Source organism: Amblyomma mixtum, chromosome 7, assembly GCF_055824585.1.
Source record: "Amblyomma mixtum isolate Tamu chromosome 7, ASM5582458v1, whole genome shotgun sequence".
NCBI lineage: Eukaryota > Metazoa > Arthropoda > Arachnida > Ixodida > Ixodidae > Amblyomma > Amblyomma mixtum.
This window is the reverse complement of record NC_143018.1, coordinates 37,218,361-37,506,718: the sequence shown is the minus strand read 5'-3', so window position 1 is coordinate 37,506,718 and position 288,358 is coordinate 37,218,361. Positions and strand designations below refer to the sequence as shown.

The 288,358-nt window shown below is 46.7% G+C and overlaps 5 protein-coding genes and 1 non-coding gene across 7 annotated transcripts; 1 reads left to right on the top strand and 5 right to left on the bottom strand.

Annotated features, from left to right (window-relative positions):
• Positions 1-48,875: 48,875 nt before the first annotated feature.
• Positions 48,876-57,794, bottom strand: LOC149335682 (uncharacterized). The gene is made up of 3 exons (XM_089552265.1): positions 57,520-57,794; positions 55,618-55,789; positions 48,876-49,568 (listed from the first exon to the last, which is right to left on the bottom strand). Exons 1-3 carry the CDS (start codon positions 57,677-57,679, stop codon positions 48,986-48,988), a joined length of 915 nt encoding a protein of 304 aa, XP_089408391.1. The 5' UTR covers positions 57,680-57,794; the 3' UTR covers positions 48,876-48,985.
• A 1,124-nt stretch (positions 57,795-58,918) lies between these two features.
• wb (wing blister) lies at positions 58,919-207,682 on the top strand. 2 transcript variants are annotated; one of them, XM_089552264.1, is made up of 63 exons: positions 58,919-59,375; positions 118,399-118,525; positions 119,788-119,947; positions 121,896-122,138; positions 122,647-122,706; positions 123,274-123,396; positions 124,767-124,859; positions 127,012-127,126; positions 128,634-128,752; positions 130,494-130,655; positions 132,389-132,544; positions 134,381-134,521; positions 135,291-135,446; positions 136,233-136,334; positions 137,754-137,968; positions 139,190-139,301; positions 139,751-139,864; positions 140,927-141,153; positions 142,188-142,393; positions 143,073-143,179; positions 144,222-144,405; positions 145,201-145,307; positions 146,452-146,635; positions 147,274-147,413; positions 149,899-150,126; positions 151,261-151,401; positions 152,349-152,522; positions 153,783-153,962; positions 154,574-154,698; positions 155,557-155,677; positions 156,624-156,764; positions 157,420-157,532; positions 160,909-160,992; positions 161,810-162,003; positions 162,936-163,078; positions 163,901-164,008; positions 165,270-165,381; positions 167,358-167,508; positions 168,880-169,078; positions 169,865-169,981; positions 171,131-171,291; positions 172,633-172,771; positions 173,819-173,927; positions 174,746-175,036; positions 176,582-176,736; positions 177,702-177,860; positions 178,532-178,686; positions 180,032-180,188; positions 181,730-181,851; positions 182,318-182,480; positions 183,541-183,688; positions 187,578-187,701; positions 188,088-188,208; positions 189,270-189,434; positions 189,977-190,116; positions 190,682-190,870; positions 191,343-191,573; positions 193,402-193,591; positions 195,748-195,894; positions 199,804-199,954; positions 201,124-201,222; positions 203,983-204,252; positions 206,390-207,682. In XM_089552264.1, the coding sequence occupies exons 1-63, from the start codon at positions 59,249-59,251 to the stop codon at positions 206,530-206,532; spliced, it is 9,540 nt and encodes a 3,179-aa protein (XP_089408390.1). In that variant the 5' UTR covers positions 58,919-59,248; the 3' UTR covers positions 206,533-207,682. The 2 variants fall into 2 exon arrangements, with proteins under 2 accessions (XP_089408390.1, XP_089408389.1); XM_089552263.1 differs by lacking the exon at positions 58,919-59,375 and adding an exon at positions 76,077-76,451.
• On the bottom strand, positions 202,349-202,422 carry TRNAN-GUU (transfer RNA asparagine (anticodon GUU)). The gene has a single exon. It is a non-coding gene; the product is annotated as a tRNA-Asn (tRNA).
• An 835-nt stretch (positions 207,683-208,517) lies between the features above and the next one.
• On the bottom strand, positions 208,518-221,586 carry LOC149335679 (uncharacterized). The gene is made up of 5 exons (XM_089553994.1): positions 221,569-221,586; positions 220,911-221,327; positions 218,318-218,625; positions 210,183-210,470; positions 208,518-209,061 (listed from the first exon to the last, which is right to left on the bottom strand). Exons 1-5 carry the CDS (start codon positions 221,584-221,586, stop codon positions 208,518-208,520), a joined length of 1,575 nt encoding a protein of 524 aa, XP_089410120.1.
• Positions 221,587-222,557: 971 nt separating this feature from the next.
• LOC149335678 (uncharacterized) lies at positions 222,558-229,047 on the bottom strand. Its single transcript, XM_089553858.1, has 3 exons — positions 228,712-229,047; positions 224,223-224,409; positions 222,558-222,977 (listed from the first exon to the last, which is right to left on the bottom strand). Exons 1-3 carry the CDS (start codon positions 228,975-228,977, stop codon positions 222,729-222,731), a joined length of 702 nt encoding a protein of 233 aa, XP_089409984.1. The 5' UTR covers positions 228,978-229,047; the 3' UTR covers positions 222,558-222,728.
• A 12,556-nt stretch (positions 229,048-241,603) lies between these two features.
• Positions 241,604-253,364, bottom strand: LOC149335677 (uncharacterized). Its single transcript, XM_089553993.1, has 6 exons — positions 252,844-253,364; positions 251,427-251,559; positions 250,014-250,325; positions 246,773-247,093; positions 243,314-244,075; positions 241,604-242,215 (listed from the first exon to the last, which is right to left on the bottom strand). The coding sequence occupies exons 1-6, from the start codon at positions 253,362-253,364 to the stop codon at positions 241,604-241,606; spliced, it is 2,661 nt and encodes an 886-aa protein (XP_089410119.1).
• Positions 253,365-288,358: the final 34,994 nt, after the last annotated feature.

The window sequence follows — 288,358 nt, the reverse complement described above, 5'->3', positions numbered from 1 at the left end:
TCCCTCTAGGTAATAGTAAGAAACTCTATGGTTGAAACGATTTGAAAAGCGTTTGCTGCGACAGCGGAGCATCAAGGGCTGGGCTCAGAGCGTCACGATATTGGCTCGCCGGCCGGACCGGACATCCGACAGGAGACAGCGTCGGCGTTACCGGAAGTTGCGAAACTGCGTCGCCATATGTCGCTTACAGCGTGGCTTTTATTGCACGGTCGCGTACCCAGACAATGCCTTCCGGTCGCCTCTTTTTTAAACGCTCAAGCGCGTGGAAAATCATATTCCAGATGGGCAATGTTTGAACGAGGCTAAAAGTGGAATAAAACTTATTCTCTCTCTTTCTATCGCCCTCGTGCAGGACGTCCCGTTCGGGGTGGTGGTGGTGGTGAAAAACATTTATAATGCAATAAATATTTACAGAGAGGTGATTGGGGTAGGCCCTATTGGCCCTTTCCCCTAACAATACTAGGTGGAGCCCCTATTCCGGGGCCCCATTGGCAAGCAACGCCGCCCGCGTCCGGTGAACCAAGGCCTTTTGGGTCTTTAGGTCCTGACAGCCGAGCAGGGCCGCCTCCCAGTCCTCTCTGGTGGGGTTGGGGTTGGGGGGGAAAGATGGGTTTGACTGACACGCCCAAACCATGTGGAAGGTGTCAGCCACCTCCCCACAGAACTGGCACGCGCCATCAAAGGATGTATTGAAATGTTTAAGCACCGCCGGGCACAGTACAGTGTTAGTAAGAATTTTGATGAGGAGGCGCTCGTCAGCGCGATCCAGACCCTTACAAGGGGCCGGGTAGCGCCGGTGCTCCTCCTTGTAGTAATCGGTGATTTGTTTGAATGTAATGGCCAGATTGTCTGATTGGGAGTACCCTTCCAAGGACAGGGAGATAGCCCGGGGAGAGAGTGCGCGGGCGGCCTGATCGGCCTGTTCGTTTCCCTGGAGTCCCTGGTGACCGGGGGCCCAAATCAGGTTGCGTGGAGTTGGATCTTCAGATCGACAGCTATATTCCAGTATGCGCCAGGCAAGCGGGGGAGCCCAGCCCAACTCGTAGTTCCGGCAGGCCCCTCGCGAGTCGGTGATGATGTGTTTCGACTTGGGAGTAGTGACAGCAAGAGCAATGGCAATCTCCTCCGCGTGTGTTGCGCTGTAGGCTTTGAAAGTGAGCCCGTTGACTGTGTTTGTGTTGTGTACGACTGCGGCCGTGTACCACACCCCGTGGTGTGGGCCGGCAACGTCCACGTAATACACATGTTGTTGGTTACCATAGTATCGCGCCAACGCTTCCGCGCGCGCCTGGCGACGACCGCTATGGTCTTCTCTGGACATGTTGCGGGGAAGGGGTCGGACCCGGAGGGCGCGTCTCCAGGGTTCTGGCACTCTCTCCCTTTCCTCAATATGGTAGTCATGTTTGATGTGTAACCGGTCCAAGAGGCGGCGACCGGACGTGGTCTGTGCAAGACGCGTGTATTGGTTGACTAAGTGGGCCTCTCGAAGCTCCCGAAATGTGTTCACCACGCCCAAGGCCAGAAGTCGCTGGTTGGACGTGGTGACCGGGAGGTCGAGAGCCCGCTTGATGACTTTCCGGTGGATGACCTCCAGTTGGTCATCATCATGTTTGCGCAGGTGCAAGTAGGGGGTTGAGTAGAGGATTCTACTCGTTACGAAAGCATGGGCAAGCCGCAGTGCATCCTTGCTTCGTAATCCGCCCCGCTTGTTGGAGACCCGGCGGACCATGCGGCCCACCTGGTCTCCCACCGTGCGAAGTTTGGCTAGGGTGGTGTCGACTCTGCGTTGGTGGTGTATGAAGAGACCAAGGACGCGGATCTCCTTGGACTCCCGGATCGGTCCCGAGGGGAGACTGATGCAAAGCGGAATTGTGTCCCGAGGGGAGGGACGTATGTGCACAAATTCTGATTTAGACGGGGCGCACTGGAGTCCGCAGTAGGCCGCGTAGTCGTCGACTAGGGTCGCCGCTGCTTGCAGGCAGGATTCCATGTGGCCCAGGTTACCTTGCGTGGCCCAGATTGTAATGTCATCCGCATAAAGAGCGTGATGTATCCCGGGCAAAGAGGACAATTTGGAGGGAAGATGAAGCATTGCCAAATTGAAGAGGAGGGGAGACAGGACCGCGCCTTGAGGTGTTCGGGAACCAGGCATGCCTGCCAGCAAATCATTGGTCTGGCTCAGTTGTGATCTATACTTGTATTGGTCCTTGGGCGAGTTGTGTTGCGACGTTAAATGACCGGGAAGAAGGAAGGAGATAGATATTCACCGGCGGTCTACTTTATTTGGGTGTTGTGCTTCTTTCGTTTGGGTCCTCCCTTATAAAAATGGTGTATAGACAGTCTATAGACTTCTTATTGACTTATTGACTTCCTATAGATATTTCTTTTTGTCTATTCATAGTCTATATACCGTCTAAAGACAAAAGTCTACTAAAAGTGTATGGCCATAAATCTATAGATTGTCTTAGACTCTCTATGGCATTTGTATTGACTATAGACTTTTGTCTATTGACAGTCTATAGACTTTATAGACAGAAGCCTATAGACACTCTATAGACTGTCTGTAGTGTTTGTATCACGATAAGCAAACGGCCAACTCACGGCCACGTGCCGGTATTTGGGCACCGCCCCCTTGCCTGTCTGTATCTCGATATAAGCACATGCGTGTTGGTTTTCGCGGGCAGTCGTCGACCAGCGGGACGCGCGGTCTGACGGCCGGCTGACAATAAACCCGAGTTCTTGTTGTACCTCGGCTACAGTGTCGTTTCCCTTAGCAAGACACGACAACTTTTGGCGACGAGGATGGGATTCTGAAGCAGAACGAGGACCGATCCCACGGGGACCGTGAAGACGGATATTCAGCCAAGCGTACAAGAAGGACCACGTTGGAGCGACTCGGAAACAGCCAGGATGGTCACTATTGGGCAAGTGGAATCTTTCGATGAATCTCAGTCGGATTGGGAAACTTACGAAGAAAGGATTAATGCATTCCTTAGAGTGAATAAGATTCCAGACGAGAACAAAGTAGATGCCTTCGTGAGTATTGTGGGTCCGAAGACGTACAAGTTATTGAAGAGTTTGACTGCCCCGAACGCTCCTGCTAGTCAGTCTTTGTCAGAACTGCAGAAAGCATTACGAGAGCATCTGTCACCCAAGCCATCGGTTATTGCGGAAAGAGCAAGGTTTCACCGAAGAACGCAACAACAAACGGAGAGCATCGCGCAGTTCGTGGCAGGCCTCAAGCAATCTGCAGAAACATGCAACTTTGGAGCTAACTTAGAAGAAACTCTGAGAGACAGATTTGTATGTGGTATTGCTAGCGCTGGCATCCAGAAGAGGCTTTTTGTTGAGGATGCATCTCTGACCTTCAAAAAGGCGGTTGAGATAGCCTTATCAGTGGAGGCGGCTTCCAAGAACGTCACAGAGTGCCGACCTAGCAGTGCAACCCAGGAAGACCTTCAGAAGTTTTCTGCAGAAGAGTCCCTTGCACGGAACGGTTCACCATGCACGCGATGTGGCTTGCGTCATCGCAACCGGGCTTGCCGGTTCCGAACAGCGACTTGCTTTAAATGTCACCAAGTAGGGCATATTCAAAAAGTCTGCCGCTCCCAGCTTGGATCTGATTCGCACCCTTCGAAAGCGAGCGGGCAACACGCACGAAAAGGAAACTACCGGAGGCAAAGCTTCGGCATGTTCGAGACCGAGGAAGACATCGAGCCACTGTTGCAAACAACGCTCGAGAAACCACGTCAAGAGCCGATACGCTTTACGATGTGTATTCAGGGAATTCCGCTTGACATGGACACTGGACACTGCTGGACACTGCAGCTGCTGGACACTGGAGCAGCAGTGTCAGTGATGCCGTACAGTTTATTTCGCTCACGCTTCCCACAGATGAAGTTACGCCCGGCATCGGTGTTGCTTCGTACGTACACAGGGGAGTGCGTGCGCCCGAAAGGAGTGGTAACAGTAAACGTGAAGCATCAGCACCAGTCTCTCCAGCTACCTCTGCACATTCTCTGCCAGGAAGGTCCTGCTCTCATAGGACGAGACTGGTTATATCAGCTCAGGCTCAATTGGAGTAGCGTTAATCACGTGGGTGCGCAAGACCACCGGGACTTGGAACAAGTCTTAAACCGCCATCCGCAGTTGTTCAACGATGAACTCGGCGAAATTCAAGGTGAGCAAGCTCAACTTTCCCTGAAGCCAGAGCAGCATCCAAAGTTTTGTAAAGCTAGAAGCATTCCGTTCGCACTGAAAGAAGCGGTGGAGAAAGAACTGGAAAAACTAGTTAGTCTGGGCGTGATCGAGCCCATTTCGAACAGTGCTTTCGCTTCACCAATTGTACCTGTGGTAAAAAAAGATGGCAGCGTACGCATCTGCGGAGATTATAAGGCCTCTTTGAACCCTTGCTTAAACATTGACAACTACCCCTTGCCCAAGATCGAAGAAATCTTGGCCACACTTTCGGGAGGGCAGGTGTTCTCGAAGATTGAGCTGAGTAGAGCGTATCAGCAAGTGGTAATGGACAAGGTTTCGCGCGAGTACCTCACCCTCAACACGCACAAAGGACTGTATGCAGTAAATCGCTTAGCCTTCGGGGTGGCGTGTGCGCCTGCGATTTTTCAAAAGATAATGGACAACATTTTAAAAGGATTGAAAGGTGTGATATGCTACCTAGATGATATTCTCGTCACGGGCCGGAACGAAAAGGAGCACCTAGTGAACCTGGATGCGTTACTGAACCGGTTGCACGAAAGAGGAGTGCGGATTAAGGCAGAGAAGTGTGAATTTTTTAAACCAGAATTGCAGTTTCTGGGTCACGTGGTCAGTAAACAAGGAATTGCAGCATCACCAGACAAGGTAAAGGCCGTATTAGAAGCCCCCGTCCCAGCCGATAAAAAACAGCTGAGAACGTTTACCGGCATGGTGACATACTACGGAAAATTTTTGCCAGAGTTATCAACAGTCATCTTCCCACTGAATCAGCTGCTGTGCAAGAATGCGCCGTGGGTCTGAAGTGAACAGTGCGACATAGCATTCAAAAAGATAAAAAGGCTGCTAATAAAAGCGCCGGTGCTGGCACATTACGATCGGGAAAGCTAAGCTTCAGGTAGTGTGCGATGCCTCATCTTATGGGCTGGGTGCAGTCTTATCGAAAGTGGAACAAGATGGTTCCAGGCGGCCGATCGTGTTTGCATCACGCACATTATCGCCGAGTGAACGGAACTACAGCCAGTTAGAGCGAGAAGCGCTCGCCTTAGTCTTCGGAATTAAGAAGTTCCATTACTATATTTACGGTAGAGAGTTCAGCTTGGTAACTGATCACAAGCCTTTACAGACGATACTCGGTCCCAAAACAGGAATACCAAGCATTGCCGCGGCTCGTTTGCAGAGGTGGGCAATTACGCTGTCGGCCTACCGTTACGATATAGTATATCGTTCAGGGGAAAGCAACGTAGAGGCAAACTGTCTGTCGCGTCTACCGCTGCCCGGGAGTGGCGAGAAGGAAGAGGACGACGAAGTAACCGCCTGCTACGCACTTCGGTGGGAGACTTTCCCGATAACAAGCTCGGATATTGCGCGGGAAACATCACGTGACCATACCTTACGGCAGGTTCTTCACGCGGTAACGGGTCAATGGCCCGAGCGAGTGGCTGATGAGATGAAACCATTCGTTTCAAAAAGACTGGAGTTGTCGGTTAACCAAGGATGTTTATTTTGGGGAATGCGCATTGTGGTTCCCCCTTATTTACAGAAGACAATCCTGGACGAGCTGCACGAGGGGCATCCTGGGGTAGTGCGGATGAAGGAAGTTGCCCGGAGCTACGTCTGGTGGCCAGGAATTGACGCCGACTTGGAGAACACCGTGAAAACGTGTGCGGCCTGCCAGCAGCAACGAGCGCTGCCTACCCAAGCTCCCCTTCATCCGTGGGCTTGGCCTACGAGGCCATGGGCCTGACTCCACTTGGATTTTGCTGGCCCGTTTCTTCAGCGCAACTTTTTGGTGGCGGTAGACGCTCATTCGAAGTGGCCGGAGGTTTTCCTGATGCCGTCGACCTCGGCAGAAGCTGCCATCGGTAAGCTGCGTGACCTCTTCAGCCGTTTTGGATTGCCCGAGGTCATCGTGTCAGACAACGGGCCGCAGTTTTGCAGCGAAGAATTTCAGTTATTCCTCAAGATGAACGGAATAAAACATGTACGGTCCGCGCCATATCACCCGTCAAGTAACGGTTTGGCTGAAAGATTTGTACGAACAGTTAAAGAAGCCCTGCGAAAGGACAACAGAGCCCGGCCCATTGAAGAACGACTAGCCAGTTTCCTTCTAGCGTACCGGAATACACCTCACGCAACCACCCAGCAATCTCCGGCTTCGCTTTTGATCGGGCGACCTCTCAGAACTCGACTCGATTTACTTAAGCCTAGTACTCGTTCAGTGGTCGAGCAAAAGCAATTTCGACAAACTGGCAGTCGAAGAGAACTTCAGAGAAGTTTTTGCGTTGGGGACAAAGTGTTTGTGAGGAACTCTAGAGTAGGTCCAAGATGGTTAGAGGCAACGGTGACGTCACGCTCGGGGCCAGTGTCTTATGTACTACAGGTGACAACACCACGTGGGGTCATGGAGTGGAAGAGGCATCAAGACCACATACGCACAAGGCAGGCAGACCCGGAGGCAACGTCTGCAGACCACGGTTGTGGCGCCCATGGTGAGGACTCCTGGCAGCCGTGGCAACCATCTGGGTCATCGACGGGCACTGATGAACAGAGTGCCATGCAGCCGCCGAAACAAGCAGCGGGCACAGCTGAGGAAGATCCAGGGGCGTTTGCCGCAGGAGGCGGAGTATCGACGGAAGCCCTCGGTTCCGAAGACGTCGATCACGACTCGGGGTCTTCTCCTGGCGACAGGGGCCACGAAGCCTCAACACGACATCGGTATCCGACAAGGGAAAGACGTCCGCCGGATCGGTACATATCAGTGCCGTGATTGTGTCAACCAATTTTTGGAACTAGAGTTTGAACCGTTCACTTGTTTTGTTATTTCTGCATGTATAAAAACTAACCGTTTGTCATAAATGTCAACCATGTGTAATGAGAGCATGCATCGTCTAGGGAAGGGGGAATGTAGTGTTTGTATCACGATAAGCAAACGGCCAACTCACGGCCACGTGCCGGTATTTGGGCACCGCCCCCTTGCCTGTCTGTATCTCGATATAAGCACATGCGTGTTGGTTTTCGCGGGCGGTCGTCGACCAGCGGGACGCGCGGTCTGACGGCCGGCTGACAATAAACCCGAGTTCTTGTTGTACCTCGGCTACAGTGTCGTTTCCCTTAGCAAGACACGACATGTCTAAAACTTTTTTTGTAAGGGCTGAAACGTTCTTGCAGTGCATCTTGTCCAAGACGTGAACGCAGATATCATGCGACACTGCCGGCGCATGTTTTGCCGAGATGATTGCTTAAGCGCGGCATGCCTAAACGGCCTTTGCTAAGAAAGCAGAAAGGGAACAAAAGCTGAGGAGGGGAACCAGTAAGAAGGCTTCGGCTGGCTGTACCGTACACAGTGGGGAAATGAAGAGAAGGGATACAAAAGGTAAGATAGTTTATATATGAGTGTTTAGAATTCCAGATATAAGGAAGGGACAACCGTCGCGAAAGATATTTTTTGTGTCATCTTCATTTACAGTTATACTAAAGGACGAAAATTTTTGTAATTGTTGTTTTATTGACGCATATTCATGGGCTGCTTGGGCGCTCTGGTACTTGAAAAGCGGTAAAGAGGAGTCCGGTAAACTATATAGTATTTTTATAGCATAATGTGGTATAATAGCATAGCATAGTACGGTGTAGTATGGTGTGGTATAGAATTAGTATGGCATAGTATGGTGTGGTACAGTATAGTATAGTATAGTATAGTTTATAGTATAGTTTATAGTATAGTTTATAGTATAGTATATAGTATAGTATATAGTATAGTATATAGTATAGTATAGTATAGTATAGTATAGTATAGTATAGTATAGTATAGTATAGTATAGTATAGGACTGCTTAAAGGGAGGCTGAAGCACTTTTTTTGAAAATCGGGTTGGCAGCGGCATCCTATAGTTTTTCATGCTGTATACTGGAATATCACATCCAAATAAGGCAAAAACAAGCGCGAATTGCCTTTTTTAGCCGAAATATGCGGCCTGTGCCGCGGGGCACGGCGCGCGGCGCGCCGCCGCCCGTGATTGGTCAAGAGAGGTCGTGACGTCACTTTGAGGACTGGAGAAGCTGCCGATGCGGATCCGGCGCTGCGTTGAGTACAGATCGCAGCTTTCCGTGTCGTTGTAAAAGCGAATACGGTGACTATTTTTTTTTACTGACCTCCGAAGAAAAGGAGACTACAGTTTGCTCATTCCACGTATCGCCTGAAACCAAAAAAGACACAAGCAAAAAATTCTACGCCTAGCACAAGCATACGCCAGCGTCAAAGACGCGATGCAGACCATGCGTAAAAGGTGCCAGCACAACCTCGGTTCGTATTCTCGGAAAGGAAGGGGTGCGAACAATACTCAAGTCAATTACCACCACCGGACGCCTCCTGGCTCGCCCGGAAGAGCGTCATCCTTAAAGGGGCCCGGAAACACAATCTTAGTTGACTGTTTTGCCTGTTGATCGCATACAGTGAGTTATAATGGTGCTATTAGCGTCGGTAATACCGCGTATATTCCGTTTTTTAATATTTTAATGTCCTCCCAAAAACCAATTCATGGCTCTGAGGGTGTCGCCACACAGTGGCGGGTTTTAGCAGCGGATATGACATCACCTGGCGCGAGCTTGATGATCGGACATACAGTAAATATACTTGAGTAAAACACGTTTTTGGGCAAGTTGGTAACATTCTTGATTCGTATTGCAACGAAGAAGAACAAACACACGTAGAGGGAACTACGTGTGTTTGTGCTTCTTCGCTGCAATATGAATCAAGTAAATATACTGCAAATTGTGTGAATAAATGAGTCACATTTTGTCACCTGTCTGCGTTTTGTATTAGATCAACAAAAACAACTTGTTTGTCTTAGATAAAAGCCCTGCAAAGCAAGTAAAATAAAAATACACCACCAGGAGCGCTCTGGCATGGAAACGACGCTGCCAGTCTCAGCAAGAACGAGTTACAGAGAGCAGGCAACCATGGACTGCAAACTTCCGCGACGTGCTCTGGCTGGCTGTTTTGATTGGTTGCGCCAGGTGCCGTCATCGGGAGAGCGAAATAGGAGTGGGAAGCCCCGCCAAAATCGAGTTGAGGGCAGCGTTTTGTTTGCTTGTATTTTTAAATTTCTTCATTGAATAACTCCCGTTCCTGTGCATCGATTCCTGTAATTCTTTTTAAGTTAGCATCTGTGTGACATAAAGAAGCCACCTGAAGTATAGCCGGTATCCCCCCAAGCAGTGTTTCGCAGCCCCTTTAAGAAAAGGCCCAAAGCACTGTGTACAAAAAATCCTGTTCTCAGTACCCGGCGTTGCATGTTGGGGCAAGAAAGTATTTCAAGGAAACGATGAAGGAGCACAAAGTTGGTGTCAAAATTAGCGAAGCGCAGTGGCCAAGCACTGCGAGGCATGTGACCACAAGATAGTGACGCAATCATAGTGCGCTGGAAACCAAGCCAAATACGCGCACAAGGCTGCTGCTTCACTCATGGCACGTTCAGCAGATGCCAGAAAATATTAATCGCTGCCTCGGAAACGTTCGCCCTTCCTAGATTTGCAGTTTAGGTTCAGTGAAGTAGTTGCCAACTATATGTGTGTTTAAAAGCCAAGCTAGCTGCAACTCGCCCGCTGCCACAACTTGATGAAGAAACCGAGTAAGGCTGCGGTGTTTTCTTGCAAAAACTCGGTTGGCATTCATTTCTCTCATAAATTTGCATTCGAAATCAACGTCGAACGCTCTCATTTTAATTGCTTAGCTACGATTAAACGAGATGCCGCATATGAAGAGCTTCGATGCTTGCTTGCTTTGCTTTATTGTGCTTTGCTCTGCTTGCTTGCTTGCTTGGACACGTCGAACCGAGTATAAAATCACTAACCGAGCCTTGCTGAGCACGTCTCAGGTGGTCTGGCCGAACCTAAGCTGAGGAGAGCGACACATGCTTGAGCCTCTATAAGGTTTCTTCATGGGCTAAGTGAGCATGTTTCTACTTTTAAAAGAGGCGCTTCTTCGGAATGGTGACACGCCTCTCATGCGCGAGAAAATCGAAGGAACTGTGTCATAGTTCAGCCGCGCCTTTTCGACAGAAATCTCCAGAGGTCACATTAGGGACAAGCTCTGCATGTAGCCGCTCTTACGAAAGTGCTTCGAGCAGAGTAGGCTTGCTTTGGTCAGCTTGAATTCTTCGTCACAGCAGCGAGCGCTTGCGCTGCGAGCTTTTGATCTTGCTAAAAACAGTGGAAGACGACACAGTCTCGGTCGTATTTGATCATGGACACGAACGCAGAGTAGTACCTCGTGTTGAATCTGATTCTCAAGGTCGGCTGACACGCTTTGTACGTCACAACGCACGCAGCACGAGAAACAACGCGCGCTGAAAGCTCGCTCGGGTGCGCCCAAGTATCCCCGGCTCCTCAACGTGACGTCACGTTGGCCGACATGGGCGAGGTTTCCCTCTCCGCTGTTCTCCTCTCCTACGCTCGCGCGGGGCGCGGGAGATTTGGACATCGCGTTTTTAATTGGTGACTGCGCCACTGTTTTAGCCAAAATCGAAAAAATAATTTCACAGATGTGATCAGGAAGGACACTACTTCAAAACCCTAAAAAATTAGCTGATTCGAAAACCGCCTCAGTATCCCTTTAACATTACGTAGCATAGGGGCCGAGAAAACTTTGATTTAAAGAAAAACAGGTCAGCAGGTGTTCCATAAATGCGAACAACTGGAGGAAATCAACAGCTGCCAGACATTTGGAAGTCGCCTAGTGCGAAGGAGCCACAGTGAGGGTGTACCGCATCCCTGACAGGAGCGCCCACTATCAAGCCGACGTGTTTTAACTCGATAGGATTAAGAAGCTCCTGTCGCAGAAAATTCGGCGGCGTCGTCGACGTCGTCGCAGTCGTTGGCCGTGAGCGAAAAATCCACAAAAAATCCCCCGAAAAGCAACCTAGGAGGCATGTGGGCCTCCTAGGTCACGTGACCTTGTGGCGTCATCACAACCTGCCCACCGTGGCAGATGGCAGTTAAAATAATGACTGGTCGCGAGAGGTTGTTCGTGAAGAGCAACCTGAGTCGCACAAGCCCCATGGGTGACATCACCTGCCACCGCACGGCAGTGGCGCTGTACCCTGTGTGAAGAATGGTACGAGAAGTCCCAGGGAATCAGGTATCATGACCATGACATGACTTTCTGCATGTACGGGCATTAACCCATTTACTATATCGCGTCATACCTTTCAGGCAGAGCTTAAAATTGTCCCCTCCGTTTTTTCCTTGACCCCTTATGGAACATTATTATCGAGCGCGCTCAGTCCTCTAGGCGCACATCCCTTGTATCCCACGCGCACATGTAGATAACGTTCACATCCGCTAGTGCTGTGCATAGTGCTGTGTTCCGTTGCGCTGTGTTATGCCGCACGCAAATGTCCGTGCAGTTTACTCGTTCGCTATCATTGGGATGCATCATGCTCCACATTGGTGCAACTGAGACGATAGCGTGCTGCCTTGCTAAAGGCGGAGAAGCTCCCATTGCGGGCCGAGTGGTGTCGATGCGGCGTGAAAACGTGTACGGTATCATCTGTCACGGCACAAGCCCTATGTGCAAACGCCACTGGTGCGATCGAAACTACACGACGCAGGTGCGACTGATGTGGTGGGCAAAACACCCGGCTCCTGAAAGTGTGGGGAGGCAGGCGCTACAGACGCCGAGGCGGCTCTCAACGCGAGAAGACGCACGAGAGAAATGCAGATGTCAAAATACTGCAGCTAAGCTACGCGCATTGAAGTTCAAGCATGCATAAGTTTCCTGTGGCGATTTGTCGAACTGCAACAGGTAAAAAAAAAAAAACAGGTAACAAACAGGTGGCTGCTGATCCGGATCATGAGAGGGAAATAACTAGAAGAATAACAATGGGGCGGAGCGCATATGGCAGGTCCTCTCAGGTCATGAATGGCAGCTTACCAATATCCCTCAAGATGCAACAGCTGTATCTCACCGGTACTCACCCTATGGGGCACAAACGTGGAGGCTAACAAAGAGGGTGAAGCTTAATTTAAGGACAGTGCAACGAGCTATGGGAAGAAAAATGATAGGTGTAACGTTAAGAGATCGGAAGAGGGCGGAGTGGGTGAGGGAACAAACGCGGGTTAATGACATCCTAGTAGAAATCAAGAGGAAGAAATGGGCTTGGGCAAGGCATGTAATGCGAAGGCAAGATAACCGCTGGTCCTTAAGGGTAACGGTGTGGATTCCAAGAGAAGGTAAGCGCAGGGGGCGGCAGGAAGTTAGGTGGGCGGATGAGACTAAGAAGTTTGCGGGGATACGTTGGCCGCCGCTGGCTAAGGACAGGGTTAATTGGAGAAACATGGGAGAGGCCTTTGCCCTGCAGTGGGCTTAATCAGGTTGATGTTGATGATGATGAACAGGTAAAAAAGAACAAAGGATTTGGAAAACTGACCGTAATGGGCTCAGCAAGATTGTAAGAAAGCAAGCACTGCCAGAACTTTTCCGTTTTGCGACCCTAGTTAAAACATCTCCTCAAAGTCTTCTTTTTTCTTGACATCGGATCGACGGTGAGCAAACAGGGAGGCCGAGAAAATTTTCAGCGCTTGTTCAGTCCTTCTACACTCGCTCACTACAGAGTTTTACGATGCCGCGAAGTTCACATTCACGACTATATTATACGTGTATACGCCGACGTCACAGCCACGTCTTAAAACTTACTTCAGCACATACGCCTACGCATCTTTCAGCCCAGACATGTATAACGCTAAGAGCCATAGCCTGGGCACAGCAACAAAGCGCCGTTACAAAGTAACAAGGACTGTCTGCAATGCGCAGTTCAGGATTTCTTCTGAAGCACCATCGGCGGGCAGCGATATTGACTGCCATAATAAGTGAAGGAGCACTGACGGAAACATCTTCCAGCGATCGCTCCAAAAGCAAAGTAGCTGCAGCTTGAAACAAAGCTGTCTCTACCACTACTTCGATGCCACAAATGCTAGTATCTGCCTGTACCGGCTGAGGCGACACGTCTCCTCAAAGTTTTGTTCTCACTCGAAATTTAGCGCTGATCCGGCAGCTGCTGATTGCAAGCGTTGCACGCAATGAACCGGGCAGGATACAGGTGTTTTCCTTTTCTCAAAAAATACCTCTAAGGTCAAGTGGTCATAATCCGAAAAGGTTTTCGCCAAGTCTTGGACACGACTTACGTCACCCAAAATCAATGCTCATGCGTGAACAGGTAGTGGTTTAGAAGAAATCACCGGGGCTGAACATGCTCTGCAAATCTCCACAACCTGGCTCACAGGCTTTCCAATACAAGGTTTGATTATCCGATCTTTTTTTTTAGCTTACATAATCTAAATGAAATGTATGCTGGTTTACATTGTCTTTGACCACATTGCTCGAGCACTGATAGAGAGAAATTGCGATCGCTTTTATGTTTTCTGTTCTTATTGCATGCTTAAATTTACATGAACTATATGCTTACTCTATCATTTTGTCGCCCTGGCTATGAGAAAAACTCTAACCAGAAACACATTAATACGCCAAATGCGCATGCACGACTGAACTGACGCAGTCAACAACGAACAACGAGCTACAGACGCCGTGCGCCGGTATCATCTTTCGGGCGATGCCGGAGGCGGCCGCGTGAGGGCGACACCGTACATGAAACCTGCTCATAGAGTCCTGGAATCTATAGACCAGATTTTTTTACCCTCGCACGCAGGCTGCGGACGCGCGCCTACTCTCGACGCCAGTCGCCATCTGTCGGCGCGCGCGGCCCGAGGGACTGCGGGTCGCGCCGGCGCCGCGCATAGAACGCTTGTTTACGTGTTCGCTTCTGCCGTTTTGTGCTCCATCAGCTAACGTATGAGGGTGTGTGCTGTGCGTCACTACTCACATTTGCCCTCTTCCAGACAGTGCTGCGGTTATCTTGTGCGCAGTTACTCGTTAACGTGACATCCGAGGGTAGTCGACCAGGTAGTGTACAGACTGGAAACCGGCACTTCGAAGCAGATTTCTGCGCTGTCGTGTCGTTTGTCGTCGCCTTTTACGTGCGATATCATCTATGATAATATTATGCATCAGAATGTAGATCTATTGATTTGACTCAGTGGAGTAGTAACTGGATAGGCGAGCTGCAGACTGAAGGTTGTCCCGACGGAGCGCGTGTTTTCGGCACCCTTGCGCTGAGCTTGCTCTTGTTCCCATTAAACACATTTCATGCAGAGGATTGTAACCACGACCGCTACCGATTTCAGCTGCTTTTTCCGCACTCATGTTAGAGGTATCTGGGGAAAGGTTTATCTATAGTATCTTTCTGCTGTTGGTATCTACCTTAGCTTGGTTTGGTTTATTAAGGTTTTACGTCCCAAAGCGACTCAGGCTATGAGGGACGCCGTAGTGAAGGGCTCCGGAAATTTCGACCACCTGGGATTCTTTAACGTGCACTGACATCGCACAGTACACGGGCCTCTAGAATTTCGCCTCCTTCGAAATTCGGCCGCCGCGGCCGGGATCGAACCCGCGTCTTTTGGGCCAGAGCAGAGAGCCGTAACCACTGAGCCACCGCAGCGGTGCGGTATCTACATTATTCATAGGAAAATGTGCGCGATTTCATTACATTTTCCACACTTAGCCAAACGCCTACGCAACGCTCTCACACGCGGCGAGAGCTCCTGAATAAAATAACGCGACTTCGGACCTCAGAATTAGTGAAAGCTGGATTAGCTGCTCATATCTATTCAAGCTTTTATAAATTAAGCGGAAGTACGTTTTTATGCACCAGGTTGCATAAACCATGACAAAATTTGTTTTCTGTTGGCGCTGCGACTCAGTTGAGCTCACAGCGGTAATTTGTTGATAAACTGGCGCGGCGACAAGAAAGCCGTTTGTGGAGGAGGGGGGGGGGGGGGGGGGGGGGGGCTTTATGGCCGGCAGGAAGGAATAAGAGTGCATGGGAATTGGAACTGCATACTAGCCGCACACCTAATTCTTGATATTGAATAAAAAGTTTCTTTGCGGTGGAGCACCAAGACGGAATTCGATTAAGCAAGCCCACACCATGTGATACGTGTCCGCAAACACTTCCGACAGTGTGGACACTCGCCCGAAAAGGCCGAATTGAAATGTTTGAGCACTGCCGGGCACAGTACCGTGTTGGTGTAGAGGCGAAGTAGCCAACGCGCTCCGCACCGCGGCGCGCCAGTCGGTGCAAAATGGCCGCGCCCAGGAGAGGCTCAAAAATCTGGTCTATAGTTCGGTTTTCCAAAAGGTACCCGAGAGGGAGAGAGAATTATCTGGTGGCGGGAAGGAAAAATATGCAGAAAGAGATATAAATAGCGTACCCTCGAGCGTTTCGCGAGTTTAGAAGTAAAGAAAAACTAACAGAGCTCTTTCCTGATCCGATATGCCAATACATAGCTTGCACCGACGTCACATCCGGTGGCTGTCGGTAGCAAGTCGGCCATGCTGCCGAGCCACTGCCAGACCGCCTCTAGCTTTCCGCTGCCCATGTTAGCTCGCAACGTGTCGGTTCTCGTCCATCCGTAGATTCGGTATGGCTTTGTGTGCCACCCTTGGCTGCTACGACCGTAGCGGCAGCTCCAGGCGAAAGAAGAAGCCGTTTAACACGAACTTCATCTGCATTCGTAAGATAATCGTAGGCATGCAAGTGCGAGCGCTCCATGACACAGTACGAATCTGCGCGAGCTGTGGCTGGCTCGCATTAAGCGCGATGGTTTGGACCCCGGCAACCCAAATTTAATTGTGTGCGGAGTGAACTTTGTGACAGGTAAGAGGCTTGTGTCGTCAACTTAATGTTTACGATGTAGCGAACCACGACTGCCGCGCCTGACGCCGCCTAGGCCGATCGCTGCCGGAGCGCCGACGACGACGAAGCGTCGCTGAAAGACGAAGTGCCGCCGCTCTGCACGAGATCGCTTGGGTTGGACTGGCCGTCTTCTGCGCTGCCCGCCGTTCTGCTCGCTGTTTTGTGTCGCCCGCTGTCAACACCACGCCTTGTACCATTTGTGCAGAAACCCCCTTTCAACGAAAACGTGGGAAGCAAGGGCTACACTCTTGAATGTTGCTGTTTTGATTAACGCCATCCATTTTGTCTGAAAACACAAACCCAGACTGGGTCCCGTGTCGCTGCATCCTAGCTACAGCACTAGGCAAGCCTTTTCGGATCGCCACGACCGCAGCGAGCAATGACTGCAGAGAAAGCGGCGTGCCGAGGCCGAGCTTTTCGTCTCGTTGCTTGCGCATCGCAGACAGGCTTCACACCCACCTGCTGTAGAAATCATTGTGTGGTCCCATTGATTCGAAGGCTTTCATTTCTTCCAACTTCACAAAGCTGGAAGGAGTACACGATATCCCCCGTGGGCCACTTCGAGGAACACATCAACGCCCATCGTCGCGTCGACTCCCGGTCGCAGCGTGTACGGATCTGTATCGTCGCAAATTTTCACTTTGTCTGCGTAGCGTACACGCGCCGATCGAATAAATTCAGACCAGTAGCCTGCACTGAATGGTTCATTCGTCTCTGGAGTAGGCATCGCACTCTAAAGGTAAGAAAATAATCCAAAGTGTCCGAGGAGTGGTCCGGCATCGCAGGGCAGACGGGCGGGGACGGCCGAATGGTTCGGCAGCATGGCCGCAAGCGTTTGATGGAGGCGGAAGTGACGACACGTGCAACCTATGTATACGTCATACTAACGAACGTCGAGATGGAGAGTTTGCTTATTGAGGAAGAAAGGATATATAGATCACGGTTAACAGCTTCTACAGGCTACCAGCCGGCAGCACCCCCCTTCATTTCATTTCTTCTACACCTCTTTGTCAGACCATATTATTATCATTTCATTTACTGGAGATCTGTGACGAAAGACAGCTATACTGATGCCAAAGTCCCTAACACCTTACGAGTCACCTACAGCTGTTGTACCTCTAGAAAGCACCTTATTACAAGCGTACCTTCTTTCACTATAGAACAGACAGACGAGAGGAAAAGGAGCGAAGTACGAACAATTACCGACACGAGGACATTTTTCGAATATTGACTGAAAAAATAAACTGCGCTAAGCGGCGCCACCTTTTGGTCGTTGCTGCTGGCAGTCCAACAAACCTGTCTTCCAACCAGTCTGTCGTGCCCTGACCTGTCTTGCACTTTCCAACCGTGCACTGTCAAGCCTCGCCCATAGCCTTGCCTTGCCCTGCCTTGCTTGTCACCTGCAAGACCACATCCTGTTTGCCTGCAATAACCTGCCTTGTCTTGTATTTCATTGCACTGACCTTCTTTGGCTTGCCGAGACTTCCTTAGTCTACCGTATTTTGCGCCCCGCCTGCCTTCTTTTCCCTCGACCGCCCACTTCCAAATGTGCTGATTTGTTTTCTCACCGCTGCACCCGTATACACACCAAAACGTCCATATGGGACGGCTGTTTAAGAAGCTTTAACCGTTAACATGTTGGTCGTCACACAACAGCTTCGGGTGGAAAAGTCATAAAGATGCGTCTATCGTTCCAAACTACTATACTCTGTACTGACAGTCCGCACGTAAGCATGTTTTAGGCTATCGGACAAGGTCACGAAGGAAGTCAATATTACTCGTCCTACTTACGTAAGCACGATGACATTTCCAGCTCTACATTAATTCGTTAACAGCTTCTAATGCCTCATTTGAGCTTTGAGCTTTGGTGAGCTACTGGCGAAAATCTGGGATTGAAAACCGGTATGATCTTCACATAAAATGCGCACAGTGCATGCACCTTGGGCTAGAAGACATTAGCCTCTTGAGCCTTTCTCATTAAGCTAGTCTTCGGGTCTCTGTCTTATAAAAGCAACATCTTTTCTTTTTCCCGAGAACAGAATAAAAACCCGCCTCTAGCTAGCCTTTTGTAACCTTGGCTCTGATGGTGCCACGCAGAAACTTTACTTTGCAATATTCATGAATTTTCTTTCCCAAAAGCCTCTTCTCGACTATAGTCTATAAAGAAAGCTTAAGAAATTCCGATGAACACTTGTAGATCGCCGCCTCTGCTGACTTTGTCACGCTCACTTATCTGAGGCTCGCCGGTCTCCGCAGGGGATTTGGCCGGCCTCTTCCGCATTGCATTATTATAACGGCCCCGTTGGCATCGTTCCACGGAGCCATTGAAACGGCAGTATATATATATGAGCGCGTCACGAAGAAGCGTTGCGTCTCTCAGAGAAAAGAGAGAAGGCGAGATAACGAGAGAGAATAAAGGAAGAAGGAAAGACAAAAAGAAGAAAGATACCACGCAACACGAATCAAGCTTTACGTATGCCAGGCTGGGTGGCCCCATAGGGCAAAGATCAAAGCCCCCCCCCCCCCCCCCCCCCCCCCCCCCCCCCCCCCCTGATCGCATATGTATGCAATCCGCAGCACATAGTTCGTGTCTTCAGTGCGTCTACGTATATAGCGTACTCTCCTGTATAGCTATCGCTCCATCCGGTCCGGAAAAAAAAGAGAGCGCCGAACGTTGCTCTACGCTGTGAACCTATTTATCAACGCACCATCTCCATCGTGGAAGTTGATTAGCGGTTCACCGTTTCGGTAATAAAAAAAAAGAGAGAGAGGAAAAACTCTTCATTCTTGCACTGAGTACAACGTGAATCCTTAGTGCAGGGTAGAGGCCACGGTTGCCATGGTGGTCCTCAGGCACAGAGAAATATCAGTTGCTGAGCTCGTATACCTACAAAAAAAGTTGTAGACAGTTTATAGAGTAACTATAGGCTTCTGTCTATAAAGTCTATAGACTGTCTATAAACAAACCCTAAAGAACAGTCTAGAGGTAATACAAATGTCATAGACAGTCTGTGGACAATCTATAGATTTATGGCCATACACTTTTAGTAGACCTTTGTCTATAGACTGTCTATAGACTATGAATAGACAAAAAGCAATATCTCTGATGAAGGCGAAATTCTAGAGGCCCGTGTACTGTGCGATGTGAATGCACGTCAAAGAACCCCAGGTAGTCGAAATTTCCGGCGCCCTTCACTATACGGCGTCCCTCATAGCCTGATCGCTTTGGGACGTTTAAACCGAAATAAACCAAACCAAACCAAAAATCAATATCTATAGGAAGTCAATAGAGTCAATAAGAATAAGGCTACAGACTGTCGATTGACCATTTTTATAACGGCCGGGCTACCGCATACGTATGTGTCGGTGTGTCTATAGGTGCCGTAATGCTTATCAAGGACACCAGTCGGAATACGTTATACAACACACCGGACCCCCACCCCTCCCCACCCCGCCCTTCCGAGGCCTGCTACCTTTGGACGCAGTCCAGAGATGCCGTGTGGTCCGCAATTAGAATACGATAGCGACGGCAGCGACCTGCACGCTGCCAAATGCGTCGCTGACGTTAAAGAGGTGTATCCTAAATGTGCGAGAGTGCGGCGCATGCATACGGGACTCCCACACGCTGGTCACGCTCGTGTAAAGGGTTAACGAGTGTATGCATGGGCTGTCGTTTGAATGTTTCTAAATATTGCAACCGCGTTATATCTCGTTTTGTACGTGATTTTTGTTTTATGTTTCCTCTTCGATTTATGGCGCACACGTGCGACTGGTTAACGCGAGTCGTGAGCAGTAATACGAGTCCATCTGAAAGTCAACGACGATGCGTTTGCGACGGTGAACTGAACTGTAGCTGGTATGCGTATACTGGACAATGTTAGTTTTGCGGCGCAAGTTTCTTGTTTAAAAATTTATTGAGGCTAATCTATTTGTACATAGTTACAAAACAAAATAGATTCAGTGCATGCGACATCATCAACGCCATACTTGAGTTCCACTCGTTGGTTTCACCCTTACAAATTTTTGTAGTCAGTCTATAGACTGTCCATAGACTTCTGCCTATAAAGTCTGCCTATATAGACAAATCCTAGAGAACAGTCTACAGGCAATGCAAATGTTATAGACACTCTATGGAGAATCTACAGATTTATGGCCATAAATTTCCAGCAGACTTTTGTCCACAGACGACACTCTATGGACATTGAATGGACGAAAGGAAATATCTATAGGAAGGCAATAGAGTCTGTATGAAGTCTATAGGCTGCCTATAGGCCATTTTTTACACATAGCGCAGCGCAGTGCCACAGCGCAGTGCACTGCACTGTGGCAGTTGTCAAATGTCATCAGCAGCCAGCTTTGCGGTGTGCATCTGGTCCTCAATAATACATGTCATGATGACGTCAGTGCAAGCCATCTCTAAACTCAAGTTGCACAGCGCGCTGTTGGAGAACTCCAGATTCATTACCAGTACCTACGTGTTCTTTTACGGGCAACGGAATCACAAGATGTGATAGTGTTTTCATATTCCGCCTTTGTATGCAAATATGGACACTATGGCGAGCAATCGAACCCGTGAACTGCAGTTATCAGCATCGGCTGAACATCACAGCGATGGCGACCACAGCGGCAGGCTCAAAGGCACTGAAATCAGCTAAAGTAGCGACAGTCTTTCACGAATTCTGCCTTTAACCTTCCGTCTACCCTCACACCAACCTCAGACTTCTTTACGTAACAGCCTCTTCCTATCGGAGGAAATGGAGCCAGCTAGGTGTCGCTGGCGTCGCGGCGTTCTGCCACAAGCGAACAGCAAGTCCATCGTTGGCGCGCGGTGAGGCTTTCTATCAGGGCATGCAATCTTAAGCAAAAGAGAAGTATCGGTACGCGGGAAGGGCTCGTACTTTCCTCCGCCTGTTTTTCAGTGAAGCATTCGGACGGGCTTGGCGTCACCACCATCGGATATTTCTTGACATTACAGCATATTGCAATGGAACGTTTTTGTTTACTAACAATGAGTGTGTATGTGTATGTTTTGTGTATTTCCATGAAATAAACTTCAATAGACTTTAAGCAAAAATTGCCCCGCCGCGGTGGCTCAGTGGTTACGGCGCTCGGCTGCTGTCCCGAAAGACGCGGGTTCGATCCCGGCCGCGGCGGTTGAATTTCTTGAAGGCGAAATTCTAGAGGCCCGTGTGCTGTGCGATGTCAGTGCACGTTAAAGAACCCCAGGTGGTCGAAATATCCGGAGCCCTCCACTACGGCGTCTCTCATAGCCTCAGTCGCTTTGGGACGTTAAACCTCAATAAACCCAAACCAAACCTAAGCAGAAATTTAAAAGGACACTTAACTCCATTTTTAAGGGTATGACGCGACAGCAACTAGTTCCTCCTGCCCACACTGATACGGACACTGTTTCCTCTTTCACATTAATTACGTGAAAGATCACATGACCTATGTATAAAGCCCCTTATAACCAGGCCTACGAAATTGCCTGCGTCGCGTTGCGCTAGCATGTCTGACTCGCAACCCGAGGGTCAGGGTTTCGATGACTGTGCAGGCTACATAGATGCGGTTACAAGGATTGCAGCGATGGGTCTGCTGCGCAGCAGCTTGAGATGCGACGCTTGCAACGTGAGTCGTCGTCTGCTCCGTGTTTATATGAGGGTGAGGAGGACAGCGACCGACGGTCAGTGCGCTTGGAGCGTTGCTATAGACAAGCGTCAGGCCGTGACGTCACGGAGATGCGGCGGCGCTGGAGTCAGCAGTGACTTTCGTTGTGTAGGCAAAAGCCGGTACCGTGTGCCTTGGGTATGCCATGCTTGAGCGTTTTTGAACGTATTTTGCAATATTCCGGCGAGTTGTGGTGCGGGTGGTTGAACCGCAATGCTGAAGAAAGGCAGCGGCACATGTTTCCGCAAGTTTATCGCATTTAGATATGGGCCAAAGCGATGCGCAGCGGCCGTGGAGCGGGGAAAGTTCGGCGACGAATCGGCTGCGCGGCTAGTATTGCATTTCTGCATCGAACTATGATAGTTTGCGTCTCTTAATCCGCATATTTGCTTTCAGTCGCGCGGCGAACAGTGCAAGAATCACCGTCTGCAGCTTGTTCACGTTCTGTCGGGCTCTCATTATGAGAAGTCTGGACTCGACATTCCATGTGGGTGTGACCGTAAATTGAACACGGGACCCTTTTCAGGCGACAATCACCCGAACTACGTCCCGGGCATCTCTTCGCGCTAAAAAAAAAAAAAAAAAAACAGCTGCTGCCAGTCGCCTTCAGCATTCATCGGCCACTAAGCGCGAGTTTGAAGCAGCACTGTAGTCCGGCAGAATGAATATACGGCGCGTAGTTTTTTCTCTATTTTCGCTTCAACGAGCTTCAACTTGTACGTTTTTTCACCACCTATCTTAGAAAACGATTAAACTACGCTAAGGTATCGGCAAAATCATGCAGTGTTATTTCCCATTTTACCTGAATTTTACAATTACTGGTCAATCAGAACCTGGCGAAAACAGTAAATACCGTACCAAAAACCAGTTATCAAGCAGAATAAGGCCTGCAATCAGAATGACTTAAAATATTTAGCTCTGCAAAGCAAACGTAACTTCGTTGTAGCTCGGTAAACTATCCATTCGCCTGTGCACCTCTCTTAAAGCCAAGCGAATAAAAAAACATTTTTTCAGACATTACCAGTGAAAATCGCATTTGCATGACTCGTTTACAGTAACTGCATGGCTTCAGTGTCCAGTAGTGTTCGGCGTTCCCCGCACTGAAGTGGCTGGACGAAGCATGCACATCACAAAAGGTTCGTCATGGGAAACAGCTGCCTCGCGTCGTGCTTCCCGTCGTCCTTCTTCTTGCGCTTAGCGATCGGGTATGCTGCATCGCCCCAAATGTTGAGACTGCAGACCTGTATACCTCGTGCTTTCTCGGTTTCATTTAATAAGTCCACCTAGTCGACCGCCGTAGCCGCGCCGTTGCTGCCAAACATAGGAGCGCAGAAGGAAGCCTATGCAGCGCTTCGCCAGATAATTCCGTCTGGCGAACAGGTCGAAAAAGTGCTGAACTGCTCTCCGGTCACCAACAGAAATGTTTCTAACCACAAGCGACGCGCACGCTTTGAAATGTGCGCGCACGCTAGTTGGTTTCGAAGGCCGCATAGCTTGGCGCGGTGTAGGCATGCTACGTTTTTGCCACGGTGTAAGAATAATTTAGGTGATGACACTGCGGCCGGCGCACCGTCCTGGTTGTGTTCGCCGCCGGCGCTGTTTCCGTTTCCCGGCGACAGGTGGCGCTAGTAGGTGGAGGCTCTCGGATTCGCGCTGCGTAGGTTATCGATGCTAAGCGTTGCTCGTTTGTCGCGCTCGATATCGGGGTATATAGAAAAGTATGCACAGGCATGAATACACCGGGATTCTGCAGTAACAAGACTGATTATCTAAATGAATGTGCAACTGATTTCTCGACGGCGTTTTTGTAATAGCTCTGATAGCTAGCATACGTTGAATTAACACTTCTTCTTGGGCGAGTTGGTGCATACTTGAATTGAAGAAAATAGCGCCAGAGCATGCAGACCACGAAAAGACAAGGACGAGACACAAAGCGCTAACTCACAACTAATTTTATTGAAACCAGGCAGCGCCTTTATATGGCGAAGTTTCACTGAAAAAGAGGGAGGAGGGCAGGAAAGGTAAAGATATCAAAGCGACCATCACAGCGAGCACACATGAGGAAGCGGTAACTAAAACAAAAACAAAAAAGTTAACAAAGATTATTTAAGGGCGGCATCTAAGAATTCGAACTCGGATGAAAAAAGTGAAACAGATGGGGTGCTGACACACCTATTGCCAAGCGTACCAAGCGCTCGTTGATGCAACGCCCAGTCTGGCCGACATAGGTCTTCCCACACGTTAAGGGGATTGCATAGACCACTCCTGCGGAACACATGATGAATGGAGAGTCGTGCCTTATCTGGCAACCCCGCTTTCTTGAGCTGCAAATACGGGGGCACAGCTTTTTCAGCTTGTTGGGGGCGGAAAAAACGACACTCACCCCATGCCTGTTGGCCACTTTCTTCAAGTTGTGAGCAGTTTTGTGCAAGTAAGGCACCACCAACGGCTTCTGTGACCTGCAACGATCCTCTCCGGAGTTTCTTCGTGTTCCTTGCTTAAGTTTCTTTAGAAGGGTCTCGCAGACAGCAGTCAACACTGAGCAGGGGAACCCAGCCGCCGAAAGCCGGCTCACCTGATTGTGGAAGCTAGCTTGCAACCGATGCGGGCACGACTTTTTCAAAGAAGACTCCAGGCAATGCGACGCTATTGCTCTTTTCACCGTCTTTGAGTGCATGGAATCATAAGGCAAAAGATCTTTCTTCGCGCGCGGGTAATAGCCCCAGCAAACATGTCTCTCAAGAAAGGTTAGTTTCAGATCTAAAAATTGTAAGACGTTAGTGTCAGGAAGTTCATGGGTGAACGTGAGCCCAAGTCCATGTTTGTTAAAAGCATTTAAAACTTCACCTACTGTAGAGGGGTAGGTGAAGGAAGTCTGCTTTTTTAAAAGCACTAAAAAATCGTCCACGTACCTAAAAACCTTTAAAACCACCCCCCCATTAAAATCTATGTCCAAAGACTGGTCAACTTTCGCTAAGAAAATATCACAAAGGATGGGGGCCACACAGGAACCTATGCACACACCCTTGCGCTGCAAAAAAGGCAGGTTGTCAAAACTTATAAAAGTAGAACTAAGATAAAACTGCAATAATGCGATAAAGTTGTCAACCGACAAACCTGAAGAATTTTGAAAAGACACGTCACCGTTTGCTTCTATGCATTCCTTTACTGCCGCCAAGAGCTGGTCTTGAAGAATCGAGTAAAACAAATCTTGTACATCTATGGAAAAACCAAAGCCAATATCCTCGGTACTCTGTAAGTACTCAACTACAGCTGTCGAATTTTTTGTGAAGAAGGGATCGTCCAACCGTAGTAATTTAAGTTGCTTTTGCAAGAAAGTACTGACGTTCTTTTGCCAAGAGCCTTCTTCACTCACGATAGTCCGGAAAGGTACGTCAAAGCCAGTATATCAATAGTATTTTCTAGTTGCGCCCGCCAATGTTAGCTAATTAAAGCAAAAATAAATAAATTGTAGCAGGATTTTCGGGGAAATAGCCTAAGGACAGCTAGCCAAAATGCCGTTCCGAGCTTCGGTCGTCAACCCAGCGATCTCGCGCTGTGCGCTGGCGGTGCGGCTTCCGGCGCTGCTCATCTTCCTTTTTACAAAATAAACGTCCTCAAAGCACCTTGAACCATTGCACCTCTAGCTTACACATGTACTTGGTTACAAACTTCGCTCGACACGCGACCCCTACGCAGACTTCTGCTCAGTGTTAAGGCGATGGCGGTTATAATAATTTGCGCCAGTACAGCAAGCAGTGTGCAGTACAGCTTGATGAAGGGCATGTCACACGGTTAAATCCATCGCAACTCTCAAAGCAGTATATCTTGTGCTAGTTTCCCATGAATGGGCATAATTTTTCTATCCTACTCTGTCATTTCAAGAGAACAATGCGCGCTCTAATATAAGAAAAAAAATGTCCAGCCTGAAGTAGGTCTGGTGGTGTGTACAGTGCTCTTACATTTGTGTAGAATATTAGCAATGGTATGCTGAAAGGGGGGCTGAACATATACTTTATTCTGTCACAAAACTATACATTACATGGCACAAACTGTTTAAAACATACATTCACAAAAAATCTAGCAAAAATTAGTACATTCTGTAAACTTGACAAGAAGATTCAGGATGAACAAAGTTTGCAAGCTTTTTTTCTCTTGAGCTTGTTTTTTCAAGTTCATGGTTGCAGCTTTGCAGTGCTGTCTCATTCTCATGGTTAAGAAATAGTGCAGAATTTGTGCAATGACCTCTTCTTTGTGCTGAGCACATGGAAAAGTCAAGGTCTTTGTGTCAAGCACATGCTCCACCGTTTCCCAGTATACAGACTGACTGTCGGCATTTTTTGCAAAGTGCTCCTCAGCTGCTCTCAACAGCTCAAAGAGATTCAAGTTGGGGTGCAACAGTCCGCCCCTGCTCTTTGTGTTGGTCAGGGATGCTTCAGCAGAGCTGTTTTCCGGAATGGTAAAAGCAGAACGGCAACAATCGCACGTGGCGGCTTTCATCAACTTTCGGCTCAAGAATCCAACCACTTAGTAAAGTATGCAGTCAACGACTTGCGCTGTGTCCTTTCCGTTTACTATGATAACATCCTCACATTCCCAGTTCTCAACAAGAATCAGTTTAGCAAGCTTTTCTTTTAGCTGATCAATGAAGCCAGGCGAAGAGTTGCTTGCACTGCCTAGTTAGATCAGGGCTCTGAAGTGTGATGCGTCTAGTAATGGCTTCTCATCGACCACGCAGCAATTCCCAAACTTGGGAGGCCTCACAAGGCTGTAAATGGACATTGTATTGTACAGTTGCAAAAATGTTGGCATTGGAGGATGGTCATTCTGGCTTCCAGCAAGTCTTATCTTGCCAAAGAACCTTTCGATCGGATCTTGGTTCATTTTATTTGTAAGAACGTATCTGAACTCGTACTGATGCAAAAGAACCTCACAAAGCTCTTTAGTTGATCTCAAGGTAACTCGGAGCCCTTCAGAGGTGCTTTTTGTCAGGAACATATCTTTCGTGATATTTCCACTCTGCAGCTCTTTTCCCAGTTATCCAACCATTCTACCAAACGTGACAGAATGCCTAGGTCAGAGCCCTGCTTTGTGACACCTTCATGAGGAAACCGCCCATTCAAGGCATCGAAAAGATTATTAAGAAACAATTCTTGTGTTGTGTGGCTTCAGTGTCTCCCAGACTGCGCACACCACGGTTTCTGTAAAATTCAATACCTGCTGCCATCGAGCGACTGAACACATGCGTGGCAAGCTTTACCCGCATCTTTTCGCAGTTGCTTGGATAAATGTGGGAATGTGTTATTTTTGGACGCACCTTCAAAGCTCCAACATTCGCTTCGTCTTCTTTATAAACTGCTGCATAGTCCTCCCTCCTAATCCAACGTCCTTCCTTTTTCAGGTACCTTTGATGCAGAAGACGGTTTCTGATGCATTTAAACAGGTGTGGAGCTTCAGAAAATGCAAAAACTTTTCGTGTGGGGTCGCTTGGATGTGTGAAGGAGTTCCGGCAGGCTTCTAGTGACCCACTTATACTCAGCGTTCGCCACATAGTCCTGTTTGTCGAAGCTCCATCGCAAACAAACCCATGAATTTTTTCTCCAGCTTCCTCCATAAGTAAAATTGCCTGAAGGAGCAACTGTGCAAGAATAGTACCCCTCGTGGCACCTTTTGCTGCAAAAACACCTATTGGCTGAGCATAACTTTCACCAAAAGGGCAGAACGTAAAAACAAGAGTATGGTCTGCAATCTCGCTACTGTTTTCCGTCTCTGATGCCAGACGCCGCGCGCCTGACGCCGCGCGAGCGGGCAGCGCGGGCCCCTGGGCTCCCATACTACAGCGCCATCTGTACCCTTGCGGCGAAAACTACCGCTGATTCAAGGTCATCTGCGAACACAATCTGCCCGCGCCTTCTCTCTACGGGGAGCGGCGAGTGCCAGCACCTAAATTATTCTTACACCATGGTTTTTGCCTACACCCCGCGTCGCTGCCGACCGCAGCGCCACCTTTGTTTACAAACATGACGCTTGTCTATAACCGTAGCTCCGATCGTTGAAGATCCGATGCGCCGCTGGTGTGGCTGGCGCCATCTACGGGAGCCTCTTGCAACAGCAAACTTTTCGACCAATCCGGATTTTTTGGTCACGCCCATGGCAACGCCGCCACCAGCTTTTCTGCGACACGGGGGCTTTACGCTGTCCTGTAAAATACATAATTTTAGGGTGATCACTGCCACTGATGCGGAGGGGAATGCGCTAGCATGTTGGCTTCAATTTTATGAGCGCAATGATTCGTGGTGCCCTTTTTGCGCATTGAAGCAAAGTAGCGCGTGCTTCTCAGATTTGTGGGGCCTTCTGTACGCTGCTGCGCTAACCAGTGCTATGATAGGTGTAACGTTAATACCAGAAGTGGGCACTGTGGGCGAGGTAAAAAATGCGAGTTAATGACACCCTAGTCGAAATCAAGAGGAAGAAATGGGCTTGGGCAGGGCATGTAATGTGAAGGCAGGATAACCACTGGTCCTTAAGGGTAACGGAGTGGATAACAAAAGAAGGCAAGTGTAGCAGGGGGCCGCAGAAAGTTAGGTGGGCGGATGCGATTAAGAAGTTGGTAGGGATATGGTGGCCCAGCTGGCAAAAGACAGGGTTAATTGGAGACACATGGGAGAGGTCTTTGCCCTGCAGTGCGCGTAGTCGGGCTGATGATGATGAAGCTATAGACGGATACATGCAACTCACGATCGATGCCGCAAGTGCCTCTCAGAGTAGGTTGCCCAGCCTTGCAAATTCATTCATTCATTCATTCATTCATTCATTCATTCATTCATTCATTCATTCATTCATTCATTCATTCATTCGTTCGTTCGTTCGTTCGTTCGTTCATTCATTCATTCATTTTCCAGAAACAACTGGATGGTCTACTGAGCTATAACGAGCAAGCAGCTTGGCGGAGGTAAGGGCACCGTTACATCGCTGTGTGGCGAGGGGGAAAAATAAATGCGCAGATATGTCATTAAAAAAATGTATACCACATACATAAAGGATAAATTCCAAAACAGAATCAGACATCATTAGTTTGATAGGAAAAATTACCAGATATGTCATCTTAGTCACAATGAGACATGAACACGTACAGATAACCATATAACGTAATAAAATGCCACACTTTAAACGCTTGTGCCGGAATCCCGAAGCGATCGGCGCAGCGATACGGCGCAGCCTTGGGATAAGCAGCCGAACACCATAGCCACTGCGCTGCAAGTCAGCGGCGTCGTCTGAGGTAAGAATTCGCCATGTACTTTTTTTGTTTTTGACGTGGCGTTTAGTCTTACCAAATTAAAGCTTCTCGTTGATTTCTGTGGATTAAGGCTTCTCAAGAGGTTCTAGTGCTCAAAGCTTTTCAGACTTGTTCAATTTGTTTCTGTGGCTATGAAGGACGGAAAACAGGCTTACTTATAATGACGCTGGTCTCCGCTCATTTGTAACGTTTGACAATTGCTATAAAAAAAAAGAATTTAACAGCAAGGTCATTAACGCTAGACCAAAACAAAAACCTAACACTGCTGTGACGTTCCCGTGTTACCGGGGCGACTCAGGTGTGCGCCGAAACGGTGAGCCTGATATTGCACCTTTTCCGATAGCAAATTATTATTGATCATACACCCACAAATAAAAAGCAGTGGAGTCAAATCATGACCACCTTTGTCCTGTTTTTTCTGTCCTTAATCAAGTCAATAGTGCGTTTGGTGGTAACACAATGCCGAAGGAGTCAACCGTTGTGTCGTGCTAAGTTTTGTTGCCTAAGAGAATGTTTTCTCATCTGCAACGTCTACGGGTAAATGCGGACGTTTCCTCCGTTACTGGACTGAGTTATGATCTGCCCCTCCGTGTTTTCAAAATGGCAAATAGTTCCGTTTTTGCACGTAGTAAGTCTCCGTAAAATGACGGACTTTTTACAGTGCTACAGGTACGCGAGGGATGGGGTGCATGTGCCGCGGGGTCTCACGGAGGAATATTTTGAGACAAGTTCTCTTCCAATCTTTAATCCCAGAGGTGCCGTCCGTATGTTCTAAAAAAGGATCACTTCTACAAGCAGCAGCGGCAGCTACAGACGCATAAATAGAAAGAACTTGCAAACCTCGCCGCGTGGTTCTTGGTATCTCGTGTGCAATCCTCGCTTCCGTCCCGGCTTTTTTCCAAGAATACTTGGCAGCACTACTTCGAAAGCGCTGTGCGAGTGTGAGCGAGTACGTTACGTGACCTGTACGGTCTTGGAAGGTGGTGCGAAGGACTGCAGGTCACGCGACCTGTAAGGCAGTCACGAGCGGCGCACAGTGGTGGAGAGAGTAAGCTCTTCGAGCAACGTACAGTACTCAGCCTGGGCCTTGCTGAAGCATGCGGTGCTGCCGAGACGAGTCTAAAGATATCCCGGAAGTAAGAAGCCATGTCCCAAGAACATCGAAGGCATTTCGAAGGCCGGACGCCAAGTTCACTTTGAGGCGTATCCTGAAGGTTATCAAAGGCATCAGAAGGTACTGCTGCGCAAGTGTACTTAGATATACGGTGTTTCAAAAAGTTGGCTATCGAGTTGCAAGGTGGTGCAAAGAAGCCAAGGTTTGGCAGCGACAGACGTATAGACGATTTTGTACACGGTAGACGGCGTTGCTGTAGTATGTCGTAAGCAAAAACTTCCGCCTTTATGGAGAGAAAATGGTTTGATGAGATTGCTGTCGGGTAAACTCGGGCGCTCTTGAAAGTGGTACCCCATTAGGTCAGATTGCTCCAATCCATGTGGTCCTTAAAGTGAACATTCTCCTATTGGGCACGGAAGTATCCATTAATTATCCTAAGTAAAAATTGATTCTCAGGTACTTTCTGGCTATGCGGATGACTGTGACACCTGCACAGCACTTTACTCCAAGCGACCCTCATGGCCACCCAGGTTTGGATTTAAAAATCTTGACGCCAGTGAATTCAAACTCGTGACGTCCGTGCCTAAGGGCGGGTTGCCACCGTTTTGAAGTGAATGCTGGTGTAGCCTTGCCTCTGTGATCCGCACCTAAAATCGATGCTGACGCAAGAATTTTAGTTGAGAAATCGGCTGCTGATGGCGACACCTGTATTCTTTTGTTGGTCACATTATAGCTCATAAAGGCTCCGTTTTCGGCTAGAGCGGTCACTTTGTGATTAGAACGCCGTACCCTATCGATACATGCCAACTTTTGTTTGTTCTTAATGTCCCTTTAATGTGCGCCATGTGGTCAAGTCATAAGGTACGCACAGAACATGGGGGTCAACGTGTGCCATGTAGGCTTTTCCCACCTGGTCGTCGCCATGTTGTTGACTGGACTGTTGTGTGCACCTCTCCTGAGCACCATATGGTGCAAGTCAAAGCGCCTGGCGCACACCTCAGTCCAGCGAGCAATATGGCGACGGCCGGGTCGGAAAAAGCCTACTAAAGGCATAGTATCGATATTATTAAACTTAGAAACTAAATCTTCATGTGGTCCTCACAACCTTGCAAACAATTTTTTGAAACGATATGCTGAATGTATTGCTAATTTCCTTGTAATTATATTTCGCGCTTCTCTTCTTACTGGAAAATTACCGGATGACTGGAGGATAGCCAGAGTTTTGCCCGTGCTCAAGAAGGGCGACCGTTCATTGTTAGAAACTATACCGTCCATTATCACTGACATCCTCATTTTGTAAACTAATTGAACATATTGTTGCCAATCAGATTAGCGAATTTCTGGATAAACACTCAATACTGTCTGATGTTCAACACGGATTTAGAAAAGGCAGTTCAACAGTAACGCAGCTAGTCACAGTAGTCTGTATGATCGCTTCACACCACTGTATCCCCCCCCTAAGTAAGGCCCCAGACGGGATCTTTAAAGGTAAAATAAATGATGATGATGAATACATTCACTCGCCTCATGTCTTGATATATTGTCAAAGTGACGCTGTGTTTCTTGATTTTAGCAAAGATTTTTATACAGTTCCTCATGACAAGCTAATATTAAAGCTTAGTCTTCTTGACCTTCCAGAAATTCTGATCGCATGGATAAAAATTATTTAACAAACCACCGCCAATTCATAACAATTAATGATCAACAATCTGGCTGTCTTCCGGTCAATTCAGGAGTCCCTCAAGGAAGTGTCCTATAGGACCATTGCGTTTTTTTAAATTTACGTAAATGATATTACTATTGCGATTAATTCCACTGTGCAAATCACGTTGTTTGGGGACGATTGTGTACTTTTTCGAGAAATCACTTCAACAACTGATCAAATCGATTTAAATGCTTCTCTTGCTGGCATATTTGATTGGTGCAAAATCTGGGGAATGCGGCTTATTACTGAAAAGACGGCATTTCTTCGCTTCTCTCGTCAAAGAGCTCCACTATCCTTTACCTACATGTTAGATTCGTCGCCTTTGCAGGAAGGAACCAAATATAAGTATTTGGGTGTCACAATTGCTAACAATTTATCATGGAAGTTACACACTGACAATATTTGTTATTCGGCCTTGCGTAAATTATATTTTTTTTGTGACATAAACTTAAAAACTGTCCCCCTAACGTAATATTTGACAAGGTAAGTTGTTGGACGAGCTGGTTCCGATATCCCATGACTACTTATAAATCACTAATTAGACCTAAACTTGAATATACGCGCGTTGTTTGGGACCCGCTTACTAAACAAAATATAAAACGTCTTGAAAAGGTACAGAGGAAAGCTGTGCGATTTATTTACTCAAAATTTTCTCGCTCTCCCTCACAAATAGTGAGTTATACTGGCACTGAGCTTCTTGAGCAGCGAAGGAAAAATCTTCGATTGCGGTTCCTTTCCTTTCTTTTTAATGGAGATTTACCAATTAACCCTTTTTCCTATCTGTCTCGTTCAATCTCCAGGCTTACTCGATACCATCATCCCATTCACTAACCCCTTATTTTGCACGGACGGATGTATTCAACTTTTCATTTTTTTCCCCACACTATAACAGACTGGAATGATTCATTGTTTCCTGCTTCCGTTGACTGATGCATTGTTTGTTGTATTATTTTTTACCATCGTGCTTGGACCTGAACAATGTTTGCAGTATGGAATAAATCATGAATAATAATGTACTGATTACAACTCATGAACCCAATCTTTCCCACAGCAAGATCTCAGCCCCGCCGCGGTGGCTCAATGGTTACGGCGCTCGGCTGCTGACCCGAAAGACGCGAGTTCGATCCCGGCCGCGGCGGTTGAATTTCTTGAAGGCGAAATTCTAGAGGCCCGTGTGCTGTGCCATGTCAGTGTACGTTAAAGAAGCCCAGGTGGTCGAAATTTCCGGAGCCCTCCACAAAGGCGTCTCTCATAGCCTAAGTCGCTTTGGGATGTTAAACCCCAGTGAACCAACCAACCAAACCAGCAAACGCAAGTGTAACACAATCAAACTTTTGCCCATTCATCTCTACTGGACGACATAATCGTGCGGACAAGTTTTGATGACCCGACACAGCCATTTAATGTTTTCGCATTAATAATTTAGCAACTATCAGGCAGCCTCCTGCAATAAAAAAACGTTGCGTCGGGCCTTCCCATGGACGCGCCGTGGTAGCACCGTGCGGGAGAGGTCCCTTGGTGTCACGTACCTCGGCGCGGGAGGTCCCAGCCCGTACCCATTCTTGGCTCCATCCGTGAGCCGTGCAGGGCGCTCACGCTAGCGTGCCGGTAGCATGCCACTCCGAGTGGGAGTGGAGAGGTGGCGAGTACTACCGGAAGCTTAGCGCTGCCAACCATCTTGGGAGAGCCTCGGCAGGGGTCTGTGGTCAGCCTGGTTCCCCGACTTCTCCTCTGTGATGGTCCAGTCAGAAATCGCGTATTAGACTACCCCTGTAGCCTTTTCGCGACATCTGCAGCGGAGCTGTCCGACCTGCCTGGTGGCCTGGACGCGCCGTACTTGTCTTGACGCATCCAGACTCACCGGCTTTCGGAGCGCCCCCTCTCGCCGCCATTCGCTCCTCCGACGAAGTTGGCGGGAGCCGCAAACCTCCATATCATAGATATATTTTGCGTTCACCTACATCCCACGTGTGTGGGTTGGTCAACCTGGGCCGCAACGGTTCCGGTGGTGGATTGCATCCTGCCACCTCCCATGCCAACAGCAGGTACAAGTTTGCTATTGTACGGTGTTGTATCGTATGGTACAATGGCCTTATATTACTGAGCCGATTTCTGTTCGAGAGAAGGGTAAAATATACTACGCCCTAGTCTGCTGAAGCTAAATTTTTGAAGAGGTTGCAACATTCATAAGAACGGTGACTGAGATCAACAACAGATATTCAAGACTTCCCAATCGCTACACAGGCACAAGAAGCTGAGGTGCCTAAATGCCGCCCCCCCCCCCCCCCCCCTCACGCCCTCTCTCGGAGACCCTGGAATAGGTGGGGCGCGGGCTAGTCGCCACGTGTTCCAGTATTTCTCCTGATGGGGCATCCCTACCTGTGGTCGGCTCCAGATTTGATTTCTGGCAAGCGCTTCAGTTCTAGGACGTTATTGGTGTGAAGGAACTGTGGTTAAGCTTTTTTTTGCGTCTCAGTAGTTTTCAGTTATCAAGATTTTTTACCGGTCAAGTGTGTCTTGCCCGGCTGAAAGTTTCTCTGCCAGGTGTTTCACGGATGACTGAAATGTCTTGAAAGGGTACAGAGGAAAACTGTGCGATTTATCTACTCAAAATTTTCTCGCTCTCCCTCACAAATAGTGGGTTATAATGGCATTGAGCTACTTCGATTGCGGTTTCTTTCCATGTTTTTTAATGGAGATTTAGCAATTCACCCTTCCTCTAGTCTGTCTCGTTCCAGGCTTACCCGACACCACCATCCGAATTCATTAACCCTTTATTTTGCACGGACGGATGTATTCAAGTCTTCATCCCCTCCACCCCCCCCCTCCCCCACCCCAAACTATAACAGACTGCAACGATTCATTGTTTCCTGTTTCCTTTGACTGATGCATGGTTTAATTGTATTCTGCTTGGACCTGAACAAGGTCTGCAGTGTGGAATAAATAAATAAAAGAATAAAAATAAACAAGGGCAAAAGAGTTAACGCATCTTAGTGGAACTTGGTTTAACGAGGTAAATGGGGGGGAGTTGTGAAGTTTACAAGGTCAGTCTATCGTAAGTGTTCATTGGAATGTCCAGTGCGTTATAACTAATAATGTTCCTCTAACCAGCGTTAATCAAGTATCCCCAAAATCCAAATAACGCATACAGCCATTAACAAAAGTATTACACACACTCTCATCTGCACGGAGAAACTCCTTGAAATGTCTGTCCCAATCCGGTCGAGTGCTGAGCAATTGGTGCTAAAAAAGCAAACTTCATTTGTTCTGTTTCTTAATTTTTAACGCAATGGCGTTAAAGTCTCCGTTACCCAGAAGATCCGACGTCGGCGTTACGAGCAAAAAACCACGAGCATGAATATAGCAGGTGGGGCCCATACATGCAGAATCACCAATTCTGTATATGTATGCGAATTAACTCATAACGCTATCGAGTCAAGCCGGAGCTGAAGTGCCCCTCCATTTTTTTATTGCGAAAGCAATACTACTTGCACTTTCACGCCTTTGCCGTGCCGCGGCGGTGACCACCATTGACCTTCATTTGACCTTGATTGCATTAGATTGGATTGGACTGGACTGGATTGGACTGGACTTAATTGGATTAGATTAGGTTAGATTACATTGGATTGAATTGGATAGGAGTGGATTGGAGTGGATTGAATTGATTTGAATTTGATTGGATTGGTTTGGATTGGATTGCATTGTATAACCGATGCATCACCACAAGTCTAACCACAAGCACCACCACCAGCTACACTACCAGCTGAACCATGGCGTTGGTACGGATATTGCTTTCGCAATTACCGGGCTTAACCAAGCTAAGCCACAGCGAATTTTTTTGTTTTCATTTACGTTTCAAGATACTACACCTTCAATTCTCTCTCTTCAGCTACTCCGGAGTTGAATGCTTGTGGGGAAAAATGTTGCAATTAAAAATAAAAGGAAAAGATAGAAAAAGAAACAGTTCGACAGCAAATTCATGCCGGCGTTTCATTACGAGTTCGTGAACGAAATGCGGATACATGACTCATGCATACGTGAGAGGCCGAAGCGGGAACATCCTTGACACCGTCGCACCCTGAGTAGCCCACAGTGCGTATACGTGCTTCAGAGTCAGTGCACAGATCGGAAGGGAGAGGATCCGAAGGCAAGTCGTATACAGATACGTTACGTACACTGCGTAAGGTATATATACACGATGGAAGCTTGAGCCAGCCGACTGGAAAACACAGCGGCGTGGTATACGCAGGAAGCCGCACGCATATATATTATAAGCTCAGTCAAGGAGACCAAACCAAAAGAAACAGTCGGCGGGCAAGCGAAATAAAGCGAAGGTCTTGCGTGGGCGGCTTTTTTTCTGGAGGGCGCGCATCTGCGTTGAGTCTGCCTTTTCTTTCGTTGTTCGTTCTTTTATCATCCATAAGCCGCTCGGCTGATGCGTGCAATGTCGCCATGTGTATGCATAACGCTCCCGCAGGGGCCGGGAAATTGCTGCGTTGCAAATTATGCCGTTACACCGCACCTATCGCTCTCTGCTGTCTATCGACTCAGTTGGATGCAGCGCTGTGTAAGCCGTGTAAGCTGCCGGTACGGCCGTTGCTTCGGCCCTCAGCCGGGGTTGGACAAAGAAGGTCTCGTGACACTCACGCCGCCGATGACGTGTGCTGGTGGGCGTGACTGCGCGCGCTCAATGGACCAGCGGTTTCGGTTTGGCGAACCTAGAGGGCTCGAATTTGTGGGGCCGGAGCGACGATTAGAAGCGCTTCTTCGTCTTAAAATCTGAAACCCCCGCCGCGGTGGCTCAGTGGTTACGACGCTCGGCTGCTGACCCGAAAGACGCGGGTTCGATCCCGGCGGCGGCGGCCGAATTTCGATGAAGGTGAAATTCTAGAGGCCCGTGTGCTGTGCGATGTCAGTGCACGTTAAAGAACCCCAGGTGGTCGAAATTTCCGGAGTCCTTCACTACGGCGTCCCTCATAGCCTGAGTTGCTTCGGGACGTTAAACCCTAATAAACCATAAGAAACCAAACCAAAATCTGAAACGGCTCTTACAATATGACCAGCTACAAGTCTCTTTCGGTAGATTTCGGTAGTCCTTTACAGCAGCGCGCCTTAGTCAGAGTTGGCACAGAAAAAAAAAAACATGAATTTATATGTAATACACATAAATTCATGTTTTAAAAAGGGTCCTAACTTCAGACCCAATAACCTTGCACTGTTTGAACTAACCTTGGACCCGCGATCCCATGCTATAGCTTCTCTTTCTTTTTCCTGTACATTTAAGACCCCCCCATCCTTTCCTTCTCGCTTAGCTCACGCGCTATCACGACCTCCACTCCTGCAGGGAACAATTTTCGTGCCTCCACCTCTTCCTCCCACTTTCCTCCTCGCAGCAACCAACTTTGCACACGCTTCCTAGGAATTGACCACCAGGAAGCCACGTACACACCCGAGCGCATCCTAGTGGAGACGTTTCGGCTGTACGCGTTCGGAATCTGAAAGCAGCACCAGCGCCATGCAACAGCGTCAGTCCGCCTTGCGTCCGCTCGCTATCTGCGCGCTCGCGATTCGGCCCAGCCACGGCAGAGCAGACTCCTCGGAGTTTCTCTACACGCGTGTAATTCGCCCTCCGCGTCAGCTGCGGCCGCATGCGGTGTTGCATTCAAAACGCGCCGTGTGGATTCCCGCGACGCTCATGACCGCCATTACTAAACCAATATCGCCCCGCACTCTCTTCTATCGTCTGCTCGCTCTTTTTTTACTTCTTGGTTTTTCCTCCCCGGGACTCCACAGCGCTGGCTCTTCGGTTCCTCTTTCTTTTTCGTCTTCCTTTTTTTTTCCACTCCCACAGTCTTTCAGCGTTCGACGCGCGAGCGTTATATAACATCGAACAAGCAGGTCACGTCCGCACAGCCGCCGCCGCATACATGTAAGCGCCCGGAGTACGTAGCATGCAACGCGCCCGCCGCGCCGCCGCCTCTCAAGCAGACGAAACGCCGGTTGCCGCGCGCGCAGACGGCGGCGAGTTGCGACACCCAGGGTTGCTTCGAAAAAGAACTCTCCGCACATCCATGTATGAGGAGATGCTTCTGATTACACCTCTCTTCTTCGCGCCGCGTTCATACTTTATGTCTATATTATACCGCGACGTATAAGGCGCCATACGTAAGCGAACAGCCAGCGTCATATGTTGGTGTCCAGACGGTAAGGCCTTCCCTCAACTCAGAGCGGCCAGACATACTGAGACAGTTGCGCGAACTGCACTGAGACATACATTCAGGATGTTTCCCAGCAGGAATAATAACGCGAGAGCGTTAAAGGCTCCGTTACACAGAAAATCCGGCGTCGGCGTGGTCGGCGTTGTGAGCGAAAAATCACGAGCATGACTCTGGCAGGTGTTAGGCAGGTGGCGCCCAGAGCGCAACCTAGGGGGCAGGTGGGCCGCCTAGGTCACGCAACCTTGCGGCGTCATCAAAACTGCCCACCGGATAGTGAGAAAAAAATCAAAGTGAGCAATTTAACTAAAAGTTAAATTAATGATTCGTCGCTCGGGAAGAGCGATCTGAGCCGAACAAGGACCACCGCTGGTCCGAGCACGCGTTGGTCGACTCCGCCCACCGTACGGGGGAAAATTAAACAAAAAAAGGACGGGAGCCGGACGTTAATTCGATTTAATTAGGGAAATCGGCCACACAGGGCAATAAATCGAAGTTTCTAAGAATGCTCGGAACGTGTAGATCGAGTTCCCGCGGTAAAAAGACGAGTTCAGATTCCTCTTCAGAGCACCTTTAAACTTCCTTAATAATGTCAGCTACCTTGCGCTCATTTATTAACTTTGATAGCTCTACCAGTTCTATTCTGTCCGTAGGGTTAGACGCTTTCATGCTTTGGCGTCTAATCAGATTTTTCATCTCCTAGGATAGCTTGCCGGTATCCTGTCGAACCATCCTACCGCCTACTTCTACTGCGCACTCCGACAGCTGTGAGATTATCAAACCAACGAATACGGCTCTCCTGAGAAAAAAAAAAAAAAGCCCTTGCTACAAATCCTTAAGTAGTACTGAAAATGCTCTTAAACATATATGATCCTCACCACATTCTGAGTATGCGCAACAGCCGCCGCGGTGGCACAGTGGTTATGGCACTCGGCTGCTGACCCGAAAGACGCGGGTTCAATACCGGCCGCAGCGGTCGAATTTCTATGGAGGCGAAATTCTAGAGGCCCGTGTACTGTGCGATGTCAGTGCACTTAAAGAACCTGAGGTGGTCGAAATTTTCGGAGTCCTTCACTACGGCGTCTCTCATAGCCTGAGCCGTTGGGACGTTAAACCCTGCAAAAGCATAAAACATAAAAGTATATGGACAACAGGTGGCAAAATGGATCCCAGTTGAACTGCCTGAGGTCCAGTCTGATACAACCTGGGGACGTTTGAACATATACTGAGGCGGGCATCTTGAAGTCATACTCAGAACGTCTTTGCGTTGTTGTTGTTGTTGTTGTTGTTGCCTTGGTGGCATGGCACATACCCACGACGGGGGATTGGCCAGGGTTCAGTGAGGAGAGCCCAATGAAGGCAAATTGGTGCCAAGCTAATGGATTACCTTTTAGTGCCAAGCTAATGATTAACTTTGGGTACGTATTGCGAGGAATTAAATATGGAATTTAAAGAAATTACGGGAAGAAATGAATGAAAAAAAAAACACAACCGGCATAAAGATTAGAGAATTGAATACCAGAAAAAATTCTGAATGATTTTGCAATGCGGACATTTTGGGTACCATTAGCAAGGGAACCTGCCGGTAGCAATTATGTAATTGTGGAGGAAATCGCAAACTTGATGCAATGCGAAACCTCTGGCGCTAGCACCGAAGGAGAGAAGCGGAACCGACAAAGTGAGTCCCATTCGAGAAATTGGAATTTCGAGATACGTCCTTCTCTGAAGTGCAAACCTCCGGCAATAGAGTAGGAAATGCTCCAGTGTTTCCACCTCTCCACAAGTCGCACAAAGGTTTGAGGGACTGAACCCGCATCTGCATAAATAAAGATTTAAGCGGGGAATTCTGCACCGCAGGAGTGTCATTGCAACCTCACACTGCCGGGATTTACAAGCACGAACCTTCCATGGGTACGTGAGATGGTGGTAGTCAATAGTAGACAGCAAGGGATCGTTGCACATAGTGGTAATATGCTGATAGCGCTGAAAGCGAGACATTCCGAAAAGGATCAGATTAGGGACGTTACAGGCGACCGGTGCATTGAGAGCAGATTTTGCTAAAAAGTCTGCTGCATCGTTTTGAGAAATACCGCAGTGACCTGGGATCCAGACGAAGCGCACCGCTTTCACCCATCCAGGAATGAAATACTTCAATGAGCGGCTCAATAGATCGTCCCGTTTAGAATCCAGCGCCAACAACACAGAGAGGCAATCTGACAGGAAGATCACCTGGGAGACACTGGGGGGAATCTTTAAAGCAGCCAGCCCAAGAGCCATAAACTCCGCTAGAAATATGGGAGTGTAATCCGGGACTCGAAGTGAATAACTCCAAGAGAGATCCTCAGAAAAAATGCCAACGGCTGCGTTCAGGCCAGCCCCGGACGCATCTGTAGCAATCACACTGTGGTGGGGGAAAGGTGCTTTGCATTAGGTGGGAAAATATAATCAAAAGCAATATCCACAGGGGACGTTGCCGAACCTACTCTACACACAGAACTGAGATCTATACCAATGACCGATAAAAGGTTTTGAGTAAAAATGACCTGAGGGAGGCGAAACCTTGGCCAATGATGACTAAAAAAGAGAGCCGGGTGGGAAACAAAAATAGGTGTAGCCACACCAGAAGCAGACTCAAATGCCCGTAAGAAAGTCCTAACAGTTAATAGCTGAAAACGAGAGTGAAGGTCGGGAATACGAGCCTCCAGGTACAGAACTGCGGTGGTAACTGACTGAGGGAGGCCAAGGCAGAGGCGCAGGGCACGCCTTTCTAACAGCAGCAACGGACGGAGCTTGTATTTGGCGGACCCAGAAAAGAGTATGCAGCCAAATCCCAAAATGGTTCTGACATAGGCTTTGTAAAGGAGTAGGAGCGTGTCCCGACGCATGCCAAATCTCCTATTGCTTATTCGAAGTAGCCGACCCAGCGCACGCTCTCCTTTCTCAACGTTACTCTTGATGTGGGGCCGCCAGTCCATACTAGCATCATAAATTACGCCTAGATACCGCAAGGATTCCACCTGCGGTATATTGTCCGTGCGATATTGTAACGATATATATAAAGGCATGCTAGATTGAAAAACTAACACACTGCTTTTATGCACATTTAACACCAGATACAGCTTCCTCCTCTCCCTCAACTCATACGCACCGACGCGCGGTGAGATGTCGCCGTAATCGGATGCGAGCAACAATTTTTAAAAATTATGTGTAAATTTAGAGGCAGATCTTGTAAAGTGCACGCGAATACTAAAAAACAAACCTGCACAGATTTGTTGTATTACAATGTGATCACCAACATCATTTCAGGGTCCTTTCACCTCTGCCGCTTTCCCCCCTTCATTAATCCCTTCGCAGCACATCTAGTCCACCCGCTGTAAGACTGATACCCTGCTTTTCCTTGTATAATTAGTTCTTTTGTAGAAGTTCACAGAGTCCGTGAAGCAATTCGAAGCCTTCGAGACGTCTTACGGCCGAGCGTCTCACCCCAGTGACAACGAAGGTTGCAAGGTGCACGAGAAGCAGGGTTGCCAGATTGGGCTATTAATAGCCAAATTGGGCTACTTTTTGTCCGAGTTGGCGTCAGAAATTTCGTTTTGGCTATGTGGCTACTTTTGGGCTACATCTTTTTCATGAGTGAAAAAAAAAATTAAAGTAGTTATAATGTGCTCTGTTACAATTATACAGTGAGAGAAGTAAAAGGCATGCTGGAATCAAAATGCAGGCTATAGCAGGTTAAAGAAATTGAGCGCGTCTGCTACAAAATGACAATATGTAAACGCTGTGTTCGAGAAAACTTATGTGTTTCAGGTGGTCAAGGATCATGGCCTTTCGATTTACGTGAAAGTTGCCCCCTGGAAACACTTCACGGCCTATAGATTCCACTTAATCCGCGCACTAACGCCACCCACGCGCCACCGAATATAGACTGTTGCCGTCTGCACATGTGAGCGTTCTCCCATTGACGGTGCACCGCGGGTGATCATGGAACCAGAATAAAGGGAAAACACTAAGACAACTTAAGTCTCCCTAAGTGGTGCGAACGCGTAAGCATTAAATGCTACTGTTTCGCTTCTGTTGCCTGGTTTCGTGATCCTCACGTTAACCGTTTACCGCGTAGACGTGGCCTAGTGGTTTGGGCGTCCGCTTCGGCTGCGGTATGTGGCTGGTTGGAAACCCACCGCCAGGCATGTTCTTTTCTTGCATTGTTTATTCTGGTTCTGCGGACACATTCTGCTCAAGATACGCAAGAGGCAAGTAATGCTTACGCAAGGTCTTTTTGTGTTGCTTCCTATTCTCGTGGTGGACACAGCAAGCGCGGCACTCGCAATAGCATACGCTTTTTCTGCAGCCTCAAGCGGCACAGGTGCAGCCCTCGAGATTCATTGCGAGCGACGCGAGAGCACCGTGTCCGTTGCGTAATCTGCGTGCACTCATGCGGAGTCATGGAGCCATCCTTCGGCGCGGCGCGGAACCCACTGTAACTAACGGAGGCGGAATGTAGCTTCAAGAAGGCGCATGCTTTTGAGGTGACGCTCTCACTGAGAACATTTCTCTTAAAGCATATAAAATTGAAATGTGAGGCTACGTAAGTATACAGTAAGGTATTTTCACTGCCGCTTTGCCTAATCTGCGTGCGAACATTCAAAAGGTGAAATATTCCTAAACTAGAGCTACGATTGCGTTATATAGTGCCGCCGTTCTTTTCCGCGTGCAGACTGGCTGTCGTCACCCGCCTCAGGTGATATGGCCTACTGCCGCGCCTGCAAAGGGGAACTGCGGCCCCATCTTTAGGACCTGGTTAGCGCACCTGGTTAGCCGCATTGGTTAGCGCGCATGACGGATGCGAAACGCAACAACGGAAGAACACGCCGTGCGCACCCCCCCCCCCCCCCCCCCCCTCCCCAGACATCATGTGCGGGACAGAAATCCAATATGTAAATATTGCTGCCGAAAATTAATTCAATATAGCTTAAGAAATGTCGTCACAAATACATATATTTTTGGCTACTTTTGGGCTACGCAAAAATTTCGCTTTTGGCTACGTTTGGGCTACTACGGAGGCCAATTTGGCTACCTGAGGTCGTAGTCATCTGGCAACCCTGACGAGAAGGGCCCCTCTGCACGCAACGGCGATTCTGGAAGTTCGTCTGGCGGAAGTGATTTTGGGTTGTCCCGTTATCAATAGCCTGCTTTGTCCGTAAAAGCTTAGAAACCACCTATATAGCGTTAGGTGACTATAAAGCCATGATTACACGTCTACTACAATAGTTATCCAATGCATGGCCTCCGAGACTAGGGGTTCGGACACTCTTGTATTCCCTAGATGGCGGCACCTCACGGTAGCGCGGAATCCTTGAGGTAATGCTTCACCACAGTGCAATGGGGTCTTACAGCAAACGACCTTGTTTCGCGGACGAGAGATATGAGCTTTGTTGGGAAGCTCACGTGCAGTAACGGGTGAGGTGAACTCAAATTAAGCATACAAACGATGGTGCTCAGCGGAAGGAGAAGAATACGGTGCTCGGAAAGCGAGTGAGAGTTCATGATGGTCTTCATTATTTGATGTCTACAGGCTTGAAAACTGTACAGCGCCGCAATCTTAATTGCTTCGCAATTAATTAAACTAATTCGAGGAAGTTATTTTAAGTTAATTTAGTTCGATTAAGTCAACTGCCACCTGCTAATTCAATTTTCACATGTCAACGCGACCGAGATAGGTGGCAAAGTGAAGAAAGGGAAATCCCCCACTCCATATTATAGGGGAGAGGGAAACGGCAAGAAAGAAGAGAAAGAGAGGTGGTCGTCCCCCTCCAAGCGAGAAATTATGAAGTTATTATGAAAACTGTCCTGGACACCATTTTTTCGCCCAAAAAAAGTCCAGGAAATACATGGCGCAATTAAATGACCCCCTCCCCCCCACCTGCCCTCATGCTTAGACTTGCGGATTTGGATCTCATGCACGGTTTTTCTCCCTCCCTATTCTTTACCTCTCCTTTCTATTTCCCATGGTGGGTACATACATAGTACCAAATGTTTCCCATTGTGGGTACATACATCTTATCCAATTCATATTGTACCTGGAAAATCTAATCGTGTCCATGGCATATATAACATGAATGTCCATCTGCATTCACTGGCAGTGTATGTCACAGAAATTTGGTTTTAAAGGACCCAAATTTAATTGCAGCCATGCTAATTATATGTATTTCATTTAATTAGCTGTTATACAAGCCCCCATTGATTCCAGGGTAAACAGGGAGCTACAAGCGAGACATAATTATACACTAGGCAGGAACATTGGTAGTACTGTGACCAGATTATTATGGTGAAACATATACAGGGCTGTGAGAGACTAGCAAGGTCATGTCTTTATTTATTCTGAACTGAGTTTCCGCGGCGGCTGGAATTTCTTTGGAGGAGAAATTCTAGAGGCCCGTGTACTGTGCGATGTCAGTGCACGTTAAAGAACCCCAGGTGGTCGAAATTTCCGGAGCCCTTCACTACGGCGTCTCTCATAGCCTCAGTCGCTTTGGGACGTTAAACCCCATAAACCAAACCAATCTGAACTGAGTTTATTGCAATTCATGCATTATACTTTTTTGATGAAATCATTGCCGTTTATTAGAGTGCGGTCGCTAAAAGATGAATTACTGAAGATACTCAAAACACCAAATAGCTTTTTTTTTTTTGGTTTTGAGTTTATGATGCTGACTTTCTGTTTTACCATTACTTTTAGACGCCATCTTGAGACCACTAAGCATGAGCCATTAATCTCATGCTAGAGCAGTATGGAGGAATGCTGAATAAGCTGTGCGATATGCTTCCAGGGCACATAGACCTTGCAAGTGATCCTTTCATCAGGGAATCCTGCTGTTCATTCTGTTAGGCTGCGATAGGGACTCATAAAGAAAAGTTTGAGCATCTGATGATTATACAAGCAGACAATACACATATATAAGCTCATGATGTACTAGCATGAATGATTTTCATGAGTCAAAAACAAAACAAGCTCAATTCCTCCAGCTAAGGAACTTGAATCATAGGGAAGCCAGATACTATATAGTAATTAAAAAAAAGTTTCCTGTAAGGTCTGGCACAAGACAATTTTGGTTGCCTGTAGTGGAGCAACAATTGTCTGTCCACAAATGCAACTCTTTAAGAAGAAATGTTTTGGTGGCGTTGTCCAATTTGATTTCGACAACCTGTTGTGCTGGACACCTCAGTAAAAATTCATTCTGGCAAGCCATGCTTGTGTCAGTATATTTATCATTTTTGCTGTATGGCTCGCAGGAAGTGTCTGGGTGAAGCAATGTGTTGTGTATAAGTTTTTGCTTTTTGCAATTTAGTACTTATTAATGTGACATCATTTGTTGCATATTGTTTCATTAACGCTAAATTCCTCATCCCTTTTTAGTTTCCCTAGTACATGCTAGATGAGTTGATTCGTCAGCATAGTCACAGATTGCAGGACTTCACGTAGTTTATAATTAAATTTGCAGCTCTCTAGCATGCATTGCCTCGTAGGCATTTAGCTCAGGAGACCCATTAATCCAACCAAGTTTGCCATCCGGGTGTGTTGTTTAACTAGATTATGGCCACCAGAAGGCAGAGGCATCAACTAACTGCTGTGGAGTAAGGCATCGATGGTACCCTGTGAAGTTCCTTTTCGCATGTATTGAACAGCCCTAAATATTTCATTGAACTGCAGCAGATCAGAAAATTGTCATGTTTTGGAGCAGTCATTGCTCCAAATTTTGAAGTGTGCAGCCTCTTCTGGATTGCACCGGCATGCATGCAATACATGTGGGAAGCAAAAGAATATGCAATACGGACACTTTCATGTACGAGCATATATAATTTTTTTCCTGTTTTGACTTCAATTTTCTGTACAGGTTGCTCACAACCCAGTGTGCAGGTTGGAATGATGTCGCAAGGTCACTTGACCTCTCTAGACCAATCAAAGTGGCCCATCAGGGCAGGTTGTGATGACGTTCAAAGGCCACGTCATCTCTCTCAACCAATCAGCAAATTTCATCTCGAACCCATCGGCGGGCTTTTGGTGTGACAACTCTAATGCAATGGAATTATGAAAGGCTGTCAATCAAAAGATTCTACATAATGTTAAATAAAGCAGTTTTGTTCAGTCCAGCAATCTCTGTAGTTTCATAGTGCATAGTGCAGAGCTCTTTGCAAGCACTGGACTGCAGACAGTCTGTACTCAGTGCACCTGTGTTGGCACAAGTTGGATTGTATTATCATCTCTCCTTTTAATTCAAGCACCATTGAGCCTAGCTGATGCAGATTGTACCATTCATTCTATCAGCTAAGATCGGTTGAAAGCACTTGTGAAAGGGACAGTAGCAACATATGAAACAGTAATCACTAACTGTTAACAAACACAGTTTTTCTGTGCTTGGTGCCAGCATGAGCAATCAAAACTGATGGCCATCCTGTGGGCTGTTGGTTTTGCTGTCTTCTTGGTTTCTTTATCCTGATTGTCACCAGTGACCTTTGCGCATGATAATAAACTTTTCTCCAAAAATGTCTTTTTGTTTTCAGCTGTGTCTATTTTGTGTGTATAGCAGAGTTGTTTATCCAAAAATTTCAGCTAATATGTTTCTAAAAGTTATTGTAGCAATGCACTTAATAGCTGTAACTTTTGTTATTGAGCAGACTTATAATTTATTTCTCAAGAAACATGTCTTGTGATAAACATATGTCTTTGGTTTATTGGTGACTCAGGCTGTGAGGGACGCCGTAGTGAAGGGCTCCAGAAATTTGGACCACCTGGAGTTCTTTAATGTGCACTGACATCGCACAGTACACGGGCCTCTAGAATTTCACCTCCATCGAAATTCGGCTGCCGCAGCCAGGATCGAACCCGCATCTTTCAGGTCAGCAGCCGAGTGCCGCAACCACTGAGCCACTGCGGCGGGGCATATGTCTTTCAACTCTAGTACTGCTCTATAACGATGAAGTATAATCCCACAGTTTAAGCACACAGGTCTGTTCGTTTCAGCTGCTGCATAGCAGTTCCTGCAAGGAAATAGGGCCATTGTGGAAGAGACCAATAAACAATGACCGAAGCATGCACTGAAAAGGACTTCTGAATGCCAAAGATTCAGGAAATCTACAGCAGTTCTTATTGACCCATGTGAAGATGCATTCATGCGGCATCCACGACCATCAGCAGCCATAATTTAGATGACGGGCCTACGCTGGTGCTGCTAGCTGTTGTAGTGTGCTTCTGTTTGAAGAATAAATTTCACTCTCTGGAGTAAAAAGTGTTCTGGAGTTGTCCCAGCGAATTGTTTCCCAGAAGTGCTTCAGTGACACTTTTTGTTGAAAGAAATAGGATTTTCATGGCGTATGTGTGGTCACAGTATGCATTTTGAATAGCAGTATTTTATTATGAGCTTTGCCTCAGTGGTATGTGCCTTTGTGGATGCACATGGGCATGAATATTGTGCAGTCAATCTCCCAGCCTTATCTTTCAGTTATTCCCTCCCTTGGAAAGCGTTTCATCGCTTTCCCAAATGCTGCCTCCGGTAGACCATACTTTACTAAGGCAGTGTAATGATGCTGTTATTGTAGTACTGAACTAAAATGAAGCCCAAATAATTTGTGAAAAAAACAAAACAGCATGAAACCTGCAGCAGCATTCTTCAGTTTTCCCATTGCTCTGGCTCCTCAGCATGAAGAAAGCTGTGCAGGGCCAACGAATGGACCTGTATCAGAGGGGCTAACTTGTTTTTTAAATAAGCCCCTTCCCGCTTTCTGTTCCAGCTTGACATACAGATGATGGATTTGAACTAATTATTGCCTAGTAGGAGCGCCTTGCTTTCAGTGAGACTGAAAGGTCCTCCAGCATCTTTATATTTTCATTTCCTTATTTTGTTGCCGATCTTTGTTTTTAGTGGCAAAATCTGATGATGTGTCATGCCTTGCAACAAGCATTTGACCAGACCAATGTGTTTGCATTGTGTATTGTTTCCTGCCTGGTATAAACAATTTTTCTTGTAGGTAGTTGTGAACTAAGCAGCAGTGCAGTCTTTGATCAAATTCTGAAGTGCTGTTGTGAGCACAAGATCTTTGCCAAAGTGCTGGTTAGTGCACTTTGATGCTTTGTTGAAATTAAGAATTGATTTATATGATTTACTCCTACATCAAAATCTGTGTACTAGCAATATATATGTAGTCTATACTCTCAGCCCAGGGTATAGAACGTAAAAAATATTCATCTTAACATTTTCGCCATCTCTTTCATGCTAGCAGTGTGTGTAGTCACTCCAGGGACTGCTGTGCTGTTTTATGTGGCTGTACATTAAATGACTACTAATTTCACCAAATTCTTTAGACCAGTGTATATAAAACCAGCTTCAGTATCACGAGTCCAATGGAAGGGCATACTAAAGTTATTGCGGCTCTCAAATCTCCTCTATAGAAAGCACAATTTCTTTCATATCAGTGAACTTATTCCAGTAAAGGACGTTAATGCAAATGTTTAGCCAAGTAGCATCAGCTACATCGCCTGAATATCGAATTTCAATGTATGCGAGACATTTGCTGGACCACCCTTTCTTTTTGCATTGATGTGCGGAAAAGTACATTACAAACAGTATTTCTGGAAATGTCTTGTGGACACCTGAATATCTGTTGCCATGCATCACCTGCATGTTCTTCAACAGACATCTGAGGTCCAGTGGGTGTACCCAACATGATCTTGCTATAAATATAGTTATTAAAAAGAAGTGCTGCAGCCTATTTCTTGGTTTACTCCAGGCCCATGTATTACACGTGATGATATAGTCGCAGCAGCCACAGCAGGCAAGTGTGATTGATTGAAAGATTACCTTCTATTCATAAGAAAGTTTTATTTCTGCAATAAAAAAATACATCATGATGCAAAACCTAGCAGTTTTCCAAGTGGAAAGTCTTCCACTTTATCAACAGCCGAAAATATTTCACTTTTCCGTGATGCTGAGTGGAGGGAGTGGAAGTAATTTGGTGGGAATTTCACCCTTTCTGTACTGCGTGAGCACATCAAGCAAATGAATTTTGCACTGGATCTTCAAATCATCAGGCACTTGGTCCAAGTGCTCTGTAAGTGACAACAAAAAGTGTTCAGTCTGTGTCATCCTCTCTGCATCACCTTTTTTTCTCTTTGTTCCAGTCCTGAAGGTGATGGCACTGCGTGAGAAAGGATGCGACTGTGGAGGCTCAGCTGAGGCAGGTTCAGAGGTGGGCAGAACATAGGCAGGAGATGGACTCCGAGCTTCTCCGAGGGAAAGGGCGTTGTCGTCAGGAGGACGGGGTGAGCCGTGTGCTGAACCTGCAGAGGAGGAGGAGCTTGATGGAGAAGAGGGCATTCTGTGAATCGTATAATGCGTAACCGGAGTGTCAGTGCCAGAAGGGCTTGTAGCCACATTGCCGGACACAGTTTCCAGAAGGAGCTGCGAAGCACTGGTCTCCCCAGGTTCTTCGTGTTCTTGCTTGATCTCATTCACACTCTTCATGTTCCGCTCAGTGGCTTTGGTTCTGCTGGTCCTAAAGAAAAAATGGTAAATTTTAAATATGACTAAATCATGGCTTTACATTCACTTCTTTAGCCTTCTGAAAAAACCTTAAAGCAGTATAGACACCTGATTCTTTGTTGCGTGTTTTCTCTATTGTGATTACGTGTAAGGCATTAATATACATGGATCACCAAGTAATATTTGCCTATGACTGTTAATAATTTATGACCGAATTTCTTCTCTCACACCTGTTTTGGCTTCAACGTCCGAGCAATGGCTTGATGTCAGACATCTGTATAGGTCATGTGAAGCATGTGTAAAACTGCAATATAAACGCTGCTTCGCCGTGTTAATTGACTGCAATGCTAAGTCATCCTTATTCAAAAACCGGAACACAACGAGCAATGAAGTAACACTTATACTGCAGTTTTTCTCAAGCTTCACCTCACCTACAGAGACCTTTGACAGCATATCCATTGCTCGGCTGTTGAAACCGAAACACATGACAGAAGAAATTCGATTATGAACTATTTATTGGTTGTAGGCGACTACCATGTGGTAATTCATCTATAGTAATGTCTTATGCATCATTACAAAGAAGAAAACATGAAACTTGGCATCTATACGAACTTAAAAAACCTACTAGCAACATCTAGGGGTGCTCCCTGGGCCAAATCATTATGATTCTAATTTCAGATGATGAATTGCACAAAAACTTTTTAAGTTAGGCTGAAAGTCATACCCCTGCCACACGGCAAATTTAATGTCATTCTCATCGAATGACATTTGTGCGACTTAATGTCATTTTTTCTGCGCGCTGCTACACGGCAAAAACTAATGTCATTTGCAAATGATGGCGATTGCGATGGAAAGAGAGTACAGTGAGTACAGCATACAAAAATTTCGATGTATGCTTCAATACGTTGCAAAAAGTATTGCTTTGCTAATGGAGACCGATTCTAAAATCTTCATCCTTATTTTAATCAACGTATTTAGATAGGCGCGCTGTGCGAGCGATCTAAAAACATTGATTTTAATAACGTGTTGATCACTGCTATCCACCACAAGTCTAAGCCAAGCCAAACCTCAGCCAGCGGCGGCAGGCAAATGGCGGACGTCATATTGTGAAATGCTCTCTATGGTGAAATTAGACAGTATTAGCTGTGCGTCCGCAAAAGCTTTGCGCATGCTACGGGCGCACCTTGCGCGCACTGCCGCCCGTCCTCACAACAGTTTTGGTAGGGAGCACGGTGGTTGGGTGTGACTAGCGTAGCGCGCGAGAAGCATAACATACTGTGGCGCCATCTAGACGATAGCAAGTCAAACCTCCTGAACTGAGTGCCGAAAAAACGTTTTTCTCTTTTATTAACGGCAGTAATGAATGCATTCGAAGGCTTTTTTTTTTAATGTAAATCAATTGGATGAAATGAAAATGTAGATTCTAGTGCAAAGTTGGAGAAATACTTCGCTCGGGGTCGTTGCTATGACGACAGTGTACGCCGTACATAGTTAAGCCTAGCATCAAGAAATTCTGAAATTTATCTCAAAAGCGACTGATATTTCAAACCTATATTGTTACGGAGGGATGAGAATGCACAAAATAAAAGCGAATACAACCGTTTAGAGCAAGCTATCGCGTCGAAAAATGCAGCGGCGACGCAGTATTCGGTCCGAAGCGGGCGAGCTGGGCGTCGCCATGTTGTCAATGTTAACCACGCAAGGCTGGTAGCGAGAGTGAGTTTTATTTTTTTCCAATTCTATTTGGCATTTTTATATACATAAATGAACGACAGCACAATCGTAGGAACGCGGAAATATTACAGTGCTTGTGACGTTTTTGTAATCGTGTTTTTCGGTGTATATTCTCACCAAGTCTCTGGTGTCGAGGGAACACATTAGCTCGGACGTCGCAGGCGAATGTGTTCAGGGAACTCATTCGATACCTAATGTCGTTTTCATCGAATGACATTAGATTTTCTCGTGTGGCAGCAAACTAATGTCGTTTTGAACGAATGTCATTCGATGGGAATGACATTAAATTTGCCGTGTGGCAGGGGTATCACTGGTTGTGGTAGCCCCTGCCCCTCCTACACTATGACAAAACCCACATAAGGGAAGCATTAGAATAATGTTATGCATAAATTGCAGTAATTTGATATGTTAAACTGATACATTTCACTGGACAACACACAGTGTCCAGATGTTCTAAGCATTAGTTTAAGAGCACAATGAAGTCTCCATCCAATTTTTCTTCATAAAATCTGTTCTACGGCTCTTTCTGGGTATGCTGATGTTCCGGCAATGAAAGATACATTTATAGCTGAAAAAAATTGCATTTTAAATTTTCCCGCCGCTCAGTTAAATTTGTAATGCAGTCATAAAAAAGGGCTCCATGACCACCGTTCTGAGGTGAACAGCAGTGTAGCCTTGATCTAGGATCTGCACTGAGAAAAAAAAACAGAAAACTCTGACACAAGCAGTTTTTACCCATAAAATTGGTCAGTGATAGTGGCACCTATATTTTATATTTTGACCTTTCCTAGCTTATAAAAGCACTGTTTTCAGTGAAAGTTAAGTCTTAGAATGCCGCAATCTATCGATACAGGCCAACGATACAATGCTAGAATTTGAATGCTAAGTAATGCTTATAGTATTTAAAAAAAATCTGAGTTTTTAAAAATATCTGCCAGTCCTGGTGTAAACCTAGCAAGGTTTTTGAAGAAAACCAGGACTCATTACTATTTCTGTCATTAACTTTTTAACAATCCAGTCATCCGTACGAAACTGTTGTTGATTTAGAAGTTGGGAGGTGGTTTCTATGGTCATTGAGGGTTTAACGTTCCAAAGTGACTCAGGCTATGAGGGACGCCGTAGTGAAGGGCTCCGGAAAGTTTGTCCACCTGGGGTCTTTAACATGCACTGACATCGCACAGTACACGGGCCTCAAGAATTTAACCTCCACCGAAATTCGACCACCGTGGCCGGGATCGAAACTCCATCTTTCGGGTCAGCAGCCGAGCACCATAACAACGGAGCCACCGCAGCGGTGGGAATGTGGTTTCAATCTACAAGTCCAATAATACTGATTCCTTATATCTAGGGGTCAGACGTTTCGGTTTCAACAGAAAAAAGCAGACAAAAGTATGCCGAATTTAGTTTTTGAAATTTGGCTTTAACCGAAAAACGCCAGTATTCTTGGCACGCAAGGCTGGTGAGTGCAAGTTAAATTCAAAGTTGAAAAATTCTTAAGTGGAAGCCAGGGGTGCAATGAGATGGTGGCATCGTTGGATAAGCTGCGCAGTTGCAAGATTTGAGGCATATTCCCACTTGTTTACACTCATCTGCAGACCGGGAAGCATCACCTCTTCATCGCCTGCTAGCTAAGCACTGTTCACTATCATCTCCCGCTCAGAGAAGTTGGCCAGTTAAGTAGGTTTTTGAACTGCATCCAGGACATTGACGTGAAACTATGCATGGTTGTCATGAAAAGTATCATGCTTGGGCTACCCCAGTGACTGAGCCACAGTTTCATTGCTCCCATCAATACACAAACTTTCTCGCTCAACCAAGCATGACACAACCAAAGAAAACTTGCCAACCTAGCTCTTAGAAGCAAATTCCACTTGCGGTATTTACTGGCGGCTGTCGCCGCCGTGGTGGCTCAGCGGTTATGGCGCTCGGCTGCTGACCCGAAAGACGCGGGTTCGATCCCGGCCGCGGCGGCTGGAATTTCTTTGGAGGAGAAATTCTAGAGGCCCGTGTACTGTGCGATGTCAGTGCACGTTAAAGAACCCCAGGTGGTCGAAATTTCCGGAGCCCTCCACTACGCCATCTCTCATGTCTCTCATAGCCTTAGTCGCTTTGGGACGTTAAACCCCATAAACCAAACCATAAACCAATACTGGCAGCTGTCTCATTAAACTTGTGTCACGCTTTTGATGACTAAGGCAATTCCTTCTACAAGCACACCTCCAAGTGTAAAATTACTGGTAAATTATGTTATTTACTGGCAAATGAAGTGTTCATGCTCACAAAAATGCCGTGAGAGACGCTAAGTAAACACATAGAACTGCCACATTAAATCACCGAAAAAAGTCAGGAATTCATTTGCTCAAAAAATAACCAAAGCTTGCATTCTGAAACAAACAGAGAAAAGTCTGCCAAATTTTTAAAAATAAAAACTTAAAAGTCCAGTATCTACCTAGTATATCACTAACCAGCATCCCATTCTATTGGATGAAATTTTTTTTCACAAGCATGACAAGGCTTTTGCAAAATGCTTTCCTGCAAAACAAATAATTTCATTTACCCATAAACGTCATTTAATCCTTGACTGCCATTCACTTGCCAATTGCATTTTCTTCATTTTTCTCAAGCACTCAGCAAAGCTTGTCACAAGCTGCTACTCTTAAAAATCAGAAAACTTAATCATAATGCTAAAACTGTAATGCAGTCAGAACACTTCCTGTGTCACTGTTCTCAACTTGTAACAGTCACGTTCCATCTTGTCACCTAGTCCGTTCCTATGTTCTTAAAGGCTCAGCTTTGGGTCTCCTCCTTTGTCTAATCTACATTAACCACCAACCTCAACACATTATTTCCAATGTTTAAATCTTCACTGCTGACTGTCATACACTCTGAAAGATCAGTTATGAACATATTACAGCTGACATTTACAATAATGGCACTAATAACTTTAAGCACTCGGATCAGACCTATTTCCGCTATATGAGGTATTTACTATACCTCAATTTAACATCATGTTTTATTCTCTGTAATGTTGAATAAGACATCAGAATACATGGTACTCACCTATGACTGCTAAATATTTTAGAATCACATTTCTTCTCGTGCTATTTCAGTTTTGGTTTCATCAACCGAATGATGGCTGCAATGTGTAAGAAGTGCTTAGGTCATGGTAGACATGGAAATAAACTTATATGTAACTACTGATTCATCAGTTATAGCAATCCAACTCTTGAAGCAGGCTGGTTTAAGCATTGTAATGAATTAAAACTATGCATCAGCAATTATACTGCAGTTTTTTGCATGCTTCAAGTGACTTAAAAAATTCTTACACATTACAGTCATGTTTAGTTTAGGAAACCAAAATAGAAACAGCATCAAGAAGAAATTCAATTATACGTTATTAGTGTTCGTAAGGGAATATCACAGGGTGATCCATGTGCGCTCATGCTTAACGCAAGATTTGAAAGAAAAAAACATGTGAGCGAAAATTTGGTGTCTATCCTCTTTTAACATTTCACCATAGCACTTATGGGAACACCCTTCATGTATGTGTATAAAGATGAGTCCATAGTATCATAAGCAAGTTTCTAATACTTGCTGTTGCCTGTTAAAACCTAGCAAGCACAAATTGAAATTATGTCCTATCCATTCCATGCACCCGATGCTGCAATGTTGCAATATTTTATTGAAAGTTGCAATGATGTCATTTAATCATTTAGTTTCGTTTGGTTTGGTTTATGGGGTTCAACGTCCCAAAGCGACTCAGGCTATGAGACACGCCGTACTGAAGGGCCCCGAAAATTTCGACCACCTGGGGTTGTTTAATGTGCACTGACATCGCACAGTACACGGGCGTCTAGAATTTCGCTTCCATCAAAATTCAACCACCACGGCCGGGATCGAACCTACGTCTTTTGGGTCAGAAGCTGAGCACCATAACCACTGAGCCACCGCGGCGGCTTTTAATCATTTAGTGGGTATCTAAATAAGGTTATGAAAACATTACATTTGGAATATGTTTGAGAAGCATATAAGATGGTATGGTATGCAGGCTTTAATGTTACAAAGCAACACATGAGCTATGACAGATGCCAAAGTAGAGGGCTCAGGATTAATATAGACTACCTGGGGTTCCTTAACATGCCATGACATTGCAGAGCACACAGACTAAGTATAATTCAGTTGACATGTAATGGAAAGAATATGACCAGATATGGGACTTGTCTATGCATGAGAAGGAATACAAAGTTTGGGTTATAGTGCTCTCCCATGATGCTGTCAATGCAGCTAACATGCAGCGTAAGGAAAGTTTGAAGAAATGCTAATCATACCGCCGGCATGGCTCGAGGACATCTCGGAGAAACATCATAGTGTTGTAATGCTTCCATCGTGATGACGCCATAACAGCAGCTGCATCACCTTTCTTCTTCATTGCGTACTTGTATTTCCTGGCGAATGTATCCCGCAGATTCCTCCAACGCCGAATAATCATGTTCATTTCATCTAAAGGAAGATAAACAAAAGCACCTTCTTAAAGGGACAGTGAGGAGAGCACTATTAATATTTTTTTTTCTAGCAAAATCTGATAGTTCGGCATGTCATGGCTTTGTTGCCACTTGGCCGGCAGCGAAAGATGCATTTATTTCTAAGAAATTTGGATTCGAAGTTGAAAAAGTTTTTCCCGCCGCTCTGATTCAAACTTGAGATTCTCCTATGTCGACACAGGACTAAGTGACGTGAAACATGACGTGCACATGACGTAACGCAGACTCCGTGATTTCTGGGGGGGCAGCAGTGCGGCCTAGCAGCAGCCGAAACGAAAGCTAACGCCGGGCAAACGTTGAAGGCATCTATCAGCTATTGCGGCCGTCGCTACAGTCGCTTCGCTTATGTTTGCACTGGCGTTTTGCCAGCGTTACGATGGATCTCGTTCTTGAAGTCGTCAACGAAGTTCTCGCAAATAGACACCTTTAGCATACCGTGTACCTTGTTACCGCTAGCGGAATACCGGGAGCCCCCCTAACGCTGGTGAGCAGGCGCTGATTGGTCCCGATGCTGCAGGCGCGCGCGTAGCTGCTGGGCACGTGGCGCCATCTGGCGACGTCAAGGAGATTTGCACATGCATTGGCTGCGCCTCAGTGATTTTTGGCTTCTCGGGTCCTAGAGTTGCTAGAACCATTGGTTCTAGCAACACTGCTTTGTCCTATGACCTCATCACGCTTGTACTTACGAGTTTGGCCTGTGGCGGCGATACCTGTATTTTGGTTCTTGCTCTTTTCTATGTTACAAGAGCTTTGTTGTCAGTATGAGTGGCGTTTTTGTAATCAGGAGCTGGTATTCTGCCAATACAAGCCAACTTCAATTTCTCCTCAGTGTTCCTTTAAATACTGATACTCTGAGTTCACGAAACACAGCAGTTACCAACACGTACTCTGCAAGGGCCACGTGAGGCATTCCAATGTATCAACTCCTGCTGACCTGGACTAATTAACTGACATTGTGATGTACAGCACAGGCTAATAATAATAAAAAAAGCAACTAGTTTGGTTTACGGGGCTTCAACGTCCCAAAGCGACTTGGACTATGAGGGATGCCGTAGTGAAGAGCACCGTGGTGAAGAGCTCCAGAAATTTTGACCACCTGGGGTTCTTTAACGTGCACCGACATCACATAGTAGATGGGCCTCTAAAATTTATCCTCCGTCGAAGTTATACCTATATCTGAAGTTTTACTTTAGTTTTTGGAGGCTGGAAAGGAGGCTTGGCAGTTAAGTTTTACACTGCTTTGAGAAGGCACCAAATTTTAGGGGGAAAAAAACCAGGAAAAGGCAAGTTATTGAAGTCAGCCTTTCAAGAGGATACTTTCGAGTGGCGCAGACGATAACATAGACCATTATCCAATCGTATAAGTCGTACAAGACCACGCAGTCGATGTAAACTGTTGAAACGGCATTCATCATTGTTTCATACTCGCCACTGTCTCTTAAAACTCCCGCCTTTCAGCCTTCTAACTTGTACTGCCACACGGATGTGCTCCCATAAAGCGGCGTGCTGCCATCTAAGCACGGTCGCCTGAACAGCCGGGGTGCGGACCCCCGCCGCGCGCCGAACCTATGCTGACGGCCGCGATTTGTGGCCTCCGAGATCACCTCCAGGGTTTGACAAAATATGTTTTTGCGGCCGCGTCGGAAACACGACGCCAACGCAATGGATGCGCTACTTTGGAATACGTACTTTGAGACAAAGATGAGAGTCCTAATCCGCTGAATACGCGCTCCCAGGCTTCATTCCGTGTGTCAGCCTCTCGGTAGCCACTGCATCTTGAATCCCACAGTGCCCTTTCCGCGCGAACAAGTGAAATCAGCGCGTCGTTCTGCATCCAAAACAGGCTCATTGTTGCAGTCGGACAGTCGAGGATGAGAAAGGCTTAAGTGCAGCTCCGTAACATCGGACTGGAAGTCGGACATCCGACTGGCGAGTTATCGTACCATAATCGTACAAACCGGGTTGCCAGGCCGTCGAAAGGACACAGCCAATGACATCACGGAAAAAGCAAACGTCATTCTGACGTAAGAAACGCGCCTAGTTCGATTTCAGTAGTCTGCATCGCCAGCGCCGCAAAAACCATTTATTTTTTTTGTTTACGCTTGACAGCGACTACAGTAACGAAGAACTGTCAAAACTGTCTCACTTGTGACAAGCTGGGAAAAACACTCGGAACAGCCTCATGCGCGCAGCCAGCGACAGTCGGAGGGACCACTCCTGCGAGACATGTTACGAAGTGAAAGTCGTGGAGTACTGTGTGTCCAGGAGTGCCGCATTTTTATGAATACTGGCCACAAGAGCCTTAAATTTGGCATACTGCTGGCACAAGTCCAGTGAGTCCAACTCTACGGCGCCCAAGAATGCCCCCTTCCACTTTTAGTAATTTTTAATAATGTCAGAAGATGGCGCGAGTTGTCTGCGAGCTAGCGAGTTGGAATGCAAAACATCGTAAATCTAGTGTTTCGAAGTCAGTTCCAGAAGGGGCTTGCTCCAATGCTTGCTCTGCATTTAGGGTACCTTGATGTAAGCCCCCGATTATAACCCTTCAGAGATGTTGCGAATGCTTGGGTGTCACAATCTATGGAGCCTTAGCAACGACAAAACTCGGTGCGCAGGCGCGCTGCCGGAGCCAATCGCGGAGGCCTCGCTGAGTGGTCCTGCGTTCGGAATATTCCCAACAGATGGCAGCAGTATGCGTCCTTCGGCTTATTACACCGTTTGCATGTCCGCTGGTGAGCAGCGGAGATGGTTGCAAGTGGTTTGTTTTCAGACTACATTTTTATTATGCTCGGACAGGCAAATTAGAAACGACGCTCGCAGTCCTGTGACGATGTCCGTTCAGTTCAAGGCGTCATTCAAGTGCGGTCCCGACTGCGCCCACAATCTTATCGCCGGACCAAAGAAACGCGCGCGAATGCACTGAAAAAAAAGAAAGAAAGCGGCGGGAAAGTCAAGAGCAAGGAATGGTTGTCGCACGCGGACGGGCCCCGCGTAGTTCTTGACTTGGGGAGCTGCTTTGGCCGCCGCCCGCTGCCCACGCGCGTTTTTTTTCACCAGGGGCCGGTCTTGCCCGTTGTACGCCCGGCGAGGTAGGAGACCGGCCCGGAGCGCTGGAAAAAAGCCGTCGCGCCCACGCGGTTTTCGGTGCTTCGTGTGCGAGTGAATGTGTGTGTGTGTGTGCACCCACATACGGATCCCGTGTGCGGCGGAGGCGTGCGCCGAGTTTGGGGCCAGCTGCGGAGGCATCTCTATCTACTCGGGCTGGCAGCTGCGGTGGTGGCGGCTGGCTGACCACATCGGGAACCTAAGCCCATCAGAAGGAAGCTGAACGACACGATCGCACAGCGCTGGAGACGACGCGACGAGGGAATAACTACGGGCGGCGCGGCCTCTCCGAAACTCATCTGCTCCTCCGGAGATGGGCACCCGCTGGCGTGCTGGGACGTTGTCGGATCGCGCGTCCACACTTGTGACGTGCTTATTTCTTGTGGTGGCGTCGTCGCTCTGGAAACAGGTCGAATGCCGAGGGGACACTGGATTAAGACGTAAGTGAATCGTTTGTGTTGGCTAACGTGTTGTTTTGCGCTGGACTTGCTGCTTACAGATACCTGCGGAACTGGCACGTCTACGTGTACTACGTCCGGCGACGAAGTTTGCTTGCCGTTAATAAGATCTAATTCTTCGCATATATATGGCGTATGGTACACTGATGTATCCGTTGCCTCAGTTGATGAGGGAGCGTCGATTGGGAAAAATCTCTCGCGCGCTGACGGTAATCTCGAATTGATACCCACGCATGGATGAGGCAACGATGCGAACAGAGCTGATTGTGAGTTGAGAGTCGCGGTCTGATCTCTTTTGTAATCCTGTAGGTTTCGAAAGTGGCACTACTGCAGATAACTAGTCTGAAGGCAATCGATCAGGCGCTGCAATTTTCTTCGGTATTCTACGCTCGACTCGAAAAAGCGTGGTTTCATTTATGGCCTAGCAAATGTCAAAACGCCGTTTAGCTGGCAGGGGTGCATTCTATTCCTGACGTTGTTACCGTGGTCCCTGCCAGATCGCCGAAAGCATATTAACCGTCCTGAAGCTTGGGTCCGTCATGACAATCGTCATTTTTAGAGTAAACAGCGCGCACGAAGGCACGCCCAGCGCTGCACCAAACCAGCTCAAGGGAACGCAGAACGCAAATCAGCTGTATTGGCGAAAGTGATAAGTGATGCATTCCCTCTCCCACTGCATTCGCATGAGTGAACATATCGCGTGTGCGCTTTCATTCACAACACCTAGCTTGGCCCCTATAGCGACAGCCTTGACTCTACCAGTGAGCGTATACATCCGCAAACCTTCTCGCATGTCATGTCTTGCATGTGCATGCTGGCGGCAGTCACTGACGGACGGGTCAATTTTATGTTGATTTCATGAATCACGGCCATGTGGGTTGATCGATTGTCGCGAGGATAATGGGTGGTCGTGCCCTGGACGAACTCAGTGTCATACTTACCTGCATAATTCGTGCATTTGCGATCCGTGCTCATGAAATAGAAGAGGGCGGGTTTGAGCGTCAAGTGCAATGCGGATGTCGTGAGCGCCGCGATCGACTACGCTATAGGCTTTTGCGGTCTCTTAATCGCTTGTGACCCGCCGCTTATGCGGCAGTGGCTTTCTGCGCGCCCGCTCTAATTAGGCCGCACGTCGCTTCGTCGCCGATGATTAGTGGCCCGGAAACGTCACGCGAACCTATATGCCTGTGGGCCGTCATTATTGTCTTTCGCAGGTGAGAGCGGAGAGCATTCTTGTTGTATGCATGCATGCATTAATGAGCGTTTTTGGACTCCGTGTATGTTTTATGCAAACGTGCGACCATGGATTGAACATGAGGACCGGTATACACGTACAGCACAGCATACACCTTACCAGAATAGGAGACATCCGGGATGTCTTGATGTAGACCGAAATTCGGACACACCTATGCTTTTGAGTCTGCTGAGCAGCAGTTGCCACAGCGTATTAGTTGGTCAAGCGTTGTCATATAACGTCCGGCGTCTCCACGGTTTATAGGGCGTGACCGCCATTTTTCGGTCAAGATACACTGTTTCGCAAGGATGCGTAGACGTGCGGTATATACAAGAAGCTTCTATATTTCTACATGAAATAAGACTTTTGTGCTCGGCAGTTGTACTGGATGATCTCCTGGCCTAGATAGCCCAAAATGCGGCCTCTCGCATGATACTTGATTGTTTCAAAATTGCACCTGCGATTTAAGAGTCAGCTATGCGTAACATGAAAATGCGCGCAGACGAACACTAGGTCTGCGATGCAATGTGTTATGTCTGTCTGAAGCTTCAACTGTCTGTCTTGCGCACGTCCTTTCCTTTTTTGGAAAACTTGCCGGATGGAATGGTCTGGAAAGCATTGCAGATTGTCGGTAGGCTAGTTTTAATTTAATACACGTAGAATCGCTGCGCTGATTTTTTTTTCAACGCAAACTCTCCTTGGATAACACTCCCGGAAAGCCATTTTGAAGACGAGAAGGCTTTCAAGCTACGCCGGTGTACGCTCTTTCATTTCGGAACCCGCCGTCCGTTCTTCGGATCACTTTTCTGTATTTTTATTTAGCAGCCCCCCCCCCCCCCCCCCCCTTTTCCCCTCCCGGTTGCCCCCATGACCCAGCACCCTCTTTTGTGACGCCTCGTCCGCTCGGCAAATCGCCCCTTTCCGGAGAAAACCCATATACACGCCTGGTCATTCACAGCCCGGGGAACCACAGCGGGCGGTACGGCGTCGGCATGCTCTTTCTACTGAAAGAGGCTCAAAGTGTTTTTCCTGTGTTCACACGTTCGCACTGGGGCCAGCGGAAGGAGGGTAGGCAAGCTTTGTTTGGTTTTGTTGCCTAGCTTCCACCAGACGTACCCAGCGTGCGGCCCCTGTGCGGACAGGTCTTTGAAGCGCCGATCCTCAATGGTTCCCGCCGGTAGACCGAGAAAGGGAAATAGTACCGGGGAGCTGTTGGCTTCTCTCTAACCGAGAATCGGGGAAGAACGTGGAAGATCAGCGGCTCTCCGCCAGGTGCTTTGTGCTGTGGACGCTGATTGGACAGGCGGCAGAAATGTGACCGGACTGATATTGAAGTGTCTTGATTTGTTGCGAAAATTATGGGATTTATGCTTGTCCATTAAAGCGGGAGGGGGGGGGGGTCCTGTTTGCGCAATGCATTTCTGAACTTTCTTCGTCGAAAAAACGGGGTTTTCATTGATACTTTCTTGTTAGGGTGCGGTCTGCGGTCTAGTTACGAAGGGCATGAAATTTTATTAATGCGAACTTCCGCTTTATTCGAACCGGCGTTTTGGTCTCGCCAACATTACATGCATTACGGGAAGTCAGTTCGGTTTCGCCTTAATTCCACATCCGCATTAGAAGAAATTTTCATCCGCTTCGAGTTCGAAATATCGAAATTCTTAATGCTCATCTGTAGTTTCTCTTACTGGCGTAGCTGACGGACTGAGTCAGTCAGCATGTGCTAAGCATTCAAAGGGTATCTGGTACGTACCAAAGAAACAGGCAGTCTTGTTTGTTTCGCTGCATCGCTCGTTGCCAAATGCCGTTAGTAAAGTCGTTGCGGTACGGTCGGTCCTCAGTTTATTTCGGGGAACAATTAGACTCCGGCTCGTTCGAAGGTGCCAGCCAAAGGTAACTGAGGTACCCTGGTGTGGGCTTGGTGGCCGTTATGTTTGAGGTGTGAAGTGAGTCCAGCGAGAATTGAACAAGGGCTCAAAACAAAAAGAATAAACGAAAACTTGCGGCCTGATTCGCTGCAGCTGATTCTGAATGCCTGCTACTAAATCAATTGCGTTCATCTGCTGCCAGCGATGATGGGGATGATCTTTGTTGAGTGAGATTATAATGTGGAGGAATGATAATAGATGATGGTGGGTTGAATGATTATGATTGTTGAGTCATTGTGTAATGGGGCTACAAGGCGCTGTTTATCATTACCAGCTTGTTTTAATTAGTTCGCCAATCAGTGTCATCGAGGTGGAATTTGGACAGAAACCTGGGGCAGCTTCCGTTAAGTGCTTCCCACGCAGCCTTAATTTTTTTTGTGTGTGTGTGTGCGCGTGCGTGTGCGTGTCCATGTATACCGTTTGCACAGTACACACTCCGTTTCGCATAAGCGGTAATATCCTCAGAAGACCCCATTTGCACGCAGATACACATGTCTTTGTAATTACAGAGTATTTAAATAAAAAATGCATCAGTTCTGTGGTGTAAGTGCCACTGGAAGTCTGGGGGTATTCTCACTTTGCTTCCACCTTTTCAAGAACTGCGCAGCAATATAGGCTTCCAGGTTTGGTTACGTTGTCTCAATCAGCTTTCTTCTCATAGCGACTGAGTAAATGCTAAGTTTCTTCCGCTTTACCGTGAAATTGCTGCCAATCTTGATTCAAGTATGTATTCTGGCGCATATATATGCATTTAGCTTAATATGCATAATAAAATGTTGTTGCACGCATGCTTCTAATAGAACAGACAGAGGAGCCATAGCAGGCACGGAGGAAGAACTGCTGGATTCGACCGCAAAAGTTTTGTCTAGTGTAAAGGGAACACTCGTACTAGAGAAACACTTTGTCTAACGCTGACACAGCGTACTTTGATCAACCCACCGCGGTGACTCTGTGCGTAGGGTGGCATTATGGGCTAGTTGCTGTAGTTGGTGTGACATAGGGAAGAGATATATGCGAGAGACACAGACATGTCTCTCACTGAGTCCTTCGCCATGGCTCAGTGGCTTTGGCGTTCGGCTACTGATCCGAAGGTCGCGAGATCAAATCCCCGGCCACAATGCAAAAAAAAAAAAAAAATGGAGGGGGGACTTTAGCTCCGTCTTAAGGGCATGACGCAATAGCTTATTGGGTTAATTCCCATGTATGCAGAAGGTCATTATCTATGTTCATAGATCCATGGGAGTCCTCAACCCCTACCGGCGCAGTGGTGCAGCGGTCAAGTGATGCGCCACTGCTCCGCGATGGTAGGCACTCCCAGCGATGGGCCTTGTGCAACCTGCAGGTTGCTCTTTGCGAGTGACCAAACATTAATTTAACTGCTACCTGCTCAGGATGGCTATTTGGCTTACTATCCGGTGGGCAGGTTGTGATGACGCCACAAGGTCATGTGACACAGGTGGCCCACCTGCATGGAGGAAAGAAGGATGCCCACCTGCCTCCTAGGCTTCTCTCTGGGGACCACCTGCTAGTCATGATAGTGATTTTTCGCTCACAACGCCTACACCAACAACGCCGACACTGGATTTTCTGGACAACGGGGTCTTTAACGCTATCACGTTAAAACGCCCGTGCGCTGTGCGTTGTTAGCGCACGTTAAAGAACCCCAGGTACGAATTCATACTGCTGTGGCACCACAGGGACAGGGACAGAGACAGAGGGACAACAACACAAGTGCTCACTAACAACTGACAAAATTTATTAGAAGCACAAAAAATATATAGACAAACTCGCCCAATTCTCAACCCTTTTGAACCCCAGGTAGTCTAAATTGACCCGGAGCCCTCCACTATGCAGAATCCGTCATAGCCGCTGCGTTGCTTCGTGACGTTAAGCTTCGCCGCTTACAATTTACCTTTTGGTCACGTCTGAAGAGGATATATATATATATATATAGTCGCATGCTATGTTCTTTGCACAACAGAAAGCGTACAGCTGGTGATCTGTGTGCGAAGGAGGAAAAGAAGGCTATGCGCTGCCGAGTGGCGAAATGTGTGGCGACCTGTCCGCCCACCGCGAGCGCATGCGACGGCGGAGGAAGCCGCGCCGCTGGCCGAATATGGGACGCGAGGCGCCGGACGCCTACGCACGCGAAAACGCCCGTCTCGCTCTTTTGTCGCTGGGAGCGGCCCTCGATCGCTCGCTGCTTGCAGAGGCCCACGGGTCGGTCGGCGCGAAGAGGAGGGCTCGGTCATCGCAGCCGAGCGCAGATGTTTTCCGGATGCTATTAATATTGGCACACGACTAACAACTACATAGTGGCGCCGTTATGCAGTTGGACTGTACGTTATATAGATAGGCTGAGCACGGCTGATTTCTTCGTTTTCACTCGAGCTGTTGTTCTGTGAGCTCGTCTCGTGCAGTAAGCTTGAGTGAATTCTGTGATGGGTCGCCACGGCTTGTGCTTTCCAGTGTCCTTACAATCATTTTTATATGTTTATATATGTATCTTATATCTTTATTGCTCGGTTTATTGGGGTTTAACGTCCCAAAGCGACACAGGTTACGAGGGATGCCGTAGGGGGGGGGGGGGGGGGGGGCTTATATCTTTATTGTTGCTGCTAATTGTTTCTCTTTCATTTTTTTTTTATTTGTCATTTTTATACTGTTTACGGTAATTTGGACATATCATTGCATGTATTATATCTTCATTTTATGTCATTGGGTGATATCATTACTTTTAGTATATTTTCTTATTGGTTAGCATTTCTGGCGTGTCCATTGTATTATTTGTATTGTGAATTTATTGAGCGTTATGTCCCAGTGTTTTTATTTCATTATGTGAAAAGGAATAGCCGACGCCACAATCAGGAAGCAACCTTTTATGTCCTTGTCAATAAAGAAAAAAAATTCAGGGGGCACTTTGGCTCTCTAAAGTGCTGCAAGACGAAAGCGTTTCCTTGCGCACTGTTTGTTTAATTTTCGCTTATTTTCCTATTTTTATTTGTGTATTTTATTTTCACATCTTACTTTTTCTACTTTATTATTTTGTTTCTTTCCTTATTTTTATTGGTTTTTATTTTTCTTTAGTTATTTTTCCTTTTTTATTCCTTTAATTTTATTTACGAAACCCATGCATTCACTAGATGCGCATTTATTCATGCTCAAACCTTGAGCCTTCTGCACAGCCTCTGGAAAACCCGCATGATGGACAGACACTGTGAACCTGTTGTGTCTACAAAGGATCACTTCAGTCGAATGGTTGTTGATCTAGGAGACGTGTACGCCCAGACTGAGTACGAACCGGAGTGGCACTCACTATTAGTGATGTGCTCTGCATTGCCCCTTTTCTAGTGCATGGTCTTTTCAATATGTATTGTTTAACACTGTTTTCATAATGGCTTGTATATAGTTCATGTACATAGAACATTACATCACTGTAATAAATACCATGTTAAAGAAAAAAAGCCTTCGTGGCGGAGTGGTAGCGTCTCCGCTTCAAATGCCAAGGGCTGGCCCTGGTTCGATTCCTAGCCTCGACGCAGTTTCCTTTTAAGTAGTGACGCCGAAACGCGGACAAATCTGCCGACACGGCTGCTAACGACAGTGTGAGGCATTAAAGGCTTTCGCCTTAATAAGTCTGCCAGTTGTCGGTGACAACGGAGGCGGCTTTTAGCACACCGAAGACGTAGATGTACACCTGTTTTTGGAGCCCTTCTGCGAATGCGCGGTGGTAAACTTGTATACGCCTACGCTAGTACGCCTCCGGTGTGCTAAAAACGTCTAACATCTAATGTATGCTAAAAGTCTCTGCTGTTGTAAGTAAACAGCGCTGCCTCCATTTAGTCCGTTCTTCCACGCCTTGTTTACTTCGCTGTTCATTCATTTAGTAAAGTTAAACAAACAGCAGTTGCTAACACTGGGCCGCGGTCCGCGGCGTTTAGTATTACTCCGCTGGCCAATCGCAACTGCAAACGAAATCAGCTGTTTAATGTTTGACTATATCAGACAATCCATGTATAAAAATCCTAGAGCTCACAATTTTTTTCTTGCGATAAAACTTATTGTTTACGTAACAAGAAACGTTTAAGCAGCGGACTACGTTTTCGTCGTGGAAGAATTCTGTGCGCGGAGGCTGAATGTGGGCGGAGCTTCACTGCAGACTTAAAGGGCCACTGACCAGGGTCCGGACATTTTTGAAAAACAAGCCCACTGCATAGATGAGGCATCGAAGATAACCTCTGCAAAATACTAGAGCCATGCGCGCCCCGAAAAGCTGCGAAAATTCAAATCAAAGCCCGTTCGTTCTTTCCTTCCTTCAAAAACGGGCCCCGCCCACTACTCTGCACACCGCTGACGTCAAGGGTGGCTACTTTGGCTAAAGGCACTCCATTGGTGCATCGTTCTGACTGACGGGAGAAGGTTGGGCGTAGCCTTGGCGTCGCGTCGTCTGCACAAGGCTTTCCGCAGCGCCTTCTGTTCTGGCTCATGCCTCCAAACCCGCATGAAGGAAAAAAAAAAAAAACTGCGGAGGGAGCGTGCGGCGACAGCCTTGAACCCTTGCCATAAAAAGTAAAAAATAGTAAAACTGAGGGAGTTGGTTCGCCCCCCCCCCCCCCCCCCCCCCCCCCCCCCCCCCCCCCCCCCCCCCGCCGTGATCACGTCACGAGAAGCTCTGCGTGCGCGCTCCCTTCTCAGTTTCTTTTCTTCTATGCGAGCCCCCCAAAACAAGGTTTTAATTAGTAGTGCAGCAGAGCCTTTCCCTCGCTCGTCCACTTGAGCGCTCCGCATAGACACCGCTTATCCTCCATGCATCTTGCGTACGCCCTGACTCCAATGAACGACATGGGCTTCGGAGCGGAGAAAAGACACAAACACACAGAACACAAACACACATGAAGAAAAGCAAACGGGCGGTTGCCGGGTCCGCACTTCACCGTGTGTTTCGAACAGAAACGACTTCCGCCCATCCGCTCGTGAAACGGTGGGGAGGCCTAAAAAAAAAATGAAAAGGTGGCTCGCTAACTGGGAATGACAAACAGATGTATGAAAGGGTGCGCTCGCTAACAAGTCTAGGTGGTCGAGCCGATCGCGCCTCTCGATCGTTCAGTGTGCGGAGAAAATGCGACGACGCTGTTTCAGCCCCAGCAGCAAAAACCAAGAAAAGAATTCTATTGAAGGCGGGGCCATGACGTAACCCCGTGACGCACTCCACAGACACCACGCCTCCGGCTTACGTCGGAGAAGGAAGGGGTGATTTTGCCTTGCCGAGCCTACTCGACGAGGAGCGGGAGAGAAGAATTTCGAGGAGGGAATGGAAGGAGAGGAGGCTCGCTGAAAGAGAGGTAGAGAGTGTCTGCTGAGCTGGGGTGGTCCGTGGCCCTTTAAGTTGTATCCGACTATAGCTAATAGTGTGCGGGAAAGAGATAACCCGTACTCTTGCGGTTACAGAGTGGATTTTAAAGGAATGAAATCTAGCCGGGAGCAAGGAGGAAGGGGTGAGGGAGCAGAAGGTCACGTGGCTAGATGAGGCAAGATGTGGATGGAAAAGAACTAGGCGAGCTTGTGACGTCACACGCTAAGCCGTCGCAAGCAATCATCCTCTGACGCCGCTGCCTTCTCTCGTCGAAAGCCCTTTTGCGCAATGAATCTTGGGAATTAGGTACTTCATAGTTGCCAAACTGCAAGCCAGCTTGATTCGTGGTATTTTTAGTGAACGTGGCGCATGTTAAAGCGCAGGCGTGACTCTGCGGAACGAGCGAAACCCGGCTAGGAGCCACCACTGCCTTGTTACGGGAGGGCCTCTTTGCCATGATGCTTTCCATTATATTTTGTTGGAGAGGAGGAATAACCGCGAACTTGACAGGACTGAAGAACGAGAAGAGGACAGGACGAGCGGTAACTAGCAACTGAAGTTTATTGAAAAAAGACATGTTGCAGCTAAGGTTGCTTCTGCGCATAGCGTACCTTTGCTACATTTGCTGCAACATGTCTTTTTTCAATAAACTTCAGTTGCTAGTTACCGCTCGTCCTGTCCTCTTATCGTTCTTCAGTCCTGTCAAGTTCGCGGTTATTCCTCCTCTCCAACATGTCAGACCAACTGGCCCAAAGCTTCCCCTTGTTGAACCTTTCCATTATATTTTTTACGACTAGGCGTCAAAAATGTCGCCTGATGCTCCTGCCTATAGTTTTCTTTTTTTTTCCTTCATGAGGTAAGAAAATTTGCTGGGATAACTATAGGCCGCGGTTGTCACGAGACACGGCTAATCTCAGGTCACTGGGAGAAGAGGCCTGTGTCCTTCACCTGACGTAATCAGGGTTGCTGCTGCTGATGATGGTCAATAGTTTTAAAGGGATCCTGAGGATAAACGAAAGTTGGCCTGTATCGACAGATTACCGCGGTACACTCTATAAACACCAGTGCGCCTATATGGGTGTAAAAAGGGAGTGAGCTCTCCTCATTCATTCATTCATTCATTCATTCATTCATTCATTCATTCATTCATTCATTCATTGTGCCAAACTCTCTTCCCATAGGAGGTGTATCGTCGCGGCTCTGCAGCGGTCATTTTCGGCACTGCACAAAGTTCCCCCGCACCTCAGAAAACTGACAACGTTGAGAAAAATGTCAAAATGCCCTGATCCTATACGAACACTTCGCATTAACTAAATTGGGCCGAATGCAGGAACCTGCCTGCTCTCCGTTTCTTTCGTGCACGTCACGGCATGCGGCCTACACGGTGCAAGTCCGCTACGGAGGCTTTCACGGGGACTTCCCCGCTCTCCGCGGTTCTTCCGATGCCTCGGAACCGTTCTTTTGGCGCGAACTGCCTCCGAACAGCTCCGAACAACGGAGCACCCTTCTGTGCTCGGCCACTGTTCCGAGAAAAACCTCTGAGCACCCCCCCCCCCCCCCCCCCCCCCCCCACCCTTTTATTTTCCGCGCACTCCCGGCCATGCTCCCGGCCGCCGTCGGGGTCGCGACCTTCACGCCTCGCGTAGAACGGCGCGCGCGCCCCCTGGCGGCGTCGGACCGTTGAGGCTGAGGAGGGGAGAGGCAAGCCACGGTGATACCCAGGGAGGATTTGAGGGCACTTCTTGAAAAGGGTGCAGTTAGGTAAGGGGAGGAGGATCCGTATTGCGTTTCTTAGGCAACCTTTAGCACTTTTAGTTGGCCTAAAAAAAAGGTGAGGCCAGTACGATTCTTCCATAGAAAATACCTGCCTCAGCAGGAAAGGGGAGAGGAAGCTTTTCAAATCAGCCTCTGGGGCCACCTTTTGCGTCGAGTTCGTCGTCGCCATCATCACCATGATAATCATCAGTCCAACTACGCATCCACGGCGACAGATGCCTCTCCAAATGGTCGCCAATCAGCCCTGTCCTATTCCAGCGGTGTCCACTTACACGCGCAAACTTCCAACCTGCCAACCTGACTCCCTGCCGCCTCCCACTAACCTTCTCTTCGGATCTTGAGTAATCTGTCTCACTCAAGCGGACACTGGACCTGCGACTATAAGGAAGGAAGTAAAAGAAAGAGGTTAGGTTTAGGTTTATGGGGTTTTAACGTCCCAAAGCGACTCAGGCTATGAGAGATGCCGTAGTGGAGGGCTCCGGAAATTTCGACCACCTGGGGTTCTTTAACGTGCACTGACATCGCACAGTACACGGGCCTAGGGGTCTATTGTGGAGGGATTCAGATTAATTTGGTCCTCCTGGGTTATAACACGTGCGTTGACATCGCACAGCACACGGACGAAACCAAACTGATGCATTTCAAATGAACAGAGTCGGGATAGTTATATCGCTTGCTTTAATATCAGCTTTCTCACAAAGTTGCGACAAGCACACCTATAGCTCGCGTGGATCTGTGTGTCACTGCTAGCCAAAGCGAGAAAGGTAGTTTTGCAGCACGTGAATTTGTTGGGATGTTACCACTACTTTTGATTGTAAAACATTTTATTCGCCGGAAAGAGCTTGGCAAGAGGTCGCGTTAAGTGGTCGAGAGTACATAGCCCTCGACGGCTTTGTCAGCCCACTCCACCGCCAAAACTTGCGTTCTGGGGTCAGAGCTAGCCAGCACGGTCTCCCACCGCTCGAGAGAAGGAGCTGTAACTAGATCACCCGGAGGTGGCTCTATTTTGCAGTCCCACAGGATGTGATCGTAGGTAGCACGTTGGCCACAGTGTTTGCAGTTTGGGTTGTAAAGATCTGGATAAATGTGCACGAGGAGTGATGGGTTGCGTATCGGTCTCGTCTGTAGACGACGCCACGTAACCTCTTCTTTAGTAAGTCTTTTGTCTGGAGGGGGGAAAATTCTCCTCTCTAGTTTAAAATGATTGGAGCCGCCGCGGTGGCTCAGTGGCTATGGTGCTCGGCTGCTGGCCCGAAAGACGCGGGTTCGATCCCGGTCGCGGCGGCTGAATTTCTTTGGAGGAGAAATTCGAGGCCCGTGTACTGTGCGATGTCAGTGCACGTTAAAGAACCCCAGGTGGTCGAAATTACCGGAGCCCTCCACTACGGCGTCTCTCATAGCCTTAGTCGCTTTGGGACGTTACACCCCATAAACCAAACCAACCAAAATGATTGGTGAGATCATGATATGTGATCATGGAGTCCGTGAAATTCAGGGAGCCAGACTCATCCACTGCCCGGTCGACGAAACCTCGGGCTTTATTGTGGGCTGCCTCTTTCCCCGGATTCCCCGAATGGGCTGGGACCCATATCAGTTCGGAATAATTTGGTGAGAATTTGGTTGCGTTAAGGATTCTAAGGGAGGTGTTTGTAATTCGCCCTTTAGTTACCACCACTGTTTCTGTACGCACTTCCAGTTTAAAAAACCCGCCACACCGCGGCGCCGTGTGCCGTGGTCGCGAGAAAGCGTAGTTGGCGGCGCGATCAATAGGCGGCGCGCGCTCAGCGCGGCACGTAGGGTGCTTCGACGCGCGCGCCCAGGCACCTTAGCTGTACGCATGTGGCGGGACACTTGTGTTACTTTTGTATAATATAGGTCTGTTGTGTGAATTCTTCTTTGGTACGGAAGGCCTTTCCGCAGTTACGGCGTGACGCAGCCCGGTCTGTTAAGTTTCGTTTCTGTTGTCGCTCCTGATTTGCTGAAGCGACCAAATTTTGGCCTTAGGGTTTCGCATAAACAAAAAAAAAAATAGAGACAGGGGATTGGAGATGAGCATATCTTTTGTTGAGGGACACTGAGGGCAGCTTAATCCCATTTTTGTTCTAAGTGAAAATCGATTCTATGTCCATTTATTAGTATATGCATTTATTGCCGCGAAAACTGCATTTAAAACTCCCGCCACCCGATTCAAACTTGTACGCCAAAAAGGACTCCGTCATAACTTTCTAAAGATGATGGCACTGTAGCCATAGCCTCCGGGATCCGCTACCAGAAAACTGTGTCGACGAACGCAATTCACTTGCGAAATCGGATTGTCGTGGCGACATATTTGCTTCGCTTTTTGCCGTTCTGGAGCTTACAGATGCTCCGTTTTCTGTGGAAGTGGTGTCTTTTTCACTACAATGCGCCAGTCTATCGATATAGGCCAACATTATTTTGTTTTCAGTGTCCCGTTAATTAAGAATGCGCGCACCATAAGGAGGCAGGGTCAGCAGCTAGGAAGAATCCCGCGCGGGCGCTACCTTCATTCATTTATTGCAGCGAAAACCCATGCAAAACTTCGGCAATACAGAGTGGCGGCACTGCGTATGCGCAACAGGATCGTCGTGACCACAGGTATACACAAGTTCTTTTTCCGATAAAGCGATGGACTGAAGCATTTTTTTCCCACATTATCAACAATTACTGCTTCGTATATTTCCAGGCTTAAACGCGAAGCTCTCCTTCTCACAACACATGCAGCTCTTCTCAATGATAGGAAGTCATTCGCAAGCTCTGCAATGTAGGTTCAGGAACGCACCATTCTATTTCCGAGATCACGAAGAGAGAGGATGAGGGCGCGAGGGAAGGTGCGCGGCGTCCCCGGTAGAGGGAGCACGCGGCGAATAAAAGATGGGAAGGCGCTGGCCATTGGTGGGCGCCAGGCACCTGCCAGCGCGAGCCTCCGCCATATCTGCCGCCTCGTTCGGCGGCCGCCGATGTTAAATAACCTGCTGGTGATCGAGCGTAACAACGTTCTCAAGACTGGGTAAGCGGTGAACACGCATACAGGCCCCGCAATCCGTGCGGCGCAAAACGCGCGCTCATCGGCTAGCGGTATACGTACCCGAGAAAATACACAATAAAAACGAATACACCAATATGGGAGTAAAAAAGGGAATAAGGGAGTGCGCTATGGAAAGAAAAATGACAGGTGTAACGCTAAGAGATTGGAAGCGGGAGAGTGGGTGGGAGAACAAACAAGGGTTAATGATATCCTAGCTGAAATCAAGAGGAAGGAATGGGCTTGGGCAGGGCATGTAATGCGAAGGCAAGATAAACGAACGGAGTGGATCCCAAGAGAAGGCAAGCGTGGCATGGGGACGGCAGAAAGTTAGGTGGGCGGATGAGATTAAGAAGTTTGCGGGAATGCGGTGGATGCAACGGGCGAAGGACAGGGTTAATGGGCGAGACATGGGAGAGGCCTTTGCCCTGCAGTGGGCGTAGTCAGACTGATGATGATGATGATGGTGATGATGAAGGGAGTGCGCTAGAGTACACATTACTTCCTTTTTACTCCTTTCTGTTTAGAGTGTACATTCGGTTTGAGTTGCTCTTTGGTTGCTCAATGTGCGCGTGTCTGGTCAGGGGGCATTACCATCGGCTTTCCACTGTACGCTGCAAGAGGCGTTTCCGGCTGACGATCTGACTATATAAGTATGACATTCCTACAACTGTGCTCCAGCTGTCGTGAAATTTCTCGTCACATCGTCGTAACCGTAGCGTCACTTTTTTGTGCACTGACATCGCGCATCACTAGGGCGTTTTTTTTTTTCGTTTCGCCTCCATCGAAACGCAGCCGGCGCTGCCGGGATTGTACCCGTGCCCTCCGGCTCAGTAGCCGAGCGTCCGAGCCTCTGAGCCACCGCGAGGGGTTCCACGTAAATGAGAGAACGGAAGAAAATGTAGTAGGAAAGTGCTTGAGGGCGGCAGGTAGTCAAGTATACGCGGATCAGATATGCTAGTTTTCGGAAGTAAGATAGAACGGCTCATGCCCAACTGTGCTGGACAAAAGCATTTTTGAGTGTGAAACCTTTTATGAACGCAATTTTTTCATATAATGTAAGATTTCTCTGTAACAATCGATACATTCGCAGATCACCCGCCGGCAGTCTCTTTTTTTTTTTTTCCATTAACGTTTTTGCTATCGTCAATACCGTTCCCGATTTTGCTTTAAAAGAAAGATTTTGCTGCGTATCAGAAGAATGGACCATTACCTTCAATATTTCTGTAAAAGTATCTTACAATTTTCCAGCTTTCAAAATTTTTGTTCGAAATTGCTGGACATGGGCGCAGGGCAGTGTTAATTGCAAGTCAATGAAAGAGGCCTTGGTCCTGCATGTGGACGTAGTTTGCTGATGCTGATGCTGATTTGCCGAAACCGACTGATCTGGTTTGCTTTGAAATCGAGGAAGCGTTGGCCTCTGAAAAGTGCGTCGCTCCAGTTGCAGAAGCAGCTGATACTGCGGTATTCCTCTGCTTTCCTCTTCTTCCACTCACCCTCACACCTCACAAAAGTTTCTTTTGGCAGTCTGTGGATAAGTCTAAACGAAGTCTGTGAATTGTCCGTGGTACCTCGAAGCGTCGAATAATTAATTAATTCACCGCAGAAAAGCGTTCACTTTCTGTTCAGTCCCTTGCCGGAGGAAGCGTGCTTGTGTGCTATCGCTTGCGGCTGGAGGCAGTGGCGTCATCGATGCGTGCTGTGCGGTTGGCGCAAGAAATCTCCGTATCGGTTTGCGGATGTGGCTGCAGCGTTGAGAGGCAAAACCGCACGCATGCAAATCGGCGTTGTAACCCGACACCCGTTTGCAAATAGCAGGATCTCCTGATGCGTCCCATATGCAAGAAATAGTATACTTAAAGCGCATGCGATCAACTTCCCAACTCGAGGCTTTTGTGTTCGCTAGACTTTGAGTATCCAAGCGAACTGTGTTACCTTGGATGGCATTGGAATGAATGTATGCGGCAAATATCAGATGCGAAAGACAAGGGACGAAAGGTTTCTTTATAAAACTTATTTTATTGGGAAGACTCTATGACCTGCCAATGGGATGGAGCGCAAGTTTGGAATCGACTCATTTTCACTGTCATGTCGGCGTCATCAAATCTTTTTTAGGTTCTGTGCTTTTTGTCCGTAGGCCCATAGCATCAGCGAGCATTCTTTGATATGTGTTTTGTAGTTTATCCAGTCCTAGGACAAGAGTACATTTGTGTCTCTTGAGTGTGGACACTTTGATTCCCGAGCAAAGCTGTTCGTGAAGTGAGTCGTCCTTTATAACGAATAGTGAAGAAATTTTCTTGAAAATAATTTGATGCAGTTTGAAGCTCCTTGTAGTCCATACCTGTTTACATCATGCGAACTGGTAGTGCAAATCTTTACCCATCTGATTGATAGCAAGTAAAAGTGTCAATGTCTCAGAGGCTGTTGAGAGCTTCTTCTACATCCATTCATGAAATACGGCAGATGAAAAGGGGCATCAACTGTGCACCTTTCCATTGTAATGCATGAAACCCCAATACAAAAAAGGGCTGTCACTAAGGTGTATGCACTTTTTGCACTCCCTTTCGGTGCTGCTTTGCACTGAAAACACTGTAAACGAACCATTTGTTTTGGGTACTTGAGCTTTTTTTCTGATCACTGTCCATATTAACAGAACAATAATACATGGTCATCAGTGGGCTCTGTGCATTTTTTTCACCCTGTCCACTGCCCGGTCAGTGTGTTTCCATATTAACGAGGATGAAATGCAGTGGAAAATCTTAGTCCTAAAAAAAATTGTCCTTAGTACGAGCAGTCTATATATCAACCGGGGTCATATTAGACTGTTTACGTCTGGTACCAGGATTGTCCTGCCAAACGTCGACGCCGCCCAAAAGAGAGAGAGAGAGATAACAAAAAAGCACACTTCATCATACCCCTAGCCTACCGCTTTCGTTAGGTGGACAGGCAGCACTACTGAAGTTCATATCTTGAACGTTTAAATCATCGATCCAATCCATCATATTCTTAAGGCGCTTCCTGCCAGTGACTTGAAGCTCTATCCTCCCCAGCCTCTTCGAAAGCCCGCAATAAAACGTCCGTCAGCCGCGCACTCAACGACCGCTACCACGCAAGCGCGCGTAAGCGCGATTGAAGACCCGAGGCGCTGTTCCTGCGGCTTATCGTTATCGCCGCCCGAACCAGAGGCGCACGCCCACTCATTCTAGGGAACGCTCCTAGGGAAATAAAAGAAGGCTACAAAACGCGAGCAAGTCGGTCCAAGGGTTGGGAAAGAGAGGAGAGGAGAAGAACAAGGGGCATGGCTGTGGCTATTGCATATCGTAGCCTGCATAGCGTGGAGAACAAGAGGAGACGGGCGCGTTGCGAAAACGCCCTCCTCCGACTGACGTTTTGCGTCCACGGCGCCAGTCAGCGCTCCGAGCGCTGCTCGGGCTTCGTCGACGCACGTCGGTTCAACACTCGACAGAGTTGTGTCGGGGAGGAGTGCGCGGGTTGTTGCAGTAAAGAAGGCGCGCTTCCCGCGCCCAGAGCCATGTGCGTGAGGCCCGGGCTGGGGCCATGGCCGCGACGACGTTCCTCGATCTCACTGGCCGACTACTCTCGCCCGTCGTGTCTCGATCGTGGTGGCTGCTGTGGTCGCTGCTGGCGCTCTTAGCCGCGGTTGCCGTCCCGTGCGACGTGAACGAAGCCTGTCCCTGGGACGCCGGCTGTGAGGACTACGCCGGTAAGCGATAAGCTATGGGCCGTTCGCCGGTACTACGCTGAGCGTCGCGCCGGTTGCGCGCGCGGTCTCGGTCTGATGATATAACATCCGTAGGTGAGCTCAACGGGATAAGAGAAACGTTTGGGCACGCGCCCAGAATCGTCGGTGTTCTACCGGGCCAGATTCATACGCGTTTTGTATTGTCTATTGCACTGTCAAGCTCTTGCTCATGAGGCTTTTTAGCTCAGCTCTCTGGACCTTTCGACATGAATGAAATTCGGTTAGCATTATTAGTAATACTCCTAGTGGTAGCCCTGGGATGTCTATCCCGACACCAATTTTTTCCTAAAAAGAAACCATAGAGCGCAGAAGATGAGACGAGAGAGTAGACACGGACAAGTCCCCTTTTGCGCGCAATGGTTTCTTTTGAGTGTGACCTATCAACATGCCCAAAGCTGTTCTCTTCTGATCAGTTTGTAACGATTTGACCAATGTACTCTTCTGAGGGCATTTATAGCACGTGTAAACACGGTCGAGCTAGTCGCTTACTAAAGGGTGACGTAAAAGTCCAGGAGGTTCTGTTTTTTTTCATAGACGGTGTTTGTGTTTAATTCCGGCCTGATGTAATACGTAAGGCGTGCTCGTGATTGCCTGTTGTATGTGCGCGTGGCGAACACGACTTACTGGGGAAGCAACAGGCCCCTGGCGGAGCAACGCTGTAGACGATCTGACGCAGGTAGAGTGAACAGCTGGATCGAAATCGAGAATCTGTTCTCGAATTGTTGAGACGACGGACTGTGCACATGCAACTCGCAAGTCTATAGTGGGCAGACTATATGTAGATAGAGCTAATTTATGCTGGCGGGAGTGTGATGCAGTTTCGTCATTTTTTTTCCGCCTCAGAGGACAGTACAATGGTGATAACGTCTGTACAATGACATCACATTATTTTGAATCGTAAATTTTCTTTCGTCAGCACGATTGGTCTGACTGAGAAGGCTTTCGCGCGTGAAACTGGCTTGAAACCCGTCGTTGTCTTCGTTTCCATCTTAGCAGTCATTGCATATATGGCTGCAAAGTAATTGTGGCCTGGAAAATTTATGCATATTCAGTGTTTTTTTTTTTTTTAATCACGGGTGGACTGGGCGGCCTCGGCTTGAACGCATCGGTAATTAGTTTAGCTTAGAAAGCGTTCGGATGTTCCGCCGTAGATAAGTTTGTTGTACACTCCTGGTGCACTCGTATAAAGTACAGTGCGATTTAAATAAATCGCAGCTTTCTTTACTTTAGGAATTGCTGGCGAATGCTGTGGCCCACACAGGAGTTGTCACGTAACGTCTCAAATATGCACGGAAGAAAGTTCAAGGAGTGTCAGAAATGCCAGGGAACAAGTGGCAAGACGAAAAACACTATGGAATAAGAAGAGCGACGATTCAATTCTGCCACAAAATCGTGAGCATCAAGACCAGTTAGGGTCAAAGAAATCCGAATTTTCTCTTTACCGGGGGAAAAAGAAAGTCGTGTTTACGTCTGTTAATATATGCGAAAACGGGATTTGAGGAGAGCTTTTGATTGTGGAAAGTTTTTCTAGTTTTAAGAGGCTTAAGGCACTCTGAAACCTTTCTTCATTTTTTTTTTGGTTGTACCTAGTAGTACACGGAAAAGAATGAAAAGAAATATGAGGCAAATAATTGATTGGTGAATTTTCAACATTTCGGCGTTGAGTTGCATGTACGCGAAAACTCACGCGAACGCGACGGCGACACGCGTCGCGCGAAGATTTCGCGCGAACAGAAATGTGTGTCGCTTGGGCCGCCGCGGTGGCTCAGTGGCTATGGTGCTCGGCTGCTGGCCCGAAAGACGCAGGTTCGATCCCGGCAGCGGCGGTTGAATTTCTTTGGAGGAGAAATTCGAGGCCCGTGTACTGTGCGATGTCAGTGCACGTTAAAGAACCCCAGGTGGTCGAAATTTCCGGAGCCCTCCACTACGGCGTCTCTCATAGCCTTAGTCGCTTTGGGACGTTAAACCCCATAAAAAAAAAAAATGTGTCTCTTGGCTCATCGCTCGGATCTGCCGAAATAGAAAATTTCGCTCGTTCGCCCGGAGGTGCATGCGCGATCAGCCAATAGCATGAACGCTCAGCGTACGTCACTGCCGGTCATTTCGCGTGCTTTTTTTTGTTTTGTTTTGAAGCGTTGCATTGCGATCGCCGCGTATTCGCGCTTCCTACAGAACGATGGCCAACCAAAACTTCAATGAGCGCCTTATTGACGCCGTCGAGTGCGAGCGCATGTCCTTTAGGACCTGCAGCACAGGTACTATAAACATCGCAGCCATTGTGATGCGGCTTGGCGCCGAGTTGCAGAAGCCGTAGGTGCACATGACAGTTTTGTAAACAATTTCATTCAGTTGGTTTCATTGACTGCTAACTGATTCCGTACGCAGACTGGATATTTACGAAGTGAAAGCGCTCATTTATATTTCATGCATGTGGTCTTAGCTGTCGTCGAGCGATTTATCGTTCGCTAGAAAATGCGCGTTGCAGCGTAGCAGATTTGCCTGACAAGGAAAGCATGCATGCAGAACTAGAATTATACTATTTCACAGAAATACGGTACAGGCTTTTGTCTTGTGGCGGGTTTATCGGCGGCCGGTTTAAATTCTTGCATTTCTTTTTACTGTTGTTGCATTTGCGAATACCTTTGCGGTGTGCTATGCCAGCAACACTGAGCGCTGTCGCCGTTTCGCGTTGCTGTCGGTTTCGCGCTGTCGCGTGCATGCGTCTTCCCCAGTACGCATGTTCTTTCCTTCCTCCATGCCAGTACGCGACAGAGCGAACCATGATCGCCTTCGTCGCTCCGCCTTGTCGCGTCGCTCTTTTTTTCGCTTACATGCGATTCCCGCTTAAACGAGTCGACGAATCACACTGTTTACATTTCTCGAATGTGAACCAACCTAACTCCCTTCCTGTTTAGACGATAAATGTAGCGCTCGTATCACAGGACTAAACAAAGAGGTCGCTCCATGCTTTATGTGGTGGTCTAGACGTTCTATAGCGTCGATCTAGCTGACACAGATCAGTGTGCCAGACTATGGGCATGTGGGTGTCCTTAGTTGTTACGGACCAAAAAGCAACACGGACACGTTCCATACTGCGAACTGAGTTTCATTTTTTCCCGTCTTTCGCCCCTTTAAAGGTGCACTGAAGGAGAATCTGTACTCGTCTTTTTGCCACGGGAACTCGATCTACACGTTCCCAGCATTCTTAGAAACTCTGATTTATTGCCCTGTGCGGCCGATTTCCCTAATTAAATCGGATTAACGTCCGGCTCCCGCCTTTTTTTTTTTAATTCTCCCTTGTACGGTGGGAGGAGTCGACCAACGCATGGAGTGTCTTTCAGGCAGTCGCGTGGCGACTTTGCTTTCGCTTTTATTTTGTTTCTTTTAGGTTTCCGTGAATAAATAGGCCTAGTCAGAGACTAAAGAGCTGAAAATTAGGCCCACGGAAATGAAAATACGCGTGGGCTCTTTGCTTTCGCCGGTCCCTACGTATCACTCCGCCGATGGCAGAGCGGCAAGCCGCCACGGGACTGGGTGAAAGGTTGGTCGACTCCTCCCACCGTTTGCGGGGAGTTTAAAAAAGGCGGGAGCCCGGCGTTAATCCGATTTAAATTAGGGAAATCGGCCGCACAGGGCAATAATTTGAAGTTTCCAAGAACGCTCGGAACGTGTAGATCGAGTTCCAGCAGTAAAAAATACGATTTCAGATTCCTCTTCAGTGCACCTTTAAATCCTCCTCTCCACGTGCACGGTAGCCAATCGGGCATTGCCTGCTTCACATCCCTTGCCTTTTGATCACACTGTTTCGCTTTACACCGATATAAGGATGCATATTCCAACTTCCTACACTCTAAAATAGAAAGGAGTAAAAAAAGGGAGTAATCCGTTCTCTAGCACACTCCCTTTCATAAAAGGGAATGCGCTAGAGAACGGATTACTCCCTTTTTTACTCCCATATAGGCGTATTAGTGTTTATAGATGCGTTGCATGTATATGCTTTTGTGTGATTGGTACCACCTCTTCAAGATCGCAGCACAATGAGGGAGTAATGTATTTAAGGCTGATGAAAACAAGACAAGGTATTTTCTAAAGAAGCATCTCAAGACTTTATAGATGAGTGAAGGTTTTGAAATTGTAAATGACAAATTTCGGGGCTTAACGACCCGGAGAGAGACATATGGGCTATAAGGTATACGCCGTAGTAGAGAGCTCTGGATTAGTGAAGACCACTTTGGGTTCTTTAGCGTGCTCTGACGTCACACAGCACACGAGCGCCCTTTACGTTTCGCTTCCTCGAAGTATGGCTGCCGTGGCCGTGATCGAACCCGCGACCTTGTGATCAGCAGCTGAACGCCATAACCACTGAGCCACCGCGACGGGATGAAAATATTGAAAAACCAAGTGTACAGTTGTTTACCTTTGCAACAAATTAATTATCATTATTAGACGCATCACAGCGTTGACATATATAGCCGCTATTAGCACCGGGAATATCGTATACACAAGGGTCGCGAATTTCGGGAAAATTTTACGTTGCGTTATATATTTTTACTTTATCTTGCATTATCTCAATATGATTACCTCACGTATGAAATAACGGTGTCAGATTTGACCGTCTTTAATGCTACAAAGTATTTGCTTTTTATGTCAGGACCATGTTAGTCGACCCCGCAAATTTAAAATTTGAAAAATATATTAAATCTCCCTCATTAGAGAGCTAACGCATGTGCGTGCCGACGTTTTTTTAGGAAACTAATCCGAGACTATTTTCACAACGGCGCCGGTGTAATATTCCTTTTTTTGTCGGGAATAGTTGAGGAGGCGCCATATATGCATCCCCCCCCCCCCCTACACACACACACTTTGTCTGGAAAACTCGCCACTTTGTGGCCGCGTGCCCGAACTTGACTGAAAACCTTCGAACAGACAAGAGCCGCTGTGTAGACGAACACATTTGGCTTGCTTACGGGTCTGTTTACGGATGTGTACTAGATCGAAGGCGTTTTCATTTATCACTGGTTGTGTACACTGTTCTCAATTTCGTGCGCCATTACAACACCGATTGTGTGCGCTGAGAGAGGAAAAAAAAGCAATGTCTTATCCCACTCCAATTTCGCGTATCTTATCTTCCGATTTCAGGCCGTTGTCGAAACAAAGGCTATGGCATTCGGCTTCCGAGTTCAAGGCCGCGTGGTGGGATCCCGGCCGTACTCCCATAGAGGCAGCTGTGCGCTATACAGTGTGGGTGCACGTTAAACAACCCTATAGGTGGTCGAAACTCGCCAATTAGCCCGGAGCCCTCCACTAAGACGGCTCTCGTGGCACAGACAACTACATGTAAAAAAATGAGAATCAATCAATCAATCACTCAATCAATCAATCAATCAATCAATCAATCAATCAATCAATCAAAACGACTTGATTTGAGCTCGCGGGTTGTTTATTGCAACTTGATACGTGCTGTTCGATTGTGGCGATGCGAAAGCACTGATAGGAGCCACCCTCGACTGAAAATGGTATGGTATAGTATGGCTTGGTTGGGTTTAGTTTGGTATGTTCTGGCGTGGCATGGCATGGTGTAGTATGGTGTGGTGTTCATCATCCCAAAGAGACGCATGGGCTATGAGAAACGCCGTATTAATTTTCGGTTTTGGGTAACCTTGGGCGTGCACTGACATCGCACAGTACACTGGCGAGAGACGGTGGCTGACACACACATGAAAAAAAAAAAAAGAAAAGCCAAAACAGTTCGAGTCTTGTGTCCCGGAACACAATTCAGACGGATTTGGGCCACTTGGGAGTGATAGGGGCCACTTGTACGTATGTGTTTCGCGACGTAAGGCAGTCGGCCTGAGTATTCTTTGTCGACTCCATGAACGGGAGAAGGCGGGCAGAAGGAATGAAGAAAGTAGGGTCGCTCGTGTTTCTAGCCCGCGATCCTTGTTGACCGAGCACAAAAGGAAGTTTACTTAAATTTGGAAACTGGATGCGAGGTTTCCTGGTTTTCGTGCGAATGGGGTACAAATGGCAGGCTGGCGCATGTAGAGCCATCTCCGGCGCTGCCACTTACTCCGCGCCGAGGTTCTCATGGGGTACACACACACGTCAAAATACCAGCGCTTGTGGCGCCAGGTGCTCGCAAGAGTGCAGCAAGCAACATGGCGGCGCCCAGGGAGCACTTGTTAGAGCGTGGAAGTATGGCGCACTCAGAAAAGAAGACAGAAACACCAACCATAAACGAACTAATAGAAATCTTGATGACGTTGCGGATGGCACACGAGAACCTTGTTGACATTGTGAACAAGGTTTAACGGGAACTCGCGTACAACGTAAAGAGGGCTCCCGTGTTCACGAGTCACTGTTCCTGTCTTCTTTGTGCCCGTCTCCGACTAAACGGAGTTCCACAGTGTTTCCTCGCTTTCAGTGCCAAACCAAAACTTTTTGTTCAACAAGTATTACAACGCGGAGGGCGAGATAATGAAGACAGACACATCCAAGTGCCCTCGCCAGTTCTCGAAACTTAGCGGGGTGCTTTATCTAGCCGTCACATCTCCCTCGTTGTGCCGCGGGCGTAATTACGTGCACAATGCAGGCCTAAACGACTCATGACGGGGAGGCCGCCCGTCCGCTCGCGATGAACTGGAGCGATGGATGCCTACACGGGCGAGCCGAGTTTAAGGCCCGCATCAGCTGTAGCCGTTCCGTCGGTATGCTGGCGCGGCGATCAATGGGCTTCTTTGTCGCCAGGGGTGCGGCGGTACTCTGTTCATCGTCGCTGGAAAAGACGGACGTGAACTTGCTTGCGTTGATGGACACTTGGCGCGTGCTGGGGGCTGACCACGTGGTACAACGTTGCCTGACAAAACGTGCTATTGAGTTGCGGAGGTTTGTACCCTGGTCACTTGACGTTGAGAGCCTCAGCGCGAGGAAGTTTTTGACACCGATTGTTGAGAGAGGGAGACAGCAGTCTCCGACATTTCTTGGCAATGGGCCAACTATAGCAGAGTGGCGGGTTTTTTCTCGGCGGCGATTCGGTCGCTGCATGCATTATTGCGATGCAACCGGACAAAATGAATACTCGATTCAGAACTGTTTTGTGATCAAAAACAGAGCTTGGGTAAGTTAGTAAGCAGCACGAGGTGAAAAACATGTGTCTCCGCCACCGGCTGTTTCCGCAGGTACACTGCGGTGACGTCAAGTGAGATTATTTGCTGCACAGAACAGAAAACGAAGGGTTACGTGTCTGATCGTTACATAACTTATGTCACAACCGCTACTGCACTTTTAACGCCTGACGGATACAAAAGAAAGAAACTAAAAGTGGAAAATTAAACGAAGCATACCCACAACTCTCGCCGTCGTCACTAACGTCACGAATTTGAATTAGCGGGGCGGCAAAGAACTACTACATTGGGATGCTAAACGCGCACTGACATCACACAGCTTTGCATCAAGAAGCCGTGGCACAGCACACGGGCGCCAATTGCGTTTCGCCTCCATCGAAACGACGTCACGTGATTTATCGATCACGTGACGTCACGGGCGCCATATTTGGGTACTGTAGCTAGCTTCCATAATGTACGCTGGAGCCGGCTGGTGATTGGTGGGTTAAGAAAACGCCGAGGCTTTCCCTGTGCTTTCCGGACCCAGAGATGGCGGCCGGTGAAAACTATGTATTTGCACCTTTCTTTCTTTCTCCTCGTACGGCCTCCTTCAGCCTTTCCCTCACGGTGCGTTTATAGCATCCACCGTGCGTTTACTGATTCTTGTCTTTTCTCGTAAGCAGTATTATTATTTATTGTCTCTGCGTCGGCTAATATATCTGCGTACTATTGCGCGCTTTCTTCTGACACGGTGCGCACGCTTAATTTATTATTTATAAATACTGCGGCCTTACCAAAGAAAAAAAACAGATGAATGGAGCGGCCGCGCAACCAAAGTGCAACTCCGTTCTAACTCCCACATCCTGTCGCCGGCGGAACTCGAAAAAAAAAAACAAATATAAAAAAGTTGTATAAGAAACGCGGCGCTCTGGGGCTGTCTGCGGGAGCGCTGAAGAAACGCTGAAGGAAAGTTGAGCCGCTTATCGGGGCGATACGTGCCCAAGGGGCTCTTCCTGCCGCACACACTGCCTCCCAGAAAAAAAAAATGATAAAAAAAAGCGAGCAACAGGTTTTTCGCGCCCTGCAGTTTGCGCAGTGTGACTCGGCCTTTAAGCTTCGAGTTCACGGACCGCCGTCATCGTTTCCTTTTTTTTTTCGTCTCCTGTCCATTCGTGTGTGTCTGTATTACTATGTAGCTACATCTCTATCTTCCTGTCTTATCTCTTTCTCCTGCCCGTATCTTATCTCTCACCTTAGCGGCGCTCTCCGGCTTTCTTTTAGCTTTTTATTGCGTGCTCTCATAGCGTAGGCTTCTCTGGGCGCAGAGTAGCTGAGGCTGTGTTTGCAGTCACTGCCGAAGGGCGTGGGAAGAGAGAGAAAGAAGTGAGAAGAAAACACGTGGCTTGAGCAACGACGTGTTCATACCTGTCCGGTGACGCGATATATGCGATGTGTGTCACACTGTCAAGATAGGCTCGTTTTATCTCGAGCCTTCACGATGTGACACACGGGGGCAGCGTTGCAGCGCCTGGATATTGAAGGAAGTTGCAGGCATATTGCGGACACTGGACTGATAATAGAGCGCTGATATTAGAATCCTTGAGCTCGATTTCATACGGGTCCCTCTTCCAAGGCTACCCTTGGTAACCCATGACATTTTTCAGCCTCAGTTCGTTTTCCAGGTTTTAAGTCAGCCCTTTGGAAGGAGAGGCACTTCAGTGTGGCTATAGGCACGGATACAATAAGTGCCTGTAGTATATAATAAGAAATCCACTATAGAAGGTTCGCGTAAACGTGAAAGCGTTGATAGGAAGCTGCAATTTGTGAAAAAGAAAACAAAAAGAACAAGGGGGAAGGGAATCGTTGCATTTACCAAGGATTAAAAGTAAGAAGCAAACTAGAAAGAAGCTTGGAAACTTGGAAGCCTCTGTGGAAACGTGGTATGAAATGTTCGATGGGCAGTTCACGATGAACGGATCATTGAAGAAGAAAAAGTGTAAATTGCAAATTGCTTGATTTAGCATCACGAGGCGACACGTGGGATGTGAGGAACGCCGTATAGTGGGGCTCTCTGAATTTAGACCACCTGGGGTTCTTTAACGTGCGCTGACATCGCACAGCATATGGGCACCTTTGTATTTCGCCTCCATCAAAATACGGCCACCGAGGCCGGAATGAAACCCGTGACCTTTGGGAGCAGCAGCCAAACGCAAAGCGACCGAGCTGTTGGAGAAGGAAAACCTATTAGAAGTCCCCCCCCCCACACACACACTTACACACACACACACACACACACACACACACACACACACACACACACACACACACACACACACACACACACACACACACATATATATATAGCGAAGTATACGCTTCGTTAAAGGAAACATATTTATTCTACTCGACGTTTCGATCGGAAGACCGATCGATATATATATATATATATATATATATATATATATATATATATATATATATATATATATATATATATATATATATATATCGGGGTGTTTCAGCGAACGCTCAAAATAGGCTTTTTGTGTTAAAAGTATGGCTTTTGCGGCATAGTATTACCAGTACTAGCGGACACCAGAAAACCAGTAAATGGTCTTAGGTAGTAAGCTGGTTAACTAATTTTTAATAATTAACTTTTTAACTAGTCGAGTTAGGCGCCTAGTTGCAATTAGATATTTGTAGCCGGTCGTTGGTAATATGCATATCAGTTTTTAGAATTTCGAAACCGCAGTTACCCTCGCTGCTGTGGCTCGACAAAGTTTGGCTGCATCGTGCCAAGATACATGCGCTTTTGAAAGCGTGCAGGAATAATAGCAACCCCTCCAGTGCACGTAACTAGTCGAAAAAGCCAAATTTTGTCGAGCTACAGCGTCAAGGGTAATGTTGAAAGAGCCGGAAAGAAAGCAGTCGGCCTCTTTGGGGCACTGATTGGAGGCGTCCAACTGCTCCTTCTGTCGCCTACGACTCGATCGCTGAAGGATACCTGTCAGCCACATAGCAGATAAACGAATGAGTCACTAGCCACTCCAGGTACACTTTATTCCTGCACTCTTCAACGAGGAACGCAAGGATGTTTTCGTGAGGCGGCAGGGCTGTGTACGGATTATAACCGGAGTCCCATTACAATGCCAGAGTGGCAATGCAGTGTCGTTAGGGTAAACCCCCAGGTGGAGTAAATGGGCTAGCACTTGAAATAGTGAAGTAATCGCAGACTAAAATCCGAACCCCCTTCAAGCTTCTCCACAGCGCACAACGCCAAGTGGGGGGCGCATATGATGACGTCATCGAAGGTATCGGTATATTTCCAACGCACAAACGCCTGGTTTGAAGGAAAAATACCAACGCCAGCGAAGGCAAACCCTGCCGAGAGCTGTTTGGCAGCATCTAACGAGTCAGGGCAGGGCGCGGCTGACGACAGCGGTAATTTGAAATCATACCTTCCGTGACGTCACGCTGAGTTTCCCTGCACTCGTCCGGTGCATTGAGAAGAAGCGCAAAACTCAATCGCCGATTGCGTCACTATTTTGAATGCTAGTGCAAAAACACTTGGCATGCTTTACCTACAGCCTACATAAATTTCAATCCTTGAATATAGCGAAATTCACAAAAAAGTGCTGTAGTTTCCCTTCAAGTTAGATCAGCTGGTTTGCCCAGTTGGCAGAGTGACTGCCCCGGAAAGGCGATGGTCTGGGTTCAATCCCCGAAGCAGGAGAAATTTTTCTTCCATCTGCGACTCTTCTGTATCACGGGCACAGGCAGTAATCTACCCATACACTGTGAGACCTGCGACTGCAGAAATTGTTTTCCTTATCTGGAGAAAACAACAATTTATTGCTAAGGCAAAAACAAAAACCTAAAGAGGTTATCGAGGCTTACTTCATCTCCAAAAACAGCGACAACTGTGTCAGCTCGCCTTCATTGCCGCTATCAAGGGAAGAGATTTGATTCTTAGATGGGCAGATCCGGGCTTACCATTAGTCTTCTGTGGCACCGTTGATACTGTCTTCGGACTGAGCACGATGTTTTGTGCGTATACCTTATTTGTCGCTTTGGTAGCCTTAATAAGTGCCCTGTTTTCACAAAATAAATTCAGTTGGAAGTTCTGCGCTTTGTGTGTGCGTCTTCGTGCCTCTTCTTGTCCCGTCATCTTCGCGCAGTTTATTTTTTGTTGTTGCGAAAGCAACACTACGCGAGTCGCCGAGCCATTTCGCGGAGCTGACGAATGGCCATATTGCGCATGCGCGAGGAGCAGTGACGTCACACGGCGCACAGCTGGGCGCCGCCGCCGTCGCTGCGCGGGTGATTCAGAGGTGCCGCCGCCACGCTCGCCAGTTGCGCATGCGCAGTAGCGGCTCATAGCTAGTGTGCCGGGTCCGCCGCCGCTGCCGCGCGCTCTCCATCGCCTCTCTCTTTCCTCGTTGCATTCGCAATCCTCCAGGTTTAACCAGAGCTAAACCACTGCCAATTTCTTTTTTTTTTGGCAACCACTATGCATCGACTAGCCCAACATCATGTCTTACTTCTTCTGTATAGCATTCCTTTGTAGCCCTATGGCCGCGCTCATTTGGATGCTGTGTAATTACTCCCCCGTGTCAGACTGGTTATCAAGAGAAGGAAAACATGGTTGCAGTCGACCCTGAGTTAGGTGGAGGGGTGACTCATTAGTTTTGCTTGGACTACGAGGCCGTGACTGCCGCGAAACGGGAATGACTGAAGTTCATCGATCGAGACACTAGAAGGAACTCGGATGATGATGATGACGGGGAATGCTCGAGAGAACAAAATACTTTAAGCATGACGTGAGTGTGTTGAGGAACCGCGTTGGCTCGGGGGTTTTGGGGCTCGGCCGCTGATCTCAAGGTCGCGGGATCGATTCCCGCTCCCGGCAACGCGTTTGGGTGGAGCCGAAATACAGGAACAGCCGTGCGCTGTGCGACTTTAGCGCACGTCAAAGAACTGCCCGTGGTCTCGAAATTCGGTGTCCTCCCACTACGACGTCCCTCATTAATCCACGTGAAGCAACGTGACTTTAATCGCAAACCACTAAGCGTGCATGGAACAGCTTGGAAGGCTACGAAGTGGTGTTCTTTTACGATCGCTCATAATTCTTAGAACCCCCATCAGCCTTCAGCAGCGTCGATGGCAGCGATTTTCCGATCCCTCGAGGGAGGGGAGAGCGCTATATATATACAGAAGCGAAGCGCGGTGTATATCGAGCCAGTTGCGTCACACCTACAACACACACCCGCAAGCAGCCGGGCCTCGAGGAGCGCACAGACGGACGGATGCTTGGGGCCGCCGATATAAATCACCCTCCCCATCCACTTCTCGAACTAGAAAGACCTCCCCGCGGACCTGAAGGGCCGGGCGCTAACACGCCGCTAGCGCATATGCCGACGCCGCAGCGCTATCGCATCGCACACGCACACACATGGCCGGCGTTCCCACTTTGCTATCCACTCTTCCGCACCTGATGCCGCGGCGGGCGTCGACTTTAATGGCTTCGACGGAGCGACCACCGCCAGCCCTCCGCGCGTGAGTGACGTAGACCAGAACCCCACGGCCGCCAGCGTAGAGTATCTTGCACACTATGCGCTTCTTCTTCTGTGTGTGTCGCATGGTGATGCAAGCGACGGGAACATGGCCTCCTCGCTCGTACGAGAGAGATGCCGATGGATGGGAGATGACACGGGGTTGTGTAGCAGACTCGACCCACGTGGTCGTGCTGGTGTTCAAGCATCCCCCAAGCAGCGTAGAAAAGACGGACAAAGAAGAGATCAGTTCCTGTCTCCTCTTCGGTCGTTTCTGATTTTCTCTGCGTTTCGTCTCCTTGCGTTTTTTGCGCTGCTCCCGAAATGCTTGGAACTGCGTAGTCTTGAATATGTCTCCGTCACTTCCTGGTCGGAAGTATCGCCCTTCCTCTTGTGGACGCTCGCAGAGCGGATCGCGGTTCCGTGGAAGTTACACACGCTTATTGCGACACGGGAAGTGATCGGCGTCGTGTCGAGAGTGGTGTCCTTATCTCGCTCGACGCGGCGGACACTTGTGTGGCAACATTGTGAATCGGGGCCGGGTTACAAGAGCCCGCGTGTGTTGCGTCAAGAATGAACTCCGTCGCTGGCGGCGCCCTTATATCGTTGCTCATATGCTCCCACACGCGCGCACACATGCTGTGGCACGTCTGACGTGAACCGATGGAACGATTCTCGAAGTGGTTTCCGCCGACCGTGAATGCTGGGACTTTGCTGAGACCCCACTACGGCTTAGTTACGCATTCTTCTTCTAGAGCGCAAATGCAGAAACGCACTACGTGTGCCGAGATTTTGGTGCGATGAAAATTAACCGGAAGCCCTCCACTGCGATTTTAGCGTGAAATCAATCAATCAATCAATCAATCAATCAATCAATCAATCAATCAATCAATCAATCAAAAGTCTCGCACACTTTCTGCTCTTAGAATAAGCTGACTCGCACGACATGTTTTTACGTATCATCGACATCGCCGTTGTCATTACTACCGCCACTGTACTGAGGTATATGGCGCATAACTGTCTCACATATCTCGGTGGGCACCTGAGTGACCTGAGCCGCGTCGTAAGGGAAGGGAGGAAGGTGGGAGTGAAAGAAGAAAGAGAGAAAGAGGTGCCGTAGTGGAGGCCTCCGGAATAATTTCGATCAGCTGGGGATCTTCAACGTGCACTGACATCGCACAGCATATATGAGCGCCTTTTGCGTTTCGCCTCCAGCAGATTGACCGGCGCGGACCCATAGCCTCTTGCGTGGACGCGGCGGTTAATGGAGGGGGATTGAGAGAAGGAAGTGAAAGAGGCACGCTTCGCGAGGAGGGTGGAGGATGGAGCGAGTCAGTACACTCCTCAGCCTCAGGTTGCCCCTCGAACCAGCGAGGCAACTCGACTTTTCAGTGTTTATCCTATGCTTCAGAAAAGAATTGCGAGGACAATTTGGCAACTAAAGTGTTGAGAGGCGACAGCCGAGGACACTATGCCGTGACGACTTCCGGTGGATGTGACGTCAAACCGTTCCCGTGGCTACATCGATACCCAAATTGTACATCTTTCGAGGATCTTATTTGTTACTTGCGCTTAATTACACATTTTCCCATCTAATTTGGCACAAATCCGACGCCTTTCAGACCATTATGTGACAATTTTCACTATGCCATGGTGACGACTTCCGGTGGACATGACGTCACACCGTTCCCGTGGCTGTATCGACGCCCGCGCTATTTCGACGCAATTTATACATTTTTGCTTATAATTAATTAACTAATTAATCAACAGTCATCAAACTTGGCGAAGGGTAAGTGCGCAAAAAGGACGACCACGAGAGAAGAGACAGGACGGGACGAGCGCAATCCCGTCCTGTCTCTACCCTGAACCCACTCGCCCAACAACGTATCCTGCTGAATCAAACTTGGCTTCTAGGTTCATTTTTTCCTCCTGTATCTGAAGCATCATTGGTTTTATTCTATCTTTTTTAGTTCCCCAGTTGAACGCGTGTGACACGCTTTGTTAACGGACGCAGTATGAGCCATTAAAGTCTTTCTCCTTATTATCTGTGCACGCCTATACATACCACGCGTACTGTAGGAGGTGCGTTAAAAGGGAATATATGAGATAGGAAAGGGACAGATGCCACGCTGAGTGAAAAAGTTAAACAGAGATAGCGCACGCTTGTGTTACAAGTGGGCATAGATACTCCGTCCGCATATCTGCACGACAGAGAGTGATAGCTTACTTTATAGCGGTGGCTGTGGAGGCCAGCGCATGCAGATAGCAGTTCGGCCTTCGTTTCCCGGTTACTATTTTTGCGATGCATTGTCACTTCAGTACCTACTCGGATATGTCTCTGCGGTGTAGTTAGGTGCAGCGCGCACCGTTGACTTTTCACTGAATGAAATTTTTGTTACGGGGTGTATGCTAGTGTATACACGCGTATGCGCCATGTAGTAACATGCACTGATGGGCGTCGCTGTGCTCCCAATGGAGCCTCGCGATTTTTGAATGGTGCCCGTTGAGCCAGGTTAATATAAGCAATACTTATTTGTTGGAAAAAAAAAAAACAGCCGTGCATTTTTCCAAACCATTTTCCAGAAAACTTCATCGCTTCGCAAAAATGACATTTTCGTATACGTGAACAGGCATGAAAGAAGACGTTTCGCAAGTTTAATCCATACCAGTCATGAATGTCAGGTTAATGCTACTAAATATAGGACAGGAGGAAACGAGATGGTGATCGTAGAACACAACCTTCCCGTTCATTAAACGTAAGATGACGAAAGAGGCTATAGTCGGATACAGCTTAAGTCTGCAGTGAAGCTCCGCCCACATTTACGACCGCTACACAGGATTCCTCCGCGATGAAAAAGTAGTCCGTTGCTGAAACTGCTTGTTACCTAAGCAAGAAGCTTAGCACAACACAAAAAATATAAGCTCTAGAGTTTTGATACGTCACTTGTTTAATATAATCAAACATTAAAAAGCTGATTTAATTTACTGTTACGATTGGCCAGCGGAGTGATACAGGACGTCGTGACCCAGTGTTGGCAACTGCTGTTTTTTTTTTCTAAGTTGTATCCTACTATAATTCGTATTGCATTGCTCTGTTGCTTGAACGCGCTAAGTGGTTACAAAGACGAAACGAGACAACGACCGGACGTGGCGCAACTGTCAACTGAAATCTTAAAAAAAAAAAACGGGCTTATTAAAGGAGTATAGACACCTAACTTTTGGGTGCATGTTTTCTTCTTTGTAATGAGATAGGTGTAAGGCATTATTATACACGGATTACCACATAGTATCCTCCTACGACTGCTAAATAATTTAGAATCGAATTTCTTTCTCGTGCTCTTTTGTTTTCAACAGACGAATGATGGCTGTGACGTCAAAGAGAGATCATAGGTCACGTGAGGCATGAGAAACTACAATGTAATCGGCGCTTCTACATACGTTGTCATTCCGGCTCTTAAGGAAGGGAAGTTTCAGCACTGTAGTGAATTAAAACAATGAAGCAGCGATTATATCGCAGTTTTTCCAGTTTTTCCATGCCTCACGTGATCTATAAACTCTCTTTGACGTCACAACCATCGTTCGGCTGCTGAAACCGAAACCGTAAAGCAGAAAAATTCGATTACAAATTATTTGCGGTCGCAGACGAATACTGCACGGTGATTCATGCATAGTAGTGCGTTCCGCATCAGTATGGAGAAGAAAACATGCCATCAAAATTAGGCGTTTATACTCCTTTAATGGAAATGAGAGCCATCACTCAGCATGCGTGTCACGTTTTTTCATCAACAATTGCGTGAGCTGTATGCAAACAAACGCCATCTCACTCGGCGATAGCGTTATTGAAGGCGTGCTGACAAAACCATCGCGTGTATTGGCGATAAAGAAAGCCTCGATATCACTGCCGTTTTTTCTTTCCCTAATCAGGTTTCCTTTTATTTTGGCAAGGTTCGCACCTTTAGCAGTGACCTGCTAGCGCATCAGGAGCGCTGATGCTTCCCAGGTTTCTTAAATGGTCCCGCAATCTACCATTCAGACAGCGACCATTCATAATTAAAACTGCGCGAATAAAACAAGGACACGAGAAGGAAACCAGACAACACACACAAGCGCAGACTTCCAACTTTTATTCGAAAAGATTGCCGCAGTCTTTTATATCCTCTGTGGATGCAATCAACACACCCTGTTACGACCCATCTTGAGACCTGAGATGAAACGGAGGGAGATTCAACGTAGCGGCAATTTTGACGGGTCGTTTGACTTCAACTTGACCCCACGATGACCTCACGAAAAAGGGTGGCTTTCTGGGAAGTGGCCGACGAGGCTCCTCCCACACTCGGCTCGGCGAAAACGACCTCCCCTTCGAGAAGCAACCGACGACAGGAGACGAAAGGGTGTCCCTGGTCTTGAAAAAAAAAACCCCGGAACGAATCAGAGGAAGCCTGCGCAGCTGCGGCTGTGACGTCAACACGACACAATGCTATAGGAATGCGGACTGCGGACTTAGGAATGCGGACTCGCCAGTTCCCACGTGCGGGCTCTAAGCAGGTGTCTTTGTTGGCAGTGACGTGTGGTGCCGATCTTTTGTGCCACGATGAGTTACCGCCTAGTGAGGAGGCTCAACAGGTCTTCGATGGCGGTGCTGGTGCCGATCTTTTGTGTCGCGGTGGAATGTCGCCTGGTGCAGGGGCGGAGTCTTGGGCTATATAACCTGCGACCAAAGTGGGCACGAACGCTCTGGACCTTCGGTAATAGGTTCATCCAGTGTGGCTCTGAACCTTGGGTAATAGGTTCATCCAGTGGCTCTGAGCCTTGGATAACAGGCTCATCCAGACGCTCGACGCTATGAACTCTTAACTTTGGATTCCTTGCTCTTCTTTTTGTAAATTTATGTAAATAAGTGTCTTAGTTTCCTGCCATTAAATCTGCTTGTTTTTGTAATCTCTAACCATCTGAAGTTCAGACAGTTCCTTCATCCCGGACGAGCCCCCTTGGTGCAACAACAACTGGCCACGCTACCTCGAGCCGCAACAACTGGTGGCAGCGGTGGGGTCTGCTACCTTGCGTCACAACAACTGGTGAACAGCGGTGGGATCCGAAGCCGTGGAATCCGAGGCCTGGGATCCGAAGCCTTGGGATTCGAGGCCTGGAAGTCCCGACATCTGTGGAACAACGACTGGTGAGATACGAAGACCCAACAACTGTTGATCAGCGATGGGAATCTGAAGCCACAAGCGACAACAACGGTCGGCCAGCGAGAGTGCAGCTGTCTTGGTCATGATCACGTGTGTGGGTGAGTGCTTGGCTTTTCCTTTGATGTGGACCAGGTTCTAAGAGAGGGTTAAAATTTAGAACTGGTAGACACCTGTGCTTAAATCTTACAGGTTTGGTATTTTTGCATAGTTGTTTTGGAAATAGCTCAGACTCAGAACTATCATGGACCTACAGAGACTGCAGGAGTCGGACCTGTTGCTGTTGTGTGAGGAATTGGGGATTGAGACAAGGGGTTTGGCACGAAAACCCATGATGATTCAGGCCATTACTGATTTGGGGGCAGATGATGAGGAGCTCATTGAAGAGTGGAGTCTCATCAAACAAAAAAAGGAAGAGCAGCTCAGACAGCAAAAAGAGCAGGAGAAAGAGCAGCTCAGACAGCAGAAAGAGCGAGAAGAGGAGCAGCTCAGACAGCAGGAGGAGCGAGAGAGAGAGGAAAAATGGCGTCAGCACGAACGTGAGAGGGAAGCAAAACTACTGAAGCTAAGGGCTGAGCTCAGTAAGTTAGAAATGGAGTTGAGCAAGAGGTCGGGCGGTTGTCCCCAGCAAGTGGTACCTCTTCTCAACAAGGAGGCAGGCGAGAGGTGTGAAACTATTCCGCAGAAAAGCCTCCGTGTGGATAAAGAACAAGAAAGGCGAAAGCTTCGCGAGGAAAACGAAAGGTGTGACGCGCTTACTGTTAACCCTGAGACAGATAGCGCGTTGGCAGATAAAACTGAGGTCCCGCGCCAGAAAGAATGCAGTGAGGTTCGGTGTGCACGCGATGACAGAACCAGACAAGGGACACCGCTGGTGCAGCTGGCGAGCACTAGCAGTCAGAAAGTTGAGGCTGTACTAAGCGACACAAAGAGTGAACGGGAATTGCCTGACGGCAACAGTGACGCGCCAGGCAGGAGCGCAACGCTCGCCGGAAAGTGCCGTACAGACGAGATTGTTTCTGTTGCCCGGAATGAGGAGGAGGCTGCCCCGATAGAAAGACAGCAGGAAAATGAGCTTGGGTGCTCAGACGAAACCACAGGAGTGGACGATTCAACAGTTGAGCCGCCGCCTGGCACTGTGAGTAGTAAACCGCAAGTAGCGTCGCGGCGCAGGAAAAACCGCGAACGCGACAAGCGAATGAGGAATGCTAGGGCAGGTGTTAATGCTGATGCGAGGGCCGGCAAATTAACTCGGGACAGCACCGCGAGAACTGTGAAAGAAAAGGGAAAACCAACAGTGTCATTTTCCCCAAGGCGGCTGGGCCCGAGGAAAGCCAAGGTGACTGCCCTTGCAGGCCGAAGGCACCATTGTCCATTGTACAAACATCGCGAACGCGACAAGCGATTGAGAAGTGCCAGGGCAGGTGTTCATGCTGATGCAAGGGCCGGCAGATCAACAAGGGACGGCACCACGAAAGCTAATGACCGAGAAGGAAAATCAGTGAAATTTTCCCGAAGGCGGATGGGCCCGATGAAAGCCCAGGTGACTGCCCTGGTGGGCCGAAAGAGGGACAGACGGCGCAGTCGTTGGACACGTGACGCATGCTACATGTTACGAAGAATAGGGCTCGACAGCCACACAAAGGGTCGCCGCAGAGAGCGCGTGAGTCGGAGGGAGTCGCTGCAGGCAGGGACAAAGAAATGGTGGAGGCACCCTTTCCGCAGTAGGTGGAGCAGAGGCGGAACCAATCAAGCACGCAGTTTTCTTGAAGCACCTGCTTGTGGATCGGCCATCCGACCACGACCGCGCAGGGCGCGGCTAAAGAATGTCCAATTCGGGGCATAAGTGTTTGCCTTTTTTTTTTTTTGTGCATTGACTTACTGAAAAAAAAAATTCGACAGGGGTGAAGGCAAACGAGTTCCCATTTTTAGTGGTAAAGCTGAGTGGTGTTAGTGGACCACAGGATTTTCACTCAGTTATGCAGCTTTTGGAGCTGTTTACTTTTTTTTGTACATGCAGGAAGGGACGCGGACTTCTTAGCTGTTCTTTTTAAGCAGTCCGGAATGCTCTTTATGAACCAAAATTGCTACTATAAGTTTTTTTCGTGCGTTTTTGAAAGTGAAGGGCACAGTAGCAGGTTCGGGTTTTCTCAGCTTGCGTGGGTCCTGGGAGTTTTCAGTGTGAGCTATTCACAATGGCGATACTGACCGGATTATAGCACCCTCTTTTGGAACTGGTTTGCTCGGAGGGAAGTTGAGTGCTTGCTTGCGCATGTGGTTGAAGTTTCAGAGACGCCTCAAAGAATTTGGCCGGCGTAATAGAAGACCACGTTGCGAGCGGCAGAGGGCTTCTGGCATACTTCTGGCACGCTTCTGCAAGTCGTCTCTTCGTGCAGCAGCGATGACTGCTACTCGCCGAGACTCGTCTGGCGGGGGAGGTAGCTGTTACGACCCATCTTGAGACCTGAGATGAAACGGAGGGAGATTCAACGTAGCGGCAATTTTGACGGGTCGTTTGACTTCAACTTGACCCCACGATGACCTCACGAAAAAGGGTGGCTTTCTGGGAAGTGGCAGAAGAGGCTCTTCCCACACTCGGCTCGGCGAAAACGACCTCCCCTTCGAGAAGCAACCGACGACAGGAGAAGAAAGGGTGTCCCTGGTCTTGAAAAAAAAAACCCCGGAACGAATCAGAGGAAGCCTGCGCAGCTGCGGCTGTGACGTCAACACGACACAATGCTATAGGAATGCGGACTGCGGACTTAGGAATGCGGACTCGCCAGTTCCCACGTGCGGGCTCTAAGCAGGTGTCTTTGTTGGCAGTGACGTGTGGTGCCGATCTTTTGTGCCACGATGAGTTACCGCCTAGTGAGGAGGCTCAACAGGTCTTCGATGGCGGTGCTGGTGCCGATCTTTTGTGTCGCGGTGGAATGTCGCCTGGTGCAGGGGCGGAGTCTTGGGCTATATAACCTGCGACCAAAGTGGGCACGAACGCTCTGGACCTTCGGTAATAGGTTCATCCAGTGTGGCTCTGAACCTTGGGTAATAGGTTCATCCAGTGGCTCTGAGCCTTGGATAACAGGCTCATCCAGACGCTCGACGCTATGAACTCTTAACTTTTGATTCCTTGCTCTTCTTTTTGTAAATTTATGTAAATAAGTGTCTTAGTTTCCTGCCATTAAATCTGCTTGTTTTTGTAATCTCTAACCATCTGAAGTTCAGACAGTTCCTTCATCCCGGACGAGCCCCCTTGGTGCAACAACAACTGGACACGCTACCTCGAGCCGCAACAACTGGTGGCAGCGGTGGGATCTGCTACCTTGCCACCACAACAACCCTCAAACCCATCCGTGACATTTAAAAACACGTGCGCTTATCTCCTCTGATTGTCCGAAACAATCCACGTTAATGACCAGGCACCTAGCGGCACACAAGTGACTCATAACCACGCGCAAACTATACCTCAAAAAGACGAAGGTCATGAGCCACGTGCCTTGTCCACGACATGTCTAACACGCCAAGAATCACAGAAAAGCAATGAAAAGAAGACAATCTCATCCTACATGAACAAAAGCCATCTGAAACATGAAACAAGTGTAAATTGACAACAAACCCATAGACCCTAAAAGGGTGACATGAAACAAGTGTAAAGTGAGAACCGAACCATAGAAAGCTAAAAGGGTGACGCATGAACCCTACAGTACTAAGAGGTAGGCGAACATCTAACCATGACGGTATGCATTGCTCCCTTCTAGAAACTCGATTTCTTCATCAGACAGCGACCAGTTTGGCCTATATAACTGGCACGTCATGAATATATCGCAGGTCTGCCAAAGCTAGACATGCAATCTTAATTACTCCTGGTAAGCAGCTGCTCGGCCTTTTTTGTTTACTTCCACTACCGTGAAAGCTCGAGAAGCCGACTGTATACCTTCCGGTGAGCGCGCCTTTCGTAAAGGGTCGTGGGAGGAAGTAATGCCTTTGCAAAGTCTCTGCGTGTACACGATGCAAAGATCGCGGGCGCGGAGTTCAAGGACCGCCCGCTGCCCTTGCCCACCGTGTCTGCCGCGGCGGCCCGCTGTGATGTTCACACCCTTCCTTGACTACGGCACGTTTCATCTGCGTTCCCGCGTCCGTCGGTCGCCACCTTGACGCCGTAATTGCGTACAGTTTAGGAGCACCTTGGTACGGGATAGCTGGCTCTGTTCGCATCTGTTACTTCGACGCTGTCTCGTTCGTCACTTCCACCTTGTGTGTGTGCGCGCGTGTGTGTGTGTGTGCGTGTGTGCGTGCGTGTGTGTGTCAGCATCGTGCTTCTTCGCTCGGTACAGACTATGGAAGCGCTTGTTTCGATCTGTAATCTCGTAATCAATGTAAAGGTGATCGGTTTCTGATGAGTTAAACAACACGAATACATTTTTCTCGTGTAATAGTCTTTTGCTGTGAGGGACAGTGTTCAGCCCTGCAAAATGAACTTCGGTAGAGTACTGTAATCCGAGTGTTGTGCTTAAAGCGGTCACCTTTATATGGCTTTGTTACTCTCGAACACCCCATGCTCCGTTCCGGTCATAATAAAGGACGGACTCGCAGACAGAAATAAAACACTGGGCTAAAAATAACAATCGCCATCGAAAGAAGACAGGGACATATATCTTATTAATTAATGCGCATTATTTTCATATTCAGAGCATCATTTTCACTTGCATTGAGTGACTGTGTACGCGTATTTTAGCTTCAGCCGAAACATGATATGCGTGCAGTGTTCTGTGAGCAGGAACCACGGAATTGTCAGTTGTGGCAATTTCCGTTTGCATTCGGCGGTATGCGAATGCTAAAAACTTTATGGTGCATGTGCTAGAGTTGTTATAGGATTTTAGTTCATATTTTTTAACATTCCATAGTCGGCAAAAGGCTTCGGAAGACAAAAGGTAGGGAACAAAGGCACGGCACATCTTCTTCACTTTCGTGTATTGCATAAACATAGTGCAAAACACAAACTAGCGAGAAGACTACAAGCCACGTAGTAGCTTCGTTTACATGACCCCGACAGCAGCGGGTCGAATCAGGCGTCGTGCTGAGCAAGGTCGCCCCAACTCGACAACTGCGCATTTACATTAATTTGCTGGCTGCAAGTCGGCACTCTCGGCGCGACCGCGCGAGTATTGAAGCTCTAGCTTTCCCCTGCGGAAAATCCTTTCCCCAGATGTGAAAGTCAACCTTCCCCTTCTTTTCGGGTTGGGAGACCCTCGTCTTCCAGACCCGACTCGATAGAGTTTACACGAACTAACTGCCCGACAGACGAACTCGACCCGAATCTGTCAAATTCATGTAAACGCCACTAGTGTCTGAATCGCTATAGTTATCGAGGACCGTCTTTCTTGTTTGTATTACTAGTCATATGCATGCAGTGAAATATCGGTGGATGTTTGCGCAGTCATTAGCATAGTCGTCGTCAGCCTGGTTTGTCCATGGTGGGACAAAGAAGGCAAAGACATGGCAAGACGAAGTGCCTCCATTCGAGCACACGAGTGCGCAAAAAGAAAAAAAAAAACAAAACAAAACAGCAACGCCTCGAACCTTACACTCTCGTTGACCCTTCCTTTGATTCCCTTCCCCTCTTTTTCTGTCCGTTAGCATCTTCGATAGCATCTTCGTTAGCATCTTCGTTAACATCTTCGTTAACATCTTCGTTAGCCTTTAAGCTTTAGCTTCATACTTGAGGACTGGCAATACAACGCTAATCTTGGTCTGAGAGCGCTAGACACCGTCATATTCGTTTTTAAAACGTGAACATGTGCTAAAACGTTTTCTTGCACTTGATTAGGATGGCGTGCGTATGACGAAAAGCTCTGAAGTTCGGGCGCAATACCCTTTAAGTTACTGCGTGCCCTCTCTTTCTTTTTCTGTGATTTTTTTTCGCCGTCTACGTCCGTCATTGTCCCCTGTATTTCGCAAGCGTCGGGGAGAGCTTGAATTCCGGCGTCTGCGTGTATGTTTATTCGTGTTTACGTCTATGGCGACCATCATATCCGCCGAGTGCGCCGGCGGCGGCGGGTTGATCGACGAGATAGCTCTATGTCGACGAGCATGCCAGGCTCGTAGCCGGAGCGCCAGTGCGGCTAGGCTCGTAGTCAAAGCATCTATGCTGGCCCGACGAGCATTCCGACGAGGAGAGCAAATTCACAGTGCAGCAACTGGCCGCGACACCCGACACCAAGCGTCGCTGACTCTGTCCTCTTGTTTGTGTTTCTCCGCTAGAGCGCGCTGCGGCCTCTCGACAGCTCGTAAAAAATACGCTTGCGCTGCGAGAGAGAAGGCGCCGAGCATTGTGTGAGCTTGCCTTGTGCGTGTGTGGGAGGAAGCGGAGTGTATATGCATGTAGTATAAACGTTTATACGTAAACTTTGGAGTCTGCATGAAGCGATGCTTGGGTGCTTTGTCTGCGGCCTGCTGGCTGAGCGTTTTGCGGCTCAAGTTTTGAAGGTCGGGCTATTGTCATGCTCGCTTCATGCGTGTGAGTTATCGCGTCGATGCATGTCGAGGGTGTCAGTGTGGTGGCTCATATTTCCAGCTTGGGCACTCGCACTTCCACTGAGAATTTACAGCATGCTCGTATAAACTTCGCATTGCACGTACTGTTTGAAGCCACGGTGGGACAGTGTGCGTAATATGTTTTTAATTTAAGCTATTATTATTTATTTTCCCTCTTGTCTTTTTCAGAAACCCCCTTTTTTTTCTTTTTAGAATAGGAACTGAAAGAACGAATTTGTTTTTTGCGCCTCAGTGGTGGAACATGACGTCACGAATTCGTGCGCATCATGATTGGGCACCGTGTGTGTGCGCGTGTCCTTTCACCGAGGGCTCTTTCTTCGTGATTTTCATGCTTTTAGTTCATGTTAGCTCGTTGTTAAAACAAGCTAATTCTAAGTCTCAAATAATATTATTTTACCTCCCTTGCATTCAAACTGTGAGACGCAGGCAGGACTATTTACTCGGCCATCAGAGTATCAATAAAATCGTCGTCACCTCTACAGCGAAAACAGTGGTAAAGCACGGAAAAGTGACCACGCAGTGAACGCGGAATATTTATAAACCTGCTGGTAACAGAAGTCCATGGTAGAGAGAGGGTGCGGTAGATGGTCCTTGGCGATCACAAAATGAACAAGGGAGGGGAAAACCTCAGGTTGCTAGAGTTTTGCAGGTTCACCCAGCGCCTCCCCCCCCCCCGTCGCAGCCCCTTCAAAGCCTTTTGTTCATTACACACCCCCCGGATATAAGTTGTTCCACTATTGCAGCCTAACGAATCATGATTCACCTCCCTCCCTTCCTGACACGCATCCCCTCCCACACCACTTTCCTTCCCCACCCCCGGGGCCTTCCTCCTCGGAGCGAAGGCCCTATTTAATCCCTGCCGATGATGAACGCTTTGCCCAGACGAAGACAAGTCCCCTTGTCGAAACGTTGGCTCTAGCAACCTGAGGTTTTCCCCTCCCTTGTTCATTTTGTGATTGCTGATAACAGAGATGTGTCTGATATTAAATCGGCATATTTATCACCCGCCGCGGTGGTTGGTGTCTGGCGTTCTGCTGGTGGGCTCGAGGCCGCAGGGTAGTCGCATTTCGATCGAGACGAAATGGAGAAACGCCCGTTTGCCGCGCGATTGTCCGCACATGTTAAGTTAAAGAACTCCAGGTGGTCGGGAGTATTCTGGAGCTCTGATCCTCTGCGGCAGCTATTCATGGCACGGTTCCGGCGTCTATCGAGAGTGAGACAATTACTGCGCCCTTCGTTTCCTCTATCGTAACCACCGCAGTCCACACAACATATTTGAAATCCTTGGTATGCAGTTCATCCAAGGTTCATCTATATAAAAAAAAGATATTGAGTAATGCTACCTACTAATAAATATACTGATATTACTAAATTAGTATTACAGTTGTGGGTTTCTAAGTGGACACAGGCCACCACCCACCGCGGGTTCGAGCTTCGCGCGAGCCAAGGGCCCCGATCAGCCGTCACCACACACACACTGGGACACCGATGCAGTGCACTCAGCCTCCGCTGGGAGGAGAGCGATTCGCCGCAAAGAAATAGGCCTCCAAGTTCACAAAGGAGACGTTTATTCACGTCGTCCTTCAGCAGTACACACACACTCAATCGTCACCCCGTCCCGGGGGCGCGCGAGGAGCAAGGCTCCGCTGCGCGCACGAAGCGACCAGAGTAATGCGCGCCGCTAACACGCCGCTGCAGGAGAATGTCCCCGCGGCAGTGCTGTGATCTCTCTCTCGTGTCGACCGTTGGGCCGGTTGCGAGAGAGAGTGGGCAATCAACACAAGGTACGCCTGTCGGAGGTCGCTGGACCCCGCTGGACAGGCTCGAGCCGCTGCAGGTCAGAGGACACGTGCGGGCGAGCTCGAGTAAGCACTGGTCCGAACGGCAAAGGCCGGCACGGACAAACAGTAACGTACGCACCTTACGCTGTCTCGGAGGGATCTCCCTCTCGTGTCCCGCTCGGACGGTCGCGCGGTGCGCGGCCGGTCAAACGGGTCCCGAAAATCCCGCCAAAAGGCGCCAATGGCAAAGGCCCTTGGGGAGCCGGGGCGGAGCTGTGGCTAAATGACAGTGATTAGTCACCCAGCCGCCTCTCCACCGCCTGAGGCGGGAGCAAGGGAAAGAGGAGAAACGACGCGGTAGGCCGGCACAGCCGCGCAAAGGCGACGGCGGAAAGCCAGATTCCCACACAGTTCACCAGGAAATGATGCAGATCTGTTATTGAGTCTGTATGGAGTATGGTCCATGCATTTTTTTTATTTACCGCCATGCTCTAAATTTTGTTGATATTGTGGGTTTCTACGTGGACACAGGCCACCACCCACCGCGGGTTCGAGCTTCGCACGAGCCAAGGGCCCCGATCAGCCGTCACCACACACCACTGGGACACCGATGCGGCGCACTCAACCTCCGCTGGGAGGAGAACGATTCGCCGCAAAGAAATAGGCCTCCAAGTTCACAAAGGAGACGTTTATTCACGTCGTCCTTCAGCAGTACACACGCACTCAATCGTCACCCCGTCCCGGGGGCGCGCGAGGAGCAAGGCTCCGCTGCGCGCACGAAGCGACTCGAGTAATATGCGCCGCTAGCACGCCGCTGCAGGAGAATGTCCCCGCGGCAGTGCTGTGATCTCTCTCTCGTGTCGACCGTTGGGCCGGTTGCGAGAGAGAGTGGGCAATCAACGCAAGGTACGCCTGTCGGAGGTCGCTGGACCCCGCTGGACAGGCTCGAGCCGCTGCAGGTCAGAGGACACGTGCGGGCGAGCTCGAGTAAGCACTGGTCCGAACGGCAAAAGGCCGGCACGGACAAACAGTAACGTACGCACCTTACGCTGTCTCGGAGGGATCTCTCTCTCTGGGCCCCGCTCGGACGGTCGCGCGGAGCGCGGCCGCCCAAAGCGGGGTCCCGAATTCCCGCCAAAAGGCGCCAATGGCAAAGGCCCTTGGGGAGCCGGGGCGGAGCTGTGGCTAAATGACAGTGATTAGTCACCCAGCCGCCTCTCCACCGCCTGAGGCGGGAGCAAGGGAAAGAGGAGAAACAACGCGGGAGGCCGGCTAGCCGCGCAAAGGCGACGGCGAAAGCCAGGATTCCCACATCCCCCTCTCCTTAAATGCCCTCCTACCCATCGGCAAAGCACGCGGCCAAAATAAAGAAATCAATACACAAAAAAAATAAGCTACACTTCAGTTCCAAAATAAAGAAATCAATACACAAAAAAAACTAGATACACTTCAGTTCCAAAATAAAGAAATGAATACACAAAAAAAAAACTAGATACACAACACTTGCATACGCTTCAGTAAATCAAAAACAGCTTGCAGATTATATACACGGTTCACAAGGAGATGTGAATACAACTGTACAGCTATGTTACAGGTGGATGCCAGCCTCAAAGTTCGATGGCGCGGCCCAGTGGGCCTGTCGGCGACTCACCGCTCGCAGACTTCAAGTTGAACGGGTTGGGAGGGCCGACGACTGATGGCGGTCTTCTTTCCGTTGATGTAGGGTGCGTTGATGACGACGGGGCCGCGGCAGAGCACTGACCTCGCGCCCTTGGACACGACATCACGTTCGGCACAAGAGAGTTAGTGCACCCCCTTCACGCCGGCTCAAACGGGCGAGGACGTTCGGCGGCGTCCAGATGTGTAACCTTGTCCACAGCGAGGGTTCCTTCTCATCGTCGCGCTCACGCAGAAGCACAGCGGCACAACTCACAGGCGTCGCCTCGGCTCATGGTTCCGCGCACACACAGCCACAAACACAAACACACGTACACCAGCACGTGCGCGGACACCGGTCGGCGACAACGATCCCCTCATCAGAAGCGTCCAGAGGCGCCGCGGCGAGGGTCAAAGGGTGCACTTTCCGCCCCCCATCGCCCCAAACGCCCCGCCAACTTCCCCTCCATACGGGCCGCACAAAACTCGCACCGCGACACACGGCTCCTTAACGAGCCAACCACCCACAGTCGGGCCGGAAATGAGAAAAGGCTCGCTGTACAAACGACACCTAATCCAATCTATTCCTTCTAGAAGATAAGAGCAAGCACGAGCGGGCTGAAGTTTGCCTATGTACATCTCGGTACGTTAGAACGAAAACAGATGTACAAGCGGGGAAACGAAAGTGGCTAGAAGCTGACTCAAACAAAACAAATAAATAAATAGATAAACACACAAGGCTGGAACTGAGCATGCTGCAAAAACAAAAAAAAAATAACACTCCGTGCTTCGCCTAGGTAGGGCCTGACGAGAAAGCTCGCCAGCTAGCTGAGGCTGCGTGCCTTCGGTTGCGGAAAAGTCCGCCGTCCGGCATTAATCACACCGGTGACCGTCGCCTCAGATTGTACCGGTGCTCCGTACGCTTGCGTTCCGCAGCACCAGTTGTGCCTTTGCGCTTGCCTTTGATACCAATGGGTACCGGCGCAAGCTCGTCAGATCGTGACGCGTAGGCCTTCAGATCTGCGATGTGGGCACGGCTGGTTTTCCCCGTAAGGGAATCCTCCAGCAGGTACGCGAGTGGCGACCAGACTCTGACCACTCGGTACGGACCAAGCCACTTAGGAGCGAGCGAGGCTGAGAACCCCTTGCTCGCATCGCTAAGAACGTGGTTGCGCTTCAGGACAAGATCACCCACCTGAAAAGTCAGGCGGCGGTGCTTGCGGTCATATTGAGCCTTCTGTTGGGCTCTGGCTGCCGCCAAACTCTGCCTTGCTCTGTTGAGAGCCCGACCAAGCCGGTCCCGAAGCGTCGACGCATAAGCAGAGCAGTCTGCCCGCGTCTGCTCATCCCCGAGCTGGCTCTGCACGACGTTTGACATCGGATTCGCCAGCTCCCTCCCGAAATTGAGGAAGGCGGGAGAGAAACCAGTTGAGCGATTCTCAGCTGTTCGAATGGCGAACGCGAACTCGCTCAAATGGTCTGCCCAATCCTTTTGACACTCGGCAAAGGCCGCCAGCATTGGCTTGAGCGTTCGGTTGATTCGCTCGGTCAAATTGGACTGGGGGTGGTAGGGTGAAGTGGTGTAGTGCTCGATTCCGAGGGAACGGCACGTGTTACCGAACACCCGAGCGGTGAAATAGGACGCATTGTCCGTGATCAGTCTTTCCGGAAAGCCGAACCGACAGAACACTTCCTGGAGTTTATCCAGCACCGCTCGTGCTGACACTTTCCGAAGGGGGTACAACTCAACCCATTTGGAAAAGTGGTCAGCGACTACCATCAGGTAAATGAACCCCTGCTTGCTCCTGGGGAAAGGCCCCATCAAATCGCAGGTGGCCATCTGCCACGGACGCACACTGTCAATTGGTTTCATCATTCCAGGCGGCTTGCCGCCCCTTGACTTCACCGCTTGACAGACATGGCAGGAACGACAATAGCGGAAAATGTCACGCTTCATGCCGGGCCACGTCACCGATTGACTCAGTTTTGCAAAAACTTTGGAGCCACTCAGATGACCGGCCAGTGGTTCGTCATGAGAGAATCGCAAAAGTGCGCCTCTTAGACTTTTGGGGATAACCACCTTGAACGGGTCGATGGACTCGTCATCGGTGGCTATGTACTTCAGCACGAGCCCGTCATGGTCCAGCAAATATGAATCCCCGGGGTTCGCCGCGACACACGCTGGCTTCTGCCCCCCTGCGCCCGCTACAATACCAGTAGCGTCACGGCGCTCCGTCTCCCTGAGACCGTCGCTCACCTCGCGACAAAAGGGGTCATTTTGCTGGGCTTTCAGTAGCTCTTTACGGCTGAAAACGATTCCAGTCATCCCAGAGGGGAGCATGGTCTCGTCCCCACTCAGGTTTGCAGCCAAAATTTCCGTTCGCGTCGGCAACTCCGAGGCGCTCACGAAGAGCTTTGCCTCTCGTCCGCTTTGCGAAGCGCTGCTTGCCTGGTTAGCGGAATGGGTTAACCCGTTTGCGGGTTCCCCCTCCTTGCCGCCCGGCGGCTCGTCCGCTGTTTCGCCCCCTCCGCCTACAGGCGTCAAGGCGCCGCTGGCGAGTGGGGCACGGGATAGCGCGTCAGCTACCACGTTTGTGCTCCCCTTTCGATACTGCACGGAAAAGTCGTAATGCTGTATCAGGAGAGCCCAGCGCGCCAGCCGACCCGCAGGCTCGCGGAGCCGCATCAGCCAACTGAGCGCACTGTGGTCTGTCTGCACCACGAATTGCGTTCCATCAAGGTAGACGTCAAATTTGCGCAGTGCAAACACGATGGCGAGGCACTCCTTCTCGGTCACGGAATAATTCCTCTCCGAGGGCAGCAAGGAGCGGCTGGCAAAGGCCAGCGGTTGCAGCACGCCATCGAATTCCTGTAGGAGAACTGCTCCTAAACCCAGATCGCTCGCGTCAGTCTGGACTACGAACTGTCTGGTCAGGTCGGGTAGCCTGAGCTGCGCTGTCTCGGCAATGGCACTAGACAGGAGGCGAAAGGATCGCTCTTGCTCGGGCCCCCATCGCCACGCTGCAGTCTTTCCCAAGAGCTTGGTCAAGGGTGCCTGCACGCGGGCACAGGACGGGATGAACGACCGATAAAAATTGGCCATTCCCAGAAAGCGGCGGAGGCCGCGTACGTCCTTGGGCGCGGGAAATTCGAGTATGGCTCGAAGTTTCTCCGCATCAGGCTCAATGGAGCCCTCGCCCAGCGTGAACCCTAGTAACTGAACCCGGGTCCGCGCTATTTGGGCTTTCGCAGGATTCAAAGTCATCCCAGCAGCCCGTACCCTCTCGAGCACGTCGGCAATGTGGCCTAAGTGCTCATCGAAGGTTCGTGAATAAATCACGATATCGTCCAGGTAGCACATGGCGTGGGACCATTTCGCTTCCCCCAGGACGCGGTCCATGAGCCTCTGAAAAGTCGCAGGACCATTGCAGAGACCAAAGGGCATACGAGTGAACTCAAACAGCCCTCTGTGACACGTGAACGCGGTCTTAGACCGGTCAGTGTCAGCCATCTGGACCTGTAGGTAACCTTTGGAGGCATCTAGCGTGGAAAAGTACCGCGCGCTGCCCAGGTTTCCTACGATTGAGCTGATCGTCGGGAGCGGATAGGCATCCTTGCGAGTCAGCGCATTTAGACGGCGATAATCCACACACAAACGGTGGCTGCCATCTTTCTTAGGCACCAACACCACCGGAGACGCCCAGGCGCTGGACGAGCGGCGGATAATGTCCGCCGACAGCATCTCATCCAGCAACCCATCAATCACCTGCCTTTTCGCAAGGCTGACGGGTCTAGGGTTGCACTTCAAAGGAAGCGCGTCTCCAGTGTGGATCTTGTGGCTCACTAAAGTGGTACAGCCAGGTTGATCCGTGAAGAGCTCATCGTACTGACGCAATAGCGCTGTCAAACGAGCCTTCTGTGTGTCATCCAATGTTACCGCACTGGCGGCCAGCGGATGTGGTGCCTGGTCGTGCCGCGCCGCTCGGTCCCAATGGGGAGGCTGAACGACGGAACGCTCGACACAAGGGCGTGGCCCTGTCCGCTGAGCGTGGCACTCTCCGAACGCCTTTACTGCGCAGGCAGATACTGACGCCGGTGGGCTAATGAACGGCTTAAGCTGGGAAAATGGTCCGTCGCGATAGCCGCCATTCGCAATGTCCACCACGATTCCGGTTTTCAGGAGAAAGTCCCGGCCGAGAATCATGGGCACACTGAGCCCTGGGAGATGGATGAAACGCGTGCGTCTCGTCCGCTCTCCCCACCTGACAGTCAGCCTCGCGGCTCCAGCCGAATGGGCTACGCCTTTCGCAAAGTTGAATGCCGTACGGCAGTCCCGCAAGCGCACAGAGTGCTTTTGCAAGTGGGACAACACCTCTTCACCGAACAAGGAAGCGCTGGCTCCCGTATCCAGTAACGCCGAAAATTCGCGGCCAGCAATGGTGACCGGAACAAACGGCGCGTGCGCATTAGCAAGGCAGCTTGCTCTGTACGCAGAGGGAATTAGCAGAGATTGGGCCGGTGGTCCCTTTACGACCGACCCCCGCCGCCGTTTCCCTGCCTCGCAGGAGGCCTGGCTACGGTGCATTCTCTTGCTAAGTGGCCCCTCTCTTGGCAGCGGAAGCAGCGCACACCGCCGCGAGCTTGGTCGCGGGACAATGGCGCCTCTCCCTGCCTGGGTCCGCCCGCTGCACGACCAAAGGGTCGGCCGAGTCGGGTTTCCCCCTCCGCTGTGCGTTGGAGCGCTTGGCGCCCCTCAGCACGCGCTTCAGAAAACGGTGCAGCGCAGGCTGCCCGTCTCCCGTACGAGTAGGGATCGAGAGCTCTGTCGCTCAACTCCCATGCCTCGTTTTGCCCGCTAACAGCTGCAAAGGCAGGTTGTGCGGGTGGTCGCCGGTTGGGTAAGGGCAAGGCCCCTCTCCATGCACAACGTGGCTCAAGGGCCTCGCTTGCCGGCGGTGGCGGACGATAGGCGCGCGCGGCGAGAATGTCGCCTTGAATGCGCTTTGCCTCGGCGGCCAGCTCCTCCAAATCTCGGAATCGGCCGCCGCGCAGGTAAGCCGAAAAGGTCGGATGTGCCTGCCTGATCGTCCTTTCGACACGCTCCTCGTTCGAGGCTCTGGGCTCGGCGATTGAGAAAAGGTCTTCCATCGCACGAACATACTCTTGCAGCGACTCATCCGGAGCCTGAGTACGGAGCTCCAGCTCTCGCCGCATCCTACGCTCGTAGTCAGCGGGCAGGAATTCGCGCAGGAATGCTGCACGGAACTCCTCGAGAGTCGCTGCCCGGTGGCCGGAAAGCCGATGCCACCGAGCTGCCGTGTCAGTCAGCGCTGCGGGGATGATGTGTGCAAGCACCACCTGCTCAGTAAGACCCATAGTTCTCTGATAATGGGTGAGGGACTCAAGGAAATCCCGGGCACTGAGTAGGTCATCATACCCGCGGTATGTTGGCATGGGCAACTTGACCGCGGGGTGAGAGAACTTCGGCGTGGCCAAAAGCGTCCCAACAGCCCCTGACAGCGACTGGATCATCTGGGCAGCACTGGCTAGCAGCGCCTGCGCTCCGGCCTCAGTGGAGGCTTGGGCGGGCTGCACGAACGAGGGAGGCAAGGCTCCTAGTTCGATGAGCGGCGCGGTTTCCGCAGGGAACCGGGCCAGCGCCTCGCCGTTCCCAGAGCAGAATTGACTGCTCGCGGGGCACGGCTGCTGCTGTTCGAAACTGCCGGTTGCGGCAGCGTGACACGAACTGCTTTCGCACTGGGCGGAAAGCGTGCACAGCTGAGGCATGTGACCAGCGGGTGCACCGCAGGGTGCTTCCGATACAGCTCCGATGGGAGCCGCGTGGTCGACATTTTGGGTTGTGTCGCCGTAAACCCCAATGGGGGCCGCGGCCAACCACGGTGTCTGGCTATTCGAAGGAACAGCAGCCAGCGGATCAAACGACGCTACAACTCCGTAGGGAGCCGACATGTAGCTGCCGAGTGCCCCGCTGGGGGTAGACATGGTGCGCAAGCGTGATCGGCAAGGCGACCTGCCCGGCTAATGTGCCATCAAAGGCGTAAGCGCCAATGACTTAGCACGTTGGGCGCCAGTTGTGGGTTTCTAAGTGGACACAGGCCACCACCCACCGCGGGTTCGAGCTTCGCGCGAGCCAAGGGCCCCGATCAGCCGTCACCACACACCACTGGGACACCGATGCGGCGCACTCAACCTCCGCTGGGAGGAGAACGATTCGCCGCAAAGAAATAGGCCTCCAAGTTCACAAAGGAGACGTTTATTCACGTCGTCCTTCAGCAGTACACACGCACTCAATCGTCACCCCGTCCCGGGGGCGCGCGAGGAGCAAGGCTCCGCTGCGCGCACGAAGCGACTCGAGTAATATGCGCCGCTAGCACGCCGCTGCAGGAGAATGTCCCCGCGGCAGTGCTGTGATCTCTCTCTCGTGTCGACCGTTGGGCCGGTTGCGAGAGAGAGTGGGCAATCAACGCAAGGTACGCCTGTCGGAGGTCGCTGGACCCCGCTGGACAGGCTCGAGCCGCTGCAGGTCAGAGGACACGTGCGGGCGAGCTCGAGTAAGCACTGGTCCGAACGGCAAAAGGCCGGCACGGACAAACAGTAACGTACGCACCTTACGCTGTCTCGGAGGGATCTCTCTCTCTGGGCCCCGCTCGGACGGTCGCGCGGAGCGCGGCCGCCCAAAGCGGGGTCCCGAATTCCCGCCAAAAGGCGCCAGTGGCAAAGGCCCTTGGGGAGCCGGGGCGGAGCTGTGGCTAAATGACAGTGATTAGTCACCCAGCCGCCTCTCCACCGCCTGAGGCGGGAGCAAGGGAAAGAGGAGAAACAACGCGGGAGGCCGGCTAGCCGCGCAAAGGCGACGGCGAAAGCCAGGATTCCCACAATATAGTCAGATACAATTTAAGTCTGTAGTGAAGCTCCGCACGCATTCAGCCTCCGCGCACAGAATTCCTCCACGACGAAAAAGTAGTCCACTGCTTAAACATTTCTTGTCACCTAAACAAGAAGCTGATCACAAGAAAAAAATTATAAGCTCTAGAATTTTGATACGTGGATTGTTTGATATAGTCAAACATTAAACAGCTGATTTCGTTTACTGTTGCGATTAGCCAGCGGAGTAATACAGGACGCCGCGGACCGTGGCCCAGTGTTAGCAACTGCTGTTTTTTTTAAAGTTGTGTCCTACTATAGCACTCTGTTTATTTTGTGATGAACTGATGTCAGGGCTATGCGCACTTGTGAAACTTTGTTCAGATGTTTAGGTAAAAGCTGTATGTCAAGTATGTGGGGTTAAAATGGGGGAGATAAACACGTATTCCCCGTTTAAGCGCGGCTGACACAGTTCAAAACCGCGCTTATCCCACCCCGTGGTCGCGTACGCTACTGAGCGCACGCCGACCACGGCGGGCCGTGCTCTGCGGGAACAAAGGAACGACACACTGGCTGACACAAACAAGGCATTTATTGCTATAACAACAATAACGCCAGCTAGCAACAAAATACACTGAGGAATCGAGGAATGTCCGACTCACCAGCACGGCTACGAGCGAACGTTCGCCCGCGGTAGGGCAAAGGGAAAACTCCGATGTCGGACGGGACGAGCTGAGGGGAATACGTTTCCACACGAGGCCGCCCGCCGACGAAGAGCGAAGCTGCGAGCGAAACGTCCGGTCGCTTCCCGGTGCCGAGGGAGAACAGACTCCGTAGCTCCCCGCGAGCGCGCAGCAAAACGCCATCCGTGGCGCTGGTGTCGCTGCGACGCGAGCGCCCTCCCCTGTTAGTTGAAAGTCACCGAACCGAGAGTAGTGCTTTGCGGAGGAGCTAACCACAGGGAACTAGCGCGCTGAGGGAAAGCGAACGCAAGGGACGAAAGCGTCCCCACATCCCCCCAACCTTAAATAGACCCCCGCGCCTGCAAGTTACATGCTATGCAGGAGTCTCCTGGTCTTCATGCACTTGAGGCAGGTCTTGCAGCGGAGGTCACGCCGACAGAGTGCTCGCAGTCTTCCGCGGTATTCCGAAGGCGGCGTGAAGGTCTCCGCTGGGACGACTCGCATGGCCCGCGGACTACGTGTCCGCAGGCCCGCGAAGAGTAGGGCCGGTTGACCACTGCAGGCCAGGATTCTGCAGTAGTCGCCAGGGTAACAGCAGCCAGAGGTGGCTGCTGTCTGGTCTCGCCACGGCTGCCCCGGATGGATGCGGCGAACAGGATATAAGCCGCTCCGTCGCAGCAGGCGGCAGCGAGACGATGTGCACACGACAGCAAGCCGGAGTGGCCCCACTGGATCTGCAAAATTTCCGAAACACACTCCGCATGCCTTTAACGTAGGTCACGGGAGGGGAAACGGCGTACACAAGGGCCACGTGGCTCAATGCTCAACTCGCTAGCAAAACGTGTCGGGCGGCTGTGCAACGCAAAGTTCGAGTGAACAAAGCCCTTTCTTGAGTGAAACGAGAATGCTCGGTTCATGCGAGGTTAAAAAAAACGGGCGGCCAGCAAAGTGCGCCCCCTCTCAGCACCACGGTCCGGTGGTCATGTCACTTTTGACAAGGTGAAGGCAGCTATGAATAGCCTTAGGCCTCACTACCATAGTGAAGGTCGATGACCCCCAACAAAAGAAAGACCCGAAACGGGTTTCGTGCGCGCAGCCGCGAGGAGACATCAGCGTTGTGGGGTGGTCCTCCCCGCTCACTGCACAAAGCAGCTTCTGAGCGATCGGCGCCCACCGTATCGGACGGTGTCGGAACGCCCGGTGCCGAGCTGCAATACCAGCGAGCTCGTAGTTGCACCCGTGGCCTCAGGCCACCCGGCTCCCGGAGCCGCGACTCCCAGAGTCGAAAAAGAGACAGCGAGAAAATATATACAGAAAACTCGGACCACCCACGCGGCTTCCGTACTCACTCGCTTCGGGCTCGGCAACTCCGCGGGCGCTAGGCCTCGCGCTCCCTCGATGCGGACCAAGTGGTTATTGAAGAAACTCCAGGAAGAAAACTTGACAAAAAACATGCTGAGCATGTCGAAAAGTTCAAACATGCTGCAGCGCAATACACCTCGCACTCAAGAAAGCATGCCGCAGGTCCTAGCGATCAAAATTCACTCTAGGCCTAGCACTTGTCAAGTCCGGACAAAGAGCGTTCCTCGAACCGAACTGACAGTCGTCCAATGTTCCAAGAGCAGGCCCCACGTTGGGCGCCAAGATATGGGGTCACCCGCGAGCAGCCGGCCGGGAAGGCGCGCTTCCGTGCCAGCTATGCGCGGGCGTTCTCGTGTCCCCAACCCGTGGCGCAGAGTCACAGCCACGGCGGGTTCGGACGAAGTAGGCAACGAACAGAGTACGCTAGGAAACCGTTTATTTACCTAGCGCAAGGCAAAGCACACTGCGGAAGAATGTTCTATCCGATAATAGATGGTTCAGCAGCTTACCAAGTCGTCGTCGACTGGCGTTGGATAATCCGGGAGGGCGCGGGCAGGAGACGGGGTCGGCGGGGCAATCGGGCAGTCACCGCGGCGAGAGGAGAGACTAGACAGCCTTTGTTCCCGCGTGAGCTCTCCTTAAAGGGGTGGAGACACCAAATTTTGAAGCTATAAAAAGCCTGCTATGGAATTCCTATGTATGCAAGGGCACTCACAGCCAGGTGTTGGACGCAACAAACGTTTAAAAAATATTTTAATTCGGTTCCAAAGATTACCTAAATGCTCACTCTCACGATCTAGACCCATCACTAGCGCCATCAACGCTGACGTCACAAGGGGATAAACAAATTAAAGTTTTAGTGACGTCATACCAAAATGCAGTGACGTATGATGAGCGGGGCACAGCCGCGTGAGCGCAGTCGACGCACCAGCGAGCCGCATTTGCTGCTAACCGCCGCTCGCTCGGTTTGCGGCGCGCCGTTGCGAACAGCGTCGCAGCGTCCGATTGCAGCTCGTCGCCTGCGTCCGGCCTGCTAGATGTCAACGGCGAGCCGCTCGCGACAAACGCAACGACGTGAAGCGGCAGCCAATGCGAGCCCGGAGAGCGGCAGCGTCATGATGAAATAGGGCGCACTCCTTGGAGCCGGGCGGCCTGCGCCATGCAGTCTTCGTGCCGACCACCGGCATCCGAAGAACGCGACAGTATTGTTTGTTCACGTTCATAGCAAACCCTGGGATATATGAATATCAAAAATGCATCGTTTCTGACGATCGTTGGCAAATACCGAGTTCCTGATAGAAGTGATGACTGCGATGCAAGCAAATTTCATCCCATAGCCGGTTTTGTGCTGCTGCTACCTGGTGCGGTGCGCCTGCCGTCTGTTAGCTCTGTTGCTGAAGGCGTCGTTGAAATCGAACATAGCTTTTGTTGTGGGACGAGTTCACAGCAAAGGGGTGCCGAGCGGAGCACGTTTCTGAGCGCTGGCCAGTCCCGAAGCGCCCTCAGCTGCGGAGTCGGATGTGAAACCAGCTTAGGCCTAGCGACGACTACGGAAGTCTGGGACCAGCGCGCAGGTCGTCGCCCGGCGTTGCCGCAGGCAGTGTCGTTGCCGAAAGATCCACTTTTAGTACAGTCATGCTGTCATATCTCGAATCTAGGAAGCATCCTTACTGGTAGCATGGCTGTTTTGTGCGGACGTGAAGTACGCCGTGCCTGCCAGCCGGTCGGCCAGCCTGGATACCGTCTGCCGACGTCATAAAAGCGAGCTAAGTAGTGTTCTTGAAGTAAATAATAAACCATGGTACAAGAAATGTGAATAAAGTGTCATTTTTGAGGATCGCTGACCAATACTGAGCTGCTGGTAGAGGTAACAACAGTGATATGAGCAATTTTCTTGCCAGAACCGCCTCGCAGCTGCCGCTGGCCCGACGTTGGGGTCCGGCTCGCCTGGCGCCCGCTAGCTCCGCTGCCGAAGGCGTCGAGGAGATTGACCATACTATTATTTTATTGTGAGATGATGCTGTTGACACTAAAGCTATTTGTGAAAAGTATTCCTTTTATTATAGCGCAGGCGACTTCCGAAGCGCCGGCCGCTTGCGAAACAGTCTATAGGCCTAGCGACGACCACGGCAGCCAGGCAGCAGCAGAGCTCGTCGCCCGGAGCGCCCGCGAGCGGTGCCGTTGCCGAAAGCTCCCAACATAAGCAGGCATGCTTTGTCGCTGCTCGAGTATAGCTGGCAGTTCTGATAACAAGGCGATTTTGTCTTTTCTTGTGATATTTGTACACCATCCCAAGCAGCGCTCAGGTACTGCTGCACGGCGGCGAAGTGCGACACCGGTTGTGGGCGCAGCTTGGGTAGAGTGGCGCAGCGATGCTTACTGGCATTTTGCAAAGTGCTTCGCATCCTCACGCGAACCCGCGAAGGCGATATTAGTGTGCGATAAAAAAAAAGTCGATGTCCTCACTCATTGGATTCAGATCCGTCAGAATCCGAGCTGCTGGTACTAGACATGCTGTTGTTTTTTTCATGCGCTGGTCAGCACGTGTGTGAGAAAGCAGACGATGCAGCAGTAGGTGCGTCACAACTTTTGTGGACCCACGTGACCAAGCGAAGTAGTTGATCTTCCCCCTCTGTGACGTCACTGTCCAACTCGGCGTTCCGAAACCGAAACCGAAAATCGTTCACCTAAAAATGCGATAATAAATTATTCACTGTGAATATATGAATCTCTGAGTGTGTATCATGCTTCCTGGAACCATAAGAAACGTTTGAAACTAAGAACACACGAACCACAAATTTGGTGTCTCCACCCCTTTAAACCCCTACGACATTGCACCCCCTTGAGCAACCGGTTGCAACCAAGAGGGGTCGTTCACCCCGTTCCTAAGACGCCAGAGCGTAGGCGTGACGTCACGTCCGAGCTGGGGGGTGAGGAGAGTGGCCGCGTGGCCCCCTCTCCCCACGCCCGGCGGCGGCGCTTCGTCGCGTGACTCAGCGCGGGGCGGCGAGGGATATCTGTATATCCCACAAGTATCATTCATCACGTTCTGTAAATGTATTACTTTTCATTTCTGTTTGAAGTAATAATGGCGGTAAAGTTGTAAGTAACCTTCACAGCATGAAAGTACATGTTCTCTGAAAGGAGTGTTCTCTGAAGAATTGACAGATAAGGGATCCATTCAGTAAATAAACTAAATAAACTAGCATTTGTTAAAATCCGGGATGAAACCAAGGATTTCTAGCAATATAAATAAGAGTTCTCCCAGTCAAAAAAAAACCATTGGAACCAATTGGATTTCCAATGGGTTTCAATTGGTTCCAATTGGACGAGTTCAGTTTCCAATTGGTTCCAATTGGAATGGTGTTCCAATTGGATGGTCCAAATGGACTATCCAGTTGGACCATTTGGGTTTGTAATTGGTTCCAATTGGAATGGTGTTCCAACGAGTTCAGTTTCCAATTGGTTCCAATTGGAATGGTGTTCCAATTGGATGGTCCAAATGGACTATCCAATTGGACCATTTGGGTTTCCAATTGGTGAGCCCAATTGGTCTTACCCATTGCATCCAATTGGTCTGCCGAATTGCACCCAATTTATCCAATGAATGTTTGCATGTTTGACGGAAAAGGTAGAACTAATATAGTACTTACAATAAGAGCTATCAGCAGCTTAGCCTAATAAACTGTACTCATCACCTGCACCACCACTGGAGCTTAAATTAAATTAAATATCTGCGCTCAGAGGGCAAGCGCCACCGGCCCCAGCCTAATAAATTGGGTATATAAGTTGGAGCAGAAGTGTGTTCTCTGGATGTACCTATTGAGCTAATGTATGCTACTAGTGCCTGAATGTGCAGTGTTGCTCGTGTGTGATGCATGTGTGTCTGTTGGCTTTGATTTCCATAGAAGCATGTTAATTTCAATTCCATAGAAAAATGTTGATTGACACTAGGCAGAGTGTCTCCCCGCAGTCCTCATAAATCAGTTTTCCTTTTGCACATTACAATGTGTTAAGTTGTAGAAATATTCATCCAAGATCCTAGAGCATATTAAGCATGAAATGCTTTTAGCCCCCGTTGTCGGCAGTGTGGTGACGTCACGCCGAGACCCGTCATCCGGGCACTGAATTCGGGCTCTGAAACGAGAACATCCGGGCACCGTACGAGACTCAACGCGATTTAACGAGACTCTCTAAGCCCTCCTACGCGACCGGCATGCAAGCGCCGGTTGGTCTCCAAAGGAGTCACAAAAAATAACTGCTGCCAGCGCCTTCTCAATGTTTATCAAGATATCAGTCGATGTGCGTTTGATAATGCACGGACTTATAATTTCCGATTTCTAATAACGCGTGCAAAAAGCACATAAATGCCACGATACACTTCGTTGTCCTACGTGATCTCTTAGGGGCTTCGCGCATCGAAGCAAAGCCGCGCAGGCGCACAGGGGCCCGGGGGAGAAGCGCTGCGTTCAAAGGGCAAGGCATCGCGCCGAACGGGTGGTGGCGTTCCTCCCTTCCATTACAGTGTGGTTCGGGTGTCCACCGAGATGGCAGAGAATTACTGCGCCATTTCCTTTCCTCAAAAAACCTTGCGTTCAAATGGCAAGGCATCGCGCTGAACGGGTGGTGGCGTTCCTCCCTTCCTGTACGGTGCGTTTCGGGTGTCCACCGAGATGACATTAGGCCCGTAAACATTTCATGCTTACTCTACTCTCGGTTACGGGAGAGGTAAAGATTTTTTATTCAAACATTTAGCTACCTTTCTCAATGAACGTAACATATTTTGTGAATATTTTCTGGGTCAGATAACTGCCTGGCCTAATGGGTCCAGTTGGCTGGTCCAGTTGGATCCAATTGGTCGGGGGCTAAAAGCACAACTGGAACCAATTGGTTCCAGTCGGGAAATCCAATTGGAAGCAATGGGAATGTCCATTTAGTTCCAACTGGAATGTCCAATTGGTTCCAATGGTTTTTTTTTGACTGGGCTAGCCATGCTCATGGGGTCAATTTGTAGAGTAACACGGAAAGTGAAAGTCTTTTGGCAGATGCTTACCGTTATGTGGAAACGCCTGGTGGGATTTTAGTGTGTGTGAGGAGTTTGACAACTGATAATCACATGTGTTGTTCTTTTCTTTTTCTATGCAGACTACAAAAAAGGCCTGTTTCCATCTGTATTTAATTTGGCCAGCAATGCCGAAATCACAGTGAACGCTACATGTGGTGAGACGGGACCTGACAACTACTGCAAGCTTGTTGAGCACACATACAATAGGTGCGTTGGGTCACTTTCTGTTCTTCATGTGTAGTTTAATGCCTTGTAACATGTTTAATTTGTTGATGTTTCAGATATTGCCACATTGAGCCTGCTTACGTTTTCAGTTAAAAGAGTTGCACAGCGGTGGGCATAAGAGAACATAGCTGAATTTCTAAGTGTAAAAAAATAGAAAGATGACAAAAATTGATGAGACTTGCGGTGCTGTCATTTAGGATTATGGATTAAAAATCTGCTTTGTTTGCTTGCCGCAGTTGTGCTAATGGTTTGGTAAATCATTACATGCTTATCAGATTTTTAGTCCTTCGAATTTTCAGTACTATTGTCAGATTTCCTCTTTGCAAACACATGTGGTTTTGTGTATTGTTTTTTTATTTTGTGTGAACATCGTATAGTCAATACGCATGCAAAATTTCTACAATCTCATCTTCAACATTGTTTACACTGGATTCAGAATCATTAAATGCAGGTGCTGGATGTTACAACTACTGGCTGTTTGTATTGAGTAAAGCTGAAATTAAGTTCTTTGCTAATTGTGAGTATTTATAGTAATGTGCACCTGCATAACTGAATGCATAACAGTAATTATTGCTTGAATTTGAGCTCCTGTGTTAAGACCAGACTTTCATGCTTCATGCTATAGTATGATACAACTCAAGAACAAAGTGGCAAGTGCCCCTCAAAGGAGGCCCTGTAACGAATGGCACTGACTTATTGTCATGATGTCGCAGTCGACAGCTTTTCGGTTGCTGATGTGCACCTCTCAGCAGCCATGGCAGGGGTGCAAGGCACTTGACCACAATGTCACAGCACAATGGGTCAGCGATTGGTCAGACGGCCTTCTTTGAGGGACAGAAAAACTTTTATGGACAGAAAAACTGTCCGTTAATTCGAGTCATTCTTATTAACGGAGGTCTTATTAAAAGGGCATGGCTGTATTCTCATGCCAGCTCTGTGTTTTGAGCTTGGATGTGCTTCCGGCATTGCACAGTTCCAACAAAAGATATTGACAGTGCTTTCTCTTCTTGTGCGACTTAAATGACACCTGTTTCCAATTATGACTTCGGCCACCATGTTGGCTTTTTATATACATAGCACTGCTTTTCTTATATGGGGGTGAAAAACTTGAAAGCCGACTAAACTGCAAGTTGGGGGTAGTGATGCACATTAATTCATCGACTGTCTCATTTGCATTGTCATTCGTCCCTTGCCCTGTGTTATCCTGAGCCCTGAAAACGAAACACCCATGCTCATTGCACCAGGGAACCACAGTGTGGAGAGTGCGACGCCACCAGCCGCTATGCTGACAGGAGGCATCCCATTCAGTACGCCATCGACGGTAGCAACCGCTGGTGGCAGAGCCCTTCCTTGCAGCATGGGCGCAAGTACCAGTGGGTCACCATCACGCTCGACCTTAAGCAGGTTTGCGCAGTCTCATGGCTCTAGATTAACGAATGCTATATTCCGCTACAGCTTTTTTTGGCATTGGAATGGAAGCTACGGAGCCGAAACACATTCTCTCCTACTACACAGCGGAATAAAGTGTCCGCTTACAGTAATTACTTTTCCCTTAAATCATAGTAGATTGTGAATATTTGTTATTTAAGGCATATTTATAACACAACTGCCATCTTTAAACGATAAAAAGTCTATGAAAAGTAGTTTTTTTGATTACAACAGATTTTCTAGACCCATCTAGTTACAAGAAGTTGCAATAGAAGGCGCCAGCTGCTCCAGTAACGGAATTAAGTTACCGCGGGGAGCTCAACATGCCAAGTGGCAAGGTGCATTGTTGTGCGGCCGAACTATTTGGCGAAATCACACAGTTATGGATGCTCCACCCTTATAGCCTTTCTTTCATTGCCAAGAAAAGTTGTCGCCATGTATAGACTACACATGGCAACAGTACAGTATAGTATATCAATTAGAAAAGTTATATGTGTTTTCAAGCATACAGTGATGGCAAGATGAGGGGATCATTAGGATATAAATTTGAGGGAAGTGAATAGTCACTGAATCCTAGGAAATGAAATGTCACCTTTTTATTCATGGATGTAGTGATTAGAGGCAGATATTAATTTGTAATCGTGTTATATAGGAGATGATTTTATAGAAAGTAAAAGAAAAACAATGCTGATGTCATTGTGTGCAGAGCTTCAAGGTTGGGAGCAGAATGTGAAGGCTAAACTTAGAGCACAAACGGCAGCGTGAGCTTGAAGCTGAATACTGCAGAGTTGTAGGCTTACTGTGTAGCGTAGATTTGGAGTTAATCCTTAAAATTCCTTGAATCTGGGTGTCATGTAACGAAAGAACAGTTTTTCAAATTTAGTTGCGTGCTTAGTTTGATCATGTGTTTAGAAAAATGGCTCAGCCTGGTCTACTCTGAGTGGCTCCAAGAGGCCAGCATTCAAGAACAATAACTCATTAGGTGCCATTCAAGCCCATATTACTCCTCGCAACTCGGAGGATCAGTGCGTTATTTCTTTTGACTTCTATTCTAAAAATCTTTTATCTTTCATATCTTTTATTTCTGAAACTGCGCGCTTGTGATTCCTTGGAAGTTAACATGTGTGTATTTGAAGAAATGATGATGACACCAGTATGTATATATTGAAAAGCTTTCTAGGCATTCTATCTCGCTCACTTAGCAGCTTCTGATCTGTTGTGGGAAGCTTTGTTAGAAGGCTTCTGGGGGCTAGTGCAGAGGGCATTTGTTATGGTTTTCAATAAGGTTAGTACAGCCATTGCATAATAAGAACTTGACATCTTTCTTTAATTGTTCCCAACTTTGTGTCAATGTGTATCAGTAGTTCTGACTGACTGACATACTTGCAAACATGTAGCCACAATCTTTTGATCTGTACCCAGCAAACCAAAAACCTCTCAGAGACGCCTAGCTAGACGTCTCTGAGAGGTTTTTGGTTTGCTGGGTAAGCTGTAATTCTTTAAACGTGCTCTTCTCCGAATGAAAGTTCCTCACAAGAAGTTATCCTTTAAACTCTTAAATCATTGTGATGCATTTAATATCTTTAAGGATTTGTAACATGCATTTATCTAGCACGTGCAAGGTATGTGCACTATATAGCATAAGTACAGTCAAGCATGCTTGTCTAGAGTGGTATGGTGGTATGCTGTATAACAAATGAAGTGAAATATTGGCACATCTGTTCCATCACTGGCCCGGTGCTTGTTCCGGGGCTGTTTGTATGCCTATGAGACTTCACTTGAGCACATACCTTTTCCGTGGAACTCGGTACCTGCTTGAATATGTGCCACTTGCTAGGAAGCTCGCTCGTGTCTGTGTGCGCATTTTCTCTTCATGTTAACTTTGCCCAGTTGTTGAAACTGTTTTCATAACTGTGCCCTGCAGGTGTTCCAAGTGGCCTACGTTATCGTCAAGTCAGCTATATCGCCTCGACCAGGAAACTGGATTCTGGAGCGTTCTATCGACGGAGTCTTTTATCGACCATGGCAGTACTATGCAGTGTCCGATGGAGAATGTTGGGAGGCCTATGGGATAGCACCCACCCCAGGGCAGCCTGTCTACAAGTTTGATGATGAAGTGATCTGCACATCTTTCTACTCAAGCATCACCCCATTTGAAGATGGAGAGGTATGTCAGCAGGTCTACACTGGTGTGCATTTCTTTGGAAGTTTACCCACTGCGATGGCTTAGTGGCTTCGGCGCTTGGCTGTTGATCCCAACGTTGTGGGTTTAACCACGCCCGCTCCGGTGGCCGTAGTTTGATGGAGATGAAATATGAATTTTCTCGTGTACTGTGTGATGTCAACTCATGTTAAAGAACCCCAGATGGTCTAAATTAATCTGAAGCCCTTCACGACGCCATCCCTTATAGCCTGATCACTTTGGGATATTAAAACCACACAATCCACAATCAAAAACTTCTTTGCAGGTTTTATCTCTTCTTTTATATTTAATCGCTTAAATTGTCTGTCAAGCCACTGATTTTTGTGCTAATGCGAAATCATGAAAAACAGTGCACTATAAAGCAATAGTTTCAATATGGGTGCCTATTGTAAAGTGTGACTTCTCACTTATCTTTTGAACTCGAACATTCCACTGCCAGCTTACAGTGTATGATTTGTAATTTTCTTTTCAGATTCATACATCACTCATTAATGGAAGGCCAGGGGCACAAGAGTTTAGTGAAAAATTGATGGTATGTGTGCTTTTTGACCACTTTGAAACATTTATATATTCTTTAAGGCTTCAGTTTTTTCGAGTGCTTTTGATCTGAGTATAAAAATTGCATAAATGACAGTGATGTTGTGATTGCTTGCGAAGGCTATTATTAGAAATTGGGCATCAAAATATCTGATGTAGTATTTCATGCAGATGTATTATTATAATCCTAATTCACATGACTGGGCATGGCTCATGCATGTCAGGTTCTGTCAAATTATTAAAGCTAGCGCCATGCCTGAAAACTGCTACTTATTGTGGAAGGGGATGTACTGGTTATGATTATTATTTGAAAAATATAAATGGGATCTCAGATTATTTTTTTTAAGTGTCATCTTTAGACACTACAAGAAGGTGAACGTTGCTTTCCCCACCAAAGTATTTTCACCCTGTCACAGTGTTACTCGCACATTGTGAAGAAGAATAAATAAAACATCTGGAGAGGTGTTTAAAGGTTTTGAAAATTGTTTCAGTAACCTTTCTTTGAACTCCGTGCAGTTTACGCATGCTTTAACCATACAACTTCCCTGCTTGCTCAATGCAGGACTTCACCAAAGCCCGATATGTTCGACTCCGCCTTCAGCGCATACGCACACTGAATGCTGATCTCATGAGCTTCCAGACCACTGGCGATGCAGACAAACTGGACAAATCCGTGGCTAGGCGGGTAAGACTGCAGCTCATTTCAAGAACTACATTGGTGTTGATGTGAGAGAAGCCAACAGCCACAGAAACCAAGGGGCAGAGGGGATTTTCAATTTATATATTTATTTTGTGCTGTTGTTCGATTTAGAATATTACTGAATATGTCATCGCTTAAAGCTAATTGATTAGAAAAGCAGAAGAAAAAACAACCACATGCCGCCGGTGGGATCCGAACCCACGACCTCCGAATTACGCGTCCGGTGCTCTACCTCTGAGCTATGGCGACGGCTGTCAAATCTTCTGCTTTCGGGGGTATTTATGTTTTACAAATAACCTAACCTTGAGAAAGTTCATCAGCGCCACCCACGTTCTTAAGCGGCGGACGTAGCACGTCCTGAGTTACCGCTGATGTGACGTAGAACGTCATCGAACGGCGAGAGTGGAAGCTGTGTGAGAACCCTCTTATGCTTCCTATGGCGTCAAGGCTGCCAGAACCGAGGCCCTCGCTAAGCAATTAAGCAAACAAGGGAAGGGAAATGAGGGGCTCGTTATAAATATGAGGGAAGCCAACAGCCACAGAAACCAAGGGGCAGGTTTCTTTTTTTTTAGGCCCAACATAGTATTTGTTGCTGAATGGATGACCACACCAGATTTGTCGGGGATCGTTTGTATATATGATGTGTGGCAGTAGTGACTGGGTAGTGGGCTCAATGCAGTTGCGGTAATACGTGTGAGGCTGAGAACTATACATTAGCCTTGTACATTAGCATTAATTAGAGCAGTCAGTAAACATCATGCTCTTATATTTTTCATTGAACTGGACAAAATCAAAATGCATTTTTTTAGCGTGGACTTAGACAGCTCTTCGAGAGCATGGTCAGAGATCAAGTACGTATACCATATCGGTGAACAATTGCTAGGTTAAAGGATTATGTCAGGAAACTTATTTATGTATTAGCTGTACCACACCTTCAATACTGCTTCTATATTGCCTGTAATTCAGCCACATCTTGTCTTTTCCATTTTTCCCCCTAATTTTTTCTGGTATCTCAGCACGTCTGGCATTAAGGAAGTGGCACAATTGATCCCTAGGTTTCCACTACATTACGCTTTGTATTAAATATACTCTCCTGTTTTGCTTTCTGATATTAGCATTCAGAAGTACTGATTTAATTGTGTAATTCTGGTCTGTGGAATTGGCCAACTGATTGGGTTTGCATGAAAAATTTTAAGTGCTGCAGTTCCTTCCTTGTGTCAGAGTGGTTTTGTTGTGTACTTGAATCAGTTTACCATGGCCCATGTACTGTGCAGCCTATTTACACTTTGAGATTCTTTCACTTGCTGAGGCAAATTTTAATAACCGCTGACTTTTACTGCTTTTTTTTTTCCCAGTACTTCTACTCCATCAAAGACATATCGATTGGAGGGCAATGTGTTTGCTCAGGGCATGCCCAGGAATGTCCAGCTCAAGGGCGTGGCGGAGAGGTAAGAGTCTGAAATATTAAAAAAATTAATTTTATTCTTATTCTTCTCGAACGTTTTATACTCCTGCGGGTATGTCTTCAAACTGAAGTGTTTAAGAAGAAACACGCTTGAAGGTCTTCATATGGTGAAAAACAACCATAGTATTTTTTTTTGTTGACAATGGGAATTGGTACTAAAACCGCAGCTGGCAAAGGACAGGGTTAATTGGAGAAACATGGGAGAAGCCTTTGCCCTGCAGTGGGCGTTGTCTGGCTGATGATGATGATGACTGAAACCTGTCAATTGCTGGGTTTGAAAAAACAAATACACTTGGGCTGCATATAACAGAGCTATTCCTGTGGACTTTGGCAGCATTCACAGTAGAAACAGTGTGACGCAAGGTCCTTGTATTGTTATACTTGACTCAGACACCGAATCTGGTCAGTTCTTTGCAGAACAAAATGAAATACAAGAGCTATTAGTATCAGATAACCATCATATGCTGGTAGACCTTGGGCCAGCGTCATTATTGAAAACTAAACATCTCGACAGAATTGCCTGTTTGATTGGGATGTGTCGCAGTTCGCTATAGTGTCATTATTATGGTTTATTGCTCACTGACCAGGTGTCATTTGAAAGGTCTGATATTTGGTAGAACTTGATTGTGTGATAGATTTTTTTTATGTGCCTACACAACAGTATGGGAACCATTGTGGAATACTTAATTTGTTACACTGCTCAACATATCTGAGTGGGACCAATAGTTCTAAGCAGTTAACAGTGGATAACCACTTTGTCTCTGTTGGTTTTATTGGGTCCCTATGTGAGCCAACTGAAAGACAGTTAACCATTTTAGCTGTTTAAATCTCATTGCTGTATGATTGTTTCAGGTTTTGTGTGTTCTTTGGTTGTTCTGCATCTGCTGGTCTCACTTTGTCTGCCAATGGGGCCAGTTTATTCCCATTTGGCAGCCAATTGGTCCCCATTGGGGACCCAACTGGGACCACTTGCTTGCTTAATGGGGCCAGTTGGTTTCCAAAGGGGACCAATTGGTCTCCATTGAGCCCTAAATAGGACCATTTACTTGCTCAATGGGGCCAGTTGGTTTCCAATGGGGACCAATTAATCCCCATTGAAACCAGTTGATCCCAGTTGCATTCCCTATTGAAGATTTTCACCAGGGTGCTTTTTACTTTCTTTTTACAAATTGCGTTATATGCTGGCATTTTTTTTTCTCAGTTGTCCCTTTTTGATCAATTTGTTATTTTGCATAGTTTTTGTGACCTAGACTGATTTTATTTACTTTTCATTCCTTCACTTTGGCATCACCTTCCTGGCAGTTGTGGAGCTGTCTATGTAGCTTTTATTTTTGCATACCATGCAAATTTTTTTTGTAAAATATTAATTGATTTGCAGTTTTAATTCTATCTGTTCTTGCTATAGCTCATCTTGGATCCTCATGTCATGAAAACCAGTACATTAGGGATGGCTGTTCTCTTGCTGGGAGAATTAAACCTTAATCTTTCATTTTTCTAATTAATATCAAAATAGGAATCAATAAGGAAGCCTGCCTGAGGTGGCCACATTTTTTCTCCAGCCATATAGTTTGCACTTCTAAATTTTTTCGACTACTATGCTGGGATAAACAACTTTTTTACTGAGACAACTGTAAGTTGCAATTCACTCATCGAAATTGTGATTACTTTTTCAGTCTAGAAATTTCAAACTGAAACTTTTGTAACATTTTATAATTTTTATTCTCTGTTTTTCTAACACTTTTTTTATCGTGCTACTACCAACATGCCATGACATTCTCAGTGACAAAAAAGTGATATACATGTGCTCCATCAAATTATTGGTTGCAGTAAAGAATGATTCTTTTGCTCTTTCTGGATATGTTAGCATGTATCCGCACTGAGGAGGATGGGTTGGTGCTGTTTTGAAGTGAATAGCAATGTAGCATATCCTCCGGGTCTATGCCCAAAATCTGGTGTCGATGCACGCATTTTACTTGCGAAGTCAGATGGCGATGGCGACATCTGTATTTCATTTTTTTATCTTTTATGTCTTATAAAAGCTGTTAGAACTGCGTAATGAATCGATACGGGCCAACTCCAATTTGTCCTCGGTGTCCTTGAACAGAGTTTCTTTCCCACATCTTTTCGCGATGCAGCTGCAGTGCCGCTGTGAGCACAACACGTGTGGCACCAGTTGCGAGCGCTGCTGCCCCCTGTTCAACCAGCAGCCCTGGAGAATGGGCACGGCTGCAGATGCAGCTGAGTGCGAAGGTGTGGCAGCCACATTCTTACCTCTTTTCACTGAGAAGCAAATGCATTAACAAGAAAAAGCTTCAATCATGCTCTATCAGATAGCTATGCTGTTTGGAGGTGGCGGGGCGCAATTTTTTAAGTACCGTATTTTCCAGTGTATAAGACGCACCCCTGTATAAGGCGCACATGCCATATATGCAGGCTGTCATTGAAAAAGTTTGTATATAAGACGCACCCATGTATAAGACGCACCTCAATTTAGCCAGTTAGGCTAGTGAGGCTTAATTAAAAATGCTTGCGTGACCATCACGAAATTCACCGTACCGGTGAGAAATTGTCAAGCAACGCTAAGTGATCGAAAAAGGCAACACGCACGCCATACCCGCCCACGTTTTAGAAAAAAGAAAGAACGAAAGAGCTCTCCCATATGTCCATAACAACATTTTATTTCCACTTAAAACCTTCAAAGTCTTCATCTTCGAATGTGCTATCAAAAAGTTCGCCCATTCTGGAGGCAACGCGGCTGACACATTCTCTTCTCACTACATACACGGAGCAAAGAAAGTTGCAAAGGGTGGCTAAAAAAGAATGCCGGCTTGTCTTGGCTTGTCCTGACAATGGCGAGAAGCGTGTTTGTCGCCATCTTTTGGCATTTCACATTACTTTTGCTTGGGGCCTCCGAAACGGTGAGTGTTTGTGATCCAGGAAGTTGTCATCCCCGTCGTTTCATGATAAAGTTCACTTAAAAAAAGTGGCGCATGGCGGTCCACGAATTGAAGTATTAACCGTGTTACAACCGTGTCATTGGTAGTGATATTTTTTCGGGGAAAAAAACTTGAACAAGAGCCTGAGTAATTTCTGAACTTGCAAAAAAAGGAAAAATTAGCGTATAAGACGCACCCTTGTATAGGACGCATCAGCAAGATTTTTGAAAAAAAGCCGCGTCATATACACCGGAAAATACGGTAGTGCTTACGGAAGCATTTGAAGCTGCTTTTGAAACAAACTTTTGAAACAAGCTTTCACTGTGACTGATTGTTCTTCATTATGTGATTTACCAGTTGATTGGTTGGCTGCACATTCTAGAAATACTAGGTTGCAGTTAGTGGGATGTGGTTAGAATATTTTTAATGGTAGTTAAAAATTTCTGCTTGCATGTGAACGTTATGAGAACTAATTCCAGCAGTAACTTCTGTTGAATCTCAGTGTTTACTGACATTTTCTTTCCTTTTTTTGCCAAACAGACTCAAGAATTTTTAAAAATTGCACTTCCAGAGACCCTGTAATTACTTTTTAATTCTAGAAAGTTAGAACTGAATGTTTTGTAATGTTTTATGATGCAAATGAACTAAGCTGATCTTGAATGTTGTCGTATTGTGTTCACACCACTTCCGCTCAGTTTTTGTTCTCTGTTTCTCTAAAACGTTCTGTAATGTAACTGACAAGTGTTTTGGTTGTTTTTGTTGGTCATCCAGTTTCACTAGCAAGGGCCAGCAAAAATGTTGAAGGCATTTTCTTCTTCCAGAATGCCAGTGCTTCGGCCATGCCACGTCATGTGCGTACGATGCCGAAGTGGCGAAAAGTGGCACCAGCCTGAACAAATTTGGAGAGTACAGCGGCGGTGGAGTCTGCCAGAACTGCTCGGTGTGTATCTGTTTCGTTCTTGTCTTTCTTGCCTGAATTTATTCTCATTAATGTGTGTTTAAAAGCAACGTGCAGCTTGAAGGCTGTCATTGACAAACTGTCCCTACTGTGGTGCCAGAAAGGTGGAAATTTATTCTCATCCTTATATCCTTGTTTTGTGGGGTTACATAACAGTTGTTGGAAATACATTAAGGTGTTCATTTTACTTAAGGGAGGACACTGGTGTTAGACCTATTTTCCTTATTGTTAGTCCAATCCAAATGAAACTGCACCACCTTGCTCAGTGTTTTATACTGATTTCAACAATGAAATTACCTTTCTCATAAATTAGTTGGTTTTCATGATAATTAATTTTAATTAATCATTCATTAGTACCTCAGTGCAAAAAAAATTCCTCAATAAAAAATTATTTTTAATTTATGGCTACATAGTATGGTGAGTAAAGAGTGCAATAATCAAAACCATTTTTCCATTTTACCCTCATTGGTAATTTTACAGCACTTGGAATATCAATGTTCAATGTGTGAATGTAATGCATCGATAAACTTTGCGAAATTATAAATTTTTGAAGTGCGATTGAACAGATCTGCTTCAATTATTGCACACAGTGTGCCTTCAGCTTCCCTGTACGAACAATACGACATCACTGTCTGTCCTAGATGTTTAGATATCGACATACTAAGGCAGCCAGATGTCTAAAATTTTAATGCCATTAAGTTGTCTGCTCCTGCATAAATTCAGCTCACATGATTATCTGATTTTAATATGTAGGTCTAAATGCTGATTTCTTGAAGGAAAAAATTGGTACAGTTGGAAAATTAATAGGTGTAGATTGCATGAATGTCATTTTTTGAAAACCGATTTTTTGGTCATTTTTTGGTCTCAAAGGCCAGTGTCCCCCCTTAATGATACTGTACTTCTTTGGTGTGTTGGAGAACCAACAGCTTTAGAACACCTTGTAAACATTACCTGTCATTAAATATATCACTGTTTGTGCTGTAGAGCTTCCTTTCAGTCTTTGACACAGCATGATATTTAAGTTCCGTTGTGTGACTTGAGCACACCTTCTTTCTTATGTACAGCTGAAAGAAAAGTTTGCATTTGAGCGTCTTGTTGTTATCTTAGCAGCATTGAGAGTGCATGAAGGAAGGTGCTTTGCAGATGTTTGTGTGTGCAAATGCAGATGTATTCATCTGAAATATTTCATTTACCAAAGGAGTTTAACTTTTTTTTGCTCCTTTTCTTGAGAAGAACCTGAGCTTGCTGATATCAGTACGAACCCTTGTCGGAACTAGAGACAACTGCATGATGCCCCTACATGTCTACATAGGTTTAGTGTGCTAATATTTAGCGCTAAAGAAGGCAAAAATCTGAGAGTTGCATATATTTTAAGATCTTTCAAAAATTTCTCATTTCTCATAGTTGGTGTCAAAGGTTTATTCAAACATTGGAGCACATATTAATATCAAAATTTACACATCATTTGAAAATGGCAAGGAATACCTTGTTAACAATTCAAGAGACTAATCTTCTGTTTGTTTTCTATGAAGCTTGAACAAAGTCGCGACTTCTTCAAAGGAAAAACTGTGTAGTGTAAACATGGGCAAATATTGATTAGAAGTAAACTTTAGAAGGAATCATTGCTTGAATACTGCACCGTTGCTTTCGCATTAGAGTACATTGCACAGTGATTCAAGTGAATTAAACGAATGCTAAACCTTGCATGCATTTTTTTCACCAGCACAACACAGCTGGCATGAACTGTGAGCGCTGTGAGGATGGCTACTTCCGTCCGCGAGGTGTTCCCAGAGACCATCGCAACCCATGCCGCAAGTGTTCTTGTTCTGGACCAGGCACCACGGGAAGCTGCATCGGAGATGACTCGCATGTTCAGGAGGGTCTGGTCAGTACATTTCACTGTGGTCACTGTTATAACCGGCTGAAACTAGCATCAGTACACATTGCAGGCAGAGATAAAAATCTTGTGGAAACACTGGACTACGGTCAACACTACCTCTGTGAACTCGATTGTTGTATTGACAAAAGTAATACACAGCAAAATGGTGATAGCATGCCTCATGTACAGATGTTGCACAATTAAGGAAAAACTGCTTTAAAACTTTATGCACCTCATATTCAGCTTCCTCCAGTCAGGCCTTTCCATGAAAGTAACGCGCTCTTATGTTGTTGGAAAACTCTCAAGCTCACCATTACTGGCCATCAATCTTCTGATATCAGAATGTGAGCAACAATAAAATAAATATTAAAGCTTAAAGTCGCCCCTATGGAAGTCTGAAATGCTGGCTACAACTTTTTTTTTAGTATATTTCAATGCAACTTTGCGACTTTTTTTATCATATGACAACTAGAGGGAGAATTCTGCCCCTTTTTGTCAAATTTCATGGTTGGTTCCACTTACAGTACATGTCTTTGAAGTACCCTTAAACTGATTAGTAATGCTGAACTTGTGCACAAAAGTCAACGGCTACCACTAACTGGTGACTGCTGCAGTGGGTAACTGCAAGTATATTTCTGTGCAGCAGGGATTGTCTATGACAAAAAAGAGCAATTGGCTATCATTAGATAACGTCACTATGTGTGATTGTGGTTGCCATGTGCTTGGAACCTTGTTCTGTAGCAAGAGGCAGTGAGGCCAACAGCCCCTAAATTAATAAATTACATGAGCTCCTGGTTTTCTGTGCATTGATGCCATTTGTTCATTATGCCTTTTGTGCCCCCTTGATGGAAACAGCACTTGTGATGGTCATTGTTTTAGCAAGCTCCACTAACGATGTAGGACACTGTCACAATGGGTTATGCTTTTTTCTTTTTCCGCTTGCCCCTCATAAAGGTGCTATGCAGCTCTTAAAAATTTTTTCAAAAGGACAGTGAAACTTCATGAATTCGGATTTCACTGGACCGGAGAAAATATCTGATTTAACCGAATGTCGACTTACTGCAAGGACTGAAAAAAAAAAAAGAAACCATAACAGTGCCCCATGTCAAAATACCTTTATTTGTTGAAAAAAAAATAAACAATCAGTAACCATTGATTGGTACGTGGGAGAAATTTGAGGGGCAAGAACTGTTTTTTGCAGTTCCACCAAATGGTGCGGTGTGAACGTGGTTGGATGAACCAATACATATGTCCTTTAGGACACATGGGGCATTAACAGCCTACCCTCTCACACACACACCCGGTGTAGAAAAAGCATACCCTGCATGCACACACACAATTTAATGTGAAACAATGACTTGTTTCGTGATAGCACAAAGAATGTGACATACTTATATGCAATGAAAGCAAAGAAAATGGTGGAGAGCCACATTGAAACAAAATGCGCCCTATGGTTACTGTGATGAGTACGGCGCATTTACATATTCATTGGACACCAGCGCTACTCACGGTATAGTGCCCAGACTTCTGAGTTGCCCACTCAACATCATCACCACCTCACCTCCGGGGCCCCGTGCGCATGCAAACTCCACTGCCTGTCTGAATTACCCAAACTGCAGCCAAATTCCTCTGAATTAATGAAAGTTTCATGTTTGATGGGGGGTCAAATTAACAAGGTTTTACTATACTGACACACACTGCTAGGCAATAAATTTAAGACTGTTCCACACTGATTTCAGAATCCTGGAGACTGCATCTGCCGCGAGGGCTTCACGGGAAAAAACTGCGACCAGTGCAAGCGTGGTTACCGGAACTACCCACGCTGTGAACCCTGTCCTTGCCACTATGCAGGAACTGTGGATCCAGACCAGTGTGACGGGCCCTGCCAGTGCAAGGTATGTTTTGATGGGTGTAGTTCTTAGAAAAAAAGAAAAACTCGCACAATGTTTATGAGTGTGTAACACAAATGTTTTAACATTAGTTGTGTTGTGAGAGCAAAGAATTCTTACATTAGTCTCGCCTTAACTACTAGGCTCCCTTCCATACTGTCTCTCTGGCTTTCCTATTATACTGGGTGTTTCAGCGAACACTTTCAAAAATTCTCATAAGTAGAATTTTCTTGATAAAGATATGGCTTTTGCAGCATAGTATTACCAATGTTGGCGGACACCAGAAAACCGGTGAATCGTATTAGGTAGTAAACTGGTTCACTAATTTTTAATTTTTTAACTATTACAGTTAGGCGCCTAGTTGCAATTAGATATTTGTAGCTGGTCATTAGTAATAGCCATATCAGTTTTTAGAATTTCGAAAATGCGATTATCCTTGGCGCTGTGGCTCGACAAAATTTGGCTTTTTCGACTAGTTACGTGCACTGGAGGGGATGCTTTGCCTGCATGCTTTCGACAGCGCATGTATTTTTCGCCCGATGCAGCCAAACTTTGTCGAGCCACTGTGGTGAGGGTAATTGCTTTTTCGAAATTCTAAAAACTGATGTGGCTATTACTAACGACCGGCTACAGATATCTAATTGCAACTAGGTGCCTAACTGTAATAGTTAAAAAGTTAATTATTAAAAATTAGTGAACCAGTTTACTACCTAATACGACTCACCGGTTTTCTGGTGTCCGCCAACATTGGTAATACTATGCTGCAAAAGCCATATCTTTACCAAGAAAATTCTACTTATGAGAATTTTTGAAAGTGTTCGCTGAAACACCCGGTATATACAGTGCTGAAGCCAGCCGTAGTATAGTGTCCTGACTCACTGCCAAATTTACCGAATGAGCCACCACCTCAGCCAGTGGAGCGGTGCTGGCATACTCAGTGTGACATGCTGTACTCCTTCTCCCCACCCCCTGACTCTGATTGGTGACCGTGGCATCCCTCTCGCTACCCATCGCTTCTGACCCTCTCCCACTTTCCATCTCCCTCTTCTTCCCTAAAAGTTGGAGATGGAGAATTCTCTCTCTCTTTCTCTCTCTCTCCGCTTTTCCACCTGCCAACTACCTGCCGGATGCATTGCGGATGCGTGCAGCACGAAACTGAGGAACGCGATAGCAATAGCTAATAGTAAACGTGTCTTAATAAAACACGTTACGGGGCTAGTTGGTGATACATTTTCTTTTCTTGAAATTTAAACAGCGTTATATTTTTGTGTCCCAATTTTGATGAAAACAAAACGCTGTAAGACAAACACATGAAAGAGACCAGCAGTCATTGAAACCAGTGAAAGCATAAGGGAAATGTTTTTATAAATTTTTATTTGTGGTGTTGATTGATAAAATTTCCTTGGTTTCAAAGACTGTTATGTATGTCTAAATGAGCCCCCTCCTTTCAATACCCTTGTTTGTTTAATAAGACAAACTCGCATGTTTTGATGGCAGGGTAGCTAATTCACTGTTGTAAATGATGTCAACATAGCTACAAAAGCTCATTAAGCAATGATCAATTCACATTGTGACGTGTCTTGTCACTATGCAAATGTACGGAATCGCAGAAGTATAGAGCTGCTTTTTTTTTAGTTTATTTAGTGACGCACCCGTTGTTTGGTGACTGGTTCATGGGAAAAACTTAATTAGGTCGCGTGTACTCTGACGTTCATGTGTTTTGTGGGGGCTTCTATGCATTCAGCTCGTTTCAGCTTTGAGTGACATTACGAGTGTCGCATGCATTGCCCTGTGGTGTTTTGCTAATTGCTAATAGTTTGATTTATTGTTTTAATATTGTAGAAACATGTTGAAGGCGCTCGTTGTGACCAGTGTGCCCATGGCTACTACGATCTCTCCGAGACTAATCCGGAAGGGTGTTCCTCGTGCTTCTGTTTTGGAGTGACCAGCGTTTGCCGGCCGAGCGACTGGGGCATTGAAACGGTGAGGACTGTTTTGCTAAAAACTTATGATGAAGTGTGTTCACTGTGTAACTGAACAAAATTTATAGAACTTTCCTATTCGCATGTATTCTTCGAAGGAGCACGTGAAAGTGAGAAATGGGTTTGTGTTTACTGTCGACATTCACTTAGCTCCTTGTACTTGTCTAGCTATCTTTAGTTCAGAGTTCGATTAATTTGAACAAATGGTCTGTACACTCATAGATTCGGCTGGGAATGTGGACATTATGTAAATTAACATGGGCACGAAAATCACTGTGTGTGTGCTGGTATTGAGCTCATCACTGTGATGTATCTCGCAGCCAGGATATTTGTATTGCTTTAGAAATAAGAGTTTTCACGTTCGTCATATCAATCATTGTCATTAGAATGGCTGATGTGACTAAAAACGCATGAAAAGTGGGCATTTGCCTTCTTGGGCTTGGATTCTGTTCTTATAGCTATCAGAGAATTGATCATTTTAGTGTGAACCCATCTGGAACAAACACAGAATGTTATTTTTTGCGAGAAAAGATTTGTGAAACTGAAAATATGCGGTTTTCTTTGTGTCAAAAATTTATGGTGAGGAATCGGGTCATGTTTCCTTTTTTTCGCCAAGCAGCCTAGCTATTATATTGACAAAAGTACTTATTCAAAGCTCTCATTTTTATTTTGTTTCTCTGCTGCTGCTCTCTAACATCACAATTTTTCATTTGTATTTCAGTGTCAAAATTCATAAGTCATGTTGTCATTTCTGCCCTTGTTTCTTGTAGATTCGGGAGCCCGAAACATGGCTGATTAGTGACTTGCCTGGCGACCGAGTAATTCGACCGACACCCGAGAATGGAGGACGCCTCACCGTTGCAGATGACGACGTGACACTGAACATGTACTATTGGCAGGCACCCGAGAAATACCTTGGAAATAAGGTCAGTATTTTCTATTTTGTATAGTTGTTGAGCACTAATAGCAACTGTTTTATTTTTTTTTTTCAATTGGAAGTACCATATTTTCTTGCATAATGAATCCACTCAAAATAATGAACCCATCTGCCACTTTTGTTGCTGAAAATTAACTTTTTTTTACCCTAGCTTAAAAACGCTCTCCTGACCTTCAGGTCAGGGGCTCAACATGTTGGCTTTATCTGGCTGCAATTAGCTGGTGCCGTCAACTACCACAAAATCGTTGGTTTGCACCATGATATACAGCTAACATCTTTTGAAGAGACTGATGCTAACACTTTTTATACACTATTTCTAGAAGTACATGGTTATGCCTATAAGAAAGCCTGCCCTTTCTTACAGTGTCCTTCACAAAGCAGGTCTGGATGTAGAAGAACAGGCTCACTTTGAACACTGAGTGGCATGCAACTGGCAAAAACTTTCTTACTCTGAGCAGGTTGCAGGGACTTCATCATCTTTACAAGAAAGAACATTGCAATCAGTGAAGTTACTGGTGCTATGAAACTAGCTTTATAATAAGTGGGGACTTTCATGCTGGGGTAAATAACATAAGAAGGAGTTAAGCATACAAGTGAAGGAGGAGTTATGAGATGTTTATTATCTGGGCAGCCTGAACTACTTGACAGATTTAAATGGCGTGTTTGTGAAGTTTTTAGCTATATTGGAATCAAAATCTGACTTATGATGTCATATTTTTTTTTGTATTGCGGCAAGTAGCATCAAGTGTTGTGTCATTGTATTTGTTGCCTGCAGCTTTACTCGTATGGAGGAAATCTCAAGTTCATGCTGAGCTATGTAGTGGCTCGCGGAGACACTTCAGGATCCTATGTCGAAGGCTCAGATGTCATAATCGAGGTGAGTGTGTCAGAGGGTGCTTACCGATGTAATTTCATTTTTATGGAAAGACATTCTGCATTAGCCAACGAATGCGAGGCAAGCATTGAGGGGATGAATGGCAACCCAGCCAAAATAGTCATGGTGCATGCAGCTAAAGTATGAAGGCAATACAAATAAATCAAGCACAGGCAAGTACAATGCAAAGAAAACAGATGCCTACAAGTATTCCAAAGGGTACGGCAGGTAATGCTTATAAAACAGATGCTGGCAAGTACTTCAAGGAAACTGAGCCTAATTAACGAGCACAGGAGTGACATTCTCAGACCCCAAAGGAAAGGTAGAACTGATAGAGCTGTCAAAATTGATCAATAAGTGGAGAGGGCAGCTACTGTCAGAACTATTTCAAGGCAGGCATTGAAGAGAACCGGAGCTCAGGAAAACTGTGAAAGCACCGGGGTAGAAACTAGGCTTTGGCATACTAAGCAAGTGGATCACACTTATTTGTAGCTTTGATAAAATTGTTTACGTAGCTTAATAGTTTGTGGTTGTGTGGGCTAGGTGTATTACATCAAAGTGGATTCAGAAACAAATGTGAGTTAATGACATCCTAGCTTAAGTCAAGAAGAGGAGATGGAAATGGGTAGAACATGTAATGTATAGAACATATAACCTGTGGTCGCGTAGGATCTCAGTGGATTCCATGAGAAATGTATCGGGGGTGGCAGAGTCAGGCGGGCAGGTATGGTTGAGAATTTGTAATAAGCAGTACGAACAGGACTGACTTCTTTTTTTAAGATTATGAATCTGTACCAACACGCCCAACTCGCAGTCCTTCTTAAGACTAAGAAATTAGCAGGGAAGTGGTAGTTTCAGCTGGGACAGCATGGGGTTAATTGGAGCACATTGGGAGAGGCCTTTGTCCTGCACTGGGCGATGATGTTGAATAGCTAGCACCTAAGGCTAACATCTGTTTAACATTTACTGTTTTGTTAATTAAGCAGAAATGGAAATACTGTGCAGACAAGTATGTTAAATTGAATATTGTAGGTTATAGGTTCCTGTATATATAGCGTGATGGCCACAGTGTACCTGTGATCATCACGCAGTGTACCTGTGATTGTTCCCTTTTTCATTTTTCAATGCTCTTTTAACATTTGTTTTGCCTTCTTCACTGTTATATTTCAAATGTTCCTATTGTTTGTGATTTCGTATTTTTGCTCCCTCCTTATGTAATGCCCCACCTAGGGGTCCTTAAGGGAAAATAAATGATGATGATGATGATGTACAACTTGGGTTATTTAGGGTTTCTTCAAAAATGGGTGAGGCGTCATGCAAGTCGCTTCACCTTAACTGCAGCTGCAGCAGTCATAAGTAAAATGTATAAATCTGTTTATCGTGTGCAGTGTTGCAGTGCATTATTCGTGCACTTACTTGCAGGGCAATGGCAAGAGGTTTGGCTACAACTGGGGCTTGCGGCCAAGCCCAGACAACGTGACCATTGCCATCCCACTTCGTGAGCACGGTTGGCATGTGCTGGACGAAGACGGCCGCCCTTTGAGGCCAGCAACACGCGAGGAGTTCACGCTTGCACTGGACGACGTGGAGCGGCTTCTGCTTCGAGCCAAGTACCACTCTGACCAGATCGAGGGAGCGTGAGTGCTGTTGTTGGGCTTTGTGGGGCATGCTTTGATTTGTCTTGCCATGAAAGCTGTTAATGACATCTTAGTTGAAATCAAGAGGAAGAAATGGGCTTGGGCAGGGCATGTAATGCGAAGGCAGGATAACCGCTGGTCCTTAAGGGTAACGGAGTGGATTCCAAGAGAAAGCAAACGTAGCAGGGGACGGCAGAAAGTTAGGTGGGTGGATGAGATTAAGAAGTTTGCGGGGATACAGTGGCGGCAACTGGCAGAGGACAGGGTTAATTGGAGAGACATGGGAGAGGCCTTTGCCCTGCAGTGGGTGTAGTCAGGCTGATGATGATGATGATGATGATGAAAAGCTGTTCCACTTGGATAAGCCTTGCAGGCGGGCATACCAGGGAAGTCATTGGATCTTTAGTGTCTTAACTTGTGGAAACTGCAGGAAGACAGAAATTTTGGAAGTTAGTGAAATTTAGAGGCCTTAGAGGGTGGCATTGGAAATGTTTCAAAGATGGCCATTCAGGTGCACAAAAACTGATTTTCTGTTTAATCCTAAAGTGCTAGACACCAGATTTTTCATTGCAAATACATTACACATGCTGCACTAGGTCAGTCCATGTACTGGTTGTTTCGCACTAAGAGGGAACACGTGAGTGCTCGTGCATTGGGCGGGGCTGTGCATTGAAGCAAGCTGGCAGAAGGTGCAAAACATCACCTCTAGGGCCCTTTTTTCCTGTGCTACTTTGGTTCAATGTACGGCCGAGTCGGATGAATTGGTGCTGGAAAGAGCATGGTCACACGTTTGTGTGTTTTCCCCAAGTGTGAAACAACCTGTACATTCCAGCATGCAGTACTGCTGAGGGGAGATGAAAAACTTATAGAAGTGAAGAAAAGGCTACATTGATGAAAGATGCTTTGGGGCCTCTGTAACGAATTAATTGTGCCCTGAGCACTTTCATTTGCCGCTCATGCAGTGTGATTTAACCAAGTGGCATTACCGACTTTGTTTAGCCACTGACCAATGCCAGCTTACGTAGCAGTCTTATTTGGTGCTCGTTTGTGCATGTATTTCTCATGTTAGTGGGCCATATATGCATCACTGTGCATATATGCATAAAAATGGGTTGTGCTGACAGCTTTTGCTTGCTCTTTATGCATGGTAATCAGCTGGTGCACTGAGCAAACATAGTGATGTGAAACTGATCCTATGGTTTTGATTCTCAATGCATGCAGCTTGCACGATGTGGAGCTCCCCATCGCATCCAAGACATCAGGCACCTTGACAAAAATGACATCCGTCGAGATGTGCCAATGTCCCGTTGGGTATGCGGGTCTCTCTTGTGAGGTAAGGACTCACGTGTGCTTGAAGGTCTTGCCTGTGATAAGGAAAGAAAAGGTGATGAGCACTGCAGACTGAAAAGGACAAATCTTTACTATATTTGTTCCCATTTTTTTTTTAGTGGTGTATAGTGGTTACCCATTCATATGTCTGTAAAAGTAGTCATATTGATCTTTGTATTTGCCTTGCTTACTGCTTGTGCATTGGTTTGATATTTTGTGTTCTGATCTGTAATAGTAAAAGGCTTGGTGTTACCTTCCCTGGTTTTCGTGCCATTGCCGGTTTTATTTAAGCACCAAAATGAATTTCGTGTTACATGAAACACTCTTGAGATACCGAATAAATTCAGTTGACCTTGTTTATTGAAACTTGTTTAAACATCTTGCATCTTTATTCACATTATTATTCTTTAGACAGATCAGATTGCCACATGTTTCACTTTTGCTCATTTTCAGCTCTGTGCCCCTGGTTATCGTCGAGTAAACAACACAGTTCTTGGTGGACGCTGTGAAAAGTGCGACTGCAACAACCATGCGGACTCGTGTGATCCGTACACTGGAAAGTGTGATGTACGTTGACAGCAATATTTTACTCTTTCTTGTTTTCCTTTGCATGCTGCACTGTACATACTGCCTGCGTGAAAGCTGTGGTGAATGGTGTGCATGTAGCATAATATGCTGCTCTTTACTTAGTGCTGTATCTACTGTACTACCTAATGTGATCAGGCCACCTGTTATATTTGATGCACTGGGTACAATGTGTTTAGGGGTTAACCACCTCAGTCCTCTGCTATTAACGTGTGGCGAGTGGCTATGTCAGGTCAAGAATTAAAAAGGGTGTAGCTTGCAAGGAGCGTATCTAGTCAGTCGTAGTCACTGTGATATTGAGGGATTATAGGCTATTCCATAATCCTTTCTGTAGAGGATAATGACAATGCTTCCTTGACTGAGGGAGAAAATTAAGGCATTCTTTTTTTTTTTTTTTCTGCATTTAGCGTAATCACTTTTACTGTGCTTAGACTTGCACTGCATTCAGTAAACCATGAATATGAATCATTTAAGGCTGCTGTCTGCAGGCTGCATTTATTCTGAAAAATAAAAGAAAATTATAAGCAATTATACAGTTGCTTTCCACCCAAAAGATGGAGTTCGATCCCGGCCGCGGCGGTCGAATTTCGATGGAGGTGAAATTCTAGAGTCCCATGTACTGTGCGATGTCAGTGCACGTTAAAGAACTCCAGGCGGTCAAAATTTTCGGAGCCCTTCACTACAGCGTCCCTCATAGCCTGAGTCGCTTTGGGACGTTAAATCCCCATGAAGTATAAACCATAAACCAGCAGTTTTCAAATGAAACATGCTATACTAAATCTCGAATGTGTATAATAGGGACGCACGTTTCTTTTACTGTTGTGCTGCAATGCTCAGAAAAAAAATAAGGGTTCTTCTAAGGCTATATACTCACAAACACGAATCAAAATGAGTAACTGAGTTTAGCTGCTGAGAGCCAGCAAGCATGTCTGGGAATTTATTAGCCTAACTAAGATTTACGCTTGATTTTGCATGTAAATGGGAGTAAAGAAAATTAGAATGATACAATTCTTGTTTTATGACTTTCTGTCAATGTCAATGCAGGAGTGCCTACACAACACCACAGGTCCAAACTGTGGAGAATGCTTGCCAGGCTTCTACGGTAATGCACTCCTGGGTTTTCCTGATGACTGCAAGCCGTGCAGCTGTCCTCCCGGCACCAGCCTGGACGACCTGCCATCGGAGTGCCGAACGATTGTGACTCCAGCCGGGGAGAGCGATTACATCTGTCTGGATTGCCCACCAAACCATGCAGGCAACAAATGCGAAAGGTATTATTGTTGTGTTCCGGCATATTTTTCTCACGGAATACAGGCATTTAGTGTTTGGTTCAGTGCGTGAAGCTCAAGCATAGCCTGTACTTGCAATATGTGCGTGGGTGTCATTTCCAGCTTTGAAATGCACAGGGTATCATAGCAGTTGTGTTACCCATTTCACGAGAGCTAGTTGCATGGTCGGTTGTTTTGATCCTTTTCTCATTTGTACACAAATAATGTACAAGCAGCCTTATAATTTATAGACCTAGGAAAGGCAATGCTGGATGTGAAAGGCTGTTCCTGTTTACTAAAATGAGCCTTTTGTTGAAAATTAATTACTGAATGAAAATGTTTTCAGCTACACTATGGCTGTTCCTGCTGACACAGTTGATAATGTGGAAAGCTGTTAATTTTCCTTTTTTTTCTGTGAACACTCTTTGTGACATACTTGAAACTGTACGAAGCTTAGTGCGTTAGTCACGTACCTATAAAAAATTGTGAACTGTCTTAGCGGGTAAATTGAATTGTACCACAGCAAGGGCTGCGGCAGAAACGGTACTGCTCAAGTTTGGAGCTTTTTAAACAGCTGTGCTGCAGTGCTTTGTGATTGCTCTTCACCGCTTCCACCAAGAACTTGCCAAATTAGATTTTTGATTAATTGCGTGAAAAATGACAGTTTGGTCGGGTATTGTGCCGAGACCATGGACCACATTCTTTTCTGTATCCCCTGGCATAGCTTAGAAAGCTGGACGCTCTCTGCAATGTTGGTCTGTCTAGATGTCCAGCCAGCGGCTGAGAAAACAACTTTTGAATATTAACCCATTGGTAATTGGCTAATAAGGCTTTGAGGGCACTGCTTTGTTTTGTGAAGGTGCTATTGGCCTCGTGAGCCGTGGCTCTATGATTGCATGTGCCCTCCGGCTCTTCTCTTTCTTTCTGCTGCTGTTTTCGTTCAGTCTCCCTTCTCACAGCATCGCGCAATAGAGTGGATGCTTATTGGGCTAAATTGTTTGCCTTCCTTTTATTCATTCTCTCTATCCTGTGTGCAGGTGCGCTGACGGCTTTTACGGGAACCCCGCCATTGGCGAACCTTGCCGTCCGTGCCGCTGCGGTCCCAATGCTGACACGTCGGTCCCAGGCTACTGCGACCACCGCACTGGCCGCTGCCTGCGCTGCCAAGGGAACACGGGTGGCTGGAACTGCCTCGAATGCCTGGACGGCTACTTTGGAAACCCAGCCACTGGGGACTGCCGACGTGAGTGCTGGGGCCCTTTATCTGTGCTGACAGGTCCTGAAAGAAAAAATCCTCTAAGTGCCTGTGACGTCACTGTATAGTGAAATTTCTGTGCCTGTGACATCACTTTATGGTGAAATTTCTGTGCCTGTGACATCACTTTACGAGGAAATTTCTGTGCCTGTGACGTCAATTTATGGGGAAATTTCTGTGCCTGTGACGTCACTTTATGGGGAAATTTCTGTGCCTGTGACGTCACTTTACGGGGAAATTTCTGTGCCTGTGACGTCACTTTATGGGGAAATTTCTGTGCCTGTGACGTCACTTTACGGGGAAATTTCTGTGCCTGTGACGTCACTTTATGGGGAAATTTCTGTGCCTGTGACGTCACTTTATGGGGAAATTTCTGTGCCTGTGACGTCACTTTACGGGGAAATTTCTGTGCCTGTGACGTCACTTTATGGGGAAATTTCTGTGCCTGTGACGTCACTTTATGGGGAAATTTCTGTGCCTGTGACATCACTTTATGGGGAAATTTCTGGCAGTCACTATTTGCTCACAGTTGGCATTTCTTATTCGATCTTCTTGATGTAATTAAGTTGGTGAAGATGGCTGTCCTCAAGTGTCACATTGCTTTGTCTGAACTCTAACAGGATGACGTGTTTATTGGTGCCTCTTTGCCTCAACTCTGTTGTTTCAGCTTGTGACTGCAGCCTGACTGGCTCCATCAGCCAGGTGTGCAACAAGACGACTGGCCAGTGCCCCTGCAAGGCCAGTTTTTCGGGAAGGACCTGTGACAGGTGTCAGGTAAGCCTAACATGAGAGATGCTGGTACACCTAAGCTGGGAAGCTGCATTCGTGTTAGCAGGAGAGAGGTGTAGTCTGGCCAGTTGTGTAAGTTTTCTGTGTTTGTGCATCTGTGGGCAGGTCTGTAGCTAGCAAGGAGCTGTCACAGATTTAATTAAAGTTTCAGCTGTCCTGTAATGTCGTCGAACAATTTTCTTGTCAATTCCTTTACCAGGCCTTATACAGCTAGAGTTTCTGAATTTGTAAATATGCATACATTCTTGCATGTTATCCATAGCAAGCAGCCGTTGCAGCTTTTTTAACTTTGGCGGTACTGTAATGGTGCAAATGTGACCGGGAAAGTATTTTGTTAGGTTATTTAACAAGATTTGTATAGCTGAAGATGGAAAATTTTTCAATTGTCTCTCAAGGTTGCCCGATTTATTCTCATTAGAATGTATAAGAATCGTAGTGGTTTGGGCGAATTGATGAGACATGCTATGCAAAGAATGGTACGTCAGAAACTGACAAGGACAAGAGAAGGACACGCACAAAACCCAAGTACTTGCACGCAAATACCTACACCCATTTGACCAACACATTTCCCACTTCGAGTTATTGATCAATTTGCTTTCACCCTGCAAGTGCTCCTGGTTTGCTCAATTGGTAGAGCAACTGCTCCGATGAAGCGGTGGTCCCCGGTTCTAACTCCAGACCAGGACGAATTTTTCTTTAACCACGAAGTTTCTGAGAAAGCTGTATAGCTTTCCTTTGTAGCCGTATGGCTGCACTCGGGTGGATGTCAATGAGTAATTACTCCCTTATTACCCACACACAAGTACTTTTGTCGTCCTTGTCAGTTTCTGCCATGCCATTTTTTGGATAAGATAAATAACTTCAGGCACATTATTGCTGAGTAAGAGTAACAAAATTAGCAGTGCTATGTATGGTTCCAATATTATCACATGATCAAGAATTAGGCAGCCAATGTTAAACACCAGCTCTGAAAGCTACTTCAGATCTGATCTTTTCATTTCTCGTGCTTTTTGCTCTCGTTTGTCAGGATGGCTTTGGAGGCGTGGAGCGCGGCTGTGCTCCGTGTCGTTGCAACCTCCGAGGTTCCATCTCCGAACGCTGTGACCCGATCACGGGCAACTGCATCTGCCGGCCTGGAGTCTTTGGCACCCTGTGTGATGCCTGCCTCGAGGGGCACTATGGGTTTTCTATTCTTCCGGATGGTTGCAAATGTAAGTGAAAGCAAATGAGGAAAAATTCATTGATTGACTGATATTCTTGTTCATCCTGTGGAGAGATCGGCAGTTGTGCTTACAAGATTACTTTTAAGTCAGCGTAGCGGTTATAATTTTGATGTTCACGGTTTGAGTGGCTGCATCTTTGATGTAAGAGCTGATCTACTGACAGCTGCATTATATTTCAGAAAGCAGCACAGTTAACGGTTATGAATGCCTGTGTGAAGTACTAGAGGTTTGCTAAATTACGTGAAAAGAATTATAGTAGTTGCTTGTGTTTTATCAAAAAACAGCTTCTGTGGTGCAGTAAAGATGTCATTACACAATGCTGTTAGATTTTCTTAATTGTTTTAGATTTACATGGAGATCTGTGTATGTATGAAGTAGTTTAGCTCTACTTTTATGTTTTTTGAAAGAATGTGTAGTTTGCTTATTTAGTAGATTGAAGATATTCAGTCTTAGTATGAGCAAACAAGATTCAGTCAGTAAGAAAATGCAGCATTTTGGTTTTACTATCTAACCTAGAAATGTTAGTGCATATTGTAGCTTATTCTAGCTAGACAGTGTTTTCTATTGGAGATCAAAAGCAAGCATTCATGAGTAAATGGTTCCAAACAAACACTATAAAAAGAAGTTTCCTGTTATGTCTTGAAAAAGCATCCATTTTCAGCCCAGACAGTTTTTTTTTTTTTTTCATAATTGAAAAAATAGATCGACTGAAATGTCTTTCCATCGTGCGACTCGAACTGGTGTGGAATGTGCGGTGATAAGGCACATCACATTCTGTCCCAGGGTGTGGCTGTGACCCTCACGGATCCCTCACCCCTGATTGTGATGAAAACACAGGCCAGTGCCTGTGCAAGCCAAATGTTGTAGGCCGGACCTGTGACCGTTGCAAGGTAGGTACATTCTTAGATGGCTTTGCATTTTTTTTTTAAAGGGCAACTGAAGCGGTTTTAGAATTCGATGAGTTTAAGGTTGCCGAAGGTACGAAATGTGCTGGTAAAGCCTGCGAAATCGTTTTGCTCTAGCATTTGAAATGATGGCGTAATCGCCGAATAAAGTCGTCGTCGGCGTTCAGGCTTCTCTGAAGTGCACAGCGACAGGCAGAGGCCCCGATAATGACGTCACGTATGACGGCACTACGTTTCCAGTGAAGAAAGGGTTATTCCATGGAAGAAAACCGACGCCATCGAAGGTGAAGCTCACAATGCATTGTTTGGCACCATCTGACGACGCACAGCAGCATGCAGGCGTAAGCAGCGGACATCTGAAATTTCGGCAACAATGACGTCACTGTCGAGTTTCCTCGCACTCCTCCAGCGTGAGGAGAAGCCTAAACATCGTCGCGGTTTTAATCGATGATTGTCACCATTTTAAATGGTAGTGCAATAATACTTTGCATGGTTTATCTAGAAGCTTGATAGATTCGAATTCTTGAATAACCTCGAATTCTCAAAAAACCGTTTCAGCTTCCCTTTAAGCGTTAGCATTACTACTGTCACTTGCTCAAAATCTGTCCCTCTGGTGCTGTGTGATGGTGCCAGCGACCACCTAGCTGCCACCCATTACCAGCCAAACCACCAGCATCCTACAGAAGCTTCACCCACCAACGACCACCCACCTTCACTTTCCTGGGGACCCTACCCACCACCCATCTATTCACTTTCACCCTCCAGATGTCTCCACCTACGAGAAGACCATGCAGCTCTGGAATGAAAAGGCGACAGCAAAATCCTATTAACAGATGCAACGAAAAGGCGATCATTGTAGAAGCGAGACATACAAGCAGTAATGCCAACATAGATAGGTTGCACCACATCGTGTGATCGCCTGCACATTTGTTCCCCATTTTTTTGCCACTTTCTTCTTGTATTTTACTTTTTAATTTTGTCAACCATGGTTATATTGTGGCGAGTGAAGGCCGGCAAGCGTATCAAGGGGCCCCTCCAACATGCCTAACGCACTTTATTTCCTAGTGACCAAATTGGCCCATGATACGCACTGGCCTTCTATGATGCCCATGTATGTGTGCATTTGCAGCCTGGATACTGGAACCTGGCATCTCCCGGAGGCTGTGAGCCGTGCCACTGCAACGCCACTGGTTCTGTGAGTGCACAGTGCGACGACAGGACGGGGCAGTGTCCGTGCAAGCCTGGCATTGGAGGGGTGGCCTGCGATGTCTGTCTGCCAGGGTACTTCCGCTTCTCGCACCACGGCTGCAGAGGTGTGTGCAGTTCGCTGCCGGTATTGAATTTCTGCCTTGAAAAGAAAGGATACCTAGAGTAAAACGTGTACCTCTTACATCACATGAAAAGCAGACAGAGCATAAATGTATTAGTGGCAGAACAGTATATGCATGTTGGCTTTATTAGCACCTCAAATGACCTTTTTAGCCTTCAAAGTGAAAGTCAGCTTAAGCAGTATTGATTCTTCCTCAACTAATGTCCTCTGTTTAGTTGTTAGTGTTTCAGTTGTCCAGATAATTTTTTATTTAAAACTGACAGTACGTGGCTCAGCACATGCGGACTCGATCGATGCTATTTGTGAGGGAGAAACTGCATTCCATGAGATGAACTTGAGTTGGGCCATTTGGTACATTGTGTGAGCTAATTAAATGAACCCATCCCTCATGTAATGCTCGGAGAGGGCCTTTGTGGTACTAATAAGCAAAAGAGAAATAAATAAATACTCTATACAAACACCACTTGCTTGTTGCATCATACTGGGTGCCTGTCACTGGAAGATTGCAGTTGAAACCACTGAGAAGAAAAAGCTGAGTATTTAGGGATTTGTGCCTTGTCTGTTGTTCCAGTCCTTGTGGGCTAATAAGCTGACCTTCTATATTCACCATTACTTATGCAGCTTGTGAGCCATGCGAGGCTCCTGGTCATGTCTGTGATGAAGAGACCGGTCGCTGCATCTGTCCCAAGAACACTGGTGGCCCCCGCTGCAACCGGTGCAACACAGGGGCTTGGGGCTACCACCCAGTCGATGGCTGCAAGGTACCAATAACTGCTCCTTCCTAGTGCATGTTTAGTGAGCTTTCTTTGACCTATGAATTTCTTTCATGAGCTTCATTCTCTCAATGGCCAATGCTTCGGCTTGTTTTATGTATGGGGATGTGTGCAACGTGGCACCGATTTCACTTGAGAGATATTGCTTTGGACGCTTGTTCAGCAGCTCTTATTTGTAGCTTGCATTTTCATGTTGCACCTACTGCTGTCATTCGTAAACCGTCGAAACATTACAAAAACGGTTTGTGAAGAATGCCATGGGTATCCCTGAGACGATTACAGGGTTGCCCTGCATGCTTTGGGGACTAACAGATTTGGAGACTAGACGGCAGTTGGGGGAGCTTGTTTTTCTCTTCAACTGTTTACATGGACACATCGACTGTATGCATCTAGCATCTTTGATCAAGCTTTAGGTGCCTGCACGGTCTGTCCATGATTCCCAGGGTTGGTGCGACAAAGCCGTGTGTTTGATATGTCACAGTTCAGTCTAAGCCCCATTGCACGAGTGATGTATATGTATAACGCCATGGCATCATGTGGTCCTGATATATCTCATCGGGATTTGAACTCTTTCAGGTGAAACCTGCTGTACTCACTGGGTCTCTAACCTTTTGACTATTATAACTATCATCATGCCCATTGTTTTTATTGCTTTTTTGTTCTTATTATTACTCTTTTCTCTTGCACTGCTCTTGAATGCACCATTGTTAACCCCTCACAATGAATGAATGGATGAATAAATGAATGAATGAATGAGAGTGATTGACTGAGTGAGAGTGAGTGAGTGTGTGCCATAACTGCTGTGATTGTGCCAAACACGCATGGTCCGGAAGAGGTTTGAGAAGAAACAGCTACTGTTGCGACATAGGATTTTAGGTCAGACTTAACATCATGTTACCATCATTTATCGTCTGTCCGTTTCATGCTGTTTGTTCACTGTCCATTTCTGTTTACTTGCTTAGTGATTCCTGCTCTATTGTATCGTTATCCTTGCATGCAATCAGACATGTGCTCAGGCAGTTTGACCTTTTTTTATGTAACTTACAGATGTTTTGATGTCCCTTTGCCTAATTTACGAGTTCATACCTATGAGTAGTTTTTGATGTTACATCGTCTTGTCAATTTTTTACTTGTTAATTCGTAATCTTTGATTGGTCGTAATCTTTGATTGGTAGTTACAGTGGAACCTCGATTATACGACGTTCAGGGGACCGCGCGAAACCGTCGTATAATCCGGGTGTCGTATAATCGAAAATCAAGCGCGATATTTTTTAACGTCTGAACTTCATCGTCACCTTTTTTTTTTTTTTTTTCGGAACGCAAATGCAGTACATTTTTGCTGGCAGAGGGCTAGTCTTCAACAAACAAGATAAAATAGCCGTTGAGGCTGCCGTGAGCAGCGGGGCAGCAGCTCGCGCAGTTTTCTCGATAGGTGGAAAGATTAAGGCGCACCGGTTATCGACTGGCTAAAGTGTGCCTACCGTATTTACTCGATTCTAAGCACCCCCTTTTTTTCACGATCGCGATGTCCAAAGTGAGAGGGGTTTCGAAAAATCTAAACTGACCCCCCCCCCCCCCCCGGGCCCCTCTTTTCGCGGCGAAATTCGATGAAACGGGCGCGAGAAAAAACATTTTATTTAGGAAACATTCAAAAGAAAAATAGCTGCAGACAGTTCTTTTCCTTTTCATCCTTCTCTCAGTCACAACAACAACAACGCGCAGGCCGTGCCTCCTCGGGACTCCGACTGCACAGGCTCGACGAAAAAGAGAGCAAGTGCACTTGGCGGCCTCGGCAACGCTCTCTTCCGCGCAAAAAAGGGGTGCTTAGATTCGCAAGCAAAGTTTTTGTTTTTCAGAAATTTTTTTCCGAAAATAGGGGGGGTGCTTAGAATCGCAAAAATACGGTACATCCCGGCCTGCGTTTGCTGACGACCTTTTTTGACGGACGGTATGAGCCAGACGTCGTACGATGCGGGGTCCTTCTAAAATTTGCGTCGTATAACCGAGGTTTTTAATGCATTGTCTCTATGGGGGTTTTGCCGGGACCGCACCAATTCGTCGTAAAATGCGGGTCGTCGCATGACCGGGGGACGTATAATCGAGGTTCCACTGTAATTTCACTGATCTTGTCAGAACATGCATACATTTAAAGTATACATATTTTAGTCCATCTTGTGGCACTCATCATATTGTTTGTTTGCTACTTCTGTTCCCATTGATATTTTCATTTTATAACTGTTGGTTAGAGGCCACTACAAGTCCATGGCATCAAGACTCTTCTCGATGGGTGATTATGTGATAGCCTTATCGAGAAATTTCCAAACTGACGAACTAGTGGCAGAAATTCATCAGCAGATGTGCTGAAAGCTGGTGACAATTCAATGGTATCCATACTTTATGAGGAACGTATAGTGCTGTGTCTTGTGCAAAGATGTGTGCATTCCACGTGATGTGTACTCGCATCTGTTCGCAGCTGTGCAACTGCAACAAGCTCGGATCGCTGAGTCCCAACTGCGATGAGAACACGGGCCAGTGCCAGTGCCTGGAGGGCTTCGAGGGCCAGCACTGCGACCACTGCCGACCAGGCTACTACAACTTCCCCAACTGCAAGCGCTGTGACTGCCACCCGGCTGGCACTGACCCAGCTGCCTGCCACTTGGGCATCTGCCAATGCGATGAGCGGGGCCAGTGCCCCTGCAAGGTCAGTGCCAGTTAGTGCCAGTGCTGGTTGTTATGTTTTAGTAAAAGTTTATTGACGTTACATACTACAAGCCAGAGCGGCCATGGCGAGTTCCCGCGCTCTTTCTCTGCCCGGTTCCCCCAGTGTCCAAGCCCTGGACTGGACACCCACACAGATACTGCACAGCACACGTAGGGGGCGCTAGCTACTGGTTTAAAAATGTCATACATAACACTGGTAGCAGCAGTTTTGATGGCAGGAGACTTGGCAGTAGTACCAACAGTAGTACTATCAACAGTAGTTCTATCAACAGTAGTTCTATCAACAGTAGTTCTATCAACAGTAGTGCCAACAGTAGTTCTGATAGCAGTATGGTACTGATGGAAATCTTTATTGCAGTAGTGCTGAAAGGACAGTCCGTCAGAGCTCGTTTGATAACAGTGTACTGGCAGCAGTTCTAATGGCTGCGTACCAGAAGGACTTCTGGTCATTGTACAGACAGCAGTTCTGGTAGCATAAGTGTTCACAGAAGGTTTGTAAAAGCTCTGATCATGGTACTGATAACAGTGTAATGACAGCTCTAATTGTGGTATTGATAACAGTGTAATGGCGGCAGTTTCGGAGACAGGCGTACTGGCAGGAGTACAAAAAAAAGTTCTGGTCGCTGTGCCAATAACGGTATATGCATTATACAGATAGCAACTAATGGTGAAAGGAGGGATAAGAGTTCTAATCAAAGTACTGATATCAATCGGAATGTCGACATTGACAGCAATAGTGGTAGGAACAGGAATAATAAGCTGTAATGGGAATGCTGATAGTTTTGCACTGAAAGCACTACTGATGTCATCACGATTTATGTCATATATGGTGCACTTAAAATAAGTCATCATTTTTTAGTGAAAGCAGTAATGTTGCGTGTAAGTATACTATTTGAATGATACACCATGCTCATTGCTGATATATGTTTGTTCTCAAAAAGGTCATTTACTGCACATATTAAAAATGGTGCTGAATAGACGAAGTAAAACTGTGAGTTTATCTGGCACGTTAAATTTTGTTCAGCTATTATTCGTTTCAGTGCTTTAGTAAAGTGCTGCTGTCAGTCTCTGAGGTCTCACTGTAGATTTCTTACACTGTTTTAATTGTGTGCAGGTGAATGTCGAAGGGCGCCACTGTGACCGCTGCAAAGACAGGACCTTCTCACTGCTGGAAAGCAACCCTCGTGGCTGCACGGAGTGTTTCATGTTCGGACGTACCGAGCACTGCACACAGGCCAACCGTGTCTGGGGGCTGGTAAGGATGCATTCAGGACACATACAAATGCTGTTGCACAAACCAGGGTCTGTGCGTGGCTTTGTTATCAATAAAAACTGAAGAACAATTTGTCAGGGTGTAAGGTGATTTTGTTATCATTAAGAACTGTTTAAAATCGTGTGACAATTGCTTCAAATCTAGAAGCCACCATTGCAACATCGTTTGAAGCTATTTCATTGCATGCACCTTGCCTTTTCTTGATGCTTTTAAACTCGCTATTTTGTTAGAAAAAAAAGAAAAAAAAACAGCAGAAAAACTTATGTTCACAAGAAGTAGACAGAAGGCAGCGGAAAAATGCAGATAGAACGCGAAATCCTAGAAGCATTGAAAATCAAGAAGTTAGGCACTGAATGCATCAGCGACAGCTCAGTCCGGTTTATTGCAAGAGAATACAATTTCATTAATGGGGCATAGCTTTTCACGTGCAAGATATCAGCACCTGCACTATCAAATGTATTTTTTTGTTGTTTTTTGTCAGTGTTGGTGCTTACGCAAATGTGTGCCCAGATTTGTTGGGAGAATTTTCACCGAGTAAAATGCAGTAACCATGCACCAGTTGGCCCAACAAGCTGCGCTTTTTCATCACTATTTTATGTAACTGAGCACAAACAGACTAACAAACAAGCAAATGAGACACAGTGCAAGGAATTGAAAGTTCAGTGAACAAAATATGAACCTCTTAGGAACCAAATAGGCTGCATTAAAAACCAGTAAGTTTTGGCTGTGTTCAATAGTGTTCTCAAGTCTTCCAAATATTTTAATTTTGACAGGGTGGGATGGAAAAGTGGTTTTTAATCCAAATTAGAGGAGCAGTTGAATGTGCATCCCAGTTTTGATTTTGATTTCGATTTGTAGTTGCTACAAACAATTTAGGTGGAAAGGTTTTCATTACATGGGAGAAATGTTAATGATGATATTGATTTCAGATTGGGACACCACCGAGAGACATAACTGCTACACCAGGTGAACCAGAGTTGGACCGTGTGCACCGGTACAAAGTAATTCCTGGCACCCATCCCGGTTCAACCCTTCTGCGGCTGCCATACGTCTTGGACCAGCCGCTTTACTGGTCTCTACCTGAGCAGTTCCTCGGGGACAAGGTGAGTGAACTGCCAAGTTTTTTTCTTTATCAAAGCACACCGTCTTGATAGTGAGAACTGGTACTGCGAAATCTTATTTTGGACTCATTCATCTAATTAAAACTTGTTACTTATTCGAGCTGAAGCTTTGTTCCCAGCATCATGTACATTAAAAAAGTTCTGCTTAATTTGAAATCCAGATAACCAGAGCAAATTATAATTCCTGTTCAATTTCGAATTTATCGAGAGTTGATTGTATTGCACTGTTGGCAAACGCTCTTTGTGCCTCTGCTCTGAAGCTTAGAAACTGCTAAGTAAGAGGTAGATGGCACTCTTGGTGCTTTGGTGTTCAAGAAGGAAGTGAATTGCTTTATTATTTGTAAAAGCATTTGCATATGCAGGCACTTTCTATGGAAACCATAATTGTTCATTTATTTCAGAAATTGAATTAGCTTTCACTGATTTCACTACTTTCTTTTATGGAAGCCTCAAATGTCTGCAGAGGAAAGAAAGACATTACAAGTCGGATCTTACTAATTCGAACTTGAATGGAACCGAAATTTGTTTTGCGTTACGTGGTATTCGAACTAAATGGAGCCCGATTGAAATGAGGTGTTGGTGCACTTTGTTCCATGGTTAACCACATTTATTGTGCAGGTAAATTTCAGCTGAGAAATCTATGCCCTAGCGATGAGAACAGCTGTTTTTATGGCACATATGTGGCGGTTGGACTGTTAATGGTAATGTACCGTACTCATGTGTGAAGACTTCAAAAGACAACAATGTTTTATTGTGGTGACCTTCACGATTGCTTAGTTCTGCCGCAGCATTCTGTGGAGGATCTTTAATCGAAAGGAAGATATCAAAGGACACTGACATAAATACTGCACCGAGAACTACTGTTGTGGAAGCATTCCTCTTCCAGAACACTGATGTTTGATTTGGGGAATTTTTTCTTCTGCAGGGAATTTTGGGAGTAAAATTTGTTGAGAGAATTTTCGTCGGTTATCAGGAGGTTTAAGAACTAAAAATTTTTTGGTTTTTTCTAAATTACTGTAGAGGAAGAGGTCTAGAAATAGGGATTTTTATGTCTAATTGAGGGAATTTTCGATTATTGCTTGGAAAATTACTATTCCAGAAGAGCTGTTGATCCCAAAGCTTGTTCAGGAGCTTTATGTAACATGCATGCATAATTTACTGCCTTGTGCCCTTGTGAAGTTGTGAGCTGCTAGCTTCTGATCTTCAATTTTTCATAATTTTGTGCATTTTTTGTTTGACTAGGTACTCGCCTACAACGGGAAGCTGAAGTTCAGAGTGGAGAGCGACGCTCGGGATGTTTTTCCTGAAGCCATGTTGCGTCAGTACCCGCTTGTGTTCCTGCAAGGAAACCACCGCATTCTTTTGGGCTTCCAGCCAAGAGAACTTTCTCCGAACGGATTTTATGTGGTTCCCATACATGAGGTACGGTGCCTTCTTTCTTGCTGTAAGTGGTCTTGTTCGTAGGTGGTCTTGGGGGTTCTCCGCTACACTCATGTGACTACGACTGAGCCCCACAGTTATCTGTAGAAACAGGAATAACAAAGGGATTGTAGCTTGCAGCTACAATCACTCGACACGCTGTGCCTGGGTAGTTTGAGGATATGTTTTTAAATGCATGGCTTTCGTGAAACGGTTGTCATTGATATCATGCTGTTGATACTAGAAATCTGATGCAGTAAGAAATTTTTGTTCGTGGAATAAGCAGTGCAGTTGTGTGAAAGAAAACTAGTCAGTGTAGTTGTGTGAAAGAAAATTGTCAAATTTCTGTTTGACCCAGTTCCTACTTTGAGTCATAAGAGGAAAGCACAAAATCGATATGGAACACAGAAATAATACTGAAGACAGGACGGGCACTGTCTTCTAATAAAAATTGTGCGTCTAATTAATGTACTGAGCAGTGAGCCAGGCCTTTGCTAATCAAGCCAGGTTCCTTACACTTTCCCCCCTTAATATTCTGTTTACACTGAAGATCGTATGCTTAAATTTTCACTTAGTGTAAGATGGAAACAATAAAACACATCGTATGTTGTCAGGATGCTTGGTACCAAGTGGACAATCCCCAAGTGCCTGTGACTCGGGCCATGCTGATGGTTGCCCTGCAGAACGTCCAAAAAATTCTTATCAGAGCCAATGATGGTCCTGATGTCAAGTTTGCCAGGTGTGTGTGGGAACTAGTTCTGTGTTCAGTTTCATTTATAATGTATCTTTTAAATAAGGTGGGCTTTGACAAATACAGACACATTATTGTATATGAAATAGTAATGTGGCACTTTTTGTTGGCTACAAGCAGTGCTTGCTTACTTGGGCTTCTAGTGCGTGCTATGATTTATACCTTAATCTGTGGGAATGAAAAATTGGTTTGTGTGGCAGCCACTAAACCAAAACTGATTTTTTGAAACTGTTGGTTTAGTTGAACAGGATAAAATCCGGCAGCTGCTTAAAATAAAATTATGGTTTATGCCCTTGATAATTTGTAAAAAATTGCCATGAATTGCTTAGATCTTGAAACTTTATTCTTTGTAAACATTAGTGTAAACTGAATTTCTGCTTCCTAATTTGCGAGATTTTGTTTACTTTAAAATGCAACAAAACTCTTACGAATCAATTTAATTGATCACTAATGGTTCTCTTGTGTTTGAGATTGGAAAGTATTGTGGCACCAAGTTAAAGCTCCCTCTTAAAACGTTACTGCATTAATTGCAATTTCAGGTATGTTGTGTACTTCTGTAGGCAACAGTATGGTCATGATCAACTACCTTGGTTTTGTGTTTTCTCGTTTTCATGGAAAGTATAGTGTGCCTTATCTTAAAATGGTGCCAAAAGAAAATTATGAATAAATATAATTTTAAATACCTTGTTTCAGTCTTCTGTTTCAGAAGCTTTTTATAGAGGTACAGCAAAGGTGTGAAATTTTTTTAAGATGATGCTGCTCATGACCATAGAAGGCTGGTGATTTAGATGCTTTCTTGAATTAAAGAGCTTCATATCTAATAAAATGCCTCTGTTGCATCCCCAGCTTGAAGGATGTGTCATTGGAGATTGCTGAGCCACTAGACCGTGATGAAGTGTCTCCTTACATTGCCTACGGTGTCGAGCAAGGAAGGTGTCCCATACAGTACACTGGATCTTCTTGCCAGGTAAAGCAGTTTAGTTGGTACATTCAACTAATTTCAATTCAAGGGCTGTTCAGTGATGGATGGAGGACAAAAGTTGCTAGAAGGACATTGACATATTCATTAACTTCAATGGTTTTTGGTAGGCAGTGAGCAATTTCTAGCACGGGTGTTCTTAAGACATGAAAAAGCTGTAATTGTTAAACTTGCTCAGGTGTTTGAAAAACAGCTGACTGATGACAGCATAACTCACAGTAAAGAAAAGCTCAAATGACCTGCTCAAATATCTCACATGACATCGCTTTTTCTCCTATCTTTGATTTTTTTTTGTTGTCGCAGTGTACTTTCGTTCCTTCGTTGCCATTACGTTTTGTTTTTGCCGTATGTCCGGCATTCATGCTACTAATAAGTATCTTGTATCCTATGTATAATTTCGCCTATAAGTACATTAGTTTCTTTTACTTAATCTCTTGTATCTCATGTTGTATTAATTAGTTTCTTTTGTACATTTGTCATTCTTTGCCCCCCTTACTCAATGCCCTTCTGGGCCCTGTAAGGTATTGTGAATAAATAAATAAATAAAAATTAGAGGCAGTTGAGGAGTAACCAATAGCATCAAACATGACAGCAGCCAAAACATAATTTGCACTATCCACCACAAACTGACATTCAACTTAAGCTTTCTCATAAAGGTGGCCTGGAGAAAAGCAGAGGCTCTTTCATTGCAACTCTTGTGATAAGAAGCTGATTTGCTGACTGCCAGTGCAAACATCGTAGTATTGAATGGTATCATTTGCACTTCGGCTTGTAAATAGCTTTTCAATCAGTCGCAATTCTAGGCTGGCTAGAATTACTTTTTTGTGCCACCTATACTGTTCTAGCCCATTTTAAATCCTGTTTAACATACAGCTTAATTGTCTAAATCAATCAGATTTTTTACTTGCTAAGAAAAAACTTGTGCCTCTCGCAGGACCCAGCTGAAGGGTACTACCGCAAGTTCAAACCCAATTATCTCAACAGCCGAGACATTCTCGACCTAGTCGGCTGGGCCGAACCCTGTGACTGCAACAACCGTACCAGGACATGCCACAAGGAAACTGGAGTCTGCATTGTAAGTTTAGCGTCCTAGATGACTCAGTTCATTGTCATTTCTTCACTGTAATCCAACTATCTGGATTTGGTGGTAGTCTATATAGGTTGTTTTTCCATTTTCCTCCTATGTTGGTCTTCTTTTTGCCTTGTCCTGTCTTTTAGGCAAGACTTCTTTTGTGACAGTACATATGTTATGTTAACTGCCTGTCTCTTCCCCTTCATTCCTGCTTGATCCGGATGTTTTTTTGCAGTGTCAGTTTAATACATCACTTTATCAATTAACCTGCTCGTTATCCAGCTCGTGCTTTTTTCTTTTTTTGTTAAGAGTAGAATAGGAGTGGTCCAGCTGGTGTTCTGAGCCTGATATGAAGTCAGTAATCATCATGCATGATGACTTTCACTTAATTGTGATTGTAATCTTAACCTCTTCTTTAAGCTGAAAAACTAATGTGTCAGTTTGCTGTACATAGTAGTAATAGTTCTACTAGTAGCGAAAGCTGCTTGATGGTGTGACTGAAGCAATTAATATTGTTAGCTAATAGCTATCATATACATAGCTTTGCAAGCCAGTCACCTGCCAATACACCCTCATGCCGTTGCACTACAGTGGTCCTTTTAATTGATTGATACTGCTGTGTCATATCTTTATGTTTGGATAACTTTCTCCTGTGCAGAACTGTGGTGGCAACACTGTTGGCGACCACTGTGAACGCTGTGCGGAAGGGTTCTTTGGTACGCCTTCACGTGGGCCGTGCCTGCCCTGTGCCTGTCCTCTGCCCACCAACAGGTAGGGCCACAGTCTTGTGATGTAGAGATTCTTGCACCTTACGTACCTTGCCGGGAGAAATGAAAACCAGCCATGGTGAAACAGCTGTTGACAGTAGTTATTAATGGGTTACTACTTTGCCAGTAGATATTATGTTTGCCATATAGTGAGAGTCTAGCTGTTTCTTAGAAAAATATTTACGATCATACTGCAGATTACAAGCATCATTTGTTAAAACACCTGCATGATTGGCCACTCTATTTTTCCTCAGTGTGACCCATATTGTACAACTGACAGGCACATTTATTTCATTAGGAGTTTCGTCTAGTGAGATAAAATACCCAAGTGAACTCTTTGCTAGCCGTCACACTGGCTCAGTGGTTATGGTGCTTGGCTGCTGACCTGAAAGACGTGGGTACGATCCCCACTGCGGTGGTCACATTTCTATAGAGGCAAAATGCTGGAGGCCCACATACTTTGCAGTGTCAGTGCACGTTAAAGAACCCCAGGTGGTTTAATAGACCCTTTAGAAAATTCAGCGCCATCTGGTGTGTGGTGCGCAAACCGCGGTACCTCCGCCATTACTTGGGCTATGCGCTCGGGCCAGATTGAAAAGTACGGCGCCCGGCGAAGCCACAACAAGCTCAATTTTCTTGTTTCTGTGTCCTAGCAATGTTCCTTGAGATTGGATCTCTGCACCAAGCTATAGTCGCGATGCCGGCATGCTGCTGTGTGCCTTTCTGCAGCCAGCGCGGCGAAGAGACGCGCACGGAAACAAGCTGTGTTTCCAGAGCACAGAGCGCACGGAGTAGCTGCATGCTTCTTTCTTCTCGTCCGTGACCTGTTCGTTTTCACATTAAAATAAATGATATAAGTATTGAAAGAGCAGCGAAACGTTCCTTCTACCATGTAGCCACTCCGCTGTATAGTGAGCACAAAAATAAAGGTGCCACCTTCGGCGCACTCGAGGACATGCATTCCGATGCTGGCGACTGTTTCGGCGCGTCACAAAATCAAAACGTAGCTCAAACGCGCTTGTTTTGGATTTTCAAGCATCCACGTCCATTCATAGAGAGTTCCGTGTGCGCGAAAAAGAGCACGACGATGCGGCGCGGCGAGGAGCGCCGTCGTTCTCTCCGTTGCGAGCATGCAGCAAACGACGGCGACATAGGCGGAGTGCAGCAGCAGCAGCTTTGTGTTTTCGTTCGGTCAGGGCCTATGCACTCTGGCTAAGGCAGGAGACACATGTCCGGCAACACGCTCCGGTCGCTGCTTCCGAACTGCCACACCACAGCAAGCAGGGACACACGCAGCGGCAAGCACTGCTGCGCCGCTCTGCCCAAGCTCCGCCCACAACCGGTGTCACACTTCGCCGCAGCGCAGCAGTGCCTGAGCGCTGCTTGGCTTGGTGTACAAATATTGCAAGAAAAAACGGCATCGCCTTGTTATCAGAAAGACTGCCAGCTATACTCGAGCGGCGACAAAGCATGCCAGCTGATGTTGCGAGCTTTCGGCAACGGCACCGCTCGCGGGCGCTCCGGGCGAAGGTCTCTGCGGCTTCGCATCGAAGCGGCAGGGGCCGGCGCTTCGGAAGTCGCCTGCGCTATGATTGAAGGCCTATTCTTCACTCCGCTTTGCTGTCAACAGCATCATCTCACAATGAAATAATAGTATGGTCAATTTCTACGGCGCCTTCAGCAGCGGAGCTAGCGGGAGCCAGTCGAGCCGGACCCCGGCGTCGGGCCAGCGGCAGCTTCGAGGCGGTTCTCGCAACAAATTCGCTCGTACCACAGTTGTCACTTTTACCAGCAACTCGGTATTGACCAATGACCCAGAAAAATGATATATTTTCTCATTTCCCTATCCTAGGGTTTATTATTTACGTCGAGAACACTTATTAGCCATTAGCTCGTTTTTATGACGCCGGCAGACGGGATCCAGGCTGGCCGGCCGGCAGGCTCGGCTTACTTCACGTTCGCACAAGAAAATACAAAACAGCCATGCTACCAGAAAGGATGCTTGCTAGATTCTAGCAACGACAGCATGCCTGTGCTAGAGTGGAGCTTTCGGCAACGACACCGCCTGCGGCAACGCCGGGCGACGAACTGCGCGCTGGTCCCCGACTGCCCTAGTCGTCGCTAGGCCTAGATGGTGAACAACTACAACGCGACTGATTTCGCACCGACGGCTAGCGCACCGGCACTGCTGATCGAGCGCCCGTATCCGGATCCACACGCATTTCGCCCTGCAGTGCGCCTGCTCGTAATCGAGTCGGGTCCAAGTGTTGTTAGCCCTCCTTTATCGACAGTAGATTCGACCTGCAGGGTGACACGGCAACGCGCGCACTGTCGACGGATCGCAGTGATACCGGCTTGTAGCTTCGCTGAGAGGTGCGGCCGGACGATAGGAGTCCAAAAACCTTTCCGAAAATCCGCCCGGAATGACAGTCAGGTCCCTCGACCACTGCAAATTTTCCACCTGTCAACGGATCGCAGTAATACCGGCTTGTAGCTTCGCTGAGACGTGCGGCCGGACAATAGGAGTCCAAAAGCCTTTCCGAAAATCCGCCCGGGATGACAGTCAGGTCCCTCGACCACTGCAAATTTTCCGCCATCGCTTTCACAAACGCAACCAGACATGCCACAAGGTGGAAACTAGTGCAAAGGCTGTGCAGAGCGCTCTAGCTGCGCGTCTTCCAGCCAAAGGTGCCCAAAATATGGCGCCCGGCGCCGACGAAAGTTGCTGATGATGATGCCGGCCGAGTTGCCAGACTGAATTTTCTAAAGGGTCTATTATCCAGAGCCTTCCACTTCAGCATCCCTCATAGCCTGAGTCGCTTTTGGATCTTAAACCCCATAAAACCTAAAACAGTCAGCTTTTCATTAAAATAAAGTACATATTTATACTTGTTTAGCACCCTATAATATTTTCTTACTAGATGATTTAGGCCGTGCCTTAATTAAGAACCTTTTTCAATTCATATAGGCTGTAAAGAACTTTGCATGTTGTAAAAATGCTACTTTTTTTTTTTTGCTTCTATGTATTCTGCTTTCTTGTTCATTACAATCTGTCACTTTTTTTTTCTTTTTCTTTTTGCCTTCATGTATATATCTCCCAAAAATTAATTTGAACAGCTCATAACAGTCTATAAATAGGCTAAAAGCTCTGTGTAGTGATTTTAATTGACAGTTTGGAGGCTGTCTATTAAAACTTTTGTTTAGGAACTTCTACACAAAGATTGGCAAACAGAAATAAATGAAGTAAAGACCACCGCACAGGAACAAAAGTAAGGGGGATTTTTAACTATGTAATTCTTTGGATTGATGCTCCATGAGGAGGTACTTCCCATTTTCACCTCCAGTAAAGTGCTTAGAGGCTGTGTTCTTGTGGAAATCAGTTTCAGCAGCACCTGTCAGACTCATGGGCCGGACTACATCTGCACCGATTGCCAGGAGGGCTACACTGGAAGGCGTTGTGAGAGGTAATGTGTGACTTTTATTTTTACAAAATGCAGTGGCTTTTCCTTTTGCATGCAGCTTCCTGTTCTTACACCATTTTAGTATGTTCTCCTGATTGCTTGGAAGTGTCATTATCATTAGTGGTGCGCAAAATACATTCGCTGACCAATTTTTCAGGCTTAGAGGGACGTGAAAACTATTTCATGCAAAACGGAATTTGCTTATGTTTGTCTAAAGAGTATGTGTAAACCATTAACGCCAATTTTTGCTGGATGTAATGAAACGTATGACACCATAGTAAAACCTGACGGAGCCACCATGCATTAATCTGCTCTTGTGATACCCTCCTCCGAACATGGTAACCACCTTCCTTTCTGTTCCCATGGCAGCCACTCTCCCGGTGTGAGGTGGTTCCCATGGTAACCATATTCCAGTTGCACGTTCCTTCTTTCTCGCCCTGCTCTCATTCCACGCTAATCCTTCTCTTCCTCCTTCTACGGTAACAATCCTCCAGGTCATTCTCGTCGCAACCACTTTCCAGTTGCGCAGTTCCCCGCTCTCGCCGTACCCTCCTCTTTTCACAGTATAGTTACCATCCTCTGCTTCCACCAGCTACTACTACTACTACGACCACGACGACGCTAAACCCAGGAAACAGACCTTTAACAGCTGTCGCTGTAAAAAAAAAAGGAAGAAAGCTCACAACCTTTTTTTTGCCCGGTGTTAATTTGTTGTGCACATTACACATTCTTGAATGGCTTGTCCCATGTCCACCCATGTAGTGTGTACTGAAATTAGTTGAGATGATGGCCATCTGAACTGATTGTTTGTTTTCTGCAGGTGTGCAGATGGTTTCTTTGGGAACCCACTGGTGGATGGAGGTCGGTGTGAGAGGTGCGAGTGCAACCCGTACGGGTCACAAGGTCACCGGTGTGACCACCTGACCGGGGCATGCCACTGCTTACCTGGCATCACGGGTCGCGACTGCTCTGTGTGCCAGCCAAGGCACATCCTGACCGAATATGGCTGCAAATGTAAGTTCTGTTCAAAGCCAGCTTGTAAGTAACAGCAACCCTCTGTATAAGTGCAATTATGCCTTCTCAGTGAGAAAGTTTGATTTATCATGGTGGAGTAGCTTTGGTGTCTATGATGTGCCAAGAGCAGCTTTTTTAACTAGTCATGTCTATTCACATATTAAACGTTTTCATGTTGCAGGAATGTAAATCCATGTGTTTGGTTGTGGTGCATTATGGTCAGCTCTTGGCAATCTGAACTTGAAGAGGAGCAGGGAAATGTTTGCATTGTATGGAGTTTGAATTAAAAAGAACCTTTTCAGTATACTTAATGCTGACCGAACGAAAGCATCAATTCAAGTAAACTGGCTGTTCAACTTGTGGAGATTAAAATTAAGGAGAGTCCTTCATATTGGGCCCATAGTGCAAGGTGAATATGACTTGCAAATGGTTAATCATTCTCTAAAACATAAAGAGTGCGAGTAGAAGAGCCCTTATAGAAAGTTCATAGAAGAAAAGTGCATCTTTACATACTTTTGTACAGGCAACTAATACATATGTAAAATATTTAGAGGCCCCATAACCTTGTAGCGTGCGGATGAAAACTGCCTCATATTTGTTGATGCATTATGCTTGATTCTGTGGAAGCGAAGGACCACTTTGGAGAATTATTCCTTGTGCCTGCTCAAAGTTTTACGAGACAAGTGAACATTCAACAAGGCAGCTCTGAACAATTATACGCAGCGTGGCAGCGTAATGGCCATGCTGCATTTGTGCCATCACTGTAACTTATTTTGGGCTTGTTTCTTTCTAAACATTATTAATGCCATCCTCTGTGATAAAAGAAAATGTTTTCCATTATCTACAAGTGTTTTCTGTCATCACGGTGAAAGCAAGGCGGTATGGTGTGCTGATGTGGGTTTTCTAATCTCTGCACGGTGTTGGTGTTTCAGCCTGTGACGACGACTGCACGGGACGACTACTGGACGAAGTGGAGCACATGTTGGCGCTGCTGAACAGGTTGAATGCCACGGACATCATCTCGGCTCCCTGGATTCACCTGCTCGCCATTCAGGAGACCTCCCGTGTGATGAGGGTGAGCAGAACACTTCTGGCATAGTTTGCGAAAACTGGGCGACTTTTAAATGCTGAATTTTTCGTGTAGGTAAATGGATAAAGAGAGCTTGAATTGTCACGTCTTCTAAAAGAAAGCGAAATGTAAGTTAATCCAACAAGTGCACACTTAAGTTAATTAAACATTCCGGAGTTACCAGTTTGGACAGTGCTCAAGGGTAAAGGGGTGCCCAAAAATGGAAATGATGGTTATAAGCATGCTCTCAGATGAAGTCGCAGGAAGCTTTTAGAGCTACTTAGATGTATATGCTGGCAAGGTTCTACTGTGTACTGCTCCACTCTCTCATGGGTATTATTATTGTTTAGCTGTTCTAATTGCTCTTCGCAGTAAAAGCAGAGGAATGATTTGTGTATGCTGCATACTCTGTACATCACATAAAATTAAAATCGGTTCTAAATAAATCAAACTTGAAGGAGGCTGAAAATTTGTCCAACGCACGCTGAATTCAAATTAAGAAGATGCTGAGTGGAGGTTTGAATTAAGTGAGTTCGAATGAGTGCTATTCTACTGTCTGTACAGTAGCCGAATGATTTTTCGGACTCCAATAATTCAGACATGTGCAGTATTTTGTACTTAAAAATGCGTACATATTAACAACCAGTATTCTGGGCTGTCTGGAGTGAAAAGTTCGAAGTTCAGTAATAAAGACCCTTGCCAATCATTATCGAGCTCTTAAAATGTCTTCATGGTGTAAGTTGTGAGAGAATCCTGTTGTGGATTTGTTGAATGGGGTTTGTTGGATCTTTGTGCTGCCTGTTGAGACAATTCTACTTTGCATTTCAGACTGACCTTGACAATTACCTCAGCCTTGTCGACAGCGGCAACCAAGTTCTGTCCAACTTCTCGTTCCACTTCAACCTGGAAACGCAAGCAGACATCCTGTTGGAAAGGGTGAGAGTGTTAAACTGCTGCTAATGTTATGCGAGTTGCTTGCTGGATTACTGCAGTTCAGTGGTTATAACATTCTGTGGCTGAGCATGTGTTTGTGGTTACAGTTCTCAACCAGCTGCCACATTTCGATGGAAGTGAAATACAGGAATAACAGTAGGTTAAAGTGCCCAAAGCAGTTGAAATTAATGCACCCTTGGCCTTCTGTGGCATACATTTTAGTCTACTTCTGAGGCTGCAATAAAAAATTGGCTCTCAAAAGTGCTGCAAGGCGAAAGCCTTTCCTGGCGCACTGTTTGGCAGACGTTTTGCGCCACCTGTCGGAGTGGATGACAACTATTTTTGTTAGTTGTCCTCTGCTCCAAAAGGGGGCGTTAGGCATCCGTGGGGGACCTTATTACTTCGAATCTGCGCACTCTGACGTCATAATCATTTCGAACAACCGAAAAGCGTGACATCTCTGCTGACAACCTTCTGTCGACAACGATGGGGCACTAAAGGCTTTGGCCTTAATAAATAACCGTGCACAACTTTTTATGACAGCGTAATATGCACTATGGTTCTTTAAGCAAAGCAATCTGCTGTTTAGTCTCCAAGTCTGCAGCTATTCTCTACAGTGTTTAAGGTGTGTGGATGCATTTTTAGCCTGTGATCTTCTAATAATCCCTTGCTCTCTTACGACTGGTTACAAAAAAGTTTAGCTTGGAAACTTAACTTCTGCCTGTAAACTTGTCGCAGCACAAGATTTTCTTCTTAACTATTTTTTCCTGCAGGGAATTTGAGCTTAATTGGCTGTTTGGTTTTTAGAAAAGTTTGCACTCTCTTTGCTCAAATATTACGTGTTGTTTGGTATAAACTTCTGCTTTCAAGTTCCATAACTGCCTGCTCAAGAGTGCATAATAGGTCCTTGACTTTACTTTGGCAGTATTTACTTTTTTTTTGTGTGTGTGCAGAGGATTGAAGAATTGCTGAAATATAGTTAGCTATTAAAATCTTCCTATGCGTTGGTCAGTCAACTATTATGTAATTATAGCAGCATGAAAAGGACGATGATGAGGAACACAGAAACAACAGGAATGATGCTGGCATCAGCACTAGTCTCTTCATTTCTATGTTCTTGTGATCGTGGTTACCTGGACGAAAATTCTCAGATTGTATAGAAGTTTTGAAGCAGTACTGCCATTGCTGCAGATGGATGAACTGCAGCGGCAAAAATAATGGATTACGTTAATTCGCCATCAACATCTTTTCTCACGGACTGCAGTCCAAGGATATGGTCCGGACTTTGCCTGGAGTTGCACAGGAGGCCTACCAGCTGCTGCTGAGAGCCCGGGATTTGTTGGACCTTGTTAACAAGTACTGGAAGGAAATCATTGGTATGTGCTTTGGATTATGCAAATTGCTATATGCTCTGCACTCAAGTGCTTTCAGCTTGGGTTGCTTTCTAATGCAGTGGGTGTTGTTCTCTGGTAAACTTGGAAGCAGGTGTATGCTATGAGTGGTTTTCCAGTTCAAAGTGAATTTGAAGCAAATAGTAATTTGCTTTAAATAATTTCAAAGTGACTATTTCAAACACTTTTGGCACATAGCAGATATTTTCAAAGCTGCGCATTTTCCCAACTCACAAGGCCATTGCATAAAAAAAAAAGCGAGCATTCAAATTTTGTCACACTTAGTGAAGCTTTATCGACCGTTTGCAAAAATTGCCATCTGAAATCGGGGGAGTGGACCTACACATAGAGCCAAGCTATTTGTGGCGTCTGAAGTAGGTTTGGCCGAGCTGCAGGTACTACGTGCCTTGTGCTGGTGCCCATTTCCTGCCATGATTCGTGGAGCTCCACAGGTCAAAAATAGAAATGGCCGATTGTATACGAATCGGTTCTGTTAGAACAGTCTGCCATTCAACCGGCTCGCTTGTGCTAGTGGTTGCTTTCCCAAATGAGTGGTAGGTAGCGCGAAAACAAACAACAAACTTCCGGGAACCTTTGGGGGATGCACGGTGCTGGAATCCAAAACTGCAGCAATTACTGAACCGTTGGCAGTCCGTGGTTTGCAGCTTAGCCAGTTAGGCTGCACACGAGTGGATGGCATGGAAGTTGCTCCATTTTATCGTCCCTGATCACCACCGGCCTTCAACTGCTGGTCTTAATTGTGATTGCATTGTTGTGCCATTGTTGCTTTAAGCCTTGTGTGTGTTTTGTGATGCCATGTTGCAAGAAGTACATCGAACTGAAACCACATGAAGCAAGTAATTGAATATGGCACACTTTGCTATTCTATGAGATATTCAAACTTACATATAGATTTATTTCACAAGGATATTTGGAAGCTTTGTGCTGCCATCAAATGAAAGTTTATTTGTTATCCCCCCTGCAATGCTTTGAGAAACCGATAAGTGGGTTGTTTTGTTGGATAGCAATCCCATCCTTGGCATTGAAGTTAGCTAGTTCTTGAGATTGTTTGTAGTATCAAACTGTATTTGCCTTTGTTCTGCGTAGAGCATAGTTCTGGTTCCAAGCTAAGCATGTAGGTGGACTGATGACTAGTCCTGTAGATTTATGCTATTATAGTTAACTAACAAAATCCTTCCTGGACAGTTGTGTCATGATAATTCGATGTACTAATTCCTTTCAATACCATAAAAACTCAACTTTGTCTTTGGTCCAGTGACCAGAAGGGAGCAGTGATACACAAGTCTGCAAAGATAAGATGAAAAATATGCCAGTATTTAGGGCTCACATAAACACATTCATCAACTTATCTCTGTGCAGTAGGCAAAAAAAAGGACATCATTGCTGGCTTACACTACATGTACAGTCTTTGTCAAAAGTAACCAGGCTGCATGGTTTTCTTCTAGCTTGTATAGGGGAGCCCTTGAGGCTTTCCTAAAGATCAAAAGGTGCTGGAAGGTAAGAAGACCCCCAGTCCTTACCTTTAACGACTATTTCAGCTTCAGGGAAGCTGTAAGGGCTCCACTGCATGAGCTAGAAGCAAACCATGCAGCCTGGTTACTTTTGACAAAGACTGTACTTCCTTTGCCAAAATTAACCGAGCAACGGGTTTTCGCTTATCAACCATATAACAGAACCCTTGTGGGACCCCGAAAGACCGAAAGGTGTCAAAACGCGAGGTCAAGGGTTCATCTTTTCTTTACACAGATTCGGAACTTAAGAGCTGCAATAAGTGCTTCGCTACGTGGCTAAGAAGCAAACCATTGTTGCCCGTTACTTTTGGCAAGGACGATACATTGCAGCAAACTCTGCTTTAGAAGAATTTACCAGTGCATATTGCCTCTTTGAAATGCTGTGTAATATATGCTTGATATAAATGTGGTGAATAAAAATCATTCTAGATGCTGTGGATCATCTGAAGCAGCACGGTTTGGGACTCGGCCATGCAGCCACCGGCATCGAACGCCTTGTCGAGGAAGCCAGGCGAATCCTTCTGGAGATGCAGAGGCGCAAATTTGATCGTCCTTTGGACGAAGCGCAGAGGGAAAACAGGTCTGAAAACCGTATCGGCTCCCTTCTGTTCTTGCTTGCTCGTTAGGCATGAAAAGGGCAACAGATGTATCATTGGTGCTTGTCTGTGGTCCTTTCACGTGCATGTTGCGTCTACCTTGCTTTGGGCTGTGGCACGGGATGAAACCACACAAACTTGGCCAGAGCTTTTGTCAACGTCGCTCGCATTCATGAATTGTTTTTCGTGGATTATGCTTTTTTGATTAATTTTACTTGGGTCAGGTTTTATGAAGGACAGCAGTTGCGGTGGAAGCTTTTGTTCAAAATTTTGCTGCCTCTTGAATCTGTATTTACTTTTTTGTGAAAGACTGATGTACTATTTTTTATTAGCTGAGCAGTGGCCTTTTGTCTTCTCTTTATATCTATGCTCTGGCCCCTTTGGCTGTGAGTAGTATGCATGCGAAAGTTAACCTACAGGCGGTCATGTATGTGAACCTTAAATGAACTCGAGCAGTAGCCCAGAGATTCTCGAACTGAGTTTTGCTGAACCCTTGGGCTCCACGGAGTTTTTTTTGTATTCGCCTGAGCACCTAAGTCTGTGTGTGCCTCAATCCCCACTTTTCCTTTGCCCACCCTATATTCAGACTGGCCGTACTGTGATTGTCTATAGCAAGACTGTTTCACTGTAGAATCAATCATAATATAATTGAATTTGGACATTTTTTTTATGTGCCATGCATCTGCATGAAAATTGCATGCATGTTATGTTCTTTTTGCATGCATGTTGGGAAAGAAGGGACGGAAGCTATGACATGCAGGGTTACTCAACTCCTTTTGAAAGCTGTCAGGGTTTCCCAAGAATGAAAATATTTAAGAACCATTTTCCTAGTCCAAAACCTTGCCTTTTGGGCCAGTCATGAAAGCCAAGCTGTGCCTTTGTGTGATGCCTTTGTGAGCTGTGCCTCAGTATATTAGTACTTAGGTTTGCAAGAAAAGTGCTAGGAGTTTCTTCTTGCAAACCTAAGTACTAATATACTGAGGCACAGCTCACAGTGCCCCGCTGCGGTGGCTCAGTGGTTATGGCGCTCGGCTGCTGACCCGAAAGACGCGGGTTCGATCGCGGCCGCGGTGGCTGAATTTCGATGAAGGCGAAATTCTAGAGGCCTGTGTGCTGTGCGATGTCAGTGCACGTTAAAGAACCCCAGGTGGTCGAAATTTCTGGAGCCCTTCACTACGGCGTCCCTCATATCCTGAGTTGCTTCGGGACGTTAAACTACCATAAACCAAACCAAAAGTGCTAGGAGTGTCGCTTTGTATGTGTTGAAATTTGAGATCAATGCGCAACGGACATGGCAAACATTCTGTGTACACGTGTCGTCATCTTGAGCACTCTTGGCTTCTGGCTGCGCACAGGAAGGCTCACCAGCTGCTTGAGAAAGTGAAGAACCTGGTGGTCAACCTGCAAGAAGTGGGCGACCTGGCTGTGCGGCTTGACCGCATCGAGCGGCTTCTCAGCGAGATGGTGCGCAGAGTTCAGCACGAAGTGCAGAATCCGACAGCCAGGGCCCTGGACCTTCTGGAAGGAGAACTGCAAAGCCTTCGGTCGATCCAGGTGAACAATACCATTGCTCACGTGTGTTGTGAAAGCGTTTCTTTTGAGGGCACTCGGTGGCAGGCCATGTGGAAGCTTTTTGCCGAGGGTGATTTCCTAGTTCTGGTGACTGCTGATGGCAACTTAGAAATTTTATAGTGTTGAAATTATAATACTTAATAAAATCTCCTCTTGATAGTTTGAACTCAAAGAGGACCAAAATTTGTTCAAATTATATGGAGTTTGAATTAAAGGAGCCTTTCCTCTGTATTTGATTTTATGGTGTGTAAGCATCAGTTTGCATAGATATAAGTTTGGATTAAGCAAGTTTCAGATAACAAGAGTTCATTGTATATGAATGAGCCTTTTATGTCATTAGCAGGTGCTGTCTGAGTTGAGGCCTTGATGTGCATGCCTATAGTGCTTCAGTGGTCTGCCGATTTGTGAGTTGGTTAACATTTTAGGTTTGTTTCATCCCCACTACTCTTTGCTAGAGATTCTGGAATCGTGCTTCTGCTAAGTAAGGCTGTTGCTGTTCAAGCACACAAAATAATTAAAACAATAATTCTTCATGTATACTCTGCAGAAGAAAGAAAGTAGGCAGCGGTTATTCTATTACAGTGTTGTGCATAATATTGTTTTAGAAGTTCTGCAATACATAGAAATTTTCTGGTAGTGTAGGTAGAAATGAAGAATGGTAGACCATTATCTTGTTGCAAGCTTCCTTCTGAGACAGTTGAAAACGTTTGGGTTTGATTATAAGGATCCGTTAAGGGCTATATCTCCGTGCATCTTTTTCTGTTTCAGAATCTCATTGGTGGCAGTGTTGATGGTGCCGGCCGAGCCAATGGCTCACTTGTTGAGGCCAGGGAGTGGCTGAGAAAAGCCAGGGACGCAATCATTGATGCCGCCTTCATGTTTGACGTGAGTTGTTCCTTCACTGTTTGCAGGACTAGGTTACTGTGCCCGTAGTTAGTGCTGTAGTCGTACAAATGACTAGCATGGGCTACTGCAGTCGCTTCTTGAAACTGTAGGGCCAGAATAATTGAAATGTCTGAGTTTCATACACTCAAGTCTACCTAAAACGAATTTGACTGTCATGTAGCAATTGTTCTTTTTAGCCCGATACTTGTAGTAAGTGGGCTGAGAATAACACATTAGACTCGAATAATGCTGGCATGCTTGGCATGTTTTGTAATTTCTTTCCAAGCCAATTCCTGCTTTGGCTGTAAGATGATGATGATCATCATCATGATGGTGATGTTGATGGAGAAGTAAGTAGGATGGCCCGGTTGTTTGATGTCCCAAGATATGCATAGCTTCTCGGTCCTGAGGTGCTTTGTGACCAAATATCAGTTCTGATTCAAATGCATTTCTATTCAACACCTACTTTAATGCAAAGTTCTTTTCAAGCTATCATAAGCTCTTTGTGTGTTATCTTACCTATGTGGTATTTTTATTCAACACAACCTTGTCGTTTCTTGTTGTAATGCTTCTATATGGAGAGCCACTTCTCCACTTGCTAGTTGGGAATCACAATTTTCTAAGTGAGCATAGATGACGTATACATCTGTGTGTGAGAAATGCTTGGAATTTTTTACACATATGCATCAGCTCCTGATTTTATAAACTTCTCTCAAAAATTCACTGTTTTTATTTTTTGGAACTTTAGTATAGAAACCTCAAGGAGAAGAAAAAAAAAGCTTCAAAATATGCTTTTATATCTGCAGCTATTCACCTTATGAACTAAGATTTTTCGAGGAAATATTCTCAGGTGAATTTTTGAACAACTAAAAGAGGTGCTAATCAAAACAAAGGCCTCTTATCTGTAAGGGAGCTTGAGCGTATGGGAGTTTATTGCAATTATATAATACCACAATTAGCTCCAAGATAAACACAGACTTAGCAAACTCTGAGAGCTCGTGTGACTAGCATCTATGACTCTCTTTCATACTTCATGAGGGCAATGTGTGTATCCTTAGATGAGGAAGACAAAGTTTGGTTCAGCACATCAGTCATTTTCTAAATCAGGGATCTATCAAGTGACAGTGCAAATGGCTGCTTTATATCCAGGAGCTTCCAAGACTTCTCATGGAAATTTCAAATGCAACCGATGCCCTTGAGGAACGCCGTGGCATTCTCGACCGTCTGAACCCTGAATATCGAGATAAATATGTCCTAGGCTGTCAGCGACGGGCTGACGAAATGGCTGCTCACGTCTCCGTTCTTGCAGAGTAAGTTGTATTCGTTCACTTGTGTTGAGAGTGCATTGTTTATCAACAGCATTGTGTCCCACGCTGAAACAATGAGCATTGGAATGTTAGTAGTACAAACATTGGAATTAGATGTAGCGGTGATAGGATGCTTTCCACTGATTTTCACTTGTTCTTCCCACGTCCTAAAATATTTTTCCGACTCCCACTCTGTGAGGCTTGGTCCTCTCCATTCATAAGTGAAATCCTTTGTTCAATGCTTTAAACACAGTGACCGATCAGTGCCATCATGCAGCTGTAAAACTTCTCTCTACTTTGCACTGATGGTGGCATTGTGTCTAGAAGATCATCGTTGTTGTACTGTATGTACTCTTATAACGAAGACATGCACATTAACACACCCATTATTATGCTTTAAGCAAAATATTGAGAATATTTGAAAATATTGTAACTATTTATAAATTTTTGCTAATGTATTATCCCATGTAATGAATGCACCCTAAATTGTTATAAATTCTTTGATAAAAAGTGGTCATCGTGCAGGTAAACACGGTAGTCCTCTCCCCTCAATTGTATGCTAGGATCCATCGCAGAACGACCAAGCTTGTTATAACATTGTATAGTGTCAACTATATAGCGTGGTATTATATCAAATTTTGCATGTCAGGAAAATTTGAGTGCATTGGTGGCCGGTTTGGGCTTGAAAAAAATTCACCAGTGCTTCTCCTTACTGAGTGAGCATTTTTATGATATGCTGTCGGAGGGGAAATGATAGGGCTGATGGTAAGGGCAGGAAGACAGCAGTATAGATTTGAAGGAACAGACAGTAGTTAATGATATCCTAGCTGAAATTAATAAAAAGGCTGAGGCTTAACTTGGTTAAGCCTGGAGAATGCGAAGCATCATCGTGTCGCGTAATTTGGAGGCGCACAACCACAGCGACGGCGCGAGGTGGGCCTCCGTTTCTCCACTGTCGTGACGTCATCGTGTCACGTGGTGTGACGTCATTTATCACGTGATTTGGAGGCGCATAACCACGGTGAAGGGCTGAAGTGGTAGCTAAAGTAGTATGCTTCACATAAAAAGAAAAAGGATATGGGCAGGGCATGTAATACGGGGAGTAGATAAATGATGGTTCATTAGGGCAATAGAATGGATTCCAAGAGAACGTAAAAGTAGCAGGGGCTGGTAGAGAGAAGTGGTTAGATGAGATAAGAGGATTTACAGCGATAAGGTTGCTGCGGCCGGCATATGACAGGATCAACTGGAGGGATATGGCAGAGGCATTTGTCTTGCAGTGGACACAGGTGGACTGATGATGATGATATTGACTGCCCCCTCCTTCCTTTTTTTTCTTCACAGCCAATTCAGGACAACACAGGAAGTATCTGAGTACCCACTGCGTGCAGCCCGTGTCTACCAGAACATTGTGGATGCTTTAAAAGATGCCGAGGATGCCGCTCGCAAGGCAGCGGATGCAGCCGACAGAGCCTTTGATGAGGTACTGCTTCCAGTGCTGCTAATTAATTACTGGAAGGGTACCAAAAAAAAAAAACGCTTTCAATCTTGGTGCTTCAATGAACACACAAAGTAGTTCCAGGAAAGTTTTTCTGAAAATGGCCATGAACGCTTCATTCGCGAATTTTGCCTCAGATGTCTTGCAACATTCTCTATGTTAAATGTTTGGCTTTGAGTTGGATGTAAATCAACTGTGTTTGTCGGAGCACTGGGGTAACAACCATTTTTAAAACATTCTGTGATATTCATGCCGCTGAGGAAAAGTCTTCTCTAAGCTGCTGTTGTGAAATAGTGGCATACCGTTTGCATGCCTCAAAAGCAAAACATAGAAGGAGTTTCAAATTTTCGAAACTGTACGCATGCACTAACGCAGTCATTTCCATTACAGTTGTATCCCGCTTCAACGAAATTCACAAGACCGCAAGAATTTTGTTGAAATGGAAGCTTTGTTGTCATGAAATCGGGTCAGAATGTTGACAGGTTAGACTGGATAGTTCATGAACAACGTTTATTTTACAAAAATTTGTCAGCTTCGCTCTTTCGCCGATTCGAAATCGATGCCGTGGCGCAAAATCGGTTACGTGGCAAATGCTTCATTGTGGCTGAAATTTTGCTGTTGCGGCGCTCATTGTAGCGGTGTTTCACTTCATCAGTTTCTTACAAAATCTTTCTTTGTGATGTTTGGGATACTAAAGATGAGTCTTGAGTTTTTACAAATAATGACGATTTTTGTGCCCTTGTACCGCTGTGGTGGCCTAGTCGTTTGAGCGTCCGCTTAGCGTGTGGGAGGTATGGGGTTCGATCCCCAGCGCCGCCGGGTACCCACCAGTGATACAATGCGTACAAGCTTTCTCCTGCCTGGTTGTCGGCTTCTTTCGGGTGAAATGCTTGGAAAATGGGTCACTGACCGCACCTTGAGTAGAAGAAACAACCTTGTTGTGCCATGGCGCTGTTTGGCCACAGATGCCCTTGCGCCATAAAAATTAATCATCATCATCATCATGTTTTTGTGCCCTTCCATTGTGCGCAGGCGTACCCACGAACTGGTGACAGCCTCATGCACCAGGCCGAGAGTGCAAGGGAGCGAAGTGAAGCTCTGCTCAGACAGGCAAAGCAGCTCAGAGATGAAGACATTCCAGGTAGGCGAAACAGCGGCAAACATTTGCCATGCTTGAGAATCTGTTGAGTGCTTTTGCCAGCCTTGCTGAACCTCCATGGTACAAACTGAGACTGTTGGCTTGTCTTGAGAGTGTTGAGTGAACTGTTTTTGAGAGAGGAAAGTGAAAAAAAAAATATAAAGTAAAATTTCTGAGAGACTTTGCTGCCTTGTGCAGAAAAGGGGGGATAGGCATTGGCAGGAGAGGTGCTTTCATTTGCCACTCGTTTTGTGCCTTTTTTTCGTGTTAAGCTTTTTCTAGATGCTTGACTCATTTTTAACCACCTGCTCCATAGCTGTATTTCAATACGCGTACTACCGCATCTACATGAATTTAGTATGACTGTGATTTTCTACTGGAGTACAGTTTTCGCGAGTTCAGAGCAAAAATGATTCAGTGATTTAATAATATTGATTCATTTATAAGAAAAGGGTGACGTTTCCCCTCTGTTAACAGTTGAAATACCAGTGTGGGTGATATGTTCGCACCATATTTACTTGAATATGCAGCACATCTTTTTTCTATAAAAAGGAATGAAAAGGAATAAAAATTACATGGAGTACTGTATTAGCAAAATTTACTATAACTTGACAGCAAAAATAACAGGTGCATTCATTTTGCAATTGCATTTATTTTGCAAATAAACACACTAATCGCTGCAGTGAAGACGATCGTGGCAGACTGTTGTTTGACTGTAGACAAATGCTGCTCGCACTTGAGATGATGGCTCACGTGTGTTTTTTTTTCACTCGAATGAACTTGCTCATACCACTGGCATATTGTTCTTTATGCACGACCAGAGCTACAGTACGCCATGCGTGCCAAAAAGAACATGCTCAAGACTCTTGGAGAGGACATTGAGGACGGCAACCAGGCCATAGATGCCATCAACCGGGAGCTGGACAGGCTTCCCACAGACATTTCAGGTCCCCTGGAAGACGCCATCAGGGAGGCTGACCGTGCTGACCAGAAGCAGGAGGAAGCAAACCAGCGGGTTGACAGAGTTGCCGGACAACTGCCGGGCCTCTTGGCCAAGGTGGCTGGCCTTCGGACTGGATCTGAAGAGGGCCTTGGGAACTTGTCACGGCTCAGTGAGTGATTGGTGTGCCTGAGTTGTTGGGCTGTTGTTGGCTGTGTTGAGTTCAGCGCAATAGTTGTGCGAGCGGGTTGGTTGCACATTATGAACCACCAGTACGAACAATGCAGGTTGTGTACCTTCTCTTTGTCTATGTCGTTTGCACTGAGGGCTCATGATGTACTCGGTGCATAATGATATGTACCTTCTCTTTGTCTATGTCTTTTTCACTGAGGGTTCATGATGTACTCGGTGCATAATGATATGTACCTTCTCTTTGTCTTTGTCGTTTGCACATAGGGCTCATGATATACTCAGTGCATAATGATGTGCACGTTCTCTTTGTCTATGTCGTTTATACTGAGGGTTCATGATGTACTCAGTGCATAATGATATGTACCTTCTCTTTGTCTATGTCGTTTGCACTGAGGGTTCATGATATACTCAGTGCATAATGATGTGCACGTTCTCTTTGCCTATGTCGTTTGTACTGAGGGTTCATGATGTACTCAGTGCATAATGATATGTACCTTCTCTTTGTCTATGTCGTTTGCACTGAGGGTTCATGATATACTCAGTGCATAATGATATGTACCTTCTCTTTGTCTATGTCGTTTGCACTGAGGGTTCATGATGTACTCAGTGCATAACGATGTGTACCTTCTCTTTGTCTATGTCGTTTGCTCTGAGGGCTCATGATGTACTCAGTGCATAATGATATGTGTGGTTATAAGTGAAGCATTTTGCTCCTGCAAAAAAAAGGCTTAACCTGCACTGATATTGTTGAAACTTGATAATTTTAACTTGAAAGGGGCTGACGTTTTGTTAAAATTGTGTAAAGTTCAAATTAAGCAGAGTTCGGTTGGACTTCCCTTAATATGCATGTTGTTGACAAGACCAATGCACCATTTCATAACTGGAAACTCAAATTAATTGAGTTTGACTGAATGAAATTCGAGTGTATTACCAACCACTGTATTACAGTGCCATTTTATCATATACTGAGATCCAACAGAAAGCTTTGAAGTGCTACCAACAAATGAGTGCCGATATCATGTGTGAATACCTAATTGACAGGCCTAGCTTTGTACCAGGTACTCAAAAGATGTCCTCCATTTAATGATAGTCGAGTTGGTTGCTGGCTGTATTGGTAAAGCTCGCCATTATTGTTGGGGCAGGTTTTGATAATGCGAGGGTTCAGCTTGTCATCTAAATTCTTGTGTTAGCTTAGCATTTCTGCCTTAATGGAATGAAAGGGCTAGTTAGTGGCACTTTCATTCGCATTGTAGTCATGCCAGTAGCCATGGTCATGACCTGTGGTCCATGTTTGCATCTTTAGCAGAGGGATATCCAATTTCGTTGAGATCAGATGTCTCTTTAGGATGTTCGTATTCTTTGCAGTGAAAAAGCAGGCACAGGTGTAGGCATGGTATGAGCACTCGTAAAAGTTGCTTTTCACTAACTTCAGATGATGCACTAAGCTCTAATGTTCACTAAGCATGCTAAGGTTCATGGAGTTATTGGATACAGTAACTCTTGTTGTGTCTCTCTCACTGTGCAGTCGATGATGCTCATCAGGGTATCAAGCGCGCTGATCAGCTGGCCAGCCGGTCGAAAGAATCCGCCGGACGCGCTCGTGATGCACACAACCTGCTTCAGCTGCAGCTGAAAGAACTTAGGGACAAGATTCTTCTTTCTAGACAGCGAGCATCAAGCGTAAGTTCCTCGATGAGATTTTTTTTTTTCCTCTGTTCACGTATGTGTGGTCTTGGTTAATTCAGTCTTCGAGCTCCCAGTTAATCTCTGCAGTGTTCAAGTTGCGTTACTGTATTTGCAGCCCGCAACCTTCTGAAAACTTCTTTTTCTCCTACTGTTCGTTTTTGCCAAGTTTAGGTTTGGTTTGGTTTGGTTTATGGGGTTTAACATCCCAAAGCGACTCAGGCTATGAGAGACGCCGTAGTGGAGGGCTCCGGAAATTTCAACCACCTGGGGTTCTTTAACGTGCACTGACATCCCACAGTACACGGGCCTCTAGAATTTCTCCTCCAAAGAAATTCAACCGGGATCGAACCCGCGTCTCAGCTTGGAAACTAATCTATAAACTTATTAACTAGTAATGCTTTGATGGGTTGTGAAATCACCATTGTAAAGTAGTATGTCACAGTAGTGCAGTGCTTGTGTGAGCAGTCATGACAAGGAAAATGTTCTTGAGAATAGTTTGTGTACCAGCTAGTTGTTAGTGAAGCAAGTTTCAGGGTACTGTAAATTTTGTCAGCCATTTGTAATCTTCACATTTAGTGCATGAAAAAAATGCATGCCAGTCACATTATGCTTGGTTTGTTAGCGGTGTAGCATGTTTGGTGCTTGAGTTTTAATTACAGTTCAACTAAAAATGCACTACAAAGGAGGTGTTGCAAAGCTCCGTTTATGTGTATATTTAGTCAAAATTTATTTTGCTCTTTCAGTAGCAAGCAGCAATTGAGTTTGGGAGATTGGTCCAGATGGTAACGTCAGCCAATCATCTGATGAAGACTTATTTATATTGCACTGCATATGCTCCACAATAAGACGGTGGTACAAATTCTTTTTGTGGTATACAGTTCGGCATAAGTACAGAAGCTGGCGTAAGGAGATTCTTGAGGATTGAGTTGAATTGAGCAATTTTTTTTTTCTTGCTGCAGATCCGAGTGTCTCTGAGCGCCGACCAAAACGACAAATGCTCCCGGTCATTTAAACCTGAGATTGAGTCAACCATGACAAACAGCATCATTCTCAACTATGCCATCAAGGAAGACAATCAAAACAGTTTGCTGTTCTTTTTGGCAAACTCCAAAGGAAAGGTGAGTCGAAATGGAAAAAATCAAAATTGTAGTCTCACTGTCGTTCAGACGAATGATTTCAGGATCTCCGATTAGTAAGATGTTGAGATTGTGATGCCTTTTTACCAGTATGCTAAGCAATGCCATGAGTTATATGACAAGATTTCTAAAGTGGCATTCAAGCTATGTTGTGTGTTCTATTGAAGCACTGTGCAGTACTGCATGCAAAGGCTTTAATGTTGCAGTTGAATTATAAAATTTTTTATGGGAGTTTTGCAGCTTTTTATGAAGTTTCAGTGAAGTTTTTACAGAACGTTATAGTCTTTAGCAAATTTTTTAAAATCGGTATGGCAGCTCTATTCTGTGTTTTCCTCAATAAATGTCAGTTGCGAGTCAGCACCCGTCCTGTTTGCTCTTCGTCCTCATCTTCAGTGCTGTTTATTCATTATGTCACTGTACCAATTAGCCCAGATGTATCTTCTTTTGCAGCTCTATTAGTTGCATGTTGGTTATCGTATGTAGCAAAAACAGTGCAGAAAATGATAGAAAATGATATAGAAATGAGCAAGAAGGCTTCCTAGTTGTTTTTTTATTTTCAACGATTCGAGGGTATAATTATTCATGCTGTACCACCATGTTGCCAGTTCTTGATTGTGCCATTTTATTTCTTTTCTTCCAAAAATGGTCACCAGGATGACTTTATGGCCATCGAGATGGTGAATCGAAAGATCAAGTTTTCATGGAATGCTGGTGGCGGTACGCACAGTATCACACACGGCATGTACATTGAGACGAACGACCCTCAGCTGGCACGAGATTCGCACTGGTACAAGGTGGAGGTGTTCAGGCAAGTGGCTGTCCTGAGCTCCTATGCTTCTCATCTCTCCCTTTCCTCCCTCGTCTTTGTATCTCCTCATCCCTTTCCCCCCAGTGCAGGGTAGAAAACTGGTTTTATCTACTCGTTAACCTCCCCGCCTTTTATCCTCCTCCTCTTTCCAAGACTGACTGCTGAACTCTGACTATGAAGTGGACAGGTCTCAGTTAGCTTATGCTTATGTATCAAGTTCCATGGCAGGCGGTGAGGAAGGCAGCTTGACCACAGCTGTCCAAGCTTGCTTTGCTGACTGGCTGTAAGCTTGGCTAAAACAGTGTTCCACTGTTTAGGGGAATCCTCCAAGGTGGAGTAGATGTGCAAAAATTCAGGGGGGCACTTTGTTGACCTAAAGTGCGGTGAGGCGAAAGCTTTTAGCGCGATGTTGCTGCTTGTGTCACTGATGTGTGGTTAAGATGTTAAGTACACAATTGTTTGTGAATCTTAAATGCTGAAGACACTGGAGGGTGTTTGGGAGGCATCCGTCTGATTTGACACCTTTCTAGAAACACTCTCCAGCGTCCTAGACAAGGAGAACTACATATGCGTTGGCAGGAAGTAGCGTAGCCATTAGCACGCTCGGCTGCGGAACGGAAGGATGGTGTTTCGAATCCCATCGTGCACAAAGATTTTTCTTCTGGTCTGACTAGAAAAGCGTGACACCTCTGCTCACAACCTTCTGTCAACAACCTTCTGTCAACAACAATGAGGCATTACACGCTTTCGCCTTAATAAGCGAGTAATTACTCATTAGAATCCATCAAAGTGCAAGTATGACTGCAGAGGGAAGCTGTACAGCTTGCATAGAAACTTTGTGAAAGCTGTAGAGCTTTTCTTCGTAGCCTTATGGCTGCACTTGGATGGATCCTAATGAATAATTACTCCCTTATTAGAACTAATTAGTTAGGTTAATTTGTGCGTTATGCACAAATGCCCAGTCGTGATTCCGTCGCGAACCTGGTGAAGCGACATTCCTTCAGAGCCACGAGGTTACACCACAGAGCGATGCAGATGCTTGATCTCAGTTAAAACCAAATTTAAAAAAAATGGATTCAGTGTACATATATCAGCTTAAACCAAAATCTCCGACCCCTACCTACTATATACACCATTCCTGTTCTCTATACGTATCATAACACTGCATCTCTCTCAAAGGTGTGAGCTTATTGGTAGAAAACAGTACAACAATGTAAGTAACAGTGGTGTCTCAGTGCAGTTTACTTTTTAATTCTCTTTTCTAACATCTGACACCCACCTGCTGTAAGAGAATGGGAAAATCATGTGGTCACGTGTCTTTCTCCCTCAACTATTGTTTTACCAGAGTTGGCAATGTGGCGACGCTGAGTGTCAAGCGCAAGCCCGACGGTGCACGTGACGATCCTGAAGAAATCACGGGAGCAGCGCCTGCTGGTTTTGGCAAGATGGACTTGGACTCCAGTTCTTACTTTTACGTTGGTTCTGTACCTGTGGACGTTCCGGTGAGTGTGTGTAGCAGTTGCTGTTATATATTTTTTCTATTTTCTATGAAAAAAGGAGTTTTCTTTGTTATCTTTTTTATATAAAGTATTGCTATGGCTTAAGATTTGTCTTGCTTGTTTCATAGCCGAAATAGTTTCTTGGAGTTTCGTGAACTAGTTTCACTTCGGATTTAGAGTTGGTTTAACTGTGCTGGCATGAAAAGAGAGTGATGGTATTGTGCCTAGAAGCGTGCTCAAGTTACCAAATATAGTATACCAAATATACAAAATATAGTAGTAGCAATCATCTTTACTATATCAGTTGTTCGTGATGGCATGGCTCTGAAGGTGCTCTCTGGCTGCTTTCTAAATACAAAGTGCTGGCTCATAAAAGAAACACTCAGATATACTTTCCATCCTGCACTAATTGACCCCATATGTGATAATTATTTTTGTTCAGTTATCACATTTTTTATCACGTTTTCAATTTCGTTTACGTCTTGTGGAAGTAATACATTTGCACAAATACAACGTGGCTACGAATATAACACGCTTGATTGCATGTAAAAGCCAACGCTTTGCGGGGCCACGGCGTCGTCTTCTGCAGCCTTAGCGTCATTTAAGAGGCAATAGTTGAAAAACGCGCAAGACACAGATAAGTGTAGCAAAACTGCCCACGCAGTGCATTGCAAATGTTCGCCCTTTTCTTCCCTTCTCTTCTCGTCATTGCACTTTTAGTAGTTTTCCTTTCTCAGCGAACCGCGTCGCCTTCTTTCTACGTTCATAGCCAGATTTACTTTTTTTTTTCCGCGCGCACCACGTGCTTTGCCTCATGGTCCCAAGGCGTTCAAAAAGTTGGCTTCTCTACGCGCTCTTGAATGTGGTGGTGAAGCCATCTCAAAAGCGCCGTTCTTACATCTTTGGTATCCACTTGCCTCTGAAAGTTGGCCTCGCAATCCTCGACTTCGCGCGCGCCGCAGTGTTATAGTTCTATGGGTAGTACGTCGCCACAGATGCTCTTTACTATAACCGTTTCTTGTAAAAAATTTTTACTATAAACAAAATAAATGTACAGTAATTTAAGGAAGGCGAAGTGGGATTGCAGTTTCACTTTACTATATCCGGGTTTTTACTATAACCGAGTTTACTGTAGCAGGGTTCTACTGTATTTAATCAGTGCTAAGAAATGCCAGGCATATCTTATCTCTCAAGCATCCCTCAGATTTCTCGCCGTAAAGACGCGCACTTATTAAATCGCCATTCTAAGCAAAAAGCCAAGTTTCACAAAAAAGATTTTAATGTCTTTCATAAGCTGAACTCTCACAGTCATATTCTGCTGAAACAGCCTTGCCCCTTTGAAAATACACTCTTGTCGTAGTCTTGGCTTACACTGCAATGAAGGAATGAATCCATGTTGTCATCCATTTTGCACGTATATGACTTAAAAAGTAGGCGTGCTAAGTGGTAGGATCCTGCATAGTTTGTACGTGCTACAGAGCTGTCGCTTGCAGCAAACAGACTACGCTTTGTTTAACTGTTGGTTTGGGTGGGTCCACACTTAGGCTGCACAAGAGCTTACAGCAACAACGTTTGTGGGTTGCCTGCATGAAGTCATCCTGGACGGTAAACAAGTGGGCCTGTGGAACTTCCTCACAAACGAAGGCTGCGATGGCTGCAAATCGGGGTAAGGCTTATTTTCAAACTGCGCAGTTTTCACAGGACGAAATTGAAGAGAAGCGGCGTAAGTGAAAGAGATATGACTGTTGCCAATTTTTAGTCTGAAAGTTATATACTTAAGCCTCACCACCTTGCTTTTACAGTTAGTTTAGAGACACTTGTGTTAAATAATTGGCTGAGGATTTTAAGGGATACTGTCATCACACCTAGGGGTTATTTCAAAATCTTTCTTTTCACTACTGCATCTCTTGTCGATTAGAAAAACTTCTCACTGCACGTTGCCGTTAGAAGAGCCATCTCTGCATCAGGAACTCAGAGTTAAAATATTTCGTGTTGCATGCGCCTTTACATTATAAAAACTGCGGTCATGTAAGGCTTGAAAGAGTGGGATCAGCTTTACCTGCTGCTTGTTCGTCTGTCACAGATCTGTCTCTGCTCTGCTAATAGTGAGCTCCACTTGCCGATAATTTCAGACCCACCGAGGACGTGGATCCGAGCTCATTCCATTTCAAAGGGGAAGGCTACTCCATCCTCCCGCAGATACGTCGCTACCAGAACAACAGGTACTACATCTCCATGCTCATCAAGACCTTTGATGAAGACGCTCTCTTGTTCCTGTGCCCCAACATTGAGACAGTAAGTGGCGTCAAGTTCAATTTCTTAAAGAGTGCCCAGAAAAATGCATTTTAAAGTTTGAGGAATATACTTACAGGTATACACACATATAAAGAAATCAGAGAAAACTGAGCCACTGATATTACAAACTTAGATTTAATTCCCAGAAAAATGCATTTAACGTTTTGAGAAATATACTTACAGGTATACACACATGTAAAGAAATCAGAGAAAACTGAACCACTGATATTGCAAACTCAGATTTAATCGTACGAAATTAATGATATTGTTGCATATATGCAGTTAAACCTGGATATAGTGAATTTGAAAAATGTACGTAATTTTTTATTGCATGCAGTTTTTGCGTGAAGATTTGAAATGACAATGCAGAAATGAAACCGTACTGAGAAATACATGTTCGTGAAATCACCTGACAAATGTTTGCAATAAACCCCCGTTACTTGAAGTCACAAAAATGGTGAAACATTTCACAATTGCATTATTAATGCAACTGCAACAGTAGCCACCTTCATTTCCGCCGCAGCTTGCACGGCGCCACTGCGCGTGGGAGGGTAGGAAGAGAACGCTGGTGATTTTGAGGTGCCCAACCATGAAGCCAAAAACATTACAAAATGCGTGATTTGATGTAACAATTTGTGACCCCCACAGAAGTTTGCTAGGTTATGACCTGAGTTACGGAGATCTTTTACAGTAATAGCTGTCTCAAAGCTAGAGTGCTGTGGAGTGGAAGAAGTCATTGTGGCAAAGTGCACTTAGAGGGCAGTGTCACTGCTATGTGAAAATCGCAACTGGTCTAACTGGTTTAAGGAACAATTTCCCAGTTGATTCCAGTTGGATACCAGTTGGATGTGACTGGAATTCAGCTGGGATCCAACTGGAAACAACTGGAATCAACTGGGAAATTGTTCCTTAAACCACTTTGACCAGTTACGATTTTCGCCTGTGCGGCCGGGTTCTTGAACTATGCATTACAGTGTCAAATGATTTTGTCTTGTGTGTTCTTTGCGAACTTAGCTTTTTTTTGTTGCCACTGTAAAGCTGTGCGACCTGTGCTGTGCAGGGAGAATTTGTGTCCCTGGGACTGCGGGGCGGCCATGTGGTGTTCCAGTTCAAGGTGGGCCCTGTAGCTCCCATGGAGTTGCGCACCAAGCGCAGGTACAACACCGGAAACTGGACGCGGGTTGTGGCCGAGCGAGATAAGCTCCGAGGTGGGTGGACAGCCCTTCACTTGCGGCAACTTCTTGTAGTTGTGACCTATGAGCAACAAGTGAAGCAACTGGTGCAAGCAAACATCATCACCAGCCTGACTACGCCCACTGCAGGGCAAAGGCCTCTCCCATGTCTCTCCAATTAACCCTGTCCTTTGTCAGTTGCCACCACTGTATCCCCGCAAACTTCTTAATCTCATCCGCCCACCTAACTTTCTGCCGTCCCCTGCTACGTTTGCTTTCTCTTGGAATCCACTCCGTTACCCTTAAGGACTAGCGGTTATCTTGCCTTCGCATTACATGCCCTGCCCAAGCCCATTTTCCAATGGCGGCCTGTCCGGAGCCAGAGATTTTTAGCACCCTCCACTGCGTCACAGATCTGACCGCCGCCTTGGTCAGTTGCTCCACAGCTGCTGGGGACTGAGGGCCGAGGGTTAATTGGTTTGTTCATAGAAGGTTATGGCCATGTACTACACCAGGGTGACCAAATCCTGTTCTGGTGAGGAAGTGCATTGTCGGTTAGGTTCACCGAAATCAGGCCGCACTCCAAGCCTGGGTATGCAATTCTATCGACACGCGGAGTTTTTTTTTAATCCGGTGGAGAATTGCGTGACACCGGGATTCGAACCCCGGTCCTCTTGCACGCGAGGCGGATGCTCTACCTCTACGCCATCGCTGCAAGCAAACAGTTGGATATTAATAGACAGTTTTAGCTGTGCGTCCGCCAGGGCTTAACATACGCAAGGAGCTTTGGGGGGACCGTAGTGCACATGCGCAGAACGCAAGCCCGAGCATTGCGTCTTGTGTACGTACGCAAGCCAGCAGACTCTGCGTTGCGTTGCTTGCGTTGTTAACGTTGGCAACATGGCAGTGCCCTGCTCGGCCGCCTCGGACCAAATACTGCATCGTCGCTGGATTGTTCGACGCGATAGCTCACCCTAAACGGTTGTATTCACTTTTATTTTGCGCATTCTCACCCCTCCGTAATGATATAAGTGACAAATAGTCATCGTTTTTATATAAATTCAAGAATTTCTTGATGTTAAGCCTAACTATCTATGGTGTACACTGTTGTCTTAGCAATGACCCCCGGTAAAGTACGTCTCCGACTTTGCACTAGAATTTATGTTTTCATTTGACTCAATTGATTTACATTTAAAAAAAAAAAAGCCTTCGAATCCAACCACTACTGCCATTATTAAAAGAGGAAAATGTTTCTTCAGCACACAGTTCAGGAGCTTTTATGTGCTGTTCGCTAGATGGTGTCACAGTATGTTGCGCTTCCCAGGCGCTACGCTAGCCACTCTCAACTAAAACTATCATTGCCAGGACAGGCGGCAGTGCGCGTAAGGTGCGCCCGTAGCGTATGCACAGCTTTTGCGGACGCACAGCTAAAACTGTCAAATGTCATAGAAGAAAGGATGGTACGCTGTGTGGGACTAACGTCCCCTGGGTTGCACGTGGACTATGAGAGAGAGAGTGTAGTGTCGCACACACTTTGCATAGCATTTTGCCGCTGTCGAAATGCAGTCACCACGACCGAGATTCAACCCCATGACCTTGGGCTCATCATCAGAATACAAAAGCCAGTTGGCCATTGTGGCAGGTCCATAGAAGAAAAAGGTGCTGATGGTAGTGTGTGCCGTGATGCTACCTTGCGGCTTCCAGCTGTCCGCTTCACTGTTGGAGCAATAACAGACAAGACTGCCGAGCATTGTTTTAAGGCATCTGTGAGTGCTTGAGAACTTCAGTTAAATACCGCATTGCGGTAAAAATTGTGACAGCAAAGTACCCACCAAATGTTTGTAGATGATTGTTTTCCAGAGCTCCAGTTTTCCACAAACACGGCTGATTGTAAGCTGTTTTAAGTTAATTGTTTGTATGCCTTTTAGCTTGGTTACGCGGGATATGACTTTTAGCTTGGTTACATGGGCAGGATAACTAAATGGTAAATGGACCATATGGTTAGCCAGAATTAGTTGTGGTTAAGGCTCTGCGAGAAAGGTATGAAACAGTGTTGGTCAAGTTGTGTTAACTGTGGCTAGCAAGTTAATGAGACCTTAGTTTTCTTGGCACCTACACACAATTTCAATTATCTGCTAACAGCCGCATCCCCCCCCTTAACTGTGGCTGAAGCTTCTCATATAGCAAGGGTATTAGAGCGCCTCATCATTTCTACTGCTCACTGATGCAGTGCTCTTGAAGGCATAGCTGTTATATTCTCACAGCGGTTGACGTTCAGTTTTGATAACCTGTCTGTCTCGTATATTGTCCATAGGACAGCATCACATCTATGCTTTTTGTGATGGGTAGGCACGTGTGAATAGTGTTTTTTGGTTCTAAGCGAATTTGAAGCGAATATTTCGAATACTTCTGGCACTCAAAAAAGGTTGAACGGCACAAAGGCATTTTCAAAATCATATATTTTTCAAACATACAAGGCCACTACATACATATAAGGCCACTTTGTCACACTCATTGAAGCTGTGTCGACGTCCTGCAGAAATGGTAATGAGAAATTGGGAGAGTCGGCCCGCATGTGGAGCTGACAAATCTGTGGGATGTGAGACCTATGTATGAAACCCCAGACTGTTGGCCCTAAGGAGCGATGAAATTTGGCAACTTTTTAAGGAAGTGCACTAAATGATTTAGTACAAAATTTCACTGATGTATCTTCAGTAGTTTAGAGATTATAAATTTGATTTGCTTCACTGCTATACAAACTTGCAGAATGGTAGGGAGAGGGTAGGCTTTCGTGACACTCACAAAGTGAACAAGGAAGAGGAAAGCCTCGGGGTGCTTGCCAGTGTTTTGACAAGCGGACTTGTCTTCGTCTGACGTGACAGCAAAACACGGCATAAGCCTGCTGTCGCTTTTAGATTTTAGCAAACGGAACGGTTCATGCAGTGACGTTTGTTACGCTTATGCTTTGCAGGACTCATTCAGCCAAAAGATGTTGGTGTTGACCTCTGTTTGACTTGTATTCATATTTACTGGTCATACTGCACATAACCACATAACATGTCAAAGTAGTACTTGATGCCAGTCCTGCATGTCAGGCTACACCTTTTCTATGTTAGGAATGTCATGGGCGACGTGCAGGGCTTGTTTTCATAGCCTTTTAGAACATTATTATGATGGTGCAAGTGAACGGATGGTTTACGTTCTTCATGCAGGTAATCTTTCGGTAGAAAACGAGCTTCTCTATGGTGAGCTGCCGCGAAGCGACCCAAGCGAGCTTCAACTTAGGCGGGGCAAGTTGTACTTGGGAACCGTGACGCCAGACTTTGATTAATCCGGGTACAAGCGGGTACTGGACTGCTCCGGTACCCGCTTGTTGTCCGGTACCTGCTTGTTGTCCGGTACCCGCTTGTTGTCCGGTACCCGCTTGTTGTCCGGTACCCGCTTGTTGTCCGGTACCCGCTTGTTGTCCGGCACCATGTTGCTGTGCGGCACAGTTTTCAGAATCCGTGAAATCTCGCGGCGACGATTTCATGCATCCACACACATATCACGTCTCATCACTGTCATGAAATCAACAAACGCCGCATCCGGCATCGCGGTCCGCTACGTTTTATACGATAAGTGAGCAATAAGGTATGCCCGTAGCTACCTTAAAAATCGTTCCTTTCCAAGGCGGTAAAGTGCCAAAAAAAGTCTAGTCTATGTATAAGATTGGTTTCTGAAACACGTCAAGGTTCTTTTAAGTGATAGGAATGAAAATATAAGTACAAGGTCTGTTTCTGAGTGTGGGGATAAAATCTTAAATGTAAGGAAACCTTTTCTGTGTCACGAATGGTGGGGGAGACATCTAGGGCTTGTTTTCACAGCCTTATAGTGCATTACTGTGATCATGCCAGTGAACGGAGGGTTTACGTTTTTCATGCAGGTGTTCTTTCTGTGGAAGACGAGCTTCTCCAAGGTGAACTGCCGCGACGCACCCCAAGCGAGCTTCAGCTGAGGCGCAGCAAGTTGTACTTTGGAGCCGTCCCGCCAGACTTTGATTCATCCAAGTATGTGCACGTCTTTTTCTTTGTTCATTTACAGTCACCGGCTGATCTTTCAGATGTTAAAAATTCAGACCTCGATTGTTCAAACAGCTTCAAGGAGCAGTCTGTAGCACCACAGATATATTAGAAGATTTTTGTTTCTTCAGGCTGCTTGATTATTCAGACCTTTTTTCTCGCCCCATTGAAACCCAAAAAATTGGTCAGAAACTTAGTTTGTTTCAGTTATTGCCTTGGTTTGTGCTGTTTTTTCTTTTGAAGACACTAATTGTTGCAACTTGCGTGCTAGTTGATGCAATTTGTTGTTTCAGCTAATGGCCTGTAGTTATTTTGATTATAGGCACAATAGCAGTGTCTATTCTTGTTACTAATTTATTCATTCCTGCTTGTAGGTTCAGCACTGTGGGTTTCCAGAACTTTATAGGCTGCATGAAAAACCTCCAAGTTGAGACCACACCATTGGACCTGCTCAAATACGAAGCATACGGCGTAGATCCTGGCTGCAGTGAAAGGGTACGCCTTCCTGTTTTTTTCCTACACTGTTCCCCTTCCTGCCTTCCCCGCCTAGCCTTTCTAGCCTAGACCTAGCCTTCCTGCAACACTGCTTGTGCCATCGAGGCTAGTGAGCCTTTAAATGCTCTTGTGTGGACCATTTTAATTTTCATAGGTTAGTGCTGCCATTTTGAAAATACATTGCGAAAAATTTACATTGGGCTTGTGCTCGTAAAGCTAATCTTTTAAGGTGCTTTTTCTGTGAGCATATTGGCTGCGAAAAAGAAATCACACTAGAGTGGCCCGGTGGTGGACGTCTAACACCATAGCCTAATATAGCATGCTGTCTTCTTAAAATAGACTTGTCTCTGTACTTCACGGGGTGTGGGCAGGGCAGTGTTATATTTTTATTTCTTTCTTGGTTTTCCTGACTGTCTGTGTGCCCATAAAAGAATAGACGTTTTTTGTTTGCAGAGAAAGTTTAGCCCTGTTACAGCTCTTTATCAAGCGTGACAGTTTATTTGAATTCATTGCACTGTATTCCTCTTGTAACAGCTTTTTACCATTATCACGTCGAAAACAGGAAATAAAATATACCTGTCATGAATATTTTCATAACTAATCATAATATAATGAATCACTGCACAGTTCTCCCTGGCCACAGGATCATTTTAAACATTATACAAATGGGACAAGCTGCCTTTATCTCTTTCCTTACCTCTCATCATACTCATTATTTACCACTGCTTTTAACGGCTATTCAGACCAGTTTCAGTTTGAAAAAGCTGATGTCATTGTACGTAATGGTATGCCATGATAATCTGCTGTCACTTCGTACTGTGTTTGATCTTACAATGAACAAACCCTGTGTTGTTGTCAGAATATTAACCAGCATAATTAATGCACCCTCAAAAAAATTTTGTGAGAAAAGATGTTGTTCACTGTGCCAGTTCATATGGTACTGATTTAACTTGTGTTGTGCTATGTGGCTTGGTGGGAATATTTACTTTCTATATGCAGTAGTCAGCTGTTATGAGAAGTGACCTTCTGACATCACATGGTGTTTACCTGCAACCTAACAGAAAGTCAAGTTGGCGAGCTTCAAAGGAGCGGGCTACCTGGAGCTGAAGGGCAAGACGTTGGCTGCCGAAGGAAACTTTGGCTTCACCTTCCAGTCAATGCAAACAGATGGTCTCCTCATGATCTCAACATTCTCAGCAGTCCAGGGTGCTGAAAGCAAGAGAGATGTAAGCCAGACTCAATGCCATTTTGTCTCTGTTTCAAGTTTTTAGACTTTTACAACAGTGCTATCCAGTTTCAAGTGTTCGCACTGCTGTGAACATTTGCACATTACTATTGTTCTCAACAAAATACTTTTTTGTTCTCAACAATAGTATTTTAACCTTTATATTCTTACCTAAAAGCGAGAGATACTCTGTGTTGACACTTTTCCATCCTTTTACAAGTGTGCACAATGAACTGAGTCTAAAATCACAATCACGATATGTAAGCATAACTACTTTTTCATTACCGTAGCAAAATGCAGCTTTGAAGCATGCATATTCTTTGCTAATTATATGCCTTGACTATAGTGATACGTTGTTTCAGTAATTCAGTTAGCTTCAGTTTACAATGGGGGGAGAATATGACTTCACACATAAAACATTGCAGGAAAACAACTCTGCCTACTGCCAAGCCTAGGATATACTGACATAGAGGCTTTTAAAGCTGTTTTGTCAGTGTCTTTACTCAAGGCAAGAAAGTGATGGAAGCCACCTTTTGTTTCCAGCACTACTATTCAGTGGCTTTGAAGGATGGCCACATCGAGCTGCGTCTGAATGGTGGTGCTGGAGAAGTGGCCTCACGCTCCGAACAACGCTACAATGACAACAAGTTCCACACCATTACTGTGATCAAGAGACATCGAAAGTAAGTCGACCGTGTGAAGGAGGCAGCATTCTCCTTGTATAACTTGTGCATTATATGTGTATTAACTGCCACGTGTCAACTAAGGCATCCCAGGGCACTGAAACTTCCTTGGATGTCCCATGGACGTCCTGGATGTCCACAGGACATCTAAGGGAGTTTCAGTGTTCATTATGACTCTGTTGGTATTGCTGCATTTCATTCATTAATTAAGACACAAAAGTGATGATGAAAAAAAATGGCATGAACATTATTATCAACATTTGTTATCTGTGAAGAGTAATTGAAATGAAATAAAGTTGATGTGTTACGCACAGTATGCATTTTTTTACTCGTACGGTAGTTATGATGAGGTAAACAACAGACAAAAATGCAAGAGGATTACCTAACCTAATATTGTATAATTCTAGCTAGTACTAACCTATACTGGCACGTCAGTGGACAGGCATGTACTCCTGACTGCTTTACGAGGACAACCACAACGTTTGACTGCTTACTTCAGCAAAGCAGTGAAATGCTTTGTTGAAACATGGATGGTACAGGTGTTGAGTGGCTGATGATCTTGCAGGGTTCATGTGAACGTGGACGATGCCGAGATCGACATCCTGCGACTGCCCAAAGGCACGGGTGACATTCAGGCTCCCGAACAGGGCGGCCTCTTCTTCGGCGGTGTCCGAGGTGGCGTTGCCATTGGGGCACAAGCAGCCACCCGAGACCACTTTGTTGGCACTATCAAGGATGCTGTATTCAACGACGTGTGAGTGAATCAAGAAATCTTAGATCTTGGGCATGAACAAGCCTGCAGGTTTTACAGTTGCAGCTTAACATATTTAACATATTATAATATGTTCAGCAAAGCGGAATGAATAGAAATGATTTTTGCTTCTGAAATGCTTCACGGTCGTTAAGTGAGCACCAACAGGGCCATGTGGGGCCAAGGAAAAAGACCGCCTCATTGCTGCCTGTTGCAAAAGATGCAGTAGCGTTGCTATGACTGAGTTGCGACAGAGCTGTTGGTTATTTCTTATTTTGCTCATTGTCTCTTTTTGAATGCATAATCACATTCTGTGAGAAAATATATGGTTGGGGGGGGGGGGGGGGGGAAGGGGGCGCAAGTTTTTGTCTCTTATACTGTCCTGCTTCCCATGCAAGACATGAACTGAAGGACTTACTCAGAATGCTGACATGTTTTGCACTGTGAATGAACTTTGATCCTACCTGTGCTGTAGGTTGCTCGGCTTCAACTTCCCCGTGTCACACGAGGGTGCTGGCATTGGACGGCTGCTGAAGCGCCCGCGTCCCTTGCCCCCTGACCATGACCTAATGGCCGTCCTTACGGAGCAGGAGCTGGACCAGTGCTCGGATCAGCCACCACATGCACTGCACGAAAAGGCCGTTAAGTTTGGAGACACTCTGAACAGCCGCGTAGTGCTGCCCGGCATCCTCGAGTTCAGAAATGAGTGAGCGTTTGCCTTGCTTTACTTAATTACACCGAAGTCTGTACTAACAATCATTACAGAAAGCACGAATTTGTTACAAACTAAAGCCTTCATTTTATGTGTTACAGTGGAACCTCGATTATACGACGTTCAGGGGACCGCGCGAAACCGTCGTATAATCCGGGTGTCGTATAATCGAAAATCAAAGAATGCGGCCAGTGGCGCTCGGCCTTGCGCCGAAAACTGTTGACCGGCTTCAAGCCCGCGGCAAGTACGCCAATCAGATTAAAAAAGACAAAACCCAGCATTTGTTTTAAACAGATTTGTAAAAAAATCTTTATTACCGTTTAAAAAAAATCGGTAATTTTTTTTTTTTTTGCACCTTTGCCCAACCTCGGCGCATCAACTTTCTTTCAAGGGCTGCCACGTCCGGCAGTAGGTCGCCAACATCGTCGCGCGCGCAAGCAAAGCGCCGGATGTTGTCGACGCTCTGCAACACATCCGCGTAACTAGGAATGGGAGCGCAAACCTCTGCATCGTTGTCCACTTCAGAAGTTTTATCGTGGGGCACAAGCATCCATTACTTCCATTACAAAAAGCGCCGTGGACGCCGCTGTCCTCGCTTGGGCGAGCGCGGCCTCGCCCGCTTATCTGTTTTTTCATCAGCGTCGGCTCCTGCGGACGGACGCATCTGTTGCTGGGACCCGCGTCTTATCTTTTCTCTTTATCTTTCCTCTGATCTTTTAACTCTCCTCAGCAGCGGTGGTGGCTTGGCTCACGCCAGTAGGCGGGCCCGTGCGCTTTCCTTTTCATCCTTCTCTCAGTCGCAACAACACGCAGGCAGGCCGCGCCTCCTTGGGACTCCACTGCACAGGCTCGACGAAAAAGAGAGCAAGTGCACTTGGCGGCCTCGGCAACGCTCTCTTCCGCGCAAAAACGGGGGTGCTTAGATTCGCATGCAGTTTTTTTTTTTTCAGAAATTTTTTTCCGAAAATAGGGGGGGTGCTTAGAATTGCGAAAATACGGTACATCCCGGCCTGCGTTTGCTGACGACCTTTTTTGACGGACGGTACGAGCCAGCCGTCGTACGAAGCGGGGTCCTTCTAAAATTTGCGTCGTATAACCGAGGTTTTTAATGCATTGTCTCTATGGGGGTTTTGCCGGGACCGCACAAATTCGTCGTAAAATGCGGGTCGTCGCATGACCGGGGGACGTATAATCGAGGTTCCACTGTATGCTTACGTCGTAATAGAGGTGTAGTTGCTTGTTGTTTTGGGGATAGCAACCCGCCATCTCTGAAATAATGAGCCAAAAAGAAGGCATTTTAGTCCCGCACAAAAACGAGCGCTGATATTATTTTTTTGTTTATGCCTTTATTTATTTTAAATTAATGCAGGCGGAAAATTACCCGAAAAACCCCCAGTTCATGTAAGTTTTGGCTGAACAATCTGATTTCTCCCCAAATTTGAGCTAAAAAAAATGTCGCCCAATTTTCACTGCCTTAAATTATGCAAAAAAATAAAACCAAAAAACCCAAAAAGGGCCTTAGACATGCTTAATTGGAGGTCAGCTAGGCAGCCTTTGTCCTGCGGTAATTATAAGCGAGATGATAATGATGACACTTTTCGTTTTAATACTAGCCTTTGCTTATTTGTAAGATAAAATAAACATTCCTTTTGACTTATGTATCTCACGAGTCCTGGTAAGAATAGATAAGAATTCTCTCAATTTTTCTTGACATAGAAGATGCATTTCTGTTTGGAGCGGCAGTTCCTCACAGTCACAGAGGTGACTGGTTTCTGTCCCCAGTGTTCAACCTTGCAACCTCCCCAATTGTGCTGTGATGCAGCTTCAACTTGAGCTTGGAGCTGCGGACCTACTACCCCAATGGAGTGCTGCTGCTTGCCCAGGCTGGCTCCCGGGGTCGGCACTTTGCCCTCGTCCTGTCTGGAGGTCGAGTCTTGCTCGAAATCACCGATAGGGCGACGCCGAAGAAGCTCCACAGCCATGGCGGCCTCAACGATGGTGAATGGCATCAAGTGAGTCTGACGCAATTGTGGCATGAGATGAAAAATCTGGTGACAGTGAATGAAGTAAGCAACAAAAGTTACTGGCTAAATTAGGCTACGGCTTAGTTACAACACTCAGCAAGAGCTGTTGTGTCCCTCCATTTTCTTCCCTTCTTATTCCCTTATTTCCCACCTCTTTCTTCCTTTCTTTCTTTCTTCCTCCCTTCCTTCCTCCCTTCCTCCCTCCCTCCCGCATGGCTTGGCTTGAATCTTGGATTGGCTTGTCTTGGTTCGTGGATTTCTGCAACTACAATGGGCTTCAGTTATGTGACGACTCGGGACAGGCTCGCATTAATGGCTCCGCTGTAAAACAGCAGCGCTTTGGTAGTGAGCTGTAATTTTTTAATGAGCGTTTCACTAAAGTGAATGTTGCTTTCTCTTTCTCTCTGGGGATAAGCATGGATTAGGATTCAAAAACAAACTTGAGTGTAAAGATCTGGGGGGGGGGGGGGGGGGGGGGATTCATACGGGCAGGGAATGTAATGCAGAGAATAGATAACCGATAAACTCTGTGGGGTTTAAAATGGGAAGATAGATCCGTTCTCCCTGTTTAACCACGGCTGACCCAGTTCAAAACCGCGCGGACCCCACACCGTGGTCGCGTACGCTACCGAGCGCTCGCCGACCACGGTGGGCCTTGCTCTGAGGGAACAAAGGAACGACACACTGGCTGACACAAACAAGGCATTTATTGCTATAACAACAATAACGCCAGCTAGCAACAAAATACACTGAAGAATCGAGGATGTCCGACTCACCAGCGCGGTTACGAATGAACGTTCGCCCACGCTAGGGCAAAGGGATAAGCTCCGAGGCCGGACGGGACGCGCTGACGGGAACATGTTTCCACATGAGGTCGCCCGCCGGCGAAGAGCGGAGCCATGCACATGAATGTCCATGCGCTTCCCTGATGCTGAGCCAAAGAGAGTCGTTTTCCCCCGTGCGCGCGCAGCAAAACGCGATCCGTGGCGCTAGTGTCGCTGCGATGCGAGCGCCCTCCCCTGTTAGTTAAAGTAACACAACTGAGAAGAGTGCGTTGCGGGGGAGCTAACCACAGTTGGGGTGCATTGCGGGAAAGCGAACCACGGGGGGGCGAGTGCATCCCCACAACTGTTAGGATAAGTGAGTGGATTTCCAGGGAAAAACGCATCCAGATGTGATGGACAGTCAGTCTGAGAGATGAAATCTGGAAGTCTACTGCGATGAGAGAGCCACAAATGGCATTGGGCATGAATTGTTGAAGAGCATTAGAAGAGGCGTTTGCCCTAGTGCAGATGTAACTCTGCTGCTGCTGATGATGATTATCAAATGAGGAAAATCCAGACGCATAATGGCGTGATTACTGAACCAGTCAGTGACATTGTATGTAGAAAGGTAGATTTGTCTAGATCCATGTGGCGTGCACACCTGAGCCATGAAGGCTAGCTGTCATTGGCTTTATCACAGGGTCTAGCTAGCAGCGAATGCTGCTTGGCAGCAGTGCTGACTAATAACATATAGGTCTTTTACTAATTATAGACAACCTGTTGGATACGATGTGCCTTATTTTATACCTGTAATGCTTTGTTATTGAAAATATTCAAAAATGGCTTCCTCACACAAAGGTGGGTAGTTAACTGATATTATTCCTTTTTACAGCAATGCTAGCTATTAAGGCGAAGGTTCCGGGCCAAAGAGTGTGCGTTGTCGTCATAGTCAAAAATCATCTCTGCAACCGAGCATGACTGGGTGGCCCCACACTGCTGCTGAGGCTGTAGTGTGTGGGGCATGTTGCTGTGGCTGCTTGTTTTCACTCCGTCCAACCAAGCCTGTCTGGTTTTGACTGTGCAGAGACTAAACAGCCACAGTAGCAGCTCTTGCCGATCATTTTAACTAAGTCGTTGTTTAGTTTAGCCAGTAAATTTTTTGCCACAAGCTTTTTTTTGTTTCTATACTATACTTCATAGTTGAACCCTTGACTAGCCGCATGAGTTATGGGTCCAAACAATTCTGCTTATTGTGTGGGCATAAAAAAAGAAAAAAAAAAGAGGCTTAGGTCTAAGAACACCTGCATTGTAGTAACGTGGTTAAGCAGGTATGAGTTTCACGTTGATTCCACGTTGACATGTGTGATGGTGTCTCCGCAGGTAAGCCTGTCGAAGGTGGACTCTTGGCTGATGCTGTCCGTCGACGACAATACGGCATTGAAGTTGCAGGTGCACAGGCGGATGCCCTTCCGCGGCCCGCTCTACATTGGCGGCATTGCGCCGGGTCTCCCTGTCCCTGAGGAACTCGTGAGTATGCGGAGGGACTGTGGTCATTTATTTATTAAGCCTCAATGGGGATTTCATGAACAGGAGACAAACATACATCCAGCAAGATGCACGTTCAATGGTCAGTACTAATTAGTGCGTTACATACCATAAACACTGATTTAAACTTGCAAGTGCAAATAAAAATTGTGCAAGTTAGGCAAACTGAATTGCGTTCACAAAGACACCAAAATTTTGATGATTCATAGCAACCGGGGTACATGAAAAGTTTTGTTTAGAAGTTAGATCAATCTTTTTAGAAGAGTGTGCTATTCAGCAACTGATTCCAGACTTTCACTGATGTCTTTAAGGGTGAACTTTGATATTCTAATGTTCTTGAGAACATGAGTTTGTGCCTAGTGAGAATAAAGTACTGACTGACACATTTGGATAACTTCAGGACTTCAGCCAATTTGCTTCTTTGGTTATCAAACCAAACCAAACTTGTACCTGGTTCAATAGCACTTTCATAAGAAACAGCTGAGCTTCATCATCATCATCATCATTTATTGTTCCCTTAAAGATGGGACATTACATAAAGAGGGAGAGACAGCAGTATGAAAAGACCATACATAAGCTCAAAAACAGAGCAATAGAAAGCTAACACAAATATCAATAAGAATAACAAAGTGGGTAGAAAATGTCAGGTAAACAAAACAATAAAAATATAAAAAAACATATAGCAATAAATACTGATTGGGAAAATAAAATATACAGAACAAAAGTAGCAAAAATTGAGGGGAAGAAAAATAGGCGATCACGCAATAGTACAAGCAAATCAGATTGCTGGGAGAGGAAAAGTGGCTATTTGAGCTTCAAATGGTCAGTTAGTAGCTGCTTAAATTTGGGAGGATTATACTCTGTAACAACGGTTTCGGGGAGATTGTTCCATTCTTCTATGGCGATGGGGAGGAAGGATTCGTTCAAGGCGTTGGAAGAACCATGCAGACACTGTATGCTAAGAGAGTTAAATAATCAGCGAGATGAGCTTAAAGGAGCATGTAATAAGTTTTCGTGCAGTGCTGGAAGGTTAAAGTATAATTTATGCAAAAAAAAACAAAGCATTGCAAGTTTCCGGCGAAGTGCTAAGGGTTCAAGACTGAGAGACGATTTCATATTAGTAACGCTGTGCCGAGCTGTGTACTGGGAAGTTATGAATCATGCTGCCCGGTACTGAATGGCTTCGAGCTGAGGCCATTCAGGCTTTGAACTGAATCAAGTAATCCTTGTGAGGGTTCCATATTGCTGAAGTGTACTCTATTGTAGAGCGAATGTATGTTTCATATGCCAGTTGTCTGATGGGCGGAGTGGACATAGCCAGCGATCTTCGGGTGAAGCCAAGTGCTCTGTTAGTGCTAGCATGGAGTTTCGTGATATGGTCCACGCAAGTTAATTTGTTCGTTATTTCGACACCCAGATACCTGTATGAGCTAGTTACTGATAGCGTCATGGAGTTCAGGGAGTATGGGAAATGGGTACTAGAACGTTTATGTGAGATGTGCATGCATTTACATTTCAGAATATTAAGTTGCATGAGCCAATCTGATGTGAACACCATTTTTGGATTCTGTTTATGTCGTCTTGTAATGATTCCTGGTCGATATTACCAGAGATGCGGCAATAAATGTTGCAATTGTCCACAAAGAGACGGACTGATGATGAAATCCCAGATAGCAAGTGAAAATTAGGAAGAGAAGTGGAGCAAGAACAGAACACTGGGGCACTCCAGAGATAACTTTAGTAGTTTCAGACACATGGCTGGCATGACGGTAAACTGTGAGTGGTTAGTTAAAAAGTAGCGAATCCAGGATAAGAGGATCAAGTGATAGGCGCGCAGTTTGCACAGGAGACGTTGGTGAGGGATGCGGTCAAATGCTGCTGACAATCCTGTGTATGATTTGTCTCTCTGTTGACTGATTGGGATTGTGACTTATTCAGTCTGTCTACTGTTGCTAAAAATTTGAAATTAAACAAAGTGATGTGGATTAGCTGTATCAGAGCACTGATTTCCACTATGATTGTGTCATAAACTGTTTGAGCATTGCTGAGAGTGGTTGTGCAGCCCAGCGGGAAGGGGTGGGGTTCGGGCTGAAAAAATATATTTAGATTAAGAATGAGGATACATAGAAAGAGCCAATGACAAAACAACATGCCTCGGAACAGCACACAAAAATTGGCGCAGTGGTAAGATGGCGCAGTAAAAAAAAAAATTAATATAGGGACGAAACAACATATCTCGCGTTGCAACAGCATCTGTCAAAACATTGCACATCAAAACAGTACGTGTAAAAACAGCATAGTGACCACACATCAGAAATGGTATACTAGATCCCTATTTATTAAACCCACTGGTACAGCAGGGCCTCTATTGTAGCAGGTGATATCATCTACACATTGTTACATGCTTATGCGCTTGCATTCTAGGTTTATCTCAAACAGGCCTCCAGTTATGAGTTTTAGGCGACCCATTTTGTGAGAAATGAATGAACAGAAACATGGAGTGGCATTTGTAGCTATCAGAATGAAACAGTGCAATCACTTTAAAACTCCGGCATCCTATATGTGAACTTCACCAACTTTTACAAGGGCTTGATGCGTACAGTAGAATCCCGGTGATGTGAATCTCGTGGGGTTGAAAAAAATGTTTGTATCATCTGAAATCTATATACAGTCAAGCCCACTTATAACAATATTCAAGTGCCATGGAAATACCATTGTTATAACCAATAATTGTTATAACAGGGTTGTGCCAAAAAAAATAAAAGATGACAAACTTTAGAGAATTTATTGACAGGAAGGACCTGGAGGGATTTGATTGTTCTAATGCCTGTAAAAGCTTGTTAATTCGAACTTCAGGAAACCGGAACAATGTTCACTGATGACCAAAGCACCGCCATCACTGCGCCACCAGAAGCTTCGCGCACCGCCACGTCACAGGAATCATTCTTATGGGAAATTCAAGAAGCACGCAGAACTAAGGCTGCGGTGACAGCTGACAAGAGAAAAAAACCGGCGCTGGTTGCATGCACGCACACTGCACAGACTGATTTGCGGTGTGCGTAGCCAATGCAGCAATGCAGCAGCTCTCCTGACGTGATGACGCCTGCCTCTTTTGCTATCGTGGCGTTGCTGCGCCAGCTTAGTCCATTGGTCGGCCCCACACGTGCACGCTTTTGTGTTGTAAGCATGGTTTTGCTGGTGTGGTTGTAGCATTTCCTTGTTTTTTTTTCTATAATGGTTGACACTCAATTACCAGATTTAATTGTTATAACCAATAATGTGCCTTGACAGCATTGCTATAAGCAGTTTATTTTACCATAGAACACATGGCAAAGCTGATGGTGCCATGACTGACCATTGTTATATCCGATATATTGTTATAACCAGTATTGTTATAAATGGACTTGACTGTAATTTAAAAACAAATATCCACATGCCTGTGTACAGGAAATGCATTCATGCAGATGTGTTTTTGGCTGACGAGATACATGTACAGGCGCGCCACCTTTCACTGCTTACGGTACATAACGCTCAATCGGTGATCACGACATTGGCGATTTGCGGGCTGCGCATCGTGCAATTAGTGATTGCAGCATCAGTGATGTGCGGGTTGCGTGCTGATGCTCAGTGCTCATGACATGTACTGCAGGACTGGTGCCCGCAGCGTTTGCGATGTAAGGGCACTGCTTAGTCCTAGTTAATGGAGCGTAGAAGCGTTCACACCATCCAAAGTTATTGTACACAATTGTACTCAATGTACTTTGGCTGGAGAATTTTACGATTCATATCGTTCTGAAATTCGTATCAGCCATGATCGTATCGTCAAGATTGTACTGTATTGTTTGTCTGGCATTAGTACGGACACAAACAAAGCGAAACATTTGTTTACAGGTGAAGGAGAGCTTCAAGGGCTGCATCCGAAATTTCAACATAAATAGCAGAGACGTGGACTTGGCCAGCGGAGAGTCACACGGTGTTGGGCAGTGCTTTGCAAACATTGAGCCTGGAGCATTTTTCCAGGGAGATGCATATGCTGTATATGGTGAGTGCACTTACGTAAGCATTAGCTTCCGTTAATTGTGATCGCATGTTTACTTGCTTAATAAATGCACCCACACAATAAAAACACTCTCTGTGTATCACCCATCAAAACTTGACTAAGTATGGAAAAGTTTGTGTCGTATTGTAATCGCACCTCCTAAATTAGCGCCAAATTTTTTTACAACAATGTGCAATCATTACGCAGGTAAACATGGTGTATAAATCCGGTGTAGTGCCATAAGGGGCGCTGTGGGTACACTAATAAATAGGCGTCCCAGCTAACTTTAGCCAAAGTCTAAAAATAAATCCAGAGCACAGTAAGTGGAGGCAACTTCAACCATGTTGTTGTCCACTGTTTGTAGTAAGTCAGAATATTTTTATATTTTATTCAGCTGTTATTAAATAAATTGAAAAAATTAACTTTTCAGCTATTGCATTTTCAGTGAAAATTGCTGTGTTAAATTGTAGAGCGTGCAAGAGTTGTACTCTAGACTAGCTTTTGTGAGTTGAAAAGCAAGCTCGCGAAATATGAAAAATCCCATATGACCATGTGCTCACGCCATGACAGTTTAGTGCTCTCAAACATGGAATTCTAGTCTATTTTAGCGCACATATACATAACAATGGATGTATTAATCGTGTTCTGGCGTGCTCTACAATCGGGCACTGGAATTTTTGTCAGAAATGGAATAGCTTAAAAAAGCTGTTGCGGTGGCTCAGTGGTTATGGTGCTCGGCTGCTGGCTCGAAAGACGTGGGTTCGATCTTGGCTGTGGCGGTCGAATTTCGAGGCGAAATCCTAGAGGCTTGCGTACTGTGTGAGGTCAGTGCACCCCAGGTGGTCGATATTATCCGGAGTCGTCTACTACGGCATCCCTCATAGCCTGAGTCGCTTTGGGGACCAAATTACACCAGCCATAAACCAAACAGGAATAGCTGAAGATTTAATTGTTCCAGGTTATTGAATTATTCAGTTGAACAAAATATAGAAATACTTTGGCTTACTATTTACACTGGCCATGGTTGAAGTTGCCCTCACCTATTGTGCCTCGGCACGACTGGAACATCGTGCACTGTCTTGCAGCCATGAACTGATGAAAGTGTACTGGTGGAATCATGTACACTCGATGCTAAGTATTTCCACGCTTTCTTTTACACACGTGCATTGCAGATGAGCAGTTCAATGTGGATAACAAGTTGGAAGTCCAGTTGGAATTCCGCACCTGGAGAATGAGTGGCATCTTGATGAGCTTATCCGAAAAGTCAGTTGGTAAGTGTGAGACTACTGTTACAGCCATTGATGCTTTCAAAAGCTGGCTTTCTGATGTATTTTTCAAGTATTCTTTGCGTGTGAAAATTATGCAGGAATTGTTTGCAGCCATGCTCGGAGTTTGAGAAAAGCATACAGGCACTGTGATACAAGAGCAGATTGATATCACGAGGGTGCCCGGCTTCAAAAGTCAAAACAAGAACAGAGCATTACACATTTCTTTGAAACCTAAGCGAAGCAACTAAGAGAGATGCAAAGAGTTAAATTTAGAACTGATTATGAATATTAGGCACAAAAAGATTTCCAACAATAAAGCAGAGAAAACATGCTCTCCTTAAAAATGCGTGAAAGATTGATGTAGTGAGATAAACGATATATAAGTCTGATTTACATCTTTGAAAGTGTGTAATGGCAATTGCTTATGCTAGTGAACGAAAACATTGTAAACTGTGCAGCATGAAAATCAGCATGACAGTAACATGGCAGCAGCTTATCATTAACATTGCATTATGTTAGCAAGATTTAACAAAGGCACTATACAGAGCAATGCATAAAAAAAGTGCTCAATATCAGTGGATTAGGTAGGAAAAATAAAAATGACTGCTATAGAAGTATGCTGTAGAAGTAAAAAAAAATCTAGGCATGACTCCACTGCATGAAATATGAAATCTTGAATCATGACGTTATCAGCAATGTAGATTTGGGAGAGCCAATTGTTCAGACATAATGCAGTGAAACCTCATTATAGTGAATAGGTAAAAAAATTGTAAAGTTCTTCGAAATAGCCAAAATTCTTAATATAGAATTTAGCCAAAAACTCACGTTGGAGAAGCCAGCTATAATCAGCGAAAGAACAACTCGGAGAGACCTTGTCCATACCTTTAGCACCTTTTCTAAGCCTCAAAAAACTGAATGGAAAATCCAGCCAGGGTGGCTTCCTTGCATTACAGCGATGCCGCGTGACAATTTGGATGCCAGGACGAAAGGTATCGCCGTTTTCACCACCTCCACTCCGTGACAGTCATAAGGGAGTAATTACTCATTGACGTCCACCCGAGCGCAGCCATACGGCTACAAAGGAAAGCTATACAGCTTTCTCAGAAACTTTGCAGTTGAAGAAAAATTCGTCCTGGTCCGGGGTTCGAACCCGGGACCACCGCTTCAACGGAGCAGTCGCTCTACCAATTGAGCTAACCGGGACGGCAAGCTTATGGTAGGGCGAGAGCGAATTGATCAATAACTCGAAGTGGGAACTGTGTTGGTCAAATGCTTCCCCTAAACATTTGACCAACACAGTTCCCACTTCGAGTTATTGATCAATTCGCTCTCGCCCTACCATAAGCTTGCCGTCCCGGTTAGCTCAATTGGTAGAGCGACTGCTTCGGTGAAACGGTGGTCCCGGGTTCGAACCCCGGACCAGGACGAATTTTTCTTTAACTGCGAAGTTTCTGAGAAAGCTGTATAGCTTTTCTTTGTAGCCATATGGCTGCGCTCGGGTGGACGTCAATGAGTAATTACTCCCTTATTACAAATCTACTCCACCTTGGGGGTTTCCCCTAAACATCCGTGACAGTCAATTTAAGCAAAGGATGGTTGCTAGAAAGCTGCAACAACCGACAATGTCACTGGTTTAGGGGCACTGTCTATGGGTATGAGAGATGCAGACAGGTGCCAAGTGCCTGGCTGCCAGCTCTTTTCACTGCTCTATGTTCTGTGGCGCTGTTGGCAAATGCGAGATAAAGCATGAACCATGGCACTAACGCTTGCAGCATCGTCACTATTCACCCATGTAGTGAGGCAAAGCCATCTGCCTGCCATCCAAGCGGGCAAAGCTTGACGCTCGGCAGTTCGATATATCCAATGTTTCACAAACCGCGTTTGGTATATAAAGTAAGAAATGCATATGCTAAAAATATTTGGGAACAGTTCAATATAGCCAAAAATTCGTAATATTTGTGTCCGTTATAACGAGGTTTGGCTGTCCTGAAGCAAAGAATTTTGCTTTAAAATAACATGTAATAACATGGTGAGCACAGGACAGTGCTACAACATGAAATTATTGGCACAAATATGACTTCAAGTGAAAAAAGAAAACTATGGGTGTAATGATAGTGTTATGCTTGAGTTCTTAGTCACAAATGAATAATTGAATATGGTAAATATCAAATTCTTGAATGAGATATGAATCGACATCAACAATAAATGTGTTGTTTCTATTCAAAATCTCAAAAGGGCAACTTTATCATGTTACAGTAATGACAGCCCTTTCTCCCTGTCACTACTGAGTGAAAATTTCTAACCAGCAAAAAGCAGCACACAGAAAATTGTAATCAGGCTGTTCAGTTGAGGGCGGTTTCTTGGGTGGTGTAATGTGCTTTGACTGTGAACAATGACCAGTTCATTACCAAATGTCTTAAAGGACTATAGTAAGCATTACATTCTTTTTGTTCAGCAAGCACAGAGGGGTAATAATGGTCAGACAGTGTTCGTAATGTATCTAGTGCAGGACCATCTGTAGAAATCACTCTGAAGGCATAGGATAGACAGCTTCAAAATCAGCCTATGCAGATGCAGACACAAAATGCTGTGCATTTGCGTAATTTGGCACAAATGGTTGGTGCAGAATGGAAGAACTAGCAGTACATGTTCCGCTAAGATGCCTGAACCTTTAACACCTGCACCACTCGTGCATTTTTCCTCAGACAAATGTTCAAATGTTGTACGTATGGCAGAAGTGCGAATGGTTCCGGTTCAATGCAGGAGGGCCATCGCTGGCCATGGAGCTCCACAATGGCGAAGTGATCGTGTCGGTTGACCTGGGTCACAACGGCACGGGCCCGTTCCGTGCCCGCAAGCCGTTCAGCTCTCGCTTTGCCATGTGCGATGGCGAGTGGCACCTGCTGCGAGCCCACTTCTCCCGCAACGAGATCTCGCTGCGCATAGACAGGCACCAGGTGGCGTACGGTCTGGCACCTGCCACCCCTGCAGAACCATACACCGAGAGCCCCCTCTACATCGGCGGCCTGCCAGGTAGTGATCATGTGCATGTGTGTGCCACATTGACATTGCAGAGCTAAAATCATGGATTCTTCATATTTGGATAGATGTTTGGATTCCAAACCTTTGTTAGCATCAGTAATGGCTGTAGGGTACAGGCGCATATGGCAGGTTCTCTCAGATCATGAATGGCAGTTTATCCACATCCCTAAAGAGAAAAGTATACAACAGCTGTATCTTAGCAGTACTCACCTATAAGGCAGAAATGTGGAGGCTAACAAAGAGTGTTCAGCTTAAGTTAAGAACAACGCAGCAAGCTATGGAAAGAAAAATGATACCTAGGTGTAATGTTAAGAGATCAGAAGCGGGCGGAGTGGGTGAGGGAACAAACGTGGGTTAATGACATCCTAGTCGAAATCAAGAGGAAGAAATGGGCTTGGGCAGGGCATGTAATTTGAAGGCAAGATAACCATTGGTTCTTAAGGGTAATAGAGTGGATTTCAAGAGAAGGCAAGCGTAGCAGGGGCGGCCGAAAGTTAGGTGGGCGGATGAGATTAAGAAGTTTGCAGGGATATGGTGGCCGTAACTGGCAAAGGACGGGGTTAATTGGAGATACATGGGAGAGGCCTTTGCCCTGCAGTGGGTGTAATCAGGCTAATGACTATGATGATGATGACAGGCTTTGTCAAAAGTATGCTGTACAAGGGGTTGGCTTCTGAGCCATATAGTGGGCAGGCTCGCGGGTCCTAAGCTATGGTGGGGTGAGGACAAGTGTTCATTTCTTTTGGGAGACTTAGACTGTTGACGATGCAAAATGAGCCACACTGCATGAACAACAAGCCAACACAGCGAGCTGCATGTTTTCATGTTTTTGACAGAAACTCCACCTCCCACCTACAGGCTTTATGGTTAGTTAGGCTGTGATGATATTCAGGTTTTTTGCAGCTACGGTGGAATACAAACTTCAGCCCCCAGAATATATTCCCCCTTCACGACGCAGTTCACTTGACTATGAAGGGTCACTGTACTGAATTTTGTGAACCATATTTTCTTTGTAATATTTATCAAAAGCTTCAGTTCAGCACTTGTTACTAGCGTAACAGGAATAACACCTTCATGAATATGCCGTTATTGTTTCTTCTTCTCCGACAGTAGTTATACCCTTCGAGGGACTAGTACAAATTCATCTCTGGAGCATGTCATTTCCTTAGACCAACCAAATAGCTGATGCTCTCATCTGTGCTTGTATTTGGTGCAAAGATGCGTTATTTTCATCCAGCAGATTTACAGTTAAAAGAATAGACTTCTTTTGTGTGCTCTTATGTTTGAATTATAGCATAATTAAAGCATCAACTCCGAGCCTCAGAATGTGTTGCTCTCTATTTTTAATGTATTGGCATTTCTTGCAGAGAATTTTCGAATATATTTGGACATCAGTATAATAATGTCTTCCGTGGGTTTTGGTACTTTTGCAATTTTTTTCTTGGTAAGGCTGAGTTCTATGCAAGATATGCATATCTGTTATTCCAAAGTGGTAACCTGCCCCTCTCCAGACTGATTGTTTTTTGTGTGTATACTTCTTTTCATATCAACTATTTTCAACTAAATGGTACGACTGTCTGAGTGAGGCTTCTACTTCAAATGTGAAAATCAACCACCACTTATATGTCAAGCAGACTGTGGACTATAGCAAATTGTGGTTGGTTGACAGGTAGCGGGTAAGCAGGCTTCTTAGGTGGAGATGTTGCGAACTGCATTTCACTTAATTTGGCGCATGGTGTTTGTAGAAACAGTGGGAGCACAAGTTAGTCGTTACTCCAACTCAATGAAAGCTATAAAGAATGTGTACATGCAAAAAAAAAAGAAATTGGTTCTTAACTAGAAAAATCAGGTTGTGGAAGGCTTTGTTGCTGTCATGCAGGAATGCTTGTGCGGTGAAGTTTCATCAGTACAACGTTATTTGATTATACAGCGCTGCTATGGGAGAAACAACTGGTATTGAAAACGGTGTTGATATGTGGCGTAGATGTGCCTGCTTTAACATTTTGCAGACGTTTATATTCCAGTGGATTAGCATTACTTGTAAAATAGCTTAGAGAGCTATTGAGGCTCGAGAAGCTATGCTGTAAGCTACATATTTAATGTATTGTTTTTGTCCAATATTTTTCAGAACACAGCACCAATGGTGCCTTGTTTGGCAAAGACAACTTTGTGGGCTGCTTGCGCAACCTGGCCATCAACGACAAGCGCATTGACTGGATTGACATGGCTTCCCTGCACAATGTACTGCCAAACTCATGCCCCGCTGACTGAGCATGGGGACCTTGTACCTTGCTTGCTGACCCTATTTATTCCAATTTATCTTTACTGCAATAAACCAAAATGCAATGCCGAGTGAAGTTTGAGAGGTGCTGATAATTTCGTACATCCGTGAAAAATTATGCAGTGTTGCCTTGCAGTACAAATATTTTGCATTGCAGAATATTTACAGAGTGTGGTTAATTATGTTGCCTTGCAGTACAAATATTTTGCATTGCAGAATATTTACAGAGTGTGATTACTTACTGAAATGAATAAAACATCAGTAAAATTTATAAAGCTAGTTTTGATGTCTTGAAACAGTCTTTTGTTTCTTTTTCTGCAGTATGCCACCTTTAGGGCAGATAGCGTGTTGACTCAGAAGTGTTAGCTTCTTAAAAGAAACCAGACAGGACATACTTAAATTTGACAAAAGTACTGCAGTGTATTGAAAGTGAAGTTTATTGCTAAAAAGCAGCCTGTATATCTTAGATATTTAATACAGCAAAACCAAAAACTTAATTTCGTACAGTTATAATTGCTGATTGACTACGAAGACTTTAACGTAAATAAACTTTTGTGAAGTAAAGCAAAGATTTTGTTATTTGCTTGATCTTGGCATGCCGCTTGTCCATATTTGTGAGCTCTCCCAACTTAACAGTGACACAAATTTAGGCGAAGCTTTCTTCTGAAGATGTAAGGAAGGGAAGTTTAGTTGTGTTCTATTTTTGTAAACGTTACTTGTGAATAATATTTATTTGTACTGTTTACGAAGAACCATAAAAAGTGCTGTGCTGTCCTATTCATTGCTTAGTCAACTAAATTTGTTCAGTCATTCAATCCACTGCCAAAATGTTTGTGCTTGCATTTGTGGAGGACGCGAATTTCTGCTTCCATGTTAACATCTGTATAAGAAACTGTGCCTTATATTTGTTCATTCTACTAAACAATTCTGAATTAAAACTACATCCTGTTGAACTATAAACCAGGTGAATCATAAATCAAAGTTTTTTTTAGAGCTAAGCAATCATTTGGTGTCCATAAATCTTAATTTTTTTTGGTTGTATACCATGAGTAAATGCAGGATGATGTGCTATTGTTGACATACAATTTAGCAATTTGTTCAATTAGACTTCAATATGAGAATAAATTTTTTAAAACATTACCATTTCATGTATTCTTGTAATTGATAGGTTGCTGTACTTGTTTCCTTGATGCATTTAATTCCAGCATCTGCTGTCGTTTCCTGGTATGAGCATTAAATACAGTAAAGCCTAGTTAACTCGAAGGCCGTTGAACCACGCAAAAGTATTCGAGTTAAGTGACTTTCGAATAATGGGCCTTTATGTGCCAAGGCACAATGTCACTTTCACATGCGATATCCGGTGCTGTGCATTGTGAAGCTCACTCTGTACCGCGTGACAGATAATTCAGTAAAACATAAATAACAAACTACTGAGTGAGTATATTTGCATTTCTGTGCAAAAGCGCATAAGAGGCACTTGACATTTGGAAAAAAAAACGCAATAAACCAAAAATAGATGCAAAAAACTTTTTGCTATACAGATAAATGTCCGGATTTTCGTAATAAAGTTAATAGGAAAAATGAGCTAGGAAGAAATGCCAACTTCTGTGAACATGTAACATCCCAGTCCAGTGCGTAGAATTGACGTATGGATTTGTGCAGGAACGCTCTGATTGTAAATCGCATAAAAGTGAATGGCCAGCGCATTTTGATTTCCACAGACGATTTCTAACATGAAGGCCCGAGTAAGCATTGTGGCGATTGTCACCACATCTTCTCAGTGCTGCGGAATCCTTTTCTCTATGAATGCACTTGCATCTCCTGTCACCATTGCACCTGATGAGGTCTGCATCTCCTGCACCCTACCGCACCACCCTTAATAGAGAACAAGAAGCTACTAAGTTGCACACTAATTGGTTCATATGTAGGTATAGACGTGGAATCTGGCGGGCAAGTGATGCGTAGACAGCTATCCTCAGTTGAGGGAAACCGGTGTCGTCTCGGTTGCTTCGTCGGTTTCATTAGAGCCAGCATCGCCTGGGCTGGCAGAGGGCACGATCGGTTCTCCCGGCGACTCGCACGAGTAGTTGGCGGCGATCTGCGACATACGGTGCTCTTTCTTGCAGCCGAATGTGTCGGCAAACCCGCTGGTTAGCGCCACGGGCACATTGCATCGTAGGCGGGCGGGGGTGAAGCCAACTGAGCTGCGCACCAGCTGATCGGCCACGCCCGCGCACCACTTGAAGCAGGAGGCAATGAAGAAGAGATCGCGCTCTGTAAACCCTGTGACACGCGAGACCCACGAGTCAGAGGAGTCGGTGGCGTTTGCCGCCGCAGACTCGTTCCTGGCCGAGGAGCCCTCGGTAGAGGCGGAGGCCCTGTATGCGGCGTAAGCCACTTGCAGCCCCGCGACATCGGCCAGGTTTTCGGACGCTGCTTTGGCAAACATTTGTGAGTCGGCGTCCTTCTCCGTACCAATCCCAGCGGCAGCCTTGTAGACGTTGGTGAGGCAGTCATGTCTGCGTAGAAACGAACTCAGCTGAGCAAGGCGCCTCACCCGCGAATCACTTAGGAGTCAGCTAGTCGCTGCTCTTGAAGACCCTTTCCTCCTCTTTGTGTATTTGTGTATTCATTAGGAATACACAAATCTAGGAGTAGCAGTGGAGGCGCTACACTCACATGCATCATACAAAGCTCGATCCACCGTAAGGATATGACGCAAGCGTTAATGCTCATACATATGGAATTGGTCATTCTCTGCTTTAAGTTCATAGATTCTTTGATGTGTCCTCACGTCACTCCTGGCGCAGTTTGTGCAGCTGTTAAGCGATGTGCCACTGCCGTACGATGGCAGCTGCCACCAGCAGTGATTGTGAGAGCCAGGTTACTCTTCCGGAGCAAGCTGAACTGCCACCTGCCGCATTGAACTGCCACCTGCCACATCGCGCAATTCACTAACAATCCGGTGGGCAGGTTCTGATGACGTCACAAGGTAATGTGACCTAGGTGGCCCACCTCTTACCTAGGTTTCTTCTTGAGGTTTTTTTGGGGGTATTTTTCACCCACTGCCGCCGACATCGATGATGATGCCGGCTTTTCTTCGACACAGGACCCTAAACGCTATTGCATTAAAAAGAAACCTTTTGTAATACAACGAAATGCACGCAGAAAATAAGCGCATTAAGCACATTTTTGATCCATGGCTTGCTCCTGATGTCAGGAGTGCCATGGTGCTGGACCACGCACAGTTTCCACCAGTCGGCCATGAGGCAGGTGGTGGATTTGGCGAACGAACATGCTTTCACCGTTTTTGTCGTCTATCAACGGGATGGCCCCTGAAACATAGGCCCAATTAAGCCATCTAAAGATGCAAAACAGTCTAAAATAGTTCACAGCTCGATCAAGCAACGGAACACACGTTCAAACAGAGCACTAGAGCAAAAGAAAACAGACAACAGCAGAACCATGTTGAGAACTATTCTACGCAGAATTGCGAACAGGACATTGGATATCTGCAAGAGGCTTTAAGGTCTTCTAACTTCCGAATTTGCAACCCAGCAAGTGAAGTCTGGAAGAAGGAATTCCTGCAAGGTGAATTTCGCAACTGGTGTGATCAAAGAAGCCTGCTTAAATCAGTTACATGACGTGCCTCTGAAGCCGCGGCCCGCTGAGCGTAACGTCAGGCTCCGGAGAGGCACCCACGGTGCGCTCCCCGAGGGCGGCGTGCCATAACTCGTGGGCCACCAGGTGGCCCAGGCCGGCCAGTGCGAGCGCGGTCTCCATGCTGGAAGGTACCGAGGCGTTGCTGCTGTGATCGCCGCCTGCGATCGGGGCCTGATCGTCTTGCGTGGCGAAGAGGATCGGCTCGAATAGTGCTCCGGGAGAGACGAACAGGCTGTCCAACCACGCGCTGTAACGCACCGCCGTCCTGCGAGGCGCGGAGCAGAACCGGCTCAACAGGACATCTATAATTAGGTCTGTTCGGCTGTGCTGCTGACCGATTACTCGACAAATAGCTACTGAAATGTGCCGATCGAGTCGCTCTCCAGGTCACCAGACTCATGGATCCACCGGGCGGCTCACGTACGCAGAATTAAGTTTATAATACCGCTATTTAGGATGACTTGCTCGAACCTGTAACCGTATTCTGTGGTGATCAACAAGGCGAAATGTGGGGTAGTTCGCGCGTGATCAATTGGGAAAATCTCATGCAGGAAGGAGCAGAAGGCTGACTGAGCTTTAGGGAGTTCTTTCTTCTGCCCCGCTCTACCTAAACACTGTTTTCACCTTTTTAATACTATTGCCATGATTCATTTTTTTGCTTCCGTGCCACTCGATCGCTACCCCCTTCTATACAGGGTGTTTCACCTAAGACTTTCTGCAATTTTTACAAATAAGCTATTTGAATTAGATGCGCGCTTTTTCTGGCATAGCATAGTCAGTGGTGTAGTACATCATAATTCAACTAAGACGTGCTAACTAGCAGGCTTGTTAACCAATATTTAATAGTTAACTTTTAAACTATTACCGTTGAACTCCTTAATTATTGAGAGGCATGCAGCCCACCGTAAGTAATGTCCATATCCGTTTTTAGAATTTCGAGAACGCGATTATCCTCGGCGCTGTGGCCCAACAAATTTCGCCTACATCGCGTCAAAATACATGCGGTTTGAGAAGCTTGCAGGCAAAGCAACCTCTCCAGTGAACCTATCTCGTCGAAATAGCCAAAATTTGTTGGGCCACAGCGCCGAGAATAATCGCGTTCTCGAAATTCTAAAAACGGATATGGACATTACTTACGGTGGGCTACATGCTTCTCAATAATTAAGGAGCCCAACGGTAATAGTTTAAAAGTTAACTATTAAATATTGGCTAACAAGCCTGCTAGTTAGCACGTCTTAGCTGCATTATGATGTACTACACCACTGACAATGCTATGCCAGAAAAAGCGCGCATCTAATTCAAATAGCTTATTTTTAAAAATTGCAGAAAGTCTTAGGTGAAACACCCTGTATAATGCACTGTAGCCCAGCTTTCTGTGCCTGAGTTGTCAGATCATTAACACTGCTTGGCTGTCAGCGATGACTTCACATGTCGAAGAGAAGGATGAACTCGACAGAAAATCGTCCTGCAACACGGTCCCTGGTTCTCCCTACGTGAACTGGTTCTCGCGGTGCTGCCCTTCGCCATTCGTTTCAGCGCTGCAAGATGGCGCAGTCTGCACGACGCCATTCGTTTCAAAAAAGTACAGACGTTGTGCAACGATGGCTTGCGCTTTGCAATAAACGCCGGAGGTAAAGCTCACTTTAGCGGAGGTACTAATTATTCCACTCGTGCCCAACTCTTATAAAAACGTGACTGGCCACCCGAGAAGGCGGCGACGGAGGTGGGAACGGCAGCCCTCGTGGCGCCTTGCATCTCTCGACCAGGTGCATGCAGCATGATGCCAATAAGTTGTTGCAACATTAACCGCTTAACATGCAAGTCGGCGCGCGCACATCACAGTCGTGTTCAATAAAAGAACACACGTATGTGCATTTCGCTTTGCCGCGAGGTTGCATTGATGATTCACGGCAACATTTATTCGGTGCGATATGGTGTTTGAAAATTCTTCACGCGGTTTGGGATTTTGGCGGTCGCTGATATGGGGGCCAGGCTGCTGGCTGCAATCTGCGCCAAGGCTAGCAGACGACCAGGCCTGCACTCGACCACTCGTTTTGGAAGCAGCCAGTGCCAAGCTGCACTTGAATTGCAGGAACTGGCGCTGCACCTTTTTCCATGCGCTGCACGTTCATGGCACCGCCGCGGAACTTTACAGAACTGGTGCAGGGAGTGCAAACGAATCGAACGGACCTACGATCTAGAGTAGTTACGTACCTATATAGGTAGAGGAATTTAGAACTGGTCGAAAAGGAAACCTCTCATATTTGACCAGCGCAAAAGGACTTTCACGGAAGCATAGGACGACGTAGATTTTGGACGACATTAGCACGCCATAAAACTAAAATGTATTTTCTTTGTCGTGAAATTATCTCTATTTACCCTGTAAATATGTATAGTTTGATTCAAGTACGTAAAAAAAAACAGCAGTTGTTCCCAACAAACACAAAACCTCCTCAGAAACTCCAAAAAAGGATGGAATGTCCCAGTCCCAGTACAACGTTTATCAAACGTTTCCAGACCATAGAGGCACGACATAGAAACACAAGCAAAAGGGCAGTGCTCCCACTAAAGGTCTAGAAACGTTTTTTCTGGAGTGTTAAGCAGCAACAAAAGCGAGTTAATGCATTTTCGTCCCAGAAATGTAACGGGGCATAACGTTTTGGGACCAATGATTTTCAACAAGAAATAAAAATCGACTGCTCGCGCTCTCTTTTCTCTCTCCTTCGCGCCACAAGCTGCGGGGAAAGAAGGTTTTGCTCTTGCACTCGTCGTTTTGAGAGATGAAACGGCAGTTTCATTAGAACAGCCGAAGGAAGCGGTTAACCCCGCATCTCTCTCGGTGCATGCGTTTCTCGCACGTGGGCCGTCGGCTCCGTGCTGCAGGCAGGCGGCGGCGGTCTGCATTTTCATCGCGCCGCCGGCAGCGGCGGTCAACATCTTTCCCGTCTTCTAGCGTTTTCCCAGCTTGCGCCCAACTTCAAAATTGTGTGGTGGTCCCTCCAGGCGTCTCCGACTATCGGCACTCCTCGCTGCGCCGCTGTCTAGCAGAAGTGCGGTAATGGCCTCCCGTCGCTCGCCCGGCTTCCTCGCTGGACGGACGCCATTTTGCGCACGCTTATTCGCGCTGCCCCAGACGTTCGAGCACAAGCCCCAGCGCGCGGCAGTTCTTGCTCTCGTCACTGCGCCAACTGGGCTGTCGTGGACTTCGTAGCTACGGATTCACGGAAGTTTTCCCGCGCACCTCGGCGTGCCCACACCATTCCTTTTGGAACTGATGCCTCGGCTGCGCATCGCAAGTCCTTTGCGCAGCTCCACGGCCCTAGTGATGCCGCTGTTCGAGGCGGCGTTCGTGGCAGCGGAGTTCGTGGTAATAGGTGACTCCTCGCACGCACCCTGCATTCCTCAGCGCCTCCGACGACTGCAGCACGTTGGTGGTGGCAGCGTGGCCGTCTACTACGGTCTGAGGCGGGAAGGACCTTCCGAGACCCACCACTCTCTTTCTGCGAGTGCCCATGGATTAGCCTGCTCTACCAACTTTGCCACCGCGCAGCCATCCTGCCGCAGCGGTATAGTTTGTGCAGTGTTCGCGTGGTTATATTGACTCTCTCCCACTGGATTAATCGTGCCTTGATCTCGACTCCCACGCTGGACTGTGCCGCATGCGCGGTCTGCCGCACCATGGATGCAGCGCGCCACCGCACGTACCTGAGCACGTTCGCCTTCCCGCCTGGCTCCAAGCAGTCTTATCCCCACACTTAGTCACAAAAAAATAAAACTCCCAGGATCGTTACGAGGGTGTAACATGTAGTTTGAGCGCTCGCTGTGCTGTGAGAAGGCGCAGGACAGAAGCCTGCGTTTAATTGGTTTCAGCTGTTGCAGCCTTGTATTTCATCCCTGGGTTTCCGTAGGCAACGTCGTCAAGGTATGTTGATTTATTTTAATTATTAATTTAATTTATTTATTTAAGCATACTGCAGGCCCTTTTCGCATTTTTTTTTATTTTCGCCTAGTAGAACCAATATTTTTTTTCTGTTTTGATAACACGTCGCTGAAGCTTGCTCCGAGTCTCTAAGCGTGAGGGGGGTTTCAACTTGAAGAAAATCCGTGACCTGAAACTGCGTGTCTGCAGCGTACGCCCATCTCGTCTTTTCTTTTGTCACCGAAGTTGCTCTTTACATACGTTTGCTTTTGCATGTGCATATCTGCTTTTGAAGCCCTTAGAATGCTCGTTTAAGGTGCATCAACTTTCAGCCTGTATTCTGTTTTACTTGCTTCATATTGCAGATTTCTCAGGGCTGGAGAAAAAAGTGGCCATCATATGCATGGCGCCGTAGTGTTATGTACACTGTGTATTAAATGGTGCATATATATATACGTTTGCGTCTGCTGTTTGTATTCATTCAGATTTGCGCCGTTGAACGTAAGTTTTTCGGCACGGACTTTCAATTCGGTCTGTATTGTTTTTCTTTGACTGAAACATGAATGCATTTTGATTGTGGTGGTGTACGTGCGGTCGCCGGCATGGACGACAGGATGCAATTCGTGCTAAGAGCACACCTAGTAAACTGAAATTACTTCTGTATGGCGCTGCTATTTGCTCTTATATGAGCCAAATCGGGTGACTTTTTGAGTTCATATTTCCTTTGTGTGCAAAATGCTAGCTCATTTCACGTAAACGGATAAGTACAGAACGGCCGAGCCAGCACGCATTCAGACGAGTGGAAAGGTGGATTACACCACCTGTAACGTAAGTATGCACCTGAAATTTGGCACATATGTGCGCTTGGATGCCTGCAGGCTGCACGAAAAATGAGGAATAATTTTATTGAACCAGAGCCGAGAAATCGAGCATTAACCTTTTGGGGCTTTCCATGGGACGCACAACTTTTTGGACATTGCTAGTTGTGGGGACGTTTTTTAGATGTGTTCGGGAAAAATGAGCACCTCCTGGGGAGATTCCAAATGTCCCGATGGGTCATTTTTGGGAGATTTTGAGGAGGTTTTGTGTTTGTAACCCAACAAACACAAAACCTCCTCAAAATCTCCCAAAAATAACCCATCGGGACATTTGGAATCTCCCCAGGAGGTGCTCATTTTTCCCGAACACATCCAAAAAACGTCCCCACAACTAGCGATGTCCAAAAAGTTGCGCGTCCCATGGAAAGCCCCAAAAGTTTAATGCTCGATTTCTCGGCTCTGGTTCAATAAAATTATTCCTCCTTTTTCATGCAGCCTGCAGGCATCCAAGCGCACATATTTGCCAAATTTCAGGCGCATACTTACTTTACAGATGATGTAATTCACCTGTCCACTTGTGTGAATGCGTGCTGGCTCGGCCGTTGCGCACTGTGAAATGTCCTAGCATTTTACACACAAAGGAAATATGAATTCAAAAAGTCACCCCATCTTGCCCATATAATAACAAATAGCAGCACCACACAGAAGTCATTTCAGTTTACTAGCCGTACTCTTAGCACAACTTGTCAAGGGCGTCCGCAGAACTTTTTCCAGGGGGGGGGGGGGGGGGGGGCACCTGAAGTCCGGGGATGGGGGCGGCGGTAGGTTAGCACCAAGAAGAAACTAGTGCATAAATGATATCCGTAATTCCAGGGGGGGGGGGGGGGGGGGGGGGGCGATCGCCCCCCTTGCACCCCCCTTCCGGACGCCCATGCGACTTGTAGCCTATTGTCCATACCGGCGACAACAGGACAACAACACTATACACCACCACAATCAAAATGCAAGTCAAAGAAAAACAATACAGACGAACTGAAAGTCCGTGCTGAACAAAACTTCCGGTCAACGGCGCAAATTTGAATAAATACAAACAGCAGACGCAAACGTAGGCACCTTTTAATACACAATTTGTACATAGCACTACGGCGCCATGCATATAATGATGGCCACTTTTTTTCTTTAGCTCTGAGAAATCTGCAAAATGAAGAAAGTAAAACAGAACATGGGCTGGAAGTTGATGCACCTTAAACAAGTATTCTAAGGGCTACAAAAGCAGATATGCACACGCAAAAGCAAACGTACGTAAAGAGCAACTTGGATTACAAAACAAAAGGCGAGATGAGCGTACGCTGCAGACACGCAGTTTCAGGTCATGGATTTTCTTCAAGTTGAAACCCCCCTCTCTCGGAACAAGCTTCAGCGACATGTTATCAAAACAGAAAAAAAAATAGTTCTACCAGGCCAAAATAAAAAAAGTGCGAAAAGGCCCTGCAGTATGTTTAAATAAATAAATAAAATAAACCAACATACCTTGACAACTTTGCCTACGGAAACCCGGGGATGAAATAGGAGGCTGCAACAGCTGAAACCATGAATTAAACGCAGCCTTCTGTCCTCCGCCTTCTCACAGCACAGCGAATGCTCAAACATAAGCGTTACACCGTCGTAACGATCCTGGGAGTTTTATTTTCTTGTGACTAAGTGTGGGGATAAGACTGCTTGAAGCTAGGCGGGAGGGGGGACGTCTTGAGGCAGGTGCGGTGGCGCGCTGCATCCATGGTGCGGCAGACCGCGCATGCGGCACAGTCCGGCGTGGGAGTCGAGATCAAGGCACGATTAATCCGGTGCGGGAGAGTCAATATAGCCACGCGAACACTGCACAAACTACACCGCTGCGACAGGATGGCTGGGCGGTGGCGAAGGTAGAGCAGGCTAATCCATGGGCACTCGCAGAAAGAGAGTGGTGGGTCTCCGAAGGTCCTTCCCGCCTATGACCGTAGTAGAGGGCCACGCTTCCACCACCAACGCGCTGCAGTCGTCGGAGGCGCTGAGGAATGCAGGTGCGTATGAGGAGTCGCCTATTGCCACGAACTCTGCCGCCGCCAATGCCGCCTCGAACAGCGGCATCAGTAGGGCCGTGAAGCTGCGCAAAGGTCTTGCGATGCGCCGCCGCTGCATCAGTTCCAAAAGGAATGGTATGGGCACGCCGAGATGCGCGGGAAAAATGCCGTGAATCCGTAGCTACGAAGTCCACGACAGCCCAGTTGGCGTAGTGAGAAGAGCAAGAACTGCCGCGCGCTGGGGCTTGTGCTCGAACGGCTGAGGCAGCGCGAATAACAGCGCGCAAAATGGCTTCCGTCCAGCGAGGAAGCCGGGCGAGCGACGGGAGGCCATTACTGCACTTCTGCTAGAGAGCGGCGCAGCTAGCAGCACCGATAGCCGGAGATGCCTGGAGGGGCCACCACACAATGTTGCAGTTGGACGGCAGCAGGGGAAACGCTAGAAGACGGGAAAGTTGGTGACCGCCGCTTACGGCGGTGCGATGAAAATGGAGACCGCCGTCACCTGCCTGCAGTATGGAGCCGACGGCCCACGTGCGAGAAACGCATGCGCCGAGAGAGATGCGGGGCTAACCGCTTCCTTCGGCTGTTCGAATGAAACTGCCGTTTCATCTCTCAGAACGACGCGTGCAAGAGCAAAACCTCCTCTCGCCGCAGCTTGTGGCGCGAGGGAGAGAGAAAAGAACGCGAGCAGTCGATTTTTGTTTCTTGTTGAAAATCATTGGTTCCGAAAACGTTATGCCCAGTTACCTTTCTGGGACCAAAATCCATTAACTCGCTTTTGTTGCTGCTTAAAACTCCAGAAAAAACGTTTCTAGACCTTTAGTGGGAGCACTGCCTTTTTGCTTGTGTTTCTATGTCTTGCCTCTATGGTCTGGAAACGTTTGAGAAACGTTGTACTGGGACTGGGACATTCCATCCTTTCTAGGAGCACATGGGGAGGTCTTGTGCTTGTTGGGAACACTGGGCCACGGACCGCGGCTAGGTCTAGCCACTATACTGCGGCGTTCTACATTACTCCGTTGGCCTATCGTAACAGTAAACGAAGTCAGATTTTTAATGTTTGACAAGCCAGGTGTCAAAACTCTAGAGTTTACCATTTTTTTACTGTGATAAGCTCTTTATTTAGGTATACAAGAAAAGTTTCAACAACGGACTACTTTTCGTCGCGGAGGAATTCCGTGCGGTGGTCCTGAATGTGGGCGGAGCTTCACTGCAGACTTACTTCAATATATGTTTATCCACACTATGTCTGTATACACTTTACCAACTCACAGATTCAAGGTCAATTGCCCCTGGCGGGTACGTCACCCACCTGAATCCTTCGAAGGGAACTCCCTCTTCGGTCAGCACCGTGGCGTTGTCCGCAGTAGCAGTAGCCAGCAAGAGTCTCGCCTTGTCCCTCTTCCTGAGTGCGGCCACCGAGTCCAGGTAGATTTCCACGTAGTAGCCGCGGAAGTCCGGCAGGCCCACGAAATACGCGCCTGTGGAATCGCTGTCGTTGAGCCGTTGGGGCCAGGCGACCAGGGAGCGCAGGGTGGCCAACCTTTGGCGGGCAGACTCCTGCGCGCCCTCCTCGAGCCACCACAGCGCCGCCATTGTCTCGTTGCGCAGCGAATCCACCTGCGTGCCCAGGCAGATGAAATAAGAGAACGGGAAGAGGTCGCAGTGTTGGGGCGGAGGGAATGTCTATACGGGATAACCTGTCTTGAAGAAGGTGCCGTAGCCTCAGCGTGTTAGCTTTGGATGTAAGGTTACAAGTGTGGAAATCCCAGTTTCACACGACGAATTTCGAGAACCCGGGATCGAACCCGGTCGCCACGGTCGAATTTCGATGGATGTGGAACCTGGGTCTTTCGGATCAGCAGCCGAGCGCCATAACCACTGAGCCACCTTGGCGGTTAGGTTAAGAAAGAACTTCAGGTAACTCGAAACCCTTCGCAGAGAGCTCCCTCTCGTTTTCCTCCTTCAGTTAAATTCTCTTTTTCATACTTTCCCTCACGGCGGTGACTCAGTGGTTAGAGCGCCCGGCTACTAAGTCGGAGTACCCGGGTCCCAGCTTCGAACCCGGCCGCGGCGGCCGCGTTTCAAAGGAGGTGAAATGCTAAAGGCGCCCGTATTCTGTGCTATGCCAGTGCACGTTGAAGATCCCCAGGTGGTCGAAATTATTCCGGAGACCTCCACTGCGGCACCTCTTCCTCCCTTTCTTCTTTTACTCCTACCTTCCTCCCCTCCCTCACTTTGCGGCTGAGGTTTCCACGGAGAAGTGAGACAGGTCCCTTCCCCATTTCCTTCCCTAAAAAAAACCACTAAAAATTCACGGCACCATTTGGGTGTGCAGCCAGAGTGAGACAGTGATATTTTTCGTTTCTCCTAACCACTGGGAAAGTTAATACCTCCAAACGTTTCTCACTGGAGGATGGTTTGTGTTATGAAGAAATCCTTCTCTGTTCTTTAGGTGGTCTGTGTTACACACGGGTGCAGCAAGAACAGCATGCATCCCGGATGAATCTAATATTGGAGTCGATTGTGTAGGTATGATGAATAAATGAAGAAAAGAAGGATGATATGCTATGCATAATTTCGGGGTGGCAGATACTCCTATTGAAGGCTGCAGAAGAAATTAATGTTTTAATGAACAAATAAACAACCCACAGCTTGCACGCCACGTTTTAATCCATTTTTTCGTCTGCACTTATGTCCAGCCCTATCGCGTCCGCCCTGCAGAGACTGCCTGAATAACAGCAAAGGCCACCCATGCCTTTAAAAGCGTACACAGCTACATGACCGCGTAGGTGTGGACAGGTTATCCTGTTATCCTTGTGAGCAGGGGAAGGAGAGGAGGAAGCAGTAGACGAAGAAGATTGCGCCAGTAGAATAGAGCCATTTAAGTGGGTAATCGGTGGGAATACATTTTTTTGTTAGTGGAATCTAGCATTTCGGTTTTGCACTGCAGATTTTATTGAGCAACTGATTTATCGATCCACTGCGCCTTTCGACTGACGCAGTAATAACTGATTATTGAAAGAAAAAAGGGCGCTGTAACTGTCTTCACAGTCTAACTTCGTTCTGGACACCTCAACCGCACAGTGAGGGAAGGGATGAAGGAGGGAATGAAAGAAAGAAGAGAGAGAGAGAGTTGCCACAGTGGAAGGCACCGGAATAATTTCGGCCACCTGGGGTTCTATTACACGCACTCACATGGCAAGGTCATCTTTTTGAGTTTCGCCTCTTTCAGTACACTGCATGCGGAGGAGCACCCCCAGTAATTATTTCCCTCATTTCACACCGGGCTGTGCTTACATCGATGACATATGTATTGCACATATGGCATATATGGAATATATGCTTATATGGCATATACAAGATGTTCCGTATTTATCTGTCCGTGTTGTAACCATTTCTCCTACGCAAACTACTGGATTATTTGGTCTCAAGCACAGACCACAGGACAGCTTATGTTAGTCTGCGTTTTCTGATAAATAATTTAACCTCGGAACTTACCTGGATTGACAGGAATCGGCGAAAAACTGCAGTCGCCTGCGCACAGAACTTTCATTGAGGCGAGCGGAATAACCGATTTGAGAGGATGCGCCATCTGGCAAACTGCGAGGCAACCAATGTGCCTGCTTGAAACCGGGGCAGGTCTCGCAGTACCCCAAATGGCGCAGCCTGTCAAATCTACTGCTCTGCTCCCCTCGACGAAAATTATGCGCTCGACGACTGCAGTTATTCACTGATTCCGGACAGTTCAGGCAAGTTCGAATGTTAAATTGCTTATAAAAATAACGCACTATCATAAGCTACCTTGTGGTCTGTGATTGAGCCAAGATAGTCCAGTAGTTTGTGCAGGAGAACTTTTTACAACCCAAACAGATAAATACGGGGCACCCTGTATGTTGCTATACCTGGTCGTGGGCCATTTGCACTCGGCGCGCCGACAGCACGTCCTGGAAGATGAAGCTGGCCAGGGCGAAAGAGGTGATCTTGCTGGCAGCCGCGGAGCACGCGTCAGCTGCGTAAAGGTAGACGGCCGTTGCGTTGTCGTCGCTGAACAGCAACTCGGTGAGGCGGTGTGACGTGAACGGTGCCAGCGCCCGCACCACCTGGAAGGCCACGTAATAGCGCAGATGGGACTCCGGATGCATGGTGAGCGTCTCGTCCACAAGGCCGAAGATCTTGGGGTCGGTTGCGTACAGCTCGCTGTCCTCGGTCAGGTTCCAGAGGAGAGACGGGTCTGGGATGCTGTCTGGTCCAGTGGTGCCGGCCTCGGTCGGTTTGGGTTCCTTCAGCTGATTATACGAACAAGATGTTCGCTCTTTCAACTGGTGATTTATTTATAAATTTATTTTGAAAAATGTGCGGTGTTTCGGGCAATTAGTAGGCGGGAGAAAGTACAATAAAAGAACTAGTAGAGTTAAAAATTACACAACACACAATGCGAAACTTTTCTCACAACGTATCTGTGGGATATGCTACAAAGGTGCAATGCATGCTCATCAGCGAGTAAGCCGATGCAGAGAACAGCAGACATGGAGAATGCTACGAAAGGATCATTGCCATTACCACAACCACAGCAAACATTCACGGCAAAATGAGGGCTTCTCTTCAATTCTTGAGCTGTACATGTCTCACATGTTTCTCACCTGAGCCTCTCTTGTATTCCATCTCGTTTTACTGACAGCACATGCAACATCAGGCAACCAATTCTAAGCAATTTTGACATGGAACGGAAGAAAATTTGTAAATGCTCGCAATTCTGTAGAACAGTCGACATTTACATGCTGCAGTGCGTTGTTGGCAAAAAGCAATCTAATTATTTGGCGGAGTATACATCTCTCACGACCAGCACTAAGAAAAGAGTCGGTTCATTGATAAGAGGTCGTAAACCAGGAGAAAAACCTTATTGAATCATATGTACAGATACGAAAAGAAAATTCAAGACGGAGCCTGCATAATGCTGTGGACGCAGAGGCATCACGCTTCCCGTGTCCCAGAATCCTACCCCCGATGAGTCAAACGTGCGGTTGTACACGCATGAAACAAATTGACAAGCATAACAGTTCTGTACAGGACTTAATCAAATGATAACACATTACAGAAGCACACCGATGCGGATACCGCGTCCTTTTTTTTAAATCAAGAAGATAGGAAAGCAGAAGTATTTCGATATTCCTTAGGCAGCCTGCTGTGATCAGGCAGAGCTTAAATTGTTCCACTGAGCCCCTAAAAATTGCTGCCTTCAGCCGCCTGGATAGCGATGAACGCGAGATCACATTCTAAATGATCAGAAGCGCGACTTTAGCTGATAACATTCATTGTCAAGTATTTTCCATGTGTTGCCTAGTTAGCTGACGTACGCCTCGTGCGGTTTCGACAAAGTGCTGAGCTCATGCCTATAAGCATAGAAAGGTGGCGGGGAAAACCACTACGAGTCCTAATAAAAAATTCTTTCTCCTCTCTCAAGGCTGTGTTACGGGGCTGGGTTAGACGCAGTAAACTTCATCGCAGGTGCCTATAACTCTCACGGCAAATGCCTCTGCTGTATCGTTATTTAAAACAAATGCACTAAATTAATGAATTATTTCAACTACATTGATTACAAACTGATTGCGTGCAATGAGCAAGAGCTCAGTTTCCTATCTTTGAGAGCAAACTTGGAAGTATTTTGACAAAGAAGGTGGAGGTACTCTACAGTCGTTGGCGGCTGACAGCCCAAGACTGTATCAACCAGTCAGACTTATTACAAACAACCCTTTGATGCCGTGGACACTCATCGGTGTGAGAATTCCCGACACGTTGGCCCTTACTTCAGCGTCTTCGCCCTCATCGCTGCGGTCTTCGATTGCGGCGAGTAGGTCGTCGCGAACTGCGCTGAGCCAGACAGCAGCGTGGGTGGAAGGCAGGTCTCGGAACCGGAAGTGGACGCCACTTTGTGCGGACATAGCCGCGGCGGCGGCCATCTTGGTGGTCACCTGCGTAGTGGTCCGAGGAGGATCAGAAGAAGGAGTGGAGACTCACTCTGACATGGGCGAAGACTGAATAACGATTATGTGACAGCGCGGTTATATATATTTTTTTGGCATGGAGTGACATGGTACACACAGAGTGATTAGACTAATACAGTGACCGCAGCGGTGGTCTAGTTGTTTGAGCAACCGCCGGTAGGCGGGAAGTGCGGGGTTCGATCCCCCGTGCCGCCGGGTACCCACTGGTGATACAATGGGTACAAGTTTTCCCCTGCCTGGAAATCGGCTTTTTTAGTGTGAAATGGTTTGGAAATGGGTCTTCCACCTTGAATAGAAGAAAGAAACCTTTCGCCACGGCGCTCACTGGCAATAGATTCCCTTGAGCCATAAAATTTCATCGCCGACTGATACAGTCCCAATGGTACATAGACAGCTATAATCGAAGGCGTATACGGAAGTGAGAGTGATTTTGTTTCATAACCCTAAACTGCAAAGTGGGTGTCTTTACTGTATCTATTGTGACTGTAATGATTTCCTGTTGGTTTTCATTTCGCTTTATAAGTTTACTGAAGCTGTCCGAATATAAACTTAGTTATATTTATGGTATGCAATGCCTTGCAATGTTATGCAATCCTCATTGCACAAGAACGCGAAAAGACACGGACTCAGGGAAGAGACGATAGACGAGCACATGTAGCGCTCGTTTGTCGTCTCTTCCCTGAGTCAGCCGTCGCGTTGGCTCAGTGGTTATGGCGCTCGGCTGCTGACTTGACAGACACGGGCTCGATTCCGACCGCGCCGGCCGATTTTCGATGGAGCCGAAATTCTTGAGGCCCGTGTGCTGTGCGACGTCAGTGCACGTTAAAGAGCCCCAGGTGGTCGAAATTTCCGGAGCCCTCCACTACGGCGTCACTCATAGCCTGAGTCGCTTTGGGACGTTAAACCCCATAAATCAAAACATCTTCCCTGAGTCCGTGTCTTTTCGCGCTGTGTTAAAATGAATTGCCACCAACTCACCCAAGCTTGTACACTGTATCTTCAGAGCATTTATTTTGCTTTTAAAGGAAGAACAGGTTGTAGTCACGTGTCGAGCCACCTTTTGCTTGCTGCTGATTGGTTTACATCATAAGGGTTAGACCAGAAAGAACTGAAAAAAAGCTACACAATACCACGTGCACTTCTTCGCTTGGGAAGGCGAACCAAGTTAGGTTTTTTGGATTACGGCTTAGCAGCAGAAGACCACAGAACAACCTGTACATCCATGGCGACCAGTGCGGCGGTGAGGCCCGGGTCCAAGGCGCAGTCGCAAGACATGGCGCTGATGAAGCGTCGCATGCATCGGGCCATCGACTCGGGCGTCAGGTAACGCTCTCGATGACGCTTCCAGCGCATCAGTGACAGGCTGTGGCCCACGTTCAGCACGCTCCGGTTGTCCGACCTGCCGCAAAGGAGGGCGCCGCCACGTGTTATTAACGCAAACCTTCGATATAGTCGACAACCCTTCCGATGCACATAACCTCGTTTAGACTCGCGCTGTTTAGTGGCAGCTCACAATTAATTGTGAGTTGAACCTCGTTATAACGAAGTTGAAGGAGCCCAGCGATTACTTCGTTATAGGCGTATCTTCATTATAGGCCGCGTTGACCGAGCTTCGAAGGGGAATCGTCATTCCTTCGTTGTATCTAACATTTCGCTAGAAACCGTTTCGTTATAAAGAGGTCCGACTGGTGGTTTTACAGTTGGCAGTAGCTCGCACGAAAATCGACTGGACCCCTCCTTTCATACCAAGCACGAGAGTTGTAAAAGTTAAAAGGGTCTCAATATTCTTCCCACCCATGCCAAGAGTTCGAAAAATGGCAGTAATAATCTACCACCTTCTGGTAAAATGCTGAATTTGAAACTAAAATAAACAACATAAAAGCAGCTCTGGCGCTTGAAGAGATTAGAAGCGCCTGCAAGTTCGAATAATTAGAAAAAGGAAATACACAGGGAAAGGGTAAAGGTGAACGGAAAGTACGCGCATTTCTTCTCCATTTGGTCTCGACCTACTATATATCGAGCCTACATAAGGCAGGTTGCTGACTCATGAGCCGCAGAACCGTAACAACAGGAAATAAAGCAACCAAATGGGCGCACTTCCACCCGCACAGTCACTCATTGTTCAGGCCAACTACTTGGGGAACATGTCCGCGCAGCAGGTGAACACAAGAGCATTCTGTTGACGCATACTACAACGCCGGCGGCGACGTGGGCAGCGTTAAACCGAGAGAGTCGATACGTAACCATAGCTGCATATATATAAAAAAAAAACATGTTCCGATATAGTGCCGCTTAAAATACAGTGAGCCACATATAGGAAATTCATATATCGCACATAGTCTACGACAGGGACAGCTGTACACTCGTGTAACTGCCACAGTCATTGTGCAGTTGTCATGCGTCGACTTAACATGCGTCTGACTTAACTATAGCCCAGTACGCGCTCAGTAAGGAACGGCATCAAAAGGAGAGAGTGCGCATTGAAACGAAACCACAGATCGGCAAGCAGTTTTATCTCTTGTTTAGCATGCTCACGACCAATGCCAAAACGTTAGTGGGCCTTAGTGCGTCGCTGTCTCAGTAAAACAATGACAATTTTCCTTTTTGTCTTCTGCGATCCCGAGCATGACTGAGAAAGTTTCTTGCCGCCGGCTGGTTTCGCGGGCTGAATGAATAAACGAAATGCAAGGCATTCACGTGACGTCATGGACGCCATTTTGGGGTACAGCGCGTAGCTTCAGCAGTGAGGACCGGAGCAGGTTGCGATAAGCCGAATAGATATATATGCCTGCGGTTTTTAGCCGTGCTACATGCACCAAAAAATGGCGGCCACTGTTGCGTCACTGCGTACTTTTTGTGTTGTTTCAGTCCCACGTGGCTTCTTGCGCTCGCCGCTTAGTTTCTAGAGCGGCTTAGTGGGCTCCTGGACTAGCCTTGTCTCATAGTTATTGAAAGCTCTCGTGCTGGCGTCCCTCTGGAAGGCGACCACATTCACAATGGTGGCTCAGACAGCCCTTCTGAGTTGTCCTATTCAATACCCGCCGGTATGAGCCATATGTGTCAACGTCAACGGGGCTGTCACTTCAGCGAAACAATTATAAATGCGACCGCACCCACCCCTATGTAGCCCTCTCTGCTGCTTAACTGCCGAAGCAGAGTTGTGCTCAGAAACCGCAGTGGGACATTTGGCAACGGCATAGATTAGTGAGCGACGCACGCGCAAAGCCCTCAGTTAAAGCGTAATAACCCCCACGAGCGAGCAATACGGGGAGGGGGGGGGGGGGAGGATGTGGAAAGCGGTCACTACTGCAATCACCACGCAGTCGTTTCTGCAATGGCCGAGCTGATAACGAAATCATTTAACCAAAAATATTCTTTACCACCTTGAGACAAGCGCTGTGGAAACTTCTATCGCAGCCATAAAACAATTGGGGGCAGCTAAGCTCCGCCTGAAGGGTATGACGCGAAAGCGTAATAGGTTAATTCCCATATGTACAGAATGCCGTTCACTACTGTACATTCATAGATCCCCGGGAGTCCTCACACCCCCTCCTGGCGCAGTGGTGCAGCGGTTAATTAAGCGACGCGCCAATGTCCTCCGACGGCAGGTGCTCCCAGCGGTGGGCCTTGTGCGACCTCGGTTGCTCTTCCCGAGCGACAAATCCTTAATTTAACTGCCACCTGCCACGGTGGGCAGTTTTCTCCCTATCCGGTGGGCAGGTTTTGATGACGACACAATGTCACGTGACCTATGTGGCCCGCCTGCCTCCTATAGGCACCCTGCACCCGCCAGGCACCGCCACCGTCGAGGCTGCGTTCAGCTCCCCCGCGCGGCCAGTTCCTCGTCCCTGTCAGGAAGGCTCGCCCCGCGACTTCGAAGGGATGGCGTCTGCTAGCGGCTGCCGCTTTTCGTATACAGGCGGGATTTCGACCTATTCATTCATGATGCTGAAAAATTCCTTCGAGGAGCGAACGTCAGGAAAGGAACGAAGATTTTTGAAGCAGGCCATGTACACAACGTGAAAGAGGCGGTATCTTGAGACGGGAGCGAAGTAGCAGCGCGGTGCACTGCGCAGACAAGCATCCCTGCGCCACCGAAAACGACCAAATTAACGCTAAGAAATATTTGTATCTGGTGCCTGTTACCGCTGAACTCTCACTCATTTTTTTTATGTAGCTATATTCCAGTAGACAGCTTGTTACCGCAAGCTGTAGTTGCAAGGCAGGCATCGCAGGCAAATGTAAATGCGCTGCTACCGTTGCCGTGTTTTTGGAGCGGTGTGAAACGCACTGCAAAACGAGCCAACCGCAAGCCTGGAGCGTTCCTGCATTTAAAAAAACTTACCCTAAACTTTTAAAGACGGCCAGGCGGCATAACATTGAAGGTAATTAGAAAAGTCCAGTTTTTGAGCGAGCGGCGCAAACTTGACTTCATAACATTCTCGTCTGCTGCACCTTCGGTGTTCGATGTGAAATGCCCTGTTCAAACTACGCCTTGAAATGATGTACCCATGGCGTAATCTGCCGCTCATATTTTTCTAATTTTTCCAGCAACTGTCAGGTCCTTGTCGTTGCAACACGTGTGTCAGTGTTTTGATGATATGAGATGTCCAATGAGATGTCCAAGCTGAAAAGGATGCAAGCTGCGGCGAAGCGCCTGTGCGGACTGAAACTCCTGCGGAAAACATAAAACTTTTTGACTGGGATTGTGCAAAAAAGGAGCATCCCAGCTATTTCATGTAGGATTCTTGCAGAAAGCCTGTGCTCAAAAAGCGGGATTTCATTGCAAGCTTTGTTTAATCTCTACACATTCAGTACAAGTACCCTAAATTTTCGACATTAGCATTGTACTAAATTATCACCCAGTCGTTCAGATGTAGAGGCAAAGATTTATCAGGAACATGTTGCCGTTCCCCTGAAAGCATGCCTTTACTGTCGAAAAAGACGCTGGACGACAAGGCGCAGTGGAAGCGAGCAAGGATTCCGCGCATAACTGGAAGTAAGGTAAACGATTCTTTACTGCGCAAAATTCGGGCTTCTTCCTCAGGCGTGACTGCGGGAGAGTTATGCGTGGCTTTTTAATACCACATATTGTTTACAGCCATGCATGAGTCAAATAAGCTTCTGCACGGGTTTGACCACTGCTAGACCAGAAACCGCGCGTGCGTGTTGCCCGTCGCGAAGGGCGGGCAGTCTCCCAATGTCGCGTCGGAAATCCACAAAACCTTGTCCCAGGCGAATTTATATACGCATTATTGCATCCTGTAACACAGCAGTGTGTCCTGCTGTTGTTATGTGCCATTTTTTGCTCCGTAAGGACGCCCAAAACTGCTTCGGGACGGCGCGCGCAGCACAGCGGGAGCTGTCCGACTGCTCCCGCCTTCCTGACAGGGACGCGCGCGCCGCCGCCAGTGGCGCGCGCGTCGCGCGGGAGTTAGATGCGCAGGGTGCCTATAGGCTTCTCTCTGGACACCCCTGTCAGAGTCATGCTCGCGATTTTTCGTTCATGCCGATGCCGGATTTTCTGGGTAACGTGGTCTTTAACGCTGTTGCGATAAAGAAAAAGAAAAGAGTGTAGCCGATTGGAGAGATCTGCAGACACGCATATTATGGTCGGCTATAGACAGCAATGAATATTTGAGTGATCAAACAATGCAGGTGGTTTGCTCCCTGCGCGTGACCACCTCGGCAGGTGCATTACCTCGCCTCCGGTGCGAACACCATCTCAAAGAGCACGTCCAGGTCGTAGTCCATGGCGAGCGAGATGAGCTTGGCGAGCACCTCGGCCGAGGCGTTGTCGCTTCCGGAAGAGGCCAGGAAGTGGCCCGGCTTTTCCTTCCCAATGAAGAGCGCGCTGTCGATGAGCCACGGCACGTCGATGCCCCGGTAGATCACCTCTGCGCACGCCACGTAGCTTAGGGCCGCCTTGTCGAAAGCCGTCAGCTGCCTGTTCGGGTCCAGGTACATCGACTGGCGCTCGCGGAGCTTGTCGTTCGCCGCCCAGTACACCCTCGCCTGCGCAACAGAACGGGGCACTGCCACCCAGGGTACTCGGGTGCACACAACAGGTGCGAACGCGCGAGAAGTTTTTTTTGTTTTTTTTGGGGGGGTTGAACGTCCCGAAGCAACTCCGGCTATGAGGGACGCCGTAGTGAAGGGCTCCGGAAATATCTACCACCTGGGGTTCTTTAGCGTGCACTGACGTCGCACAGCAAACTGGCCTCTAGAATTTCGCCTGCATCGAAATTCGGCCGCCGTGGCCGGGATCGAACCCGAGTCTTTCGGGTCAGCAGCCGAACGCCGTAACCACTGAGCCACCGCGGCGGGGCAATATGTTTTTCATGATTCGCCTGTGTTCTGACGTCCGCCAACACTGATATTACTATGCCGCAAAAAGCCTCTCTTTACCTCAAAAAAATGTTTTTTTGAGATAAAGAGAAGCTTTATGCGCCATAGTAATATCAGTGTTGGCGGACGTCAGGACACAGGTGAATCATAGTAGCTCGTAAAGTTTTTAATTATGATAGTTAACTTTTTAACTATTGTTGATAGGCGCCCGCTTGCAATTAGTGATTTGTAGCCGGCCGTTAGCAATAACCATATCAGCTTTTAGAATTTCGAAAACGCGATTATCCTTGCCGCTGTGACTCAACTATTTTGGGCCGTTTCTGGCACCATTCGAAAACCGCGCGCCGGCAGCAGGGCTAAAAGCGACGCCAATCAAATCGCGTCACTTTGTCACGTGGCCTGCACTGTCCCGCCCAGGCTGGAATACCGTGACAATGCGCGCGTCTGCTGGCGCTGCGCCGATGAAAAGGATTAAGGTTCTCCGACGGCACCCGCGGCGAGCATATGCTTTGCTGATGAATAGCGAAAGTGATAACCTAGGAACGCCGACAGCGCAAGCTACGCGGCATTAAGCGGCACAAGGTATTCAGACATAAAACAAGGATTAAAGCAGCGGAGACAGCTTAGGAAATGTCCTGGGGTGGTCATCTTGTAAGCATGCAGACTGTCTTCGCGTCAGTTGAGCGCTGACATGGCCGCAACTGTTGGAGACCACTTTTCGACTACTCCAATGGTTGTCATTTTTACGGCGTACGTGGGCGCGTAGAAGAATGCCACTTTAGCGGCACGGTTGTACGAAGATGGGCATCCTGGTAGCCGTGTGCCCTCCGGCTGCACTTTCACAAGAGTCTTCAGTCTTTTTGTGAGAACAGTGTCGGTGCACCCTCAACGTTAAAGAAGTGGCTCAGTTTTGAGCGAGGAGTTGGAAACTGGCGTCTTGGCCTATGTGGACGTCAACCCACAGGCCAGCGTGAGAGAAATCGGCGATGCATTGGGATGCAGTTTCTCTTCCGTTTGGAGAGTTCTCAAAAAGGACAACATGTATCCGTACAAAATATGCCTGCACTAAGCACTGGGAGGGTCTGATTTTCAGCGCCGGCTCGATTTCTGTAACTGGTGCCTAATAAAATACGAGGACAGCCCTGCATTTTTCGACAACGTGATGTGGACCGATGAAGCGCACTTCTTCAGAGATTCCACGGTAAATCTGCACAACGCCCATTATTGGTCAGCCGCCAACTCACATTGGGTACGAGGAAAAAGACATCAGGTTCGGTGGTACGCAAATGCATGCTGCGGGATATTTCAAGGACGCATTGTACGTAGGCCCCTACTTATCAACGGGGACCTCACCGGCTGGATACACCGAGCGCATCCTAAACGATGAACATCGCCGCCGAACTTCCGCTTAACGTGATGCGGTTTCAGCATGACGGGTCTCCACCACACTCATTCTCTTGTGCTATGGACGTTTTTGCTGCTGCTTGGCCTCCGACTGACTGCTTGACCTCTGAGGTCCCCAGACTTATCTCCCCTTGACTTTTTTCTCGGGGGTACGTGAATAATAAGGTTTATACGACGCAACCCTCCAGCCTTGATGACCTGAAGCATAGAATTACTGTGGCCTTGACAAGCATTCCGCAGGACATGATTGAGCGCTCTGTCCGCGCGATGAAAGGTGGCTTTTTGCTGTGCATTGCCATTGAAGGACAGCTTTTCGAGCAGGTGATGTAATGCTCTTGTATTGTACAGGGGTGATAGAAAGAAATGCGAACAAAGCAGAGCCTAGGCGTTTATTATTCGTATTCATTTTCATCGCGCTTTTACTTTGGTGGTAGCGGGAATACGCTAGATTCTTCCGTGATTCATTCCAGGACACCTCTAAGGTCTTTTTATTACCACTCAGGTAAAAACGCCATGAAAAGAAATTCGAACCGCGGAGAGCGTAGGCGTCGCGTTGTTCGTGTCTCTTTTTTTCGCGATAGTACACACAGCGTAATTGCTGACTGAGGCACACATATTTTTTTTCTTCCACACGCGAAAATTTTCTGTAGTGTAATAAATTTATCTTTATAGATAGATTTTTATTCCTCTTGGTTGCACGGTCGAATATGTCGGACACCGTTTTTAAAGGCTCAATGTTAATCCGCTTGAACGTCATTACCATCTGCCTAAATGTCACTAACATATTATTTGCACTTCAGCCTTGTAAAGGTGACCTGCGTAGCTTGGAAACGGAATCCATGAACTCATATCGGCGTACTGTTAGGTCTTGTGTTTTCTTTTCATTTTATTTTACAAATGATCGCTTGGTAAAAGACATCAGCACAGAGGACTTTATACGAGTCGTTTGCTGACTCACTTTTTGTTGAATGCGAACGAGTCACTGCCTTGTTAATCATAACGTAAAACCAATTAACCGCGCTCATGTCCTTATATACTTATGCTATTGTTGTGAACGCGATAGTTATTGAGCAATCTTGGCGGAGGCTTTAACAAATTTCAAAGCCAGTGAAGAACTATTAAAAAATACAAAGAATTAACGGGAAAGAAGAGCGAAGGCAACGAAGGGCAGGTGGCGCAAGAAAAACCTTTCGAGCAAAAGGTGTTATCAAACCATCAATTTTCGACCCGGAAAAAACGGAACGTCGTGTGAAATCGAAAAAATATGCAGATAGTTTACTGCGTTAAAAGTGACAGCGCAAGGAAAACAAACGTTGAGCGCGCATTTCTTGCCTCAAAATTACCTGCCCGGCAAAAATGAAAAAAAAAAATAAAAGAACAGTACGCGCGTTACTTGATTTTACAACTGCCGGAACGACAAGTACTTGACCTGCCGGTGCTTTCCTAGCAAGAAGGCCGGTGCTGCCAGTTCATGCTCTTGGTATGTTGGAATGGGCAGGATGACACTGATACACAGATAAACAAAAATAGCATGATTCAAACAGCTCAGCACTGTAGCCGCAATCCGTGCATTCAGGCCATTCAGGCCATTCAGGCCAAGAAACTCGTTCGCCAAGTGCGGCAGCCACTGACTCAGCTTCGCTTAGAAAGCAAGGCAGCAGGAGGCGGGAGGGACACAATAAGCCACGTGACTGCCCCCTTGAGTGACGCAAGCATGTGGGTGTGGCTGTATGCCCGCATTGGCCACGCGGTTTCGATTTCACGCGCCGAGAAGACCCAGAATATCTTGCCGCGTAGCAACAAGCAGATTCGCATTTTCGAAATTCTAAAAATGAATGTGGTTATTACTAACGGTCGGCTACAAATCACTAATTGCAAGCGGCCGCCTCTCGACAAGAGTTCAAAAGTTAACTATCAGAATTTAATTAAAACATTACTAGTTGACATGATTCGCCTGTGTTTTGACGTCCGTCAGCACTGCAATTACTATGCCTCAAATAGATTCCCTTTACCTCAAAAACCCTACTTTTAAAAATTACTGATCACCTTCCCTAAAAAAGCTGGTATACCCCGGCCACATACCGGTACCACAGGCTCAGTCCTTTCTAGTTTAGACATTGTCATAACTGTACCTTCATCAACACCAAACGAATTTTCACAATGGTGCACATTAAACGTTGCCTATTGAGCGGGATTAAGAGGACTTCTTCCCGAGGCTTATCGTGAAAAACTACCAGTGTCTCGAGTGATACTGCTGTAATAATTTCGCAGCCAGGTTTTAGCTCACGCACGTACCACGTTAGGCGAAAAAAGCAGACAAAATTGAAGTGCCAGCCAGCTATTACGTCACACGGGTTTCATATGTCTGTCGAAAATAGAAAGAAATTGAGTAAAGTTTTGTAGGTTTCCGTGTAACTGGAGTTAGAGAAAACGTCGAATAATAAGGTTCGGCTCTTGCCATACATTCTTCCTTACTCTCACTTGTAATGTTCTTGAAGTTTACAGCTGCAAAATGATGCAGAGAGAAGCCCAAATACGAAACAAAGCGATTGCCTGGAAACGCTTGGCTTAATACAAAATCTATCATTATAGACTTGATAGAGGCAACTAAGAAAATTTGAAGGAACAGAAGAATGAAGCAGTAACTTCAATGTTTTACCGCGTTTTCAATCGATCATTCAGTTGCCTACTGCATGGTCTCAGCGGGTGACTCGAAGAACAACCGGGTCCAAAAACCGCGCTATCTGCAGCTCCAGGATTTTCTCACTAACTAGAACTACTGCTTCCGCATATAACCTTACGCGCCTTATACAATGGAGTTTGCTCGAAACGTTAATTGGTTTATTGCGGTTTAACGTCCCAAAGCAACTCAGGCTATGAAGGACGTCATAGTGAAGGGCTCCGGAAATTTCGGCCACCTGGGGTTCTTCGACGTGCACTGACATCGCGCAGCGCACGGACATCTAGAATTTTGCCTTCATCGAAATTCAGCCGCCTCGCCAGGATCGATCCCGCGTCTTTCGGACGTTCGCCCTGTCGGGCTGACTCCGAGGGCTCACCTCGATGTACCGGAACTGGTCCTCGAAGCGCGAGTGCCCCTCGGGCCAGTGTCCACACACGTACTGGTAGAAGTCGTCGCACGGCTCGGCGCCCAAGTCCATGGACTCGTGCAGCTCGGCCTGCAGATTGTAGCAGTCCAGGCTGCTGCAGCTGAGCCGCAGAGGCTCGGACAGCGGCCGGGGGTTCCAGTAGGCGTACGCGGCGACGCCGATGAGCGTCATCACCTCGAAGGCGGCGAATACGTGGGGCCGGGCCTTCAAGAGCACGTTGCGCGTAGGGGGAGGAAGGCCCTCTTCTCCCTGGCTGTCGTCCTGCGTGAGAGCATGCAGCGAGTTCCTTGCTTACAGCGCCATGACATCAATGGCCGCTTCGGGAACTTTTCAGAGGTAAAAGATCTCGTTGCGTAGTATGTCAGGTCAACGTGTTTTAGGAGAATCTCCCAAGCTGTAGTAAATGAGCTGTAAGGGAGCAATTACTCATTAGCACCCACTCAAGCGCAGCTATATACGGCTAAACACGGAAGCTGTACAGCTTTCAAGAAAGCTCTTTCAGTCGACGAAGAATGACGAAGAATTCGTCCTTATCCGTTTCTGTACGTTTTTTTGGCGATCAGTTTTCTTCAGAGGACTTGCAGGGCTGTACAAAGTAATTAAAAGGCACCTTAGTCACATATTATGCCATATACATAGGACGCCTGACGGCTGCTCTGACTAACGTTGGAAGATCGGAAGCGGGCGGAGTGGGTGAGGGATCAAACACGAGTTAATGACTAATGACATCCTAGTCAAAATCAAGACGAAGAAATAGGCTCGGGCAGGGCATGCAATGCGAAGGCAAGATAACGTCTGGTACTTAAGAGTAACGGAGTGGATTCCAAGAGGAGGCAAGCGTAGCAGGGAGCGGCAGAAATTTAGGTGGGAGGATCAGATTAGGAAGTTTGTTGGGATAGGGTGGCCGCCACTGGCAAAGGGCGGAGTTAATTGGAGAGGCATGGGAGAGGCCTTTGCCCTGCAGTGGGCGTAGTCAGGCTGATGATGATGACTACAGGCTACACTAGGGAAGTGAAAAGCTGGGGACTGTACCGGTTGCAGCTTTAAGAAGGGGCTAATGTGCAGAGCCGCTAGTAACGTCCCTTGCTTTGGCACTAGCCGCTCTAGATGACCTGCATCCAGAGCATAGAAATTCGCCGAACGTCCACTGTGATGGACGGTTAGCTCGGTTTGCTGTCCTTCGGTCAGCCGCAAAAAGTGGTCCTTACGTCCTCCTCCGGAATCTCTTCGCAGTAGTCGCCGTCTTCAGCACTCTCTTCCTCCAGCATCGCTCAGGAGGCCTGCGCTTGTAGCGTCCGACAACAGCGCCTGCGTAAGAACACTGGAACAGTCAAGGGACATGTCGTGTTGCATTGCAGCATTGTGGGATATGGTTCTACACAATCACGCACTGGTTTTCTGCGACTGGAGAGCATAATAAGATTGCGAGCGTATATCACGAACATGGGTGACCAGCGGCTCCAAGGCGCTGCCATCTGGCGGAGCGCGGCTGAAGCAACGCTGTTCAAGGTTATCCGTCCTTACCGACCGGGGCTACGCGACGAGGCGAAACCTACAGTAGTATTGCTAACGCAATAATACATCGCACTAACGAACGACGCTGCGAGCGACCGGTAGCGTTCTAGTGGGGGTACATTCGGGGCCCTCCTTTATTACTGCTTGGTCGACTGCTGTAGCCAAACAGGCGAACAGAAACTCAACGTTCATGGTTGTGGCATTTGAAGACGAGGCCAATGGAAGTTATCTTACGTCGATCAGCCTGCAGGGTGTTGTTTAGGTGTAAACCAAGGCACTGTCGTACAATGACGAGACCGAAGATTCTCGCCTTCCCATACAGGCCAGTGGATGTGTGAGCAGAAAGGACCGGAAAACGAGCACTCTCAAAGGATGTGTCTTGGGTTACAGCCTGGTCTAGGAAATCTTGGTGGTTGCGAGCCTTGGAGTAAACGCCTTCGTGGACACCATTCCTCAGCTGGCTAACGTTCTGACCAGACAGGAGGGGAATGCGAAAATTTTCTGTGTATTGCGCCGACAACAGGGTCGGCGCCATCTGCCGCGAATAAAGTCCCCCGTATAGTCCTCGCTGCAATAATCTCCGCAGTTTATCCACAGCTGGATATTACTGGCTCAAACTCATCCAGTCTAGAAGTATTCTTCTCCCTAACGGTACCAAATAATATAGAAATGATTAAAATGAACCGTAACATTTTTTTTTCGTTTTTAGCTTATTATACATGTGCCATATATCGTATTAAAATTTTGATGAAGTCATGCTTTTATCGTACAATGTGCAGCTGGGGGCGAGGTGAACAAGCGGTAGTGAAAATCAGTCGGAGCCTTATTTTGTCGGTGGACACGAATGGACCGGCGATCCATGGCTGCCATCAGTCCAGGGCCGACGTGCTTCCTGGACAAGAGCCGGCTCCTGTCCGGCCGCCGGTGCCGCATCCTGGACTCAAGATAGAAAACACTAGGCGCTCTTAATTCATTCCTCCCTCCCACGCTTTTATCTGTAACCGGCCTGTATACCGCAGTCTTAGCCGGCGTACTCTGAGCCGTAAAGAACTAACAATGGTACACATGACGGAAGCCAGCAGCCACCGAAACCAGGGAGCATAGGGGATGTCTTTTTTTTTTACTTTGTAGGTTTTCATCAATGGGAGATTAATAAAAGAAAAACAACCGCATGCCGCCGGTGGGATCCGAACCCCCGATCTCCGAATTCCGCGTCCGCCGCTCAACCAACTGAGCTACGGCGACGGCTTTCGAATCTGCTGCATACGGGGGTATTTATGTGTACTGTAAGCGAACCTTGAGAGTGTTCACCAGCGTCATCTTCGTCCGTAGCGGCGGACGTAGTGCATACGTCCTCTATTACCAAGAATGCCACGTAGAAACGTGGTCGAACGGTGAGGGCGGAAGTTGTGCGCGAACCCTCTTATACTTCCTATGGCATCAAGGCTGGCAGATTCGAGGCCTTCATTAAAGTACTAAGCATACAAGTGAAGGAAAAAGAGGTGCTTGTTATGGCATACATAACGGAATCCAAGAGCGACCGAAACCAAGGAGCACAGGGGATGCATTTTTTTTTTAAATTTGTAGTTTTTCATCAGCGGCAGATTAATGAAAGTAAAAGAAAAACAACCGCATGCTGCCGATGGGGCATGTAACTCGGAGGTCGTGGGTTCGGATCCTACCGGCGGCATGTGGTTGTTTTTATTCTACTTTTATTTATCTCCCGTTGATGAAAAGAAATAAAAAAAGACATCCCCTATGTTCTTGAAGACCAGCGCCAAACCGACAAAGGACCGACGAAAGAGAACTACAAGATGAACTACTTCCAACTCGTCCAATACAGCGTGCTGTTAAATTATGCTCGTATGCTCCTTGGTTTCGGTGGCTGATGGCTTGCGTCATGTATGCCGTAACGAGCACTTCTTATCCCTCCACCTGTATGCTTAACAATGATACAGTGGCTAGTAATTTGAAGACAACTGCGTTGCCGCAATCACAAGTCACTCGAACACCAACCAATGCTCCCTAGGGGACCGGTAGCAGAGTCACCAGCTGCAGTTGGTTTTCCCACTGCGTAACTATTCGCTACGAGGACAAAGGGGCGCAGTTAAGCGCAGTTTAACCATTATTTAACTTAGAGTGGGATATACTCACCGCGGGAACTTGTGTCTAAGATGTTGAGCTGATCGCATGATCACGGCCGCCATGTTTTCATGACAACAATGTGCAGAAAGAAGAATACTGTTAAAGCGTCCGCAGGAACCCCGCCGCGAAGCCGCCTTTCAGAGCACTTTGTCGGAGGCTTACATACAGGGGGCATTTTCCTGTTGCCGTGCCAAGGAGCGCACGAGCTATCCGTCAGGACATACTGGGACAAAAAAGCCGTTTAATATGGCTTCCTCTATACACACGTCATTGTAAAACTCTAGCCATCTCAGACGTCCCTGAATAGTAAAGAACGGGATGTTAAGGTCAGAATTAATCAGGAGAGCTCTTCTAAGCCGTTCTAAACCGTATAAATTTGCTAAGAAAACATGAACAGATTCCTTTTTGGGACTATGTATATAAAGGCTACTTGAATGGAAAGAAGATCCTTACACGATGCGGCCTTGTGGTGCTACGTCGTGTCGTTGTTGTTGCCTCTGAAGCGATCGTGCCTCGGATCGAGAATTTCTCTTCTTCTGAGCTTCTTCTTTGTCGTCTTTTAGCTATAGTTGTGCGTCGCGGGACTCTTTGCGACAAAAAATGTACGCAGATAAATGAGAGGGCCCTCTGGCGGGACAACTTGTAACTGACCAAGGAAAAAACCTGAAAATCGTTGCCGTTCCAACGATTCAAGAACGAGATCAAGTGCGCAAACAAAGCTGACGCATATCAATCGTTCTTACATGTCAGCTTTTTAAGACACGTGCCGGGGTAGTGTACTCTCAGCTCACAATGCCTCCTTCGCAGACAAGCAGCAAGCTGAGGTCAAACAGCGTTCCTCCGAAATTCACCCATCGCCTAAAATCTGTCGCCTGCACTACTGACGCATTCGAAAACGTACGTGGTGGAGGCATTCTTGACAGCACCAAAGGTTCGAGGAGTGCCCTGATCAAACAAACAACACGGAAGCACTTCTGTCTAGTGACAGCGAATAAGCAGGATTGAAAGAGAGGGACGACCGACCTGAGCCGCCGAGGCCTGAGCTCTTAGATCATAGCATTTGGCAAGGAGGAGGAGAAGGAGGAAAAATTCATTAAAAAGAAAGGGAGTTCAAGATTAAAAGTGGGGATCTTATACCAGGGCCCCACTATCTTGAGCTGCCCCGCGGACCTGTTGGATGAGGCAAACTCAGCTGAAAAATGTGACTAGTTCCAGTACCCCCCTTTTTTTTTCAGGTTGGATGGATGGATGGAAGATAGGAGCGCCCCCTTTGAAACGGGATGGTGGCAGTTGCCACCATGCTCGGGGTTTCTTTCTTTTTTTGAAGGGTGTTTACTGATGGCGGCGCCATTTGGAAGCGGCGAATAAAAGGTACTTCCATACGTCGCCGTTGTCTTCTGAAAAACATTGTCCCTTCTTTTACCTCTTAATTTATATCTCGGATTCATATATATGAATTTTTGTTAATGCATCTGTTTCACCGATTTTGTTGCGAGGCGGTTTTGCATTCATCAACAATATAGAAGTTTGAAAACTTGGAACACAGCTTACATTACTGACCGCGATCGGCGCGAAAATTAACACCCGGATTTTGGCCACTGTAGACCGCCGTTTTTTATTACGAAAGCAATACTACTTTCACTTTCAGCTCCTCGCGTGGCGAGGCCGCGGTAGCTACCATTGACCTTTAGCTTGACCTCTGGTATGACGTCATACCATCTGCCGCAAAAACCAGGGGCCCAACTTGTGCCGTCGCGAGGCGAGGCCGCGCTTGGTAGCTGCTGCCTAACTCCTGCGGCCGCCGCGCGCGGCGCGCCTAGCGGTGTGACGTCACAGCTGCAAGAGCAGGATTGGATTGGATTGCATTGGATTGTATAACCGATGCATCACCACAAGTCTAACCACAAGCACCACCACCAGCTACACTAGCAGCTGAACCATGGCGTAGCTACGGATATTGCTTTCGCAATTACCGGGCTTAACCAAGCTAAGCCACAGCCATCTTTTTTTCTTGGTTCATGAACCCTATGGAAAGTTTGGCGAGTGTTAATATCAATGAGCTCTGGCAGAGGCCAGCTACATTCGCCAGTGGAGAGGGGTCATCACTGGCAGCGCCAGGCTTCACATGTGATTGTTGGAGCAGGTTAGTGTGGAGAACTTGGTCAAGTTGGTTTCTGAGGGCACCACTATGCCTTATTTCTTCATCTGAACTTTTTAGAAAATGCAAAAGTTCTCCATATTTCAAAGTGTACCTACCCGAGTGACTACTTCCGAAAGCGAGAACCCACGAAGTGACCTGACAGAGATCATAACTGCTCAGAATTGGGGGAAAAATAGAAAAAAAAACAGAGAAAAAGAGCTCATGAGCACCTCTTAGAAGCGGTCGCCTACGAGCGGTTATCTGGCATATTTCATGCAAACTTTATAAAGTGCTTTATGTAGCAGCCATAAGAATAACGAAAGGAACCACTATATGGTTTCGACACCAAAGGACAAAATATGAGGCATCTGCATTGCTTTAAAGCCTATTAGTTCGGTCATGAGCTGCAATGGCCAATTGGCCATTGCCTTCGGGTGTGGGTTGAAAGAACTCTGAAGTTAGGTAGTTCGCAACTGAAATACAGTCACTGCAGTCCTGAAAACGCACTGTGACAAGGTTTATTTCAGGGAGTTGGGTGTGACACAAGCAAAAGTAGCATGTAATAACTTTCATTTGACCTGTTACATCGGTTCCGTTTTCTCCTCTAGGTGGTCAATGGAAGATAATGACCAGAAAGTGCCACGTTGGGGAAAAAAGTATCTGAAAAATTGTTCAAGAGTTGCTTAATTGGTGGCATACGATCACTTAGAGTACAACGGGAACAAAGAATCGAGGGATGGTAACTTGTACTGATTAGAAAGACACGCATATCAACTACGCCAGAACAATGCACTAGGAGAACACCTAATCGTGGTCCTGCTTTAAAACATCGTATTACACGCCGTCACATATTTGTAAACCACCTTTACACTAAATTGCTGTAAGGAGGGTACCAGGACAGGAATATCTATACAGGGAAACAAACACATTCCATGATGGATTTGACTACAAGGTATCAAAGACGTTCTAAACAACTTCTAGGTTTAAGTGCTGCTGTCGGGTTTTCTCATGGTAATTAAAGCTGCTTTATGTGTTTGGGCTTGGTTTTATGACGAATTAGCAGTCGAGGCGTTCGACGTGCGCCAAACACAGGACTGAAAAAAATCTGACTGTTGCATTGACTGTTGGTTTATGCGGTCACTTTTGTTCGAAAAAAAAGAGTGTCAGTGAATTTTGTATTTTTTTTGTACCTGAAGGTCTGACAGCGCACTGACCAATTCTACCAGTTGGCATCAGAAGCATATGAAATTTGCTAAACCTTAGGTGCACAAAAATGACAAGCTCTTAGTGCAGCTGCAGACAACTTTACGAAATACTTATACGACAAGTTCTTACACTCGGTGATAGTGTAGCAGGCTTCTAACCGCAACGATTCATGACAACTGTTGCATATAGACGCTGTTGCTCGAAAACATGAAGCTTATATCGTCTGCATATCTGTCTGGGAAAGGTCCGAAGGGAGATACAATGGGCATTTCAAACTGAGAAAAACCAGTCACACAAGACGACGGACAAGAAGAGTGTACACACCACAACGACCAGTCGTTGTGGTGTGTACACTCTTCTTGTCCGTCGTCTTGTGTGACTGGTTTTTCTCAGTTTACAATGTACCAACTGGCCCGCATTTCAACCCTTGGGCATTTCAAGTTTGTTCGACATATGTTGGATCGAGAACTTGAATATAACAATCTCCGCATTAATACAACCTCCAAGTGAATACGACAACAGAATAGGACCAATCAAGCACGGTAGATGAGCGGTAACTAAGAAACATACAGGTTGTACAGGTTGTAAACAAAAGGTTATTCCATAAACACGCGGGAAGAAATCTAACCTAGCTATCTTACAGTAAAAAAAAAAACGGTTTCAGTGTCAGCTTGTACAGAATGAGCGCGACCTTCACAGTGTCGCTTTCCGCGGACGGCTACAGGCTAAACCTTCATGCGACATTTCTGGACCGGGTTCATGCGTGAGCCCACGGGGCATTCGAACACGCGGCCAAAGTCCGGACTGTGCATCACGGGCGTGTTGCACATGAGGGGTCCGCGTTCGGCGTCCCCGCAATTCAGCCAGCAGGAGAAAACGAACGGCATCTTCTCGTTTGTCCACGGGGGCGGAGCCTCCCAGTTCGGAGAAGCGACGTCGGCACCCTTGCTGACGTCCTGGAAGACGTCCCAGACGACGGCGGCCGCAGCGACCGCTCCCAGCAGATCGCGATCGACATCGCCGCCACTGGTCGCATTGGGCGACAGGCACTCCTGGTTCTCTGGGTACAGGGGCCCGTCGCCTGCGTCCTTGCGTTCCACGTAGTCGTAGAAGGAGACCGCCGCGAGTCTCATGCCCAGTCCGCCGAGGAGGACGCCGATGTGCGCGTCAGGTTCGTACCAGGGAAAGGCAAGCAGCTGTGGGTTGACGCGAAAGCCGTTGTAGATGGTGGCGTCCATCGACCGGTATCCGGCGTACAGTGCCTGTCCGGACATGGTAGCCGGATTCTCATTGCCTTCCAGGTAGGACACCACGTTGATGCTGTTGGCAAGGGGCGCCTGGGTTTGGTGCGAAGAGACTCATGAATGACTCAACTAAAGCGGAGTTCATCAGCGGCCACAGGGGGGGAGGAGAAAACATTTATTAAGGCGAAAGCCTTTAATGCCTCATCGTTTTCGACAGAAGGTTGTCAGCATAGGTGTCACGCTTTTTCCAGTCAGACCAGAAAAAAAAAATATTTGTGCACGTTGGCAGGAAGTAGCGTGCTAATGGCTACGCTACTTCCTGCCAACGAATATGTAGTTCTCCTTGTCTAGGACGCTGGAGAGTGTTTGAAGAAAGGCGCCGAATCAGACGGATGCCTCCCAAACGCCCTCCAGTGTCTCCAGCATTTTAGATTTACAAATAAATGTGTACTTAATTAACATCTTAACCACACATCAGTGACACAAGCAAGCAACACCGCGCTAAAGGCTTTCGCCTCACCGCACTTTAGGTCAACAAAGTGCCCCCCTGAATTTTTTTACAGCACTGTACGGGATTGTGAAAAGGAGGTGGGGGTGGTCGTTGCGCTAGGTGGCAGTCTCTATTCCGGGACGCCATTTCCCGCCGCCGCTGCCCGTGCTCTCTGGACCAGGGTCCGCTGGTCCTCCAGGTCCGAGCTGACAGGGCCGCCTCCCAGCCCTCCAGTTCGCTGAGTTATAACTGCTGTATGTGTATTGTATTGGCAGGCCCACACCATGTGGTATAGGTCAGGATACTACCTTTTCTGTGTTGTTTTGTCAAATTTAGCGCTTTTTTTTTTTTACTTTCCTGAACACAATGTCACACCAACTAGCCCAGCAAAAGGTACTGTTAAACGTCCACGTGGGTATAGCCCTTTTTCGCGTTAACCACTTCGCCATGCAGTCTCGAGCCCTAGAGGTTTTGAAGGAAGCTGTGGAGCAAAAGTACTGACATTTCTTCATTCTCGTTGGTTGGTGAATGTCAAAGATCCTTTATTAAAAAGGTAAGATCGGGCGCTTCGCAAACTGATGCCTTGAGCAATAGACTTCCTTCGTCAAGCGCTCAGGAGATGCAGTCCAGAAAGTGAAGCACTGATTCAGTTGGCGTCAGACTCGATAAAACTAAATAGAAAGCTAGGCGGATATACGCACGTCGATGGCCACCCGGGGGAAGCCGGCGTAGACGCTGTCGGCCACCTCCCGCCTGGAAGCGTTGAGAATGGCGAACGCCTTGTTCATGTTTGCGGGCAGCGGCTCGGGTCTCGCGCTCCCCATTATCGGCGACCATTCGGCGTTCGTGCTGTTCAGAAGACGATCGAAAGCGTCGGCAACCCAGCCGACCAGCCTGTTGACGTCCTTCATAGCCCGCTCAGTGCCCTGGAGTAGGAAGCTGTCGATTGCGTACGCGTAATACTGGTAGGCCGTCATGACGCACTCCTTGCGCTGCTCTTCAACGGCCAGGTCCGAGCCTGCGTAGAAGCTCTCCAGGAGGCGCACGCTACTGAAGCCCACCAGGGCCTGCACCGCGAAGAATCCCACAAAGCTGGCCATCTTCTCCTCGCCGAACGCTCCGTGCAGCGCGAACAGCGCCTTGAAAGCACCGACTTGGTCGACGAACGCTCCCGTCAGCTCGCTCAGCGAATTGTTGAAGAAACGCTGGGACAGTTGTTCCCAGCGGGACTGCGGGACGGACGGAGTCCAGCGCATGAAGAACGTCGGGTCCGTGCTGCTGTTGCCGTCGTCCGCCGCGGGCGTTCGGCTGTCCAGGAAGCGCTTCATCTCGATGAACTGGGTGAAGAGCTCGTCGCAGTGGGTCTCGTTCATGGTCGCCAGGCTCTCGTACGAGGTGCGGAAGTGCTCCTTGGCGTGGATGGTGACCACGTGCTGAGAGATCTTCTCGTACGTCGAAATGAACTGCATGGTTAGAGCCGCATGTCAGCGTTGCTGTGCATAGAATGGAACTCAGATGATTGTTACATGTACTCTTTAGGATAAAAGTCGCCACGACGCTCATGGCCAGGATTTCGGGACAAGTGCTCCTAGCTCCCATAGAAAGATAAAATGGCTGGGGTTCAACGTGGCTTGAACCAAGCTATACAAGCAAAAGATCTGTTAAGCATGATCTCCACTGTCGCGAATAAATTGTCATGGTCAAAGTCACAGCTCAAGGTTAGGTACCCAATGGTCACAGTCATAGGATCACGTGATCATACTACCAGCGATTGGCCGATACCACCACGAGTAAAGTTCGGTTTGACATTGTGAGACTCTGAAGGTCATTGTCGATGTGGTGCCCACTGTCTCAGATCGAATGTCAAGTTCAAAAGGTCAAAGTCAGGCATCCAATGGTCATAGTCATATGATCACGTGATCGTACTACCAGAGAATGGTCGATACCACCACGCAGTTCAGTTCGGTTTGACCTTGTGAGTCATTGAAGGTCATTGTCTCATCTACATCGAAATCGGAAGTTGTACCCCGAGGAGGAGTAGAGCTCTCGCTCTAATGGTATAATCGAGTGGCTGCAAAACCGAGTGGGCACAACATAGTTGCGCCGTAAGAATTCGTCTATTTCAGAGCGCAGGTAAGGGAAACAGGATTGTAACAAACACCATTTCCGCACCGTTAACGGCCATTCCTCCATAGAGAGGAGCAAAAAGTCGCGGCAGTCATAGTACCGCTTCTAAGTGGTGCTCAGAGCTCACCGTCTGGAATTTATACAGAAAGGAAACTTGATGGATTCTGAAAATCATGAGGGAGCTATGAGGTCATATGCCTCATAGCTTCCTAAGGTGTAGTACTTAGTTTCCATTGGCTAGCTTACCGCAGGGGGAGGAAATTGCAGCGTCTGAATGCTAAGTTGTCGGTCGGAGATTTAGAGGCGCAGAGGAGAGCATGAGTTTGTGCTCACTAATAAAAAAAATCCGGTTTCACGCACCGGACCTCTTCCGTACCTACACGAAATGACAGCCTGTGAAGATAACTTTCGCTCTATGGCCACCCCTGCTACAGTCCGGAGGAAAAAAAAGATGCCCAGGCTTAGCTTGGTTAAGCCAAGAATGCGTTGCATATTGCGCGGTCTTTTTGCGCGAGGTATTGCTTGGCGGCACTCGATTTTCTCAGCAGCTTTTCCTCCGTGACGTATGGATGGATGGATAGGAGCGCCCCCTTTGAAACGGGGCGGTGGCAACCGCCACCATGCTCAGCCGTTCTTTTTTTTTTGTTGTGTTTTCTTTTCTTTCTTTTTTATTTTTTTTAATTTTTTTAATTTTCTTTTTTTTCCCTTGTTTACTGTGTTTGCAATTCTCACCAAGAATCGCCATCATCCTCCGGCTGTTGTGACGTCACGTCACGTGGTTTGGTGGCTGCCCGGCCACGCCCAAGGGCTGAACTGAGTGACTGCAATATGCTACGCATAGAAATAGCTGTGGTTTAACTACTGTTTAACTTTGTGAGAAAGCGAAAGATGTGGTGTATCGGGTAACTAGACGCGGCTTGTCTGTACCGTTGAGTGCGTTCGGGACAACATCATCAGCCTGACTACGCCCACTGCAAGACAAAGGCCTCTTACGTATCTCTCCAATTAACCCTGTCCTGTGCCAGCTGCGGCCACCGTACCTCCGCAAACTTCTTAATCTCATTCGCCCACCTAACTTCCTGCCGCCCCCTGCTACGCTTGTCTTCTCTTGGAATTCATTCCGTTACTCTTGAGGACCATCGGTTATCTTGCCTTTGCATTACATTCTTCCGTAGTTTCTTCCGTTCCCTCTTCAAGTCTAGGCTAATTCGATACCTTACCATTGCATGGTCGCTACAACGCACCTTACCGAGGACCTCTACATCCTGCATGATGCCAGAGTGAGTCTCACCACTGTGGCTCTTCCATGTTCATTCCCTGTTTTCTCGTTTGCGGAAGAAGGTATTCATGACAACTTCGGAGGTATTCGGTATTCGGACAACTTCGCTACTCGCTTAATTGGAACATCTGTTATTTACACGCTCAAAATTTAATTATCTATGAGCTCCTCAGTGCATCGCTTGAAGATGTGTTTCTAAGACATTTGAGCGCGCCATCTGCTGCACCATCGCCGTACATTGCGTGTTGGCGTTTCAGTGGGTGCCGCATGTGGCTGTACGACTTCACGCCATGCACAAAGGAAATTCACCGGAAGCGTACTTCACTACTCGATTAATTGGGATATCTGTAATTTACATGCTCATAATTAAATTACTCATGCACGCCTCAGTACATATCTCGAAGATACGTTTCATTCACTAGACCCGCCTTCAGTCAACAGCTGACCAGTCGTGGCAGGGTGGAAGCGTCCCCGTCTCACATCCAGGGGACCGGGTTCGATTCCCACCTACAATTTTCTCCTGTTTTTTATTAATTGAGGCCGCTTCAAGGTCATATCTTCCAGGACATCGCACAGCGTATGGGAGTTTTTGCATTTCATATTCATGGAAGTGATGCCGCCGCAGCCGAGATTCAAACCCGGGACCTTGGACACAGCAGCTGAACGCCAAAGGCACTAAGCCATGCAGCGGAATCTCTCGTACTGACAACTAGTCAGCAACTAAGCCCACGTGGTACGAAGGACCGAACCTTACCTGTCCGCCGAACTGTACTTTGAGCGTCAGCGGCCCTTCCATGAAACCGACTTCGACGTCGATGAAGACTGGTTGATAGACGCGTCGCGACATGTGGAACACGGCGGCGAGGAAGTCCGGCTCCGGGTCCTGCTGGGGCCAGTGAAGTCCCGCCGCGAGCAGGGCTCCACGCACCTCAGCCATGTTGTCGCGCTCCAGAGGCGACAGGCAGGCCTTGATGTACGCGAGCGCCTTGTCAACAGGCTCCTGCTTTGCGTCGATCCGCGGACTCAAACCCGCCGTGCGCTTAGCGATTTGCACCAGGAAGAGATCCCAGTTGACCTGCGAATGGCGGGAGAAAGGTTTGTCACGATGAAATGCTCCACGTTAAATGAGAACAGACACCTAACTTTTGGGTGCATTTTTTCCTTTGTTAAGATGCCTAAGGCATTATTATACATGTATTACCACCTGGTAGTCTCCTACGACCGCTAAATAATTTATAAACCACAGGCACAGCACCGCAGGCAAAATATATTCGCTTGATCACGGCGGTTGCAGGACCACAAAATCTTTACAATAAGGCACAGGCACGACAAAAGAAGTTATGCACAAGTGGCAATAATGCTATAAGAGATACGGTACACCTTACTCCAATAAATGCGCACAAAATCGCTACACGCATCATTAAAGGAGCACAGACACCTAACTTTTGGGGTGCGCTTTTTCTTCTTCTTTGTAATGATGCGCAAGGCATTATTATACACGCATTACCACCTGGTATCCTCCTACGACCGCTAAATAATTTATAATGGAATTTCTTTCTGGTGCTGGTTCGGTTTCGGTTGCGACAGCCGAACGATGGCTTTGACTTCAAGAGAGGTTATAGGTCGCGTGAGGAATGAAAAAACTGCAATATAATCGCTGCTTCCGCATTTATTGTCATTCCGAAACTTGAAGAAGACTGGCTTCAGCACTGTAGTGAATTAAAACGATGAAGCAGCGATTATATCGACGTTTTTAGATGCCTCACATGACATAAAACCACTCTGACGTCACAGCCATCGTTTGGCTGTTGAAGCCGAAACAACATGACAGAAAAATACGATTATAAATTATTTAGCGGTCGTAGGTAAATACCACATGGTAATCGATGCGTAGTAGTGTCTTCTGCGTTATTGTAGGGAAGAAAACATGCCACCAAAATTAGACGTCTACCTTCCTTTAAGATGGCACTCTAAAGTACAGAAGTCTTTCTCTAGCTACCTACGCAGAATCTTAAAGCTTCGCCTTATCTGCAAGGAAATAATTTGGCTTGCCGGCTGCTCATCTGGTTACACCACGTTATGAGTTGATGGGAAGCGATCTGACACCCGCGGACTGAAGATGGCGCCGTTTGGTTCTAGAATTGCGGTGATGTTCAAACTTCGATTCGGAATAAATGAGCCCGGCGTCTTCTACCCCAACCTCTTGGGAGACCGCCCTTCTGACAACACGAGCCGGTGAACAGCCTCAAGTTAATTGACTAGGATAGGCTGGAGGGAAAGGCCAGAGGGTTCTTGGACTTTAAAGCCCCCCCGGGAAGGTGTTTATTTGTAATTAGAGTTTATCCCCTTCCTCCTCCTCCTCCTCTACTAGCCAAGGTTCGTTTTGTGTTTGGCAGATCTGCATGAGGGCTACCAAAAGGAATTCGCGAACATGAAGGAAAATTCGTGCATGTTGTCCGAACAGGCCAAGAACATGAGCATGGCTTTTTTTTTTTTTTTTTTTTTAACGAGACACTGAACGTCTCTTACACAGCCAACGGCTTTAACCTCTCTATTATTCTCCCCCATCCTGACTCCTGCAACTTCTGGCTGCTTTTGGCATCGCTGGGGTTATGCACATGTTATCCTAATGTGCCAATAAGTATTCTTTCTTTTGCAGCAGAACCTAATATTAGAAGTGATGACGTGCACTTGGAACCAGTGAAGCCACCAATGGACACTTTTCTTTTATATCCGCTTCGATCCACAGAGAACGAGCCGATCTTTTCCTTAAAAAAACAAGTCTCTGCCGCCAGCTGAGAGTGCCACTGTATTGATTGAAGAGATATAGTTAGCTGCAATATGAAAAGAAACACATGAGCATTAAGGCAATGATTACTCCTGAAATGCGTGGCAAGCTCTGTAGTTTTCCCCTGGACACAATGGTCAAAGAACACTATCAACTTCGGTGCAAACATGACAACATAATTCGTTCTTATAGGTGAATGGACTGCTGTTTTTGATATTGAAGCTACATGTACAGCGAATCTGCTGCCATGCATACCCGAGCAATGGGGAGAAAAAGGTGGGCATGTTGTGGAAGGTGTGAAAGAGCAGCCGGGCTGATTCTAAACACTCCGAAAACAGCCGCCGAATTTCCACCTGAAGCAGCGCGGATTGAAGGCTGAACATGCGCTTTTAGCAGTGTGAACCCAGTGTGAATGCGCTGCGAATGCGCTTGCGGCAGTTAAGACTGACATAGAAAACTAATAGAGAACGTTTTTGAAGATAGAAAGCAAAAAAATGGAAGCCTGTCAAAGGGAGATCCGCAGATATATTGATTTTTGTACTGAAATCTTACATAATGTGGAAAACCTGCGTTCGTTAACACCTTCGCCTTCAAAAGTGCTTTTGTCTAGAATTGTTGGGTATGGTCTGCGTAGGCGCTGTTGCTTCCATAAGCCGTACGTCTTATCATCATCATGCCTGGTTGCGCCCACAGCAGGGCAAAGCATCTCCCATGTCTCTCCAATTCATCCTGTCCTTTGCCAGATGCGCCAAACTGTCCCCGAAAACTTCTTCAACTCACCCGCCCAACCAACTTTCTTTCTGCCGGGCCCTGCTACGCTTGCCTTCTCATAGAATCCACTCCGTTACCCTTAAGGACAAGCGGTTATCTTACCTTCGCATTACATGCCCTGCCCAAGCCCATTTCTTGCTCTTGATTTCGACTAGGATGGCATTGACTAGCGTTTGTTCCCTCACCCACTCTGCCCACTTCCGCTCTTTTAACATTACACCCATCAATTTTTTTTATAGCTCGCTACGTTGTTCTCAACTTAAGCTGAATCCTTTTCGTTAACCTCCACGTTTCTGCCCCATAGGCGAGTACCGGTAAGATACAGCTGTTTTATACCCGTATAGCCGTAGGTCTGCCCTCCAGCAAATGTAGCCCTTCGAACTTTCCCCCTTAGACATATGTGTGCGGATTAATACTAGGTCAGGGAGCGCGTCACCTCGTAAATGGGCTTCCTTCCGGTCTTGATCCAGGTGCCACACACATGCGCGTAGAAGTTGTCGCAGGGATGCACGTCCGGGTCCATGGCGTTGGCCAGCAGGTCCTCGTAGCGGCTGCACGTGTCACTGTGGCAGCGTCGGCCAGTGAGCGCCTGGGGCCGTCGCAAGTAGCGCGTCGCCATCAGAGACACCAGGCCGACGAGTACGACCCCCACGGCGAGCGCCGTCAGCGTCTTGGAGAAGTGGCCGCGGATGCCGCTTCCGACGTCCATCCGAGAGGGTGACTGTTCGCGTACGCTCCGGCTAGGACTCTGTGGAGACGCCATTTAACTGCGGCTCGCACTGGTCTTATGAGTTTTGAAACTTAATGTAATGAATGTTAAGGTATAATATGAGCAAGGAATAGCCCAAGTGAAGTATGCGGAGCTCCTGGTTTAAACCATCAGCTTATCTAAGTTTCAGATATATTTCCATAAAAATGCACTCTCTATCGTGGTCATCAGCAGACGTAGGCATGAAAGGCTTTGCAGCACCGGTGTAGCACTTTCTAGAGACTGAACATCATTGCTATGTAAGATCTCATCTCGGTCAAACACAATCATCCGTCCGCAGCGTCGCTGAGGCAGAAGAACGCAACATCTCGTCCGGAACTACTGCGCCATCCTTCGGCGCGGAGCGGAATCATTGTAAATAGTCAGGGCGGCGGACGGTATCACCCGCGGGCGCCGGATTAGGCCTCGGCACACTCGCTTTGCTCAGACGTAACCAGGACTGCGCGTGCGCCGTTCGGGCTGCAGAAAAGAGCGTATGCTCCTTAGTGCCACGCTCTAGCTTCGCCCACCACGGGACTATGCAGACGCAGCTGACGCATGCGCAGCTCCGGTGGCAGCGCAGCACATAGGCACCAGGGGACAGAGGAAAAGTTTCGCAGCAGTTCGCCTCTGTTTTTCCTACGGTTCGACTTCGGTTTGGCGCTGTGTTCGCCCTTCGTTCTGGTACCAAGGTCATCCACGGCGCGCCGACAACGGGAGCGAAAAGCATTTTATGTTTAATACACTGTGTATGGTCCTGTGTCACTGGGTGATACTTTATCAGCGCCACCATTTTCGCAGCCTTGTCCCTCTTGGAAAAAACGGCCCTCCCTGCCTACGCATGTCTAGGCGGAGACTGCAGGGCTGTGGTTTCCGCTCCATATGTTCTCAAGGCAATAATGAAGGGGAGTACGCACAGAAGTAACGAGAAGAGTAAGCGCGCAGAAATCTATTTCTCAAAAGCAACAGAGCTTAAGGAATTCGATTTCAGTAAGCGCAACAGTTTAGACGCCTCGTTGGTGTTTCAGTTCCTGATCTACGGGAAAGAGTACGTCGGTCTGTACTAACTCCTCTTGGCTCAAGGTCTTCGCTCGAACTCACCACTTTGCAGGGATGAGGTGAACCACTGCTGGAGCTGGACGGAGACCTGTGGCCGGGACTCCTTTTGCTGCCTTCGTGACGCCTTCGCGATGGCGAACCCCCTGGTCGAGGAGATTGTACACCCGGAGATAGGCTGTGTGGACAACATCCGGCAGATGAGTATTTCCTGGCTAACTGAATGAATGAATTAGTATTCAATCAATCCACACTCATCGTTATTCCAACTGCGTCAGCTTCTTCAGCGACAACTCGCCAAATTGCTCACTGGAACAATCACAGTTCCCTCGCGGACTTTCTACGATATATTAATCTCTTACAGAGGATAAAAACACGACAACAAAAACTGGTAAAGATTTAAAGTATTTGAAAGTAGAAAATAAAAATGTATGCGAATGCGACAGGCTTCAAGACCAAATTTCGACTTGTGCACATGCATGCAACAAATTTTTTTAAAGGTTTAACGCATTTTTACCAAGTAGACGTGCGAAAGCAGGTATTCATTCTGCAACAGGAGGTGACACTTCAGTTCCCCCTTAAGGATGTGACATGATACCGTAAGTAGTTTATTGCCCGTATGTGCAGAATCGGTCATTCTCTACTTAGCAAAAAAGAGAAGCAAGACGTACAGAAAGAGGACACAGACAAAAGCCTTCTTAGCGGGTTCTGCGCGTTCTCGCCTCGAAGTTAAGAGTTTGATTCAATTACCCGTATCTGCTCAATGTTTCAACGCTTGTCTGTGTGTCCTCTTTCTGAGAACCGTTACCAACTTGCCCAACTGTCCATCCTTCTTTAACATTCATAGAAGGCGGCGAGTCCTCGTACCCCGACCAGTGCGGTGGCGCAGCAGTTAGGCGATGCGCCACTGAACTGGAAGGTAGCTGTTTCTATCACAGCCATCGGCAGGGATTGTGCGACCCATGCTGCTCTTCCCGAGCAATCTCTCGCGCAGGTGGCGCAACGGTCCTCCGAAATTTCCCGAGTAACTCGGGTGAGCTCGGTTAGTAACTCGAATGGCTAGGGAACGGCACAAGATCGTACATACGTACAGTCTTGGTCAAAAGTCTTAAGGCTAAAAGCTTTTCGCTTCTGACCCATAATAGAGCCATTTCGGCACCATTAAAGGCCGAATGACCTTGAAATGCTAGCAGGAGGTTTCTTCTGGATGTGGAGAAGATTCACGTGTTTTACATGATCCGATACACGGAGCATTGTAGGGACATTCATTTCGCTAATGGTGAATGCTGTGGCCTTAGGACTTTTGACCAAGGCTGTACGTACGTACGTACGGTGACAAGATCCTTAGTCGGTGTTGGCGAGCGTATGAGTGATTTCGCACTAAAATGTGCGGTAGCTACCACAAGATCTGCAGCACCTGTCGCACATCTAGGCGTGCTCTACTGGATAGTTCTGCACCAACCTCTTGAGCCAGTCGACGACGGTAGTACGGTGTCCGAGACTCTGTGGAAACGCCGCCATCAGCCGCGGCCCAGCGAGACGCCGTACGCCTCTCCTCGGAGCCGCTGGTCTGGCCTGTCTTGGAGAGGACCTCGGGGATGTGGAGCCGCCATCGCGGTGCCCTCGCGATGGAGCATTCCTCGGGGACGGCGGTGAGTGGCCCGTGCGAGAGCTGCGACTCTTCGAAGGAGACGGCTTCGGTCCGTTCCTTGGGGAGCCCGAATGCCGCTTGGTTGACGGGCTCCAACTAGCTCCCTGGGACGGAGATCTTCGGGCGTGGGTGGGCGACCTCCGGGTGCGTGACGGGCTCTTGCCGGCACCCTTTTTCGGCATGGCAGTGTTCTTCTCCGGTGAGTGATACGTATCGCCGACACGGTGAGAACTTGAGGAAAGCGTTGGGTGCGTGTGAACCCGACGGTAGTATGGCTTCGTCTCGCTGGGAAGCGCGTGGAATTCTTTGTTTTTCTCGGGCGCGATGCGCATGCCTACGCGATGCGAAATGTATTCAACTATACCACTGCAGTAGAAACCATTGTTGTTGCCTGAGTCAAGGCTCAGTGAGGAGAGCCAAAAGGGGGTAAACTGGTGCCAAGCTAATCGTTGTGCTTTGGGTAATAAACCAGAATAATTAAAAAAGGATAAAGAAATAAACAAGAGAGTGTACATGACCTCCGAAGACAAAGAAGAAATAAACGTGCGCGTAGCGCGCACCGTACTGCACAGGTTGCTTGCAATAAATATGTTATTTGCTAAGGTCTCCTTTTTCATGGCTGACCTTTATTTCTTAGTTCATTAATAAACGTTCTCTTTTCCTCGCTCTAATTGACCGATAGCTTACAAGGGCGTGTGCTCATGAAAGTTTTCGCTGCGTCTGCAGTTGCTTTCGTTTGAAAATGTTTCGTTCCCAGAGAACGCCAAACTCTACCACTACAGCTTGATTAGTTTTCCAAGAGTCTATGCTTTCTCATTTTTGAAAGAAATCTTTGTGGAAATGTATTTAGTGCGGTGGTTTGCCCTTTCGGCTCCTTCTGTTCTGATCTAAAATTCTGATCTAAAACGTGTGGAATAATTTCTGCTGTCTGTGGCCATTTCCACTTACAGAAGGAGCATTTTAGTAAAATAACCGGTAGCATTCGGGGCCAAATTTCAATCTTGAAACGCATCGTTTTTCTTTTAGACTAACACCACGTTTACAAGTATAGGGCTGTCACGGCTTAGGAGATATTGCGAGGCACCTTTTCTAACCGAAGCAAAAGGGGGCGGAGTTTGACGCCAAGCGTTAGCCGGTTTATGTTCAACGTTGTGATTGAGACAAAGCCACGTAGTCAGGTAAGAGTAACAAATATCTTTTCAGGAAAAATACACATGCTAACATTGCAGTCTACGCCTCGGCGTAAACTAAAGGCTGGTGGTCTCACCACTTCGCACCCGTGGTCTCTGCGAGCCACTACAAAGCACCGCAGTGTAGCCTCCTGTTGTCCTCTGCGTCATACCGAAAGCCTTGGCACCTAGTTGACTTTCGTCAGTAATACCCCCCCCCCCCTCCCTCCCTATCCGAGCCCTTAAGTGAAATAAATTCACCAGAATCTCAGACGCTAGCCTATAAATCAACCAAAAGAGCACCATCAATATGTACAGTGCTCCTAATTTTGAACAGGCAACCAGATTTTTCAGCATTGACCTGTTGCACTCGGACTCACCGCCTGGAAAAATTTTATAAAAAGTGCTAGGGTTTTAATCAAGGCGGAGCGTCTGTGTGGGCCTTTGGCGTCTCCGAAGAAAAGACCTCGCGACGTGAAGATTTCAAGCTCGCGAACAGTCAAGAATGACAGTTTCACAGTCCATGCCATCCGTCTGAAAGGTGGTGGTGGTGAAAACTTTTATTTTGTGAAAAAGAGTTTGGGAGCCACAGAGTGGCCCCGCTACATGGTCGGCGTCCCTAGTCCGGGACACCGCACGACGAGGCCTCGTCTCTCGCCCGTTTCACCAGAGCCCTTTGGGACTCAAGCGAGGAGCAGTTGAGGAGGGCAGTCTCCCATGCCTCTCTGGAAGGGGTAGGGGAAGGGGGGAGGTGGGGATTTTGAGTACAAGCCCACACCATGTGGAAGATATCACAGGTCTCCCCACAGTGTGGGCATCGCCCATTCGTGTTAGGATCGTAATGTTTTATTATTGCAGGACAGAGTAGAGTACCTGTCTGCAGGCGCCTTAAAGTTCGCTCCTCCGTCTTACTCAGCCCTTTTGCAGGGGCCGGGAAAAGGCGGTGGTTGTCGCTATAATGCGTTATAATTTCCCTGAGTCGCAGCAGCGGCTGGTTAGTCTCCGAGCCAGAAGAGCTGGGATGAGGAGCCCGGTGAGTAAGCGCTCGGGCAGCCGCGTCAGCGGCCTCATTACCTCGTAAGCCCTGGTGGCCAGGAGCCCAAATGATTCGTTTGGGTGTTGGATCAGTGGCAGTCCGTCGTAGAATACAAGCAGCTAAGGGGGAGATCTCCCCTGCCAAGTAATGTTCACATGCTTTTCGGAAAGTGCACAGTATGTACGCGAAGAAGGAAGTCCCAACACTGGGCAGGACGACGACCTGCCGAACTTCAAGAAAACGACGTTGTGGAGGTTGATGAAGGACATCGGATTCACATTTGGAAAAAAAAAAACGGAACCTTGCGCTGATCGAGCGAAGTTACATCACTGCCTGGCGTCGCAGGTACTTTACCTGCGGGCGATCAAGGAATTCCGAGGACAGGGCAGGTACTAGTCGTTCCTTGCTTGTTTTCTTACGCAGCATGTTTAGACTGGCTTCATATAGAGCTTGATATTAGCGTTGCAACATCGTAGTCGTAACAGTGAGTGTTGCTTCAGAAGAACACATTTAAAAGAAATCGTCTTAACCACGTTGCTGTTGCCGACCTATTGCGTAGAGGTGACGTGTCACGGCCAGTTTTGCGCTACGTTTGGGTGGGACACATGTCTGCATGGGTCAGATTTAATCGCTAAATCCCAATTGGTGCGGCAAGCAAAAACGACAAAACTACCAAAAATGTCGTGGCACTGCAATGGGTTGTGCCATCTCTTCGTCACCGTAGGAACGAATGAACACCTACCGTACACAGCCCGTTGCTCCGGTGGTGCAAGTTACTGGCGCTAGTGCTACGAACGTTGGCAATTTTTATTTCGAAAGGAGCACTACGCTTGTCGCTGAGCCATTTCGCGGAGCTCTGGAAAGGCCAAGCTGCGCATGCGCGAGGAGCGGGTGACGTCACACGGCGCGCAGCTGGCGCTCCGGGGCCGCCGCCGGAGCCGTCGCCGCCCCCACGCGCTCTCCATCGCCTCGCCGACAGTCTCTCTCTCGCTCCCTCTTCCTTTCCTCAAATATAATTTTCATTTTCTTCATTACGGCCCCTCTTTCTCTTTCTTTCACTCCCACTTCCTCCCTTCCTCTAAGGTGCGGTTCGGGTATCCTCCGAGATGACAGAATTACTGCTCCATTTCCTTTCCTCAAAAAGCGTTGCGTTCAAAGGGTAAGGCATCGCGCCGAACGGGTGGTGGCGTTCCGTGGACTCCCTGGCAGCGCTACAACACGCTGTCGCGTTCCACTACTAAAGATAGATAGATAGACAGATATCCTTTATTTCAGACAACAAGGTCTCGGATACAAGGGCAAAAGGCAGATCTACTCTGCCTGACGGGGCCCAAGCACCCGAAGTGCCGACCTTAGCATACAACGATACGCTACCCGCATGGCAGCAGAAGCTGCGCGACTATACCGTTGCTAGTCTTCCAGCTGCGACGCTGCCCCTCCCCGGACGCCTGCGTGCGGACCCGGAGGGGCACGGGTCTTCTTCTGGCGGAAATAAAGTTTCTTCACTCACTCACTCACCCGACACAGTGCTCAGGACAAGCAGCAAAAGAAGCAAGAACTTCATACGTTCTCATTATACAAAAAAAAAAACAACAACATATTTATACAATTTAGAAAGTAGGAGGAAGGTGCATACTTTTGCACTGACTAAATTATACACTAGATATTTGCAACGCATATTAGAATGAGAAATACAAGAGAATTCACAGAGTTAACGGAACAACAGGGACATCCATAATTTCTGTGTGAACAACCTTTCAATCATCCGAGTATGGGTAACAGATTTCTGAATGATTTCAATAGCCTGTGTGTGTTTATTTAGAAGATTGGGAATGAGATATGAAAGCATTTCGGTTCCATAGTTGGTCCTTACGAGTGGCACTGTGTAACTTACGTGCCTTATTTTATAAGGGGCGTCACTAGAGTGTAATTGAACATATTTAGTGGGCGAAGCGTAAGCGAAGCTAAAGGCGAATGTTAAGCGTCATTCATTAGTAGTTAATTAATATTTAACCACCAGTCAGTAATAAATGATTAATTAGTAATTTATTATTACTTAGTATTTAATTATTAATTATGTGTGACGTCATCCAGTGGTGGCGTCACCAGTGCCACAGAGGCAGTCAATGTGGTGCGGAAAACGCTTTCGCCTCTACGCACTTTAGACAGTCAAAGTGCCCCTGAATTTTTGTTCACAGTCGCCGCAAGTGCAGAGCTTTAAAAAATACCTCATGCAAACATACAGTGAATATAAACTGGCTACCAAATTCCTCCTGGGCGCGAAATATAAGCCCGAACAAGCTAGCAATAAAGCCGAAATAATTGTTTCCTCGATTGTCTTTGAGCGGCTGTTTGTGAGAAAGTGGTCAGCAGTGTCTTTGTTGCAATGCATTGCCTACTTACATGCTGCAGTGTGTTTGTTTACTTACAAGCATTCACTCGTGCACTCGGTTGTTTCGCATTTACAGGTGCATCATCTACCTAGATGAAACCTTGGTCAACGCAGGGCACACAAAAAAATACATCTGGCAGGACAAGACTGTGAAGTCATCTCAGGATGCCTTCCTGAAAGGTTTAACAACGGGATTGGCTGCGCCTTCGGACAAAGGCGCCCCGTTTGATCCTTGCACAGAGGGCGAAACACATATCTAGAACGATCTAACTGTGTGTTCCGCAGCTCCCAAAGCCACTGCCACCAGGAAGACAACAATTGACGATGAAATCCTATGAGTTTTACTACACATGCTTACATCCAGACCATACTTAACCAAATGTTATGGCTAAATGTCGCGTGTTCAGCCCAAAACACGCCCAGAACGTGTTCTGGACAAGCGTTTTGCCCTCTGTACATGCTGGGAGCAGTGCAACAGGATTCGTGCAAGACGCTGCTGACTTCTTCAGAGCAAAAAAGGAAAACCACGCTGACTACCCCTGTAAGATGGATATGGCAATAACTTTGAGAAGTGGTTCGTCGACAAGCTTTTGCCAAACATTCCGGCCTATAGCATTGCCGTCATGGAAAATGCTTCATATCATAGCGTGGCTCTTGAAAAAACACCTACCAAGTCTACACGCAAAGCTGATATTCAGCTTTGGCTCACGAATAAAGATGTTCCGTGGTCACAGACCATAGTGAGGGCAGAACTGCTGGAGCTTTCTCAAAAGATAAACACACCCAGGGTTGTGTACCGCATCGACACCCTGGCGGCTACCCATGGCCACGAAGTGCTTCGTTTACCGGCGTACCACTGCGAGTTCAATTTCATTGAACTTGTTTGAAGCCAGGTGAAGGGGTACGCCGCAAGTGTAAACAAATGTTTCACCTTAGCTGAAGTGGAAAAGCGCCTGTCGGAAGCACTGGCGTCTGTAAGCCAGGAAAACTGGCAAAACTGTTGTGTTCATATGGAGCAAGTTGAGGCTGAAGCATGGCAACGTGATATGATTGTTGACGCAGAAATTGAACCAGTTGTCTTCAGCATTTGTGATTCGTGCAACTCCTGTTCTGATGAGTCGAGCACGCATTTCAGTGATGAAGATTTAAGTTTGTTTGTTTGGGTTTAACGTCCCAAAGTGACTCAGGCTATGAGGGACGCCGTAGTGAAGGGCTCCGGAAATTTAGACCACCTGGGGTTCTTTAACGTGCACTGACATCGCACAGTACACGGGCCTCTAGAATTTCGCCTCCATCGAAATTAGGCCGCCGCGGCCGGAATCGAACACGCGTCTTTCGGGTCAGCAGCCGAGCGCCGTAACCACTCGTAACCGCCGTAACCGCCGCGGCGTCGCGGAACTTGTTTGTCTTCGAATGGATGTGTAATACACATGCTACTGAGAAGAGAGAGATGACTCATCAGCATGCTGTGATCACCTTTGCGCGTGTGTGGTGGAATCATGAAAATATGTGTGCATGTGGGTGTGTGTGTGTTGATCAGTCTACTGAGGAAAGAGAGAGGACTCATCGGCATGCTGTGATCACTCTTGTGTGTACATGTGTGTAAAAGCACACGCTCATTAGCATCAAATTGTATCAGGCAGTAGCTTGTAGTGTAGGTGGTGAGGTGGATATGAAGGACGTGGTGGCGGTGGCGGAGGAGGAGGTGGTGGCGGTGGTGCGTGGTCGTGCTAATAGTGTCTGTATAGAAGTAGAATTTGTAAGGGAGTGCGTATAGCACTTTTTCCAATTAGAATATGAGTAGTGGTACACGTCAGCAACGTGTGCAGTTTATGGAAGATTCATTGGAGAAAAATACAGTGGAGCTTAATCAAACATTGTGTAAATTATTTGAAAAGAATCTGAACATTTGAGAGGAAATTCGATTCGTTTAAAATAATTTTGAACATGTACTGTTTGATTCGTTCGACTAAATGTACAGGAATTTATTCAATTTGCTACCCAAAAGTTTCGAACATTCACACCCCTAGGGATGGGCCTCATTTTGCGTGTGAGGGTTGGAAATGGTATGTATGGGTATCTAATCTTCATGTCCTGAAAAGGAAGTCCTGGTTTGGTGTTGTCTTGCATTGCTGTCAATCTCTGGTCTTTTGACATTTTATGCAATGCTGCAGTGTAAGTGTTGAGGTAGCCAGTGCTCTGTGTTTTGTCCTTAATTTTTTGGGTGGTGTGAATGATTTCAAGCTGGCTTTTGCTCAGTTCAGTGTGCATTTGCTTGTTTAGAGTCATGTCTTTGTTAGTACAAGTCCCAGGAAGTTGATTTTGTTGACTGAAAATGCATTGCTTTTGGAACGCTGTTCAGACATTGGTAAGGTTCTCGTTGTATGAAATAATGTTGCTCGATGGCCTGCATATTTTTTTTTTCATATTTTGGAGCACTTGACTGATTACGTGTTTATGTACCTCCACTGCACGTGTCCTTGAATTTGTATGCATGGCACTGGCTGTTTCCAGAATAAACCATTTCTCGCAAACACTGCGGGGTCAGCATACGTTATTGTCCTGTCTAATTTATTCTTTGCTCTTTCGAAATATTTCTTCATAGCGTTGTACAGCTTTTTTCTTACTCGACGCTCCCACAGCTCGGAACTCTTTTTGCCTGGCGGCATGAAAATCCTGCCTGAGCAGCTTCTGCTCTTCTAGGAGAGCAGGGAAATCGAAACAAGCTCATTTGCCTCTGTATTGCCTTCATATGCATTTGTGCTCGACAACAAAACTGTAACTCTTGAGGCAGTACTATTTTTCTGTCAGTGTGTGGATCAATACTGTGTTCTAAATTTAACACTTAACACTAGAAAACAGGCCATAGGTGGTGTGTGTAAAAATTATTTGACCCATCCGTTTAACTATACTGCTCTTTTGCCGCGTACAATAGCCCGATTATAGAGCTCTCTTTTAAATGATAAAGGAAAACGCGCTTTGCTTAAGAATGAAAAATATCTGAACAAAAACAAAACAATTGTAGATATGCACAAGAATGTTACATATATACAGTCAGAAAATAGGCGATTAAGAAGTCTAGAATATGTTTACTGCGCTCCTGCATGATAAACCAGCTTTCTAAATTTACAGACATCTTCCTTCTGAACTTTACGGTCAGTAAAAAATAATTGCTCTCGCCAACTCCTTTGGGCTACTCTACAGCACAGCGCCAAAGTCGGTCCCAGACTCTTTTGGCGAAGATTGGATCCGCCGCTAACCGCTTGCATGGAACAATTCATAACATGCCAGGTACCTTAAGAGAGGCCCACAAAGGAGTGGGTTCCTCGGGAGTGGTGAACTCGAAAGTTGCAGGCGGCCTCTTGTTAATCGGGCCATGGTGGAGCACTCACCACTGTGCTAATTAATTAAACCCGACGAATGAACGTCATCGTTTCACACAAATCTCTCGCTTGCATCTAAAAAGTATAGTCGCCATGCTTTAGAATCGGGAAGAAATCCGCCACTGCTGACCAATAGCCGATGCGAGCTCACTGACAACGAATTTCGGACAGCTCACATTAACGCGGTACGCATCAAATGAACAGATGCATGCAGTTCATTTCAGAACACAGCATAATATTCGAGCGATTCTGAACAAAACGAGATTTCTCATTCAAGTCACGCGAAATGACACTTGCGATGAAAAGAAAATGTGCGAAAAAAAACTTTCACCGTGTGGGATTTTGAATCCACGCACCCCCAGTTGCCTGTAGACTCGACAGGAGCGACGCGTAAGAGCAAACGGCCACTGAACTTTTTTTTTCTTTATTGCATTTTCACAACGGGTACAAAGAAGTAAAACATGTCAGCAACACTTGCACTGACACGGCAGAACAGCGCGGAGAGATACACCTCTTTCTTTTTATTCGGTCTACTTCCGTAGCAAGTTCACAGCCATGGAGGACAAAAAAACCTTTTTTTTCCTCCTTGTTCAGAGTGTTGCACTTGATGCTTGAAACGGGGTCAAGCTTTGAAGGAAAGCAGACACTTTCCAGTCGGTGACCTTGGGGCCATCTCGGAGGCCAACCACGTACGTGTGACGTCATACCGTCTACCGCTTTCGTCCACCGGAGTCTGTTCGACGCTGGCGACGCATCCGTTCTTTCATTCATGCAGCAGTCGCGCAGTGTGGAAGGTTACCAGCGCTTCACGGCTATGCTTTCAGCGCCGATAGCCACGGCTGCGCCAGTGTGCGTATTCTTATTGCTAGCGTGCGTCACAGCGGCAAGACAGGACGGGTTATTTCTCCATGAGGAGTGCTTACCCGATCCGTTTTCTCGACGAGTCGGAGACCGAGCGACCTGTCCTTTCACGAGAACCGTCGACAGAAGGGCAGCGCGGATTCCAACGGTTGTGCCCACTGTGCGCTGCAACTGTCCGGGAAGCCGGTGCAGCCATTTTGGAGATTTCCGTTGTCAAGAGGTTGGTGAATTAATGTTACTTACGAAGGCTGAATTTGGTAAGAATTAGGTGCACACAAAATTAATTGCACATGGACATGGAAGTAGCATGCAGGTAGAAGATAATAGCAGGTAAGAATTATTTGTGCTGGGGGCTGTTTTTCGACATGCTTCCCTAGATCCAACAGGAACGGAACAGACGGTTGTTCGTGTTGATTGGCACATTAATGTGGCATAAATAGTTTAAAGCTCACTAGCAGACGATGGGCTAAAAAAAGTGCGTGAAGTTTGCACTTAATGTCCTTAAATGTCGAGCAAATCACTCCAGACATCGTGCAATTTTGAACATTAAATTAAACCTGTTATCAGCCGCACTAGTTTTTGCTCACATATGGTAGCATGCACGAAGCCTATAGTATTTCGCAAACTGAGTGTATTATTATACTATTTAAATATATACTGAGACTGGAGAGCACTTAATAATATACTTACCAATTACGCGCTTGTTATACTACAAAACGATTACGCCTGGACAAAGCGTGCGTCGGATCGTCAGCAACCCGCTTTACAACGCTTCCTTGTTTTTTCTTTCTTCATTGTAGATACGGGAGACCTTTCAAGTGGCTTACGTGAGAAGTCGCGCCCCGCTGGTGTTCAGGGACGAAACATTTACCGTGGCTTGCGCCTGTGTCACAAGCAGAAGCGTGGAGGCGAGCTACCCGATACGATATAACGATGACCCGATATTGGGATGATAAAACCCAGCCTCAGAGATTCGCAACTAAGCGCTGTCTTTAAAAGATGCCACCGCAGTTCGCTTGCGAAAACGGCAGCTGGCGGCGCTAGCTGAATTTTATTTTTGGCCTTTCTTGATTATAAAATATCCGTTAGCAGTGAATGCAGCCTTCCTCTCATTATAACGCTGTCAATAAAGGCCAAGTTAAATTCACCCTCAGCGTCACCTTTAATCAATAAATTTAACGGCTGCATGTTTTTAATGCGTGCGGTACACTGCGCTAAAATGTGTGAAATTGTATTAAGTGCAGCTTTTCGCCCTTGCGCTAAACGATATGTGCATGGGGACCCATTTGAAAATGGCATCCCTCTACAAAAATGTTTACCGGAACAACGATCACTGTCTTTGTTCCTAATGGCTTCAGAAAGGCACTTAGTCCCCAAATGTGCTATCCTACTAGATCTCGTAATTCTGGCTGGGTTAGGCAACACTAAGGTGACCAAAGCCTGTATTTGTTCTCGTTGGGTACTACATCACTCTGTGCCGAGGTGGCCAAGACTGCGGCTTCTGTGTCAGCCAAGCTCCAACCAAGATCCAGCGTGACATCTTGATGAAAACGACTGAGCAGCACTGACAGTCAGGACGGAAGAGAAGAACACAGACACATGCGCTAACTAGCAACCAAATGATTTATTGCTACAGGAAAGGCAGGAATATAAAGGAAACATGGCAAGCAAAACATAAACGATCATTCATATCAGGGAAAGCCCACAATCAGGTAGTATCAGTGGTGTCATTGGACAAGATAAGCAAGCTCCTGTGGGATCAGAGACACCAACGGCTGGCTGACACACGTATCGTTGTAGTTGTGTATGTTTAATGCTTCGCAGATGAGCTGGGATTTTCGATCTTAATATTTGGCCAGGATAATAGTCTTATTAAGGAATGCTTCACAGTGGTGAACAACGTGGTCATACATTGTGTAGACTGCGAAGAGTGTGAATCCACCTAGCTAACCAAAAACCTCTCAGAGACGTCTAGCTAGACGTGTCTGAGAGGTTCTTGGTTTGCTGGGCACATAGGCCTTTGTCCTTGGTGGACCACTCAGGCTGACGCTGGTACGGCTGACAGCCTATCCCTATTGGCTTGCTGGCGAGTGCAGAATATCTTGCTGAAAGGATACTAACTCGACAGCGGGGACGCCGCTTACGCAGAAAAACCTCTATCCTTATTGAACGTTTCAATATGCATTCTGTCGTGTCCGGTCGCTGAGTTGAATGCAGCGAAAGACGCACACGGTACTTTAAGACTTCGTTTATTTAAAGCCGATGAGGGTGCGACCAGCGTCGACCGAGGCAGGAGCCGAACTGGCCGCCCGAAGAAAGGAGGGAGCGGAGAAGCGTCCACGGGAGGGAGTGGCTTCCCAAAACAGGAGGAGGGTGCGGGGGCGCACCATGGGGGGGCATCTGGCGACAGCGTGCGACGAAGGGCAAGTGGTCGTTAGGAGGAGGATGCGAGTGGTCGTTAGGAGGAGGATGCGAGTGGTCGTTAGGAGGAGGATGCGGGGGCGCGCACACACAAAAGCAATAAGGGGACACAACACTTCCTTCCCCCTTAGAAAGTTGCCTGGTATCGTGCAGGGGGTCGGCGCTCACGCGTGGAGGCGCGCTGGCTTTGTGCGCTCGGGGGAGAAACACTTGTAGGCTGGCTGTTGTTCGCTGTGTCTCCTAGGTCTGTCCTGGGCGAAGTCTCTTCTTCCGGGAAGAGGTGCCAGGCTATGTGGGAAGATGGTGCACGTGCTCTCTCCGCTGGCGGACAGCTCTCAGACGGCGTCGTAAATCTACGCAGCTGGTTGAGATGTCGGCGTGCTACTGTGCCATGTATGTTGACGAGCCAAGAGCGCAGGCCTATGCGTCTGACAATTGTAGCTTCCTCCCAGCGTGGCTTTTTCAGAAACTGTCGGGCGAGGACGCGCTGCCCCTCATTAAGCGTGCCGCAGCGCGGAATTGCTTTTTCTTCCCGGAACGTCTCTGCCTTTGGCTCGGGGAGGATGGCTGTGAGCTGGGTTCGCATTTCACGCTCGAACATCATTTTCGAGGGGGTCTCGCCTGTTGTGCTCTGAACCGTCGTGTGCTGCTTGAAGAGAAAGCGCGCAAGGCGGCGCTGCAGCGAGCCTGTCTGATCTCTTTCAAGGGCGCGTTTTAGCTCGGCTACGTAGCGCTCGGCTTGTCCGTTTGTCGCTGGGTGGTAGGGGGCCGATGTAACTGATGAGATCCCGTTGTCGCGATAAAACTTGAGGATCTCCGCAGACACAAACGGTGTTCCGTTGTCCGACACTACCTTGCGCGGCAGGCCGAACGTTGCAAATAGTGATCGGAGGTTGTCAATGACTGCTGCCGAAGTCGTCTGTCCCATTTGCCTTATCTCAAGCCACTTTGTGTAGGCATCTACGACCACAAGGAAAGTGCAGCCCTCAATTGGTCCTGCAAAATCAATGTGCAGTGTGTGCCATGGTGTGTCTGGCTTTTCCCATTCTGGGACAGGAGCTTTCGGCGGGGCGCTCCGGCTGCTCTGGCAAGGCTTGCATTCTCGCACCACTGTTTCGATGTCGTTGTCAATGCCAGGCCACCACATGTAGCTTCTGGCACACTTTTTCATTGCAACGATGCCCCGATGTCCGGCGTGGATGAGAGACATAGCTTGTGCGCGTAGTTCTCTCGGCATCACAACTCGGGACCCAAATATGATGCAGCCGCGATGGGTGCTCAACTCTGTAGCTCGCCTGCGGTAAGCGTCGAAGTTGTCCCCTTTGAGTTTATGCACGTTGCCTTGTTGAACAGCTGTGTAAACTAGCCGGAGAGCTGTGCACTTCTGCGTAGATGCTGCAACTGTGCCTGCTGTAAGCGGAGGTTCTGGCAGTGCTTCGAACATCAGAACGTCTCCTGGTGGAAATGGTTCGTCAACAGTTGCGTCTAGTGGCAGACGACTTAGCGCATCGGCGTTTTGATGTTTACTCCCATTGCGGTAGACCAGAGCGTAGTCGTACGCTGAGAGTTTGATGCACCAACGTGTCATTCGCGGAGACAAAGTTGGTGGCATAGGCCTTTGTGGTCCCAGAATGCCCAATAGCGGTCGGTGATCGGTTATAAAGGTCACCTTCCGGCCGGCAATGTACTGGTGAAAATGTGTCGCCGCGTAGACGATGGCTAGCCCTTCTTTGTCAAGTTGCGCGTAGTTGCGTTCTGCTTGCGACAACGTACGTGAGGCGAAGGCGATGGGAGCTTCCCTTCCTTGCTCGTCAGTTTGCGATAGAACCGCGCCGACTCCGTACGGTGATGCGTCGCAAGCCAAAAGCAGAGGCTTCCTTTCGTCGTAGTGGCGGAGGACTGTACATTTTCGAATCAGGTCTTTCAGGGCATCGAATGACTGCTGATGGCGTGGCGACCATGTCCATGTCACATCTTTCCGAAGGAGTTGGTATAAGTCGTTGGCCACGGTAGCTCTTTGTTCCAAGAACCGGTCGTAGAACGTCAAGAGTCCGAGAAAAGCCTGTAGCTCCTGCTTGTTTGTTGGAGCTCGTGCTTCTGTGATCGCTCGCACTTTGTCCTCGGTAGGGTGAATGCCTTCCGCATTAATTCGGTGTCCCAGAAATTGCACCTCTGGCACCGCAAAACAGCACTTCGATTTGCTTATGCACAAATTAGCGTTTGCTAGCCTTTCGAGAACGAGCTCTAGGCGCACTGCATGCTCTTCAGTGGTAGTGCCACTGATGATGACATCGTCAAGGTAGACACAAACTCCTGGGATGCCCTGAAGCACTGTCTCCATGAATTTTTGAAATATGGCCGGGGCTGCAGCTACGCCAAAAGGCAGTCGCTTGACTTTGTACAAGCCTTTCAGTGTGTTAATTGCCAATAATTCAGCAGTTGACTCGCTCACCTTCAGCTGCTGATACGCCTGGGTGAGGTCCAATGTGCTGAAGACTCTTGCGCCACGCAGTACACTGAATACTTCTTCAGGTGTCGGTAGCGGGTAAGAGGACGCTTTAGTCGCAAGATTGACGGTGCTCCGGTAGTCTCCGCAGAGGCGTATGGTTCCGTTCTTCTTGCGAACTACGACAAGTGGTGTGGCCCATTCTGAATGCTGCGTCGGCTCGATGACACCTTGCTGCTCCAGTTTGTCCAACTCTTTTTCAACTGAATCTCGGAGAGCAAACGGCACCGGCCTGGCCTTCAGAAATTTGGGTTGCGCGTTGTCCAACAACTCCAGTGTGACCGGGGGCCCTTCGTTTCCTGGAATCTCTTCCGAGAATACTCTTTCGTATTTCTCTTGCAGTTGCTCAACCATGTTCTGGCTCGGCGTCTGGTGTATGCCGCATATCATCACGCCTAGTGGAGAAAACCAGTTTCTCCCTAGAAGGCTTGATCCTGTGCCCTTCACAACAAGCAGAGGTAGCGTATGGGTCTGGCCGTTGTAGTTAACCTGCACGTTGGCAGAGCCCAATAGTGGCAGATTCTGTCCTGACCACGTTCGCAGGTGCGTGTCGTCTTGTTGCAGGGCGAGTGCGTCAGATGGCCATGAAGTTCGGAACGTGTCCTCACTGATCAGAGTACAGGCTGCGCCGGAGTCCACCTCGAACTTAATCAGCTGGTGATGTACGCTTACTTCTGTAAAAATCTTCGGTCGCGTGCCGAGATTCATGGTGTTCAGGTCGTACAACACAGATGGTGTTGCTGATGTTGTTCCATGGAGATCAGATAGCGGCGTATTCTCTGAGGCGTTGACGCTGTGATTAGGCTGGGAAGGTGACTTTATCTTGGCAAGTCTCCGTTTCGTAATGCATGCTCTTTCGATATGCCCTCGCTTGTGGCAAAAATTACACGTGGCTGACTGGAATCGACATCCCTGGGGGTTGTGTTGGTCGTCACACCGCCAGCAGCGTTGTGCCTTTTTGACCGATTTTACAACAACAGAAGGCTTGCGCACCTGGTTGCTTGTCTGGTGTACCGGCTCGGTGTTCCGGCGAATCCCTCTCTGCTGGTGACCGGCGCTCTCCGCTCGAACGGCGATGTCGTAAGCTTTGCTGAATGTGAGGTCCTTCTCAGCGAACAGGCGCTGCTGCAGTGACTCGTCACTCAGTCCGCACACAAATCTGTCGCGTAACATCACGTCCAAGGGAAGCATGGTGGTGTTAGCAGAAGAAGCTGCGTCTCCCTCCTGCCCGGTAGCTGTTGTCGACAGCGTTCCAAAATTGCAGTCGGCAGCGAGCTTCTTGAGCGCGGCTACGTAGGCGCTCACAGTTTCTCCTCCCAGTTGATCTCGTCGTTGGAAGCGAGCCCGGCTGTAGACCTCGGATGGCCTTGGGTCGTAGTGCTTTTGCAGCGCTTTTACGATGTCGTCGTAAGACACTGCCGCTGGTGTGCTTGGCTGAATAAGGGCGCAGACAGTATCGTAGGTCTGCTCCCCGCACAGCGTCAGCAGGTTGGCCCTCTTCAAGGCTGGGTCTGTGATGTTGTTAGCTTCAAAGTAGAACTGAAGGCGTCCAACCCACGATGACCACGATGAGCCGTTGAACTCTGGTATCTGATTGGGAAACCCTCGCGTAGCCATGGCTTGTCAATAGCGTTGCGTAGCGCGGGTCGAATCCACTTTCTCGTCGCCACTGTCGTGTCCGGTCGCTGAGTTGAATGCAGCGAAAGACGCACACGGTACTTTAAGACTTCGTTTATTTAAAGCCGATGAGGGTGCGACCAGCGTCGACCGAGGCAGGAGCCGAACTGGCCGCCCGAAGAAAGGAGGGAGCGGAGAAGCGTCCACGGGAGGGAGTGGCTTCCCAAAACAGGAGGAGGGTGCGGGGGCGCACCATGGGGGGGCATCTGGCGACAGCGTGCGACGAAGGGCAAGTGGTCGTTAGGAGGAGGATGCGAGTGGTCGTTAGGAGGAGGATGCGAGTGGTCGTTAGGAGGAGGATGCGGGGGCGCACACACACAAAAGCAATAAGGGGACACAACACATTCTATATATAGTCCTCTACTGAGTGATCTTTTGTATAGATGGACGTTTTATTGGTTTATTGGCGTTTAACGTCCCAAAGCGACGCGGGTTATGCGGCTGACTTGCTGACTGCAGTTGGTAGGTCAATGCTGAGGAAAATTAAAAACCTTAACACACGGGCGTCCCGAAATGCTAGATTGGATGGGAGGAAGGAAAGTTGAAGTGGTGCCCTATCTTCACGGTGTGTCGCATAACCTGAAGAAAGTGGTCCAACGGCACGGCGTGACGGTAGTGTTCTCGGCATCTTGTAAGATGTCTGGTTTATGTTCACGAATTCCGAAGGCCAGATAGGAGAGGAAGTCCAAGAGCTGCACTGTGAAGCATGCTAACAAGTTCGTTGCTTGTTCGGCTCGGGTCGTTTACAAGATACCCCTGTCATGTGGTAGGGTGTACACGGGCCAAACTGACAGATGTGTTAATGACCGGGCACGCGAACATAACAATTCCTTGAAAAATTAGTCTCGTCAAAATACTCTCCCACGTCACTGCAGGAGTTGTAAAAACTGTGTTCCGGCTTTTTACACCATTTCAGTAATCGGAAAAGGAAAAAACAGGGAGGAGAGGGGAATCCTTGAGGCTTACCATATTAGGTTGCAAAGCAATGACACATGCGTCAGTGCACCGTCCTTGCATCTCACTAGCAAGGAAATTAATTTCCTAAGCAGAAGTGTGGGCGCACAAGTTTGATAGGCAAAATATCGGTCTTTTGTTGTTTACTAGTTATGGAGCGTGTATTCACTCCTTGGTGATTTGCCACTTATGTATTTGTTTTTTTTAGTGTGTCTGTACGCATGCGTCTTCTGGTGACCTAGGTTGTCCGTTTGTCGATTAAACTTCAGTTGTTAATCCAGCGTTGTCCTGTGTAAAGTTATGCCTCGACTCTGGCTATGAGGGATGCCGTAGTGAAGGGCTCCGGAATTTCGACCACGTGGGGTTCTTTATGTGCACTGACATCGCACAGTACACGGGCCTCTAGAATTTCGCCTCCATCGAAATTCGGCCTCCGCGGCCGGGATCGCACCCGGGTCTTTCGGGTCAGCAGCCGAGCGCCGTAACCACTGAGCCCCCGCGGCGGGTAGATGGACGTTTTATGGTCTACCAAGACCGACTGCTGCGTGACACTGGCCCGAGACTCAAACTAAGCTCAGCTGCGCCTAGTTGCTGTCGGCTGAAAGGGCTTGGCTTCTTTTTATTGTTTCCTCTCCTATTCGTATCGGGATCTTAAGTTCTAGGTACATTTGGCATGTTTGGGAGCATATATGGTTACATATTTGGAAGCGCTAATGGTTTTTGACTTTAGAATTAAAGAAGAAGAAAAGGTTGCACCATTGAATGAGGTTGAATCTGAATTCCTTTTTATTTATTCACTTATTGTTATTATTTTTAGTATTCTGGTTTTTATTACTACCTTTATAATTTGTATTTCATTTTATTTTATTTTTTAACGCTTTGCAGGGTAGCCAACCGGAATCCTTTCTGGTTAACATCCCTGCCTTGCCCTCTCTCTTTATCTATCTATCTATCTATCTATCTATCTATCTATCTATCTATCTATCTATCTATCTATCTATCTATCTATCTATCTATCTATCTATCTATCTATCTATCTATCTATCTATCTATCTATCTATCTATCTATCTATCTATCTATCTATCTATCTATCTATCTATCTATCTATCTATCTATCTATCTATCTATCTATCTATCTATCTATCTATCTATCTATCTATCTATCTATCTATCTATCTATCTATCTATCTATCTATCTATCTATCTATCTATCTATCTATCTATCTATCTATCTATCTATCTATCTATCTATCTATCTATCTATCTATCTATCTATCTATCTATCTATCTATCTATCTATCTATCTATCTATCTATCTATCTATCTATCTATCTATCTATCTATCTATCTATCTATCTATCTATCTATCTATCTATCTATCTATCTATCTATCTATCTATCTATCTATCTATCTATCTATCTATCTATCTATCTATCTATCTATCTATCTATCTATCTATCTATCTATCTATCTATCTATCTATCTATCTATCTATCTATCTATCTATCTATCTATCTATCTATCTATCTATCTATCTATCTATCTATCTATCTATCTATCTATCTATCTATCTATCTATCTATCTATCTATCTATCTATCTATCTATCTATCTATCTATCTATCTATCTATCTATCTATCTATCTATCTATCTATCTATCTATCTATCTATCTATCTATCTATCTATCTATCTATCTATCTATCTATCTATCTATCTATCTATCTATCTATCTATCTATCTATCTATCTATCTATCTATCTATCTATCTATCTATCTATCTATCTATCTATCTATCTATCTATCTATCTATCTATCTATCTATCTATCTATCTATCTATCTATCTATCTATCTATCTATCTATCTATCTATCTATCTATCTATCTATCTATCTATCTATCTATCTATCTATCTATCTATCTATCTATCTATCTATCTATCTATCTATCTATCTATCTATCTATCTATCTATCTATCTATCTATCTATCTATCTATCTATCTATCTATCTATCTATCTATCTATCTATCTATCTATCTATCTATCTATCTATCTATCTATCTATCTATCTATCTATCTATCTATCTATCTATCTATCTATCTATCTATCTATCTATCTATCTATCTATCTATCTATCTATCTATCTATCTATCTATCTATCTATCTATCTATCTATCTATCTATCTATCTATCTATCTATCTATCTATCTATCTATCTATCTATCTATCTATCTATCTATCTATCTATCTATCTATCTATCTATCTATCTATCTATCTATCTATCTATCTATCTATCTATCTATCTATCTATCTATCTATCTATCTATCTATCTATCTATCTATCTATCTATCTATCTATCTATCTATCTATCTATCTATCTATCTATCTATCTATCTATCTATCTATCTATCTATCTATCTATCTATCTATCTATCTATCTATCTATCTATCTATCTATCTATCTATCTATCTATCTATCTATCTATCTATCTATCTATCTATCTATCTATCTATCTATCTATCTATCTATCTATCTATCTATCTATCTATCTATCTATCTATCTATCTATCTATCTATCTATCTATCTATCTATCTATCTATCTATCTATCTATCTATCTATCTATCTATCTATCTATCTATCTATCTATCTATCTATCTATCTATCTATCTATCTATCTATCTATCTATCTATCTATCTATCTATCTATCTATCTATCTATCTATCTATCTATCTATCTATCTATCTATCTATCTATCTATCTATCTATCTATCTATCTATCTATCTATCTATCTATCTATCTATCTATCTATCTATCTATCTATCTATCTATCTATCTATCTATCTATCTATCTATCTATCTATCTATCTATCTATCTATCTATCTATCTATCTATCTATCTATCTATCTATCTATCTATCTATCTATCTATCTATCTATCTATCTATCTATCTATCTATCTATCTATCTATCTATCTATCTATCTATCTATCTATCTATCTATCTATCTATCTATCTATCTATCTATCTATCTATCTATCTATCTATCTATCTATCTATCTATCTATCTATCTATCTATCTATCTATCTATCTATCTATCTATCTATCTATCTATCTATCTATCTATCTATCTATCTATCTATCTATCTATCTATCTATCTATCTATCTATCTATCTATCTATCTATCTATCTATCTATCTATCTATCTATCTATCTATCTATCTATCTATCTATCTATCTATCTATCTATCTATCTATCTATCTATCTATCTATCTATCTATCTATCTATCTATCTATCTATCTATCTATCTATCTATCTATCTATCTATCTATCTATCTATCTATCTATCTATCTATCTATCTATCTATCTATCTATCTATCTATCTATCTATCTATCTATCTATCTATCTATCTATCTATCTATCTATCTATCTATCTATCTATCTATCTATCTATCTATCTATCTATCTATCTATCTATCTATCTATCTATCTATCTATCTATCTATCTATCTATCTATCTATCTATCTATCTATCTATCTATCTATCTATCTATCTATCTATCTATCTATCTATCTATCTATCTATCTATCTTATTGAGGACAACAACAACAACGACGACGTTTCGATGTCCCCACAGGCAGTGAAATATTGCAAAGATGCACCCTTCCTGGCCAATCCTCCGTCGTGGATATGTACTATTAAAGGGAAACTGCATAGGTTTCAGAAATTAGCGAGCTTAAGAGGGTCGAATGTGTAAAGCTTGCAGGTAAAGCATTCGAAGTCTTTTTGGGCTAGCACTTGAAATAATGAAGTAATGAACGATGAAAATCCGGACGCCCGTCAAGCTTCTCCGCAGCGCACAACGCCAAGTTGGGGGGGGGGGGTGCATGATGACGTCATCGAAGGTATCGGTACATTTCCAACGCACAAACGCCTGCTTTGAAGGAAAAAAAAACCAACGTCACCGAAGGCAAACCCTGCCGAGAGCTGTTCGGCAGCATCTAACGAGTCAGGGCAGGGTGTGGCTGACGACAGCGGTAATTTGAAATCATACCTTCAGTGACGTCAGGCTGAATTTCCCTGCACTCTTCCGGTGCGTTGAGGAGAAGGGCAAAATTCAATCGTCGATTACGACACTGTTTTAAATGCTAGTCTAAAAACACTTGGCATGCTTTACCTACAGCCTATATAGATTTGAATCCTTGAATATCGCGAAATTCTCAAAAAAGTGCCGCAGTTGTCCTTTAAACCTGACGACAGCATCATCATCATCATTATTGCAAAGAGGCCAATGAGCGCTGGTCATCTGGCATCCCAGCCGCCATAGTGATCAATAGCGGTTTCGAATACGTGGTTTGCGGCCAGCGTTCGTTCCGGCACGAGCTCATTTTTGATCACTGCCTTGCGTTCTACAGAACAGCAGCGGTCATGGGTAAGAAAATTTTGGCTGCCCTTTCACAGCAGCGGGCTTCAAGTTCCGAAACGGTGCGACGCTTCGCATTGCTTTCTTGGCAAAGATGAGCGATTAAATGTCCTGTTATGTGCACTCTCCCTACTGGCGATAGTGCAGCCGGGGTGATAGGGGCCTAGGTGGGTATTTGACTCGGTGGACTTCAAATGGCGCATAAAAGATGATCTCAGGTCGCCGCCGTGACGTCATGATCGCCCTTATGCATGTTGGCACCGCCGCGGTGGCTCAGTGGTTACGGCGCTCGGCTGCTGACCCGAAACACGCGGGTACGATCCCGGCCGCGGCGGCTGAATTTCGATGAAGGCGAAATTCCAGAGGCCCGTGTACTGTGCGATCTCAGTGCACGTTAAAGAACCCCAGGTGGTCGAAATTTAGGGAGCCCTTCACTACGGCGTCCCTCATAGCCTGAGCTGCTTTGGGACGTTAAACCCCAATAAACCAAACCAACCAAACTAAGCACGTTGGCAAATACTCGTGCTACTTCAGAACCGGCGGGATTAAGATTTGTCCTCCTGGACAGAAATATCTGGCCAGTGGAATTTCAGCCAGCTCGTGCTAGATTTCTTAAGCGGACCTTCTCACTGGAGCTTTGTCTTTGTTCCACGTAGTTAGCCCTGTGGTCAACATTAAATAACTTGGGTGGCTATAGAAATATGTGAAAACAGAGGCATCTTACATCTGAAATGGTTAGACAATCACCCAATTACCTACATTAGTCACCTACATCAGTTTCACCAAAGAATTTTTTTGAGCTGCGGTTGTGCAAAGGAGGTGTAAAAAGAAGATTCGGTTCCTTTAGTGAGCTTTGGTATATCCGTAAGAAATTTTATTTTACTTGTGAATGTTGATATTAAACAACGCAGGGTCGACGTCTTCAAGAATTTATTTCGTGACAAAAACACTTATGATGACACAGAGCAGACAAGTGTAGAAAAATGAGAGGCTCGTTCCGGCATACATATGAAGGAAGCCAACAGTTACCAACGCTAAGGAGAGCAGAGGGGAATTGTTTTTTTAATTAGTGTTATTTGGCAATTGGAAAGGATCATACTCCGAATTTCTTATTGACAAAAGCCACAAATAAAAATAATCAATTCCCCTATGCTTTCCTTAATTTGGTGACTTTTAGCTGCCTTCACATGCATCATGATAGAGGATAGAATTATGTAATCTGAGTAAGCTGAAGTCGTAGAATTAAAAAGTACGAATCTCACTTAGAAAATGAGCCCCACATTGTGAAGAAGCTTATCGTACAAGAACTCAGGGGGCACTTTGACTCTCTAAAGTGCTGCAAGGCGAATGCCTTTCCTGGCGCACTGTTTGGCATTGACTGAGAGTGTGCTGTACTAGTGCTTTATTTGACTACACACTTTGACTGCCGACTTTGACTGCTTCTTTAGCACGACTCTCTCTCTCTGCTTCGATGAGTTCGGCTGTATCCATGGCTCTGTTCGCAGTAATGAGGTATGTAATGTGGTCACCCACGGACGCCTTACGCCCCCTGTCGGAACGGACGACAACTATTTTATTAGTTGTCGTGGGATCCAAAAGGGGGCGTCAGGCATCCGTGGGTGACCTCATTACTTCGAATTCGCGCACTCTGACGTCATAGCCATTTCGACCAACCGAAAAGCGTGCCACCTCTGCTGACAACCTTCTGCCGACAACGATGAGGCATTAAAGGCTTTCGCCTTAATAATCTCCAGAATGATGATCAGGTTTGTGCGGTGGGTGCACATAAGGCGCCTGGCAGACGCTTTCACTATAAAAAGTCTGCGTATTAAATCTGCTAGTGGTAATCAAATGTAACCCAGCACCGCTTGAATTTACAGCCGGGCCCTTTATGTGCACCTTCTACATAAAGCAATTAGAAGATGTCGGCGTGTACTACTGCACCTTCAGGTAGCTTGTTGCGGTAGGAGCGACCTACATTAAACGAGTGCTTGTGTAACACATTATTTTCAGAGAATCTGGAGTTCACAACAGCTAACTCTTGTCCTGTTTCTGAGAGAAGAAAATGATCAATCAATCCTTTTGTTTTTTTTTGGTCCTCCAGCGCTCTGTGACCTTAACTATGTTTGACCATCGCCCAAAGAACTACCTTATTAGTTATTACTGCAGCTCTGGAGTGGATTTTTGCGGGCGTTTATGACTAATTCTCTGCGGATTTCTCTTTCTCTAGCTATAGATTTTGACGACGATTATGACGGTAAGAAGGCCACTACTTGTTTGCACTGATATATCTCCGTTTTGCAACTTTTTGAGGAGTACGGATCGATAGATGGAAGAAATTTTTTTTTTAACCTGGAGGGATATTACAGCGGCGAGAAGTATTTTTTTAAATACCAGTACCGGTCATATGAAAACGAGAGGTAATGACAGTGGATGGGGTTTGAAACAAAATAAACCTAGGCTGCCTTGGGCAAATCACAATCTTCGACCGTAACTTCGTTCAGAAGAATGGCCTGAGGGGTGGGTTGGTGCATGATGAAATGAACGGCGGCGCAACAAGGGCACTAACAAGAAAGGGGACACCACATGCGCACACTACCAACTGTTTATTGCATGGAAAGGTGGCATATTTAAACATACAGCTCAGGCTTGACACGCATCGCATTATCGCTCCGAACCCAACACGTAGAAAAAAGGAGAAACATCAGGATAACAGACAAGAAACCTTTAACCCCTGCAGAAAAAACTTCGTTCAAATGCAGAATCGCTCATCCGCCAAGCACAGCATCAACTACAGACCTTTTCATATTTACCCTTCTGTGTGAAGCCAGTGGGAAGCAGTGTTTTAGTGGACCTGACAGAGGGAGCTAACTGCGCATGCGCTGCACAGCCAAAAGGCACGTGCTCTCAATCAAATAGTAAAAAGTGAAAATCCTATACTGAATAGAGATATTGCCCTGAAGTTGGCTGGTGCCTGCGATCTTGAACCGAGCCACTGCTTTAAGGACGCCTTTTGGATCCTTGCAGCCGGAAAACGCGTGGATTATTATCCACGCGTTTTCCGGCTGCAAGGCTGCGAAGGCTGCGAAGTTCTCAAACCGGGTGTTCGTGCAGCAGGTGCTTTGGCTTTCCAGCGTACCGAAAGGTTTATTTTTTCCTAAAGGGATAGACATTTAGTACAGAAGTGACACCGCTAAGAAAGTATAGTCTTCTCTGGCACCATAGAGTTTGGCAATGGTTGTACGAGCGTTTTTAGAACCTGTAAAAATGTGAACTTTAAGATTTGAATGTTTGCCCTATTAAGAAATATCAAATTACCCCAAGTACTCTAGTCTGGAAACCAGCCACTGTTCTTGAGAAGCTTGGTCCATGTTTCGGGGGACTTATTGTACACTGACTCCCTCTTGTGAGCAACTCTTCATGGACAAGTGCCCACAAGAGTTTTAGGAAAGCCGAAATCACGAAGAAGGTCAATTTCCTCGATGGATAAAAGAACAGCCAGTGACTGAGGGGTGTATTCGGCAGGTCGTGCTGGGGACTACAAAGCACACCCTTCAGTCCACGGCTGCATGCTAATGCTGTGAATTAATTAGGCTTTGTGGAAATTTGCATGTTCCGAAAACTTTTGTGGGCACCTGTACACCCTACACCTTGTACCGACTATTTTGTTTCACCTCTTGGCAGAAGAGATCGAAGACACCTCCAGTACAACAGGTAAGATTTTAGCTTCTACTTGAAAAATAAATTCCAGTTTTCGCCAAAAAAGAAAAAAAAACAAAATCACTGCACTTCTATCTGCAGCACTTACCGGGTCAACGTAAGTAGCAGAGGAGCTGCACGCCATCGCTGTATGGGCAGAGAGAGGGAAAAGAGAGAGAGAAAGGAATTTTAATGAGGGAAAGGGAGAGAGGGAAAATACAGCAATGGACACTATTGCTTGTAAATGCGAAGTCACAGCTCTAACGAAATGCAACAAAAGTTTTCGGTCGAAGCCACAGATTTTTGGTTGTACAAAATTAAGGTATTAACAAAACTTTCGGTAGAATTAGGCATTCTCTTACTGCAATGACAAATCCGACCACGGCGGCTGTGTTTCGATGGAAGCGAAACGCAAAATGCGTCCGTGTGCTGTGCGATGTCAGTGCGCGTTAAAGATCCCCAGGTGGTCGAAACTACTACGCAGTCCTCCACTACGACACCTCTTTCTATCTCTTTTCTTGCACTCCTACCTTTCTCTCTTCCCTCACAGCGCGGTTTAGGTGTCCGCCGAGATATGTGAGACAGATACTACGCCATTTCCTTCCCTCCAAATCACTTTCTGCAGCGACAGAGCCAGTTCTGTCGCGATAACAAGTGACATCACAATATAACAGAAAAATCTACCGTTACGACCGAAGAACAAAAGCTTCCGCACTATTTTGGGAGCGACTGAGTCGTATATTTAAATGGGGAAATGTCGTTGTCTGGAAATTCATGGAAAAAAGCAAAAAATACTAGTGCAACGCAACGTTGTATATGCCATTAAGCCTGAGGACATAATCATCATCATCATCATCAAATGAAGTGTTGGGCCTACACTCCATTACTGTGAGGGTTACAAGAACGCTTCCTAGAGCCGCGTTGATTGTGACCACACTCTCAACAGAAGGGGGTAAAAAAGGAGTAAGCCGTCTTTTAGTGTACTCCCTTTTTAAAAGGGGTGCGCAGAGGACAGTCTACTCCCTTTTTACTCCCAAATAGGTGTATTCGTCTTTAGAGTGGCGCGATTTTCGGAGTGCGTCGCGTTCCCCTTACAAAAATTACTTTTGAGCTTCAGTTGACGCCTTGTTGAGCTCTTGTTGAATCAACTGGAAACCAACATGAACCCAATGTACGTTGAGCCTACTCAACAACCGCTAAACAAAATTTTTGTTGAACGTAGTCAACACATTAATTGCTGAGGACTTTCTGTTGAATTTAAGTCGAGTCGAGTCTCATGGCCGCCATCTGTAAGCGTACCTAAATGAAATCAGTTAATCACATTGTACTTATCACATTATACATACTAACAATGCATGCACCGCCGGTCCAGACTTTCGTAAGCCGCTCAAAGTCATTTTCTTGGATAGGAAAAAGCGCTAGTGGTACGATATGCTCTTTCAGGCATACCTATAAGTGTCTCGTCTCTTTAGTGTACGGAGCGTCGCGCAACGCGCCAGTTCGCTTTTCAGTGCGCCTGTTCGTCTATATGCCGGACTGTGATCAAAACTGTCACGTGACTATGCATACTGCCCAGAGCGGGGAGCGCCTCGGGGACGAGTTGGGTTCTGCCCGTTGCTGCGGCGCTGCTCATTGCCTTCGCCCTCTTGGCCGCCATCTTTCTACTCACTTCACGTGGTAAGCGCCTTCTTCTGACAGCTCTTCGTTTGAGTCAGTAGCACCTTGTTTATCGAACATTTAGCATTTCTGGAGCTGAGGCCTAGCTCCTTTCTACCAGCCTCTGATGGTAAGTGGCTTTGAAGCTGGGCTACTGATCACTAAGCCTGCGGAAATGAATCTGGGTCTTTGCGGCCGCAATAAGATCGAGGCGAAACGGAAAAAGCTGTCGAGTGTTGTGCGACGTTGGTGCACGTTAAAGAACAGTGTGTGGATGAAATTATTTGGGGCTCTGCACTACAGTAACTCTAATGGCCCAAGCGTAGTTTCGGGCGGTTAAAGAGACTATGATGTTAGCTCCGTACAATGTTTGCTATTAGTAAAAAATGGACTGTTTGGTCCTTTGTGGTTAGGATGACTTTTATTCAACAACAAAAAAACTCGTTTATTGCCAAGGAAATTGCCTTGAGAAGATATGCGCCGGAGAACTTGACATGGACAAGAGATGGTACACAAGCTTCGCACACAAGTGTTCTTTTTTCGTATGTAATCACCTTCTGCTGCTTCAGTCTTCTTAAAGCATGTCTCACCAATTTGCTCTAACTATTACGTCTCTTATTAAAGCTGGTTTTTAAAATGGAATATTTGGTTCCCCGTTTCTCGATTGAAACTCATAAAGTTAGCAACAAAAAAGAGTCCGTGACCACCTTTTCAAGTGAATGGCGATGTTTCTGGCCTCAGAGAAACTTGTCGGAAAAAAATTCTTGGCGTCCAAGCAGCTGGTGCGGGCGACACCTATATGTAATTTATTGCCCTTTTCTAACTTTATATGCTTCGTACTCAGTTAAGTAGCTTCTAAGTCATCATAAAAGGCCACTCGAATTTGTCCTCAGCTTTCTTCTAAACCTCGTATGCTGTCCCATACTGCGCTATACCTTAACCTCTCTCTGACGTATCACTGATTTAAGCTTAATAGAGATGCCCAGAAGGACAAACTGTGTTTAAGCAAGGACTTTCGACATACGCGTCTGCTACCGGGCCCCAGTGCCTGTCACGAGAGATAAGCCCAATAACTTTGGGCACTCGTCACTTCATGGTTCTAAAGTTCGGCGAACCCGGCCACTGGTCCTGATCTTCCCTCGTCTGTGCGCGGCCCCTTGCCACACGCATAGCAGAATCATACAATGATGGGCGCAGTTTATTGTACGGCGTGTCCAATTGAAGTTTAGCCTAAGTTTAAAGTCCCCTCGACCATGCTGTGGGCCTAAAACCCATTCTCCATTTGCTTCGAGAAGTAGCCTACGAATGCGCTGCAAGAAAAGTTTCCTAAAAAGAGTAATTAGCAGCATGTTAAAACTGGGGTAATCAAGTAAGTCGCATGTCACCCAGCCGTCTCCTCTCCCAGGCAGTTTCTTTCACTTGCAAAACCACTTCCCCTCTCGAGGGGAACACGGGAAGCTGTGTTGTAAGTCCACGGTTGTAAGTCCAGTGGCGGTTATAAGTGTTGTAAGTCCAGGTGGCGCTGACGGCAGTCGCCGCGACGCGGCGGAGCTCAATGGCGCATCGCGCTGCGAATAAATGCGAATGGGGAAAGAGTGCTGTCGGACGCGGATTTAGAATGCATGCGCGAGCTCTCTGCAGGTAGAGTCGCGACCAGAATAACATGGATCTTTCTTCGTCGTTCTAACTCTTCTCTCGCTTTGCTCGATGGAAACAGAAAAGTTTGCTGGGGTGTTTATGGGGAAGTGCTTAAGGGGCATTTACTTGCAAAGTATTAAATGAGTGTTACTTTTCTCTACACAACGCATGAGAGAAGGCAAATCACTAAACGTGACACTTTTCTTGTTCTGGCGCGACTGTACAGCGCGCTGCGAAGAGCTTGAAGCTGCAACACTAAAAGAAACAAGAAAACAATAAAAATAACCGATCACTTGTTTCTTGTTGGAATTATAGACAACGGACATTCATCATACAAACAGTGAGTGCTGCCTCCACTGACGCGGGTTCGATCCCGGTCGCGGCGGTCGAATTTTTGTGGAAGCGAAATTCTAGAGGTCTGTGTACTGTGCGATGTCAGTTCACGTTAAAGAACTGCAGGTGGTCGAAATTTCCGGAGCCCTTCACTACGGTGTCTCTCATAGCCTGAGTCGCTTTGGGACCTTAAGACCTCTATAAACCATAAACCTAATTCTAAGGGACTGGAAACACATAGAATGAAAAGAATACGAGGACAAATGCTTTCTTCTTCACAGGGTACAATTCTGGAACAAGTAGAAAAGTGACTCGCTGAGCAGCCAGTTTGTCAGGGCGACTAATCGAGGGCATCACATGCTACTCTCTCTCTCTTCTGCCTCTCAATGCAGGGACCTCGAAGTCCGGTGAGAAGAATGTGGGGGAAAGGGAAGGCGGCGCAGGCGGAGAAACTACCCAGGCCACGTCGTCAGCAGCTGTGGACGCTATCGCGCAGCCGCCCGTCCGGCCCCCGCAGACAGGTGAGTTCTGCAACAGGGAGATTTAGCATAGTGTGATCTGCTACCGCGAACCAGTTCCTCCGGGCGCCAGCTGCGCACGCGCAGATGAGCCCGAGGGGAGCTCACTTGGTATTGCGCAGGCGCAGCTCAGTACCCCCGGAAACCGTGCACGGTAACAGAAAGGAGACCACGCCGTGCGTGGTCTCCTTTCTGTAGTGACCCGTAGCAACTTCTTAAGTTTTAAAAATCGACGAGCTTAAAGGTGCAGTGAAGAGGAATCTGAACTCGTCTTTTTGTCGCGGGAACTCAATCTACACGTTCCGGGCATTATTAGAAGCTTCGAATTATTGTCATGTGTGGCCGATTTCGCTAATTAAATCGAATTAAAGTCCGGCTTCCGCCTTTTTTTTTTTTTTTGAATTCTCCCCGTGTGGTGGGCGGAGTCGACCAACGCGGGGAGTGCCTTTCACCCAGTCCCGTGGCGGCTTGCCGCTCTTCCATCGGCGGAGTAATACGTAGTAATCCGCAGAAGGAAATAGTCCGCGCGTATTTTTATTCCTGCGGGCTTATTTTGCGGCTATATTATCTGCGAATAAAACTATTTATTCACGGAAACCTAAAAAACAAAATAAAGCGAAAGCAAAGCCTCCACGGAGCTGGCTGAAAGACACTCCACGCGTTGGTCGACTCCGCCCACCGTACGGGGAGAATTCAAAAAATAAAGGCGGGAGCCGGACGTTAATTCGATTTAATTAGGAAAACCGGCCACACAGGGCAATAAGTCGAAGTTTCTAAGAATGCTCGGAACGTGTAGATTGAGTTACCGCGGCAAAAAGACGAGTTCAGATTCCTCTTCACTGTATCTTTAAAAGGGTCGAATGTGTGAAACTTGCAGGTAAAGCATGCGAAGTCCTTTTGGGCTAGCATTTGAAATGGCGACGTAATCACCGATTAAAATCGCGAAGGCCTTTAAGCTTCTCCGCCGCGCACAAGGCCAAGTGGGGGCGCGTGATGACGTCATCGAAGGTATCAGTACATTCCCAGTGCATAAACGCCTGCTTTGAAGGAAAAAAAAAACCGACGCCACCTAAGGCAAAGTCCGCTGAGCGTTGTTTGGCACTTTTCAAAAAGTCATGGCAGGGTGTGGCTGACGACAGCGGTAGCTTGAAATCATACCTTTCCTGACGTCACACGCTCCTCCGTTGCTTTGAGGAGAAGCCCGAAATTCAATCGTCCATTAAGTCATTATTTTAAATGTTAGTGCAAAAAAACTTGGCATGCTTTACCTACAACCTATATAGATTTGAATCCTTGAATATCGCGGAATTCTCAAAAAGTGGTGCAGTTGCCCTTTAAGGATGACCCGCAGTGCTCCATTCTCATCCAAAGGTCTTAAAGCGTGTATTTTATAGTGTCAGCTTGAAAACGTGAGCTGCGGAATACTATCCTTGTGCAAATCTACCTGATTACCAACCTGATAACCTGAGGGGAGAGAGGTCAGTGGGGAGATGACGGGAGATTCAAATGAGACGGCACACTGACTCATCATTTTCAGTCCTTCTACCCAAGGTTGATTTCGTAACTAAACGTTTTCGATATTTTTAAGCACTTTTTCCGAACTATTCCTGTGCACAGCGCTTCTGTTTGAAACTTGCATTCTTCTAGCGTTGTTTCTCAATTTCTCGACCACCATCCCCCTCTCATACCTTTTGCCTGAGGGTGAAACAAATGAAATGAACTGTGGAGCTAACCTTGTCCGCTCGTGACTACCGACACCTCAATCACCGCCGCTCGGAGGCCGGCTTGTAGAGGAGCTAAATGGCAAGAGGGGTGATGAGAACGAAACAGAGGCGCACTACTTGAGTCTCAAAGCAAAGATATTCCTGGCCTACTGTACTCCACACATCGTCGCCACAGTAGCCAGACCTGAAAAGTTGGTTTCCTTCTTATGAGACTTTGGTCAGAGCGTCACGTTCTTTTTCTGTATAGGCGGTACAGAGTAACTGTATAGGCACGCTACATGAGCCAAAGCTGTGCGTAGATCCGTCATACTGCTCTCCCAAGCTTCCTACTCATGAGAGAAGGCCACCACTCTTGCATGCTGGAGGCGGATGCTCCCAACGGGTGCTCCCTCAATCCGTTTATTGGTGACTGCCATACTAGCCGCCTTAGCCTAAAAAAAATAATCTAAATGAGTGAGAAAGCTTGGTACTAATGCGATAACATTAGAGTAATTGTTGTCACTCCTAAACTCGCCGATGTTTGAGACGAAATTTCCTTATCGGTTGAGAGAGGGCATGTGACCTGGTGACGACATCGCAACCTGTCCACCGTGACAGGTGCCAACTGGCCCACCGGAATGAGAGGTCTCAACCTTGCGACCTCATTTGCTGATTCAACTCTGTGATAGAAGAGAACTGATTGGGTGCTGACGAGTGTCTAAGGAGCAACTTCGAAACGCATTAAAAATGGCAGAAACATCAAAGTAGGAATGATGGGGATCTCTAATTCTATCGTATTACACTCTTAAAGGTGCATTAGTGTTCCCCAAGGCTTTGATGATCCGACGAAGTTGCCTCACAAAATACTCGCCATGTGGATCAGCGGCGCCATCTATTGTAAACGCCACAAGTCGCAAGCACTTTATTTTCAACAATTAGAGAAAAATTGTCATAAAATTGCGCCTTTCTGATACAAATAAAAATTTTAACTAAACTTGTGCACTCGAACAAAATTAAGAGACGACATAGCACGACAATAGTTGGGGAACCAATGGACTTTTATCAGCAGTCGAGTACAGAACGGTGCTATAGTGTACTAGAAATATTCCAGTTCACTATAACAGTGCGAAGGTGTTGGCTTCTCGGCAAAGCATGGATGCATTGGAATCATGTGATCACGTTCGACCAATAGAGGTGCGTGCGGCGCGCTGGAATCAAACGCGAAACTCTGGCTCCCGTAGGGCGCCATGCAGCAACTCTAATGCCATTGTAATTGTACTGTCCTCTTATGGCCTTGTAGAGAACTACCCTATGCTGATCATTCCGTCTTCGAGGACGAAACAAAACCACTCTCCAATAACGCATTAGAAATGGCGGGGACCGAAGAGCCTGAAAGTTACAAAATTACTTAAGGAATCCGCCCTGTTGATGAATAACAGCGCCTTGAGACTGCACAGCTAAGCTTACCTTTGAGCGTGCGGAAACTCTCTTTTCTTTGTAATTTTCAGCTACTGTGTGGACTATGCGCCCTGGGCCTGTTAGAACGAGTAAGTAGAACGGAGCATGTTTTCACTTTTTGACCAGGTTGAAATGCTTGACTTTGCGAATGATTCGAAAATGATCACAATAAACTGAGGGCTAACGATTCTAACCGATTTTCGGGCATGACTTAAACGCCACCTGTCGCGCTTTCAGAGAAGCAAATCGCATTTTTCACAAGGTGTGGCGCCCTCTGGAGATTAGCGAAAATTTGTCGCTGTTTTGACAACAAACGCATGTGGGAGACGCAGGCGTGATTTGGTTCCACGAGGAGCCAGTTGCGCCTGCGAAGTGGCAAGTGCGAGTTTGACAGCTGCCGCCATCTGTCGCCTGCGACTGTTACTAAAATAATCTGCGCATGCGCAGTAGGAGCTGGCATGTGCGCCTTTTCTCCTTTAGCTCATGGAGGAAAAAAAACTAAGGAGGGAGCATGACGTCACGCGGCTAGCGTTCGTAAGCCGAGTGTTTTGAAGTCGTTTTCTCCCTCAGTTTTTCGCTCTCCGAGCCGGTCCTTTATGTTTTGATTCCGGTATGTTTTAGTGCGCGCGTATGCGCGACCCGCGGCGCGGGCGTCTACAGCAAGGAAGTTGATCTACAGTTAGTCTGCCGCGCTAATCGGCGCATGCGCGCGCGCAGCGGGGCTAGACTTTACCGCACGCTATCACGTGGTGTGATCACGGGGGGACACACTCTCTTTTTTTTTGGTATATCTTTACTTGTTAAGACTAGGCTTCAAGGTTGTCGCCGGACGCTCCCTCCTCAGTTTTTTTTCCTCCATGCTTTAGCTGCACTGTTTGAAGATGGAGACGAGGCGCGCATGCGCAAAGCGTCCTTGTGAAAAAAGCGGATTGCGAAACTATAAACATGTGGCCTCTGCGAGCGACACGCGGTTATGTCGTTGTTGTTTTTTTTAACTAAAGATGACAGTGGAATGCGTCCTGTGCCAAATATTAATCGATGACGTATCCAATCATTGAACTTTAGTAAGGTTAAATGGCCAATTTGCAATTAATGGGTTTAGGGACCGATTGAAATCTGTCACGCGGATGATCAATCATCGGAATGTGACCAATCATTATGAATGATATGAGCGCGCTATGCGATGACGTGATTTTTACATGCAGATAAAAACGTGATTTTAGAAGGGGGGGGAGTCGGGCATATGTGAACCACCTGATGTTTCTACTTATGCTTTTCAGGGCCGGCGACAATACCAGAAGAGAGTAAGAATTTCGAAAATACTGTCTGTCGTCTGTCTGGCTATAAGGTCCGAATAGTGACCAATGTTCTTTCTTTGGCGAACTTGTAAATGCGTCTTCTAGGTTTGTTGAATGAAATGAATCAATTCCGCTCCTCAGCCAGACGTCTCGTTGCATTCGAGTGAGTGAGACGCATGGCTCCGAAGCGGCCCAGTGATTCCGGGCCAAGCGTTCGGGGAAGCAGCAGTGGGTTCACCAGAAGGCTTTCGCCAAGCACACTTTAAAATTTCCAAAGTGTCTTCGGTAATTTTTTTATCTGAACCTATCACGAAATGAAAAAAAAAACCTAAGCAGCTGCCCCTGAAACTTCGCTTTACTGAGGATCATAATTGTCTAGTGAGTTTCTATCAATTAACTTTCGTTGTTATATTTGTACCTACCGTGCTTTTGCAGTTGCTGTGGAAACGATGAAATCATCGTCATCACGTAAGTTGTTTTGTGACGTCAACGCTTTCCTTCGTAGCCTGCTTTATGGAAGAAACAAACCAGATAGCACTTTAAGGGTTTTATTTGCACTCGCCTCACCCCCCTCATGCAGCTGTACTCCATGCAAAAGAAACTTCATAAAGACCGATGATTAACACTAAAAAATCAATCCTACGATATTAGTTCAAGTAACGTTTCATTCGCTAGGCGGAAACTTGCCCTTTTTTAGGATTTTAACCGAGAAATACGCGCTGGTATGTCTACATTAATATGCACCATGTGTTTCGAGAAGATATTAGGATACGTTGCCTGTCGGTCAAAAACGCAACGTTGTAGTTGGTCGCCTGAATCAGCAGGGATGTTTTGAATTTTTTTTTAGCATACGTGCAAATGTTTTTTTTTAATTTAAGCATATTTTCAAGTGCTGAATGTGCCTGGAAAATTTCAAGTATATATAGTTGTAGCATCTTAAAAGCAAGTCTCTCATGGATCTCTCTGAACAAAAAGTAGTCAGAAGAGTTCGTCGTTTTTGCATCATTGCGTTGCCGCAAAGTATTAGAGCCTTAGTGACTAACCATTACTGCCTCCGAGACTAGCTGCAAAAAGACGTCAGGCACAGTTAGGCCGTCCACAGACTAATAGTTACTACTTGCGAGTATTGAACTGCTTGAAGTTAGCAGTATCTGAGCAAATTTTGGTGTGAGTGTAGGATGCAGTAATTTCAATGAAATGATCTATATGGATAGTGAGCAGACTTTTATATAATTAACGTGCTCCATACATTAACCATTAAATGCGAAGGAATCGCAACTGACCACAGTGTAAATTTCTTCGAATAGACGCTCCTCTCAAATCTGCACCAAGTTCTTCAACAACAATGAAAAAAGGTGCGTCCTTCACGCGAGTAAACGCGGCATGTGAAATGATGCGCGTGTTTTGAGGATGCAACAGCAAAATTCTGTGAACTATGCGAAGTAAGCCTGGCGCGTAAATTGAAAGTGGCGCCAGCAACGTACAGCATTGATGTCGTTGCTGAGCTTAGAACTTTATGTGCAACTCTTTGGGGGGGGGGGGGGGGGGGGGGGGTCTCTTGCACAAATTTATTTGCATTCGCAGCAGGTCCTTCACGGGCTCAAGCAGGATTGGGTATCGTACAGGAACAAAAAAAAAAGGAATAATTTGTGAAAAGTATATATATAACAGAAAGGATCATCATTGTAAATCTGGACAGTATGGTATCGGACCCCATGTTTAATATAAAACTCCCCCTTAGTACAGACATTTACGGAAAATCGCTTCTACTTTCCTAGCAAACATTACGTCAGAAGTACTGTCAACGTGGGCAGATAGTTTGCTCAAAGAAAAGTACCACAGGCACTTGCTTGTAGCTTTTCGCATTATGTTCTTTCGCTTTATTTCCTTCAAACTGCGAAAAATAGTACTTAGGTATGTTAATGTAGTTAGTTGTCTGATTTGACGTCAAGCAGCCATGTCTCCTTGATACGAGCCCGAATGATTCTTTGAGATAAGCCGCCGCGGTGGCCCAGCGGTTATGGTGCTCGGCTGCTGACCCGAAAGACGCGGGTTCGATCCCGGCCGCGGCGGCTAGAATTTCTTTGGAGGAGAAATTCTGGAGGCCCGTGTACTGTGCGATGTCAGTGCACGTTAAAGAACCCCAGGTGGTCGAAATTTCCGGAGCCCTCCACTACGGCGTCTCTCAT

Coding starts and splice junctions, on each gene's coding strand:
- LOC149335682 (XM_089552265.1), bottom strand. CDS start 57,679: ATGAGCCTGTTTTGGATGCAGAACGACGCGCTGATTTCACTTGTTCGC. Junction 55,790..57,519: donor ACTCTCATCTTTGTCTCAAA/GTACGTATTCCA, acceptor ATCTTCCTTTAG/ATGAAATGAACATGATTATT. Junction 49,569..55,617: donor GTCCTCGAGCCATGCCGGCG/GTATGATTAGCA, acceptor TTTTTTCTTTAG/GACCAGCAGAACCAAAGCCA.
- LOC149335679 (XM_089553994.1), bottom strand. Junction 218,626..220,910: donor TGCAAATGGCCCACGACCAG/GTATAGCAACAT, acceptor CTGGGCACGCAG/GTGGATTCGCTGCGCAACGA. Junction 209,062..210,182: donor CGGCTTCAGAGGCACGTCAT/GTAACTGATTTA, acceptor GTTTCTACGCAG/ACATGACTGCCTCACCAACG.
- LOC149335677 (XM_089553993.1), bottom strand. CDS start 253,364: ATGCGCATCGCGCCCGAGAAAAACAAAGAATTCCACGCGCTTCCCAGC. Junction 250,326..251,426: donor CACCTCATCCCTGCAAAGTG/GTGAGTTCGAGC, acceptor GCGTCTCCACAG/AGTCCTAGCCGGAGCGTACG. Junction 247,094..250,013: donor GAAGGAAGCCCATTTACGAG/GTGACGCGCTCC, acceptor CGCCATTCGCAG/GTCAACTGGGATCTCTTCCT.
- wb (XM_089552263.1), top strand. CDS start 76,286: ATGGCCGCGACGACGTTCCTCGATCTCACTGGCCGACTACTCTCGCCC. Junction 130,656..132,388: donor CGCATGTTCAGGAGGGTCTG/GTCAGTACATTT, acceptor CACTGATTTCAG/AATCCTGGAGACTGCATCTG. Junction 160,993..161,809: donor ACTGGAAGGCGTTGTGAGAG/GTAATGTGTGAC, acceptor TGTTTTCTGCAG/GTGTGCAGATGGTTTCTTTG.
- LOC149335678 (XM_089553858.1), bottom strand. CDS start 228,977: ATGTACCTGGACCCGAACAGGCAGCTGACGGCTTTCGACAAGGCGGCC. Junction 224,410..228,711: donor GTGTTCGCACCGGAGGCGAG/GTAATGCACCTG, acceptor CCTTTGCGGCAG/GTCGGACAACCGGAGCGTGC. Junction 222,978..224,222: donor TGGTCGCCATGGATGTACAG/GTTGTTCTGTGG, acceptor ACCACTACGCAG/GTGACCACCAAGATGGCCGC.